Source organism: Oncorhynchus clarkii, chromosome 23 (assembly GCF_045791955.1).
Source record: "Oncorhynchus clarkii lewisi isolate Uvic-CL-2024 chromosome 23, UVic_Ocla_1.0, whole genome shotgun sequence".
NCBI classification, from domain to species: domain Eukaryota; kingdom Metazoa; phylum Chordata; class Actinopteri; order Salmoniformes; family Salmonidae; genus Oncorhynchus; species Oncorhynchus clarkii.
The window spans coordinates 11122525-11410882 of NC_092169.1; the positions used below are offsets into that span (position 1 = coordinate 11122525).

The 288358-nt window shown below is 42.0% G+C and overlaps 4 protein-coding genes across 4 annotated transcripts; 1 reads left to right on the forward strand and 3 right to left on the reverse strand.

The window, feature by feature from the left end:
- Positions 1–5618: 5618 nt before the first annotated feature.
- On the reverse strand, positions 5619–55167 carry LOC139381569 (ras and Rab interactor 2-like). The gene is given in 13 exon segments (XM_071125213.1): positions 5619–7373; positions 7376–7721; positions 7809–7972; positions 8144–8275; positions 8934–9242; positions 13173–14663; positions 19887–19975; positions 24751–24823; positions 31221–31332; positions 33475–33679; positions 36610–36710; positions 47000–47087; positions 54991–55167. Coding segments are annotated over 12 exon segments (3195 nt in total). The 5' UTR covers positions 47057–47087; positions 54991–55167; the 3' UTR covers positions 5619–7257.
- Positions 55168–60088: 4921 nt separating this feature from the next.
- LOC139381199 (uncharacterized) lies at positions 60089–64392 on the reverse strand. Its single transcript, XM_071124642.1, has 5 exons — positions 63897–64392; positions 62492–62718; positions 62203–62362; positions 61861–62050; positions 60089–60618 (listed from the first exon to the last, which is right to left on the reverse strand). The coding sequence occupies exons 1-5, from the start codon at positions 64189–64191 to the stop codon at positions 60534–60536; spliced, it is 957 nt and encodes a 318-aa protein (XP_070980743.1). The 5' UTR covers positions 64192–64392; the 3' UTR covers positions 60089–60533.
- A 16239-nt stretch (positions 64393–80631) lies between these two features.
- LOC139381201 (sodium/potassium/calcium exchanger 3-like) lies at positions 80632–205644 on the reverse strand. Its single transcript, XM_071124644.1, has 17 exons — positions 205136–205644; positions 153390–153518; positions 99122–99198; positions 98688–98762; positions 98473–98557; positions 90212–90315; positions 90000–90074; positions 89776–89801; positions 89603–89656; positions 89346–89473; positions 89082–89242; positions 88673–88940; positions 88312–88478; positions 87653–87767; positions 86224–86336; positions 83342–83407; positions 80632–83202 (listed from the first exon to the last, which is right to left on the reverse strand). Exons 1-17 carry the CDS (start codon positions 205326–205328, stop codon positions 83053–83055), a joined length of 1986 nt encoding a protein of 661 aa, XP_070980745.1. The 5' UTR covers positions 205329–205644; the 3' UTR covers positions 80632–83052.
- A 34455-nt stretch (positions 205645–240099) lies between these two features.
- Positions 240100–286896, forward strand: LOC139381200 (coiled-coil domain-containing protein 85A-like). Its single transcript, XM_071124643.1, has 4 exons — positions 240100–240596; positions 241046–242081; positions 285450–285507; positions 286164–286896. The coding sequence occupies exons 1-4, from the start codon at positions 240366–240368 to the stop codon at positions 286177–286179; spliced, it is 1341 nt and encodes a 446-aa protein (XP_070980744.1). The 5' UTR covers positions 240100–240365; the 3' UTR covers positions 286180–286896.
- Positions 286897–288358: the final 1462 nt, after the last annotated feature.

Sequence of the window (288358 nt, forward strand, 5' to 3'; positions counted from 1 at the left end):
CTCAAGGTCATTCAGAGACTTGTCCCGAAGCCACTCCTGCGTTGTCTTGGCTGTGTGTGGCTGTTTGCTTAGGGTTGTTGTCCTGTTGGAAGGTGAACATTTGCCCCAGTCTGAGGTCCTGAGCTCTTTTCTTCAAGGTTTTCTTCAAGGATTTCTCTGTACTTTGCTCTGTATAATCTTTCCCTCGATCCTGACTAGTCTCCCAGTCCCTGCCGCTGAAAAACATCCCCACGGCATGATGCTGCCACAACCATGCTTCACTGTACAGATGGTGACAGGTTTCCTCCAGACTTGGCATTCAGGCCAAAGAGTTCAATCTTAGTTTCATCAGATCAGAGAATCTTGTTTCTCATTGTCTGAGAGTCCTTTAGGTGCCTTTTGTGAAACTCCAAGTGGGCTGTCATGTGCCTTTTACTGAGGAGTGGCTTCCGTCTGGCTACTCTACCTTAAAGGCCTGATTGGTGAAGTGCTGCAGAGATGGTTGTCCTTCTGGAAGGTTCTCCCATCTCCACAGAGGAACTCTGGAGCTCTGTCAGAGTGACCATTAACCATTAACCCAACTAAGGCCCTTCTCCCACGATTGCTCAGTTTGGCCGGGCGGCCAGCTCTAGGTTGTTCCAAACTTCTTCCATTTAAGAATGATGGAGGCCACTGTGTTCTTGGGGGCCGTCAATGCTGCAGAAATGTTTTGTTACCCTTTTCCAGATCTGTGCCTCGACACAATCCTGTCTCGGAGCTCTACGGACAATTCCTTCGACCTCATGGCCGGGTCTTTGCTCTGACATGCACTGTCAACTGTGGGACCTTACATAGACAGGTGTGTGCCTTTCCGAATCATGTCCCATCAATTTAATTTACCACAGGAGGACTCCAATCAAGTTGTAGAAACATCTAGGATGATCAATGGAAACAGGATGCAAAAAAATGATCTGCCTGCTACATCGGTCCGCCAATAGAAGAACAGTAAAGGCCCTGCCCTTACAAAAAAAACAAGTATGTTGTTTTGAAACTGCAGTCAACTAGTATTTCGACTAATATTTTGGACGTGGTAATTGCAACATGCTGCAGTTATACTGCACTCTAACTACAGTTATACTACAGCCTGACAGTATTTTTTTTGCAAGAGTGAGCTACTTGTGAAAAAATTATTGAAGTTTATTTGAATAAATGTTTTATATGAAAAAAACGAATTCCGATTTTTCAGGGGGTGCTGCAGCCCCCAACATTCCGCGGCTATGTACTTAAGACCGAGTTTTCGGGGTTAGCCCCAGAAATACGGTGCCAAAATAGCCCGTGTGAAATTGGGTCTAGAAAAACGCCTAGAATGCTCACTGTCCATCAAAAGTTGCACTGTCAATTAACATATGCTCGTGATGGCTGTAGTGCGTTCTGCATTATTTTGATAAGTAGATGCATACTATTTCCATCTGAGGACAAAAAAAAACTAAACAAAAACTTTCACTCGCTCTAAATCATTGGTTGCCATGAATAACAAAATGGTTGCTATGCAGGCTCTTCTCACTTAGCCAACTAGTAAAGCTACAAACTCTACAATTGGAAGTGCAGGAAACGCGCCATTTGTCTGTTTTCATAGCTTTTATATTGATATTTGATTGGATATAACCATTTTAATAATAATATTGTTTCATGATTTCGCCTGGATCAGAAAAGGTGCCAAAATAGCCCGTGTGAAATTGGGTCTAGAAAAACGTTCGTGCACATCATTCTGACAGGAGCGAGGTCGAATTTCAAAAGTAAAACATTTTGTTTACGAGGTCAGACAGGCAGTCAGCAAGGGTCAGATTGCTTCAAGCAGCTGTTCCAGCTTGCACTGACCTTTTTCAACTGTATCATCTTGTCGGCTGAGTAACAATGGTCGTTCTTGGTCATCGGTCTCCGATGCATATAGGTCCATTGCACATCAGAGTTAAATGTTTGTTGTATGAAAGTACGGCAGTCAGCATTGAATCACGAGAACTGTGAGCGGACGTTGAGGGGAACCCACTGAGGCATGAACCCGAGGCGAAATTTCTGCCTTGTTCATATGCTAGTCGGAACTAGGAAACTGACATTTCCGACTTGCTAACTGGTTATAGTTTTACACTTGCTGCGTTCCACCAGTTAGCCAGTCGGGAATGTCTGAGTTTCCTAGTTCGGACAAGCGCATGAACATGGTTTAGCGGTAGAAAAGCAGTGGCAAATTGTATGAATATTCATGAGTCGCGAACCCATCGGGTTGATTGAGCTTCTTTGGGGGTGGTAAGTCACTGACCCCTTACCAAAACATGCAGACCATTTCTCTCGCTTCGGATCTGAAACCAGTACAGCAGTAACTACCAACTTCAATGACAGTTAACATTTATATACATATCAGAAATTCCAGTGTCCCAATAACATTGTCGCAGAGGGCTTGCTAGCTCAATAGTGTACAACTGCAGCCTACAATTCGGGCATTCCTGCATGCAGGCATTCCCCCCTCCCCTCATTCCCAAACATGTAACTGATGAGTTGTGGACATTAAATAAAATATAATTTTGTTAGTTGTATTCGCATTTGCAAACTTGTAAGTTAATATTTTTTGAGCAATAATTGCATCTGTAAACCTACGTGTAAATGTTGCTTAGAGTTTGGGCAGTACTTTAGCGCCCTACCATGACAAAAATATTTGTAGATGTTCAAACCAGTTGCGGGGGCGAGTGGCGAGGGAGGATTTTTTTTCTTTAAGCGCATGGCCTTATTTCTATTACAGCATTTTGGATGACTCATTCATATTCCATTCACACAGCGCAATGTAACATTTATAGGTTTAGTCTACTACATGATACTCAAATTTCCTCTATACCCATCATGAGGTTGCTACAACAAAGCCTAAGAATGAACGTTTACAAGGTAGGTGCACAGGTCAAGAGAAATTAAGAGTAATCAAGGTGACAGACATTCATTACCGCCTTGCACATTCTTTCCTGCATCTAGATGATCTAGGTTGTAATCATTAAGCCAACAGTTGCAAACAAGAGCTTCTATTGGACAAGTTCAGGTATGTTTATCCCAGTTGCGTTCCGTTTGTCGGTAGTTATAATCGGTAGGGCTGCGGTTTTATTTCCTCTTAATTAACCAACCATGCCGTTTTAGAAAAGAGCTTCTGGACATCAGAACTGGGATTACTCACCTCAAATTGGACGAGTTCTTCAATGAGTCCGCTGCGAGGGACATACTACAGACACCCAAGCAGGCCCAGATCCCCGTTATAATTTTGCACGCCCAATTTTTCAGTTTTTGATTTGTTAAAAAAGTTTGAAATATCCAATAAATGTCGTTCCACTTCATGATTGTGTCCCACTTGTTGTTGATTCTTCACAAAAAAATAGTTTTATATCTTTATGTTTGAAGCCTGAAATGTGGCAAAAGGTCGCAAAGTTCAAGGGGGCAGAATACTTTCGCAAGGCACTGTACACACACACACACACACACACACAGTGGGGAGAACAAGTATTTGATACACTGCCGATTTTGCAAGTTTTCCTACTTAAAGCATGTGGAGGTCTGTAATTTTTTATCATAGGTATACTTCAACTGTGAGAGACGGAATCTAAAACAAAAATCCAGAAAATCACATTGTATGATTTTTTAAGTAATTACTTTGCATTTTATTGCATGACATGAGTATTTAATCACCTACCAACCAGTGAGAATTCCGGCTCTCACAGACCTGTTAGTTTTTGTTTAAGAATCCCTCCTGTTCTCCACTCATTACCTGTATTAACTGCACCTGTTTGAACTCGTTACTTGTATAAAAGACACCTGTCCACACACTCAATCCTCTCCACAATGGCCAAGACCAGAGAGCTGTGTAAGGACATCAGGGATAAAATTGTAGACCTGCACACGGCTGGGATGGGCTACAGGACAATAGGCAAGCAGCTTGGTGAGAAGGCAACAACTGTTGGCGCAATTATTAGAAAATGGAAGAAGTTCAAGATGACGGTCAATCACCCTCGGTCTGGGGCTCCATGCAAGATCTCACCTCGTGGGGCATCAATGATCATGAGGAAGGTGAGGGATCAGCCCAAAACTACACGGCAGGACCTGGTCAATGACCTGAAGAGAGCTGGGACCACAGTCTCAAAGAAAACCATTAGTAACACACTATGCCGTCATGGATTAAAATCCTGCAGTGCACGCAAGGTCCCCCTGCTCAAACCAGCACATGTCCAGGCCCGTCTGAAGTTTGCCAATGACCATCTGGATGATCCAGAGGAGGAATGGAAGAAGATCATGTGGTCTGATGAGACAAAAATAGTTTTTTGGTCTAAACTTCACTCGCCGTGTTTGGAGGAAGAAGGATGAGAAGAACACCATCCCAACGTGAAGCATGGAGGTGGAAACATTCTTTGAGGATGCTTTTCTGCCAAGGGGACAGGACGACTGCACCGTATTGAGGGGAGTTTGCATGGGGCCATGTATCGCGAGATCTTGGCCAACAACCTCCTTCCCTCAGTAATAGCATTGCAGATGGGTCGTGGCTGGGTCTTCCAGCATGATAACGACCCAAAACACACAGCCAGGGCAACTAAGGAGTGGCTCCGTAAGAAGCATCTCAAGGTCCTGGAGTGGCGTAGCCAATCTCCAGACCTGAACCCAATAGAAAATCTTTGGAGGGAGCTGAACGTCCGTATTGCCCAGTGACAGCCCCGAAACCTGAAGGATCTGGAGAAGTTCTGTATGGAGGAGTGGGCCAAAATCCCTGCTGCAGTGTGCAGACCTGGTCAAGAACTACAGGAAACGTATGATCTCTGTAATTGCAAACAAAGGTTTCTATACCAAATATTAAGTTCTGTTTTTCTGATGTATCAAATACTTATGTCGTGCAAATTAATTACTTTAAAATTATACAATGTGATTTTCTGGATTTTTGTTTTAGATTCCATCTCTCACCGTTGAAGTGTACCTATGATACAAAGCATGTAGAGGTCTGTAATTTGTAAGTAGGAAAACCTGCAAAATCGGCAGTGTATCAAATACTTGTTCTCCCCACTGTATATATATTTATTTATAAGTCCCACCCAGTTAACTACTTCAAAATGGTGAAACTGGCTTTTGGGCACTAGAATCCTCTTTCTATGATCGGATCAAAACTTTAGGGATGAATTTGTTTGAGGTCAGTCATTTCAGTCAAAGAATGGGAAAATCATTAAAAAGATTGACTCAGCGGCGATAGAGATGAGTGAGATGCAACACTTCACTCTCACAGCGACACAGTTTCTGCGCATGTGCACAGGTTTGCATCAAGCTGTTCACAGCGTGGTAGCCAGGCACCAAAATAACACAGAACGCTTTTAGTTGTTGCGGCAATTGACCCACTATGCTGTTTACATGCATCTACATCCTATTGCAGTCTACCTTTAAATTATTTTTTTCTAATAGTTTGGAATGGATCAGAGCATTTTGGCTTGAAACTGATGCTGACCCTAAAGGACCCAGCCAGCATTATAACTACACCTTTCTGTTGAGTCCTACTGAAAACTTGTAGGAGTAGAAATTACAGTTCACACAAAGACTGTTTCCACTGCGTGAGCGTGTACTGTTCACACACACACACAATGGAGCGATGGTAATTAGTCATGACCAAAATGTATTGAGTGCAAAATAATATCATTCAATGATGCAGACAGCATAGGAACATAAGGACATGTGTTGATCTGGGACAACTGCAATACGACAGACATGGGGAAAAAAGCCATGTGAAAAATCCCAGCACCGATACATATAAATACTAACATTTGTATCATTTAAAATATCTTGTTAGAGTAGCAATTGTATTACAGTACACATCTATTATAAAAAGTCAAAATAGTTTAATATATTTGAACTAACATAAGCTACATAGTTTTTCTAACAATAATGCTACTGCTTAACAACCATGCTCTGGCTACTCAACCTTCCCTCAAGCACATTTCCCCATTTCACTTTTTGGTCATCTCTCCAGCAATGCCCATGTTTACATTTCATAATGTAAACATTAAAGAACTGATACAATAGAATACAATTTGTTAACAACATTATCTGTGTTAAGTTAAAGAACAGAGACTATTTCATTAATGATTCAGTTCAACTTCTCTTCTTACTCCTTTCCCTTCTCTTTCCATCTTTTAAATCTGCACCCTCTCATACCCAACGCTAAAAATCTTACCAGTCAAGAGTCAAAACACACACATACGTTTGTGTGTTCGCACAGAATCTTAGACCAGTTTGAGAATCAACACACTAAATTTCACAAGGCAACTTAGGCCTACTTTTAATATTTGTCAGTAGTACAATATTTCATGACCTTGTCGACGATTTGACGCTGGTACCGTAGACCAAGCCAGTCAATCACATATCTTATGATCACACCAATTATTACGGGAGGGATGACCTCGATTAACTAAGTATTAGCTATGAGGGAAGTACAGTATCATATCTCCTGGATAATCATAATTTCATCACTGGCAGACATGCCTGCTCCTAACATTTTACTTTAACAAAGAAAAGCAATGCTATAACATAACAATTCTATAAAAACACAATGCAGTTTACCAGCAACTGCAACAAGTAATTCATTATAGAAGTATCACCCAGATAAAATAACTGCTGTATATTTTCTGTAAAGACTTGGAGGCTCTTTTCTGCCTGAAAATGAACATTTTCGGTCTAAAGAAAAAGTTAATGGACTGAACGAGTACATCACTAGATGGGAACCAAAGCAGATAAAAGTGAACCCTATCCACCGATCTGAGATCAGCTTTCCCTTTACTTAATCCTATGCTTCACCACTAGGAGTGACAAACCAAAAACTGACCCTGAATCTGCACTTTGACACTTTTGGAATTGAACTGTCTGGCTGTCTGTAACAAGACTATTTCAAAACCTTTATCCATATTTTATGAGAGTTGCGTTTGCCCTCACGTGTGCTCCTCATGTGCCATGTCCCAAAAGTTCACAAATAGAGCTGCAAAATAACCCCATCTGTCGCATTTCCTTCCCTCTTCCTCTCCTTTCCTCTTGTACTCAGACAAAGCTTTACAGTGAGGATTCCCTGCAAGAATCACCAAAAGGGGAAGTTTTTTGGGGCTAAGCTCAGCATGACGCAGCTTAACCCGGTTAGGCCCAGTTCAGCCTAGCTCAGACCAGTTAAACACAGTTCAGCCCAGTTTTGTTGGGGTACAGTAAGAGTGATGGTAGTCCAGATGGGGGTTTCAACTCTCCAGCCCTGTAGGCTCAGATGGATATGGAGTTACCATTGTGCTGGTTGGGGGGTAGACTGAGGCTGAGACTGGGACTGTGACCCAGGTTGAGGTTGGGCTGGGGGTCAGAAGGGGTCAAGGCCACACCATTAGGTTGGGCTCAGATTCTTTGGTAAGTGTGATGTCATTGAGGTTGGACTGGGGTTCAAACGAGGTCGCGGCCAGGTCATTGAGGTTAGCCACCCGACAGAAGACGAAGTGAAAAGGTGCGGCCTGGGGTTGACTGTGGAGCTCAGCTTTGATCTTCTGGGGGTGTGTGTCGGGGGCTAGCTGCTGGCATGAGCCCTCAGTGAGCAGAATTAGGGCATAATTCTCAGGGTCGGGAACTTTAAACTTGTAGGCGCAGATCTGGCAGATTTCCTCAGTCGTGGCATAGGGCTGCACCTGCAGAGTTTTGGCAGTGCAACCGCTGTCCTGGAGCGCTACCCGCAGGTAGTTCTGAGAAAAAATGTAAAAATATGGTTGTTTAGCAGATGCATTTATTCAGGGACTTAGAGTTAAGCATCCAGTGTGTGTGTGTATTACCTGGAAGTCATTGACGGAGGGCGCACTGCGCTGGGTGGTGCGGCGACAGTGCCACTGGCGGAGTGTGTTGCGTGTTTCAGAGCTGAGTACACGAGCTGCTTGCTCCTCTTGGAAGTTCCTAATGAGGGACATGGCTCCATATGCACTGGTCAGGTAGTATCCACCTGGAACAACACAGGAGAGAGGAGGGTCAAACATCTCTGCAGCCTGACACTGCTACAACAGCAGTCAATGACAATCGATATTTAGTTTATTTGAACATTACACTTTACAATAAAATTAAAGGTAAAGTTTAGGAAGGAAGGAAATACATGTAAAGCATATGTGTGCTGTACCTTCTCCATGCAGCAGAGAAGGATCCAGAACCTCCATCATGTAGAGGATCTCGTTGTCTAGTTGAGGCATGTCACACTGGGCCAACACATAGGTCAGCATGGGCAGGAAGTCATCTGCCCCATACAGACAACCTGAGACACACACACACAGCATTGGTATTAGCTGTCATCAAGAAGGCGAGGTCTTACAGGTGAATCAAAGCTGGGGCCGAGAGACAGAAAAACAGCTTCCATCTCAAGGCCATCAGACTTAAATAGCCATCACTAGCCGGCCTCCACCCAGCACCCTGCCCTGAACTTAGTCACTTTCACTAGCCACCTGATAACTTAACCCCGCACCTTAGAGGCTGCTACTTTATGTACATAGACATGGAATCATTGTTCACTTTAATAGTGTTTACATACTGTTTTACTCATTTCATATCATCATACTGTATTCTAGTCAATGCCATCCTATTCAACTATTGCTGTGTATATATACACACACTATTCTATTCTACGTATTGGATATAATAAATATTATAATATTGTCCATAATGTCTCTATATCACACACAAACATTTATACTCCGGACTCCGACATTGCTCGTCCTAATATTTCTTAAATCCATTATTTTACACTACTGCACTGATGGAGCTAGGAACACAAGCATTTTGCTACACCCGGAATAACATCTGCTAAACCTGTGTATGCGACCAATAAAATTTGAGAGTCGGTGCATATACACTGAGTTTACAAACATTAGGAACACCTTCCTAATATTGAGTTGCATACATGTGTTACTACGTACCTGACTTGTGCTCCATGATGGTATAGATGAGTTTACATACGCGCAGCAGCATGGTCACCTTCTTCTCAGGTGAATAGAGTTTACACATGGTGTGGAACTTGTGCCGGATTTTCTCTATGTTAACTGGATCCGGAGGGAAGGCGTTGGCCACGCCCATCTCATGAGGCTGCCGGGCCTTGGCCAATGAGAGGTTCTCCTTGAGCTCCTGCCACGCCCCGCTGCGGACCTGGAACTCCTGGAGGGCCACCCCCACCACACCTTTCAGGGGCTTCAGGACTATTTTATGCATGGCTTTTTCTAGGACATAGTCTGTATGGAGGAGAGCGGGAGAAAGAGACTTATTTTGACAGCAAATACTGAAATGGCACCATCCATCTGTATTATTAACGAATTGCAGAAGTCTTACTCGATGCCTGGTAGCAGTAGGAGTGGGATTCAGTCCATATCATCAAGACATTACGTAGACCTCAGCTTTTACAAGCTTACTCAAAGAGACTGGCTAATAGGAGCCATGATATAATATTATACACAGGATAAATGTAGACAGGGAATCCAAACCACAGAGCTGAATAAGCCCCACAGAGAGAGATCGTACTGACTGTGCAGTTGAATGGGGCAAACTCAGCAGATTATACTGAAGACATCTGCAGACTGAGCCACAGCTTCCTCCAACACTGAATGTTCAACTCGTTCCCTAATTCTCGACTCAACACCCACTTTTCTTTCTTTCCTATCCCGTCTGCCAGATTGTCAAAGGCGAGTCTCTCGTCCCAAGCATTTGTTATCTAAACTTCTCAAAAGTTACGACACAGTCTGAGTATGTGCGTATCAACGAGTCCTTCCTTGTTCCGTAAGTCAAGATCAGCAACAGATTTCCTTGTAGGTGTAACATCACTATCATTATCAAAAGTATTGTTTAAGAATAGACAGATATTTTCCAGTAAGCAGTAAACTACCCAACAGATTAAGACTTGACACGTCACTGGCAATCAGACTTCAAAGCACACATGTTAACTTGGATATCACCCGGTCATCTTTAATGAAGTCAGCCTCTCTCTGTCTCTGTCTCTTCCCTGTCTTTTCAATGCAGATGTAGAGCACGTTTGGCACCCTATAGTTCTGTTAAAGTGGTTAAAAGCCCTGGAATGCAGTGCTAGCATTTCAAGACCTCAGGCCTGCAGTTGGGCTCAGCGCATGAGTTTCCCAGTGGGAGCACATATGTATACACACACACATACGCAAGCAAAATCCCCAGTGGCCTTTGTTTTTGCATGCATGTTTTTCCACTTTAGCTGGACTTGGTCTTTAAACACTGCCTCCAGTTACTGTACTGGTACTGCTCATAACTCTGGTCATTAGCACTGTGGAGTGTAATAACATGTAACCATGGAGTGGTCGCATGTAATCCTGTAGTGTGGGTCTACTAATGCAGTGGTTACACCGGCCTAACTGTATGGCTTATAGGCTATAGACATGTTAGATGTGTAGATGTTGGGAGTGTGTGTGGGCATTAGTAGGGCTGGGAATTGCCAGGGACGTCACAATATTATCACGATAGTTAGGCGCCGAAATGATATGGATTGCGATTTGATACTGTGATTTCGAAGGTTCCAAACATATTGCTCACCACATGTCTGCTGCAGAGGGACAAGAGAGAGAGCCATGAGAAAACAAGTTTGATCAGTCAAAAAAAAGTGCTGAAAATGAATCTGCTCCCTATTTAAAAAGAAGATGGAGAACAAGGTATGAAGGAAAATATGGGAGTTTTGGAACAGCCAACTGGTGTAAAAATAATATTGTGATAGTCAAAAGTATACAATATATTGTCAAAAAATAATATCCCGATATGACTATGTAGATTTTTCCCCCATCGCTAGTCTGTAAAGAAGTTGGAGGTCAATGTGTGTAAACAGTATTGCTTCCATCTCTCTCCTCGCCCCAACCTGGGCTTGAACCAGAGACCCTCTGCACACATCGACAAGTCACCCTTTTAAGCATAATTACCTATTGCTGCACAAAATATGTGCGAAGCAATGGAAGCAACTACTTCAAGGTCTCAGAGCGAGTGACGTCACCAATTGAAATGCTACTAGCGTGCACCGCTAACTAGCTAGCCATCTCACACCGGTTACACCTACAGTAAGTAAGTGATGAGTTGTATGGTGTGACAGATCGACACAGAGGCGCAAGCCCACTTAGGAATGAGTTAGCGTCAGCCAAGGTCACACTTATTTATAGTTATGCTACTTTCCAACCACACAAACATGCAGTTTGTACTATCTGAGAGGGCCCTTCCACTTCCAATAAACATCCTCCCTCGCCCCTAATCTCACTCAGAACATCCTCCCTGCAGAGCTTCCGCGTGGACCGGAGTTATGTACTGTTATGTACAGGCAAGCAGACAAACAGGCAGACAGAGCTGGAGAGGAGAAGTGAATCCATTCACACATCCAACACTAATCGTGCCACCACAGTGGCTTATAGATCAATGTGCGTCACAGAGCAGCAAACACACACGGGCGCACACATGCAGCGCAAACATTCCATTTGGAATTGGGCAATATATCGTCTCCCTTCCGCAAACTTCTCACAAACAGAGCTTCAGAACATTATATTGTGCAACTTGGCACTGAGCATAGAAATTAAAGCAATAGAAGGGAAAAAAAACCTGCCGTGTGGGTTTAAGAGACAAGGGTCCCCATTCTCCCCCCCTCCTCCGCGCTCCATGCTCTTTCCTCACACACCCAGAGACACATGCGAGTGTTGAACACAAAAAGAAAGAGGGAGAGAAAAAGAGGGAGAGCTATTTAGGGGCATGCAATAAAGGTTTTATCTGTGATTGGAGGAGTGGGAGAGATGAAGAGAGGGACAGAAAGAGGAGAGAGAAGTAATGGTCACATGGGAGAGACTGAAGCAGATCTGCAGAGACAATTCATTCAGCTAAACTGAAAACACTTTCTGCAACTACGAAAACATTGCGAAACAATTCCGATACCAAACACTGCAGAAAAAGTAATCGTGAAGTAGCCTATGAAATTCTTGGGATTAGTTGTCAATCAAGAATATTTAAGAAGCCAGAATGATTTTACTGTCTTTGTCTTAAAGAGAGATCTCTTTGATGGTTGTTCCTGACACACAGCAAACAGGAGAATGGTAATGTAAGGATCAAAAGATGCCTCCCATGTGTGTTACTGCTTCACAATTCCATGCTATTTTGTCTTCTTCACCTGTCAATTCTGTCAAAAGGACCAGTGGGAACAGGTTAGTTCATGTTAGCTAGTTCACATAATTATCCTCTAGCGGAAACAGGCTTTGTTTTCACTGTTTACAATTCGAGCCAGTTTCCAACCCCAATATGCCCACACATATCTTTAAGCCCCTCCCCTAGGCAGGTGTTTGACATGTCAGTGTCACAGAGAACCGTAATCGGTTCACATCACTACTTTATGTATCAAAAAGTAGGCTGGCCCTCTTTGAAGTCTTGTAGATCGATGCATTGCACTCTGTTTGTTTATACAGCCCTTCTGCATGAACTTCGGACAGATCTTACTTCATTGTTGCTTACAGACGTACGAGATACCAGACCCGCTCTCAGGGATGGCCAACCCTGGAGATCCCTTCTATCTCCACAGAGTTAAGTAAATCTGCTTTTAGGTTTTTTTTGCAACTTACTTGTGGAATAATGTCCAAGGCTCTCTAAAATGAGATGAATTGATGCCTATAGGGCAATTCAAAAGACTGATGGAGGACCGTTTTAGTGAAAAATGTTTTTTTCTATGATTGTGTTTTGCTTTATGTGTAATGGTGTATTTTTATTTCACCTTTATTTAACCAGGTAGGCAAGTTGAGAACAAGTAGATTTGACACAGGACTCATCTCAACCCGCGATTAAATATATAATCTTAACCACAATGGCCAGCTCACACACACATGCGTACAGACTTGCGCACTGAGCTGCTCTCGCCCTGTCTATAGGCATACACTGTCTAGTCCAGTTCGTATATTTCCAGATGTGATAGTTAAAAAAATATATTTTCTTTAGCTGTTTGGGTGTCTCAATGTCAACTAACTACCCATTTCAAAGATGGCAATGGAACAGCTGAAGTTCAATGTACATTTTTACTGTGATGTCTAGCAAATTAGCAACGGTTAATCAGCATCTGATGTCCAATAGTTGCAGAAATGTTGGAAAATGGTAAAAACGCACATATTTGCACCCCCCCTCCCCTCCCCACTCACCAATTTGGTCCTCTGGGATGAGTGACTCGATGGGGGGCTCCAGCTCAGAGCTCTGCCGCAGGTAGCTCTTCATCTGGGTGATGAACTGGCGTAGCGTCTGCAGCAGCTCCAGCCCTGAGGCGTGGCACTGCCAGGCCTGGCAGCCCCCTCCCTCCTGCAAGAAGCTCAAGTAGTCCTGCACTAGGCATCCAAAGTACGAGCCCTTATCCCTGGACAGCTCCAGGACTCTCCGTATGGCCCGTTTCTCAGGGGTTAGGAGAGAGCTGAACACCCCACTCATCTTACGGAAGTGGCCCCTGAGGGCCTGCTGGATGACCATGGCTCCGGCACTGGCTCGTCGTTTGGTGCGCAGCCCGGGAGGGGTGATGGTCAGGTCCTGGTCGTTCTCCACACTCACGTCAAAGTCTGCTTCGTCTTCATCATCGTCTTCCTCCATGCTGCTGTAGGGGTGGGTGAGGGGCAGCACCAGGTTATTGGTGGTGGGTGGGCTGGGTTCAGCGATTGGGGGGAAGAAGCCCTGGGAGAAGTCTACTGAGTCAGTGGAGTCGGTGGAAATACTCATGTCGCTCAGGCGCTGGATGCAGTCCTCTTCTCTTCCGCCTCTTCCTCTTCCGCCTCCTTCCTCTCGGCAGGAGAGGGCTTGGTCTTGAGTGGACGGACTGTTTCCCTCTGTGTTTTCATCGGGGGTGGTGGCGTTTCTCAGTGCCCGCTTAGCCAGACTGAGAGATATGGCGTTCTCAATAGTCTGGTCATCGAGAACAAGACTGCAGTCGACGTCACTTGGGGAGGAGAGGGACAGGGGGATAGAGATGGGGGCACTGATGCTGCGCTTCTTGGGAGGGGAGGAGGAGAGGAAAGATGAGGAAGGGCTGATGCTGAGAGTGGAGCCCAGGCGGGAGAGAAGGCTACTGCCATTCTCCCTCTCTGCCACCCTCTCCTTCTCTTTGGGGGGATTGATCCAGGATATCTTCTCAGGCATGCTGCGCTGGTGTTGTGGTGAGGCAGGGCAACGGGGGGCACAGCAGGGAGGTGGGGGGCGAGGAGGTGGTGGGAGGGAAACTCTGTTAGCCCGGCTCACGCTGCCACAGCTGTTATGATGCTGGGTGCTATTGCCAGGGCTATCACTCTGAGGGCTGTCGCTATGGGGTTGAGGGCTGTCTTTAAGTTGCTCTGGGTTGCTGGTACAGTGCTGTTGTACTTGTACAGCTGTAGCTGTACTGCTATTGTTTAGGTGCTGGGGGTTGTTGTTGTGGCTGGTGTAGGAGGGAAAGGTGTGGTTGCCACCCTCTGGATGGTGAACCTTTAGGAAGAGGGGGTTGATGAAGCAGAGAGCCCCGTTGGACTGGGAACATTCCAGCTGGGACGGGGTGCGGGTGACCAGGGGAGTGTAAACGGATCTCTGCCTCAGGCTAGGTGATTGGTCGTGGGTGGTTGTCCTGGACAATGAGGAGAGAGAACTCCTCCTGCGGCAACGCTCAGAGTCCCAGAACCCTGCAGGAGAGAGAGAGGTTCAGACACTACAACAGCAACATTACTGTAACATAACATTAACCTTACATTAACATCATGCCAATATTATTTCTATGTTGCCCTAACTCACAATAACATTACCGGTCAAACACTGCCAGAGTCAGCCTGATATTACACAACAGCAAAATAGAAGGGTAACATGATACTGTAATATAATATAAACACATTTAAGGGAGAGTTCAGGATTTTGTCAATGACTCCCTTTATATACTTCCCCAGTATCAGATGAATTTGTGGATACCATTTTTATGTCTCTGTGTTCAGTTTGAAGGAAGTTGCTAACATGCTTTAGCACAATGACGAAGTCTACAGGAACAGCCAGCATTGGCTCGGGAAACTACCTGTAACTTCCTTCATGCTGGAGCAGAGCAGTGGCGACCCGTCATTCAGGGCATGCCCTATGGCTCGCCACTGATCTGCTCCAGTATGAAAGAGACCATGTTTGTATGAGGCTTTATTAACTCAATTATTATTTTTTACAAACTGATGACACATATTAATGCCAAAGTAACATGAAAAACAGGCAACAAAAAAACATATCTTATTTATTATGTTATTTTGGCATTTACGTCACATATCTGCTTGAAAACCAAGCAGATTTTGTATTTATTTTTTAAATCATTCACTTAAAAACATGGTCTCTTTCTTGCTTTCTTGAGGTAGCTCCAAAATGCAGGCGTTTCAGCCTAGCTCAAGTGCTTTATGTGGTGGTGCAGCCAGCAGAAGATAGGGGCTGGTAATGTTCTCTAGTTGCGCCGTGATTGGCTCAGTGTTCTGTCACTCATAGGTGAGTGACAGAAAAACCGCAAAATCCATTGGACATAAACATTACACAACAAATTGGAAATTCCAAATCCAACAATGAGTGGTTTGGAAGGAATCAGTGGCTAACTGAAAGCATTGCAAATGCTATTCAGTGGAGTGGGCGTGTGGTCCAAATCTGGGTTTAAGGGTCTCTTTTCCAAGTTTAAAAGGATAAACATTCAACATTGGTCATACTGTCAATCCAGCATGATTTCTGCCGCGTTCAAGACAACTGGGAACTCGGAAATCTCTGACTTCTGTGAAAGTCAAGACAACTGGAAACTCGGGAAAAAAATTAGCTCCGACTGGGAAAATACGTTTTGAATGGTCATCCAACTCGGATTTGTAAATCGTATCTCGGGCCTCTTCCCAGAGTCACGACCTGAAGATCACTGACGTTATGAGTCGACCTCGTTATTTTTTCCCGAGTTCCCAGTTGTCTTGAAAGCACCATAAATCCAGAGAACGCCAGATTTTGATAACAAAGGTTGATGACAACATTTGCACACGAAGGACCTCCTGTGAGTCCTAAATATACTGTATGCTGCTGCATAAATTATGTAATATGCCAGGTAGATATGTATACTGTAACTAAAACTAATACTAAGTGTATGTTGTGTAGTAAACTGTTAGTAGCCCATGTGCCTCACCCTAATAATTTACATGCTAAAATCGCCACTGGAGCAGATACATACAAATGGTATCGAGAAGTTAATCGGACTCTGGAGAAGTAGATAAATCCGGAACTATCCATTTTAAAAACGGAGGCTACAATAGCCTGATAATAACACTGATACAGCTAAGTTACTGAAAAAGTAGGCACAACAATGCCAATACACATCAACGTTACATCATCGAGTCAATTGCTGTTATCATACCACGTTATCAATGCCTATTACCTACGTCACATATTAATACATGTTGCAAATAAATACAATCATACCTGCATAATGCCAACACAGTAACGGTCCAATCAGTACGATATAACGTTAACCATAAAGGACTAACGAAGAACAGCGCTGGACACGACTGTACACAGCCACCAACTTCGCAACCAAAGCCATATACCAAACAATGATACTCTATGACAGAACTAAACCTACTGCTACACGAGACACGTCCAACTGAAGAGCTCACACAACAGTGCTGTACTAGACAGAGAAAACTCACTCTATAGAACAATAAAACACACACAGCCGTACCAGACACAGCCAAAGTCACATCACAATGTAAGATAAGAGCAAACATTGACTTACTGTACTCACAGAAGACAAAGACCAGCTCTGATTTTAGTTGACCGTAGTTTTAGTAGTGTGACAACTTTAGAGCACACTGATGCATCTGTCCAGCCTTGCTGTCGTGTCTCACACACACGGATTGTGTTATGACTCACACATGCTAATAAGTGCGTGGGGGCGGGCTGTCAACAGCGCATTCTCTCCTCCCCCAGTCACCCCCTCACTCGCGCGCCAGCTCTCAGCCAAAGTTGTTCCTACCCAACTCCTCCAGACTTCTTTCGCTTGACTGATTTTCGTTATTCTTTCATTAAGCAGCTCTTCCATTTTCTTAGTCAGTTACCTTTACAGTCCATTTTTGTGCCTTAACAATAGCACAGTGGCATTTAATCTGATATTTCTTGTTTTCTGGAAAATATTATTATTGATAACAGTTTAAGAAGTGTCAGCAGCATAGCACCATGCATCCATCCCACTGCTGGCTTGGATCTGAAGTTAAGCAGGGATGGATGGGAGACGAGAGGTGGTTTTGGAGAGCCAGTAAAGGGCTCTCTTTCCTCTGGCCTTAAAGGACAACTGCGCCTTAGAACCGATTTCTCTGGTTGTAAACAGCTTGTGGCATCATATGAGTCAGAAACAACGTGTAAATAGCATAATTTTGGTCAAAGGCACATCCAAAATTGAGTATGGCAAGTGAATGCTTCATGATTTAAGGAGGTTGTTTTAGATTACAATTATATCAACAATTCATGCCCCCTTTTGCCTATTAACACGTGGTGGAACCATGTTCTGGGAAAAGACTGGTGTGGTATGGTTTTAAAGGATCAAACCCACCTACCTGGCAAATCTGGCCATGCAAAACGAATTCACCAGACAATCGTGTATCTTTGGCAGTAGCTTCAGGTGCAATGCACATATTGATCAGAAAATAGTTACTCTAGTGAAAATGGGCTTCCGTAAAGTTGTTCAATCATATGGCCAGGATCTGGATGACATCAAACTCTAGATACACGTTCAAACGTGGAGATTGTGCCTGGTGTTGTTGATGACAGCGAGTTGTTTACACTAGCTAGCTAGCTACATTATTGGATAATGCTAGCGAGTTGCAAGGTGTTGTAGAACAAGTGTCTCATGAAACACATTCCAGACACTGGTTCTTGCCATCTTGTTATAACTGTGATTTGACAGAAATATTCACTAGCTAACATTAGATAGGCTGTTCCGGAATCTTATGGCTTGGGGGTAGAAGTTGTTGAGAAGCCTCTTGGACCTAGACTTGGTGTTCCGGTACCACTTGCTGTGCAGTAGCAGAGAGAACAGTCTATGACTAGGGTGGCTGGAGTCTTTCCTCTAACACCGCCTGGTATAGAGGTCCGGGATTGCAGGAAGCTTGGCCTGGTTATGTACTGGGCCACACACACTACCCTCTGTAGTGCCTTGCGGTCAGAGGCCGAGCAGTTGCCATACCAGGCAGTGATTGCAACCCATCAGGATGCTCTCGATGGTGCAGCTGTAAAACCTTGAGGTTCTGAGGAGCCATGCCAAATCTTTTCAGTCTCCTGAGGGAGAATAGGTTTTGTCGTGCCCTGTTCACAGCGGTCTTGGTGTGCTTGGACCATGTTAGTTTGTTGGTGATGTAGATGCCAATGAACTTGAAGCTCTCAACCTGCTCCACTACAGCTCCGTCCATGAGAATGGGGGCGTGCTCTGTCCTTTTCCTGTAGTCCATAATCACCTCCTTTGTCTTGATCACATTAAGGGAGAGGTTGTCGTCCTTGCACCACACGGTCCGGTCTCTGACCTCCTCCCTATAGGCTGTCTCATAGTTGTCAGTGATCAGGCCTACCAGTGTTGTGTCATCAGAAACTTAATGATGGTGTTGGAGTCATGCCTGGCTTTGCAGTCTTGAGTGATTTTAGCTCATTTGTTGTGATTGAATGGCAAATAAACAACCCCCCCCAAAAAAAACACATGAAACCACACCCGAAGACAACTCGTTTGCCTTCATTCATGGCCGCTTGCATTTCTTAATGAGCATTGATGAAAAAACGACGCCAAATCAGAAAGTGCAGTTCTCCGTTAAGATCAAATCCCAATGCCCCTGTTCTGAACATAAAATAATGTAGAAAATCACTTGTCTTGGATGAAAATAACACATTCATCCCTAAAGTGTTAATAATAACTGTTGTCTGCAAGGGGTGAACTTGTTGCAACTAAAATCCTGTCTCCCGGGTTACACACCTGAGGCACTGGGAGGGTGTGGCCTAACGGGGAAACGTTCTGGTCTAAAAAAAACTGTCGGCTGGGAAAATCTAGATTGAGCTGAGGAATATGGAGGCGAGTGAAACCTGAAATACAGGCAGATGATGACAGAGTGAATAAATACTACCAAAGTTCAGCCTCATGGTAAAGAGAAACGTCTGCTTATGGTTCACTGCTTGAAAAACGTATTTATCAAGCATCTGCTAGTATGTCCAGCAAATGTGCACTTCTTTTTCAATCAAGCTCAACTTCTGCTGGTCTGTTAACCATGGTTGAATAGACAGAATGAAAGAAAGTCTACTTTCTCTGAAGCATAGATGGGCTGTGTCTAACTGTATTGAAATCAGACCCACGTCATGGATACCGATCTAGACGTCAGAACTGGTGTCTTTTGTTATGTCCAAAGCCATATTTCAGTGACGCGACATAGCCTACCTATATGAACATCATTAAAATCCATGTGAACCTTCAGTGACGTGCATCTACCTCAACACACACACAAACCCAAGCATTGTTTAAGGCTCAAATCGGTCTCCTCACGTTAATCAGAGGGAAAAGCAACACAGTGGGCCTGTTGTGTGAAGATCACTTGAAACCACACCAAAGGAAGTATGTTATCAAATCAGTGTGTCACCGAGGCTAGTATAGGCCTCTACATTGGCTCTTTCAGAGGCAGTGCAACATTACAGCTTTGGCACAGAGAGATCACATTGTACAGTGACTGAGTTAGAGGTCTAAGACCCCAGTGAGGCCTACTCGTGGTTCCAGGGCCCCAATACTCCCCTCATCATGTGCCTAGCAGCCACTGATCTGGGGCTCAGAGAAGCTTCAGATATGTATTAAATCAATACAAATGTACAGTATCAGTCTAGTGGACATTCACCTGCTCTTAGCTTGGCCACCTCCAAGTCTGTTGGCGTCCTGGCTGCAGAGATGGCTTCAGGAAGCTTTAGAGTGAATGGCAAGACATCCCTAAGAGAGAGGCAGACATAGTCAATATGTGTGATGATTGAGAGATAGATGGGACAGGGATTCATTCGCTCTTTCTATCTATACACACAACCAGTCAAAAGTTTGGATGCACTTACTCATTCAAGGGTTTTTACTATTTTATACATTGTGAGATCATCAAAACTGTGAAATAACACATATGGAATAATGTAGTAACCAAAAAATAGTTTTCAACAAATCCAAATATATATATATATATATGATCACATTATATAATATATTTGAGATTCTTCAAAGTAGCCACCCTGTGCCTTGATGACAGCTTTGCACATTCTTAGCATTCTCTCAACCAGCTTCATGAGGTAGTCACCTGGAATGCATTTCAATTAACAGGTGTGCCTTGTTAAAAAAGTTAATTTGTGGAATTTCTTTCCTTCTTAATGCGTTTGAGCCAATCAGTTGTGTTGTGACAAGGTGGGGTGGTATACAGAAGATAGCCTTATTTGGTAAAATACCAAGTCCATATTATGGCAAGAACAGCTCAAATAAACAAAGAGAAATGACAGTCCATCATTACTTTAAGACATGAAGGTCAGTCAATCAGGAACATTAAGAACTTTGAAAGTTTCTTCAAGTGCAGTCGCAAAAACCATCAAGCGCTAAGATGAAACTGGCTCTCATGAGGACCGCCACAGGAAAAGCAGACCCAGAGTTACCTCTGCTGTAGAGGATAAGTTCATTAGATTTAACTGCACCTCAGATTGCATCCCAAATAAATGCTTCAGAGTTCAAGTAACAGACATCAACAGTTCAGACCTTCATGGTCAAATTGCGCAAAGAAACCACTAATAAAGGACACCAATAAGAAGAGACTTGCTTGGGCCAAGAAACAACAGCAAATAGACAGACCGGTGGATATCTGTCCTTTGGTTTGATGAGTCCAAATTTGAGATTTTTGGTTCCAACCACTGTCTTTGTGAGATGCAGAGTCGGTGAACGGATGATCTCCGCATGTTTTCAATCAATCACAACCTCTAAGTCTTATCCAAGATTAGCATAGTTTGAATAGCATCAAGTGACCCCTTGTTTATAAACCAATGTAAAAAATGAAAAAAAAAATGAAAAAAAAAACTGTAGTTCTGCTGAGCGATAAGTGCTTTTTGAGGACTGTTCTGTAAAAAAAAAAAAATATTTCCAAATTATTTTTTTTACACATGAAAAGCATTATGAAATAATTAAAGTAAAATGGTTAGAGCTTTTTAATTGAAATTAAAAGCCCAAAATAGTGAACATCCAATTGCCAAAACTTTGAAAATATTCCATTGTCTCTGTCAGGTCCAATTGCTATGAAATAATAAAATATTTCAGTTATGTACATTACTATAATTTTTCATTCCTTAAAGTCATCTCAACTCTGCTCAGACACTAGCAGCCAGCCTGCCCATCCTGGTCTCATAGACTAGAGTAACATAGGAAACGTAAATCTAGTACACTGAAATTAGTATGATATGGTTACATAATACAAATGTTACTTAGTAGGGTGGTTGGTCGGGGCGGATGGGTGGGCATCTAGCAACCCAAAGGTTGCGAGTTCGAATCTCATCACGGATAACTTTAGCATTTGCGCTAATTAGCAACTTTAACTACTTACATTTTTTCGCAACTACTTAGCATAATAGCTAAGCTAATAATAGCTAACCCTAACCCTTCCCATAACCTAACTCCTAAATTGAACCCTAACCCCTAGCCTAGCTAACGTTAACCTAGCTAGAATTCGTAACATATATGTTTAGCAAATTCGTAACATGTCCAAATTATTGGTAATTCGTGACATATTGTACATTTTGCAAATTCGTATCATATAATACAAAATTGTTGATGGACAGCCACAAATGAATACGTATCATACAAAATGTAGTGTCTCGGAATTACGTACAAAATAATATGAAACGCTCCGAGACCAGGTTGGCCAGCCAGACAACCATCTAACATCTCTGTATTGTACCGTCTTTAGTCATTCTAGGCTAGCCTGCCTAAGTATGCTGAGAGCTGTATTACAATATTTTTTAAACAAGATTTCAAAGTAGAAAAGGCATACTTTCACGTGCGGTCTCGTGCTGTGTACATTCCTCATATGCTGCAGCGTATGCAGTCTCTGCGTATCTAACACAACGAAGCAGGCATAAAAGTGTATCCATCTCTGTCCGACCCAGAAAAGAACAGGCACAATGGATGATGGTCATTGTAGTTAATTCAGTAGCGGTGCTTGGGTAAATCACTGGGGAAGCCAAGCCAAAAAAAAAAGCATTGTTTGTGCTATAACCTGTTAGTTCATATGCCTTGTGGCCATGATATATAGGCCTAAGGCCGAGATGATAACAATTTAGGAAATAGCCAAATCTGAGCTAGTTAGCCACTGGAGGACAAAAACAAGTTGCCACAATAGGAGTGCCGACAAATCCAAATGGGCTTCCCTTGACACTTTTTTGGTGCACCAGGACCATTCACAGTTTAGCTCGCTCAGTTTAGCGCAACGCTGATTGGCTATTATTTAAAAAAATATATATATATATCAAGGGAGACCAAATGCTCGCTGGCAGCCCTTGCATTCAAGTTTACATACACCTTAGCCAAATACATTTAAACTCAGTTTCACAATTCCTGACATTTAATGCTAGTAAAAAGTCCCTGTCTTAGGTCAGTTAGGATCACCACTTTATTTTAAGATGGTGAAATGTCAGAATAATAGTTGAGAATTATTTATTTCAGCTTTTATTTCTTTCATCACATTCCCAGTGGGTCAGCAGTTTACATATACTCAATTAGTATTTGGTAGCATTGCCTTTAAATTGTTTAACTTGAGTCAAATGTTTTGGGTAGCCTTCCACAAGCTTCCCACAACAAGTTGGGTGAATTTTGGCCCATTCCTCCTGATCGAGCCAGGTGTGTAGGTCTCCTTGCTCACACACGCCTTTTCAGTTCTGCCCACAAATTTTCTAAGGGATTGAGGTCAGGGCATTGTGATGGCCACTCCAATACCTGGACTTTGTTGTCCTTAAGCAATTTTAACACAACGTTGGAAGTATACTTGGGGGCATTGTCCATTTGGAAGCCCCATTAATTTCCTGATTGATGTCTTGAGATGTTGCTTCAATATATCCACATAATTTTCCTTGCCTCATGATGCCATCTATTTTGTGAAGTGCACCAGTCCCTCCTGCAGCAAAACACCCCCACAAGATGATGCTGCCACCCCCGTGCTTTCACGGTTGGGATGGTGTTCTACGGCTTGCAAGCCTCCCCCTTTTTCCTCCAAACGTAACGATGGTCATTATGACCAAACAGTTCTATTTTTGTTTCATCAGACCAGAGGACATTTCTCCAAAAAGTACAAATCTTTGTCCCCATGTGCAGTTGCAAACCGTAGTCTGGCTTTTTTTATGGCGGTTTTGGAGCAGTGGCTTCTTCCTTGCTGAGCGGCCTTTCAGGTTATGTTGATATAGGACTTGTTTTACTGTGGATATAGATACTTTTGAACCAGTTTCCTCCAACATCTTCACAAGTTCCTTTGCTGTTGTTCTAGGTTTGATTTGCAGTTTGCACCAAAGTAAATTCATCTCTAGGAGACAGAACGCATCTTCTTCCTGAGCGGTATGATGGCTGCGTGGTCCCATGGTGTTTATACTTGCGTATTATTGTTTGTACAGATGAATGTGGTACCTCCACCAGACTTGTGGATGTCTACAATTTTTTTCTGAGGTCTTGGCTGATTTCTTTTGATTTTCCCATGATGTCAAGCAAAGAGGCAGAGAGTTTGAAGGTAGGCCTTGAAATACATCCATAGGTACACCTCCAATTGACTCAAATGATGTCAATTAGCCTATCAGAAGCTTCTAAAGCCATGACATAATTTTCTGGAATTTTCCAAGCTGTTTAAAGGCAGTCAACTTAGTGTATGTAAACTTCTGACCCACTGGAATTGTGATAGTGAATTATAAGTGAAATAATCTGTCTGTAAACAATTGTCGGAAACATTACTTGTGGCATGCACAAAGTAGATGTCCTAACTGACTTGCCAAAACTATAGTTTAACAAGAAATTTGTGGAGTGGTTGAAAAACAAGTTAATGACCCCAACCTAAGTGTATGTAAACTTCCGACTTCAACTGTACATGGCCTACAAATACAGAGATAGAGGGGCTCTGTTTCGCTCACTCGAATGCTTTCTCAGATGAGATACGGTCCATTCAGCCTCTTGCAAATGTAAGGAAAATCATGAAACACGGAGAGACGAAAAATGCATGTTTTTTTTCTAAGTAACATTTTTTAGGGAAGCCTGGCTTCTCTTGGCATCCATAAATACCCCGCCACTGAGTGAAAACTATAACTCCCTTCTGCCCAGTGTCCCATATAGTTAGACTAAATTTCTCTCATAAATTGGATTTCTCTGAAGAAAAACAGCATGTATTTAAAGTAATTGAACTGTCTGTCAATTAGTTGTTTAATAACCCCCCCCCCCCCAAAAAAATATATTTTAAAAAATTGCTCAACACTAGTAATTGGAATTGTTATAGTGCAGACTACACTGATAATGATAGTTTGAAGAAAACAGTGCAATTGTCTCATAACATGAACTGATGAGGTGGCCAGTAAATGCTGTTCTCTGAACTTCAACTGATTCAGGCTCTTTCAGTAACCTCTGGGCTCCATGTGTTTGTCTTCAAAAGGAATAGGTGATTTATAGCTGGGATGAAAAGGGTACAGTTTTTTTGGGGGGGGTGTATGTGTGTGTGTTACCTGCTGATGCAGCAGAAAGCCACAAGATGAAACAGGTCTGCAAAGCTGAGGCCTGATCTCTCCAAGGAGAATGCTGTGGAGAAATGTATATTTAAGGAACCGTGAGACATTTCCATAGGCTATTCCCATAAATCAGAACAGCAATATTCCTAGATGAGAGAAGGAGTGATGTTTTCACTTGGGAACTACAGTGACATACCATACACACTAGAGGTCGACCGATTAATCGGAATAGCCAATTAATTAGGGCCGATTTCAAGTTTTCATAACAATCGGAAATCGGTATTTTTGGACACCGATTTGGCAGATAATTAAAAAAAAATTTTTTACACCTTTATTTAACTAGGCAAGTCAGTTAAGAACACATTCTTATTTTCAATGACGGCCTAGGAACGATGGGTTAACTGCCTTGTTCAGGGGCAGAATGACAGATTTTTACCTTGTCAGCTCGGGGATTCAATCTTGCAACCTTTCAGTTAACTAGTCCAATGCTCTAACCACCTGATTACATTGCACTCCACGAGGAGACTGCCTGTTACGCGAATGCAGTAAGACGCCAAGGTAAGTTGCTAGCTAGCATTAAACTTAACTTATAATAAACAATCAAACATAATCACTAGATAAACTAATAATATCATCAACCATGTGTAGTTATTTAGTGTGTCCTGCGTTGCATATAAATCGATGCGGTGCGTATTCGCGAAAAAGGACAGTCTTGCTCCAATGTGTACCTAACCATAAACATCAATGCCTTTCTTAAAATCAATACACAATTATATATATTTAGTTAATATTGCCTGCTAACCTGGCTCGTTGCGAACTCTGTGAAGTCTATTTCTTCCTAACAAACTTCGCCAAACGGGGGATGATTTCACAAAAGCGCATTTGCGAAAAAAGCAATCGTTGCACGACTGTACCTAACCATAAACATCAATGCCTTTCTTAAAATCAATACACAGAAGTATACAGTGAGAGAAAAAAGTATTTGATCCCCTGCTGATTTTTACGTTTGCCCACTGACAAAGAAATTATCCGTCTATAATTTTAATGGTAGGTATATTTGAACAGTGAGAGACAGAACAAAAAAATCCAGAAAAACGCATGTCAAAAATGTTATAAATTGATTTGCATTTTAATGAGGGAAATAAGTATTTGACCCCCTCTCAATCAGAAAGGTATCTGGCTCCCAAGTGTCTTTTATACAGGTAACGAGCTGAGATTAGGAGCACACTCTTAAAGGGAGGGCTCCTAATCTCAGTTTGTTACCTGTATAAAATACACCTGTCCACAGAAACAATCAATCAGATTCTAAACTCTCCACCATGGCCAAGACCAAAGAGCTTTCCAAGGATGTCAGGGACAAGATTGTGGAATGGGCTACAAGACCGTCGCCAAACAGCTTGGTGAGAAGGTGACAACAGTTGGTGCGATTATTCGTTGGTGCGAAACACAAAAGAACTGTCAATCTCCCTTGGCCTGGGGCTCCATGCAAGATCTCACCTCGTGGAGTTGCAATGATCATGAGAACGGTGAGGAATCAGCCCAGAACTACACGGGAGGATCTTGTCAATGATCAAGGCAGCTGGGACCATAGTCACCAAGAAAACAATTGGTAACACACTACGCCATGAAGGACTGAAATCCTGCAGCGCCCGCAAGGTCCCCCTGCTCAAGAAAGCACATATACATGACCGTCTGAAGTTTGCCAATGAACATCTGAATGATTCAGAGGATAACTGGGCGAAAGTGTTGAGGTGGAGAGACAGGACAACTTCACCGCATCAAAGGGACGATGGACGGGGCCATGTATCGTCAAATCTTGGGTGAGAACCTCCTTCCCTCAGCCAGGGCATTGAAAATGGATTGTGGATGGGTATTCCAGCATGACAATTACCCAAAACATACGGTCAAGGCAACAAAGGAGTGGCTCAAGAAGAAGCACATTAAGGTCCTGGAGTGGCCTAGCCAGTCTCCAGACCTTAATCCCATAGAAAATCTGTGGAAAGAGCTGAAGGTTCGAGTTTCCAAACGTCAGCCTCGAAACCTTAATGACTTTGAGAAGATCTGCAGAGGAGTGGGACAAAATCCCTCCTGAGATGTGTGCAAACCTGGTGGCCAACTACAAGAAACGTCTGATCTCTGATTGCCAACAAGGGTTTTGCCACCAAGTCATGTTATGCAGAGGGGTCAAATACTTATTTCCCTCATTAAAATGCAAATCAATTTATAACATTTTTGACATGCATTTCTTTGTCAGTGGGCAAACGTACAAAATCAGCAGGGGATCAAATACTTTCTCTCACTGTATATTTTTTAAACCTGCAAAGAAATCCAGGTTAGCAGGCAATATTAACCAGGTGAAATTGTGTCACTTCTCTTGCGTTCATTGCACACAGAGTCAGTGTATATGCAACAGTTTGGACCGCCTAATTTGCCAGAATTTTACGTAATTATGACATAACATTGAAGGTTGAGCAATGTAACAGGAATATTTAGACTTATGGATGCCACCCATTAGATAAAATAAGGAACGGTTCCGTATTTCACTGAAAGAATAATAAAACTTATTGTTTTCGAGATGATAGTTTCCGGATTCGACCATATTAATGATCTAAGGTTCGTATTTCTGTGTATTATGTTATAATTAAGTCTATGATTTGATAGAGCAGTCTGAGCGATGGTAGGCACCAGCAGGCTCATAAGCATTCATTCAAACAGCACTTTCGTGTGTTTTTCCAGCAGCTCATCGCTGTGCTTCAAGCATTGAGCTGTTTATGACTGTTTATCAACTCCCGAGATTAGGCTGGTGTAACCGATGTGAAATGGCTAGCTAGTTAGCGGGCTGCGCTCTAATAGCGTTTCAAACATCACTCGCTCTGAGACTTGGAGTGATTGTTCCCCTTGCAGAGGGGAACAATGGGTAACACTGCTTCGAGGGTGGCTGTTGTCGATGTGTTCCTGGTTCGAGCCCAGGTAGGGGCGAGGAGAGGGACGGAAGCTACAGTGGTGCAAAAAAGTATTTAGTCAGCCACCAATTGTACAAGTTCTCCCACTTAAAAAGAGGAGGCCTGTAATTTTCATCATAGGTACACTTCAACTATGACAGGCAAAATGAGAGACAAAAAATCCAGAAAATCACATTGTAGGATTTTTAATGAATTTATTTGTAAATTATGGTGGAAAATAAGTATTTGGTCACCTACAAACAAGCAAGATTTCTGGCTCTCACAGACCTGTAACAACTTCTTTAAGAGGCTCCTCTGTCCTCCACTCGTTACCTGTATTAATGGCACCTGTTTGAACTTGTTATCAGTATAAAAGACACCAGTCCACAACCTCAAACAGTCACACTCCAAACTCCACTATGGCCAAGACCAGAGAGCTGTCAAAGGACACCTGTAGACCTGCACCAGGCTGGGAAGACTGAATCTGCAATAGGTAAGCAGCTTGGTTTGAAGAAATCAACTGTGGGAGCAATTATTAGGAAATGGAAGACATACAAGACCACTGATAATCTCCCTCGATCTGGGGCTCCACGCAATCTCACCCAGTGGAGTCAAAATGATCACAAGAACGGTGAGCAAAAATTCCAGAACCACAGTGAATGACCTGCAGAGAGCTGGGACCAAAGTAACAAAGCCTACCATCAGCAAGGGCATTGAAGAAGAAACGTGGCTGGGTCTTTCAGCATGACAATGATCCAAAACACACCACCCGGGCAACGAAGGAGTGGCTTCGTAAGAAGCATTTCAAGGTCCTGGAGTGGCCTAGCCAGTCTCCAGATCTCAACTCCATAGAAAATCTTTGGAGGGAGTTGAAAGTCCGTGTTGCCCAGCAACATCCCCAAAACATCACTGTTCTAGAGGAGATCTGCATGCAGGAATGGGCCAAAATACCAGCAACAGTGTGTGAAAACCTTGTGAAGACATACAGAAAACGTTTGACCTCTGTCATTGCCAACAAAGGGTATATAACAAAGTATTGAGATAAACTTTTGTTATTGACCAAATACTTATTTTCCACCATAATTTGCAAATAAATTCATAAAAAATCCTACAATGTGATTTTCTGGATTTTTAAGTGGGAGAACTTGCACAATTGGTGGCTGATTAAATACTTTTTTGCCCCACTGTATATTGTTACACTGGCAATACTAAAGTGCCTATAAGAATAGTCAAAGGTATATGAAATACAAATCGTATAGAGAGAAATTGTCCTATAATAACTACAACCTAAAACGTCTTACCTGGGGATATTGAAGACTCCTGTTAAAAGGAACCACCAGCTTTCACATGTTCTGAGCAAGGAACTTAAACATTACTTTTTTTAACATGGCACATATTGCACTTACTTTCTTCTCCAACACTTTGTTTTTGCATTATTTAAACTAAATTGAACAGGTTTCATTTTATTTGAGGCTAACTTGATTTTATTGATGTATTATATTCAGTTAAAATAAGTGTTCATTTAGTATTGTTGTAATTTTCATTACAAATACATTTAAAAAATTATTTTTTTTTTAAAATAAAATCGGCCGATTAAATCGGTATCGTTTTTTTTTTGGTCCTCCAATAATCGGTATGGGCGTTGAAAAATTATAAAATCGGTCAACCTCTAATACACACACAAGTTGCATTATCACGAGTAGTTAACTGATCACTGTTTCCCAATGTTTTTCCTTTCATTGTGGTCTTCTGAGACACAACTTAATAGAAAAACTGTTGCTCATATGTTTGGGTCACTACTAAGACAACAGGGTATACATCTGGTGCCTTGCTGGTTCATTTGCCAAGGCATGAAGAGCCAGACACACAAAGGCAACTGTATACAACAAGTCTTTAATAACCCATACACGTGTCCCAGATCTGGAAAAAAGGGATGGACGGAGAGAAAAAAAATGTATATTTTAATAGAGATTGGGGTATGCAGGAAGTGATAGAGATGGAAGGAAAGAAAGAGGCAAAGAGAGCGAGGAAGGGGGAGAGAATGCTGTATTTACATTTAAGAGGGGAAATTGGGGAAGTGGGTTAAATCCAGACAGCAGGCCAGCGAGCAGTCCCATCTGTACACTGAACTCCATTACTAATGCTTAACTTGGACGAATTCTGAGCTTGAGAAGAGCAACAGGATGTCAAAGTCTGCTGTGTAATGTGAAAACAGTATGTCCACATTTACATAAAAGTACCCTACATTTTCACATTTCTAGCCTGGATACTTGACTCTTGCTGCATCAAACAGTACTCAAGTTAGCAGGAAAAAAAATAAACCAACTTATGATAGAGCATCTATACTGAACAAAAATATAAACACAACATGGAACAATTTCAAAGCTTTTAATGAGTTACAGTTCATATAAGGAAATGAGTCAATTGAAATAAATAAATGATGCCTTAATCAATGGATGCCACAAGACGATCCCGCCGGTTGGATGTACTGCCAAATTATCTAAAACAACATTGGAGGCAGCTTTTGATAGAGAAATGAACAATCAATTATCTGGCAACAACTCTGGTGGACATTCTTGCAGTCAGCAGGCCAATTGCACGCTCCCTCATGCCTTTTAATCAGCTTCTTGATATGCCACACCTGTCAGGTGGATGGATTATCTTGGCAAAGAAAGAAATGCTCAATAACAGGAATATAAACAAATGTGTTCACAAAATGTGATTGAAATGAGCTTTTTGTGCGTATGGAAAATTTCCAGTATTTTTTTATTTCAGCTCATGAAACCACCACTTTACATGTTGCGTTTATATTTTTGTTCAGCATACATTTGGACAATGTCACTACTCTCCAACATTATTGTTCCATGGCTAAACAATGCCCAGTTGGCTGCCTTGTTCAGTGAGGCTTTTTGCAGGAGAGATGCGTGTGTTTTCCAGGCATTTGTCTACACCTAGTACAACCGTTTACATAGAATCGGAGAGCAAGCTGCAACACGTACCAGGCTACATCACATTAAGAAACCATACAAAATGCCTGGTCAGCCAATTTCTGGGACAACACACCCAACAAATAGTTTAGTCAGATTGTTATATTCAACCCAAGAACATCAAAAGAGAGGCAGCAATATAAAGCCTGGTTTAAGAAGTGAATCTTTGTGTGACTTAACTGCATAACACATAAATACGTTCACTAGGTAAGTATCGGGAAATAGGCTTGGGGAAACACCCAGTGCTCTCTGCATCGACCTCTGAGTAGAGAGAGAAGAGAATAATGTTGAGGCCCAGGTAGAGAAACACCACACACTGTACCGTGACAGAAGCATGTCAACACTGGTGTTGATTTAGAATGGGGGGAAAACACATGGGGAAATTAGAGCAAAAGGGATATAGATTAAAATAGAATATTCAAATAATCAGAGGAAAAATAAATGTTGTGTTGAGAAGCTTATAATAACAGGTCTATGGGGGATACATTTGGATGATGAAGATCCCTAATAGATAGGAATTGATAGGCCATGTGCTTACTGTATTGACACTCCTTCACAGGGAAATCTTTGACGGGTGTCTCAGAGTCCTGGTGCATCCGCAGAGAGATCACCTTCCTCCGCAGGGTTGTCGACTTTCTCACCAGAAACGTCTGCAGCCAGGGGGAAAAAGCCCATTGAGAAACACAGACATCAATGAAAACGTTGAAATGGAAAAATCACAGACACTTCTGAAGTATGTGTCTCATTTAGTCCTCCATTGTGTGAGAATGTAAGGGTGTCTGTGTATTGTGATGTTGTTGCATGAATAGGAGTTTCATTTTTATTTAAACAGAAAAGTAAACCCTTGAGGTTAGAAACCTCTGAGGGGGACCTGGCAAGGAAGTAGTCAGTGTGTACATGCAACACATTAGCACAATACATTAAAAACAATCACAATAGTAATTTTCCTCTATCAGAGCGTTAAACTCAGCAAGCGATACCCTCTCCTCCAGTTTTAAAGTATTTCGACAAAAGGAGAATTATAGGAACATTTATTTTTCCAATTTCATCCTGGCCTTAGGTACTGTGAAAGATAGTAGCAGCTGTTTGTGATGCTTCCCACAGTTGTGTCAAGTTGTCTGGATGTCCTTTGGGTGGTGGACCATTCTTGATACAGACGGAAAACTGTTGAGTGAAAAACCCAGCAACGTTGCAGTTCTTGACACACTCAAACCAGTCCACTGGCACCAACTACCATACCCCATTCAAAAGCACTTAAATATTTTGTCTTACCCACTCACCCTCTGAATGGCTCACATATACAATCCATCCACAATTCATTTGTCTCTAGGTTTGAAAATCCTTCTTTAACCTGTCTACTTTTCTTCATCTAGGGGGCGTCAGGTAGCCTAGTGGTTAGAGCGTTGAGCCAGTAACCAAAGGTTGCTGGATCGAATCCACGAGCTGACAATGTAAAAAATCTGTTGTTCTACCCCTGAACAAGGCAGTTAACCCACTTCATTGTAAATAAGAATTTGTTCTTAACTGGCTTGCCTAGTTAGAAGGTTATATTTTAAAAAATGTACACCGACTGATTTAACAGGTGACATCAATAAAGGATCATAGCTTTCACCTGGATAATCTATGTCATGGAAAGAGCAGGTATTCCAAATGTGTTCTACACTCAGTGGTTCTGGTGTACGCAAGGGTTCGGCAGGGGGTACCTTAAGGAACTCAGTCAGGCGTTCAACTTACTCCTGAAAGTTGCTCAAGGTGCAATTTCGAAATTGGGTAGTGCGTCAGCAGTTTTCCTCTTGTCATGTCAGTCATTGCAGACCTTCGAGAGCTATTTATAACTTTTTAGAAATGTCCAGATCAACTATCCCATGTCAGCTATCATTTTTTAGCCCATTGATTTTGTTGTAACGTTTGAGTCACTCAAATATCACATGAACACACATGACAAAATGTGTAGAATTATAGGAAATACGGGTGAGTGGTCTTTCCTTTGTTATTAATTAAGCGCCAGTGATAGTGTCCAGTATCTTATGGGTGCTTGATGAGGCTTGCATGTAAACAATACCACTATAATCTCTTTAAGAGTCTATTGACACCTAATCGTCAATCGAATTAACATAAAAAATCCCCATCAAAATCCTTTAGTTTAAGTTAGAGATGTTTTTTGTTGTTGCATGGGACACGTCTCAATTCACTGCATCCGCCTGTGTGTGTCTTCCGCATCTGAGGTTGAAAGTGGCAGAGCTACAGCGCTGTTTGTCAGACCAGGAGATATCCTGATAAATCGGTCTGTAGCGTCCGAATGGTTTGGCCTAATAACTAATATGACCACTATGGAAAAGGGGAGACTCACGAACATGATGGTTTTACCGTTTTGCTCTTCGACCCCCACAACTGTCACGGTACTCGTCTGAAGGCAACACAGTAATGGTTAAAACATTTTATGGAAGTATGAACGTAGTTTTGTGTCCAAAAAATGTATTGTTAAACGTGTCCAAAAACAACTACATTATTTCCTGAGCTTTCTTACATCTCCTAGATATAGGACAGACACTTCAAAACCTTGATTCATTTTTTACATGTTTTAATGTGTTATTCAACGCATTTCTATGGGCTATAGTAGTGAAGGGCAAATAAAAGGCCACATTCAATATTTTTATGATGCCTACAGGGGTCCTAAAATTCAAAATCAAATGGCTAAATGATCCATGGTATGACCTTAAAAACAATTCCATATGTTAGCTTAGTAGAACATGAATTTGGTCCTGTGACTAGGTGAGTGCATCTGGTCTCACCCCAGTGGGCTGTGGTTGCAGTTTGCGTGTGGCTTCTGCCCGGCTCAGTCCCAGCTGCAGCCACACAGCGTGCGTTTGCACCAGCCTGTCCAGCACACTCATCCTTCTACGCAAAGAGTCGTTGCCTGAATCCCTAACTCCAGCAAGCCCTGCCCGCACACCAACACAGGGAGGTAGGAACAGACCTCCCACCTGCCCATCTAGCCTGAGAGGGGGAGAAAGACCAAATTAGAAATATACAATTTATATCCTCTATGTGTTTACTAATAGTGATATCTAATGTACAGACACATGCATGCACACACCAAAAAACTATGCAAACACAAGTGCACACAAACACATAATAAAAACAAAAACGTAATAGATCAGCATGAGAACCAAAAACTATTATTGAGTTGAATCATAGTTATAAATGGATTTCAAAACTGAGAATAGCATAATAGCCCAGGAAGTTCAGTATTCCAGTGTAAAACATGTACCCAATGAAATGACTCAACGCAAGCACAGGTGCTTTTTCAATTCCACGGAAACTGCTTTAACATCCTATCAGGGCAGAACAGACCCGCTAACGCCACTGATAGTGCTTGCTGTGACTTGTAGAGCACCGCAATACGGGTGGTATGTAAGCAGGCCAAAATGAATTGACAACCCAAATCATCGCACGGGCTGGATAGAAATGTATCATTGCCCTGTGGGCCTTGTGTTTGACACGTGGTGTAGATTAAGGTGAGGAAACGGGTTAAATAAGGATGTTTAAGCCTTGAAACAATTAAGATATGGATTGTGTATGTGTGCAATTCAGAGAGAGGGTGAATGGTCAAGACAAAATATTTATGTGCCTTTGAACAAAATATGGGATTAAGTGCCAGGTGCACTGGTTTGAGTGTGTCAAGAACTGCAACCCTGCTGGGTTTTGAATGCTCAACAGTTTCCTGTGTGTATCAAGAATGGTCCACCACCCAAAGGACATCCAGCCAACTTGACAATGGTGGGATGCATTGGAGTCAACACGGACCAGCAACTCTGTGGAACGGTTTCAACACCTTGTAGAGTCCATGCCCCGACAAATTGAGGCTGTTCTGAGGGCAAAGGCGGGTGCAACTCCATATTAGGAAGGTGTTCCTAATGTTTTGTACACCCAGTGTAATCTACATGTCATTATGTACCTAATGTCAGGTAATCTGTAAATCATTGTTTTTGTAGCCTATAATTTAATCTACACAAACATGCTTGGTGTTCACTTTGAAAATCACTGATACTCTATCCACCTTTCCCTCTGACATCTCGTCAACACAAAGACATCATGAAACTCAGATACCTGAATGACCAGAGCACACTATCCCCACTTGCTGGTGGAGACAGGGAACTACAGAACACCAATCAACTTTACTCACTGGCACTCATCATCGTTATCATCATGATCCTCAAATCATGCTTATCAAACAGCCAGTAACAATTTTTTATTATTATTTTACCTTTATTTAACCAGGTAGGCAAGTTGAGAACAAGTTCTCATTTACAATTGCGGCCTGGCCAAGATAAAGCAAAGCAGTTGACACATACAACAACACAGAGTTACACATGGAGTAAAACAAACATACAGTCAATAATACAGTAGAAACAAGTCTATATACGATGTGAGCAAATGAGGTGAGATAAGGGAGGTAAAAGCAAAAAAAATGCCATGGTGGCAAAGTAAATACAATATAGCAAGTAAAACACTGGAATGGTAGATTTGCAGTGGAAGAATGTGCAAAGTAGAAATATAAATAATGAGTGCAAAGGAGCAAAATAAATAAATAAATAAATAAATACAGTAGGGGAAGAGGTAGTTGTTTGGGCTAAATTATAGATGGGCTATGTACAGGTGCAAGTAATCTGTGAGCTGCTCTGACAGCTGGTGCTTAATTTAAAGCTAGTGAGGGAGATGTGTTTCCAGTTTCAGAGATTTTTGTAGTTCGTTCCAGTTATTTGCAGCAGAGAACTGGAAGGAGAGGCGGCCAAAGAGGAATTGGTTTTGGGGGTGACCAGAGAGATATACCTGCTGGAGCGCGTGCTACAGGTGGGTGCTGCTATAGTGACCAGTGAGCTGAGATAAGGGGGGACTTTACCTAGCAGGGTCTTATAGATGACCTGGAGCTATTGGGTTTGGCAACGAGTATGAAGCGAGGGCCAGCCAACGAGAGCGTACAGGTCGCAGTGGGTTGTATATGGGGCTTTGGTGACAAAACAGATGGCACTGTGATAGACTGCATCCAATTTATTGAGTAGGGTATTGGAGGCTATTTTGTAAATGACATCGCCGAAGTCGAGGATCGGTAGGATGGTCAGTTTTACAAGGATATGTTTGGCAGCATGAGTGAAGGATGCTTTGTTGTGGAATAGGAAGCCGATTCTAGATTTAATTTTGGATTGGAGATGCTTAATGTAAGTCTGGAAGGAGAGTTTACAGTCTAACCAGACACCTAGGTATTTGTACTTGTCCACATATTCTAAGTCAGAACCGTCCAGAGTAGTGATGCTGGACGGGCGAGCAGGTGCAGGCACCGATCGGTTGAAGAGAATGCATTTAGTTTTACTTGTATTTAAGAGCAGTTGGAGGCAATGGAAGGAGAGTTGTATAGCATTGAAGCTCATCTGGAGGGTTGTTAACACAGTGTCCAAAGAAGGGTCAGAAGTATACAAAATGGTGTCGTCTGCGTAGAGGTGGATCAGAGACTCACCAGCAGCAAGAGCGACATCATTGATGTATACAGAGAAGAGAGTCAGCCAAGAATTGAACCCTGTGGCACCCCCATAGAGACTGCCAGAGGCCCGGACAACAGGCCCTCCGATTTGACACACTGAACTCTATCAGAGAAGTAGTTGGTGAACCAGGCGAAACAATGAATTCAACATCTGTTGTTATTACACTTGAACAAACAGAGTGGTCTGAAATTCTTCAAGGAAACAAATCACTGTTAATGTCTTCCTCCTTTTTCTCCCCCTCGCTCTAACATACACAGCTAACGTTAGTTTTACATCAGCCCATCATAAGGTTGAAGCAAGTCTGCTCATCGTACCACTACTAGAGTAAATGGATGGACAGAAAGAACATTTTTGTTAGTCAGTTTGTCTGTAGGTTTTAACACTTACCCCTGTAGTATTACAGGCTCTGGATCTCCCTCTGCTTGCTCAGCCTTTTGCACCATCTCCTTCTTCAGAGTCCTGATCTCCCAGACAAACGAGTCGATCAGCTATAGCACAGAAAGACGAGTCGATTAGTGATGAGGGATAGAGGGCGTACGAGGCAAACAAGTTGAGAATGTGTGTGTATAGTGAATGTATTTTCGTGTGAGACAACTTTGCACTCATTCCTGCAGACTCAGGATTTAAGCAGATTGGCCACACTAAGTGACCCTCCTCAGCGAAAACTCTGGATTTGGAAACTAGAAGTGCTCCTGAGTAGAATGGGCCATTCTGCAGTAGATTTTACTGCAACACAAATTGTACCAGTCCACACGAGGGGACTAAAGTGGGTTTAGCCCCCTCAGTTTTAATCCATATAAAATTATGGGCATCTGGTAAAAAATCAAATTTATTTTTCGGTGATTGAGGACATTATCGAGTTCCTAGTTTCAAACCAGTAACCACTGAGGGGGACATTGGAAGTAACAGAGTCAAGAGGCGCAGTGGGATTTTTTGTTGTTGTGGAATATACTCTGATGGAATATACTCTTTGAAAAGACAAGGAACTTGCCAATGTGTTTAGCACCATACCCCACAAACACGTCACACGATATTCAAAACGAAATCATAGGGCTCACGAGTGAGACTGTCACTGAAGAAAGAGTTAAAGATATCGGAATCTTGGTACACATTGAAGGTAGACGGGACTAAGGATCCTAATGGATGTGAAAATAGGAGAGAGCCATGACTTTCTATAGGTGGAAAAATGTTTAGGGCTCCCGAGTGGCGCAGCGGTGTAAGGCACTGCATATCAGTGCTAGAGGCGTCACTACAGACCCTGGTTCTATTCCAGGCTGTATCACAACCGTCCGTGATTGGGAGTCCAACAGGGCAGAGCACAATTGGCCCAGCGTCGTCCGGGTTAGGCCCGGGTAGGCAGTCATTGTAAATAAGAATTTGTTCTTAACTGACTTGCCTAGTCAAATAAAGAGGTAAAAAAATTAACCACTGCTGGCTGGATCGAAGCAGAACCGATTTGGTGGAAGCTGAGTTGAGTCGCTCGCCAGTTTTTGCAGACTGAAATCATCCATTCTGCCTCCAATGAGGAGACCTGGACCCTCTCCACTTTGCCGACCGTGCTTACTGCACTGAAACATGGACTGACTTTTGGGATGTCCACAGCTACATGTAAATTAATTTTCCACCTTTGATAAATGTTTTCAGTCAGCACTGAAAGAGGATGGCACACCAGAGGAAAGCTTCACTAATACAACTGGCATTTGAGGGGGATCTTACAAGATTCCAGGGAGAATGGAATGATTGATTATTCAGGAAGTTCCACAGAGCATCAAGGAGGCAGCAGAAAACAATCTAGGTGGTTGTTTTCTATCCAAATCTTGCTTTAGTCTGTATGGCGCTGTCCATGTTGCTGATAGAGCGCAGCCCTGATTTTGTGCCATTGAACCTGTCACTTCTTGGTCAAAAGCATTTGAACGCATATTTGTGGTATAGCGTGACATAAGCAGAATTCAATAGAATTCCAATGCACTATTCCAAATGACGGCCCTGGGTATAGCTACATATCGATATGTTTCTTCATAGAAACAGATACACTATATTATGGCTTGTTGCTGTAAATGGAACTGTACGTATTGGAAAAGTGTTTGGTAGGCTAGCATTGGGTAATTGGGTTGAATTTGATTCACAGAAGTGTATTGTACCATACAACCTTGTTAATATTATTTGCATAACTAGAATTCATTTTTTGCCCTAATTATTAATTTACTAAGTATAAAGGACGGAACGCTTACTCTGAAGGATTCATGACGCGGAAGTACTTAGTTATTCTTGGCTGCTTCAGAGTTGAGGACGACCTCCCTGCAAAATAACTGCCCAGATAGACCATGTTGTTTCGCAAAGTTAAACAAAAAGTGGCTTTGAGCGATGTAAGTAAAATAAATAAATAAATAAATAAATGGACCCGGAAGTGTTTTTTCAGTTGTAGAGTTGTGTTTAGTTGTTTAAGGTTTCAAATATGTAATTTCCTTAACCCATCTGGTAACTAAAATGACAGCATATGTTTCAAGTATCATGCTAGCTAGTCTTGGGTGTTAGTCTGGCAGAAGTTACAGGCCAGGTGGGTGGGACGAAAGTAACAATGTAAACTGATGCTGGAAACAAATTGACTAGAGCATATTTATAATTACAAAACAAAGGGGAACTGTTGCAGACACACAATGTTTTCTTAAGGGTGAGATGGGAGGCATGTGTTAAAGCTAATAGATTGTAAACTACTGCCCTATGACACGGTCTTATAGCTTCACTGTTTTTATATCATATTCTCTCAATATGTTTTGCATCATTATGTACACTTGAGTACGAATGGGTGGCTTATTCTCAAATACCTCTTTGTGCATGAGTCCGGATAATTAACAACGGACTGAGTCAGGCTGAAGAATGTATACTCCCTAGTCTCAAAGCTTCTCCTGACTGATAAGTAGACCAGGAGATGCGTGGAGGAGTATCAAAGGTTCCGTACTTGGGCTGGGATGATAACACCACCTGCCTAGCCACAGAGATGCATTGTACAGCCTAGACTCTGGAGGGGGAGGTATCGTCTTGGGGGAGGGTACAAACGGAGGTTATAAATATATGTGCGTGTATAATCATACTTTGTCTTTGCAGCTGTTTGACCCAGTGTGATTTAATACATCTAGCTGGAACTTTCTTCAGAGTCTGACTAGAATTTGTACCCGAATCTTACAACCGAACACTGATGACCTGGAATAAAATAAACATTTGAGCACAGGCCATTGTCTCTAGTTCATATTGCTTTTATAATGTTAACAGAATAGCAACGTGACTGAATGTTTGAAAATGTACATTAGAATTATGCCTTAATCAATTTACTTAACAGAGCAGCTTCTCACTTAAGCTTTTAAAATCAACAGGTTAGTAGTTTAAAAAAATCTATCATTCTGGGGGTCAATTACCTTATGTCAAGCCATTGGAAATGTGATACTCATTTTGTGTATGTTGTTTGTGACGAGAATAAAGACAGTTATTTTATCAAGACATGACAAGGACAGCTGGTACGGCTAAGCATGAAAAGTAATTGAAAATTCCAATGAAAGTGAGCTGAGAAAATGATGGTTAGTATAGCTTATGTGATCCATTTTAGTCCAATTAATATTTTAATGCAAAATATGGTGATGTTGATGCATGGTTCATTTTCACAAATTTCACACATGAAATTATGGTTGATAGTACATTTGTTGAAAGAGCCTTTATTACAGCATAGCAAAGATTTTAAAAAGCAGTTGTGGAACTGCTTTATCCGACATGTTGCGGTTGCATGAGGCTTGGAGCACAGTGAATCAGTAGGCTATTAAACAAACACTCAAACAGGCAACAGAAGCAGGATCTGTCTTATTGTTGTAGATACAGGGCCTTCAGACAGTATTCACACCCCTTGACTTTTTCCACATTTTGTGTTGTTGGAGGATACATTTTTATTTGGATTACATTTTGTGACACTGGCCTACACACAATACCCCATGTCAACGTGGAATTATGTTTACAAATTAAGAAAATATGAAAAGGTGAAGTGTCTTAAGTATTCAACCCCTTTGTTATGACAAACCTAAATAAGCTCAGAAGAAAATATTTGCTAAACAAATCACATAATAGGTTGCATGACTCAGTGTGCAATAGTGTTTCACCAAAATGTTTCTGTACCCCACACATACAATTATCTGTAAAGTCTTTCAGTCCAGCATTGAATTTCAAAACACAGATTCAACCAAAGACCAGGGATGTTTTCCAAATGCCTCGCAAAGAAGGGCACCTATTGGTAGATGGGTAAAAAATGTTTTAAAAAAATGTAAAAAATGTAAGTAGACATTGAATATCCCTTTGAGCATGGTGAAGTTATTAATTACAATTTGGATGGTGTATCAATACACCAGTCACTACAAAGATACAGGCGCCCTTCCTAACTCAGTTGCCGGAGAGGAAGAAAACCGCTCAGGGATTTCACCATGAGGCCAAAGGTGACTTCAAAACAGTTACAGTTTAATGACTGTGATAGGGGAAAACTGTGGATGGATCAACAACATTGTAGTTACTCCGCAATACTAACCTAAATGACAGAGTGAAAAGGAAGCCTGTTCAGATTACAAATATTCCAAAACATGCTGTTTGGAATAAGGCACTAAAGTAAAACTGCAAAAATCTACTTTATGTCTTGAATACAAAGCTTTATGTTTGGAGCAAATCCAACACGTCACTGAGTACCACTTCATTTTTACAAGCATGGTGGTGGCTACATCATGTTATGCTTGTCATCAGCAAGAACTCCCTAGTTTAACATGAAAAGAAGCAGAAGAGCAAAGCACAAGGAAAATCTGAGAGGAAAACTTGGTTCAGTCTGCTTTCCAACATATACTTGGTGACAAATTCATCTGTGGGTTCGAGCCTCTATCTCTCAACCACATTTAAGCTGTGAACTCAGTGAAGAGCCTCTTTCAATAGGTCTGTTGGGTGGTTATGTGCTGGGACAATAACCTAAAACAAATATACACTGGAGTTGCTTACCAGATGACATTGAATATTCCTGAGTGGCCTAGTTATAGTTTTGACTTAAATCTGCTTGGAAATCTATGACAAGACTTCAAAATTGCTACCTAGCATTCATCAACAACCAACTTGCCTGAGCTTGAATAAAACATTTTTTTAAATAAAGTGCAAATATTGTACAAATCAGGTGTGCAAATCTCTTAGTGACTTATCCTGAAAGACTAAGCTGTAATTGAAAACATATCTAAATTAATATATTTATTTGTGTGCTTTTAAATTATTTTTACAAATGTCGATTTTTTTTTCCACTTTGAAAGAGTATTTTGTGTAGAGCATTGACAAAATATTACAATTAAATCCATTTTAATTCCACTTGGTAAAACAAAATGTGGAGAAAGTCAAGGCGTGTGAATACTTTCTGAAGGCAATGTATATCGACCAGTCGACTAAATGGGGTCAGCCCTAGTCGCCTCCCAGTGTGTGTCAGAGGAGGCTGGTGAGAAGAGCTATAGGAGTAAGGGCTCATTGTAAAAGGCTGGAATTGAATAAATTGAACAGTATCAAACAAAAAAAATATGCAAACCACATGTTTCACTGTTCCATTTCATCAATTGACCCTGTAAAACCATTTAACTGCATCCTTTTCTGTCACTGTAGTAGAAATATCCAATCAGGACAAGTTAACACACAACCAGCAATGGAATTTAGGTTGTTAGTCAAGGTACAGGCATATTGCCATATTTTAACCATAAAATGATTTCACAGAAGAGCCACTTCCCCTTTACTGACTGACCAAGACTACAAGGAAAGAGAAACAGAGAAAAGAAAAGCAAGACAAAATTCCCACTAAGACAACAAACCAGATGAGAAGCCAGACTCACATAACATCCTCTAACATCTAACGCTGATACTAAAGTTAACTAGGAGAAATAAACAGCCATGCAAAACAAAGACCAAACCAGTAATCTTGAGTGGCGCAGCAGTCTAAGGCTCTGCATCTCAGTGCTTGAGGTGTCACCACAGACAGCTTGGTTCGAATCCAGGCTGTATCACAACTGGCTGTGACTGGGTGTCCCATAGGGCGGCACACAGTTGGCGCAGCATCGTCTGGGTTGGGCCGGTGTAGGCAGTCATTGTAAATAAGAATTTGTTCTTAACCGACTTGCCTCGTTAAATAAAAACATCTCCAGAAGAGGTCACTGTTTCAAACATGAACATAATGAACCGAGCAGATTTCACACCACTGTAAAATCTGACTGGACTCACACACAACCAGAGCCCATACTAAAAGCTCCTACAGTGCCTTTTCATTTTCACAACTACTCACAGGGTTGTTATAGTCTAACCCTAACTGAACCCCAGTCAGCAAACCACACGCATGCAAGCTCTCACGAACACAGGCAATGAAAACACACACAGCAGTGGGTCTGCCTGTCTCTCTCCAGTTCACTGCCAAGACACAGCCAGAAAAGCAAACTGACGATGTAGCTTTAACCCTAGAATCCAAAAGGGACTGCTAAATAACCACATTCTCCATGCATAAACTACTGTACATCAGCTATTCTAGTTAATGACTTACAAAAGTTCACTATAATCAGTACAGTGTAAATCTCTGCTTACCTTGAATGTGTAAAAAAAGAATAGGTAAAATAAGCAAAAGTCTAACATCATTAGTAAAGAAATAAGACCCCAGTTTGCCAGCAGTCACCTCTGGGTTTTTTAATTTCATGTGAGACGATAAATGTCTTCCTGAAAATCAAGTGATGCGATTGCTCAATTACATATCCACGAATGCGCATTGACACACTCACAAGCACGAGTGTCACTTGTTCCAAGGCCAGTTTCAGAATAGATGTTATGCAACTAGGTTCAGCTGTTATAGCGCAGGGTAGAGGGATTTAAACTATTTAAAGAACATCGTGAAAACCACAATTCTAAGAGTTTCCAAGAGCACAGCAAATTCCTTTCCTCCTGCACTAGGCAGCAGTTATACAGGAAGACAGTCAGTATGACACATTTACCAGGAGTTGTGCAACTAGCCTCCATGTTGGCAACAAATGCCCCACAAGAGATCAGTAAAACTTGCATCCACACGTCAAATGAGATGTTTGAGATTTTAAAGGACAGTGAACTTGCATTCTCCATCAGTATGGCATTGTTTTGACGGATACAAGGGATAAACAGAAGGGATAAACAAAGTAGGGCCGGTATGTGCCGGGATTCGTATGCACACAGGCGGTAGAATCGAACATGTGCGGGGGGTTGTGGCCTTAAGAAGATCACCACTCTGGCACTCCAATGAGTTATTAAAAATCAAGGGTAAAAAGTACAGTTCTGCACTGTCATGCGGGAATTGCCAGGGACCTCCGATATGCATTGCCAACCCGTGGCTTTTTCCAAATACCCCGGTATATACGGTATACCGCTTGAGCCTAGTGCGGATGGGAACAGAGAAATGGAGTGACACATTCAGTACATGATGCCAGCTGGGTGTTGATAGATTACATTTGGCTGCTGCCACAGACATTCTAGCTGTAGGCCAATTCCATATTAGCATGGCTGAAAAATATTTTGTGCATCTCAGAATGTTCTGGCAATTCTCACAATAAAATTTCATTGGGCAGGAATATGTTTAACATATTTAAAATCATGATGAAAGTGGCCATTTTAGGCCCTTTTTTAGACCTATACATGCTTCCTGTAAAACCCTACGATCCATACATGGTACAGACATTTTGGTGTCATTATACTCAATATTTAGTGGGCTCTAAAATGGAGCATGGCTATATTCCGAAATATATTTCACGAACATAATCAACATTAAATATATTAATCTGAAAACTACAGTTTTTGATTACTACACAACTCCCCCAGACCTTTATAGCCCATTGCAGAAAATACAGAAAAGAATGGCTGTGATAACTGAACTTTGATTTTAATTAAGTGGGGAAAATAACTGTTTTTCAATTAGCGATGTTTCTTAACGTTAAGGATCCCAACTTCGTTGAAACAATTGAATGTTTAAACGATTTAACATTTAAAACTTTCACACCCCTAATTGGAACAATATAACATTTCCAGTGGGCTCTCTGCTACTTTTGTAGAAATTATACATTTTAATACATAGAAATGTACATTATAGATCATTAACCAATCACAGCCCTCCTGTAGGATTGCATAATTCAGCCAATCACCAGCAGAGGGAGATTCCTTTTAATCAATTTTTCCATTCACTGTGTTGGTGGTGCTCATTGGTTGATGCTCATGGTTGATGTCCTTGATCTTTTTGGCCTTCCTGTGATATCAGGTGTAGTAGGTATAACTTGAGGGCAGGTAGTTTGCCACTGGTGATGGTTTGGGCAGACCACACCACCCTCTGGAGAGCCCTGGGGTTGCGGGCATTGCAGCTGCTGTACCAGGCGATGATACAGCCAGACAGGGTTTTAAAGCTTCACACCTCCACTGCTGTCCCGTCGATGTGGATGGGACGTGCTCCCTCTGAAGTCAACGATCAGCTCCTTTGTCGTGTTGACATTGAGTGAGGTTATTGTCTTGGCACCACTCCCAGGGCCCGAACCTTCTCCCTGTAGGCTGTTTCAGCATTGTTGGTAATCAGGCCTACTGTTCATCAAGCCAGAGTTCAATGGTGGCAAGCTTTACACCACTCCAGCCGAGGCTTGGAATTGTGCATGGTGATCTTAGGCTTGTGTGAGACTGCTCCGCCATGGAAACCCATTTCATGAAGCTCCCAACAAACAGTTATTATGTGACGTTGCTTACAGAGGCAGTTTGGAACTCGGTAGTGAGTGTTGCAACCGAGGACAGATTATGTTTACGCACCTTTGTGCGCTTGTGTGGCCTACCACTTTGCGGCTGATCGGTTGTTGCTCCTAGACGTTGCCACTTCACAATAACAGTACCGATCCTCCACCAAATTTCACAGTGGGTGCGAGACCTGGCGAGGCCTTACAAGCCACTGTCTCGCATTCACTGAAATTTGGTGGAGAATCGGTGATGATCTAGGGGTGCTTCATTAAGGCTGGAATCGGGCAGATTTGTCTGTGAAGGACACATGAATCAAGCCACGTACAAGGGTGTCCTGGAAGAAAACTTGCTTCCTTCTGCTCAGACAATGTTCCCCAACTCTGAGGATTGGGTTTTCCAGCAGGACAATGCTTCATGCCACACAGCCAGGTCAATCAAGGTGTGGATGGGGGACCACCAGATCAAGACCCTGTCATAGCCAGCCCAATCTCCAGACCTGAACCGCATTGAAAACCTCTGGAATGTGATCAAGAGGAAGATGGATGGTCACAAGCCATCAAACAAAGCCGAGCTGCTTGAATGTTTGCGCCAGGAGTGGCATAAAGTCATCCAACATCAATGTGAAAGACTGGTGGAGAGCATGCCAAGACGCATGAAAGCTGTGATTGAAAATCAGGGTTATTCCACCAAAATATTGATTTCTGAACTCTTCCTAAGTTAAAACATTAGTATGGTGTTGTTTAAAAAAGAATATGAACTTATTTTCTTTGCATTATTCAAGGTCTGACAACACTGCATCATTCAGTTGTCATTTTCTGCAAATAAATGCTCCAAATGACAATATTTTTATTTGGAATTTTGTGAGAAATGTCAGTAATTTATAAAAATAAAAGTTCTTTTTTTTTTACCCAAACACATACCTATAAATAGTAAAACCAGAGAAACTGATCATTTCACAGTGGTCTCAATTTTTTCCAGAGCTGTATATTTAGCTTCACTGTCCAAATACATATGGTAAGGACTGTATATAGCCTTTCATCTTTCTCTTAGTCTGAAACCATATGAACAGGAACTGATTGATGACTGGATTGATAAGACTCTGGAATTTCAGTCTGAAGTGGACCTAGTGCTCATATTCCCATTTACTCCGCTCTATTCTCATCTCCCCTCTCCTTTCCTCTTGTTATCCCCTCATCCCCCTTTCCTGCTATCAAACATCAGCCTTACAGTAACTCATACTGAATGCATAACCCCATCATAGCTTTAATTTACTATCTGAATTGAATGGCTTCAAAGTGTGAGAAATTGACTGGTCTCGAAATAGAGAGGGTGTGTTCTATGGACACAGTTCATTAGAGTAAACTATTACCCTCCCATTGAAAGTTAGGATATATAAAGAGTTGATTTGGAATCAGTAGATATTCTACCCCTCTTCACAAACACTGACAAGTGGTGTGGTGGTAGTGTGGAGTGTGCAGGTCTATAATTAGTTAGTGTGGTGGTGTGGAGTGTGCAGGTCTATAATTAGCTAGTGAGCTAGAGGCTCACTAGCTAAGCAGGTCCCAGCACATAACCACCCAACAGACTTATTGAAAGAGGCTCTTCACTGAGTTCACAGCTTAAATGTGGTTGATGTCGTTATTACAGAGAGATAGAGGCTCGAACCCACAACTCAGACTAATTACGGAAAACAGTGAGGGCTCAACCACAGCTTTAATGGAGGGTATATATCATAAATCTGTTGCATGGACTTTGAGATGCGAAAATGAAAGAACATGGGGACTTTTTAATGTCAATAATCTAACTAACCCCAACTTCCTCAAATAAGTATCAGTTGATTAACTTAACAGACAAAACTAGAACAGGCCGTTACAGACACAGATGGACATACTGACAACGACAGAACAAAAGTCACAAGCACAGTTTCAAGAAGGCTCCTCCCCATCTCCCTCTTCTGCCTGACCCCCATAATTCATCTTCTCTCTCATTTACTCCCCCCTCCCTCCCACCATACCTTGAAGAAGCTCCCTTTCTTCTCCTCGCTGCGTTCAATGAGTGAGCTGATGGACATGCTATCCTCCTGTCCTTTGTCGTGCCTGTCTCTGTGGGGGAGAAAACAGAATGTCATTCTCAGTCCTGTAGGCTACACTCCAGTACTGTCTAGTAGTTAGTATATTCCAGTAAAGCCAAGGTCAACACAATATGTCCCAGAATTATTATTTTTGAATGCAAAGATAAATACATTTTCGTTCTTCTCACTAATGGCAAATTATTGCAACTTGTTATTATATTTAGCTAGGCCTACCTGTTCTTTGGTTATGAATAAGAGGTATCATATTTACCATTTGCATAAGGCTACTACTTGGCTACTTTTGCCTTCTTGCAATGCAAGATTGCAACCACTAGAAAACGTGTGTGTGCATGGTCTAAGCATGTTTTGGGGCATATTTTGTACATACACAATGCTTATAAATGAAATGCCAGCTCTCCAGCCCAGAGAGAGCAGGCATGAGAATGAAACATCATCACTGTGTCTATCTGAAAGGACTACAGTCCCTCAGTCTACATAGATGTATTATATTGTAACTGTAGGAGACTACTTCAGTCTCAGACCTGCCTATTTAATTGTAACTGCTAGTGGCTACTGTTTGGGGTTAAAAGGTGAAAGGGTAGTTTTACTTTTTTGGGGGGAAACCTGGACAAACACCTGCAGCTCAGGCCCTACCCAGACTAGCTTTGATCTGACAGTCATGTCTAGGGCTGTATAAACATTCTCTGACTTTCTCACACACATCCACACTCTCGCTCAGATGCTGGTCTGTGACCAGACCCCTGTTGTCAATCATTGCATGCTGCTGTATGGACTCTCCAGTTTCTGGGACAGAACCCCCCCCCCCTGAAAAAACAAAAATATATTTCCATGTTTTGGTGCATTCCTCAGGAAATACCAGAGGAGAGAGAGAGAACGGGAAAGAGGAAGTGGAGGTGGTTTGAAGGTATTTGAAGGCATTTCCTGAAAAGCCCCAACAGCCATTGAGAGATTTGACCCAAATCTTTAATTTTTCTGTCTCTGGTGTTGTAACTGCCCTGAAACATCCCCATTGTCCGTCCATCTTGTCACACACACACATACGGTACAAACACACACTGCAAAGGGCCAGGTAAACAGGAAAGCTCCTGCGGCTGACATTTGAGGCAAAAAACTCTACAGTAACAAATGTCATCACTGACTCAAAGCCCTGCATGGGTATAAATAAATGACCAACTGACCAGAAAGAAGTAAAAAAACAAAACAGGCCGAAAGTCTTTCTAGGTTATGTAACAATGTCAGGAAAAAATAACCCTAGTTATAGCAAAACACAATTCACTGCCAGGGTTGGTGTCAATTCAGAAGTGAATCAAATAATGGAAAATAAATGGCACTTATTATTGATTGCTAGTGTTGACGGCATCAAATGTAGCAACCTACACTGAGTATACCAAACATTAGAAACACCTAATATTGAGTTGCACCCACTTTTGCCCTAAGAACAGCCTCAATTCATTAGGACATGGACTCTACAAATGTCTTGAAAGCATTCCACAGGGATGCTAGCCCATGTTGACTCCAATGGGTGGTGGACCATTCTTGATACACACGGGACAACTGTTGAGAGTGGAAAACCCAGCAACATTTTTAGTAATGGCGCAGAAGGGGATGGCTGCCATTTTACTGGAGCCTAACCAATTGTGCTATTCTGTGTTTTTTTGCATTGTTTGTAACTTGTTTTTGTACAATGTTTCTGCCACCGTCTAATGACCGAAAAGAGTTTCTGGACATCAGAATAGCGATTACTCACCTTGGACTGGACAAATAATTTTTCTTTAACGAATCGGAGGCGAAAGATGTACACTGCTCAAGAAAATAAAGGGAACACTTAAACAACACAATGTAACTCCAGGTCAATCACACTTCTGTGAAATCAAACTGTCCACTTAGGAAGCAACACTGATTGACAATAAATTTCACATGCTGTTGTGCAAATGGAATAGACAACAGGTGGAAATTATAGGCAATTAGCAAGACACCCCCAATAAAGGAGTGGTTTTGCAGGTGGGGACCACAGACCACTTCTCAGTTTCTATGCTTCCTGGCTGATGTTTTGGTCACTTTTGAATGCTAGCGGTGCTTTCACTCTAGTGGTAGCATGAGACGGAGTCTACAACCCACACAAGTGGCTCAGGTAGTGCAGCTCATCCAGGATGGCACATCAATGCGAACTGTGGCAAGAAGGTTTGCTGTGTCTGTCAGCGTAGTGTCTAGAGCATGGAGGCGCTACCAAGAGACAGGCCAGTACATCAGGAGACGTGGAGGAGGCCGTAGAAGGGCAACAACCCAGCAGCAGGACTGCTACCTCCGCCTTTGTGCAAGGAGGAGCAGGAGGAGCACTGCCAGAGCCCTGCAAAATGACCTCCAGCAGGCCACAAATGTGCATGTGTCTGCTCAAACGGTCAGAAACAGACTCCATGAGGGTGGTATGAGGGCCCGACGTCCACAGGTGGGGGTTGTGCTTACAGCCCAACACCGTGCAGGACGTTTTTCATTTGCCAGAGAACACCAAGATTGGCAAATTCACCACTGGCACCCTGTGCTCTTCACAGATGAAAGCAGGTTCACACTGAGCACATGTGACAGACGTGACAGTCTGGAGACGCTGTGGAGAACGTTCTGCTGCCTGCAACATCCTCCAGCATGACCGGTTTGGCGGTGGGTCAGTCATGATCTGGGGTGGCATTTCTTTGGGGGGGCCGCATAGCCCTCCATGTGCTCGCCAGAGGTAGCCTGACTGCCATTAGGTACCGAGATGAGATCCTCAGACCCCTTGTGAGACCATATACTGGTGCGGTTGGCCCTGGGTTCCTTCTAATGCAAGACAATGCTAGACCTCATGTGGCTGGAGTGTGTCAGCAGTTCCTGCAAGAGGAAGGCATCGATGCTATGGACTGGCCCGCCCGTTCCCAAGACCTGAATCCAATTGAGCACATCTGGGACATCATGTCTCGCTCCATCCACCAACGCCACGTTGCACCACAGACTGTCCAGGAGTTGGCGGATGCTTTAGTCCAGGTCTGGGAGGAGATCCCTCAGGAGACCATCCGCCCCCTCATCAGGAGCATGCCCAGGCGTTGTAGGGAGGTCATACAGGCACGTGGAGGCCACACACACTACTGAGCCTCATTTAGACTTGTTTTAAGGACATTACATCAAAGTTGGATCAGCCTGTAGTGTGGTTTTCCACTTTAATTGTGAGTGTGACTCCAAATCCAGACCTCCATGGGTTGATAAATTTGATTTCCATTGATAATTTGTGTGATTTTGTTGTCAGCACATTCAACTATGTAAAGAAAAAAGTATTTAATAAGAATATTTCATTCATTCAGATCTAGGATGTGTTATTTTAGTGTTCCCTTTATTTTTTTGAGCAGTGTATATCTCCTCCCAGGACCAAATCCCCATCATTGGCATGAAGAGGAGACACCGATACAGGGGACACAGATCCGGGTGCTTGGTGAGAATTTGTCGGCGAGTGGATAATCCACCTTTACCATCTGTCCTACTGGGAAACGTGCAATCATTGGATGAGCTCCATCGGAGTCTATCCTACCAATGGGACATTAAACTGTAATATCTTACGTTTCACTGAGTCGTGGCTGAACGAGGAAATGGATAATACACAGTTTGCTGGTTTTTGCATGCATTGGAAAGATAGAACAGCAACCTCCGGTAAGACGAGGGGTGGTGGTCTGTGTCTATTTGTCAACAACAGCTGGTGCGCAATCTAATATTAAGGAAGTCTTGAGGTTTTGCTTGCCTTGAGGTAGAGTACCTCATGAAAAGCTGTAGACCACACGATTTACCTGGAGCTTATCTATATTTTTCATAGCTGCCCATTTACCACCACATACCGATGCAGGCTCTCAGACCGCCATAAGCAAACAAGACTGTTTTTCTAGCACCGAATGGAATACGTTCTGGGATTCATCCGATGAAATTGAGGAGTATACCACATCAGTCACCAGCTTCATCAGTAAGTGCATTGACGACACGGTCCCCACAGTGACCGTACGTACATATCCCAACCAGAAGCCTTGGATTACAGGCAACATCTGCACTGAGCTACAGCGTAGAGCTGCCACTTTCAAGGAGCGGACACTCATCCGGACGCTTATAAGAAATCCCACTATGCCCTCAAAAAACATCAAACAGGCAAAGTGTCAATAGAGGACTAAGACTGAATCCTACTACACCGGCTCTGACGCTCGTCGGATGTGGCAGGTTTGAAAACTATAACAGATTACAAAGGGAAACCCAGCCGCAAGCTACACACTGACGTGAGCCTACCAGACGAGCTAACTGCCTTCTCCACTCACGTCGAGGCAAGCAAAATTTAACCATGCATGAGAGCACCAGCTGTTCCAGATGAGTGTGTGATCACACTCTCCGTAGCCAATGTGAGTAAGACCTTTAAACACGTCAACATTGAGATGGATTACCAGGATGTGTACTCCGAGCATGCACTGACCAACTGGCAAGTGTCTTCACTAACATTTTCAACCTCTCCCTGACCAAGTCTAATACCTACATGTTTCAAGCAGACACCATAGTCCCTGTGCCCAAGAACACCAAAGTAACCTGCTTTCAATATACTTTGTATCCCTCATTTACTCAAGTGTTTCCATTACTTTGGCAGTTACCTGTATATGATGTCCTCTACAAATAAAACTTGAAATAAAGCAACAATAGGTGAATTCTGGATAACTATTGTGTGTTGGAGTGTCAATGCTTGGGGCCAAATGTGGCTCCCTCAAAAAGACACATTCAACCTGTTTCCACTTTGATTAGGTGTATGTCCCTGCTTGTATAGGAGGTCACAGCCACTAAGACTCACATGAATCACACATACACACAGATTGACAAGAGGGAGTTATCCTAAAACAGTGGTTGCCCGTTCTAAATTTCTAAAGACAGTACCAGCTATCAAAGCATCCCACGTAACACCCTACAATCGCAACTCCACATCCAACTCCCTGCACTTCTCTCAACACTGCAAACTGCTGAGCTCTGCATCTCCAGCTGTATTTCAGTAGGGTTGGATAAAATAACGCAGTGAAGGGCGTCTAAAAGCAGGCTTTAACGCAAAAGCTGCTCATCTGTCCCCACCAAATTATGAACTGACTTGTTTTCTTGCTCTGACAGTAACAGATTTCCTACACTGCATCTACAGTAGTAGTTAGTTGGGGCTAGCAGACAGATGGGTGAGGTGAATGGCTATAGGTTTATTGGCTGTACTGTTGTCATGGCTTGTTATGATAGGCTTTATGCCAAACTCTATATGACAGCATTTATGGCTACTATTCTCAGAGGTCGAAGTGTTCTCCCTCTCAATCAGAGCCGAATCCTAACTTTATATTCGAGTGTGAAACTCCAACTTCTGACCAAGTCTACCATAAAGAGCTTTTTTTTGCAGTAGTATATCTCCTATGCTTTCTGTGGTTAGAGTCTGAAGTGATGACAAACATTTCCCTACTGGTGATCTGCACGCAACCACAGCAGACTTCTGGGGGAAGAAACGGACAGGTAAAAGAAAACTACAGCCAATTACAATATGGTAATGGAGAGAAATCCTGAATTGGACAGTAATATTCAGCGGAGTGTGCATGGAAGCTTTGAACACAGGGAACCTGCTAGTCTGTAAAGGAGAGAAGGGTAAAACAAACTATTGGCTAAGTAATAAACTGCCAGTCTTGGCACAGTTCTTCAAATTCTAACCTGTGACTGAAGTTCTACGAAACACCAGTCTGCTTTTTCCCCAAAGCTAATCTTAAACATATTTCAGAGCATACTGGAAAACTGGCACCTTAGTATGTATATGTAATTAAGAAAAAAGGTAACTTTTGCTGGAAAAGTTTGAAATGATTGTGGTAACATAACGAAAACAGGTTTTGAATGTAGTTTGGAAATCTACAGGGTGACAGCTACCAACTCAAGACAATTTTAAAATCAGAAACTGAAATGGTTGAACACTAGAACAGAAGAAATGCAGAAATTGAACCGCTTGTTAGATCAAACACTCAACTGAAGGCTTATCAGTGAGTTCCTCTTATGACTCAACCTGCTGAACAGAAAGCAAACCTCCCAGTACCGAGTCACAATGAGCTTGCACCTGTATAACTCCTTGTATTCTCCATGCTTACTCTGAGTTCACTTTGTGAAATAAAACACAGATAATCACTTGGAGGCGATTTAGAGGGTAAATTGTGATAAGTACACACAATATCTATATTCTATTTCTATGATAAGTAAAAGTTGGTTAGAGCTTTCTTAGGACTATATCTTCATACATCTTATCATAAAGGCCCACTACAGTAGGCCTACTTCAATATTCCAATGTACTATAGGCTATAGACAATCCAGCCATGGTTCATAGCAACATACAGAGTCCCTACTCCCTAGAGTGAATTGCACAGAATACAAGTGAGCACATGGAGTAGGCTACTGTTTCAACTTACGTTTACAATATCACCATCCCTGACCGAAGAGTCTCGTCGCACACTACATTGTATTTCTCAATCGAAGGTGAGACACCGGGCAACAGGTGTTGAATAAGCTATAGCCAGGGTTGGCTTGGTTAGGCCTACTCTCTAAATGTAATACAGTTGCTAGTTATCTGTCCAAAATTGTAAATCAGTGATGTCACTTTTCAACCTGTTCTCAGAGCATTTTGTATTATTCTGTATGTAAATCTGAGATGCTCCATTTAGTATGACGTTACATTTCGTATGGTATGCTGTCAGTGAATCAGCATTCAGGGCTCAAACCACCCAGTTATAATTTGGAATATATCATAAGTTTAGCAAATTCATAACATATAATACCAATTGTAATCCATAACACATACGAATTGGGTGACGGACATCCACAAATGAATGCTGTGGTATATCAGACATTATAACACGGGTATGACAAAACATTTATTTTTACACTGGTAACCAGTTTATAATAGCAATAAGGAACCTCGGTGTGTGGTATATGGCCAATATACCACGACTAAGAGCTGTATCCAGGCACTCCATGTTGCGTTGCACATAAGCACAGCCCTTAGCCATGGAATATAGGCCATATACCTTACCCCCCTCATGGCTTATTGCTTAATTATAGCTAGGTGGCAAGCATTAGCTAGCTGGATAATGTTAGCTTTAGGGGTTAGGTAAAAGGGTTAAGGTTAGGGGAAGGGTGAGCTAACATGCTAAGTAGTTGCAAAGTAGCAAGTAGTTGAAAAGTTGCTAATTAGCTCAAATTGTCCATGATAAAATTCAAACTCGCAACCTTCGGGTTGCTAGACGTTCCCATTACACACCCAACTTTAGTTGCCTTTAAGTAACCATACCAAACATTACATATTATATACTAACTTGACTGTTCCAGATTTGCTTTACTATGTTACATTAAATCTGAGACCAGGCAGCAGTTTAGAATTACCCAAACTAAGTAAATATCTGACTACTTTTGGATGACTTTCCCCTTAGAGGCATTAGAAGAAGACATAAATTATCGATCAAACGCATTTGGTGTCATCATAGGTCTGTAACTTGTGGTCATTCTCGATTAGGTGAACAAATGTAAATGTGCTACTTTTTCAGATGTTTTTATTATTGCTGCCAACTGTTTACTTGCTGTTTCTTTGTAACGTTAATTAGATTACATGTAACTGAATGCGAGACAATGTTTGAGATTTTTAGTTTCCATCCAAACAGGAGGATAAGTATTTTCGGGGACAATAGTTCTCAGACTAAAATAACAGGCGACATGAATACATAGGGCCTATTATCATACTTTCTAAATATGCCGTTTATGATTTACGGACAGGCTTACTGGCATGGAAATTGAGAAATAAATTGAGAAAAGTTCTATAAACAATGCTGCAAAATGTAAACACAATGAAAACGTATCTCTTGCAAACGTACCAAGTCGGCAGAATTGAGCTCCTAAACCGACAACTCTGATGTATGTTTATAATTGCCTCCAGTTGTGAAGTAATAAGTCACGTTTGTGTCATTCAAATGATGGAGTTTTCATAGTTCGTCGTAGAAAGTTGGGCTCCGGTCCTTTACCGAGTCGGCTGGGTCCATGATTTACTCTAGTTCCTGTCTTTCCTTCCTCCACAGTTCAATGCGTGCATTCGACATCCCTAGCAACAGCTGGAGAACTAAAGTAAAATCAGTGCTTTCACGTCACGTGTCTTTGCAAGGGATGCCCTTGGCATGGGTACACCCCGCTTTATTGGTGTGGATGTCCTGTTTTCCTGCAAAAATTACAACATTTTTTCTCTCTTTTTGTATGTGTGCGCAGGCGCGTAACTTGCGGGGAATCGGGTGGTATTGACCCCCTCCAATATTAGAGACAGGACAATTTGACCCCCTCAATAATATACCAAGATAAACATATCCCACTTTAAAGCGCCTGGCAGCTACTGGCTTTCTGTGTCTTCTTACACCACACAGTTCTACTAAATTCATAATTTTATGACTGGATCTGCCCCCTGCCAATTATTATTTTGGTTTGTGAAGGGAAAAAGTTAAGCAGGGCTATGGAGAAACTCACAATATCTCCTCTCTTTCTCTCTTCTTAACAAACCCTCTAATCTGTGAGCAAACATGGAACAAATAAAATAGTAGTCAAAATGAACATAGAATATGTATAGGCACGAATAAGAATGATAGAGAAAATTTAAAAAATTCAAATGGAGAAAGTTTCTATTGCAAAGTGAAGAAATGTGCATCTCGTGAGTGAACGCTATTTCTCAAAATACAACTTTGGTAGTATTATGAACCCTAAAATATATTATTTATAGTAGGCTACATAATTAGAGAAGGGTTGTTTCTATTAAGGTCAGGCAGTCCGCTCAAGCAAGCCTGTTTCTCTCCCCAGTCAGAGGCAGTGGCTGTCTCCCCAACCTGGACTTGGGGGTAGACGTAACATAGTAAAAGTAAATCCAGGGAACTCCAATTTGTAAGATATGTTATATTTTGTATGGTATTCATTTGTGGATGTCCATCATCCTTTTCTGATGAAAAGTTACAAATTATAATTCGTACAATATGTTATCAATTTGTAAAACGCATAATTTGTTACGAATTCCAATTTGTTGTAACACAAGTTAGCTAGCTATGTGGCTAATGCTAATGTTAGCGAGGTAACAAACATTAGCTAGGCTAGGGGTTAGGGTCAAGGTTAGGATTTAGGTTAAAGGTTTTAAGGTTAGGGCTAAGTAGTTGCAAAGTAGCTGAAAAGTAATAAGTAGTTGCAAAGTTACTAAATATACAAACAAAAATATAAACGCAACATGTAAAGTGTTGTTCCTATCTTTCATGAGCTGAAATAAAAGATTCCAGAAATGTTCCATAAGCACTTGAAGTGTTTTCCTCATTTTATCGATGGGAATTTGAATGCAAAGAGAAACCGTGACGAGATCCTGAGGCCCATTGTCGTGCCATTCATCCGCCACCATCACCTCATGTTTCAGCATGATAATGCAAAGCCCCATGTTGCAAGGATCTGTACACAATTCCTGGAAGCTGAAAATGTCTCAGTTCTTCCATGGCCTGCATATTCACCATACATGTCACCCATTGAGCATGTTTGGGATGCTCTGGATCGACGTGAACGACAGCGTGTCGTAAAAAAGTACATCCTAAGCATAGTGAAGGATACACAAATAGGAATAATGGGTTATAACATGTACATTGAGTTAAAACAGTGGTTTGGTTGTGACTTTCTGAACTTAAAGCGTTAGACCGATCTTTTAAAGTAATACAGAACTTATTTGTATTTCAGTTGTGGTTGGGATATACACTACCTGTCAAAAGTTTTAGAACACCTACTCATTCAAGGGTTTTTCTTTATGTTTACTATTTTCTACATTGTAGAATCATAGTGAAGACATCACAACTATAAAATAACAAATATGTAATCATGTAGTAACCAAAAAAAGTGTTAAACAAATCAAAATATATTTAATATTTGAGATTCTTCAAAGTAGCCTTGATGACAGCGTTGAACACTCTCAAACAGCTTCATGAGGTGGTCACCTGGAATACATTTAAATTAACAGGTGTGCCTTCTTAAAAGTTCATTTGTGGAATTTATTTCCTTCTTAATGCGTTTGAGCCAATCATTTGTGTTATGACAAGGTATGCAGAAGATGGTCTATTACCAAACAGGGCTAAGTCTATATTATGGCAGGAACAGCTCAAATAAGCAAAGAAAAACGACAGACCATCATTACTTTAAGACATGGTCAGTCATTACAGAACATTTCAAGAACGTAAGTGCAGTCGCAAAAACCATCAAGTGCTATGATGAAACTGGCTCTCATGAGGACCACCACAAGAATGAATGGAAGACCCAGAGATACCTCTGCTGCAGTGGATAAGTTCATTAGAGTTAACAGCCCCAGAAATTGCAGCCTAAACAAATGCTTCCCAGAGTTCAAGTAACAGACACATCTCAACATCAATTGTTCAGAGAACGTGTGAATCAGGCCTTCATGGTCGAAATTCTGAAAGGAAACTACTACTAAAGGACACCAATAATAATAAGAGGCTTGCTTGGGCCAAGAAACACAAGCAATGGACATTAGACAGGCGGAAATTTGTCCTTTGGTCTGGAGTCCAAATGTGAGATTTTTGGTTCCAACCGCCGTGTCTTTGTGAGACGCAGGGTGGGTGAACAGATGATCTCTGCATGTGTGGTTCCCACCGTGAAGCATGGAGGAGGAGGTGTTATGGTGCTTTGGTGACACAGATTTATTTAGAATTCAAGGCACACTTAACCAGCATGGCTACCACAGCATTCTGCAGCAATACGCTATCGCATCTGGTTTGGGCTTAGTGGGACTATCATTTGTTTTTCAACAGGACAATGACTCAACACACCTCCAGGCTGTGTAAGGGCTATTTGACCAAAAAGGAGAGTGATAGAGTGCTGCATCAGATTACCACAATCATCCGACCTCAACCAAATTGAGATGGTTTGGGATGAGTCGGATCGCATAGTGAAGGAAAAACAGCCAACAAGTGCTCAGCATACAGTTGAAATCGAAAGTTTACATACACCTTAGCCAAATACATTTAAACTCAGTTTTTCACAATTCCTGACATTTAATCCGAGTAAAAATTCCCTTTTTTTTAGGTCAGTTAGGATCACCATTTTATTTTAAGCATGTGAAATTCCAGAATAATAGTAGAGAGAATGTTTTATTTCAGCTTTTATTTCTTTCATCACAATCCCAGTGGGTCAGAAGTTTACATATACTTAATGAGTGTTTGGTAGCATTGCCTTTAAATTGTTTAACTTGGGTCAAACGTTTCAGGTAGCCTTCAACAAGCCACCCACAATAAGGTGGGTGAATTTTGGCCCATTCCTCCTGACAAAGCTGGTGTAACTGAGTCAGGTTTGTAGGCCTCCTGCAGGTCCGTGATGTCGTCATGGAGGAGTGGAAGAGGACTCCAGTGGCAACCTGTGAAGCTCTGGTGAACTCCATGCCCAAGAGGGTTAAGGCAGTGCTTGAAAAGGATGGTGGCCACACAAAATATGGACACTTTGGGCCCAATTTGGACATTTTCACTTAGGGGTGTACTCACTTTTGTTGCCAGCGGTTTAGACATTAATGGCTGTGTGTTGTCTTATTGAGGGGACAGCAAATGTACACTGTTACACAAGCTGTACACTCACTACTTTACATTTTAGCAAATTGTCATTTCTTCAGTGTTGTCACACGAAAAGATACTCATATTTACAAAAATGTGAGGGGTGTACTCACTTTTGTGATATCCTGTAGATACTTTTGTACCCGTTTCCTCCAGCATCTTCACAAGGTCCTTTGCTGTTGTTCTGGGATTGATTTGCACTTTTCGCACCAAAGTACGTTCATCTCTAGGAAACTGAATGTGTCTCCTTCCTGAGCGGTATGGTGGCTGCATGGTCCCATGGTGTTTATAGTTGCGTACACTATTGTTTGTTCAGATTAGCGTGGTAACTTCAGGCGTTTGGAAATTGCTCCCAAGGATGATCCAGATTTGTGGAGATCTACAAAAAAAGATAATCTGTGGTCTTGGTTGATTTCTTTTGATTTTCCCAGGATGTCAAGCAAAGAAGCACTGAGTTTGAAGGTAGGCCTTGAAATACATCCAGAGGTACACCTCCAATTGACTCAAATGATGTCAATTAGCCTATCAGAAGTTCTAAAGCCATGACGTCCTTTTCTGGAATTTTCCAAGCTGTTTAAAGGCAGTCAACTTGGTGTATGTGAACTTCTGACCCACTGAAATTGTGATACAGTGAATAAGTGAAATAATCTGTCTGTAAACAAGTGTTGGAAAAATTATTTGTGTCATGCACAAAGTAGATGTCCTAACCGACTTGCCAAAACCATAGTTTGTTAACAAGAAATTTGTGGAGTGTTTGAAAAACGAGTTTTAATGACTCCAACCTAAGTGTATGTAAACTTCCGACTTCAACTGTATGTTGGAACTCCTTAAAGACTGTTGGAATAGCCTTCCAGGTGAAGCTAGTTGAGAGAATGCCAAGAGTGTCATCAAGGCAAAGGGTGGCTATTTGAAGAATCTCAAATATAAAATAGATTTTGATTTGTTTAACACTTTTTTGGTTGCTACATGATTACAAATGTATTATTTCATAGTTTTATGTCTTCACTATTATTATACAATGTAGAAAATAGTACAAATAAAGAAAAACCTTTGCTTGGGTACTGTAGGTGTTCTAAAACTTTTGAACGATAGTGTATTGACCAAATTATCAGGCATGTTTTGGATGTATTTTCCCTTCAAAATTCACCAGAAACAACCAGAAACACAGCTATTTCTTTAAACATGCCTTTGTGTGTGTTTCTCAGTGCCCAGCACAAACCATACCTGAATCAATGTCAGTGAGCTATAACAGTTTGGGCTGGTACCCCAATTACAAATTTTTTCATTACAAAACAAGGAAACAGAAATTAATGAGAAATATGTATTTACAAATATCAATTTATGGATATTTACAATGTATGTTGGTTGTTACAAGAAATACGCTTATATGGACATTACTTTTTAACATATAGTAAATTGCTTTCGTGTCTCTAACATTCACTCACTCACAGTTATATAGAAAAAATAATGTGCAGAAAGAGGTCATCTGAATGACCCGGAAGCCTGCGTCTTCGTAAGGATGAAAACGTCATAGACCTACTACAAACTGCAATGTTCATGGCCTATATTAACAGCCAAATTGATCAGAAATACAGTGTAGACATAGTTAATGTTGTAAATTACTATTCTAGCTGGAAACTGCAGATTTTTAATAGAATATCTACTTTTTCTTTGCAACTCTGTCTAGAAGGCCAGCGTCCTGGAGTTGCCTCTTCACTGTTGACGTTGAGACGGGGGTTTTGTGGGTCCTATTTAATGAAGCTGCCAGTTGAGGACTTGTGAGGCATCTGTTTCTCAAACTAGACACTAATGTACTTGTCCTCTTGCTCAGTTGTGCACCGGGGCCTCCCACTCCTCTTCTGGTTAGAGCCAGTTTGCGCTGTTCTGTGAAGGGAGTAGTACACAGCGTTGTACGAGATCTTCAGTTTCTTGCCAATTTCTCACATGGAATAGCCTTCATTTCTCAGAACATGAATAGACTGATGAGTTTCAGAAGAAAATAATTTGTTTCTGGCCATTTCGAGCCTGTAAGCGAACCCACAAATGTGGATGCTCCAGATACTCAACTAGTCTAAAGAAGGCCAGTTTTATTGCTTCTTTAAATCAACACAACAGTTTTCAGCTGTGCTAACATAATTGCAAAATTATTTTCTAATGATTAATTAGCCTTTTAAAATGATAAACTTGGATTAACTAACATAACGTGCCATTGGAACACAGGAGTGCTGATAATGGGCCTGCTGAAGTGCTGATAATGGGCCTCTGTACGCCTATGTTGATATTCCATTAAAAATCTGCCGTTTCCAGCTACAATAGTCATTTACAACATTAACAATGTCTACACTGTATTTCTGATCAATTTTATGTTATTTTAAATGGACAAAAAATGTGCTTTTTCAAAAACAAGGACATTTCTATGTAACCCCAAACTTTTGAATGGTAGTGTATATTTGCACATACTCTCATTAGTGGGGTAAAAAATATGCCGGAAAGCTTTCTAATCAGTACCTTCAAAGCATTAACTGCAATACACAACTTTTATCAACAGGTTTTGCAGCAGTATTTGGTTTGAATTACTCAGGGACAAACATCCAACCACACCTGACAGATCTGTGATGTGAGGAGCGTCATGGGATGTGACTCTATTGGAGACTATACGAGATCATATACATTGTGGGCATAATTTTGAGAACTGTGTGAGAAATTGGACTTTGAGAATACATCTTCAATTTACAATAGGGGTGTCAAACTCATTCCATGTTGTGCCTAGTGTCTGCAGGTTTTTATGATTTATTTTCAATTAATACCTAGAAAACCAGGTGACTGAAGTTATTTACTAATTAGTGACCTTAATTCATCAATCAAGTACAAGGGAGGAGTGAAAACACGCAGACACTCTACCCTCCGTGGAATGAGTTTGGCACGTGATTTACATCGTTGCATGATTTATGCAGGGGTCCAAGTTACTTGAGCAGATCACAGGTTTGGCCCTGTATGAAGTAACATGGGCCAAACCACATGTATTCACATTCAAATAGCATTTATTTTTTGCAATGTAACAAACTTAAAAAAAAATACTAAAATGTTAAACAATATAATATATGTAATAAGCTGATTGTGAGTTACTGTGGATGTGTAGGCTGATGTGTAGGCAGATCTACACATTCCTTTGGACACAGGAAGTCAACAGGTGGTTTATAATGCCGTCGACCACTCCCTCCCTGTCTGAATGGGGCGAACCGCAGCCACTTCTTCACCACGTCTGCAAACTGGTGATGTGTGGCCTCTTTGCCCACTGGGGTTCTTTTCAGAGCACCTACGGAGATAGAGAAGTAGTGAGGTCAGTGCTGCATCCCAATTCACTTCAGTGGTTTACATTCCAAATGTCTATGGAGACTGATCTTTCTGCATCATGCATCCTTCTCCCCAACCCTAACAGTATGTGTAAGATATGATACCGGTACTTACAGAAGAGAACCCCTTGGAGGCGGGTGTTTCTGAAGCTCCTTTTCTGGCCTCGGCCCACCCAGTTGAGCTCAGAGCCCACAGCAAAAGATAGCACTGCCTGCATGAGCCTTCGCACCGCATCATCAAACGTGGCCCCACCCATTCGTGACAGGTGAGACACCTGTCATAGATAGACACATACACCATTTATAACACAATCACTTCCCATTATTTAGCAGTATTATACTACAACATTAGGTAGTGTGCTTGTCACTGGTTCAAGCCTTTGCGGGTCACTCGGTCCACCTACCATTCTCTTCTGTGCTCCTGCATCCTCCAGGTGCCTCTCTGTGTCATCTAACTGCTCCATGGTCCTCAGTGGGATGTCAATGTCTAGAGCTTCCACCTCTTCCTCTACCACCGGAAAGCTCTGGCCCTGAACCCTGGCCTGCATCTGCCTCAAAACGCCCCACTGTCTCTGCTGCTCCTCCTTAATCTCCACCAGCAGGGAGATGATTTTACGCTGGGCAGCCGTCTCTGAGGAACAGTGGATAGAAACTGATTTAGGATGACACAGGGTCAAGGTAGGGGCCAATGGAGGAAACCTATTCCCCCTCAGGAGACTGAAAAGATTTGGCATGGGTCCTCAGATCCTCAAAAGGTTCTACAGCTACATCGAGAGCATCCTGATTGGTTGCATCACAGCCTGGTATGGCAACTGCTCGGCCTCCGACTGCAAGGCACTACAGCGGGCAGTGCATACAGCCCAGTACATCACTGTGGCAAGCTTCCTGCCATCCAGGACCTCTATACCAGGCAGTGTCAGAGGAAGGCCCAAAAAAATAGTTAAACTCCAGCCATCCTAGTCATAGACTTCTACCCCAAGCCAAAAGACTCCTACCCCCAAGCCATAAGACCCCTGAACATTAAATCAAATGGCTACCCAGACTATTTGCATTGCCTCCCCACCCCCTCTTTTACGCCGCTACTCTCTTATTATCTATGCATAGTCACTTTAATAACTCTACCTACATGAACATATTACCACAACGAACCGGTGCCCTCGCACATTGACTCTTTACCGGTACTCCCTGTATATAGTCTCGCTATTGTTATTTCACTGCTGCTCTTTAATTACTTGTTCCTTTATTTCTTATTCATATTTTTTCAACTGCATTGTTGGTTAGGGGCTTGTAAGTAAGCATTTCACTGTAAGGTTGTTGTATTCGGCGTATGTGACTAATATAATTTAATTTGATTACAGCATAGGGACTATTAATTTCAGCTGGAGACTACAAAACATGTTTTTTTCTATGAATATGTTTCTTATTTTCAAGGAAGTGTTCTTTTCTTAAGAATTGGAAGAATAAAAAAATAGAATTTCAAGAATTTATTGAATTGACATGTCAGTTTGTTGATTTGTCGTATTTTGTGTCACATTTTGGAACAGTGACAGGCCTAGCTGTAGTCATTTTCCCCATCAATCTAAAACAGCGAGTGAGTCTCATTGGCTACTGTAACTCTTCAGCCAATTAGAAATGTAGCCTGGGGTACTATATTTCTCCTGAGAATCTGATTGGTCACACAACTGAATCAATCCTGGGATTCTTTGTTTTTTCCCCCGATACTTGTTACTTCCAAGAAAATACAAAACAAAGTAGGAAATTCACTTTAAAAACACAACTATAGTTAATCAAGCAAGGGTAAAACGTTACCTGCTGATGATGAGGTGCCGGGGATCGCCAACTTTTCCCCAACACCACCCGTGCTAAATGTTGCACTCAGTGACTCAACGTCAAAGTTTACATCTGTGCGTCTTGGAATATCATACTTGGGAACATCCTCCGAGCGTCTCGAGACATGTTCCGCAAGATGGTTCATTTCGTCGGACACAGCTGATAGTCTCTGTTGGAGCGTTTCTAGTGCTATGTCTGCCATGTGTTTGTTGACCAAACCTTCCATTCGTCGCTGCATCGACCAGCTAGAAGTATCTCCATTATTATGCTCCATAAATATCTCAACCTGTCGATCTCCTAAACGTGAGTTTTAACCAACAAAAACCTTTCTACAATGTCTTTACTGTCTTTCTAGGTAAACGCAAATGTTGACCTGCGTGGAAAAAAAGCGGAAGTGGTTATCGAGCAGTCCACAGCCAGCGCATGATATCACGTTGCAACAACGTCACGGTAATGTTGCGAGAACATTGGGAAGGCCAGAAGAACTACAATTCCCACCGCAACAATCAACATATTTCTTTCCCACGGGTTGACTGCATATTATTCTTGAACGTTTTTAGTTCATGGAAAGATGCCAATTAGCATGTATGCCGAATGTAACCATAACAGTAACATTGTAGTCCGCTGATAGAAATTGTTACATTGTAGGCTACATTTGATGTAACTTTAACTAACACAATGTAGTGATCATCAAGGTTCCAACATTTAAAGTATATATTTTTTTGTGCCAGCTGTGAGTGATTGGGAAACTTCAATGGAATGGTCTCCGCCTTTCAAAGTGTGTTGCACTATGCTGTTAAACATGACTGATTTGCGCCAACATCGAAGGTCATGAAGTTTTGGCTGTCTAAGATGCACCTCCCCTGACTTCTACTTGTCTACATTCAGTTGCTTTCGCCTCACCACTCAAACACGCCCAATATTTGGTAAACAGTTGTGTTCCCCTGCCAAATGTTATCTATTACAGGACTCTGTTCTTAGAGAGCTACTGTCCTGTAGGTTTTCACTCCAACCCTAATCTAGCTCACCTGATTCTAATAATTAGACGCTTAAGGTTAATAAATTGAATCAAGTTAGTTACAACTCGGGTTGGAGCGAAAACCTACAGGAGGGTAGCTCTCCAGGAACAGGGTTGGAGAGCCCAATCTATTATATTGACAAGATAGTCGAGTGCCCACTATAACGAGAAATATATGATCTCAAAGATGGGAGGAGGAGAGAGCAGGTGGGACCATAGAGATAGAGGACTCATCTTTGTATCTGTGCCATTATTTCTATTATATATTTTTTTCTCACCTTTATTTAACCAGGTAGGCTAGTTGAGAACAAGTTCTCATTTACATCTGCGACCTGGCCAAGAATAAAGCAAAGCAGTTCGACACATACAACAACACAGAGTTACACATGGAGTAAACAAACATACGGTCAATAATACAGTATAAAAAGTCTATGTACAGTGTGTGCAAATGAGGTAAGATAAGGGAGGTAAAGCAATAAATAGGCCATGGTGGCGAAGTAATTACAATATGCTAATTAAACACTGGAGTTATTGATGTGCAGAAGATGAATGTGCAAGTAGAGATACTGGGGTGCAAAGGAGCGAGATAAATAAATACAGTATGGGGATGAGGTAGTTGGTAGTTGGATGGGCTATGTACAGGTGCTGTGAGCTGCTCTGACAGCTGGTGCTTAAAGCTAGTGAGGGAGATATGAGTCTCCAGCTTCAGTGATTTTTGCCGTTTCTTCCAGTCATTAGCAGCAGAGAACTGGAAGGAAAGCCGGCCAAAGGAGGAATTGGCTTTGGGGATGACTAGTGAGATATACCTGCTGGAACGGGTACTACGGGTGGGTGATGCTATGGTGACCAGTGAGCTGAGATAAGCCGGGGCTTTACATAGCAGAGACTTGTAGATGACCTGGTGCCAGTGGGTTTTGCGACGAGTATGAAGTGAGGGCCAGCCAACGAGAGCATACAGGTCACAATGGTCTGGAGTATATGGGGCTGTGTATATGGGGCCGACAAAACGGATGGCACTGTGATAGACTGCATCCAATTTGTTGAGTAGTGTTGGAGGCTATTTTGTAAATGACATCGCCAAGGATCTGTAGGATGGTCAGTTTTACAAGGGAATGTTTGGCAGCATGATTGAAGGATGCTTTGTTGCTAAATAGGAAGCCTATTCTAGATTTAATTTTGGATTGGAGATGCTTAATGTGAGTCTGGAAGGAGAGTTTACAGTCTAACCAGACACCTAGGTATTTGTAGTTGTCCACATATTCTAAGTCAGAACCGTCCAGAGTAGTGATGCTGGATGGGCGGGCAAGTGCGGGGCAGCGATCGGTTGAAAAGCATGCATTTAGCTTTACTTGCATTTAAGAGCAGTTGGAGGCAACGGAAGGAGAGTTGTATGACATTAAAGCTTGTCTGGAGGTTAGTTAACACAGTGTCCAAAAGAAGGGCCAGAAGTATACAAAATGGTGTCGTCTGCGTAGAGGTGGATCAGAGAATCACAAGCAGCAAGAGCGACATCATTGATGTATACAGAGAAGAGAGTCGGCCTGAGAATTGAACCCTGTGGCACCCCCATATCGACTGCCAGAGGTCCAGACAACAGGCCCTCCGATTTGACACACTGAACTCTATCAGAGAAGTAGTTGGTGAACCAGGCGAGGCAGTCATTTGAGAAACCAAGGCTGTTTAGTCTGCCGATAAGAATGTGGTGATTGACAGAGTCGAAAGTCTTGGCCAGGTCGATGAATACGGCTACACAGTAATGTCTCTTATCGATGGCGGTTATGATATCGTTTAGGACCTTGAGCGTGGCTGAGGTGCACCCATGACCAGCTCTGAAACCAGATTGAGGCTACAACACATAGGAATACCCACCGAGTTGACTACTTTTGACTACTTTAAAATGGCGGAAGCATGGTGGAAGCCCTCTGGCGCTACCAATACTAAAACTGCCTTTTTGCCACTAGTAGCCTCTTGTTCTCTATGGCTATGAACCCAGCGTGAATTGTCAGGAATTCACCCTTGTTGCCTCGCCTCGTACAAAGAGGAAGAAGCTAAGCGAGTGGAATAACTGAGCCCAAAATCAGTTTTCTCCAGAATGTGGCATCTTTTTTTCGCTCACCAACCGAGGAGTTTTTATACTGAGGTCAATGATAGTGTCGAATTTGGTTAACAAAAAAATGAATGGCTAATTTTCTACGTGTGGTTTATTTGATCGAATATAAGTTTCATAATGCTCAGGTTGTTACGAGTGTACTGATATACGTAGGACATGTGACATCCCAGCAATTTTGAGAAAAACCACCATTGGCTAGAATGGTCCCACCTGATCTTGCCTCCTCCCGACTTTGAATACATTTCTTTCCATTGTTAGAGCGGCCACTTGAGTATCTGGTCAATATAATGGATCATCTGTGCCCTGCCTGAGCAGGGGAAGAGGCGAAGCGAGGAAAATTATTCTGCGTGAGATGAGCAAACCAACTAGTGATTTTTTTTGTATGGAGGTCAATGAGAGCATGTCAAAGTATCTGAGGCTTATTTGATCAAATTAATGTTTAGGCTGTTTAATCGTTTTCGGATGTACAGCACCAGTCAACAGTTTGGACCTACCTACTCCTTCAAGGTTCTTATTTTATTTTAAACTATTTTCTACATTGTAGAATGATAGTGAAGACATCAAAACTATGAAATAACACACATGGAATCGTGTAGTAACCAAAAAAGTGTTAAACAAATCAAAATATATTTTATATTCTTCAAAGTAGCCACCCTTTGCCTTGATGACAGCTTTGCACACTCTTGGCATTCTCTCAACCAGCTTCACCTGGAATGCTTTTCCAAGAGTCTTGAAGGAGTTTCCATATATGCTGAGCACTTGTTGGGTGCTTTTCTTTCACTCTGCGGTCCAACTCATCCCAAACCATCTCAATTGGGTTGAGGTTGGGTGCAGCACTCCATCTGGGTTGAGGTCGGGTGCAGCACTCCATCACTCTCCTCTTGGTCAAATAGCCCTTACACAGCCTGGAGGTGTCTTGGGTCATTGTCCTCTTGAAAAACATATGATAGTCCCACTAAGCTGAAACCAGTTGGGATGGTGTATCACTGCAGAATGCTGTGGTAGCCATGCTAGTTAAGTGTGCATTGAACTGATCATCCGTTCACCAACTCTGCGTCTTTCAAAGACATGGCGGTCTTTGAAATTTGAGATTTGGACTCATCAGACCAAAGGACAGATTTCCACCGATCTAATGTCCATTGCTCATGTTTCTTAGCCCAAACAAGTCTCTTCTTATTATTGTTGTCTTTTAGTAGTGGTTTCTTTGCATCAATTCGACCTGATTCACACCGTCTCCTCTGAACAGTTGATGTTGAGATGTGTCTGTTACTTGAACTCTGTGAAGCATTCATTTGGGCTGCAATTTCTGAAGCTGGTAACTCTAATGAACTTATCCTCTGCAGCAGAGGTAACTCTCCTTTCCTGTGGTAGTCATCATGAGAGCCAGTTTCATCATAGAGCTTGATGGTTTTTGCGACTGCACTTGAAAAAACTTTCAAAGTTATTTACATTTTCTGGATTGACTGACCTTCATGTCTTGATGGACTGTTGTTTCTCTTTGCTTATTTGAGATGTTCTTGCCATAATATGGACTTAGCCATATTTGGTAAAAGACCATCTTCTGTATACCTCCCCTACCTTGTCACAACTGATTGTCTCAAAGGCATTAAGAAGGAAAGAAATTCCACAAATTACACCTGTTAATTGAAATGCATTCCCGGTGACTACCTCATGAAGCTGGTTGAGAGAATGCCAAGAGTGTGCAAAGCTGTCATCAAGGCAAAGGGTGGGTATTTAAAAAAATCTCATATAAAATATATTTAGATTTTTTTAACACTTTGTTTTGGTTACTACATGATTCCATATGTGTTAATTCATAGTTTTCATGTCTTCACTATTATTATACAATGTACAAATAAAGAAAAACACTTGAATGAGTAGGTTTGTCCAAACTTTTGACTGGTACTGTAACGGGATGCACGTTGCATTCAGGCAACTTTGCGAAAAACAACTCAGTTGTGCCTATTGTTCGCACAGCGTACCTGCCCTCTCATTGTTCACCGATAGAGAATGATAGAGGCCTATAGTGGCCAAAAGGCTGTTTTAGTATGGACAGTGCCATTGAGGGCTTCCACCATTTTAATGTCGTCAACTGGGTGGGACTTCCAACTTCTTCATTGGCTGACCCCTCCTGATGAACCTATGGAGTTATGCCCAACTGGGTCATCAGAAGGGGTCAGCCAATTGTGATTTTTTTTAGGACTATTTCAAAATGGAGATTGCCTCAATGGTGCTGCCCGTGCGCTCACAGATGCTATAATGGGAACTATATTTTGGGATGCTTTCTCTATCATTCTCTATGGGACTGCTTAGTTTATTTTCTAACATTGAACCAGAAAAAAATAGGGAGTGGGATGGTCCCAGGGGTTCTGAATATTAAGAATGAGGATGGGAGGTTGATAGGCATCAAGTACAAAAATGGAAAACAGTATTTCAGTAGCTCGGAAGAAAACAAAATGAGAAAGAAAGCGTAAAAGACATAAAAAAACCCTGTGACAAAAGACTATGTTGAGAGATCAGTCCAAAAATGGGAAACCGTGCTACAGCAGTTTGGAAGGTGAAACCGACAAGAAAAAGATGGCGGCAGGGTCGAAAGAACAAGGAAAAACACTGAGAAGATGTTAGGTGTCAAGTAGAGGTCTTCACAGGTCTTGGACCTGGGGCTTCACAGGTCTTGATAAAGCGCAAGAGGAGAGAGAGAGGTGCAGCTCTTGCAGGCGGGGGAAGGGCCATACTGTGAGGGAGTGACACAGTGAGCAGGGAGGAGGGACTGAGAACAGAGAGACAGAAGCCGACTTGTGCTATAGTAGACTAATAGCTGCCATAGCTAGGTTATTTATCATCAAATTTGATTACGTAGTACCTGTCTTGACTGCATCAAACTGAGAGAAGCTAGTTAGCTAAGTTAACTGAGGCTGCAATGCATGCGCTTTCTCATCCTGCAGTTACAAATAACAACAACTCCATTCAGAATATTAAGTTGACTGTTGGTTGTTGTAGCCTATCCTTCTCCTTCAACTTTTAATACTTTTAATACCATCTTCCATTGATTAGATATCTCCTAACTTTTGCCACACATGGAGCGATACTCAATGGCTGTAGACTATTGCTTTGAAAACGTATCATTGGCCAACAGCAAGCTACAGTTGAAGTCGGAAGTTTACATACACTTAGGTTGGAGTCATTAAAACTTGTTTTTCAACCACTCCACTAATTTCTTGTTAACAAACTATATTTTTGGCAAGTTGGTTAGGACATCTACTTTGTGCATGACACAAGTAATTTTTCCAACAATTGTTAACAGATTATATCACTTATAATTCACTGTATCACAATTACAGTGGGTCATACGTAATTTTGCACGCCCAATTTTTCAGTTTTTGATTTGTTAAAAAAGTTTGAAATATCCAATAAATGTTGTTCCACTTCATGATTGTATCCCACTTGTTGTTGATTCTTCACAAAAAAATACAGTTTTATATCTTTATGTTTGAAGCCTGAAATGTGGCAAAAGGTCGCAAAGTTCAAGGGGGCCGAATACTTTCGCAAGGCACTGTACATACACTAAATTGACTGTGCCTTTAAACAGCTTGGAAAATTCCAGAAAATGATGTCATGGCTTTAGAACTTCTGATAGGCTAATTGACATCATTTGAGTCAATTGGAGGTGTACCTGTGGATGTATTTAAAGACCTACCTTCAAACTCAGTGCCTCTTTGCTTGACATCATGGGAAAATCAAAAGAAATCAGCCAAGACCTCAGAAAAAAACTTGTAGACTTCCACAAGTCTAGTTCATCCTTGGGAGCAATTTCCAAACGCCTGAAGGTACCACTTTCATCTGTACAAACAATAGTATGCAACTATAAACACCATAGAACCACACAGCTGTCATACCGCTTAGGAAGGAGACGCATTCTGTCTCATAGAGATGAACGTACTTTGGTGCGAAAAGTGCTAATCAATCCCAGAACAACAGCAAAGGACCTTGTGAAGATGCTGGAGAAAACGGGTACCACAGTAATCTATATCCACAGTAAAACGAGTCCTATATCGACATAACCTGAAAGGCCGCTCAGCAAAGAAGAAACCACTGCTGCAAAACCGCCATAAAAAAGCCAGACTACAGTTTGCAACTGCACATGGGTTAAAGATCGTACGTTTTGGAGAAATGTCCTCTGGTCTGATGAAACAAAAATAGAACTGTTTGGCCATAATGACCATCAATATGTTTGGAGGTAAAAGGGGGAGGCTTACAAGCCGAAGAACACCATCCCAACCGTGAAGCACGGGGGTGGCAGCATCATGTTGTGGGGGTGCTTTGCTGCAGGAGGGACTGGTGCACTTCACAAAATAGATGGCATCATGAGGCAAGGAAAATTACGTGGATATATTGAAGAAACATCTCAAGATGTCAGTCAGGAAGTTAAAGCTTGGTTGCAAATGGGTCTTCCGAATGGACAATGACCCCAAGCATACTTCCAAAGTTGTGGCAAAATGGCTTAAGGACAACAAAGTCAAGGTATTGGAGTGGCCATCACAAAGTCCTGCCCTCAATCCTATAGAACATTTGTGGGCAGAACTGAAAAAGCATGTGTGAGCAAGGAGGCCTACAAACTTGACTCAGTTACACCAGCTTTGTCAGGAGGAATGGGCCAAAATTCACCCACCTTATTGTGGGAAGGTTGTGGAAGGCTACCCAAAACATGTGACCCAAGTTAAACAATTTAAAGGCAATGCTACCAAATACTAATTGAGTGTATGTAAACGTCTGACCCACTGGGAATGTGATGAAAGCAATAAAAGCTGAAATAAATCATTATCTCAACTATTATTCTGACATTTCACATTCTTAAAATAAAGTGGTGATCCTAACTGACCTAAGACAGGGAATTTTTACTCGGATTAAATGTCAGGAATTGTGAAAAACTGAGTTTAAATGTATTTGGCTAAGGTGTATGTAAACTTCCGACTTCAACTGTACATGCTCAACTCTTGTGAAAATTTAAGCTGCTGCTCTTGCTTATCAAATTTCTCTCGCTGCTGCAACATCACGTTCAGATCTGTACGGGTCCTTCCAGACAAGTCAGTTAGAATTTCACATACCTGAGACCCGTAACAATCAGATCCGACCCAGACCTGTGACATTTTTTAGAAATCTGATCTCGACCAGATGGGTATTTGGATAGAGGTAAATATATCTCTGAAGATCTCTAGTATCAATTATAAAATTGGAAAACTGTACTTCAGTAGCTCAGAACGAGAGAGAGAGAGAGAGAGGAGATTCGGAGCAGCATGGTGTAGAGGTTGATGTGTCTGTGAAGAGCGGGAAGAAGGAAATTATGACAAAGATGATTCTGGCCCAGTGGGAGTGTGATTTTTTTGTTGTCGTTGGAGAGAATGGATTGCCTTCTGGCTGATTCATATTTGGTGTCAGGTTGGATGGAGAAGAGTTTGGGGACTGTTGAGTTGGTGAAAGTAACTTGAAGTGAACTCGTGATGAGCAGCCACTCCACACCATGTGCCTTGGGACATGAACTGTGACTTGCTTTACTGTTCGGATTAGGGCGCTGTTGAAAGGAGTGATAACTGGGGTTGCATTGTGTTGAGGAGGATCAACTGAAATGAAAGATTCCCATGTCTGTGACGCCCACCGTTTGGTATGATGCAGACCTGGTGGAGGAGAATGTGATGAAACAGATGAGATAGACACTGTCTGTCCTGCTGAGTTTTGATGCAGAGGCTTATGGTCATGTTGAAGCCGTGTGTTGGAGGAAGATTCCTAGATGTGAGAGATATGCATAAGACTGGGTAGTATCGGTGGAAAAAAGTTGTGAGTGTTAACTGTAGGAGTACCCATGGTGCTGGAGATCAGAAGTGTCCGGTGAGAGAAAGGCAGGTTGAGGTTGCCAGGGTTATAGTAGTACAGAAGGTGTTGTACGCTGAGGGACTGAAGACAGTAGTAGAAGAACATGGGCCAGGGCGAGGGATCCTAAGAGGCTCCCGGTGAGTAGGCATAGGCATATAGAGAGTGACAGGAATAACATGCTTCAGTAAGGTTGGTTTCTTAGCGTTCATAGCCATGGCTATCAACTGTACCGCAGAACTGGAACGTAAAATCACAGAAAATAGATGTGGTGGCAGCAGCAGACAAGTACTTGAGTGTATAAGGTTGAGTTTACAAGGTGTGTTGAATGATAGTGTCCCGTCCTCCCAGGCTGCCGGCCTGGTGTAGGATCAGATAGGGTAGTGGAATAGTAGTGACGTTTTAATGGGGGTAGGATTAGTTGGTAGGGTAATTTTTCTTCCCTGTTTACCTGTCCTTTTTACCTTCCCTTTTTTTTTTGTCACAACGTGTGATGAATTAACACTCCAGGACAACAGGCGGAAGGAAGCACAGGGCTAGATTATAGAAATTGATGAATAGGGAGGCCGTGACTGACCTCACACTCCAACAAGTAGGTGGCGGTGTATGCACCGTTCAGTTGGTTGCGATCCAGCAATACATATATATTTTTTTCAAGATGGAGTGGGATGTCTCGCTTCCTTTTCTGTCTCTGGCTCAAGCAGCTCAAAGAACAAATGAATGTTTGGCGGCAAAGAGGGTTTGAGCCATAGAGATCCTATTAAATTACTTGAGTTCCAGAATGGGGTCAAAATGCCAGCCCTACTCAGAGGTAATAATAAGGAATTCCCCTCGAACACACCCACAAATTGGTGAAAACGAACATTCTTTCCCATTGACCCCCAGTGTAAAAGAGCCAACTTAGACGTAAATAACAAAACATGCCGAAAAGCTGCTGTGTTTGTTCAAAAATACCGACCTACGGTTCGCAATGCTCCGACTTAGGGAAATATAGCCTGAAAGAAGAGCCCTATGGCTTCAGACTATTCAGCGTGGGAGAGTGGGAAATTGTGGAGACCCGATTACCAAGTAGGCTACACGTAGCTATGTGTGTGGAAAATATTTCACCACGGGTAAGACATTTAACTTGTTTAGTATAGTCTGTCTTTAACTGCATTTACTACTGTTAGTAGCATCTGTTTAGTCTGTTTATTTTGTGTTGTTGGTCTTGGCTAGCTTATGTAGCTAGCTAGCATTCACACTCACGTGGCTGCTATCACCATCATGAAAACAGGCATGAGGAATGCCCTACAATATTACGTTTTTCTAAGTAGTGAGAATGTTTGGGAATAGGCAATGTTGAAAAGTAATCTTTAGAAATGTTCATAAATGTAGTTTTGTAATTGACTTTAACAAGCAGACGATAAGAACATTGTGTTTGAAAAGGGTCAATTTTTTGCTGTGAGCCAATGGGGTGACCATGGGTTGTTTTCCCCCTAGGCAGGCGGGACTGCAACGTTCTATTTAATATCGACTGCAATGTTCCCTCTAAAAGCCTATTTATTCTTGATCCGAAAATGTGGTCGAAGGCACCATATGGATGGTGTGATGTAATTTCGGAGCCTCCGGAGGCATGCAGAGGACAAATTGAGCCTGCACCGCATCGCTTTGTACTAGAGGTCGACCGATTAAGCTTGGGACCCCAGGTCTGAACCCCGCCCTTTGCACGGGCCGCGTATGTGTATAGCTCAATGAGGAAAAACATTAATTTAATACATTTTAGAATAAGGCTGTAACGTAACAAAGTGGAAAAAGTCAAGGGGTCTGAATACTGTAAATTCCCACTGTGCCCACTATAAAATGCAATGTGAATTGTTGTTGTACTGAATAAAACTGAGGAGATGCACTCAGACCAGCCTTTGATTGAACTTATGTTAACTACATTTCTTTAGTTGGCTGCTTTGAGCAAAATTGAATGCAATATAACCTTTTCTAGGAGCCTGTCTGTCTATGATCTGTATTCATTTTTGTTTTTCAACAATGTCAGGTACAGGCAGAGATGACTGGGGCCTTCAGCAAGTAAGACACTGGGTAGGAAAAAATTTGAACATCACAGTTATAAATTCCCACTGTGCCCGCTATAAAATGCAATGTGAATTGTTGTACTACTGAATGAAACTGAGATGCACTCAGACCAGCCGTTGTGATTGAACTTACATTACTTTAGTTTGCTGCTTTGGGGGGGGGGGTGGACCATTTGGACCATTTGGCTTCACTGACAGGAGGAGCAATAGGATTCTGAGGTCGTCACGTTGATGGAGATGGTGATGGAGGCTTTGGTGGTCCACACAACGAAGATGCAGGTGTCCCTTCTAGGGATGTGGAGCTGACCTAGTGCCAGTAAGGATGGTCTTTATGGAGGCTGTAAGACCCTCCCTACTTGATATAGAAATCCTTCAACTTTGCTTCCTCTTTAATGGTAAGGTTCCTTGCACCATAGGGACACTTGACCACCACCACTGCTGCTATGATGCCCACCAGACCATCCGATGAGGCACCCAGGATCCCAGACCTTGTGACCCAAACCCTGACTCCTGCACATCCATCCCTGTACCCATTTGAATGCCTTGATGCCCGGATCTTCTACCAGTGCCCCACTTTACAAACAACACTTTATCCAATGACTGATCTGAGGACCCTTTTTAGCAGCGATGGAGTAACGCGCTTGGCCCTAACCACTGCTCCGTAATTGCTGGCAGTCAACTTCTCTCTCCTCATGATGTGCCATTTGGGGTTGGTGCGCTGTCCTGTTAGCGTATAGCCTACTGCTCCTCCACCAACAGCAACATGCCAGCCAGGATGCCTGCATGCCCCAGGGGCCCTTGTTTTTTTAACAATATCCGGTACAGACAGGGAGGGTTGCGGTTGTTCTGGCTCAGGTTCAAAGAGAACCTGCCCCGGAGTCAGTTCCTCAGCCAAGATCCTCCTCTGTGGGCTCTCGGGACAGAGGGTTGTAGTCTTCACGGAGGCATTCGCATGTGGTAGAGAGAACCCCCTGGTCACCTATAGGAAGGATTTCGCTACATTCGCATTAACATCTGCTAACCATGTGTATGCGACCAATAACATTTGATTTGATTTTTTAAAGGAACAATCCACCCAAAACCACTCATTCCTTTAATTTACAGTGTTAAATAACACTGTAAAAACAATATATTTTGTGACCACATGTTTTATTTTCTTCATAATAAGGTTGGTAGCAACATGGAAAATCATTGTGGAAATCTGTAGCTCAAGTCGACTACGAAATTCACAATGCAATGCTCTCTCAATGGGCTTGTTGGCTGGCTAGCTTTGTAGCTAGCTAGCAAGCAAATGTAACCATACACAATAATAAAAGACAATACCAGCATGTAAAGTAGCTAGCTAGTGCAGTTTGTTTTGGACATTTTCGGGCTATCAATTTAGGAGTCTACAATCTCACCATGTTCGACCTGCAGATCGATGTGTGTCACAGAATGGAGTCTAGTATTTGCAACGGCAGACATACTTTTGAGGAGATGGGAATCGTTGCCCATGCTACGTTAATGGACCGCGCGGTGCATTCTGGGCGATGGAATCGTAACATTATACCTTCGTGGAAAATAGGCACGTTCCTCGACATACTTTGGGAAGGGATTGCATGACGATTAGCTTAGCAACCACGTGATACAGCATGAAAATGGGAACGTGATTGGTCGACAGTCTGCTGGATGGGACGTCATACATTCCTTCATTCACGTTCCTTCATTCATCTCCTTTCTATAATATCTCTGGAAACGGCACCATGCAATGCACCCTGGACTAAACAGGCAGACAAATATGAAAAATGTGTTAGACACTGTTAAATTGAACATTTCTCGAGTTAGGAATATCAAAAAATATGATCAGTGGCTCATTTGAGAGAAGACATCCTCCCGAATAATATCGGCCAGTATTGAAATATGGCATGCATGATAGACATTTTTGCGAACTGAAAGTTGTATTCCTATTAACTTCCAGTGCAGTGAGAGCGACTTTATCACGGTACTACGTCATACCGGACGGATTTCTGCCTGCTTGAACTCCAATAACTCAGATACACATGACAACATGGAATGACCCAGGGAATCGATAAAACATCACTCAGAGATCCACAAAAACAATATAATATGAAAAATGGGTGAACCTTTCCTTTAAGTGCCACATGCCTTTCAGTGCAACACCTTGAAATGTATTAGTTGTAAGAAATGTGCTATTTAAAATCGTTTGATTTGATTGACATTATAGCTGTAGAATATTTAATAAACTGTCATTTTCACGAGGACAAGTGGAGCTTTTCCATGAACTTTTAATTGATAACTTGATGACATATCAGTCATATAGTAGGAAGGAGGCTATAAATCAAATCAATCAAAACTATGAATGCATGTACCACTCCGAATCAATAAACACTGTGCCTTTGAAGATTTGTCTCTGGTCATGAAACTACAATACAGGCTGGATGTTTAAACAAAGTCAATTCTGAATGTCAATAGATTTTTAGATTCGTTCTCATCAATGACAACATTCTAAAACGGAGTTATCACTCATCGAAGTATGGTTTCCGGGGTAATCTGGTTAATGATTATATAATTAAGTTGGTCTTTCCTTGTAGAATGTTGATAGCTGTATAGAACACATTGTATCGCTAAGATGCTCTAACTTAATAGCTATACTTACCGACACAGGATAAACTTTATCCTTCATGCTGGCCCTGACCAAGCCGGTAAGTTGCCCTATAGCTGCACTACTGTCCAGACTTATCGTGGTCTTCTCCCCTTTTAAGGCTCTTATGCTCATCCTTGAAAAATGCCATGAGGTCTGAAATAGTTGAAATACTGTACAAACAGTTATCTAGGCTATTTTTTGATCTACTGCTCTGCTAACTAGTTAGCTTGTGTAGTAAGTGGCTAGCTAAAACAGTGAAAGGGGACGTAAGAAGATCATGGATTGGACACAGTAGGCCTCTGATTGCGCTGGTAGCTGTGAGTGTCAGCTAAAGATGATCTGCAGGAGCTTCCTGCAGGAATTTGTAGTCTTGCTGAGGTTTTCTCTGTTGCTAATGTGCCTTTTGCGTTAAATTTGGGAGTAAATTGAGTCCAGTATATTGATAAAACTCACCTTGTCCAAGTGAGAATTACACTGTTATCAAAACGTCATGCAAGGGTAAGCCTACACGAAACACAGACCTTATAATGTAATTATGATGTAGTTCTAAAATCCCAGATGCAAAAATTAATTGTGAAAAAATGATTGGAACCATCACCAGGTTTAACCGCTAGGTTTTGTGGGTATTATGCTGCGTCCACTGTGCCGGACTATAGGCAGGGAGTAGCATAATTTGTTTGATTCTCTGTAATAATGGTATGGGAAAAAAAATGCATTTTATTTTGTAAAGTCGTTTCTTGCATCAATCAACACTACTTGATCACTGTCTGAAACTTTATCTTAGTGGGTACAGCCTCAGTGTTTACAGTAAACATGCGCTGGAAGTTGCAAATAATTTGTACTAAGTTCAAGTTTGCGGTCAGCGGACTTGAAATGTGCTCAGTGCTGAAATATATATATATTTTTAGGGAACATTGCATGGGAGGTGTGAATGGCAGACAATTACCATGTGCTCAGGTAGAAGCCATTGCCATGAGCCCAATCAAAGAGAACCATGTTTCAAAGTTGGGTGAGAACTTATTTGAGTGAAAATGTTTCTTATGATTCAATACATGTTATTAACAAAGTGTGCTACATTTTTTAAAGTGGAAATCGAAAATAAACTTTGTTACATGAAACTAAACGTTTCATCGTTTTGAGTCTAAAGTAAATAGGTTGACTTATGTTAACCAGAGGAAGAGGCGAAGCTAGAGGGATAACTGGGCCCAACATCTATCTTCTCCAGCAGGTGGCGTCTTTTCTTAATTTTTTAGCTCACATTAATTTTTGTATGGAGGTAAATGATAGTGCTGTATTTGGTTGACGTTTTTTAAAAATGGTTTATTTGAAATGTTATTTGATCGAATAGAAGTTTCGTAGTGATTATTACGAGTGTACTTATAAAAGTACTGTAGCATGTGACATCCCTGCAACTTTGAGAAAAAAACATGTGATTGGGCATCACTAGTTACCACAGCGACAAAGTCATAAACCCTGCCCATTTCTACAAGTTATCTTCTTAAAATGTGATTTTAAATCTAACCTTAACCACACTGCTAACCTCATGCCTAACCTTGAATGAAACAACAAATATAATTAATTCTTATGATGGCCAATTTTTACTTTGGCTGTGGTAACTAGTCAAAACCGTTATGCTTATGAACAACATGCACATCTGCCCTCTCACTGGCTAGAATGGTCCCACCTGATCTTTCCTCCTCGATGCTATAGGCCTACAGTTTGTCAAAATTGATTTTGGAGAATGAAGGTAGCAGGATAGAAGAATTAGGTTAAATTTAGGAAAAGGGTTAGCTAAAATAATCTTTATCCTATCAAGACATGACCTTGTGGGGGTAGCCTGTAACATTTTTTTTCAGCATTATGAGAGTTTGATAGCATTTTTGTAGAATAATGTCAAGAGCAGGCCAGAGTGAGCTGCATGGTCACGTTCTCTGCTAATTTGCCAAGTGCATGTGCCCCAACAATTGTGAATGCCCAATATAATGCCACAACACTTACACAATAAAGGGGCAGTATGTGTTGTGAAATTAGACAGATAATTGACTCGTGAAAATACCAGTTTAGTGAGTATCTCTCTTTCACATTCTCTTTCTCCTCTCTTTTTAATTTCACATCTAAAGTTATGTTGTATACTTTATGATAAAAGCTTTTCTGGTGGTAGTGTGGAAAGCAACACAAGGATACATGCATTACCTTAAGCAAATATACTTTATTTATGCGGAAGTACCCAAAGTATTCTAAATTACATCTGAAACATCGGCACACAAAGTAAACCATTCTGTTTTGATCTCCCTGTTCCGGAGGCATACTTCAGGTTATTTGATTAACATTACATCATCAAACTTAGCAATCCTATCAGAAACAACATGCAGTCATCTAGGAGGTCCAGTTCAACAGCCAAGTTTAGTGCCATCTTTAATATGTATCATTCTGATTCAAATTACATTAGAATTACCATTAAATAATGTATTATATTAAAATATATCCATGCAAGTTAACAAAGGACAAGGTGATATCAAAATCTCAAACACAACAAAACAAAGGACTAAGGAGGGTACCAAGGGGGACCTAAGATCATATCTATGAAAATATATGGAACAAATATACAGATTAAGACAAAATATATAAATACATTTACATGTATGTATATATGTACATCAGCAATATATCACCATGTGAACTTCACAAAATATTAAAATATTCCTTTCTTCAAGACCGCTCACCTGCAGATATGAGTCTTGGTGATAGTTTGGTGAATTTCAAGCACATGGTGGTATAGAAGTTGGGGGGGAGAAACAGCTCATAATAATGGTCGGAATGGCTCAAATGGAATGGCATCAAACACATGGAAACCATGTTTGATATGTGATATCATTCCACCAATTCTGCTCCAGCCATTAAAACGAGCCCGTCCTCCGCAATGAAGGTGCCACCAACCTCCTGTGTTGTATAGTACCTGTTTTCAGATTATAATCCTCATCAAAACCAGGGACAAATGAACAGCAGCACAACAGTATTATGGCTAAGGATGAATATGTCACTGGTTAACATTTCAGTTAGATGTGCCACTGAAGATATCTTTTCAACTTAATGTATTGAATGCTGCATGGGGATATTTGTATGATATTGGCCAATTAGAACTAGTTAGGAGTCTTTGACTTATAGGCTTGGTAGATATGTAGATAAGTCACTTTTCATATCAAGCTTCCAGTGCAGACTTCTGTAAACCACTTAGCTTTAGTCTGCCCTACAAGATACATTTTACTCTCTTGACAGAGGGATGTGCAACTGTACATACCATCTAGAAATGTGCCTTCAATCAAATGAAAAGAAACAACATATTTACATTGTAAAGCTCATCATTATTGCATTATAAATGATTTGACATTTTAAAAACCCTGTTTTCCTTTGACATTAGAGATGTGCTCCGTCTCTACACATTTCCCAAGACAAATAAATATATGAACAAAAACAAACGATAAACATTCTTCAAAATAAATGCAACCCTAATACTTTGTACATTGAGACTTTTTTTAAAATCATAATTTATGTATTTCAGATATTGTGTTATTGGTCCATAAAATGAGTGTTCACAAGATGTCATTCAGAGCAGTTTGTAAAGCAAGTTTTTTTTTTCCTCCAATAAATGTGTGTTATTTGCATTTATGAAAAAAAAACTACCAGATGAAAAATCTTAGTTTTTACAGATGGTTTTAGGGCTCTATTCAATCTGTAAAACTGAAGCGTTACAGATTCGCAACAGAAATGTAAAAGTCATTCCCGATTGAGTCGACTATACGCAGCGTTTACCGTTAATGTAAACTCTGCTAAAGCGGGAACATTGCCTTTAAATGTCAATCCCGCTTTAAAACGGAACTTCTGCGATGCGGATTGAATGGAGCCCTTAGTCTGCTGTGTGTTTACAGTGGTGTGATAAATATATTTTGTAAAGGTGAAATAAAGGTGCGATGGCGTTACTAACATAGCAAACATTCAATCAACGCACGACTGGTTGGCTTGCCTTGAACAAGTGTCCTAGAATCCCCTGCATGTCTACAGATTACGTCTGATATAATCCCCAAAACTAAAGGCGTAAAGGACATAAGAACTGATTTAAATGTAGCACAACCTACCATCTGGACAAATCTAAACATTGTGCATTACAAAAAATGTATTACCGCAGCTCAACCAACATCAGGTCAGCCAAAGTTCAGATGCTTTATTTAAAGTGCATCTCTACCTCTATGAATCATAACACTGGGAGTACTCATTAGTACAGAAATGCCTAATTTCCTCTGTGTGTCGGTGGAACAGGAAATCCATCCTTTATACAGGAAGTCCATCTAGGCAATGTACATTCGGTAAAAAGTTACTTGGAACAAGAAAATGTCTGTAAGAATCCAATACTGTGCTGTAGTTCATGGTTGTGCCCCTATGTGGCAGCACATATCATCCTCTTGAGCTCCATTTGTGGAAAAAAGGAGTTTACAGTTTCACAAAGTTTGCTTCATTTGACCAGATTGCCATAATAATCAGCAAGTAGGGACACTCATTGTCATTGAAACTGAGACCGTCTCCCACCTTGGACAGACACCACATATGATATACTTCAGTGCAGTCTCACTGAATAGGTTTGACTTTGCTAAGGATGCATTTTCTTCGTGTGACGATCTAAATCATGTCCGTCATAGAGTAAATGCTCAGAATACTTTTAGTAGAGATTCCTCTTTTGCAAGAGTCAAAGGAATGTTGAAAGGATGTTTCCCCTAAAAGTGACTTTAGACTGGAGTCTCATTACATGCCAAGGGGTTGTTGGTGTCACTACTCTCTACAGACAGTATCTCCAAAATTAGCTCATCTTCGAGACCAACCGGGTTGGTTTGGATTTAAAATAAATAACATTCAATAAATTAATAAATAGAATATCTGCCTGCATGTATTTACAAAGCGGGAAACATTAACATTGTTCAAACAACACTATTCCAGTACACATTATAGACTCGTATAAGACCGGCTTTCATCAAAGCCAGTTAGCAGCTAATAAACATTACATTAGAAATTGTCAGCAAAATCACACGGTAGACTATAATGCAGTTTCAGACACCTTTACAAAAGTCCTAAACAAATAAAAATCTTCACATCAAAGTAGGCAGTAGTCGACAAAAAAAGCTTTGTTCACACGTCCTGTGTGAAAGCTTTTTACAAGTCAGTTTGTGCTCCTGCATGTGTGCCCAGTTTATCTCCTCTTTAAACCACACACACACACACACACACACACACACACACACACACAACTCCCTATTGCACTGACCATAAAGAAAATAATAATAATACAAATATCTGAGGTGCAGACAGATCCCTCCCAAGCCGGACCATCTCCTGGAGAGTGGAGGAGGATGGGGAGGAGAAAGAGAAGGGAGAGTGAGAACTGGGTCTCAGCGGTCTCTGCAGGTGGGCAGGTTGACAAAGGTGAAGACGTTGTACTCAATGAGGATGGAGAAGCAGAGAAAGATGCAGTACATGAGCAGACACACCAGGCCCAAACGACGGTCCAGTTTCCACCCATTCAGATGTACCCCCAGGACCTAAGAGAGCGAGGGAAGAGATTAAGGAATTACATTTATGTTTTCTCTACTCAAATGTAATTCTGCATAGACTGTAAAATACAATACACAATTATATTTTATTCTTTAAAATCTTAGACATATACATGGAATGACTCACTGTGAGGAACACAGACCCCAACAGAAGTCCCACAGAGAAGATGAGCCCTTTGCTGTTCAGTTTAATCTAAGAGAAGAAAGGTTTAAACAGGCACAGAAGAAGTTAAACCATGGGGTTGGGAACTGATTTACAACACTTTTGCACCGGTATGAAGTGTACACCTGCTATTTCCAGAAGAGAATAATAGTTTCAAAAACACAAGTTACACCACCAAACGATTATATGGTCTTATGCCAGCTCTTTTTTTGGGGGCCCTTTTGAAATGTTTACAGTATCCATTAGCTGTTCTCTGTACAGTGCATTCGGAAAGTATTCAGACCCCTTTACCTTTTCCACATTTTGTTACGTTACAGCCTACAGCTGCTCCATCGAGAGCATCCTGACTGGTTGTAGCACTGCCTGGTATTGCAACTGCTCGGCCTCAAGGCAAAAAAAGAGCGTAGTGCGTATGGCCCAGTACATCACAGCTTCCTGCCATCCAGGACCTCTATACCAGGCGGTGTAGAGGTAAATGGTCAAAGACTCCAGCCACCCTAGTCATACACTGTTCTCTCTGCTACCGTACGGCAAGCAGTACCAGAGTGCCAAGTCTAGGTCCAAAAGGCTTCTTAACAGATCTACCCCCAATTCATAAGACTCATGAACAGCTAATCAAATGGCTACCCAGACTATTTGCATTGCCCCCCCCCCTCTCTTTTATGCTGCTGTTTATCACTTTGACTCTACCTACATGTACATATTATCTCAATTACTCTGTACCGGTACTCCCTGTATATAGCCTCGCTACTGTTATTTTACTGCTGCCCTCATTTTTTAACATTTTTATTTAAGAAAAATTTGTGTTAACTGCATTGCTGGTTAAGAGCTTGTAAGTAAGCATTTCACTGTAAGGTCACCTGTTGTGTTTGGTGCATGTGACAAATAATATTTGATTTATTCTAAAATGGGTTAAATGATATATTTTTCTCATCAATCTACACACAGTACCCCATAATGACAAAAGCAAAAACAGGTTTATAGAAATGTATGTATAAATGTATTAAATATAAAATAGTATTCAGACCCTTTGCTATGAGACTCGAAATTGAGCTCAGGTGCATCCGGTTTCCATTGATCATCCTTGATGTTTCTACAACTTGATGGGAAGTCCACCTGTGGTAAATTCAATTGATTGGACATGATTTGGAAAGGCACACACCTGTCTATATAAGGTCCCACAGTTAACAGTACTTGTCAGAGCTAAAACCTAGCCATGAGGTCGAAGGAATTGTCCATAGAGCTCCGAGACAGGATTGTGTTGAGGCACGATCTGGGGAAGGGTACCAAAACATTTCTGCAGCATTGCAGGTCCCCAAGAACACAGCAGACTCCATCATTCTTAAATGGAAGAAGTTGGAACCACCAAGACTCTTCCTAGAGCTGGCCATATGGCCATACTGAGCAATCGGGGGAGAAGTGCCTGGTCAGGGAGGTGATCAAGGACCCAATGGTCAATCTGTGGACATGGGAAAACCTTCCAGAAGCACAGCCATCTCTGCAGCACTCCACCAATCAGGCCTTTATGGTAGCGTGGCCAGACGGAAGCCACTCCTCAGTATAAGGCACATGACAGCACAATTGGAGTTTGCCAAAAGGCATCTAAAGACTCTCAGACCATGAGAAACAAGATTCTCTGGTCTGATGAAACCAAGATTGAACTCTTTTTTTTGGGCTTCAGGACAAGTCTCCGAATGTCCTTGACCGGCCCAGCCAGGGCCCGGACTAGAACCTGATCGGACATCTCTGGAGAGACATGTTCAGCGACGCTCCCCATCCAACCTGACAGAGCTTGAGAGGATCTGCAGAGAAGAATGGGAGGAACTCCCCAAATACAGGTGTGCCAAGCTTGTAGCGTCATACCCAAGAATACTCGAGGTTGTAATCACTGCCAAAGTAAAGGCTCTGAATACTAATGTAAATGTGATATTTCCCAAAATAAAATTATACATTTGCAAAAATGTATAGAAAACGTTTTTTGCTTCATCATTATGGGATATTGTGTGTAGATTGATGGAAAAAAATGATGTAATCAATTTTAGAATAAGGCTGTAACATAACAAAATGTGGAAAAAGTCAACTGCTTCTACACCTGCATTGCTTGCTGTTTGGGGTTTTAGGCTGGGTTTCTGTACCGCACTCTGTGACATCAGCTGATGTAATAAGGGCTTTATAAATACATTTTATTGAAGGGGTCTGAATACGTTTCCGAATGCACTGTATCTCACTCCTACATTAGCCCCCAATACTCAGCTCAATTCCCTAACACACAGTCAAAGCCTTCATTGGGAATAATCATGTAACACGCCACACTCCAAAAGCAGCAAGGCAGCAAAAGCTTGTCTGTCTGCTCCAGGGAACAGATGAATGTAGGCATTCCTTCACTGCCACAGCACCCCCACGTGTGTTTTATCTAGTGTGATTCTGGCACAGTGGGCTACAGGTGCACTCAACACTGTATTTCTCTTGGACTGCTGACAGCTACTTTTCTCCCATCTCTTTCAGGTGTTAGGACCCAGTCACATGTCAAACTGGAATATATATGTTTATCTACAGTGATCACAAATAGCAGATGCTCCAATGGCTACGTAAACATGTCATGACACTGACTAATACTGTACATAAACATACATAACATTGGTGCCATTTGACAGGAGCTGAGAGGGCTCTGGACAGAATATCAATTGTGTCATCTCTCACAATAAAAAGCAACATCAATATTACCGTCACAGAATAGACCTATCACGTATAAGTTTCAGATGTCCGTTTTTATTGTGCATTTCTGATAGTGGTTTACTAAAGACCTTACACAGCCAGGGTTAGGAGAAACAGTGTTTGTTACTCACGTAGGAGCCGTAGTTGATGGCAAGAGTCTGCAGGGCCCAGGGAAGGCCCAGTCCAATAAGGATATCAAACACATTGCTGCCTATAGAGTTAGACACAGCCATGTCCCCAAAACCTGAGAGACACAGCAAGAGGGAGCGAGAGAGAGAAAGGGATGGAAACCGGGAGGGAGAAAAAAAGAGAGGCAAAGAAAGAGAGGGAGAGAGAGAGAAAGAAAGAAATCAATAGACAGAGACGTTGGTCAACATCGGTAACATAAATAAAGAATTCTGACTTACTGAGATAATCAGGTTGCCACAAACAACAAATATAACAACAACAAACAGACTGTCATGGAATGTGTTTCCATTTCCCTCTCTCAGACTCTGATTAATTTTTGAAAGGGGAGCGATAATTAACACATAACAGAAATCAAGGATGGAGGAAGGCGCCACACTGGGTTCTCTTCAGTCCACCCGTCCCCATCATTTCCACACGACTTGGTCACAGAGGCAGATGACAACCTCTCCCCTCTTCCTATTTTGCTAATTTTTTTGCATTGCTCGTAACTTATTTTTTAACTTATTGCTGCTACCGTCTCTTATGCCAGAAAATAACTTCTGGATATTAGAACAGCGATTACTCACCTCGAAAAGGAAGAAACTTTTTCCTTTAACGAGTTCGACGAGAAGGACATACTGCTTTCCCGTGAACAGGCCCAAATCCCCATCATTTGCATGAAGAAAAGACGGAGAAAGGGGGGCGGAGGTCGGACTGCCTTCTGAGAATTCGTAGGCAAGCGAGTAAACTTCCACTGCCAACGTGCAATCATTGGAAAATAAAATCGATGACCTACGATCAAGATTATTCTACCAACGGGACATTAAAAACGGTAGTATCTTATGTTTCGACGACATGGATAATGTAGAGCTTGTGGGATTTTCCTGAACAGAGAAGCTACGTCTGGTAAGACTAGGGGTGGGGGTATGTGTCTATTTGTCAATAACAGCTGGTGCGTGTTGTCTAATATTAAAGATGTTTCGAGGTATTGCTCGCCTGAGGTAGAGTACCTTATGATAAGTTGTAGACCACACTATCTACCAAGAGCATTCTCATCTATATTATTCGTAGCTGTCTATTTACCACCACAAACCAATGCTGTGACTAAGACTGCACTCAACCAACTCTACCAACAAGCCATCAGCCAGAAGCGGCGCTCCTAGTGGCCGCGAACTTTAATGCAGGCAAACTTTTACCTCGCTGTTTATTATCAGCGAGTAGCAGCAGTGTACAAAACAAATGGGGGGGTCAATGTAAATAGTCCGGTGGCCATTTGATTAATTGTTCAGCAGTCTTATGGCTTGGGGTAGAAACTGTTAAGGACACTTATTGTATTCGGCGCATGTGACAAATAAAGTTTGATTTGGTAGAGAAAGTACTCTGTGTTCTCACCTTGCCGTGCCACTATAAGACTGGCCATGCAATCAGGGACACTGGTGCCAGCTGCCAGGAAGGTGATGCCCATGATGACGTCGGGGATACCGAGAGTAAATCCGATCACTGTCACCTGAAGGGAAGAGACAGTTTATTTTTAAATAATTCTCCCCAATTTCGTGGTATCCAATTTGTAGTCGCAATCTAGTCCCATCGCTGCAACTCATGTACGGATTTGGCAGAGGCAAAGGTCGAGAGCCGTGCGTCCTCCGAAACACAAACCAACCAAGCCACGCTGCTATTTGACACAATGCCCACTTAACCCGGAAGCCAGCTGCACCAATGGGTCTGAGGAAACACCGTACACCTGGCGACCGTGTCAGCGTGCATTGCGCCCGGCCCGCCACAGGAATCGCTAGAGCCCGATGGGACAAGAACATCCCGGCTGGCCAAACCCTCCCCTGACCCGGTCGTCACTGGGCCAATTGTGCGCTGCCCCACAGGTTTTTTCGGTCGTGGCCGGTTGCGACAGAGCCTGGACTTGAACCAGGATCTCTAGTGGCACAGGTAGCACTGTGATGCAGTGCCTTAGACCACTGCGCCACTTGGGAGGCATCAGTGTTGTATGCACGCGTGTGTGTGTGTGTGCGTGCGTGTGTGTGTGTGCGTGCCCTCACCATCCAGACCATGACATAGGAAAAACCAGCAATCCAGAGGGTGGAAGTGACGAAGGAGACCATGAACCATCTCTCCCAGCGAGTGTTGGCACAGTTAGGCACCGTGAAGAACAACAGCAGGCACAGAGGCCAGGCCAACAGCCACTTGATCTTATTACAGCACCCAGCTAGAGAAAGAGATGGAGGGAGAGGGAAATAAGTGATGCAGTTTCAATTTGTGTTCTTTGCTGGATTTACATTAATTGATGTTTTTATTGAGGAAATCTAAAAATACCTTTAGGCGAGTGTTGACCAACACAATAAAGAGAGCTCAGAGAGACTGAACGTTTTTGAAACCCTGTAACGTTATATTGGTTTTTACCTGGGACGTGAAAGGGCACAAAAGGTCCCTCCCCTACATCCTCCTCCTCTTCATCGTTCTCATTATTCTCATTGTCTTCGTTCTCGTTTTCAGTCTCGTTGCCGGCCTCCACATCTCCCCTGTCGTCCTCTCCATGGTGACCACGGCGACCTTTGACTCCCCTTTCAGGCCCGCCCAGTCCGTTCTCCAGGCCCCGTCTACTGCCGACCTTCACTGTGACCTCTGAGTCTCCGTTAGTGAACGGCCGGGTGCTAATCAGACGCTGTCTCTTCACAAATACATGCATACGCACATGTCATATGCTGTACAAACATTTTCAAAATAAGTATGCTGTAAGAATACAGTTTATTCACACCCACAAAGCAAACAGAAACACGGCCACGTTTGCAGAAGGCATGTGTGGTCATACCTCAGTGATGAGCATGCGTGAGGCCATGGAGAGGCGTGTGCGAGGGGAGAAGTGGCTGGTGATCATGATCCTCATGCCGACTTCAGAGAAGGACAGCTGGTGGGGGTAGGCTGACAGCAACTCATCTACCATCAACACTGACTGCTTTCTGTGGAAGTTAGCTACAGGAGACATACACACAGAGAGAGAGAGACGTGAGCGATGTGAGAGAGAGAGATGAGACAAACACACAGACACATGTATGGCAGAATGGTCAGACTGTACTTTTCTTCAGCAGGACAGCGCTGGCATCACAGTTGTCATCCAGGTCAGCGTTACTGGCTGTGCCGTTCCCCAGGCTGGACGAGTTCTTCTTCCGCCTCTCCAGGAAATGCACAATGTTTGAGTTAAACCTATACACATAAAGGAACAAGAGTTAAACCTAGACAAAGAGGGACAGTACAAGGATGTGGATACAACTTCATAGCTGAAATGGTTTTGAAGTGTGTTTCTGTGTGGTATTGATGGTTTGACAGACTTACTTCATTATCAAAATATAGCCGAAATACATCAGAACCAGTGTCAGAGACTCCCACCTGAAACACACATCAAGCGGGATTCAATTGAAGCTGATTTTTTAACAGCTATACAACACATAACATATAGGTAGGAGGAGTATGTGCTGTATACATAAGAAAGTGAAAGCCATACTTACCATGAAACCTTTTCATCATATATGAACTGTAAGGAGACAAAGAAGAATGATACATGGAACACTTGGAAGAATGATTGGACAGTACAGTATTAGCTTTTGGGGTTCACTTTTCTCTGATGTAAACATGAGTATATGGATCCAGTCTGTAGATACACCATCTGATCAGCAGGAGGCAACACACTAAGGCCCACTTCAATGGTTTGCAATGGTCAGGCTCCACTCACCACGATAAGAGCAGTGATGGATAGGGTGTAGTACATAGAGTCTCTCATAAGAGACCAACGAGACAGATGCACTGCCTGAGAGAGAGAGAGAGAGAAGGGGAGGGAGAGGAACGGTCCGTAAGAGTGGAAGAGCCAACATTTCACCCCCACGTTTTCATCCTTTCCTGTGTGTCTGTGTCTGTTGCTGTGCAAGCCAAGGTACATAAACCTACCTGGCCAGCAAATATTCCACACACTCCAATGATGCAGAGGATATTGAAGACGGCTGAGCCCACGATCGTGCCCACCCCCACATCCCCTTTAGTGATGAACACACCTGCACAGAGACAGTGAAAAGACAGAACACCCATGGGTTATACAATGGTTAGGAATAGAGGGTTACACACATACATGTAAACTATTGACATGGTTAACATATACAGTATCCAACAGTTTAAAATATGTTTTATTTATTTCACCTTTATTTAACCAGGTAGACCAGTTGAGAATAAGTTCTCATTTACAACTGCGACCTGGTCAAGATAAAGCAGAGCAGTGTGACAAAGACAACAGAGTTACACAAGGGAAAAACAAACGTACAGTCAATAACACAATAGAAAAATCTATGTACAGCGTGTGCAAATGTAGTAAGATTAAGGAGGTAAGGCAATAAATAGGCCACAGTGGCGAAATAATTATAATTTAGCATTAACACTGGAGTGATAGATGTGCAGATGATGATGTGCAAGTAGACATACTGGGGTGCAAAAGAGCAACAAAAAAATAATATGGGGATGAGGTAGTTGGGTGGGCTATTTACAGATGGGCTGTGCACAGGTGCAGTGATCGGTAAACTGCTCTGAGTTATATTGAATATCACTGTCACTCATTAAAAATAAAGTGTTTTTGTCACATACACCGGATAGGTGCCGTTTTACAGGGTCAGCCACAGTAGTACAATCCCCTGGAGCAAATTAGAGTTACGTGCCTTGCTCAAGGGCACACCAACAGATTTTTCACCTTGTTGGCTTGGTATTTGAACAAGTGACCATTTTCAAATCAAATTTTATTTGTCACATTCGCCGAATACAACAAGTGTAGACCTTACCGTGAAATGCTTACTTACAAGCCCTTAACCAACAGTGCAGTTCAAGAAGAGTTAAGAAAATATTTAGCAAATAAACTAAAGTATAAAAAGCAACACAATAACATAACAATAACAAGACTATATACAGGGGGTACCGGGACTGAGTCAGTGTGCGGGGGTACAGGTTAGAGGTAATTTGTACATGTAGGTAGGGGTGAAGTGACTATGTATAGATAACAAACAGTGAGTAGCAACACTGTACAAAACAAATGGAGGGGAGGGGGGGTCAATGTAATAGTCCGGTGGCCATTTGATTAATTGTTCAGCAGTCTTATGGCTTGGGGGTAGAAGCTGTTAAGGAGCCTTTTGGTCCTAGACTTGGTGCTCCGGTACCACATGCCGTGCGGTAGCATAGAAAACAGTCTATAACTTGGGTGACTGCAGTCTGACAATTTTATGGGCTTTCCTCTGATACCGCCTATTATATAGGTCCTGGATTGCAGGAAGCTTGGCCCCAGTGATGCACTATCCTCTGTAGTGCCTTACGAACAGATGCTGAGCAGTTTCCATTCCAGGGGGTGATGCAACCGGTCAGGATGCTCTCGATAGTGCAGCTGTAGAACTTTGAGGATCTGGTGACCATGCCCTCATGCCCTCTTCAAGACTATCTTGGTGTGTTTGGACCATGATAGCTCATTGGTGATGTGGACACCAAGGAACTTGAAACTCTTGAACCCGCTCCACTACAGCCTTATTGATGTTAATGGGGGCCTGTTCGGCCACCTTTTCCTGTAGTCCACGATCAGCTTCTTTGTCTTGCTCACATTGAGGGAGAGGTTGTTGTCCTGGCAGTGACCTCCTCCTTATATGCTGTCTCATCGGTCAGTGATCAGGCCTACCACTGTTGTGTCATCAGCAAACTTAATGATGGTGTTGGAGTCGTGTTTGGCCACGCAGTCATAGGTGAACAGAGAGTATAGGATTAAGTACACACCCCTGAGGGGCCCCAGTGTTGAGGATCAGCGTGGCAGACGCGCTGTTGCCTACCCTTACCACCTGGGACGGTCCGTCAGAAAGTTCAGGATCCAGTTGCAGAGGGAGGTGTTTAGTCCCAGGGTCCTTAGCTTAGTGATGAGCTTTGTGGGCCCTATGGAGTTGAACGCTGAGCTGTAGTCAATGAAAAGCATTCTCCTTTAAGTATTCCTTTTGTCCTGGTGGGAAAGGGCAGTGTGGAGTACGATTGAGATTGCATCATCTGTGGATCTATTGGGGCGGTATGTGAATTGAAGTACATACGGTCACTGTGGGGATGATGTCATCAATGCACTTATTGATGAAGCCGATGACTGAGGTGGTATACTCCTCAATGCCATTGGATGAATCCCAGAACATATTCCAGTTTGTGCTAGCAAAACAGTCCTGTAGCATAGCATCCTCGTCATCTGACCACTTCCATATTGAGCGAGTCACTGGTACTTCCTGCTTTAGTTTTTGCTTGTAAGCAGGAATCAGGAGGATATAATTATGGTCAGATTTGCCAAATGGAAGGCAGGGGAGAGCTTTGTATGCATCTCCGTGTGTGGAGTAAAGGTGGTCTGAAGTTTTTTTCCTCTGGTTGCATACGTGACATAATGGTAAAAAATGTGTAAAACGGATTTACGTTTGCCTGTATTAAAGTCCCCGGCCAGTACGAGTGCCGCTTCTGGGTGAGCATTTTCTTGTTTGATTATGGCCTTATAGAGTTGTTTGAGTGAGGTCTTAGTGGCAGCATCGGTTTGTAAATAGACAGCTACGAATAATATAGATGAGAACTCTTGGAAGATAGTGTTGTCTACACCTTATCATAAGGTACTCTACCTCAGGCGAGCAATACCTCGAGACTTCTTTAATATTACACATCGCGCACCAGCTGTTTTGACAAAAAGACACATACCCCCACCCCTCGCTTTACCAGACGTAGCTTCTCTGTTCTGCCGGTACATTGAAAATCCCTCCAGCTCTATATTATCTGTGTCGTTGTTCAGCCACGACTCAGTGACACATGAGATATTACAGTTCTCAATGTCCCTTTCGTAGGATAATCGTAATTGTAAGTCATCAATTTTATGTTCCAATGATTGCATGTTAGCAAGTAGAATTGATGGCAGCGGGAGTTTACTCGCTCGCCTCTGGATTCTCAAAAGACAGCCTGATCTGCGTCCTCTTTTCTTCCGTCATTTCTTCATGCAAATGACGGGGATCGGAGCTTGTTCCCGTGAGAGCAGTATATATTTCTCGTCGGACTCGTTAAATAAAGGAAAAAGCTCATTCCAGTTTGCGGTGAGTAATCCCAGTTCTGATGTCAAGAAGTTATTTTCGGTCATAAGAGACGGTAGCAGCAACATTACGTACAAAATAAGTAAAAAAATAAGTTACAAACAACGCAAAAAAAAATGAACAAAATAGCACAATTGGTTACAACATGTAAAACGTCAGCCATCCTCTTCGGCACCATCCTCTTCGGCGCCATCTTAACTCATTTGAACTGGGTATTGGCCCAACCTTCTAACCACTATGCTACTTGCCGCCCTAAGACATAAAACATAGTGGGCCTGCTAATAAAGTAATGAAAAAGGTATCCAGCTGGGCACACCATGTCATTTCAACGTGGACATTTGGATGATATTTGGTTGATCAATAAGATTTCAACCTGTATTCACCCACTCAAAAAGACAGCCAGAACTTTGTTGAATTACGAATGTGTTATCACTATACTTTCAACCATCTAAATTCAAAACAAAGTTCAAATGGGAATACAATGTCAGATATTTTGTATTTATACCTGTAACGACTTTCGTGGGTTGAAGAAGGAGACCAAGGTGCAGCGTGGTAGGCTTTCATGATTTTTAATAAAACCGAACACCGCAACAAAATAACAAAGTAGAAAAAACGAAAGCTCACAGTTCTGTCAGGCAACAAAAACAGCTAAATAGAAAATAACTCCCCACAAAACCCAAACGGAAAAATCACAACTTATATATGATCCCCAATCAGAGACAACGATAGACAGCTGCCTCTGATTGGGAACCACACTAGGCAAAAACAACAAAGAAATAGAAAACATAGATTATCCCACCCGAGTCACACCCTGACCTAACCAAACATAGAGAATAAATAAGGATCTCTAAGGTCAGGGCGCGACAATACCACAGCATTGTTGAATACTCATTTTTGATTGGTTAGAATGGCATTCTAGAATGGACAATAAAAACAGATAATGGGACAGTTGAAATAGATATCGGGACACCTTGCAGTCATGACGCAATATGCGCCTACACACCTAGACCCTACTTAATACAAAGTTACAGAAAGCTAAACCAACAACCACACAAACCAAAATTGGATACATTGTAAACACTGGTCCAATGAGGAAAAAAATTACGAGCAGCTAGCGAGCTAGCATTGATTTGTTTTTGTACTGTCCAATTTACAGTAGCTATTACAGTGAAAGAATACCATGCTATTGTTTGAGGGCCGTGCACAATTTTGAACATGAAAAGTTATTAATAAACAAATTGGGCACATTTGGGCAGTCTTGATACAACATTTTGAACAGAAATGCAATGGTTCATTGGATCAGTCTAAAACTTTGCACATACACTGATGTCATCTAGTGGCCAACATCTAAATTGCAGCTGGGCTGGAATAATACATTATGACCTTGCTCTTGCATTTCAAAGATGGTACAAAAAAAATACAAAAGAACGGTTGTTTTTTTCTTTGTATTATCTTTTACCAGATCTGTTGTGTTATATTCTCCTACATTCCTTTCATATTTCCACAAACTTCAAAGTGTTTCCTTTTAAATGGTACCAAGAATATGCATATCCTTGATTCAGGACCTGAGTTACAGGAAGTTAGATTTGGGTATGTCCTTTTAGGCAGAAATTGAAAAAAAGGAGCGTATCCTTAAGAGGTTTTAAGAATGATAGAGGCTACTGTGTTCTTGGGGACCTCCAATGCTGCAGACATTTTAAGTTTGAATAAATACTGTTACATTAGTTTGTAAAATAGGCCTAACTTTAGTCTATGTACTGTATTACAAAAGTAGAATGATAAAGGCCACTGTGTTCTTGGGGACCTCCAATGCTGTATTTGTAATACATTTGTAAAAATGTCTAAAAACCTGTTTTTGCTTTGTCACTATGGGGTATTGTGTGTAGATTGATGAGGAAAATAATGCATTTGGGCAATTTTAGAATAAGGCTGTAACGTAACAAAATGTGTAAAAAGTCTGAATACTTTCTGAATGCACTGTGGAACGAACAACTGGTTCTCGTCCATAAATATTGAAGTTATCGAACGAACGACTGGGTCGCGTCTCTAGCAACCAAAAGATGCGAAAGTATGACATCTCTTATAAAAATATCCCCCAAATTGTATTGGTTTGTAAATGTGTACATTAGTATTGTTGTTTTTTGGCAACTTTGGTATAAGTGGAATAAACACCTCCGTTCTGTACTGTACATTAGCTTGGAAAAATGCCCGCAAAGGGGCTCGGCTCAGCCTCGTCCATTATTTCCAAAGAATGTACAGAATGTCAGTGTTTACCCCTTACTTATACAACACTTTAATGTGTTATCACTGTGCTTATTTAATGTGTTATCACTGTGCTTCTTTAATGTGTTATCACTGTGCATCTAACAGCACAACCCCCAAATATAAAACAAAATTCCACATACACCCCAGCTACAATGAAATATGTTGCTTTACAGGGTCAGCCATAGTAGTATGGCGTCCCTGGAGCAAATTAGAGCTTAGTACCTTCCTCAAGGGCACATTGACAGATTATTCACCTTGTCGGCTCAGATATTCAAACCAGAGACCTTTCGGTTACTGGCAAACACTAACCGCTAGGCTACCTACCACCCTACATGCCTTACACCCTAAATTACCTGGATTGCAGTTGAGATTGCATTTAAAGTACATAGTGCACGTTATCAATGCTGTTTCAAGATTCTGCACATATTATTATAGCAATTGTGAATATCTAATACCCTAAATAAGGTATTTCCTTTTAAAAAATTTGCTGGGCTATTATATTATACATTATATTGAATTGTGTTTGGTTGATAACGCTACCAAATATCAACATTTAAAGTACATGTAATGCTTGGATAATTTCATCTGAGCCACTGGCTTAATCCTATTCTGGTTTTGTTGGAGACGTGAATCCAACATATTATTTCTTAACTTGTCAACAAGTTATTAGGCTATTTACCATATTGAAGATGTTATATTGAATTGGTTTTGGTTGTCAACGAAACCAAATATCCACATTTGAAAAAGATGTATCTTTTGTGAATTTATTAGTGGCTCTCGAATGGCGCAGCCGTCTGAGGCACTGCATCACTACTAGAGGTCGACCGATTAATCGGAATGGCCGATTAATTAGCGCCGATTTCAAGTTTTCATTACAATCAGAAATCTGTATTTTTGGGCGCTGATTTTGCCGATTATTATTATTTTATTTTTTACACCTTTATTTAAGCTTTATTTAACTAGGCAAGTCAGTTAAGAACACATTCTTATTTTCAATGACGGCCTAGGAACAAGGCAGAACGACAGATTTTTACCTTGTCAGCTCGGGGGATCCAATCTTGCAACCTTACAGTTAACCTGTCTAACGCTCTAACCACCTGCCTCACGAGGAGCCTGCCTGTTACGTGAATGCAGTAAGCCAAGGTAAGTAGCAAACTAGCATTAAACTTATCTTATAAAGAACAATCAATCAACGACTGTCGTTGCTCCAATGTGTACTTAACCATAAACATCAATGCCTTTCTTAAAATCAATACACAAGTATATATTTTTAAACCTGCATATTTAACTAAAAGAAATCCAGGTTAGCAGGCAATATTAACCAGGTGAAATTGTGTCACTTCTCTTGCGTTCATTGCACACAGAGTCAGTGTATATGCAACAGTTTGGGCCGCCTGGCTCTTTGCGAACTAATTTGCCAACATTTTACGTAATTATGACATAACATTGAAGGTTATGCAATGTAACAGGAATATTTAGACTCATGGATGCCACCTGTTAGATAAAATACGGAACGGAATAAACGTTTTGTTTTCGAGGTGATAGTTAGTTTCCGGATTTGACCTAAGGCTCGTATTTCTGTTTATTATAGTTAAGTCTATGATTTGATATTTGATAGAGCCGTCTGACTGAGGAGTGGTAGGCAGCAGCAGGCTCGTAATAGTCAAAGGTATATGGTTTAGAGAGAAATAGTCAACGCGTTATAATTCCTCGAATAACTTGCGGCTGAACTTGAAAGGGGTTCCTTGGTTATTTTACCGTTTATGTCTTCCATAGAGAATGTCTTGATCTACTTCAAATAAGGTCTGTGTTTCGTGCAGGCTGAAACCGCCTTGGCGTTTTGATACCCATGTAAATCTCACTAGGATAAGGTAACGTTTGTCAAAATATTTTCATAAATCCACTCTTCGCTTATATTTAGCCAATATTGATCAGTTACCTTGTCCTATGGATATCTACACAGTTATAAAATTGGCAACGTGGTGTAAGCCTACACGAAACACAGACCTTATTTTAAGTTAATCTAAAAATATCCTTTGGAATAAATGAATAAAGCAACCGCTTTTCAGATTTTGCTGGTCAATTCTTACCATGTCCATTATTAAAATAGGATTTCCTGCATGTAGAAATTACAGTTTTTGTTTTCAACATTCATCACAGGCAACTTGAACTCTATTTTTACAGTTGAGAGTATTTGTCTCCTAAGCAGACTCTTCAGTATCATTGTCACTTCAGAGCTGTGTGTGTTTTACAGATGGCAGAGAAAAGCAGAGCACCAGTGTGGGACTATTACATGGAATTGGCACCAGGGAAAACAATGTGTCTTATTTGTGATAAAGATGTAAGCATGGGGTCAGAAACGGCTAAATCAAAAAATACCACCTCCTGTGGAATCACCTTAAGAACACCCATCCAAAAGCCCATAATATGTATTATATTAAGTTAAAATAAAAGTATTCATTGTTCATTCAGTATTGTTGCAATTGTCATTATTACAAAAATGTGTGTATAAATATATATACATTTTAAAAAATCGGCCGATTAATCGGTTGAAGATATGATGTTGTTCCAGAGGTAAAAATTCAACATAGACCAACCCTGTCTAAATATGTTGAAAATTGGTTACAATGATGACATAATCCTGTGGTTGAAATGTCACCCTCAAAACAACAGTTGATGACTTTTTTCCAAACCAATGTAGATTCCACGTCACAATATGTTGACAAATTACGTTGAAAAAACATTGAATCAATCAGTTTGTGCCAAGTGGAATGTGTCTAATAAATGACAAAGATGTGTCTATCCGTGTGTCTGTACATGTCTCACCGATAACAGAGGTGAAGAGTTCAGGAGCTGAACTGCCGGCTGCCATGAAGGTTGCACCTGCCACATCCTCACTAAGATGTAGACGCTGAAAGAGAGAGACAGAGAGAGAGAGAGACAGAGAGTAAAAAGCACATCTTGAAAAGAAGAACTGTATCCTTGAAATTCCAAATGAATTGACCCCGACCCTGTTAAAGAATAGTGCATAACCTTCTTACCACACATATCTTCTCCAGAGAGGGAACAAAGTAGTCGTCACACACCAGAGCCAGTGCATAGAACATGTACATGGCCTACAGAGGAGTATAGCACAAAACAAAAACACATACCAATGCATGAACAAACTTGGTGATCTCTGCAGTGTCCTGGAACCTTGAGTTTCTTCATGTGATGCACAAATAGTGTCCCTTAGTTCAATGTGTCTGTCTTTTGCGCAAAAGTATCCTAAGCCAAGACACTCTCTGTGCCAGTGGCCTCGTATGTCAGCTAAGCCTCTGTCCAACATGTCGCACCCCAGCCAGCCAGAGATAAAAATAATCCTGCTTTTAAATGTATGGTCAGTGCATCACACAGTCAGTGGAAGGTAGCGTGGCAAAAGTGTATGTATAGTAGAGTATGTGTACAGGTGTGTGTTGAGGGGTTGGACACTCACAAACAGGACGTGTAGGGCCACCGCTCCCTCTGTGCGCTCCTGGTTGGTGAACAGGTCTGTGGGGAACTCATGTAACGCTGGAGAGAAAACACACACACATATATTACTAAACAGGGAGAAACACAGTCTCATTTGGTGCAGAAGAGACACGTGCACTGGCACAACCATACACAGTCTATTTGAGTGACAGGACCTAAAAATAGCCTTGCCATGATTGCGTGTTTGTTTGTGTGTATTTGTGAGTGGAGCAGTGTGTGTGCATGCGTGTTGATGGCTGCTCAATGCGCGGTGACATTCTCACTCTGAACACCCAAGAGGTTGTGTGAGTCAGCTATCTTCAGTCTGCCCTCAGTGCCCAAACACAACACAGCCATCTCAACTCATAGGAATTGACAAGGCCCCAGAGAGAGAGAGAGAGAGAGAGAGAGAGAGACAGAGGGGGGATGAGAAGAGAGAGAGCGAGATAGAGAGGAGAGCGGGATGAGTGACAAAGAGAGCCAAGCCATGTGTGGGAGACAAAAACAAGGGAAATATGACCACATTTGAGAAAAGACGAAGGAGCACAGATGTACACTACTGTTCAAAAGTTTGGGGTCACTTAGAAAGGTTCTTGTTTTTTTAAGGAAAAGCTATTTTTACTTTCCATTAAAATAACATCAAATTGATCAGAAATACAGTGTAGACATAGTTAATGTTGTAAATGACAATTGTAGCTGGAAATTTATGTTTTTTTAATGGAATATCTACATAGGCGTACAGAGGCCCATTATCAGCAACCATCACTCCTGTGTTCCAATGGGGCACATCGTGTTAGCTAATCCGAGTTTATCATTTTAAAAGGCTACTTGATCATTAGAAAAACCTTTTGCAATTGTGTTGGCACAGCTGAAAACTGTAGTCCTGATTAAAGAATCAATAAAACTGGCCTTCTTTTGACTAGTTGAGTATCTGGAGCATCAGCATTTAGGGGTTCGATTACAGGCTCAAAACGGCCAGAAACAAAGAACTTTCTTCTGAAACTCGTCAGTATATTCTTGCTCTGAGAAATGAAGGCTATTCCATGCGAGAAATTGCCAATAAACTGAAGAGCTCATACAACTTTGTACTACTCGATTCACAGAACAGGGCAAACTGGCCCTAACCACAATAGAAAGAATGGGAGGCCCCAATGCACAACTGAGCAAGAGGACAAGTACATTAGATTGTCTAGTTTGAAAAACAGACGCCTCACAAGTTCTCAACTGGCAGTTTCATTAAATAGTACTCGCAAAACACCAATCTCAATGTCAACAGTGAAGAGGCGACTCCGGGATGCTGGCCTTCTAGACAGAGTTGCAAATAAAAACCCATCTCATAATGACCAATAAAAAGAAAAGATAGGCAAAAGAACACAGACACTGGACAGAGGAACTGGCTCTAACCAGTGTTAGTTTTTGGTTATTTTTTTCTATGTTTTTGCATTTCTTTGTTTTGGCCGGGTATGGTTCTCAATCAGGGACAGCTGTCTATCATTGTCTCTGATTGGGAACCATACTTAGGTAGCTTTTTCCCACATGGTTTTTGTGGGTAGTTAATTTCTGTTTAGTGTTTTGCACCTTAGGACTGTTTCGGTTTCGGTTATTCTCTTTGTTATTTTTGTTATTGTGTTCAGTTCCAATAAAAGGCATGAACACTTATCACGCTGCGCTTTGGTCTGATGATTCCTCTTCCTCTTCTTCAGACGACGAATACCGTTACACAGGGTCAATGCCCTGCTCAAGGGCATGTTGACCGCTATACCACCAGGCCAAAAAAACGGGAACCCGAACCCTCCAAGATCCCCCCACAGTTCCCCAATAGCTGTCCCTCAACCATTCGAGACACCTCCCACAGTTCCCCAGGAAGAAAAAATAAAAAATAAAATGAATTCCATTCATCCAATGCACCAAAAACCAAGAGAAGGAACTAAAGAGGAAAAAGGAAAAGACACAAGAAAACATCAGCTTCTTCATATGCCACACCTGTCAGGTGGATGGATTATCTTGGCAAAGGATAAATGCTCGCTAACAGGGATGTGAACAGATTTGTGCACATCATTTGAGAGAAAAGCTTTTTGTGCGTATGGAAGATTTCTGGGATATTTCAGCTCATGAAACATGGGACCAACTCATTACATGTTACGTTTATATTTGTGTTCAGTATAGCTTCATTCTTGTGTATTTTATTCTTCTTGTGTTACTATTTTTAACTCTGCACTTTTGGGAAGGTCTCATAAGTAAACATTTCACGGTAAAGTCTACCTGTTGTATTCGGACCATGTGACAAATAAAATTAGGTTGATCCCTCCCTTCCTACCACCATCCCTTAAGTGCAGTACAGAAACATTCTCCCAGTAGGCAACACACCGGAATGCATTTTACACAGTGGCTCTGCAGCCAAAGCAAGCAGGCCCAGGGCTATTGTCCACTCTGTACCCAGTGCTGGACTAGTGCTGCCTACTCTTATACAGGGTAACCACTCAGGGACCCACTCACCCCACCAACCCTGCTGCCAACAGCACAACTAACATCACCCCACCAACCCTGCTGCCAACAGCACAACTAACAAGTATGGCTTCACTACTAAGAGCTCCACACACAAACACACAGACATTTACAAAGGCACACACACATGGTGCGAGTCATTACAAATACTTCAACCACATGCCAACCAGCAAAAACCAACCAACAAATAACTACATCAACAACAACAAAACAAGAGCTGGCAAGATGATTAGATAAACAAAATAGCTCTCTCCATCAATAAAGAGAGGGCTTTTGTGTTGGAGTTCACATCAGCTTATTTCAGTTCAGTGATTCTTGGTAGTGGTAGTGGTATTTTGTTGAATTATGAATCAACTGAATAAAGCCCTTTTGGGGCACCTTTTACCATGTCATTCTTCCTAGTCTTAAAACACATAACAGAAGATCAAGCTCTATCCAGTATGATCTTTTGCTCTTTGTATTGAAGCAGTATGAAAGCATACAGGGCATTCAGAAAGTATTCAGACCCCTTCCCCTTTTCCACATTTTGTTACGTTACAGCCAAAGTGGATTAAATAAAATCATTAATCTACACACAATACGTGATCATGGCTAAGCAAAAACAGGTTTTTAAAAATGTTTGCAGTTAAATAAATAACTAAAAACAGAAATACTTCATTTACATAAGTATTCAGACCCTTTTCTATGAGACTCGAAATTGAGCTCAGGTGCATCCTGTTTCCATTAATTTTTTTATTTAACCTTTATTTAACTAGGCAAGTCAGTTTAGAACACATTCTTATTTTCAATGACGGCCTAGGAACGGTGGGTTAACTGCCTTGTTCAGGGGCAGAACGACAGATTTTTACCTTGTCAGCTCCGGGATTCAATCCTGCAACCTTTCAGTTAAACTAGTCCAACGCTCTAACCACCTGCCTCTTATTGCACTCCACGAGGAGCCTGCCTGTTACGCGAATGCAGTAAGAAGCCAAGGTAAGTTGCTAGCTTGCATAAAACTTACCTTATAAAAAACAATCAATCAATAAATCATAATCAATAGTTAACTACACATGGTTGATGATATTACTAGTTTATCTAGCGTGTCCTGCTTTGCATATAATCGATGCAAAGCAGGGGGATGATTTAACAAAAGCGCATTTGCGAAAAAAGCACAATCGTTGCACGACGGTACCTAACCATAAACACCAATGCCTTTCTTAAAATCAATACACAGAAGTATATATTTTTAAACCTGCATAGCTAAAAGAAATACAGGTTAGCAGGCAATATTAACCAGATAAAATTGTGTCACTTCTCTTGCGTAGAGTCAGGGTATATGCAACAGTTTGGGCAGCCTGGCTCGTTGCGAACTAATTTGCCAGAATTTTACGTAATTATGACATGATATTGAAGGTTGTGCAATGTAACAGCATTATTTAGACTTTGGGATGCCACCCGTTAGATGAAATACAGAACGGTTCCTTATTTCACTGAAAGAATAAATGTTTTGTTTTTCGAAATTATAGTTTCCGGATTCGACCATATTAATGACCAAAGGCTCGTATTTCTGTGTGTTATTATGTTATAATTAAGTCTATGATTTGATATTTGATAGAGCAGTCTGACTGAGCGATGGTAGGCAGCATCAGGCTCGTAAGCATTCATTCTAACAGCACTCTCGTGCGTTTTGCCAGCAGCTCTTCGCTGTACTTCAAGCATTGAGCTGTTTATGACTTCTGTTATAATTTATTCTATGAAATCCTGCGATTTCTTTGGGGCAGTTCCCCCTTATATGTTAGCTAGCTATCTCCAGTTAGATAATGTGTTACACATATTGCATCTGTATGCTTGTTGCGTTCTTCCTGGTGAACTCGTTTGTTCATGAGCTAGCTGTTCATTCTAAATATATTGAACAAAAATATAAACGCAATATATAAATATGTAGAGATCCCAGAAATGCTCATTACATAATCATTACACAGGTGCACCTTGTGCTGGTGACAATAAAAGGACACAACACAATGCCACAGATGTCTCAATTTTTGAGGGAGTGTGCAATTGGCATGCTGGCTGCATGAATGTCCACCAGAGCTGTTGCCAGATTATTTTATTTTAAATTCTCTACCATAAGCTGGCTCCAACGCCGTTTTACAGATTTTGCCAGTACGTCCAACCGGACTAAAATCTGCAGACCACGTGTAGCCACGCCAGCCCAGGACCTCCATTTCTGGCTTCTTCACCTGCGACCAGCCACCCGGACAGCTGATGAAACCGAGGAGTGTTTCTGTCTGTAATAAAGCCCTTTTGTGGGGAAAAACTAATTCTGATTGTCTGGGCCTGGCTCCCCAGTGGGTGTCCTCCTAGGCCCATCCAGTCATGTTAAATCCATAGATTAGGGCCTAATTTATTTATTTCAATTGACTGATATCCTTATATGAACTGTAACACAGTAACATCTTGAAATTGTTGCATGTTGTGTTTATATTTTTGTCCAGTATAGTATAATCTAATATGTTCAAAACAGTGGCAGCATGTTCAGCAGTGGTCATTCGGTTTTTGACATGCAAAAGTGTAGTAGGCGTATTTATGCACAGTTTGCTTTCTATATCTTTTCCCAAAAATGACCGGTAGTTCCAAAACTTGACATCATATTTCCTTGTTGTCAACTCCAACCACACCACGGGTATTCAGCCAATCAGCAGCAGCCACTGGTTTCCCAGTTAAGATTAAGCCTTAAGAGGTGTGAGTGTGAAGGGTTAGAGAGGAGAGGGGTGTGTGGAGGGCTGGAGAGGAGGAAGCCAGACTGACAGGTCATGCCCACAGAGACACTCCTCAGCCTGGCATTGGGAGAAAACACCCCTGCAGGAAGGACAAAGCTACACGTCCACATACATTACAGCAGTGTTTTCCAACTCCAGTTCTCAAGTTTTCCCAACAGTACACATTTTTGTTGTAGCCCCAGACAAGCACACCTGATTCAACTTCTCAACTAATCATCAAGCCTTCAATTAGATAAATAGGGTGAGCTTACCCGAGGCACAACAAAATTGTGCTGCACATTTTGGGGAATATTTGGAGGGAAACTTTCCGTGGGAATTAACGGGAAAATATGAGAATTAATGGAAATATATGCAAATTAATATTAATACCATTTAAATGTAGATGGTTTTTGCATTGGATATATTTACCATATCACAAGGAGACAGAAACATCAACCTTTTACCTTATCTTAAGTAGACATAATTGCAAATGATTAAATCCTTCCAATAGAAATAAAAAAAAAATATTTAGTTACGAATTGAACTTTAATTAAATGAGTTGACTCTTCACTTGGGATGATTTCACTGAACAACAAAAGTAAGGGAATATTGAATGATCCCCAATGAACCATCACATCTCCCCCAAATGTTTTCAACATTCATCTGTAAAATGACAGTCTAGAAACTAAAGCTTTGGTTGTCTTCCTCTCAGGCTTCCATGTCTTCTTCCTGGATCTCCTCAATGTTCACCTCTTGAACATCAGACTCTGAGGCCTCATCTTTACTCTCACTTTCCAACCCTGTTGAGGAAGGCTCGTTGTCAGGCTCAAAAAGCCTCAAATTTGCCCGGATGGCCAATAATTTTAAAACCCTTGTATTGGTCAGCCTGTTGCGTACTTTGGTGTGTGTGTACCCAAAGAAGGACCAGTTGCGCTCTGTGGCGACTGATGTTGGTGGGATTTGGAGGATGATGGATGCAACAGGGGAAAGATCCTCAGATCCACAAAGTCCCTTCCACCAGGTGGCTGATGAGATATGTTGGCACGACTGCCATATTGTATCTCCATCCCAAAGCCCTTGCTTGGAAGTGTACTTTGCCAGACTGCCAAGAATCTTGCCCTCATCCAGGCGAAGGTGGCGAGACACGGTAGTGATGAAACCATAGGCCTTGTTGATCTATGCACCAGACAGGATGTTCTTGCCAGCATACTCGGGGTCCAACATGTACGCTGTGGCGTGATTGGGCTTCGGGCAGAAGTCTTCATGCTTTTTGATGTATTTCAGAACTGCAGTTTCCTTTACTTGGAACAACAGTGAAGTGGGTAGGGCAGTACGGATATCTTCTCTTACATCTGCAAACAGAATCTGAACACCAGACAGGATGGCATTGTCTCCCTCAATCTGTGCAATGGCTACTGCTATAGGTTTCAGGAGTTTCAGGCTGCTTACCACTCTCTCCCAAAATACATCATCCAGGAGGATCCTCTTGATGGGGCTGTCCATATCGGCAGACTGTGATCTGGCCATTCTTGGAGAGACTCCTTCCCCTCCAGGAGACTGTCAAACATGATGAAAACACCACCCCAATGGGTGTTGCTGGGCAGCTTCAATGTGGTGCTCTTATTCTTCTCACTTTGCTTGGTGAGGTAGATTGCTGCTATAACTTGATGACCCTTCAAATACCTAACCATTTCCTTGGCTCTCTTGTAGAGTGTATCCATTGTTTCAGTGCCATGATGTCCTTGAGGAGCAGATTCAATGGATGAGCAGCACAGCCAATGGGCTTAATCTGAGTGTAAGACTCCTCCACTTTAGACCAAGCAGCCTTCATGTTCGCAGCATTGTCTGTCACCAGTGCATATACCTTCTGTGGTCCAAGGTCATTGATGACTGCCTTCAGCTCATCTACAATGTAGAGACCGGTGTGTCTGTTGTCACTTGTGTCTGTGCTCTTGTAGAATACTGGTTGAGGGGTGGAGATGATGTAGTTAATTATTCCTTGCCCACAAACATTCGACCACCCATCAGAGATGATTGCAATACAGTCTGCTTTCTCTATGATTTGCTTAACCTTCACTTGAACTCTGCACCTAGCAAATGAGTAGATAAAGCATGTCTGGTTGGAGGGGTGTATGCTGGGCGAAGAACATTCAGAAATCTCTTCCAATACATATTGCCTGTGAGCATCAGCGGTGAACCAGTTGCATACACAGCTCGAGCAAGACATTCATCAGAATTTCTCTGACTACGTTCCTCCATTGAGTAAAAAAAACATGAGGACCATGAGCTGTTGCCATCGATAAGGTGTCTGTTCATCATTTTCACCTCGAATATAAGTAGAGGGACTTTTGTCAGAGGTTGCTTGTTGTGAGCGCTGAGGGAACTTTGTGCACTTGGCCAGATGATTCTGCATCTTTGTTGCTTCTTCACATATGATTTGGCACAATAATATACCCAGCTCTTCCTTCTACATTAGCTGCAGTGAAATGTATCCACACATGAGATAGTGCCCGTGGCATTTTCCTGTAAAGATTATTAAAAAAAATGTTTAAAAAATCCAAATACAATTCCATGTACAGATAGTTAAGCATTTAGATTATCCTTTGTAAGATAGATTATGGAAACAGGTGAATTAACACTCCTCAGTTAGCTGGATCAAGCAAGCTAAAACCCACATGTTAGCATAAACTAACTTCAGAAATTGTTAACAAGTTAAAAAAATATATAAACACACTTTGCTGTAGGCTACTATTTACAAGTTAACAAAAAATCATGTATGTCATATAAAATATATTCACCCCACCCAGTATTGTAATCAAAACTTACCAGAAAGCATGTAGTCCTTCGCTCAAACAGTGTAGTAGTGTGGGCTCAATAGCATCTCATTAGTGTGCAAGATCTTGAGAATTAGCTGTACATGTGATGGAAGAGTGCACCTCACATGTGATGAAAGAATCCACTGTGCATGCGGAGGGTTGCAATTCCATTGAATTGGGGATAGTTTAACCAAAATATGCCACAAGACCTAGAATTGCCTTATGTGTGTCCCACAAAAAAGGTTCACTGTTATAAACTAACTTTTTGGATGAATTTATGCATAATTCCCCAAATTTCAAGGCTTAACTTCCCATGGAAAATGTCCGACCCTTTGCAACCCTGGTTGGGGGTACTCAAGGACTGCGGTTGGTAAACATTGCATTACAGTAAGTACTGCCAGTTAGAGACCATCGACCCATGCCCCCTATGTGAAAAAGTGATATTGCTACCATGGGGATGAGGTCATTCATAGTGTAAGGTCCTGGGTGTCGTGAGGGTGAAATCAGGCGCAGGAAAGCAGAGTTTAATAAAGTGCTACTTTAATGCACACACGGTGAACTACGGTCAACCCACTTACGGGTGCTCAAACCAAATGCAACAGACACAGGGAAACGAAAACAGTCTAGCACTAAATACACAAACATGTACATCTAATGCAAACACCAGGGTTACAATAATCAATCCCGCACAAAGAACCAGGCGGGCCGGCTGACTAATAAAGCCTCACTAATTATAACCAACTCAAAACAGGTGTACTCAATAAACACATAAGGAGGGGGAGAAAAGAATCAGTGGCAGCTAGTAGGCCGGCGACGACGACCGCCGAGCGCCACCCGAACGGGAAGGGGAGCCACCTTCGGTCAGAGTCGTGACACATAGAGTAATCTCAGCATAGATTCTGTGAATATTCTGATGCCACAGTAATAGCTTTGAGTGCTCTGTCCCTTATTTGGCCCTACACTAAAGTCTACTCCATGTTCTTTCTGATGGCTCAAAACAATATGCTTTTGTCTGCATAAGCCATTGCTGGATATACAGAATCTACTACTGAACATAATGCAGAAGTCTGGTTAAGTGCATATTGCCATACTGACAAAAAAAGTGAGAATGACACAGTATTAGGACATCATAAGTGCTGTAAGGGGTGTTAGAGGAGCCACGGTTGTTGTAACTACTGTTAAAAAAAACGTTACGCGGGGTAGAATACAATCTGGTTTTACTCAAAAGAACATTGCACAACATTAAAGTACATTCTTGTGAAATTTGGTCAGCTTCCTTATTTACTTCTGGGTCCAAACCTGTTAACAATCGGGATTTCTGTATGTGTGTGGTGCTAATTTTGCTCCATGTGACACTGACAGTATGTGACCTTAAGATGACCTATCACCGTTGTGTATGACATCAAAGTGTGACCTAAGTGGATGGCGTGTTACCCATGAGACCTTCACACTCTGGCCACATCTGTCCCTTTAGGGCTTTGGTTGTTGTCATGACTTTGGTGGATGGTTATATCTCTGATGTACTCTATACATAACTTAGATACACAAAACAGGATGCTCTTTATTGTTTTTCTAATCTATTCAGTCTTAAGCCAAACCTGACACACACATAAGCACCCACCCATGCTTGTGCGTACACACACACACAAATAAATACACACACGCGCACGCACACGCACACACCTAAAATCACTGACTTTTAAATCTAGACTGGATCAGGCAGGATTGACCTGGGCGCTCCGGGAGCTGTGATGGCTTGCAGGGGGCAGAGAGCTGCTGAGGAACAACAAAGACTTGACTACTCTCTCTCTCTGCTTACATAAGCATCACAATCATTACATAAGGCTGTGTGCTGGAGAGAGCGAGAGTAGGACGAGGCCTCCAAATCCTCTACATCATTAAAGAGATCTCAGATCTCAGGAGGGGCATCTTTTTGAGAGCAGTAAAAAAAAACACACTGAGTGCAGACAGACACCACACAACAGATGGTTTTCACCTGGCGGTGTAGTTTGTTTTTCTTTGTGATGGGAATATGGGAGTGTATGTTGTTAGAGAGACAGCACTGAGCTAGCTGTCTACATCCCAGAAGGCACATACACACACGGTTCACCTATTCATAGTTTCCTCCTTTCGTGTGAAGCACATTGGATTGCACTCGTTTTGTTTGACATGTGCTATATGAGTACAGATGAACTTGATTGAGGCTTGCAGTTATACACGCACGCACATATCACAGTGGCATTGTAGCGCCAGTCTTGGGTCACACAGCTGCTTTCACCACAGCTGATGTTGTTGGTGGGGCAGCTGGGAAATATAGTCTTCAACATCTATAAACGCGACATTCTAATGCAGTGGTCACACACCTTTTCTGAGTCAAGATCACTTTCTGAGTCAAAATGCAATTCAAGATCTACCGATCAGATTTTTTTTTAAATCATGACTTAAAAAATGTAAGGCATCCTTAAACAATTAAAAACAGTTATGTAGCAATGAGGTTTTGTGCAGTAGGCTATAGGCCCAATACACTATCACTGCATATTAGCTATGCTTGAATTGCCCTGCCAATGTTGTTCTTCTCAGACCATTTTGAAATTATATTTCAAAATTCAAGGTATATGATCACACTGGCAATAGATCATTTGTTGTATTACTTGTGAAGCACAGCTGAGTGAGCAAAATAATTAGCCTATTGTGAGCCTATTGGCCTGCACATCTGATGGTCAGTCTGAGTGAAGTGAGGGAGGGAGCAGCAGTGAGGCTGCCTCTCACCCGGCTCACCGTCTCTCCTCTCCTTCCCTCCCCTGAGAAAAGGGGACACAGTCTTCCACAGTCATGCAGCCTCATGCACCAATTCATGTTGTTACTCCTATGACCAGAGAAAGTGAAATATTCCTGCATATTAACCCTTCGAGGTGTACGGTCATATATTTGTGATCATTGTTGACTCGTGCCTGCAGTGACCCATCACAAATATGTGATTGGAACAGTAGCAACAGGACGTATGATGCAACAAATGTGTCTAAACAGCATTGTCTGAAAAGCATCTAAACAATGTTTTGTACTGCTGGGAAATAAAGGTATTCGTAAATGTATGCCTCAATTTCACCTTTTATTGTAAAAGATAAATGCAAAACTTTATCATCCAAACATCACACGGAACACATCCACAGCCAAACTCATCCCATAAACCAATCTAAATAACAGGTTGCGCTGACAAAAAACAAAACATAAGTTAGCCACCTAATAGCGAGAGTTGTTTACAATGTACCACAGCTCTGGTGAGTACAAGGGAGAAATGAAATATTGTTTAGAAAAGAGATGTGTGTCAGCTAAGCTAACAAACAGCAGGTACTTTCTTTATGATGGCAGCCATCTTAGTTTATGTTAGACAAGAGAAAACTCACTAAACCCAGAATGCCATTCACCATAAGACGCAAACAAACAAAGTCAAATTCAAAGATAGCAGTGCCCATTGTCTGAAAAATATGAAATTAGTTTGGCCCCTTTTCAGCATATTACAAATCTTTGATGTACTTATTACAGTGTATACAAGAACCGGAGCACATGACTTAACAATTCATTTACCATTTTTGAGAAATCACAAAGCAAATAAAATGTTATCACCTCACAGATCATCACCCCAGATGTGGGGGAGGGTTCGTTTCATTTGTGGGGGGTTTTCAAGTCTATGGGGGGCAGAAATGGGGGAAGGTATCGTGGGGGGATATGATGCGGGAAATATTACTATGATGGGGGATTTTTCAATAAATGGGGGGCAAATACAGGATAAGTTTCTACGCTAAATTAAAATAAAACCCCTGGAAAGTGAGGTCTGAGCTGGCAACCCTGTGGTACCATACTTACAATCTGATGCCGCGTTCAAAACAACTGGGAACTCGATAAAAAAACAAGCTCCGTCTGGGAAAAATAGTTTTGAACGGTCTTCCAACTCAGAATTCCAACTCAGGAACTCGGGCCTCTTTCTAGAGCTTAGACCTTTCGACCTGAAGATCGCTGACGTCATGATTTGACCTCGTATTTTTCACAGTTCCCAGTTGTCTTGACAGCACCATAAGTCAGTCGAGTGAACTACCCCTTGTTATAACATATTTTATCTGACAGATGCTTACGTGACAAACAGAATGCATTGTATGTTGTCAACAAATATGGCGCCACACATAGCTGGCAAATAGCTTAGCATTAGCTCATCATAAATAGTAAAACCTTCAAAAAAGTATTTTACACCTTTATAATCTATGCAGGAATCGGAACGCATGATTTGTCACCAGTACATGAAAACGTGAATAAAACAGTAAATAAATTACGATCCATATGAATCGAATGAACAGAATGCTACTCTAGAAGCAACAACACAATATACAGAAAATTAGGCACTGACTTTGATAGGAACGCACAAATTTACAAAGTTATTATTTGTCTTAAGTCCAATTTGTAAGGAAAACAACAATGAAGGCAATGCGGGCGCTAGCCTTAAAATGTGAAAAAGTTTGAACAATTCTGACTCGAGATGTGCAATGTCTTCATACTTGATCTGGGGAAACACTGGGGAAGTGCTTGGAAGAAGAGAGAAGTTTCTCCGGCTCAGTAAAGCCTCAAACATAAAATTGTCCGCAACAGTGAAATGGGCTACTTCTTATGTGAATTAATGAGGAGGCGGAACACACCTCAATTCAAACTGTTGTTTATTTATTTTTAATACAAAAACTTGTTAGAAAATAATTTGAAATGGACAAGTTGAAACAACCTATAGATAATTAGCAGGCAGCGTGCTTTGGTTTGAGGGCAGCGCAGGTTAACTGTCCTGTTGCGTAACAAGTATGTTACAGTACCTGATGTCTCTCTGGAAGGAGATTTTCGCCCTGAGCTCATCTACTCACCCTGAGCTCTTCAGAGTGTGCAGCTTAACATTGTAAGCTGGAAAACACTCGGTTTGTTATTTTTTGATTGAAACACAACTAATATTCATTAAATACGAATACAGGAGGAAGTGGGGGACTTCCAACAATGGCGATGCTCTAACAAGACGCATCTGCGTAGCATCCTCAAACTTTCAAACAATTTTAAGGCATTTTGACATGGTTTACCTGTTCGTTAACAGTGAGTAGGAAGTTAAAACATCTATTGTATCGCCAAAGCAAAAGATGTCCAATATGTCAAAACCTCAGATGAGGCATGGAAAAATGCCCCTCTCTGACAGCCCTCCTTCGGCCTTGGCGGATGCTAGCTCGGAAGAAGCACTAGCATGGTTCAGAATGGAGATGGACAAGGGTATAACAAAAATCCAAATGACAATTTCTGAACACCTCAGCAAAATTGATGTACTGGTCGATAAACTCCATGAAGACCAGAAAGTCACAAAGGGACGAGTGACAAAGTTAGAAAAAGACCATGCTGACCACCAGGCTGCCATCCTGGATGTGGCGCTCAAATTTGAGACTTCAAGGTTTCCCGGAGGCCGTGGAGGGAAGAGACGCAATCTCCTTTCTACAGGAATGGATTCCCGAAATTCCCGCTGGAGATCGAGAGGGCCCAATCACACCCTACAGAGGTGCTGCTTGGCCTGGTTGCACCCAGAGCATTTGTCATTACATTTAACGGTACCAGGACATTGTACGCATCCTCTCTGCTGCCCGAGCAAAGGGAGAGCTCAAGTACGGAGATGCCAGAATCATGATCTTTCCGGATCTTTCTCCCACACTACACAATAGGAGGATGGCTTTCTCCCCACTGAAGAGACTTCTGCTTCAGGCTGGCTTGGCATACGGCCTGTGCTACCCAGCGACTTTGTGGATCGAAACCAAGAATGGTGAGCGTACATTTGACTATGTGAAGATGGCTGAAACATACATGAGGAAAGAACTTCCTGACTTGTTCACATCTACTACACCCCAAGGAACTGTCTTTTGAACTTGGATACAGTGGATAGTGAACTGTTAGCACATGAGGAAACAACAAAATTACTCATATGATCGACTGGCTGGCTGGCCTGCTAGATGGCTAGCGTGATAATGACTGGCGAGGTAAAGTTGGATCATAGCTAATGTTGGCTGTGCTATTTACCCAGCTCGCTAAGTTTACAAGGCTGTAGCTATAGCTACTATACATCCACACTATGCCAGGTAGCTAAAGTTTTGCTGTATACTTATACTTTTATTTTACACAGAGGTCCAGTGGTTAAATAGTTATGTGACTTTTGACTGGGTTTCAAGCCTAACTATGTTGTTTACATTACTTCAGGGAATTTGAGCTTCTTTTACGTTTGCTTGCTTGTTTATTGTTCGAGATGTTTGCAATCGTTAGTGATACCGAGACAGGGATAAGCTACTCACTGGCGGGCCGCCTAATTGCCATTTAGCTGATAGCTTTACACTTGTGTATGTGCGTACATGTGTGTATTTATAATATTTCTGGGGGGAGGGTGAACTCAGGAGAATGGTGATTGTTTAAATACTTGTCCCTATTTTATATTTGAGAGATGATAGTTATCGTCTGGTAAAGGTTTTCATTTATACATCATAGCTTGATGTCTTTTTTCCTGACCCGCTGGGGTGCGTTTGTGGTCATCGCTTTTGTCGCCGCGCGGCACAGGGTTTGTGGTAGGGTCAGGGTATTAGCTCACGAGATGTTTACTACTTTATGCTTTCATAATTTCCTTTTATACACGTTGTATACAATTTTGTTTCTTTCCCTATTTCTTATTTTCTTTAAAGATGTTGGCACCTAATAACTACACATTTATGACACTATTACCATTGTGAATGACTGTACTAAATGCCCAGTCAAGCGCAAACAGTCTGAATTATCTAAAGCAGCATAAGGTTGATATAGCTCTTCTTCCAGAGACACACCTGACTGACTCTGAGCATGATACACTGAAGAGAGAGTGGGTGGGTCAAGTGTACTATTCATCTTTCACCTCTCGGGCAAGAAGGGTGGCCATACTCATTAATAAGCATTGCCCCTTTCAGATACAATCTCAGATTAAAGACAAAGGGGGTAGGTATGTGATCATTCAAGGTTTCATTAACATGGAGCCCATTACCATTGTGAATGTGTATGGGGCCTAACCATAATGATCCTACATTTTACCAAGACATATTTTAGAAGTTAACGTGCCCATCATCAGAGGTAATAATGGCAGAGGATTTTAACTTGGTACGGGACCCTTCCAGTGATAGATCTTCCTCTAATAATATCAACCTCACACAGGGAGCTAAAATGTTAAAAGCAGAAATTAAACATTTTGGACTTGTAGACAGACGTATGGTGATTTCACAACCAAAAGGTTAAAGAATACTCATTTTACTCCCCAGTTGTTCACAGTCCTGAGGAAATGAATCTAGTCTTCAGGGAGTTTTATGAAACATTGTACAAGTCTGAAGGTAATGCCCCTGCCACAATTCATGAGTTTTTGAACAAACTCAATTTACAAACGTTAACTGATGAGGATAGAGAGCACTTGGAGAAAGAGATTACATCAGAGGAAATTAGGGAATCCATTTTCAACACTGCTAGGGGAAAATCACCAGGGTTAGACGGATTCCTTATTGAATTCTATCGATCCTTTTTACCCAAACTAATTGAGCCTCTTTGCAGTATGTTTAATTATGCCATAGAGACAGAAAAGCTCCCAGACACACTTGAACAGGCACTGATCACAGTTTTGTTATAACCTGGGAAAGATCCTCTGCTTTGTGGGTCGTATAGACCAATATCTCTATTGAACACTTTGTATAAGATTCTTGCAAAACTCATAGCTCTTAGACTGGATAAGGTTCTTCCGGACTTGGTTGATATGGACCAAACAGGCTTTGTAAGAAACTGCTCGTCTCCTGATAATATCAGAAGATTAAATAATATTATGAATTTGTCACGGCTGGCTGAAGGACTGGACCAAGGTGCAGCATGGTAAGCGTACATTTTCTTTATTTAAAAATGAAGCCGACAAAACAAAGAACAAAAACAAACCGTATGTGCCCGGAACAAAGTCAGAGAATATAAAGCCTCTTCCCACAAAACAGGTGGGGGAAAAGGGTACCTAAGTATGGTTCTCAATCAGAGGCAACGATAGACAGCTGTCCCTGATTGAGAACCATACCAGGCCAAGACATAGAAATACAAAACATAGAAAAAAGGACAGAATGCCCACCCTAGTCACACCCTGGCCTAACCAAAATAGAGAATATAAAGCCTCTCTATGGCCAGGGCGTGACAGAATTATGTAAAGAATGACCAAGAATCTGTAGTGGCGGCTTCATTAGATGCGGAAAAGCTTTTGACTACACTGAATGGAACTACCTGTTTGAAGTTTTACAGAGGATGAATATTGTACCTAAGTACAGTATGTAGATCTGATTAGATTACTGTACAAATGTCAGGTAGCTCAGATTCTGACTAATGGAAACATTTCCTCACAGTTCTCTCTCTCAGTTCTCGCACAAGACAGGGTTGTCCCGCTAGTCCTCTCATTTTTTCTTTGGCTATAGAGCCACTGGCAGAAACTTTTAGATCTCATCCATCCATCCATGGTGTTCGTATAGGTGGGAGTGAACATCTGGTCTCGCTATATGCCAATGACATTTTGCTTTACCTCACTAAACCAGAAATTTCACTCCGAACATTAGTTGACATCCTAAAAGAATATGTGACATTTTCAGGATGTAAAATAAACCTATTATGCCTTTTAACAGGGCAGCTATGCAGCACCCAATCTTAGACCAGCCGTTTTCTTGGAAACCACAGAAAATGACATATCTTGGATTGAAAGTTCCTTCTGAAATTCCTTCTGAACTATACTCCACTTCTCAAAAAGGTTGGGTAAGAATTGGATAGATGGCGGGATTTACCAATTTCTCTTATTGGGCGGGTCAATTGTGTAAAGATTAATATATTACCAAAATTCTTGTACATTTTTCAAACCTTGCCCTTTCCTATTCCCCAAGTTTTTTTCAAACAACTTAATAGGAAGGTTTCTTCATTTCTGTGGAAAGGGAAACCCCCCCAGAGTGAAACTCACAACTTTATGCAAACCATTATCAGAAGGAGGACTTACTCAACTGACTTCCAGTTGTATTACTGGGCATCTCAGTTAAAGGCTGTGTGGGTATGGCAAAATACAACAATAAGTTCACCCTCTTGGAGACAGAGGAGGAGTGTCTGACCCCTGCTACATTGGCATCTATACCTTATATTAGCCCACCTAAAGCTTTGCTAGGTCTCATAAACAACCCTTTCATTAAAAACACTTTAAATATATGGATTGAAGTCTGTAAACTAACAGAAGGGCTTAGATCTATATGTGAACAAACACCTTTCTATAATAACCCCATCCTACCCAAAGCCCTGAGAGATGGTATTACATTTTATTGGTTCAACAAAGAAATTAAAACATTTGGTAATCTCTACAGAGAAGGTGAACTACTATCCTTTCAACAACTGGCATCTCATTTTCAGTTACCTCAAACTAATTTCTTCAAGTACCTACAGGTTAGGCATTATATTGCCACTCAGCAGGGAGGTAGGATTCAGCCCATGGGTAAACCTAAAACTGATAAACTGTGGCTGGAAAGGAAAGGGGTAAAAGGTGTCATTTCCTACATGTACTCTGGTCTTCAAGCTCTGTTGGGGAATGATGACCTCTGAAAGCTTGCATGAAGTGGCATGATGACCTTGGTCTCATTTTTGAGGATGAGAAATGGGGAAAGCTCTTTTTAGATGCTCACGTCTTTCATTTAACACAAAGCACAAGTTGATGCAATTCAATATTTTACATAGGGTCTACATCACACCAGAGAGACAGTATAAGATCAATTCTAAATATTCAACATTTTTCCCAAGGTGTAAAATGGGAGTGGGCACACGCATGCATGTTTTTGTCCTGCCCTGAACTAAGCAATTATTGGAAAGACATTATTGTCACGTTCGGACCTTAGTTCTTTTGTTATGTCTTTGTTTTAGTATGGTCAGGGCGTGAGTTGGGTGGGTTGTCTATGTCCTTTTTCTATGTTTTGAGATTTCTGTGTTTGGCCTGGTATGGTTCTCAATCAGAGGCAGCTGTCAATCGTTGTCCCTGATTGAGAACCATCTTTAGGTAGCCTGGTTTCACTTTTGAGTTGTGGGTGATTGTTTCCTGTGTCTGTGTTTGCACCACACGGGACTGTTTCGATTTTCGGTTGTTCTTTCACTTTGTAGTGCTCCGTTTTACATATTAAAATGGACACTTACCACGCTGCCAATTGGTCCGATATCTCTTACTCCTCGTCAGAAGAAGAAGACGATCGTTACAATTATTCAGATCTTATCACAGGTCACTAATATGACGGTACCACTAGATCCTTCCCTTATTCTTCTTGGAGATTATTCTGTTCTACCAGTTAATATTTGTAGCAAAACCAGATTCATTAAATTAGCAGTCATTGCAGACAATAAATGCACACCTACAGTGCCTTGCGAAAGTATTCGGCCCCCTTGAACTTTGCGACCTTTTGCCACATTTCAGGCTTCAAACATAAAGATATAAAACTGTATTTTTTTGTGAAGAATCAACAACAAGTGGGACACAATCATGAAGTGGAACGACATTTATTGGATATTTCAAACTTTTTTAACAAATCAAGGCCTGCCACAGGCGCCGGGAGCAACAGGCTCAAGTTATCCTGCCTCTCGCCCATCCATAAAGGGTTCTCCGAATCATGAGAAGAGTGGGAGTGGGCAGATTTCCTCGTCCTTCTCGCCAGCGGTGATTCTGGGCAGCTCCATGGTAAGAAATGTGACTGTTCCTGGTGCAAAAACAATGACTTCTGGAGCCTGGAGCTCGAATAAATTACATTACTAAGCTGCTCCCGAATGTACTACGCCAGGACATGGAAATTGATTCTATCGTAGTCCATGTGGGTTTTAATTACATTATGAAGGACACATAGCCTTTTGTTAATCACCCTGTCGTCTCAGATTTTGAAATTATGCTTTACAGCGAAAGCAATCCAAGTGTTTGTAAGTTTATCCATAGCCTAGCATAGCATTATGTACACTTAGCATCAGGAAGCTTGGTCACACAAATCAGAAAAGCAATCAAATTAACCATTTACCTTTGATCTTTGGATGTTTTCACTCACAAGACTCCCAGTTACACAACAAATGTTCCTTTTGTTCCATAAAGATTATTTTTATACCCAAAATACCGACGTTTGTTTGTCGCGTTATGTTCAGAAATCCACAGGAAAGAGCGGTCACCACAACGCAGACGGAAGTTCCAAATAGTCTTCATAATGTCCACATAAACATGTCAAACGTTTTTTTATAATCATTCCTCAGGTAGTTTTTAAAATATATATTCGATAATATATCAACCGAGTGTGTAGCTTTTTCCATAACAGCGGGAGGAACAATGGCCGTCTTACTCACCAACTCACTCTGAGAGCCTCCACCTGTCCCACCTGGTTTTAGCCTGCAATATCAGTTCTGTTTAACTCACAGACAACATTTTGACAGTTTTGGAAACTTTAGAGTGTTTTCTATCCTAATCTGTCAATTATATGCATATTCTAGCATCTGGTCCTGAGAAATAGGCTGTTTACTTTGGGAACATTATTTTTCCAAACATAAAAATAGTTCCCCCTAGCTTCAAGAGGTTAATTTATGTCCATTTATCTGCCCTGAATGCCTCTACTGATCCCATAGCTATTGTGTGCAGTAATCATGTGCCTATGAACCAGATTTATACTGTTAGCACTAAGCCGGTGTGCCCTAGGAGGAAGTACACTGTGAGCAGCTCACCCTGTGTCATGACTTCTGCCAAAGTCGTTGCCTCTCCTTGTTCGGGCGGTGCTCGGCGGTCGACGTCACCGGTCTTCTAGCCATCATTGATCCATTTTTCATTGGTTTTGTCTTGTCTTCCCACACACCTGTTTTCAATCCCATTCCTTACCTGTTGTGTATTTAACCCTCTGTTTCCCCTCATGTCTTTGTCAGAGATTGTTTATTGTCAGTGTTGTGTTTGTTGTTTAGGTGCGCGACGGGTCCTCGTACCCATGTTTGTTTTATTCTATTCGTCTTAGTGATATGGAGCATGTTCCATGGACATTCATTAAAATACTCCATTTTACACTCCGTTTGACTCTCCTGCGCCTGACTTCCCTGACACCTCTACACACGACTCTGACACCCTGCACTAACATAAAGAACATGAGCACATCTACTGCTGCTAAGCTTCCGAGTAAAGAAATGAAAGCAAGTAAGCATACGAGAAGAAAATTACTTAAAATAGCCCACGTTAAAATATGTAGCATAAGAAACAAGGTTCATGAAATCAGTAATTTGCTAGTAACATTTGACATTCATATTCTGATCTCTGAAACTCACTTAGATAATACCTTTGACGATAAAGTGGTAGCAATACAGGGTTATAACATTTATAGAAAATATAGAAATGCCATTGGTGGAGGTGTTGCTGTTTATATTCAGAACCACATTCCTGTAAAGATTAGAGAGGATTTCATGTTACATACATGTTCATCTGCCACATTAAAGCCCATTCTGATGGGAAGCTGCTATAGACCACTAAGTGCTAACAGTCAGTATCTGGATAACATGTGTTAAATGCTTGATAATGTATGTGATATCAACAGAGAGGTATTTTTTCTGGGTGATTTAAATATTGACTGGCTTTCATCAAGCTGCCCACTCATCAAGCTGCCCACTATCAACAATGACAAGCCACTGACAGTTTGGATCGACAATTATTGAGCATAATAGTGGAGGATATTGCCACTCCTATTTTCCCACATCTTCAATTTAAGTCTATGAGAAAGTGTGTGCCCTCAGGCTTGGAGGGAAGCAAAAGTCATTCTGCTACCTAAGAATAGTAAAGCCCCCTTTACTGGCTCAAATAGCAGACCAATCAGCCCTTAGTAAACTTTTGGAAAAAATTGTGTTTGACCAGATACAATGCTATTATACAGTAAACAAATTGACAACAAACTTTCAGTATGCTTATAGAGAAGGACATTCAACAAGCACATCACTTATGACTGATGATTGGCTGAGAGAAATTGATGATAAAAAGATTGTGGGGGCTGTTTTGTTAGACTTCAGTGTGGCCTTTGACATTATCGACCAGAGTCTGCTGCTGGCAAAACTTATGTGTTATGACTTTACACCCCCTGCTATATTGTGGATAAAGAGTTACCTGTCTAAAAGAACACAGAGGGTCTTCTTTAATGGAAGCCTCTCCAACATAATCCATGTAGAATCAGGAATTTCTCAAAGCAGATGTCTAGGCCCTTTACTTTTTTGAATTGCCACTGGCTTTGAGGAAAGCCAGAGTGTCTATGTATGCGGATGACTCAACACCATACATGTCAGCTACTACAGCAACTGAAATGACTGGAACACTTAACAAAGAGTTGCAGTTAGTTTAAGAGTGGGTGGCAAGGAATAAGTTAGTCCTAGATATTTCTAAAACTAAAAGCATTATATCTGGGACAAATAATTCACTAAACCCTAAACCTCAACTAAATCTTGGAATAAATAATGTGGTAATTGAGCAAGTTGAGGTGACTAAACTGCTTGGAGTTACTCTGGATTGTAAACTGTCATGGTCAAAACAAATTGATAGAATAGTAGCTAAGATAGGGAGAAGTTTGTCCATGATGAAGCGCTGCTCTACCTTTTCACCTTTATTAAACTAGGCAAGACAGTTAAGAACAAATTCTTATTTTCAATGACAGCATAGTGGGTTAACTGCCTTGTTCAGGGTAGGAACAACAGATTTTTACCTTGTCAGCTCAGGGATTTGATCTTGCAACCATTTCGGTTACTAGTCCTATGCTCTAACCACTAGGCTAACTGCCGCTACCTCCTTGACAGCACTGTCAACAAGGCAGGTCCTACAGGCCCTAGTTTTGTCGCACCTGTACTACTGTTCTGTCGTGTGGTCAGGTGCCACAAAAAAGGCAATTGGTTCAGAACAGGGCAGCACGGCTGGCCCTTGGATGTACACAGAGAGCTAATATTAATAATATGCATGTCAATCTCTCCTGGCTCAAAGTGGAGGAGAGTTTGACTTCATCACTGCTTGTATTTATGAGAGGTATTGACATGTTGAATGGACACACATGCATTCCCCACAAGACAAGCCACAAGAGGTCTTTTCACAGAATCCTAAGTCCAGAACAGACTATGGAAGGCGCACAGTACTAAATAGAGCCATGACTACATGGAACTCTATTCCACATCAAGTAACTCCTGCAAGCAGTAAAATTAGATTTAATAAACACCTTATGGAACAGCGGGGACTGTGAAGTAACACAAACATAGGCACAGACACATGCACACACAAACACACATGTATCTGCATACGCACTATACATACATACACATGGATTTTGTCCTGTTTATATGTGCTAGTGGTGGAGTAGGGGCCAGAGGGCACACCGTCTGTGAATGTATTGTAATGTTTCTAAAATTGTATAAACTGCCTTAATTTTGCTGGACCCCAGTAGCCAAGGAAGCAGCTAATGGGGATCCATAATAAATACAAATAAAAATCACATTTTGGAACAGTGAGTGCATTCTGACATCACGTGCATAAAAAAAACTGACGCTGAGGCGACCGTTAGAGATATTTGGAAAAGGTTGAAAAAGACACAAGCTAGGCCCTCCCGAGTGGGAGTTGTTTATGTATGTAGTTAGTGAGCTAAGCTGTAGCATTAGCAATGTCTTTCAAAAGGAGACAACTCACAAATGCGGAAATTCTGGAGATTTAAAAACATTCTGACAATGAGTCTGAAAGTCAGGAATCAGATTCTGACAGTGTGGAGCTGCACCCCAGCCATTGAGAACCATGAATCTGAGGACCCGTTGACCACTGACAAAGTTCCCTTTGAAGATGCTGGTGGTGATGGAGGCAGACTGACAATGGATGAAGTACAGGAGTTCTGTGGTAGCTGGAAGGCTGCTAGCAATTTCACCCCTCCTGGCCCTGCAGGTTGCTTTGATGAGTCCCAGTCTGGAGTGCAACGCCCCTTGCCATTTCCATCTGAGGCAGAGTGCTTCAAGTTGTTTCTGACAGAGGAGCTGGTGGGAGACATAGCAGAGACCAATCGCTATGCCTTGGAGCTACTGGAGAAGAGAGAGCCAGGAGTGGGGGGGACAACCACAATTATTGAAATGTATACTGTCATGACGTTGGCCTACTGGGGGAGGTTTATGACCCCCATAAATACCTCCCCCCACCCCGTTTCTCTCTCTCTACTCTATAGAGTTGACTCTTGAAAAGCCCTTTGTTAACCTGTTGCGTCGACCAAACCCGGATCCGGGATTCTATTTACAGACCTAAGCTCATTACCATAACGCAACGTTAACTATTCATGAAAATCGCAAATGAAATGAAATAAATATGCCATCTCTCAAGCTTAGCCTTTTGTAAACAACACTGTCATCTCAGATTTTCAAAATATGCTTCTCAACCATAGGAAAACAATAATTTGTGTAAAAGTGGCTAGCTAGCGTAGCATTTAGCGTTAGCATTAGCGTTAGCATCCAGCACGCAAGATTTCAACAAAAACATAAAAGCCTTCAAATAAAATCATTTACCTTTGAAGAACTTCGGATGTTTTCAATGAGAAGACTCTCAGTTAAAAAGCAGATGCTCAGTTTTTCCAAAAAAGATTCTTTGTGTATTAGAAATAGCTCCGTTTTGTACATCACATTTGGCTACCAAAAAAAAAAACGAAAATTCAGTCCTCAAAACGCGAACTTTTTTCCAAATTAACTCCATAATATCGACTGAAAACATGGCAAACGTTGTTTAGAATCAATCCTCAAGGTGTTTTTCACATATCTCTTCAATGATATATCGTTCGTGGAAGCATGGTTTCTCCCCTCAATCAAATGGAAAAGTACAAGCAGCTGGCGTTTGCGCACCGAATTCCACGCAGGACACCAGGCGGACACTTGGAAAATGTAGTCTCTTATGGTCAATCTTCCAATGATATGCCTACAAATACGTCACAATGCTGCAAACACCTTGGGGAAACGACAGAAAGTGTAGGCTCATTCCTTGCGCAATCACAGCCATATAAGGAGACAATGGAAAACAGAGCTTCAGAGATTCTGCTCATTTCCTGCTTGACGCATCATCTTGGTTTCGCCTGTAGAATGAGTTCTGGGGGACTTACAGACAGTATCTTTGCAGATTCTGAAACTTCAGAGTGTTTTCTTTCAAAAACTGTCAAGAATATGCATAGTCAAGCATCTTTTCGTGATAAAATATCGCGCTTAAAACGGGAACGTTTTTTATCCAAAAATGAAATAGCGCCCCTAGAGATCCAACAGGTTAACATAGAGAGTCTGAGAACATCAAAACATGGGGGAAAGGAACCATATTTCGGTAATCCAACCAGCTGAAAATATGCGTTGGTACTTAGAGAATATGATGTCAGAACAGTTGGCTTCTGAGACATTATTACTGATGATAGGACGACATAAACTGTATCTTGGAAAGTCTACACATTCTAGTTATCAGATTCACATGGAATTGTTGTGCAATTTAAATGCTTAAACATTAAACTATTTGTGAAAAGGTGAAATGTAATTTTAGCTTCTAAAGGAGAGAATTGGTTGTCATAGAGTAAACTCTGCTCACTCAGAGGCCCCGCCCAATTGAACAGACATTGTTTGTAAACTATGAAACACGCTCTTCTCTTCATCACTATATGAACCCGTCAACGAAAATTCAAGGACGAGAGGACGGCAGTCCCCACGTTGAAAGGGCTAAGACAAGAATCTAATGAAATTAGCATCGAATTTCAAAGTGAAGATGACAATCAACACGCCAGAAAGGATACATTTCGACTATACCAGCCAGAATATAACATGACCTTAAAGTATGGCAACTTGGTGTGAACTTTGAACTCTTATTCACTAAAGAAGTTATACCTTCTAGCCGATTGAGTTAGCCGCAGCAACGGTAAACGTGGTCTAGGAGAGGACGGACAGAATATCCATTCTACCATGCTCCAGTTCACCATTAGACATTCTTCAGAGGACAAGAGACCCATGCTGGACAACCCGGCCTTCTATCTACGACCAATCTACCGAAGCGCAGCTCAGAGTAAATATTTATTACATTTTCCTTTTTCAAACGGGCGGTTATTTAGAATGCATAAGATACTGTATTTATGATAGCATAGCTTCTCCCTTCGTTACTTAGTCTTCCCGGTCTTTCACTCAAACCTAACCCCCTTTATTTGTGTAACCAGCCGTCATATCTGTTCCGTCCGCTAGGGACGTTTTCCTTTATGACAATTAGTATTCAATGTATGATCTATTCTGTGTACATGTAATTCTGTGTGATTATTTAGGTATTTAGTAAATAAATAATTAAACAAAATGTTGTATTGCTGGTTCAACTTCTTAGCCAGGGTTCGTGAAGATATTTCAGATGAGACTGAATAAGGTGAGGATCAAAATATGGACTGCTACTGATGTAAAAGATTACTAGGTCTTTAAGAGTTTATTCAGAAGATAACAGCTCTATAAACATTATTTCGTGGTGCCCAGACTTTCTAGTTAATTACATTTACCTGATTAGCTTAATCAGGTAATATTAATTACAGAGAAATTATTTTATAGAATAGCATGTCATATCACTTAATCCAGCATAGCCAAATACACGACAATACCTTCCTGCTGACAGTCCTTCTCATGGGGATAGTAAAGAAGAACTCCCTTTGTTTGCAACTCCCTTCTTTGCCACCCTCTTTTCCCAAGACTGCATTTCATCAACAATGCTACTGCCATCCTAAATGACCCGTTATACAAAATAAGAAATGCCAACAGCTGGCAGTAAAGTGGCATGACAAATGAGACATCTATGTCCTCTCCACTGTCCATACAGCAAGCATGTCGGCCACATGGAAGGTGGTCCACCTGACGGGAGAGAGAAAATCAAACCAGACTGCGTGCTTTACTATAACCTCAAGATGGGGGCAGTGGATAAGGCGGACATGATAAACAGCTTTGTGGAATGCACTCAGAAAACGACCAAGTGGTACAAGAAGATATATTTTTTTTAATTCCAGGGTGGCTTCAAAATACAACAAGCCAATACTTCTCTGACACAATTAGCATTGTTTTACAGAGCTAATAGAAGAATGTAACTAGCTACATAAGCATGATTGAGTATAACACCATAAAGGTTATGAAATTAGTAACGTTACCTCGCGTGTCCGCGGTTATAAGGAATATACACAAATATATTATGCTCCATACACACAGTGAGCTACAGTAGAAATGGTATAACACGACATACAGAAACTATTATAATGTAATAAGGTGCTTATTTTTGATAGAAACACAGTCTGGATTTGAACATCGGTGTCTGTAGTGACGCCTCTAACACTGAGACGCTGTTCCTTACAGCTGCACCATTTGGAAGTCATAAGGCCAGGTTAGCTTCAAAATACAACACATGCTAATTCTTCTCTGACGCATTTAGCATTGTTTCCCAGAGCTAATAGAAGAATATACGTAGCTAGCTACCTATGCATTGAGTATAACACCATAAAGGTTATGAAATGAGTAATGTTACCTTGTGTGTCCGTGGTAAATAAGGAATATACACAAAAATATTATGCTACAGTAGAAACGACATAACTGACATGCAGAAACTATTATGACGTAATAAGGCACTTACTTTGATAGAAAAGCACACATCACCAAACTCATTACTGGTAACGAAAACAACTGTGACTGCGATGCAGGCAACAGACGGAAAATGTGAACACGGGTGTGCAGGATGAGAGATGAGCAAATGTCTGCAGACTGGAACTGCACTAACAATTGGGAAGAAATGTCCAGAAAATAATTGGTCCACAAAAGTAAAAAAGACTACTTTTATGTGAATGAATGAGGTGGAACACACCTCAATTCAAACTGTTCGTAGAAAATAAAACTAGTTAGAAAATAATTTGAAACCTAAATATGGCACGTGTTACTAGGCAACCCCACTACACTTGCCTTGGCAGGCCCTCCATAGCTAAAGGCAGTATGAAAAACATGCTAACAACATTTTTGCTATGAAACAAACTAAATACTGCACACTGACCCACAAAACATATTTGCTAGATTCACAATAGAGTTCTTATACAAAACAAGGAAAGTGAACTTCAAAATGTGATGCAGTTTTATTCTAATTTACAGCTGTTTTTAGTAAGTAATGAATCTGCTAGTTTCTGACAGGTCTTACATTGCTTTAAAGAAGCAGTTAATGCAGTTACTAAAACAGCTCTATTTCAGAATTGATTGATTTCAGAATTGAAAAGCAGAGAAGTACAGGAAAATATCATACGCTCTAAATTGTTGTCTATTTCCTTGGGAAAGTGGTCAAAAGGGCAGTTGTTTCAAAAAGTTAGGAAGAAAAGCAGTTAATGCAGTTCCTAACACAGCTGTACCCTTTGATTGGTAGAATATATTTCTGTTATTTATTTGAATAGCAGGGAAATAGACAAAGATGTCACACTATCTAAGGTTTTGTCTACCCTTTTATGACAGTCAAAATTTCAGCTGTTTATAAAAAGTTAGAGGAAATGTCATTGATGTGGTTACTAAAACCGCTGTATTGTTTGAACAGTGGAATATATTTTTGTTCTGATTTCAGATTTGAACAGCAGAGAAGTTGTCACGCCCTGGTCTTAGTATTTTGTGTTTTCTTTATTATTTTGGTCAGGCCAGGGTGTGACATGGGTTATTTATGTGGTGTGTTTTGTCTTGGGGTTTTTGTAGGTTATGGAATTGGGGTATAGTAGAGTAGTCTAGGAAAGTCTATGGTTGCCTGGAGTGGTTCTCAATCAGAGGCAGGTGTTTATCGTTGTCTCTGATTGGGAACCATATTTAGGCAGCCATGTTCTTTGAGTGTTTCGTGGGTGATTGTTCCTGTCTCTGTTTGCACCAGATAAGGCTGTTTAGGTTTTTCACGTTACGTTTATTGTTTTGTATTGTATCGTCATTATCTTTATTAAAGATGTATGAAGATAACCACGCTGCATTTTGTTCCTCCTCTCCTTCACCGGAAGAAAACCTTAACAGAAGTAGAGGAAGATTCCAGATGCTCTAATTGTTGTTGGAAAAGTAGTCAAAGTAGTTGATTTGTGTCAAAAGTTACATTGTTTACAGGAAATAGAATAGAATGTTGGGAGTCATGGTGTCACAATGGGCCCTTTAAAATGCTGAGGAAATCCTGTGAATGTGGATGGAGGACAAAAAGGACAAAAAGCTTAATAGTTTCAAAAGTATGTGGACACCTGCTCAAATTTGTGTATTCGGCTATGTGTACAATCGAGCACACAGCCATGCAATCTCCATAGACAAACATTGAATGGCCTTACTGAAGAGCTCACTGAATTTCAACGTTGATGCCACATTTCCAACAAGTCAGTTTGTCAAATTTCTGCCCTGCTAGAGCTGTATGTTCTGTTATTGTGAAGTGGAAAGGTCTCGGAGCAACAACGGCTCAGCCGTGAAGTGGTATGCCACAGAAGATCACAGAACGGGACCGCCGAGTGCTGAAGGGCGTAGCACATAAAGATAGTTTATTCTCTATCCTGCAACACTCACTACCGAGTTATAAACTGCCTCTGGAAGCAACGTCAGCACAAGAACTGTTAGTCGGGAGCTTCATGAAATAGGTATCCCTGGCCGAGCAGCCGCACACAAGCCAAAGATCCCCATGCGCAATGGCAAGCGGCGGCTGCAGTGGTGTAAAAACCGCCACCATTGGACTCTGGAGCAGTGGAAACGCATTCTCAGGAGTGGTGAATCACGCTTCACCATCTGGCAGTCCGAAGGACGAGTCTGGGTTTTGCGGATGCCAGAAGAACGCTACCTGCCCCAATGCATAGTGGCAACTGTAAAGTTTGGTGGAGAAGGAATAATTGTCTAGGGCTGTTTTTCATGGTTCGGGTTAGGCCCATTATGGGAAATCAACGCTACAGCATACAATGACAATCAAGACGATTCTGTGCTTCCAACAGTTTGCGGAAGGCCCTTTCCCATTTCAGCATGACAATACCCCCGTGAACAAATCAAGGTCCATACAGAAATGGTTTGTTGAGATCGGTGTGGAAGAACTTGACCGGCCTGCACAGAGCCTGACCTCAACCCCATCAAACACCTTTGGGATGATTTGGAACGCCGACTGCAAGCCAGGCTTAATCGCCCAACATCAGTGTCCAACCTCACTAATGCTCTTGTGGCTGAATGAAAGCAAGTCCCCACAGCAATGTTCCAACATCTAGTGGAAAGCCTTCCCAGAAGAATGGAGGCTCCATATTAATGCCCATGATTTTGTAATAAGATGTTTGATGCGCATGTGTCCACATACTTTTGGCCATGTGGTTCTTATGCTCCCAGATGGGACAAGAGCAACCGCCAACAAAGAAATAACCAAGGTAATTGAACCAAGGCAGTGATGCCACGCACACGTACACACACACGCACATGCACACAGTCACCCTCGAAAAGGGATCAAAGTCTCCCATCCTTTAAATTTCCCACCTCGCTCCATAGCGCTCCTGAAAACATGTGTAAATGGAAACATGTGGTTACACTTCACAAGTGCTTAAAAACAACTGGGTGGCATTACCAAATGTGTTGGACATTTATCTAATTGTGCAGAAAAGTGAAGAGGGGAAGAAAAAAAATAGGAAAGAGTGACTGAGTGAGTTTAGTGATGGTGTGGTCTAGTTGTGACAGGACATGAGCTTGATCATCCCTCTGGAAAGGAATTAAATGAGAGTAAAGGGAAAAGGCGAGGAGAGGGGCAGCCACACAAGTCGAGTAGCTTCAGGCTCCACCACTCTGTAAAGTGCTCCTACAGTTTGAGTGTCTCCAACTATGAGCTGCAATTAGCACCAGGGGTGGTACTGAGAGGGGGTGAGATGGTTAATCTTAGCCCACCTCAGAGCTCCTCTGGCTGGGTTACTGAACTCTAGTCCTGAGTGATTATTGTTTTTTTGAGGTCAGTTCGGTTTTGGTTAGACTGTAAAAAAAATAATCATGGTTTTCGATTTCAGTTTTGCCAATTTTTAAACATTAAATGCACTATGCATTATGGCGGTTGAATGCTGTAACAACACAGAATAAAACAATTAATGAAAGTCCCATGATGATAGTGACTGACCATGCAATTTGGACTATCTTGTGTATGTCCAAATAAAAATCTATTTAAATTACAGGTTGAAATGCAACAAAATAGGAAAAACACCAAGGGGGATGAATACTTTTGCAAGGCACTGTACCTCGCACATTCTTCTCTTTTCTCTCCCTCTCAGTTTCTGCCCCACACAGACTGGACAAGTAGACTTGCAATGGATTATGGTCATTGTAGTTAATTGTAGTTAATTACAACATTTTCTAAACTATGTCTTATATTGGCCTGTTGGAAACTTCAACTCCCAGACTACTATATATTAGGGCTTGATCTGATTTCTCTCTAGAAAAACTGCACAATAGAGCTCACAGCAAACACAATAATTAAAAAAATAAAGGAATTTAACCCATGTAGGTCAATTAGTTGTTTAAAAAACTAAAGAATAACCAACATTTCAGTTAATCGCTCAGCACTATAACCAACATTTCGGTTAATCCCTCAGCACTACTGACCTCACACAACCCTGCTCATTAACTCAGCCATCCACACCGCAGACCATACTAAAACCAACACTCCTCAATTAGCTCCTGTCAATCATTTAGTCAGTCATTCAATGCAGTGGGCAGTGGTGTAAAGTAATTAATTTGTTTTTTGGGGTATCTGTACTTTACTTTACTATTTATATTTTTGACAACTTATACTTTTACTTCACTACATTCCTAAAGAAAATAATTGACTTTTTACTGCATACATTTTCCCTGACACCCAAAAGTACTTGTTACATTTTGAATGCTTAGCAGGATAAGAAAAGGGTCAAATTAATGCACTTATCAAGAGAATATCCCTGGTCATCCCTACTGCCTCTGATCTGGTGGACTCATTAAACACACATGATTAGTTTGTAATTATGTCTAAGTGTTGGAGTGTGGCCCTGGCTTTCCTCAAATAAATAAAAACAACAAAATGGCGCCATCTGGTTTGCTTAAAATAAGGAATTTGAAATGATTTTTGATACTTAAGAATATTTTAGCAATTACATTTACTTTTGATACTTAAGTATATTTAAAATCAAATACTTTTAGACTTTTACCCAAGTAGTATTTTACTGGGTGACTTTCACTTTTACTTGAGTCCTTTTCTATTAAGGCATCTTTACTTTTACTGAAGTATGACAATTGGATTCCTTTTCAAACACTGCTGAGAAACAATTAATGGCCTCCCGGGTGGCGCAGTGGTTAAGGGCGCTGTACTACCAGAGACTCTGGGTTCGCGCCCAGCCTCTGTCGTAACCGGCTGCGACTGGGAGGTCCAATTGTCATAGCGTCGTCCAGGTTAGGGAGGGTTTGGCCGGTAGCGATATCCTTGTCTCATCGCGCACCAGCGACTCGTGTTTCCTCGGACACATTGGTGCGGCTGGCTTACGGGTTGGATGCGCGCTGTGTTAAGAAGCAGTGCGGCTTGGTTGGGTTGTGTATCGGAGGACACGTGACTTTCAACCTTCATCTCTCCCGAGCCCGTATGGGAGTTGTTGCATGAGACAAGATAGTAACTACTAACAATTGGATACCATGAAATTGGGGAAAAAGAGAAACAATTCATGTTAATCTCTCGTGTGAGATTTTTAAATAATATAATACCCATTTTCCTGAACTAATTAAAGCAAGTGAGTTATTCAGTACTTTAATTTTGATATTGTTTTGTTTGCATAATTAATTTCCTCATTGAGGATAACAACATTTGTGACCTAATCTAATGTACAATATCACAGGCTCAGCAACATACTTATCTAATGTTCCACACTTATTATGATTCACTTTTCCACATTGTCCTCAATGGAACAGCTAACATCTAAATTAGAGTAGTGCGTCATATGATTTTTAACACAACCTCTCAGTCAATTATCAGCGTCTCCTTAGCGACAGGTTTACAGCTCCAGACCGCTCCTGCGCCACAGCCTGAAATAGGCACTACTCCTCGTCGGAAGTTACAGCGTTCTGGTCTCCAAGGAGGCTTGTTCCCTAGAGACGTCATATTCATGGTAACATGGCTATTTCTGACTCAGAGAAGGGAGAGAGCATAAATCATGCAACACAGGGATCAGGTCAGCAGCAGCGCACCAGGAGGGATGTGTGTGTGTGTGTGTGTGTTTTAGAGAGAGAAAGAGAGAGAGAGAGGGGGATTGAGTCTGTATCTGTGTGCACATGCTTGTGAAGAAACAAACCAAGCAGGGGGGAGAGAGGGAGAGGGACAGGAGAAGGCGCTGGGTTTGGTGGGACCATCAACGAGAGAAAGGTTACATGGTAATGCTGGCATTTTAATCAGAACGCCAGCCAATGTGGGCAGAAAGAAATCAGGGTGCCAAGGTCGCTCTACTGACCCAGGCCAAAGGAACACAGTCGAAGAGTGTAGTCTCACAAAGTGAGTACCTGCTAAATTCTGTTGCTCAGTGGTGGGATGACAGGTATCTTCAGCAGTATTTCCCAAAGTTAGTCCTAGGCAGGGCACACATGCCCCTGACAAAACATTATAGGATGCAAACCCTTATGTTTCAATGGGCAATATTGATTTTGTCTTGATTGCATGATTTTTCTGTCCTTATTAGCATACATAGCTTTGGGGTTTCCTGCAGGTGAGTGACATCACTAGCACACCGGTGGTCTCTCTCCACGGAAGTCCCAACAGCCTAAGTAATGATAGAGGAAATACTGCTCTTTGATCTCAATCTACCTAAATTCAGAATACTATTTGCATAGATGTTTAATTGATACAACAGAATAATATGACAGAGATCGAAGTCAGAAGTGCAAGCCAATTCCAATTACTACCCCCAAGCCATAAGACTGCCGAACAATTCATCAAATGGCCCAGCGGACTATTTACATTGACCCCCCCCCCTCCACCCTATTATCTATGCATAGTCACTTTACCTCTGCCTACATGTACAAACTACCTTGACTAAACTGTACCCCTGCACATTGACTCGGAACTGGTATATACAGTACCAGTCAATATTTGAAATGGCACATATGGAATCATATAGTAACCAAAAATGTGTTAAACAAATCCAAATATATTTTAGATTTTAGATTCTTCAAAGATTCTTCCTTTTGCCTTGATAAATGCCAAGATTGTGCAAAGCTGCCATCAAGGCAAAGGGTGGCTACTTTGAAGAATCTAAAATCTAAAATATATTTTGATTTGTTTAACACATTTTTGGTTACTAAATTATTCCTTGTTTGTTTTTTCATAGTTTTGATGTCTTCACTATTATTCTACAATGTAGAAAATAGTAAAAATTTAAAAAAACAATTGAATGACTGGTAATTTTGAAAGTACAACGATAGGACATTGTGTGTGGTTGAAAATACTGTAGGTTGTAAACTCATTGATCAACTAAACCAAATATCACCCAATTGTCCATGTCGAAAATACATAATGTAATGGTCCGTACAAAGGGGTCCCAGTGGAGTGTTGGGACTGTGAAGGGGACACATATATTTTGGACGGGGACATGCTACTTTACCATATTGTGTCTGAGTTGTTTTAGGAGATTGGAGAAATCACGTGACAGTCCTAGTGCTAAATTGCAAACACATTTAAGGAAGTAGAATGCTTGTAAAGAAAAGTTTGTGCAAGAGAGATCTATGGAAAATAAGTCGAAAGAGAGTATCTTCCTTGTACAACGTAAAACACCAAATAATGCATGCAGAGCAGAATTAGGCTAAATACCCGCTAATGATAAATATCCAGAAAAGAGCCGTTAAATTCTACAACCATTAAAAGGAAACGATTTCCAAACCTTTCACAACAAAGCCATCACCAACAGAGAGATGAACCTGGAGAATAGTCCCCTAAGCAAGCTGGTCCTGGAGCTCTGTTCACAAACACAAACAAACCCCAAAGAGCCCCAGGACAGCAACACAATTAGACTCAACCAAATCATGAGAAAACAAAATGATAATTACTTGACACATTGTAAAGAATTAACAAAAAAACGGAGCAAACAAGAATGCTAATTGCCCTAAACAGAGAGTACACAGTGGCAGAATACCTGACCACAGTAACTCACCCAAACTTAAGGAAAGCTTTGACTATGTACAGACCTAGCGAGCATAGCCTTGCTATTGAGAAAAGCTGCCGTAGGCAGACCTGGCTCTCAAGAGAAGACAGACTATATGCACACTGCCCACAAAATGAGGTGGAAACTGAACTTCACTTCCTAACCTCCTGCCAAGTGTATGACCATATTAGAGACACATCACAGCAGCAAGATTTGTGACCTGTTGCCACAAGAAAAGGAATGTATTTTCCCTTTTGTACTTCAACTATTTGCACATCATTACAACACTGTATATAGACATAACATGACATTTGAAATATATTTATTATTTTGGAACTTTTGTGAGTGTAATGTTTACTGTTCATTTTTATTGTTTAGTTCACTTTTGTTTATTATCTACTTCACTTGCTTTGGCAATGTTAACATTTGTTTCCCATGCTAATAAAGCATTGAATTGAGAGAGAGAGAGAGAGAAATATGTACTGTATCTGTGTCTGTGGCAGAGGAGTTATTCTGACGAGACTTTGTGTGTTGTGCTAACTTCTAGAAATAAGCATCCAGAAAACATCCTAAACAGAAACATCTTATATTTATTTCCCTGTTATAGAGTAACTAACATAAATCTCTCACTGTCTCCTGACCTATCCCCTCTCTACCGTGTAACCCACTCACTAATTCATTGGAGAGAAGTGGGAGCATCAATAAACACGGTCTTGAGGAAACCACAAGCACCCCAATCAATCCCTGCAGTTTAAATATAGCACGCATAGCTCTTAGTGAATTAGCAACACACATGCACGCACACTCATGACATGATTTAATCAGCTCAAAATGGGCCTGGCTCGTTTGAAAGCCTCTTAGGAGCATTACGTATCATTGATTATTAAGAGGCTACAGTTCTCTTCTGGACAGAGGGTACAGGGCTTGGAGAGCTATGTTGGTTTTCACGCGGACATTTACAATGGAAATGAATGAATCCTAAGGGACTAAGAGTACATGTGATAGAGAGGAGGATGGAAGTGTGTGTACTAACGTGGGTAGACATAGACACATACATACGTAACGCATGCGTAGCACATAATGCTAGCACACACACACACACACACACACACACACACACACACACATACACGGTGGGAGCAGGAAGAACAGTGTCCCCATAAGACTCAGTTCATAATTCAGAAGTGTTAATAATGAAGCATTGTTTTAATTTCAAATCATGTAGCTACAGTCCAATACTCCAATACAGCTGAGCCCTTGCAGCTCTGACCATATTGGTTAGAGAGATCACGATTTGCTGTGCAGCTAGGCCATGCAGTGTGTGTGTGTGTGTGTGTGACGGCTCATATACTCGGTTTTACTCGAAGAGGGCCTACAATAATTGAACACGGTAAATCCATTTAAATTCAATCACATTTTGACAGCACCCCTTTTGACTTGAACACAACCTTCCATACATATTTGACCATTGCAGAAGTGCTCAGAAAATGACTATTTGGAGCTGAATGCCAAAATATTGAAGAGATAAATGTACTTGCTTCAGGAAACTAGGCGTATGTCACACGTCACTACTTCGATGGGCTGGTAATGCCGAGAGATGAGTTCGGATTGGTCTGCCATGTATCCCGCTTCTGTCTATTACATGAGCTGGTCAGTATATGTAGGTTATCCTTTCTAATGCTGCTTTTTTGAAAGATATCACATAGTAGTTCTTTAAGTGTTGCTCTCCACTTTCTGGAGGACATAGTTTTGAAGTCAGTGGAATGCCCGATGGATTTAGAGTATGATGGCTAAGGAAATTGAGAAAATTCTGGAGTTTGATTGCAAATGTGCAGAGAGAGTCGAAAAGAGAACACTCTCCGGGTTACATCTTCAAACTATGGGCAACCATGGCATCTGTGACAGAGAGGCAGAAGCGTCCATCCACTTATACGGGTAAGATAGTCTAGCTAGCTACATATTCAGATATTATATTTTTAACATTTTGTCAGAAAGTTGTTTTCATTTCAAGTTAAAGCATACTGTTAGCTACCTAGCTAACGTTAGCTGGCTGGCTCGCTAGCTAACATTATGTGTATGATCTGTGTAGTAATATTATTCATATCTCAGATCCATTTGCATTGCTAGCTATAGCCTAATGTTACCTAGCTGCAGATTCATGCAGGGTAGTAACGTTATGAGTTGGGATTATGGTTAATTATTTAGCTAGCTAGCCACATGTCTAAACAAAAGACTCCACTATGGAACAAACCATTTCACTACACCTTCTGTGTCCTGTGCATGTGACAAATAAACTTAGATTTTATTTGATATAGTATATGTTTACCAGAGACGGTAATGTGAAGAACATGACCTACACCAAAGTCAAATTAGGATATAATTTTAGGCCAACGAAACAGTGTCCAAGTTCTAAAATTCTTCAGTAGAATGCCCTACTTTTATTTTGTCAAACTTACAACCGGCATAAGCTATTTTCTGTAATTGGCTCGCCATCTACTTGTAAATAAGGATCTTGTTGTGAGTTTATTTTCCTGTAATAATGAAGACATATTAGCTAAAGTGAAGACATTTTCAGCTATATGATATGGTCATTATTTGAACTGGCTAGCCTGCTAACTTAACATTCGCTAGCTAGCTAACAAGCTAGAAACAAACCAAAACATTGTTTAGAAAGTTTTTCATTGCCTGGTCTGCTAGATTGACATATACTAAATTCATTTTTAAACGTGTGGATTTATTGGTGTGAAAATACACTAGTTATGCTATTTTGGACCAGCAGGCTGCTGACGTCATGCAGCCTGTAGTTTTTGTGTTTATACTTTTTCATAACGACAATGACAAGTTTAATGACGGACAACATCAGTCTTGAAATCTTTGGTTGTTTAGTCTTGAAATCTTTGGGTGGGGCTAAGGCTGAAGAGGATGTGAACGATGCTGAATCAGTGTAGACAAAGAGGAGCTCTCACGTAGGTTTACCTAAACATCCAAGGGCCTATTTTACATTATCTAAAGTTTTTGTGGTGTGCCCGCTATCGGTTGAGACACAACATGCTCTTGAATACAGGGTGGGTGTCATGTTTTGGCTGATAAATGTACTAAAATGGGAATAAAATCGAAACTTCAACTTTCAAATGGTACCACAAAGATGATACACACATCAGATAAGTTTTACTTGTATGGGAATATATGTTTTTTTTAAAAATTATACCATCAATCCTCCATAGGAAACCTATTTAAATCATAGAAATATAGATACTAGAATAGATGACAATTTAAGTTGACATTCTTCTTTGTGGTAGTAATTAGAAGATACAAGCTAAATTGCAATGGTCTGAAGGGATAGGTCCATTCTATTAATTATATTTCTATGATTGAAATCATAGATTTCTGTATTCTGTATTCTGTATTCAACCGATGGTGGGCATTACACAAAAAACTCAGATGATGTGAAATAGGGTCAACGTTACAACATACAACTATGATTTGTTTTTACACGTTTTTAAATTGACGTTAAAGGTTTAAAAATAATATAAATAATATACATGGATATCTCGTGGAATGGTGTGGTATGCAAAATAGGTCAACTTGGAGCACCTTTATCTCCTGAATGTTTTGGCCTTCAGGTCCAAAAAGTCACTTTCTGACTACTTCTTCCATTGGCAAACATGTATGGAAAGCTCTGTTTAAATCAAAAGAGACACTGTCAAAATCCTGTTTAGAAAACACGGTCAAACCAATAGATTTTTACTGACAACGAATGACATCACTAAGTAGGCCCTCCCAATACTATACCATTTGCCCTACTGTACTATAGCATTTGCCCTATTGTACTATACCATTTGCCCTACTGTACTATAGCATTTGCCCTACTGTACTATACCATTTGCCCTATTGTACTATACCATTTGCCCTACTGTACTATAGCATTTGCCCTACTGTACTATACCATTTGCCCTATTGTACTATACCATTTGCCCTACTGTACTATAGCATTTGCCCTACTGTACTATACCATTTGCCCTACTGTACTATACCATTTGCCCTACTGTACTATACCATTTGCCCTACTGTACTATACCATTTGCCCTACTGTACTATACCATTTGCCCTACTGTACTATACCATTTGCCCTACTGTACTATACCATTTGCCCTACTGTACTATACCATTTGCCCTATTGTACTATACCATTTGCCCTTCTGTACTATACCATTTGCCCTACTGTACTATACCATTTGCCCTACTGTACTATACCATTTGCCCTACTGTACTATACCATTTGCCCTACTGTACTATACCATTTGCCCTTCTGTACTATACCATTTCCCCTATTTTACTATAGCATTTGCCCTATTTTACTATAGCATTTGCACTCATATATTTCACATGATCATTAGGATAATCACTAATCCCATGCAAGCGCATAGTTATATTAGATCAATATTGACAGATAATATTACATATGACATTTTATTCATTTTAGCAGACACTCTTATCCAGAGCGAATTACAGTAGTGAGTGCATACATTTGTGTATTTTTTTTGTATTATTACGTAATAATAATCATATCTAATGTGCCTTTTAATCCATCCATCCAGTCCCTCCCTACTCCCGACCTCGGCTCTCTTAATGATGACATCATTCTAGCGTTGAAATTTGGTGTGTTGCGTAATCACAGTTGTCTGATTTGGCTACTTGGCACAGACGGTTTAAACAGAGCTGCGATGGTGATGACATTTTACTAGAACTGGTTGTCTTGGTAACGCACACGCAATGAACAAACGCATGGGCGATTTGAAGGACAGGATCTTATAAGGGATATTGAAAATAACCTAAAATAGAAGAGGGGGAGAGGCACAGGGAGAGAGAGAGAAAGAGGGGGAGATGGAGAAAAATATGAGATAACAAGAGGGATGGACAGGTAGAGACTAATAAAGAGAGACAGCTTCACAAGTACAGTACACCATGTCTTCAAATGCACAGATCCCTTTTCCTTTTTTTCTTGGGTCCTCTACCCTTTACAGTTCTACCTCCCTTCTGCAGTTGTGAGTTGCTGAAATGAAAACATCTGCCGCAGGAGAGACACATGTTCACATGTACAGTACAGCATGTCTTAAAATGCACAGATCCCTAAGTGGAAGGTTAAGACAACCTAATATCTAACCACATCACACACAACTGAGACAAGCAAAGGGTCAAGCTGCAGTGCAGCGCCCCTGGATGAAGAGCATGTTGTGGGGATAAGGGTCTTGCTCAAGGGCTCAACTGTAGTGGAATGTCTTTTAGGATTTGAACCCAGCTGCCCTCCTGTTGCCAGAGCAATTCCCCCCTTTTTCCATTGCCTGGCCCGGGATTCGGCCACCCTTCAGATCCAACTCCTTAGCCACTGGGCTACCTACCTATTAGAATGCTCTAGTCTTAAACTTCGTTATAGGGAGATCCCTTTTTCTTTTGTCTTGGGTCCTCTACCTTCTCCAGTTCCACCTCCCTTCTGCAGTTGTGAGTTGCTAAAATGAAAAGGCCAGCATGGAGGTGGAATGTAAAAAGGAGAGGCCCGGCGAGAGGGAGAGATAGTGAATGCCACGGTGCGTGAGTAACACACACACAGCTGGGCACGTGCGCAATTGGCACTCTGCAGTGGCGTGAGGGTCGTGTCCAGTAACTGCTGTGCCAACACACACAAACACACACACACACAAACACTGTATGGATACTAGGGTCATGGCAGGTTGCCATGGTAACTGGAGGGGAATGAGGGGGCTGTTCAGTGCATCGGCCAAGCTGCCTGTGTGCATACCTGATAGAGACGCTGACTCGTCTGAGCAAGGGAATAGAATATACTGTAGAGTCCTTAGATCAGTCATATACACACGCAAGCAGCACATGGCAATTTGAAGAAAAAAACATCAGAAGTCCTCTAAAGAGAGGGAGAGTGAGAGAGAAGGAGAGAAAGAAAGAGAGTGTATAGGCCATTCTGACAAGAACATGTGTTAAAGATCAACAGACATAGAAATCCTGACTGAGTGTGGACAGATGCAGGAGAATAGATTGTGAGGGGGCCACAATGTTCGACAGTGCTGGAACAGGTGTGTGTGTGTGTGTGTGAGGGCAGATGTATTGCTCTAGTTTAATAGCAGATCATGATCCTAATTAAGATCAAGATCCTAATTAGACACTCCGGTGGCCAAGATTTTTTTCTCCAGATAACCTTGGTGTGTTGCTGGTATATAGGCCGAGGTCACATGATGCAATACACCTACCAGAGTGATGGATGTTTAATCATTAATACATGCATGAAACGGATAAATAACTACATTCAACAGCAGAGGCCTGAGCTGGTGAAAAGCATTATAGTAGAACTCTGCTGACCTCTACTTGATATGTTAAAGGTGTCAACTGTTGAAGTATAGCAGCAGTTCTATTTGCCAAGACAAGACCTACCCCCACTGTTTACAAACAAGTGCAGGGGCAAAACTTTGAACTGGATATGTAAATAGCAGATTGTTCCTTTAATGTGGCGAGGTGTGCTGTGGGCAGTGGTTTTGGCTGCTCATACTTCAAATTTGATCTGTCTTATAAGCTCAAGGCTAGAGAAAACTAATATGTATGTCGTCTCTGGCTGTATTTGTGATGATTGTATATATATTTTGTTTTGTTTATTTGTTGCAATAAAACTACACATGCACGCACACACACACACACACACACACACACACACACACACACACACACACACACACACACACACACACACACACACACACACACACACACACAGACCTCACAGTGTCACATCTCATAATAGTTTGCTTTGCTTTCTGTCACTGTGCTGAGTAATATGACATTTAAGCCTGATACACGCACGTGTGCATACGCACACACATTCCTTAAGGGTTCTATCCCTCTACCCCAGAGTGTAATGTGTATTTTAGCCAACGACAGCTAATAAAAGCTAACATAGTCACGTCAAACTCTGAAATGACACCGAACTAGGTGCCTTTTCCTTTGTTAGAGCTGTTTCGCATGACATTGACAGGCTTTCCATATTAATAATGCTACTGTATGATCCCGCCTGGTCAGAAAAATGGCTAGCTGTCTCACCCGACACAGTGCAAATCATATCAAATCACATTTTATTGGTCACATACACATGGTTAGCAGGTGTTATTGCGAGTGTTGCGAAATGCTTGTGCTTCTAGTTCCGACAGTGCAGCAATATCTAACAAGTAATCTAACAATTCCACAACAACTACCTAATACACACAAATCTAAAGGGATGGAATAAGAATATATACATATAAATATATGGATGAGCAATGACAGAGCAGCATAGGCAAGATGCAATAGGTGGTATAAAATACAGCATATACATATGAGATGAATAATGCAAGATATGTAAACGTTATTAAAGTGCCATTATTATTAAAGTGGCATTCACTTAAAGTGGCAGGGGGAGATCAAATTCTTATTTTGCAACATTGTTGCAGAGGTTAGAGAGGCAAACAGAAAGGTTATTACAAACCGGTGCTGTTGCAAACTAAACTGACACTGGCAATTAGCCAATTGTTACTTTTGTTTCAGTATTTCAGTGTGGAGTCAAGTGAGGGCGTTATGTTTCATGAAGCCATATTACAAAACTGTTGCTGACCTATGTTGGATGCATGTGATGGGCAGTGGGCTGACTAAGAGGAGGTACTGTATCTAAATAAGTCTTGGTTAATCATTACATGACTTTTACCACACTGCCTATGTTTTGCTCAGAGTCTGGCAGTGACCCAACTATCAGAGGCAGAGGATGTGCTCTTTCGGCTGCTGCTGCTGCCGATGACAACAAGTTGTTCTTCTATGTCATCATAATTATACGTCTGCATTTTGTCTTCATTTTCACTCATGTTTTAGCTCCTTTTTTTCTTCTTCTCAGGAACCAGCCAGGCAGCAACTGTAGCCTTCTGTTCCATAAAGAAGTCAGTCAGAGTTGGTAACAATGACTGGATACATGAATGGACATAACCCTCGATTATTTGACACCATTCATTCCTATGTGAAGACTCAATAGCGCATTGAAGTCAAATGAAGTCGGTTAAGATGGCATCTTATTGAGACATAAAATACGCAGTTTGAGCTACTCCAGAAAGTGACTTTGCAGGCTAGCTCAGTGCTGCCACCTCTCATTGAGTAAGTCCAGTTGTAGGCTGCCCGGGGTATGCAGGCTGCCATTAGCAACTAAATGATCCTTATAATTTCTCCATGTGATTATAAACAAATCAGTTCAAGGACATACATCTGATGTATTAGAAGCAATTATTGGTACTATGATTGACTTCAAATACACTTTTCTTGTACATGAAGATTGACCACGAAGATTGCCATTTTCCATTCACTATAATGTGGGATCCTGTATTCTGCTAACAATGCCTGCAGTGACATGGTTGGTCTTGAACTTCCAATGGCTCCAGTTGTTCTCCACTGGTTGGTACCAAGATTGTGGGCCATCATTCAAACAAAGATAGGCCTCCCTGGCCACCAGTAACATATTTCCAAATTTTTCATTTACATAATGGCAATAAAATAAAAAATTATGCTGGTATTCTTTTGTCCATTATTTAATTGTTTATTCAATTATATTCTTAGTTGGAAATATATTTACAAAAATGTATAGTAGTCATAATTCATAAATGGCACCATACAGGGTTCTATATGGAACCAATTTTGGTTCAGTGAAGAAGAGTCCTTGGGGTTCTATATTTTGGTTCAGTGAAGAACCCATAGGGTTCTGATCAAAGAACCCCATAAAAGGGTTCTACTATATATATAACTTTTAGGGGTTACATATATGAAGCAAGCAGTAGAACCCTGTCTTTCTAGTCAAGTGGTTAGAGCGTTGGGCTAGTAACAGACGGGTTGCTGGATCGAATCCCTAAGCTGCTGGCTGAGGTAAAAATCTGTTGTTCTTCTCCTAGGTAGTTAACCCACTGTTCCCCAGGTGCTGAAGACATGGATGTTGATTATGACAGCCCGCTGCACTGCTCTGATTCAGAGGGGTTGGGTTAAATGAGGAAGACACATTTCATTTGAAGGTATTCAGTAGTATGACTGAATTAGTATCCCTTTATCCTTTCTAAAAAGAAGCCACCTAGCACTGTTAACATGCCCTGGCTATTCCAGTCAACACAGAGAGGACAGACACACAACATGCAATGGTAATGCACAATCAGATCATCCAGTTTGTACTTTCTGCATGCTCTCTGTTTGTCTTTCCTGTCTCTTTTTATTTCCTGCTGGCGTGATTTCTTGCAGGATGTGATGTGATGGGAAGTGACATTGTATCCCCCCCCTTCCAGTCTGTGAAGTTTACCGGAGTAACAGGTTTGCCCAGGGCTAGGAGGGGACTGAGCAGACACACACACACACACACACACACACACACACACACACACGTTCATGCTGGTACACACATAGCACAAGTACCTCCATCACTCCATTCTCTCACAGGGCCCTTCTTCCTCAGAATCTCCTTTTCAGGGAGACAGAATTTTTCACAGGGAATGGAAAGCCTAACTGGTGGGGGAAACACATTGTTATGGGGGGATGCTGTGAGTAGAACATGACTTGTGTGCCTTTAACACCATGATTGTTCTCTGTCAGATGCACCATGGGGAAGAAAGCAAATACCTTTGTCCCACAGTCCCATGAATCATTAATAAAACACACTGAAAAAGAGAACATTTGTGGAGAATTGTATCGCTGGCATTCATCTTTTTGTGAAAGTACACTACATGATCAAAAGTATGTGGTCACCTCCTCATTCTCATTCCAAAATTATGGCTATTAATATGGAGTTGGTCCCCCCTGTTGCTGCAGGGACTTGCTTCCATTCAGCCACAAGAGCATTAGTGAGGTTGTCGGCATTCCAATTCTTCCCAAAGGTGTAAGATAGAGTTGAGGTCAGGGCTCTGTGCAGGCCAGTAAAGTTCTTCCACACCGATCTCGACAAATCATTACTGCATGGACCTCGCTTTGTGCACAAGGGCATTGTCATGCTGAATGCTAAAACAGGAAAGGGCCTTCTCCAAACTGTTGCCACATAGTTGGAAGCACGTCTAGAACGTCATTGTATGCAGTAGCATTAAGATTTCCCTTCACTGGAACTAAGGGGCCTAGACCGAACTATGAAAAACAGCCCCAGACCATTTTTCCTCCTCCACCAAACTTTACAGTTGGCACTATGCATTCGGACAGGTAGCGTTCTCCTGGCATCCGCCAAACCCAGATTTGTCCGTCGGACTGCCAGATGGTGAAGCGGGATTCATGACTACAGAGAACGCATTTCCACTGCTCCAATGGTGGCGGGCTTTACTCCACTGCAGCCGACGCTTGGCATTGCGCAAGGTGATCTTTGGCTTGTGCTCGGCCATGGAAACCCATTTCATGAAGCTCCCGACGAACGGTTATTGTGCTGACGTTGCTTCCAAAAGCAGTTTAGAACTCAGAAGTGCAACCAAGGACAGACGATTTTTACGCGCTAGGTGCTTCGGCAACTTGGCAGTCCTGTTCTGTGAGCTTGTGTGGCCTACCACTATGACGGTGCCACGTTGAAAGTCAGTGAGCTCTTCAGTAAGGCCATTCTACTGCTAATGTTCGTCTACGGATATTGCATGACTGTGTGCTCGATTTTATATACCGATCAGCAACGGGTGAGGCTGAAAAAGCCGAATCCACTAATTGGAAGGGGTGTTCACATACTTTTGTATATATAGTGTAGCTATTATACAGATACAGTTGAAGTCGGAAGTTTACATACACCTTAGCCAAGTATATTTAAACTCAGTTTTTCACAATTCCTGACATTTAATCTGAGTAAAAATTCCCTGTCTTAGGTCAGTTAGGATCACCACCTTATTTAAAGAATGTGAAATGGCAGAATAATAGTAGACAGAATGATTTATTTCAGCCTTTATATCTTTCATCACATTCCCAGTGGGTCAGTTTACATACACGCATTAAGTATTAGGTAGCATTGCCTTTAAATTGTTTAACTTGGGTCAAATGTTTCGGGTAGCCTTCCACAAGCATCCCACAGTAAGTTGGGTGAAATTTGGCCCACTCCAGACAGAGCTGGTATAATTGAGTCAGGTTTGTAGGCCTCCTTGCTCACACACACTTTTTCAGTTCAGCCCACACATTTTCTACAGGATTGAGGCCAGGGCTTTGTGATGGCTACTCCAATACCTTGACTTTGTTGTCCTCAAGTCATTTTGCCACAACTTTGGAAGTATGTTTGGGGTCATTGTCCATTTGAAAGACCCATTTGCGACCAAGCTTTAACTTCCTGACTGATGTCTTGAGAGGTTCGCGCAATATATCCACGTCATTTTCCTTGCCTCATGATGCCATCCTTTTTGTGAAGTGCACCAGTCCCTTGTGCAGCAAAGCACCCCCACAACATGATGCTGCCACCCCCGTGCTTCATGGTTTGGATGGTGTTCTTTGGCTTGCAAGCATCCCGATTTTTCCTCCAAACGATGGTCATTATGGCCAAACAGTTCTATTGTTGTTTCATCAGACCAGAGGACATTTCTCCAAAAGTACAATCTTTGTCCCCATGTGCAGTTGCAAACCGTAGTCTGGCTTTTTTATGGCGGTTTTGGAGCAGTGGCTTCTTCCTTAATGAGTGGCCTTTTAGGTTATGTCGATATTGGACTTGTTTTACTGTAGATATAGATACTTTTGTATCTGTTTCCTTCAGCATCTTCACAAGGTCTTTTGCTGTTGTTCTGGGATTGATTAGCACTTTTTGCACCAAAGTACGTTCATCTCTAGGAGACAGAACGCGTCTCCTTCCAGAGCAGTATGACAGCTGCGTGGTCCCATGGTGTTAATACTTGCGTACTATTGTTCGTACAGATGAACGTAGTACCTTCAGGTGTTTGGAAATTGCTCCCAAGAATGAACCAGACTTGTGGAGGTCTACAATTTTTGTCCTGAGGTCTTGGCTGATTTATTTGGATTTTCCCATGATGTCAAGCAAAGAGGCACTGAGTTTGAAGGTAGGCCTTGGAATACATCCACAGGTACACCTCCAATTGACTCAAATGATGTCAATTAGCCTATCAGAAGCTTCTAAAGCCATGACATCATTTTCTTGAATTTTCCAAGCTGTTTAAAGCACAGTCAATTTAGTGTATGTAAACTTCTCACCCACTGGAATTATGAATTATAAGTGAAATAATCTGTAAACAATTGTTCAAAAAATTACTTGTGTCATGCACAAAGTAGATGTCCTAACCGACATGCCAAAACTATAGTTTGTTAACAAGAAATTTGTGGAGTGGTTGAAAAACTAGTTTTAATGACTCCATCCTAAATGTATGTAAACAACCGACTTCAACTGTATATACTGCTATAGGGAGATGTGAGAAGAAAGGAATCTTTACTATACTATGAAAGTGAATGCGTCATTTTGATACTGAATATACCTTGGAGACACTTACCGTTTATGGTAATTTGAGAAGAAATTACAGTTAATTTTGTTTTGTCTCAAGCATGTATTCTTGCTATGTACATTGCCAGAGAAGGTTAAGTGCCTTTTACTACAGTTCATGTTAATTCCATTGTAACAAGTATTATAACAAGTTAATGTGTGCTGACTTCCTGTCTTTTCTTTAGTTTGGGGGAAATTATGTTAGCAGCTGTTAATGTGAAACTTGCAGCAAGGAAAGGACAAGTACAGACACATACACACACATTCAAACCCGCACACACGCACACACGCCGCACACACACACACACACACACACACACACTCAGAGAGGCATTCTAATGAGGTGTCTGCCTCTTTTTTGTTTGCAGTAAGTGAGGAGAGGAGAATCTAGGTGACCTAAACATGTTTATCTCTAATCTGAAAGACCACACTGAGATCCTGCATAATGAAGGAATGGTGGTTGGGGGCTCTGTATGTTGTAGATGTCTGTGAGAGAAAATGGTGTCATTGATAAAGTCACTGTGAGGCCAATTACAGGGATACACAGCACAGAGCAGAGTCCCTGCACAACTCTGAGAGTCTAACATAGAGCCTCTTCACACTTACTACACGTTTTGTAAAAATACAGTCGGCTACACATAATACTCAAATGTATACTTGGTACGTCTCGACTACTACCTAGAGCGCGACATTCACCCGACAGTTGCATACCTTGAAGCAGGAGCCAATCAGCTGTAAGGGAAGGAACTATGGCCCTATGAGGAAGAGTCTGAGTAGCAGGATGGCAAAATAGTATTCTTCATTTCAATTCCCATTACCACCTGCCAGCCCTAGTTAAATAAAGGTTTTAAAAATATGTATATAATACTTACATACAATGGGTATCATAAGTATTGGATTTTGAAAAAACATTTTGTTGCTTTAAAAAGCCAGATTGAAATAGATTCAATTTTTTTTAAATCATTGATCTACACCACATATGTCAGAGTCAAGGCCCGCGGGCCACATCCGGCCCGCAAGAAGGTTTTTTACGGCCCCTGGGATGATCTTGATTTATTATTAGAACCGGCCCGCAGCAAGCCGGCAGCCCGCAGATCTTTTACACGCACCAATACTACATTTCCCACAATGCAAAGGTGACGCACCGAGCAGTAGGCTGCTTCATTTCAATATTTATTGGCACAGCAGTCGTCAGCATCACAGTAAAATTAACTTTCAGATACCCATCAAAAATGGCAAAACGGAAGGTGGATACTGAGAACCGGGGGTTTCAAACAAGGTGGGAGTCGGAGTATATGTTCACGAAGGTAGCTGGAAAACCTGTGTGTCTTCTGTGTGGAGAAAGTGTGGCGGTACTGAAAGAGTATAATCTGAGACGACATTATGAAACGAAACACGCGGACACACACGCGGACGCAACTGTCAAGGCCAGTTTTATTTTGGCAGAAGAGATCGCTAAATCAGCCCGGCCATTTACGGAGGGGGATTTCATCAAAAACTGCATGATTAAAGTTTGTGACGAAGTTTGCCCAGAAAAAAGGCAACTCTTTTTAAATGTGAGTCTGAGCAGAAACACCATTGCCGAGAGAGTAGACCAGTTGTCCATCAATCTAAAAGAGCAGCTTGTGAAAAAGGGAAAAGATTTTATTGCATATTCCTTGGCTGTGGATGAGAGCACCGACATTTCTGACATTGCCCAGTTGTCAATTTTCATCCGCGGAGTGGACTCCAACCTAAGCGTGACAGAGGAGTTTTTGGCTTTACGTCCTATGCATGGCACAACTACGGGGCATGATTTGTATGAAGAGGTGTCAAGATGTGTAAATGAGATGGAGCTGCCTTGGGAAAAACTCGTGGGTTTGACAACCGACGGAGCACCTGCGATGTGTGGACACAGGAGCGGACTGGTGGCGAAGATACGGGAAAAGCTTATCATTGTATCATACACCAGGAAGCGTTGTGCGGTAAAGCCTTGAAAATGGAGCATGTAATGAGCATCATCACGCGCACAGTTAACTTTATCAGAGCCAAAGGTTTGAATCACCGCCAGTTCAAGGCATTTCTGACGGAGTTAGAAACGGAGCATGGTGATTTGCCTTATCACACAGAGGTGCGATGGCTAAGCCAGGGAAAGGTGCTTCAAAGATGTTTCGAGCTTCGTGAGGAGATTTGTCTGTTCTTGGACAGCAAAGGGAAAGACACAACACAACTCCGAGACGAAATGTTTCTGTGTGAAATGGCTTTTCTGTGTGACATTACGAGTCATCTGAATGCAATAAACTTGCAGCTGCAGGGTCGGGATCGTGTCATCTCTGATATGTACAGTACAGTGAAGGCATTTAAAACCAAACTGACTCTGTGGGAGACGCAGATGCGGAAAGAAAATTTGAGCCACTTTCCCAGCTGCCAGACCATGAAAGAGAAGCTCTCTACCAGTGCGTTCCCGAGCACACAGTTGGCTGATAAAATAGGTATGCTTGCCGCTGACTTTCGACGCCGATTTGCTGACTTTGAAGCACAAAAAAGCAGGTTGGAACTGCTCGGTAACCCATTTGCTGTTGACGTGGAAAGCTCACCACCAAACCTCCAAATGGAGTTGATTGACCTCCAATGCAATGATGCACTGAGGGCAAAATATGCGGCAGTGGGTGCTGCGGAGTTCGCCCGTTTCCTCCCCGGCACAATGCCCCAGCTGCGCATCCAGGCTGCTCAAACGTTGTCTATGTTTGGCAGCACATACCTGTGTGAACAACTGTTTTCTTTGATGAACCTGAACAAAACATCACACAGAAGTCGACTTACTGCTGAACACCTCCACTCAATTCTGAGGATTTCTTCAGCTCAGAGCCTTACCCCGAACATTGATGAACTTGTGGAAAAGATGGGACACCACCAAGTATCACCCTCAACCTCAAACAAGTGAACATTACTGTGCAATCACATATTTAGAGTTTTTACTCAGTTCAAGTTTAAAAGTTAAAATTTAATATTTGTTTTCACTGCATGTTACTTCTCCTTAAACAAAGTGTTGTTTTTGATTAATAGATTTTTGCACTTTATTTTTTTGTATTTCAATCCAATTATATTTTAAAAATATTTCAGTTGAGTGGATGATAGAAAATTGCTATTATTGTTTTTTCTTTGAAGTAAATTTAGCCCACTTTTGCTAAAATAGAAAATATAGTCTACTGATGGTGCCTTGAATACCGGTTTCTTTCATTTAATGTTCATGTTATGGGGATATTTATATAAAGGAAATTTGTCTTTTGTGTCTGTTGAAAATTAAAGATTACTGACAGAGCCATAAGAAAATATTGCTTTATTTATCTGATCATATTGTAATATATTTGTTAGGTTTTCAGTAGGTTCAATTAGGTTCACTAGACTATATGCGTCATTTAAAAATTTTTCAATGAACATTCGAACAGTCCGGCCCTCGTCTTGTAGCTGATTTTTTTATTTGGCCCTCCGTCCATTTGACTTTGACACCCCTGATCTACACAAAATATTGCATAAGAATTACAAATGAATTCAAATTAAATAAACAAAATATGGTCTTTACATAAGTATTCACCCCCTTTGTTTAGGCAAGCCTAATTAGTTTAGTCATAACATTTGGTTTAACAAATCACATAATATGTTGGACTCACTCTGTGAAATAAGAGGGGTTGACGTGGTTTATTAAAGACTACACCTTCCTCTGTCCCCATTCATACAACATCTGTAAGATCCCTCATCTAAGTATTGAATTTCAATCACAGATTCAGCAACAAAGACCTGGGAAGGGCAGTGATTGTTAGATGGATAACAATAACAAATCAGACATTGAATATCTCTCTAAGCATCATCAAGTTAATAATTATGCTGTGGATGATGTATTAAACCACCCAGACACATCAAAGTTGTATTTATTAATTCTTCTGAACTGAGCTGCAGCTCAGGGATGTCTGTGTGTGTGTGTGTGTGTGTGTGTGTGTGTGTGTGTGTGTGTGTGTGTGTGTGTGTGTGTGTGTGTGTGTGTGTGTGTGTGTGTGTGTGTGTGTGTGTGTGTGTGTGTGTGTGTGACAGAGTTGGGCTCAATTTGAATTGAATGCAGTCAATTCAGGAAGTGATATGATTTTTAATTTGTAATTTTATAAATAAACTTTTTAGAATTTTTATAAATAGCTTCTACTTTTCAGTTTATGGAGAAGTCATTGAAAATAAATGCCCTTTTTTCGATGTTTGTAATTTCATTTTTTTTACTTCCTGAATTGACTGCCTTCAATTTGAATTGAGCCCAACCTTGGTGGGTGTTGTGAAGATATGCAGATATGTAAGCTGTATTCTAACTCCGATAACGGCACTCTGTGTGTTTGCATTGCCTGTGGGCGTGTGTTTGTCTTTCCGTGGGCGTGTGTGTTTTTCTGGGTCCTTGTATGTGTGAGGGTTTTCCATGTGGAATCCTGGGGCTTTATGAGACTGCATTCTGCCAAGCAATCTCTTGATCTCACTGTTAACACACCGCCTCCCAAAATTCGCCCCTGTCCTAGATACAACGTGCACACACACAAACCAAACCCACACCTAAGCCGAATGCACACACACACACACACACACACACACACACACACACACACACACACACACACACACACACACACACACACACACACACACACACACACACACACACACACACACACACACACACACTCTCCTATGCTCTAGACAGCTCTTTATCCTATTGCCTGCTTCCAACCCCTGCTCTCTCCGAGTAAGTTATATGGGAGTTATATTTAGACAGAAATACTTAATAGCCTGTTTTCCGCTTAATCACGCTTTGCATCCTGAAACGCTGGAATTATTTTAATAGGGATTCTTCCTGCTTTTCTGCACAAAAGAGCCTGTCTCATCTATCTCTCATTCTCTCACCCCCTCTTGATCATTGTCTCTGTCTCTCTTCCTCTCTCAATCTCTCACTCCCTCTTAATCATTCTCCCCCCTTCTCTCTCTATCTCTCGCTCTCCTTTCCACTATTCCTCCAATCCAACATCCTTAAACATCGCTCAACTTGGGCCAGTAGACCAGGCTATGTATGCATAGAAAGCGAGAGATCAGAGTTTCATCATCACAGATTAATGTGGATGTCCATTCGCTTCATTAGTAATGATTACACATTAACGATGATCTCACAATCTATCAGATCTCATTCTACTCACTGGATCCAGTCAAATGTCAATTCTCCTTGAGTCTTTTATAGCTTGTGGCCTTATTCCTTCCAGAACATTCCCATTGTAGGACACAGAAGGACACAAAATCACATAATGTACAGTAAAACATATTCACGCACACATGCACACACACATACTCCGCCTGACTGCTTGACTGCCAGTGTGTGAGCGTTTTCCTGTGTGTCAGCTGTAGCCATGCTGACCGGGGGAATTGAAAGTGCTAATTGTTCAGGTCTTGTTTCCATTGACCCGTGTGGACATGGAGCATAAAAGGGAGATTTGTGTTACTCTGGACCTGATTCAGAATTGATTTATTTTCAGTGTTATAATCAGGGTTTTTGTCTATATTTTTGCTATATTTGCTACATGAAACTATCACTCAACAAACTAACAGTTGAAAAAAATGTTGAAGTGTCATATGCATTCCTGTTGACTTGTAAGCATCAGCAATAAATTAATTCCATAGAGACTCATCTGATTGCAGGGCTCCCGAGTGGCGCTGCGGTCGAAGGCACTGCATCTCAGTGCTAGTGGCATCACTACAGACCCTGGTTTGTTTCCAGGCTGTATCACAACCGGCTGTGATTGGGAGTCCCATAGGGCAGTGCCCAGTGTCGTCCTGGTTAGGGTTTGGCTGGGGTAGGCCATCATTGTAAATAAGAATTTGTTTTTAACTGCCTTGCCTAGTTAAATACAGGTAATAAAAAACAACAAACGGACAGGAGGCTATCAGCTGTAAAGCTCTACTTCTTGCCTTGCTTGAGGCAAGGGAAGGTACTACGGCCCTATGAAGAAGAGTCTGAGGAGCAGGATGGAGAAAGAGTATTCATCTTTCAATTCACAATAAAACCAGACAGTTACACAATTATACACACACAACTGACATCCCTGAGCAGTTTCCTTCTTGTCCTGCAGCTCAGTTCAGAAGAACAACAAAATAAATATTTGATGTGTCTGGGTGGTTTAATACATCATCCACAGCATAATTATTAACTTGATGATGCTTAAAGAGATATTCAATGTCTGATTTGTTATTGTTATCCATCTAACAATCACTGCCCTTCTTTATGAGGCTTTCGAATAGTTCCCTCGTCTTTATTGTTGACTCTGTGCTTGAAATTCAATACTTAGATGAGGGATCTTACATATGTTGTATGAATGGGGACAGAGGAAGGCGTAGTCTTTAAAAAATAATGTCAACCCACACTTATTTCACAGAGTGAGTCCAACATATTATGTGATTTGTTAATCCACATTTTATTCCTGAAGTAATTAGGCTTGCCTAAGCAAAGGGGTTGAATACTTATATAAAGACCATATTTTAGTTATTTAATATGTATTAATTTGTCATTCTTATGCAGTACTTTGTGTAGCTCAATGAAAAGAATTACAACTTTGTAAAGCAACAAAATTTTTAAAAAATCCAAGGGGGGTGAATACTTATAATACCCACTGTATTGTATATAAGTATTGTAGAATTGTGAAACGGTCAATTATGGACAATAACCGTGAACTTAAAATAATAATTGTCATAATAATCTTAATACATTCATTTTAGGATAATGGGGGGATTCAAACAGCTTAATTTCCAAATGTTCCAAGCATTTGAGATAGGGCTATGTTGTATTCATTAGGTATGTTGTATTCATTAGGTATGTTGTATTCATTAGGTATGTTGTATTCATTAGGTATGTTGTATTCATTAGGTATGTTGTATTCATTAGGTATGTTGTATTCATTAGGTATGTTGTATTCATTAGGTATGTTGTATTCATTAGGTATGTTGTATTCATTAGGTATGTTGTATTCATTAGGTATGTTGTATTCATTAGTTGTATTCATTAGGTATGTTGTATTCATTAGGTATGTTGTATTCATTAGGTATGTTGTATTCATTAGGTATGTTGAGGCTAATCTTTGAAGATGCATTATGATGCATTACAAGCTCCAAACATTCAAAAAATGACAGTGATGACAATAACCGTGGTAATTTGCATGACAATGAATCATTACCAAAAATTCCATAATCGTCACAGCCCTATCTGTAAATCTATCCCTACCTGTCTGAATTTTCAATCCCCCTTAATTTATTTGATTTCATCTCTACTCCAGTCTTCCCTATATCCTGCAGGAATCCCACATGGGACTCCCATGTATACTAATTCCAAAGATTCAACTCCACTACAGAATTTCTCGATTGGCCAATAGTTTCACCAACCTGGCAACCAAAAGTTGAATCACAACTTCTAAAGCGGGGCCTGCCCTACCTGGCTCAGTGCAGTTTTTGGACGGGGGGTCCAACAGAAGGTCTGTCTCGTTGTCCCAGGACTCCTGTAGTAGCCTCCGACTCTCCCATCTGGCACCCTCCTCAGTAGTAAGGCTGGAGATGTCATAACCTGGGATGGAAAGATAGAGCATTGCTAAGAGTTAAAATTACACTGTAAGTTTTGCATACCATAAAAGAGTGGGCCACCTCAAAAATTTTAACAATAGAGCTAATGCTTTCCATGATAAACAACTGGATATATCGGTTGTGTGAGGCTAGATTGGAGCTAGCAAGGCACACAGTTCATGGAATGTGTCACATAGGACACATAGCTCAGAGCTCACGCAGAGCTCAGCCCAATTCTAATTATCAGATACCAGAACTCAGAAATTCTAATTCCAACCAAACCTAGCTTGGCATGTCAGAATAAAATGAAACACTGTAGTTATGAAATCATTAGGAGCGTTCCTACGACAACACAGTCAGCAGTGGAATGCTCCAGAGGCCCTGGGGTGATCATTTCGGCAGCTCATTCATCTGGGTCACCATGTCCTCAAGCCACCGCCTCCAATTCAATGCAGCTCCCAAGATGCAACAGGGCACGACATTACGATTTGGCAATGCCTGATAATAATAGCCCTTACCATATTGATCAAAACTGTGAATAAAAACAATCACAGCTTTGCTCGCCTGTCTACTGTAAATGTTGAGGAGCAGGCGGATAGGACGAAGACACATGGACACTGAGCGGGGAACCTAGGAAGGGTCCATGTTGTGTGACTAATCATAGATTATGAATACAGATCCTAGAAATAAATATAATGGAATATGTCTGTCCTTGTGTGTTTGTAAGACTGCAGAGCATTTCCTCTTTGTAGGACAATATTCTATTTTATGATCTGAAGTGTTTATTTCAACCTTGGCTATATCAGAAAGGCCCACTGTGTCTCTCTCCTTCCCTCTTTCTCTCTCTCTCTCTCTCTCTCTCTCTCTGGCCACTCTACCATAAAGGCCTTATTGGTGGAGTGCTGCAGAGATGGTTGTCCTTCTGGAAGGTTTTACCATCTACACAGAGGAACTCTGTTGCTCTGTCAGAGTGACCATCGTGTTCTTGGTCACCTCCCTGACCAAGGCCCTTCTCCCACGATTGCTCAGTTTGGCCAGGCGCCCAGCTCTAGGAGGAGTCTTGGTGGTTCCAAACTTCTTCCGTTTAAGAATGATTGAGGCCACTGTGATCTTGGGGACCTTCAATGCTGCAGAAATATTTTGGTACCCTTCCCCAGATCTGTGCCTCTACACAATCCTGTCTCAGCACTCTACAGACAATTCCTTCAACCTCATGGCTTGGTTTTTGCTCTGACATGCACTGTCAACTGTGGGACCTTAAATAGACAGGTGTGTGCCTTTCCAAATCATGTACAATCAATTGAATTTAACACAGGTGGACTCCAATAAAGTTGTAGAAACATCTCAAGTATGATAAATGGAGTCTCATAGCAAAGGGTCTGAAAACTGGGTCTGAAAAAGTAGATAAGGTATTTCTGCTTTTTATTTTTATAAATGGGAAAAAATGTATAAAAACATGTCTTCACTTTGACATTGTCTGTAGATTGGTGAGGAAAATGTTCAATTTAATCCATTTTAGAATCAGGCTGTAACGTAACAACATGTGGAACAAGGGTCTGAATACTTTTTGAATGCACCTTACACGTACACACACGTATGCACGCAGAATGATTTTCTGTTGTGGAGTAGAGGCAGTAGAGGCCTGTTCAATGAGCCAGAATGGACCCAGGAGCTGGAGTTACTACCGAGATGTGTATAGGGCTGTAGCTGTGACCATACCATATTACAGCCACAGCAGCAGTCATGAGTCATGACTGCAGTAAAATTCCACGTGACCATTTAGGTAATCTCCTTTTATGCACTCTGGACACGTGTTAGTAGTATCCAACTTGCTAACGATTATCAGGTCCTAATGGCTTGGAACTCAGGACTCAATTGTCCCTCTAACCACTCTGACATCAAGGCAAATGCAATCGAAAATCACATCAAACATTTACCGGAAAAACAGTAGGCCTATCGTACTTTTAAAACACCTCACTATGATGATAATTTGAGCAGGTTGAAACTGAGTGTAAAACATGGTTGTTGTGGATGTTGTTTCAAAGCCTGACAACAAAATGGACAGCGCTTTCCAAGGTGATGATTAATTCAAAACACCCATACGCATATTAAATATTATGCGTATAGGCTTAGGAGCACAAAACCGAACACACAAAAAACAGAGTAAAAATTATGATTGTTCCTAGTGTTGCACATTTTGGGGAATATTCAGAGATGGAAACTTTCCGTGCGACTTAAAGGGAATATATGGGAATGAATGGAAATATATGCAAATTAATATTAATACCATTTAAATGTAGATGGTTTTGGCATTGGATATATTTACCATATCATATGTTGACAGAAACATGAACTTTTTACCTTATCATAAGTAGGCATATTTGCAAATTATTAAATTCTTCCAATATATATTTGAATTATTTAGCTACGAATTGAACTTTAATTAAATGAGTTGACTCTTCACATGGGATGATTTCACTGAACAACAAAATAAAGGGAATATTGAATGACCCCCAATGATCCATCGCATCTCCAAAAAAAGTTTTCAACATGATAGTCGAGAAACTAAAGCTTTGGTTGTCTTCCTCTCAGGCTTCCATGTCTTCTCCCTGGATCTCCTCAATGTTCACCTCTTGAACATCAGACTCTGAGGCCTCATCTTTACTGTCACTTTCCAACCCTGTTGAGGATGGCTCGTTGTCAGGCTCAAAAAGCCTCAAATTTGCCCGGATGGCCACCAATTTTTAAACCCTTGTATTGGTCAGCCTGTTGAATGCTTTGGTGTGTGTGTAGCCAAAGAAAGGCCAGTTGCGCTCCGAGGCGGCTGATGTTGGTGGGATTTGGAGGATGATGGAGGCAACAGGGGAAAGAGCCTGTAATCCACAAAGTCCCTTCCACCAGGTGGCTGATGAGATATGTTGGCACGACTGCCATATTGCATCTCCATTCCAAAGCCCTTGTTTGGAAGTGTACCTTGCCAGACTGCCAATAGCATTGCCCTCATCCAGGCCAAGGTGGCGAGACACGATAGTGATGAAACCATAGGCCTTGTTGATCTATGCACCAGACAGGATGCCCTTGCCAGCATACTTGGGGTCCAACATGTACGCTGCGGCATGTATGGGCTTCAGGCAGAAGTCTTCACACTTTTTGATGTATTTCAGAACTGCAGTTTCCTCTGCTTGGAACAACAGTGAAGTGGGCAGGACAGTACAGATATCTTCTCTTACATCTGCAAGTAGAGTCTGAACATCAGACAGGATGGCATTGTCTCTCTCAATCCGTGCAATGGCCACTGCTATAGGTTTCAGGAGTTTCAGGCTACTTACCACTCTCTCCCAAAATACATAATCTAGGAGGATCCTCATGATGGGGATGTCCATATCGGCAGACTGAGATATGGCCATTCTTGGAGAGACTCCTTCCCATCCAGGAGACTGTCAAACATGATGACAACACCACCCCAATGATTGTTGCTGGGCAGCTTCAATGTGGTGCCCTTATTCTGCTCACTTTGCTTGGTGAGGTAGATTGCTGTTGTAACTTGATGACCCTTCAAATACGTAACCATTTCCTTGGCTCTCTTGTAGAGTGTATCCATTGTTTCAGTGCCAAGATGTCCTTGAGGAGCAGATTCAATGCATGAGCAGCACAGCCAATGGGTGTGATGTGTGGGTAGGACTCCACTTTAGACCAAGCAGCCTTCATGTTCACAGCATTGTCTGTCATCAGTGCAAATAACTTCTGTGGTCCAAGGTCATTGATGACTGCCTTCAGCTCAACTGCAATGTAGAGACCGGTGAGTCTGTTACCCCTCTTGTCTATGCTTTTGTAGAATAGTGGTTGAGGGGTGGATATGATGTAGTTAATTATTCCTTGCCCACGAACATTCGAACACCCATCAGAGATGATTGCAATACAGTCTGCTTTCTCTATTATTTGCCTGACCTTCTTTAACTCTGTTGAACTCTGTATCTGGCAAATGAGTAGATAAAGCATGTCTGGTTGGTGGGGTGTATGCTGGGTGAAGAACATTTATAAATCTCTCCCAATACACATTGCCTGTGTATGGGTCATTTCATCAGCATTTCTCTGACTGCGTTCCTCCATTGAGTCCAAAAAAATCTGATTCCTGGAGGACCCTGAGCTGTTGCTATCGATAAGGTGTCTGATTCATTATTTTCACCTTGAATAGAAGTAGAGGGACTTTTGTCAGAGATGGCTTGTTGTAAGCACTGAGGGAACTTTATGCACTTGGCCAAATGATTCTAATTTGGCACAGTATTTGCAAATGTACACAACTTTTCCTTCTACGTTAGTTGCAGTGAAATGTCTCCACACATCACATAGTGCCCGTGGCATTTTCCTGTAAAGATTATAAAAAAATAGTAAAAAAACAAATACAATTCCATGTACAGATAAATAGTTAAGCAGTTAGAACTCCTTTGTAAGATAACTGTTTTAAAATGAAACATGTATGGAAACAGGTGAAATAACACTCCTCAGTTAGCAGGCTCAAGCAAGCTAAAATCCACATGGTAGCAAAAACTAACTAGCAGAAATTGTTAAAAACTTAGAAATGATTTAAACAGACTTTGCTGTTGGCTACTATTTACTAATTAGCAAAAAAATCATGTATGTCATATAAAATATATTCACCCCATGCAGTATTGTAATCATAACCAGAAAGCATGTAGTCCTTGGCTCAGACAGAGTAGTAGTGTGGGCTCAATAGCATCTCATTAGTACATTCTGTACATGTGATGGAAGAATGCACTGTGCATGCAGAGGGTTGCAATTCCAATGAATTGGGGATAGTTTAATCAAATATGCCACAAGACCTAGAATTGCCTTATGTGTATCCCACAAAAAAAGGTTCACTGTTATAAGCTAACTTTTTTGATGAATTTAAGCAAAATTCCCAATATTGCCGGGCTTAACTTGACATGAAAGATTTCCGGAAATAAACATTTACTGGAAAGTTTCCGAGCCTTTGCAACCCTAATTGTGCCGTAACACAATACATAGCATAACAGCATATTACGCATGGCAGGAACACATAAAACACAACTGATTTAAGATGTCTTTGGTACATAATTGGTCTAGCCTATGCTCCAAAATTAGTGTGGGCTGTATTATAATACATACTGGATGGACTGGTTACCTTATGCTACACTCCAAAATGTCTATCCATGAGTCTGGGAGAGAAGGTATAGCTCTAGGCGATGTTGTTGGTTCATGTTTATGAACCGAGTGTCAATTACCGTGACACCGGCAATCTTTTGCATGACAATAACCCGGCTGAAAAAAATTCACCGGCCTAGATGTGACGTAATTGCCAATCCTGGGACCAGGGAGAGTAGTGATGACATCGCACACACACACACACACACACACACACACACACACACACACACACACACACACACACACACACACACACACACACACACACACACACACACACACACACACACACACACACACACACACACACACACACACACACACACACTATTACTCACTTACTTACTTACTTACTTACTTACTTACTTAAATATAGGCCGCATCTTGGCAGAGAACAATAAAGCCTCACTCATCGTATCAGTTACATGGAAGGTTCGCTTTTAAACTAGACAGAGATATTTGCTATCATTAGATATGTGCTTGATAGTGACCTTTTAGTGTCTATGGACAACATCCACCTACACAGCATACAGAGGAGTTTACATAAGGCCCATTCACACCTTAGCCCAGGGCTATGGGAGATTGTAGCCTGGGGCTAAGCGAGTGTTCACACCTGCACATTCTAAAGTGGGCTAGCACCAAACTTAGCCAAGGGCTAGCTGGCCCTGCTCCTGACTTTTAGGGTCTAGCCCCGGAAACACGGTGCCAAAATAGCCTAGAATGCTCACTGTCCAATTACAAAAGCTGGATTTAGGACAGCATTAACACCAAAGAGCCTGCTGCTTTTTCTCCAAATTGTAAAAGCAAGCAGAGCATAAACTGAATACTTTTTAGTTGACTGATATAGAGGACAAGGTAACTGCTGTTTGACAGAAAAAAAAGTATGTATTCCAAGTGCTGAGCTAGTAATGTAACTGACATTTTATGTTAGCTAATGTTTTATCCCCTTTTGACTGAAGTGAATGAACTCCTAGCAGCTAGTTGGCTAGCTAGTAGCTACCACAGCCACTTCAGCTCTACCTGGCCTCTAGCTATCTGTCAGGTAGCAGTATCTAACGGCTGTACTGTATATGGGAATTTTTTGTAGCCTTTGTTTTGTTCCGTTTCAATAGAAGTAAATTTGATGATGTACCATAAGCTAGAGCTAGCCAAAAGACCAATATGCTGATGTTTTTTCAGCGCAATATAAGTTTTTATTGTTCAGTATAGCAATGTAACATTATTGATTTGTCAGTTTCCCTAGCTAATTACTTACTTTTCACACTGACATGGTATAAACAGGTTACAGGCTTCACTGTCATGGTGCACAGTCAGTACACACCACTATACTCATCATGTCTTATCAGGATCAGATAGTGACAGGTGTCCCTGCAGGGTCAGACAGCCAGAGAAAACCAGTCTACGGAGCTCAAGTGAATTTTGCAGTATATTATAACAATCAGTGAATGGATATAAAGTTCCATCTTGAGTTCATGGCTAGGCACAGTCAGGGATCTGGGAATAATGGTCATTTCAATTATTGAACCATTGATTCTATTCATGGATAATATAATGTATAAATGTACACCAAGGTAATTCTTTGTCATGCCTCATCTGAGCAAGATCAGATAGTGACAGGGGTCTCAGATATTTGATGAGCAGGTGTCCACATACGTACAGTATGCATATGCATAAGCTCTAATATGCTTATGGGTGTTTTGAATAAATTATCACCTTAGAAAGCGCTGTCCATTTCGGTGTGTTAGGTATTGAAGCAACATCCACAACAACTCTGTTTTACACTGTTTCAACCTGCTGTTGAACGTTCTTGAAATTGGTCATCACAGTGATGCGAGTTTTAAAAGTATGATATGCCGACTGTTTTGATGATAAGAGTTTGATGTGATTTTCGATTGCATTTGCATTGATGTCAGAGTGGTTAGAGGGACAATAGAGCCCTGAGTAGACAATAGAGCCCAGGTGAATAGGCCCTGATGGTAGTTAGTAAATTGGGTACTACCAAAGCATATCCAGAGTACATAAAAGGAGATTACCGTGACTTAACGGTCATGTGGAATTTTACTGCGGTCATGACTCAGGAATGCCGGTGTGGTGGCAATATGGTCACTGCAACAGCCCTAGTATGAGAAAGAACGTTGTGTGGAGTAAGTGGAGTTACAAACAGACTGTACTAAACAAGTTAAATGCCTTACCTGTGATTAAATGTTTAACACACCCAGCGATACATACATTTTGACTACCTGGACACCGTGTCCCCACATTTCCCACAACGAATAGCCTGACGCCACAGGGCTCTTCTCGTAGACCCTATCTCCCTATGTGGGAGTATTTTTTAAATGTATTTTATTTCACCTTTATTTAACCAGGTAGGCTAGTTGAGAACAAGTTCTCATTTACAACTGTGATCTGGCCAAGATAAAGCAAAGCAGTTCGACACATACAACAACACAGAGTTACACATGGAATAAACAAACATACAATCAAAAATACAGTAGAAAAATCTATATACAGCATGTGTAAATGAGGTAGGATAAGAGAGGTAAGGCAATAAATAGGCCATGGTGGCGAAGTAATTACAATATAGCAATTAAACACTGGAATGGTAGGATGTACAGAAGATGAATGCGCAAGTAGAGATGCTGGGGTGCAAAGGAGCAAGATAAATAAATAAATATAGTATGGGGATGAGGTAGATTGGATGGGCTAATTACAGATGAGCTATGTACAGTTGCAGTGATCTGTGAGCTGCTCTGATAGCTGGTACTTAAAGCTATTGAGGGAGGTATGTGTACGTGTTTGCATTGCGAAACATAGGTCGGGATTGTTTACCTGGCTACATGTACACTACCATTCAAAAGTTTGAGGTCCTTCTTTTTGAAAAACAAATGTGTTCATTAAAATATCATCCAATTGTTCAGAAATACATCGTAGACATTGTTAATGATGTAAATGACTATTGTAGCTGGAAACGGCTGATATTTAATGGAATATCTACATAGGCGTACAGAGGCCCATTATCACCAACCATCACTACTGTGTTCCAATGGCACGTCATGTTAGCTAATCCAAGTTTATAATTTTAAAAGGATAATTGATCATTAGAAAACCCTTTTGAAATTATGTTAGCACAGCTGAAAACTGTTCTTCTGATTAAAGAAGCAATAAAACTGGCCTCCTTTAGAGTTGGGTATCTGGAACATCAGCACTTGGGAGTTCGATTACAGGCTCAAAATGGCCAAAAACAAAGAACTTTCTTCTGAAACTCGTCAGTCTATTCTCATTCTGAGAAATGAAGGCTATTCCATGTGAGAAATTGCCAAGAAACTGAAGATTTCGCACAACGCTGTGTACAACTCGATTCACAGAACAGGGTAAACTGGCTCTAACCACAATAGAAAGAATGGGAGGCCACGGTGCACAACTGAGCAAGAGGACAAGTACATTAGATTGTATAGTTTGAGAAACAGACGCTTCCTCAACAAGTCCTCAACTGGCAGCTTCTTTAAATAGTACCCACAAAACACCAATCTCAACGTCAACAGTGAAGAGGCAACTCCGGGATGCTGGCCTTCTAGGCAGAGGTCCTCTGTCCAGTGTCTATGTTCTTACGCCCATCTTAAATGTTTATTTTTATTGGCCAGTCTGAAACAAGGTTTTTTCTTTGCAACTCTGCCTAGAAGGCCAGCATCTTGGATTCACCTCTTTACTCTTTGTCACGTTGGTATGGAGAGATTCGGAAGATAGAAGCAGGGATGCGTAATAGTTTTTTTTATTCAGCCCAAATTAAGGCGTGCCGTGTAATGACATGGGGATGAAGACCATACAAACACATAAACAAAACACAGGGTTGAAAACCAAACAAAAGAACGAGGAGTACCTAGAATAAATACACACGCGTACAATGATTAACACACGGGATGAGACCTGTAATCATCTGCGCAATCCACAATGGCGCGAAAGCCCAAAACACAGCACAGGCACTCACAGGCACCAACAGACATTGGAACAATAATCGACAAGACCTTGGAAACCAAAGGGCACATATATACAAATACTAATCAGTGTGAATAGGGGACAGTTGTGCGTGATGAAAGTTCCGGAGGGATCTGTGACACTGTTGACGTTGAGACTGTTTTTTTGAGGGTACTATTTAATGAATCTGCCAGTTGTTTCTCAAACTAGACAATCTAATTTTCTTTTCCTCTTGCTCAGTTGTGCACCGGGGCCTCCCACTCCTCTTTCTATTCTGGTTATAGCCAGTTTGCGCTGTTCTGTGAAGGGAGTAGTACACAGCGTTGTAAGAGATCTTCAGTTTCTTGGCAATTTCTCACATGGAATAGCCCTAATGTCTCAGAACAAGAATAAACTGACAAGTTTTTGTAATGGGTGCGTGTCGGTGTCAGGGAAGTCAGGAGCAGGAAACGAACTTGTTATAAACGGAGTCGTTTAATAAGTGCTCAATAAACTAAAACAATATATATATATATACAAAAAATAATATAAGTGGGTACAAAACCCGTCGCACACCGACACATGACTTACAAATGCACATAAACATACAATAAAACAATCTCCGACAAGGACATGAGGGGAAACAGAGGGTTAAAAACACAACATGTGATTGATGGGATTGGAACCAGGTGTGAAAGAAGACAAGACCAAACCAATGGAAAATGAAAAATGGATCAGTGATGGCTAGAAGGTCGGTGACGTCGACCACCGAACACTGCCCGAACAAGGAGAGGGACCGACTTCGGCGGAAGTCGTGACGGTTTGTGAAGAAAGTTCTTTGTTTCTGTCCATTTTGAGCCCATAATCGAACCCACAAATGCTGATGCTCCAGATACTCAACTAGTCTAAAGAAGGCCGATTCTATTGCTTCTTTAATCAGAAGAACAGTTTTCTGCTGTGCTAACATAATTGCAAAAGGGTTTTCTAATGATCAATTATCCTTTTAAAATTATAAACTTGGATTAGTTAACACAACGTGCCATTGGAACTCAGGAGTGATGGTTGCTGATAATCGGCCATTGTACGCCTACGTAGGGATTTTACAAAAAATCAGCCGTTTCCATTTACAATATTCACAATGTCTAAACTGTATTTCTGATAAATTTTATGTTATTTTAATGGACAAAACATTTGCTTTTCTTCCAAAAACAAGGACATTTCCAAGTGACCCCAAACTTTTGAATGGTAGTGTATATTGAATAGCAGTTTTTCATCATGTTTTGTTATTTCTGTATAACAAAAAAAATGACGATGACGTTGCCTCTTTTACAATGGAGGTCAATAGGAAAGAATGTTGGTTTTGCCCAAATTGTGGGCGTGTTTGAGGGGAATTCCTTATTATTATGTGAATACTGACTGGGACTATACGAGCACGGCAGGAAGTAAAAGCTGGAAGTCTACCCATCAACATGTGCTGTGATTCGTTGATTCAACTCAACTGACATAACAAAGACGAGTGACGATGCAGCATTTTCCCCAGTACTTTTCAATTTGGTGTTGCGTCGCCACACCACTTTCAAAGCAGCTTATTGGACAAGTTGACATAGTACCTCCACCAATTTCAGCCCGTATGTCTTTGTTTTGTCTAGTGAAAACAACCCTGTCCCTGTGATTTCACTCGGGAACCCACACGCTCTCTGCGACAGGTGGATTCACCTGTCAGTCACAGTGGTTTCCTAACTACAGCCGGCTACAGAGAACTTTTTAAAAGCTTTGCGGCTGTGGTAACTAGCGACAACCATCTCCTGCCTTCATGAATGCCTTCCTCATGAGAGAGTGAACACACATTTTAATGGAAAACAAGGTAGCTATGTATTAATAAAGGCAGTTAATACAATCAGTTTAGTCATCCTCTAAAACGATCTAGAACAGTGGTTCCCAATCTTTTATAGTCCCGTACCCCTTCAAACATTCAACCTCCAGCTGCGTACTAGCACCAGGGTCAGCGCACTCTCAAATGTTGTTTTTTGCTGTTATTGTAAGCCTGCCACACACACACTATACAATACATTTATTAAAAATAAGGATGAGTGTGAATTTTGTCACAACTCGGCTCGTGGGAAGTGACAAAGAGCTCTTATATGACCAGGACACTAATAATAATAATCAATCATTTAGCTCTTTATTTAACCATCTTACATATAAAATCTTATTTGTTCATCAAAAATTGTGAATAACTTACCACAGGTTAATGAGAAGGGTGTGCTTGAAAGGATGCACATAACTCTGCAATGTTGGGTTGTATTGGAGAGAGTCTCGGTCTTAAATTATTTTCCACACAGTCTGTGACTGTATTTCGTTTTCTTACTAGTGAGGGCCAAGAGTCCACTCTCACATAGGTACGTGGTTGCAAAGGGCATCAGTGTCTTAACAGCGTGATTTGCCAAGGCAGGATACTCTGAGCGCAGCCCAATCCAGAAATCTGGCAGTGGCTTCTGATTAAATTCAATGTTCACAGTACCGCTTGTTGCAATTTCGATGAGGCTTTCTTGTTCAGATATCAGTTAGTGGACTGGAGGCAGGGCACGAAAGGGATAACGAATCCAGTTGTTTGTGTCATCCGTTTCGGGACAGTACCTGTGTGCTACCATCCTGTTAGAAGGTAACAGATAATTTTATTACAGTGGTTAAGATGGATTTTCATATGTTCCATGGTGTTTATCGCCCCCTAGTGGAGCTTTCTGGTACTTAGAAAGACTGTAAGGAAACAGGAAAAGACATGCAGAGAAGCAGCTAAAAACAACGCTACGGTGCAGGTCTTTCGGTGCAGTTATTTCTTAACTCAGAAAACATTTGTTTGTAAGTTCGATTCAAGCATATTGCTAGTGATGTTAATCTTGTTATTGATAGAATTGCTTACTTATCAATGTTAGTTGGTTGCATTTACTCACACAAATTGCCTTGCCTTTCATGTATGCCGTCAGCTGTATTACTTTGTAAATGAATTGTAAAACATTACCTTATGAGTAACAATTAGCTATATGGTTTGGCACCATGCCAGATACATGGTACCTTGGCACGTGCTTTGTATTTATGCAACTTCAACTTGAAATGTATAATGTACAGCTATAGTATGTCGGTGTGAATTGAATACTAAAGTATATTATTTTCTGTATTTTGCAGTTTCACAACATAAACGTTTTCAATATATTCATTCAAGAAAAGTCACGCCTTGTGAGTTTTATTGAAGACTTTGTTTTTAGCTATCTGTCTAGTTTTGCATGGGAAAGCAATTCCAGGACAGAATAACCTGCTTAATTGCGCACCCAACTCACTCAGGTTGTTCGCTATATCACATTTGACATGGTCTGTAAGCTTGAGTTAATTTGCACACAGAAAATCACACAATGATGGAAATACCTGTGTGTTGTTCTTGTTAATGCAGTCAAAGAAGAGCTCCAACTTTTTAATCATAGCCTCAGTATTGTCCCGCACATTGAATATAGTCCCTGTAATCCTAGATTCAGATCATTCAGGCGGAAAAAAACATCACCCAGAGAGGCCAGTCATGTGAGAAACTCGTCATCATGCAAGCGGTCAGACAAGTAAAAATTATGGTCAGTAAAGAAAGCTTTAAGCTCATCTCTCAATTAAAAAAACGTGTCAACACTTTGCCCCTTGATAACCAGCGCACTTCTTTATGTTGTAAAAGCAATACATGGTCGCTGCCCATATCATTGCATAGTGCAGAAAATACACAAGAGTTCAGGGGCCTTGCTTTAACAAAGTTAACCATTTTCACAGTAGTGTCCAAAATGTCGATAAAGCTGTCAGGCATTCCCTTGGCAGCAAGAGCCTCTCGGTGGATGCTGCAGTGTACCCAAGTGGTGTCGGGAGCAACTGCTTGCATGAGCGTTACCACTCCACTATGTCTCCCTGTCATAGCTTTTGCACCATCAGTACAGATACCAACATGAGCAGCAGCTACGTTTGGCAAGAGAGTAACGGTTAATGTGATTGGATGTTAATTATTTGACTTGGCTACCAGTATTTCACATTGTGTTGTTATTTCGCTGAACACTAGATGGTTTAATTCAATTTTTGGCAGTGAAACGAGGCTACTCAGGCGAGAAAAAAACTCACCCAAATGTATAGCCCTGTTGGAACATATAAATGGACTGTTTGAAAATGTGAAAGAAATAAAAATAAATGTGAATCACATTTTTATTTGGCGTAACCCTGACAGCATTGTGCGTACCCCTTGGGGTAGTTTGGGAATACCTGGTGTAGATGAAGAGGAGATTTTTAACCTTTTCATACGTGAGTTCCAAATATCTCTAACGGTTGCCCCAGTGTGAGTTCTGTTATGCACGTGATGTCAGAATGCACTTAAGGTTCCAAAATGTGATTATTAAGCGAGAGGACAGTTAAGATGCGCTGCCTGCTAATTATCTATAGGCTATGTTTCAACTTGTCAATTTCAAATTATTTTCTAAGAAGTTGTATTTTCTAACAACAGTTTGAATTAAGGTGTGTTCCGCCTCCTTATTAATTCACATAGAAGTAGCCCATTTCAGCGTTGAGGACAATTTATGTTTGAGGCTTTACTGAGCCGGACAAACTTCTCTCTTTGAGAGCCGACTCACTTCACCAATGTTTGCGCAGATCAAGTCTACAGACATTTGCACAGTCTTGCACGAAATGGAACATTTTCTGACTGGGGACATGTGTGCATTCCTATCAAAATAAGTTCCTTATTTTCTGTATATCATTTTGTCATCTCTACTGTAGGCGCATACAGTACAGTATGAATGTATGTATGTATGTATGGAGCATAATGTATTTACAGTTTTATTCACATGTTTTCAGGTACGGCTGACAAATAATGCATTCCGATTATTGCATAGATTGTAATGTACACTTGTGGTGTGTATAAAATACTTTTATGAAGGTTGTACTGATTATAATGAGCTAATGCTAAGCTATTTGCCAGCTACGTGTAGCGCCATGTTTGTTGACATTATACAATTCATTCTGGGTGTCACGTAAATGTCTGTCAGACCAAAGTTGTTATAATGAGGTGAAGGAATGGTTCACTCATCTTTCGGGTAAACTTCCGGAAGTGAATGAAGGGAAGTGAATGATCATAGACGACACACCCTCTTCAACATGCATACTATAAACAGACCAAACTCATATTGTCTCCTCTTATTATCTTTGGTTTACATTAGAGAGGCTGCCATTAAAGAACACCTGTTAGATAGGTATCTCTCTGTTAGTAACATCACATACAGCATGAAGCATTTTTACAGATATTATCCAGTTACTGACTGTTAGCACTTGGTGATCTACAGCAACTTCCCACAAGAATGGGCTTTAGGTGAGGCAAGTGAACCTGTAGACATATTACTTCATATTACTTCAACAGTATTTGACATGATATCCTCTCTAAGCTTTACAGGAATATGTCTCTGAATATATACAGCAACACCTCCTACTGATGTTATAACCTTGTATTGCTACCACGGTATCATCAAAGGAATAATCTAGGTGAGTTTCAGATAGGGCCAGTTTATGAATCTTATCTGATGTTACCAAGTAATCGATTTCATGAACCTTGTTTCTAAGGCAATATACTGTATGTTGATGTGGGCTATTGTTAGCCCTTTTCTGGGTTGCTTGTTTGTTTTTAGTGCTTTACTGGGAAGCTTATCAAAGCTAAACATGACAGTGATATTTACATTTAAGATGAAAGTGCGGGGTGAACTGCTCACAGTGGGCTTCCTACTAGGGTGAACCGTCTCAGTGCTAACAGTTTAACTCGTGTTTTTATGCACATGATTACTGCTGACAATAGCTGTCGGATTGATAGAGGCATTCAGGAGCGTTAGAGGAACATAAATCAGGTTGCTTACATTGAACATACTACCATTTCCACGGGAGTTTATACGCTTTTTATGTTGCTGGTTATGACTGAAGCACTAATAGACACAGAAACAAGCATCAAGTCTCTGGTTGCCTAAGCAACACCCCCCACAATGCAGCAGCAGCACACATAGAAATAGAATGAATATAAAGGGTTTGGAACCTCTAACCCTGGCAATATGACTGATAGATACTTGCACCATGGCATTGCTCTCTCTCACTCTGCTGTGTGTATTTTGCTGAAGCTCATTGCCTAGAACTGAAATTACAGCACAGATTCCAGAAAAACAGTCGCTTTCAAACTAGGGTTTTTGTGGTTAATTGAGGTAAAACAGTAATTCTGCTCATAGATTATGCATGTATGAACTACACATTGATAGTCTGAGTACCAGTCTCTTTAACTAACATTCCACCCCTTATCACTCCTTGTCATTGTCAAAGAGACTGGCGAACTCAGTGTTCAATATGCACTGGATACAGGGCGGAGTTGCTCATTGGTTGTGGGAAATAACATACATATTTTCCATGACAACATCTGGAGCCTCGAAAACAGAATTAGAATTTATTTTAAAAAAGTCAAAAACAAACATTTAGCTGTTAGCGAGGCAAGTTGTTGTATTTTGAGACTTTTTGTGGTTGGAATTGCAGTATGTATTTAGCTTGGAGAATGTAGACATGCGCTAGCAACTTTTGACAGATTGGTTTTGTTTGGACAAACAAAAAAAGGTTTCTTAGCAACTGGATACCAATGTGTTCTGTGGAGTTCCAATATTTGCATAATCGTTGTGATTAGATGTCGACCAATTAATTGGAATGGTCGATTAATTAGGGCTGATTTCCAGTTTTCATAACAATCGGAAATAGGTATTTTTGGACACCGATTTGGCCACCGATTTTTTCCCCCCACACCTTTATTTAACTGGGCAAGTCAGTTAAGAACACATTTTTATTTTCAATGACGGCCTAGGAACGGTGGGTTAACTGCCTTCTTCAGGGGCAGTACGACAGATTTTTACCTTGTCAGCTCGGGGATTCAATCTTGCAACCTTACGGTTAACTAGTCCAATGCTCTAACCACCTGCCTTACATTGCACTCCACGAGGAGCCTGCCTGTTACACGAATGCAGTAAGAAGCCAAGGTAAGTTGCTAGCTAGCATTAAACTTATCTTATAAAAAACAATCAATCAATCATAATCACTAGTTAACTACACATGGTTGATGGTATTACTAGTTTATCTAGCGCGTCCTGCGTTGCATATAATCGATGCGGTGCGCATTCGCAAAAAAGGACTGTCGTTGCTCCAACGTGTACTTAACCCACCGTTCCTAGGCCGTCATTGAAAATAAGAATGTGTTCTTAACTGACTTTCCTAGTTAAATAAAGGTGTAAAAAATAAATAGTCATAAAAAATAAATACAAAATCGGCCAAATAGGTGTCCAAAAATACTGATTTCTGATTGTTATGAAAACATAAAATGTTTTAAATTGTTTTATTGTCATGACGGTATTAATCTATAACTGTCGATTACACGGTTATTGAGGCCAGCCCCAGGTCTATATCTGCTTTAGGCTACTAGCCTATTATACAATGTATTTATGTTTTTTCTGAATATTATTTTTGCATTGTTTACCACCAGTTATTTGTCATTGGTATGTGCCGGGGAGGGTCTAACTTAATATAAGCACCTGTTTTGGGGCTTCTTGGGCAGATTCGTTTTGGTAATGTGGGGGGAGGGCAGGTGAGCTGAACCTGGTACCTTTGTGACCCATTTCAAGAAGCTAGGCATTTGAATGTAATATATATATATATTTTTATAAAAACTAGGTTTTTTGGCAGAAATGCCTTTTGGAACATGTGAACTTTCATATGACTTAATAACAAACGTGTATGCCATCTGTAAATACAGCAACTTCCAGCATGCGTTTACTGTAAACACTGAGGCTGTACCCGCTTTAAGTTACAGTTTCAGACAGTAGTCAAGTAGGCTACTGTGACTATTTAATCATAGTTGGCCAACCGGGGTGGCCTACCATCAAAACAAAATGCATCCCATAACATTTTAACATGGGAATAGCCATTCTATCATTCAGCCTACGGTAGCAGCCAAAGTGTGGTGTTCAATCTACGCCTACAGTACATTCCATGAGACTTCTGGAAAAAAACATGCAGGGCCTGACATTAACATGCTTATCCACTTGTCCTTCAGACAAGAAGGTGACTGAAAGTGTTGTGTTGTTTGACGCAAGAAACCACTTTACAAAATAAAATGCATTATTATTTCCATACCATTATTACAGAGAATCAGAGAGATTAGGCTACCCTCTGCCTATTGGCTACTTAGTTTATTCAAGCCTGTCTCAAAATACAACACTGTCCCTTTAAGACAAAAAAAACGATTTAACCGACTTGCTTTTCAAAGATGTCTAGAAATGTACACGTTTTGTGCTCTTGTAGGAAGCAATCACTCCCCCACTACAAATGATCTATAACTGGGCTAATAACTCACTAACTAGCAAAGGATATGAACAAATGTGTACACGTGGCTACATGCAGCCTTCATTTTGATCTCTCAAAGCGCATCTACTCATGACTGCTAATGCTGTAAACACAGTCCAGTTCAAAATGAATGACACAGATTCATATACAGTATGGCAATGTTCTATTTGCAAATAGGCCTACTGCAGCTCTGATTGGTTATGTTGCACCGGTTTGTGTAGTGTAAGGCCTGAGTTGTGCATGTCAATAAAATATAGAATCCTACTCCCATGCGTTCTGCCTACAACATAATCCCTTGCATAGTTTTGCATGCTTCATTTTGTTTCAGTATGTTGCATTGAAAGTGACTAATATTGCAGTGATTCGATCACAATTCCCACAGTAAAGGGAAACGTTGATAGTGTTAAATTGGAAAACTCTAAGTTGAGTGAAGTTCAATCTCATGTTTCTCTACGCGGGCTGATCATAGAGGGAACATTGTTAGGGAGTGTTTATATTTATTTTTACTTTTTCATACTGTTACCACTTGAGAGTCAACCTCACAACCCTGGTGTTGCAAGACCCATGCTTTACCAACTGAGCCACAGGAATAACCACAACCTAGCCTGGGTGGTAAACCACATCCTAGCCTCACCGAGAAACAGACTTCCCTATTATGGTAACCTGATGAAGTCTATGGCCAAAAGTAGCTATAGGGGTGGAGACCCGGGATAAATCAGTGACTCCTCACAACACATCAACTCAATCAAAGGCCTTGCATGGGCAGAGTTTAACTCGCAGGAGGGTTCATCCAATAACAATGTAGTCGCTGGAAGTCAGCAGGCCAATGAACAAGTTCGTTTTGCATGACCCGGTACCCCAAGTAAGCAGTTTGTACATTTAGACCATTCCATTGGTTGTTAAGTGAAATCTCCACCCACGTGGGGCACCGGGCCATGCAAAACGAATTAAGCCATTTAAACCGTTTCGGATAATCCAAAATTCTCTGGACCTCCAAAGGAGGCGTGACAATAATGTTTTTGGAGGTATGGCAACGCGAGACTAACAACAACCTGAGTCTCAATGGAATGGACAGGTTTGCCTGCTTCTTTTTCATTGTGAAGTTATGGGAAGTTTGTAAATATAATTGTGTTAATATTGCCAGTTGCACCTATAGACCACCACCTTCAAAAGTAAATAAAAGCACAACTTCTGCACCGGATCCTGCCTTTCTCCTGCAACACTTCTGTTCTTACAACTGTTACAAGGTCCCCATATCACAGTGCGAATAAAGGTAAGGAGGTGACCAAATGAATACAGGTGGTGCTACATTTTCCTATTTGCTGATTTTATAATGTAAGCATGTGCTGAACCTACAGGTCTTTCCCAATAGGAATCTGGGGCAGCTTTGTGTGTACTATTTCAGCAGGCAAGCTGTATGTGTCCTCCCTCTGTGCTTTGTGACCATTGTCTGACTGATCGTCTCACTTTACCTTCGCACACACAAACTCACACTCACACACACACACACACACACACACACACACACACACACACACACACACACACACACACACACTAGAGGTCGACCCATTATGATTTTTCAACGCCGATACCGATTATTGGAAGACAACAACAAAAAGCCGATACCGATTAATCAGCCGATTTTTATATATACCTGTGTATATATTTGTAATAATGACAATTACAACAATACTGAATGAACACTTATTTTAACTTAATATAATACATAAATAAAATAAATTTAGTCTCAAATAAATAATGAAACATGTTCAATTTGGTTTAAATAATATAAAAACAAAGTGTTGGAGAAGAAAGTAAAAGTGCAATATGTGCCATGTAAGAAAGCTAACGTTTAAGTTCCCTGCTCAGAACATGAGAACATATGAAAGCTGGTGGTTCCTTTTAACAATATTCCCAGGTAAGATGTTTTAGGTTATAGTTATTATAGGACTATTTCTCTTTAACACTCAGTCAGACTGCTCTATCAAATCATAGACTTAATTATAATATAATAACACACAGAAATAAGAGCCTTACGTCATTAATATGGTCATATCCGGAAACTATCATCTCGAAAACAATACTTTTTATTATTCTTTCAGTGAAATACGGAACCGTTACGTATTTTATCTAACGGGTGGCATCCATTAGTCTAAATAGTGCTGTTACATTGCACAACCTTCAATGTTACGTCATAATTATATAACTTTCTGGTAAATTAATTACGGTCTTTGTTAGGAAGAAATGGTCTTCACACGGTTCGCAACGATCCAGGTGGCCCAAACTGCTGCATATACCCTGCTTGCACAGAACGCAAAAAAAGTGACACAATTTCCCTAGTTCAAAGAAATTCATGTTTGCAGGCAATCTTAACTAAATATGCAGGTTTAAAAATATATACTTGTGTATTGATTTTAAGAAAGGCATTGTTGTTTATGGTTAGGTACACATTGGTGCAACGACAGTGCTTTTTTCACAAATGCGCTTGTCAAATCACCCGTTTGGCGAAGTAGGCTGTGATTCAATGACAAATTAACAGGTTTTTTATAAGATAAGTTTAATGCTAGCTAGCACCTACCTTGGCTCCTTGCTGCACTCACATAACAGGTAGTCAGCCTGCCACGCAGTCTCCTCGTGGAGTGCAATGTAATAGGCCATAATCGGTGTCCAAAAATGCAGATTACCGATTGTTAGGAAAACTTGAAATTGGCCCTAATTAATCGGCCATTCCGATTAATCAATCGACCTCTAACACACACGCACAAACACACACACATACATACAAACATGTCCCAGATCTCTATAGTGTCCCCACCCAGCTCTATAGGTTCAGACTGACCCCATAACGTCAGTGTTGGGGTATATTTGTTGCCCCCCCGAATTCAGTAGGTAGGTGCTCACCTTCGATAGCCACTGGCACGCTGGAGAAGTGTGCTCTTCATGGATGAATTCCGGTTTCAACTGTACCGGGCCGATGGCAGACAACGTGTATAGTGTCGTGTGGGCGAGCAGTTTGATGTCAAAATTGTGAACAGAGTGGCCCATGGTGGCGGTGGGGTTATGGTATGGGCAGGCATAAGCCACGGACAACTAACATCATTGCATTTATTAATGGCAATTTGAATGCACAGAGAAACCATGACGAGATCCTAAGGCCCATTGTCATGCCATTCACCTCATGTTTCAGCATGATAATGCATGGCCCCATGTAGCAAGGATTTCTACACAATTCCTGGTAACTGAAAATGTCCCAGTTCAGTTGATATTGAAACTTAACAAAAAAATAAATTTTCAGCAAACTTATCATGTGTAAATATTTCTATGAACATAACAAGATTTAACAACTGAGACATGAACTGAGTTCCACAGACATGTGACTAACATAAATGGAATAATGTGTCCCTGAACAAAGGGGGGTCAAAATCAAAAGTAACAGTCAGTATCTGGTGTGGACACCAGCTGCATTAAGTCCTGCAGTGCATCTCCTCCTCATGGACTGCACCAGATTTGACAGATCTTGCTGTGAGATGTTACCCCACTCTTCCACCAAGGCCTCACCAAGGTCCTGTTCCCAGACATTTCTGGGGGGAATGGCCCAAGCCCTCACCCTCCGATCCAACAGATCCCAGATGTTCTCAATGGGATTGAGATCCGGGCTCTTCGCTGTCCATGGCAGAACACTGACATTCCTGTCTTGTAGGAAATCACGCACAGAACGAGCAGTGTGGCTGGTGGCATTGTCATGCTGGAGGGTCATGTCAAGATGAGCCTGCAGGAAGGGTACCCCATGAGGGGGGATGATGTCTTCCCTGTAACGCATAGTGTTGAGATTGCCTGCAATGACAACAAGCTCAGTCCGATGATGCAGTGACACACCGTCCCAGACCCTCCACCTCCAAATCGTTCCCGCTCCAGAGTACAGGACTCGGTGTAACGCTCATTCCTTCGACGATAAACGTGAATCCGACCATCACCCGCGGTGAGACAACACCGCGACTCATCAGTGAAGAACACTTTTTGCCAGTCCTTTCTGGTCGGTGGGTTTTTGCTGAGTTTAGCTTCTTACTTTCCCGTGTTCTTCTTATTTCTTTTTTAAATTTCTGTTTTTGTTTTTGTTCTATGTTATTTGTATTGCTACATTAATACTGATTACTGCATTGTTGGGTTTGGAGCTTGAAAGAAAGGCATTTCACTGTGCTTGTGCACGTGACACAAAAAAACATGAAACTAAACTTGAACTTGAATTTGAAAAAAAAAGGCATAGCCTCTTAACAGGCTACACGGCTCACTGTATGTCTCCAGGAATCGTTGGCAGCCGATGCTCACAATTTCTCCATCAATAAATATTGTTGTGCTTAATGGGATAATCCACCCCAGAAATAAAAATCAGGAAACTCCTGTCAATTTGGTGAAAGCCAGTGAGTAAAATACAACTTTTCACCATGATTTAACTTCTAAGTGGTCCATCTGTGAAAATCAGGAAATCGTGTAGGAACACGTCCTAGCTACATAATTGTAGTCACTGGAGATAGGGGATAACACCCCATCACATTTCATAAGGCTTTTATAACAATTACCTGCAATCTAGATCACCTAATCAGCAAATAGATGGTATGGGCATACTTGTCTAGAACACATCCATCAGTTTATTTGAGATTTGCTCAATCTAAACAGTGTACCAAATTATTCCAACTCCATTTTACCTTTAAGTACCATGTTTCAATACACCCTGTCTCTGTGGGAAACAGATATATTACAGAAAGGAGGAGAATGGATAAATGCCCCACCCAACTGACTTTCGACCCATTGCATTCACATTGTCATGCTGCGTCACATGGTTGCTAAGCTAATCGTCACATAATTCCTTCTCAAAGTCAGGGTATGAGTGAAGAAATCTGCCTATTTTCCTCAAAAGTACGTAATGTCACGGTTCCAAAGGTATATGATATTACAGAGAACAAGTTCATTTTCTCACAATCTTGGAAAATGTGTCCAATGTTGTTCTTCTTGTTCACAAAATTGATGCTAATGTTCAGTTTCTGAGCTAGCGCCCAACTGACTCCCATTCACTCCTTGAAGGAGAGCTCTCCTCATCTCAGAATCACCCAGAATGCACCGCATGACTCATTAAAGACTTATGGGCAATGTACACAATAGGCGTTAATACGATTCTAATGGAGTTTCACTCCTCAAAACCATCTCTGTGAGAAAGAAACGTTTCTCTGCTCTCGCTCTGGGCAGAGACGCAGTTTATAGCTCAGTGGCAGAGAAGGAGCTACAAGTTGAACTTGGTGAGTAAGACTCCTAAATTGATAGTGCAGTTTGTTTATGCGATTTTAGCTAGCTGCTAGGTAGCTACTTCACATGCTGATATTGACTTTAGTATTATTGTGTGTAGCTATGTTTTCTAGCTAGCTAACCAGCCATCCCAGAGAGAGAGCATTGCATTGTGGGTTTTGTAGTACACTCGAGCTGCAACAGATTTCCAAAAAACGAGTTTCTACCAACCTTGTTATAATGACGAAATGTTCACAAAAAATGTTGTTTTCACATATTAGTGTTATTTACCAATATTTACCACTATTTAATCATAAGAATAGTGCTTATCCCTTTAAATGGGATGAACGACATTGGGGAAAAAATCTGCAAGCGTCCTTCTAGCCCACCTCAGCCTTAATAGATGTCCCTACAGGTGCCCGAGGATGAGCCTGAACACACACAAAAAAACAACATATCACATCAACAGTGGGTAAAAAAATAAGGCACACCTGAGGGCTTCGATAATTGTCAGATTACGAGTATGACAGTTCATTAATGGGTACGTTAATAGGCTCGTTAGCTGAAGGTGTCAGTCCCACTGTGTGTGAGAGAGTGTTGTCAGTTTGAAGGTATTCCAACGGTCATCTATCTCTCCATCAGAAGCTCAAGGACAGGCAGGCTTTGAAGAGCTGCTTCCCACAGAGAGAGAGAGAGAAAGAGGAGTTTCATAGGCTATACGGGCTCTGTGAAGTCCCCAATCTCTCTCTCCTGTGGAGCTCATGGAAGGCAAGGTACATTGCCTTCAGAAAGTATTCACACCCCATGACTTTTTTCAAATTTTGTTGCTTTACAAAATTAGATTAAAATGGATCTACACAAGAAAAATGCTAATATTGATTTTAAATTAATGGAAGAAAACTCTAATATAGCGTGAATAGATAAATATTCAACTCTCTGAGTCAATATATGTTAGAATCACCTTTGGCAGCGATTACAGCTGTGAGTCTTTATGGGTAAGTCTCTCAGAGCTTTTCACACCTGGAATGTAAAATATTTGCCCATTATTCTTTTCAAAATTCTTCAAGCTCTGTCAAATTGGTTAATGATCATTGCAAGACAAAAATGTTTAAGTCTTGCCATAGATTTTTTTTTAAGCCGATGTAACTCAAAACTCTAACTCGGCCACTCAAGACAGTCGTGAAGAGGGCATGACAAAACCTAAAACAAAACCATCTTCTTGGTAAGCAACTCCAGTGTACATTTGGCCTTGTGTTTTAGGTTATTGTCCTGCTGAAAGGTGAATTCATATTCTAGTGTCTGGTGGAAAGCAGACTGATCCAGGTTTTCCTCTAGGATTTTGCCTGGGCTTATTAATACTTTTTTTATCCTGAAAAACTCCCCAGTCCTTAATGATTACAAGCATACCCATAACAAGATACAGCCATCGCAATGCTTGAACATATGAAGAGTGGTACTCAGTAATGTGTTGTATTGGATTTGCACCAAACATAACACTTTGTATTCAGGAAAAAAGGGAATAGCTTTGCCACACATATTACTTTAGTGCCTTATTGCAAACAGAATGCATGTTTTGGAATATTTGTATTCTATACAGGGTTCCTTCTTATCACTCTGTCAATTAGGTTAGTATTGTGGAGTAACTACAATGTTGTTGATCCATCCTCAGTTTTGTCCCATCACAGCCATTAAACTCTGTAACTGTTTTAAAGTCACTATTGGCCTCATGGTGAAATCCCTGAGCGGCTTCCTTCCTCTACGGAATTAATAACTTCACCATGCTCAAAGGGATATTCAATGTCTGCTTTTTTTACCCATCTACATATCGGTGCCCTTCCTTGTGAGGCATTAGAAAACTTCCATGGTCTTTGTGGGTGAAGCTGTGTTTGAAATGCACTGCTCGACTGAAGGACCTTACAGATAATTGTATTTGTGGGGTACGGAGATGAGGTAGTCATTCAAAAATCATGTTAAACACTATTAATGCAGATGGTCCACTTTAGCTTTGAATTTGTATTAATTTGTAAAACTTTGACATTATGGGGAATTGTGTGTAGGCCAGTGACAAAAAGAAAAATCTATATTCAGTCCATTTTAAATTCAGGCAGTAATACAACAACATCTGGAAAAAGTCACGGGTGTGAAAACCTTTTGAAGGCATTGTAGCAGCATCTGACAATTGGAGGTACAGTGCTTGCGAAAGTATTCGGCCCCCTTGAACTTTGCGACCTTTTGCCACATTTCAGGCTTCAAACATAAAGATATAAAACTGTATTTTTTTGTGAAGAATCAACAACAAGTGGGACACAATCATGAAGTGGAACGACATTTATTGGATATTTCAAACTTTTTTAACAAATCAAAAACTGAAAAATTGGGCGTGCAAAATTATTCAGCCCCCTTAAGTTAATACTTTGTAGCGCCACCTTTTGCTGCGATTACAGCTGTAAGTCGCTTGGGGTATGTCTCTATCAGTTTTGCACATCGAGAGACTGAAATTTCTTCCCATTCCTCCTTGCAAAACAGCTCGAGCTCAGTGAGGTTGGATGGAGAGCATTTGTGAACAGCAGTTTTCAGTTCTTTCCACAGATTCTCGATTGGATTCAGGTCTGGACTTTGACTTGGCCATTCTAACACCTGAATATGTTTATTTTTGAACCATTCCATTGTAGATTTTGCTTTATGTTTTGGATCATTGTCTTGTTGGAAGACAAATCTCCGTCCCAGTCTCAGGTCTTTTGCAGACTCCATCAGGTTTTCTTCCAGAATGGTCCTGTATTTGGCTCCATCCATCTTCCCATCAATTTTAACCATCTTCCCTGTCCCTGCTGAAGAAAAGCAGGCCCAAACCATGATGCTGCCACCACCATGTTTGACAGTGGGGATGGTGTGTTCAGGGAGATGAGCTGTGTTGGGAGATGAGCTGAGATTATCAGTGGTCTTGTATGTCTTCCATTTCCTAATAATTGCTCCCACAGTTGATTTCTTCAAACCAAGCTGCTTACCTATTGCAGATTCAGTCTTCCCAGCCTGGTGCAGGTCTACAATTTTGTTTCTGGTGTCCTTTGACAGCTCTTTGGTCTTGGCCATAGTGGAGTTTGGAGTGTGACTGTTTGAGGTTGTGGACAGGTGTCTTTTATACTGATAACAAGTTCAAACAGGTGCCATTAATACAGGTAACGAGTGGAGGACAGAGGAGCCTCTTAAAGAAGAAGTTACAGGTCTGTGAGAGCCAGAAATCTTGCTTGTTTGTAGGTGACCAAATACTTATTTTCCACCATAATTTATTTTGCAAATAAATTCATTTAAAATCCTACAATGTGATTTTCTGGATTTTTTATTCTCATTTTGTCTGTCATAGTTGAAGTGTACCTATGATGAAAATTACAGGCCTCTCTCATCTTTTTAAGTGGGAGAACTTGCACAATTGGTGGCTGACTAAATACTTTTTTGCCCCACTGTATATCCAAAATGTCCATTTATAAAGCGCGTTTGATCCAGAAAAAAACAGCTTAAAAAAAACGCAACGTCACTACAAAATATTTCAAAAGTTGCCTAAACTTTGCGAAAATATTTCAAACTACTTTTGTAATACAACTTTAGGTATTTTTAAACGTTAATAATCGATCAAATTGTAGACGGGGCAATCTGTGTTCAATACAGGAAAGAAAACAAACCAGCGCCACTTTTCACGTCTTGAACAACTCACAAAAGTGTACCCAGTTCCGAGTTGGCCTACTTCTTCATTGCACAAAGGAATATCCTCAACCAAATTCCAAAGACTGGTGACATCCAGTGGAAGCGGTAGGAACTGAAAACAGGTTACTAAGAAATATCCCTTGGCAATAACACGGCAGGGTACAGAGAGAGGCAAAAAAAAAATAATTCTGAACAGTTAGTCCTCAGGGTTTTGCCTGCTACATAAGTTCTGTTATACTCACAGATATGACTCAAACAGTTTTAGAAACGTCAGAGTGTTTTCTATCCAAATCTATGAATAATATGCATATCTTATATTCTTGGCATGAGTAGCAGGAAGTTGAAATTGGGCACGCTATTTATCCAAAAGTGAAAATTCTGCCCCCTAGCCCCAAGAGGTTTAACAAGTCACACAATAAGTTGCATAAACTCACTCAATAATAGTGAGTGGAATAAGTGTTTTAAATATGATTTTTGAATAACTACCTCATCTCTGTACGTCACACATACAATTATCTGTAAGGTCCCTCAGTCGATTAGTGAATTTCAAACACAAATCCAATACAGCACATTACTGAATACCAATCTCCATATTTAAAGCATTGTGGTGGTTGCATCATGTTATGGGTATGCTTGTTATCGGCATGGACCACAGCATATTTTTTAGGATGAAAACAAATGGAATAGAGCTAAGCACAGGCAAAATCCTAGAGGAAAAGCTGGTTCAATCTGCTTTCCAACTGACACTGGGAGACAAATTCACCTTTCAGCAGGACAATAACCAAAAACACATGGCCAAATATACACTGGAGTTGCTTACCAAGACGACATTGAATGTTCCTGAGTGGCCTAGCTACAGTTTTGACTTTCGGCTTGAAAATCTATGGCAAGACATGAAAATGGCTGTCTAGTAATGATCAATTTGAAGAATTTTAATAATAATAATGTGCAAATATTGTACAATCCAGGTGTGCAAAGCTGTTAGAGACTCACAGCTGCAATTGCTGCCAAAGGTGATTTTTTTCTGTGAATACCTATGCAAATGATGTGGAAAATGTGGAATAAGTCAAGGGGTATGAATACTTTCTGAAGGCACTTTACAGGAGTCTGCTCAATCTCACACACAAACAAACATACACTCTTGCTGCCTCTTATCTCATTCTGTCTCTCAGACACACATACACAACACACTCACACAGGCATGCTCGCGTACCCGCTGACACACACACACAAGCACACACGTGCGCACGCACGCGCACACACACACACAGGGAACATGCGAGAGCCCATGTTGTATCTGTCCTGCTGACTAGGAGGTTTGGCTTCCCACCACAGATTATATGAATCCTCTACAGCTCTAGAGACTAGCAACCCTTTAACAGATCTTTTAAGGGATCAGCCAATTTACAGACAGTATCGTACTGTCCAAGCAGGTTGGTTTTCTCCTTGTTTTGTTTTCTGGCAATGGCACTAATCAAATTTGATGTCCACAAGCAATCAAGATGATGTCAGATGATGTCAGATGTCAGTCACGGTGAGAGCAGACACTGGAGCAGAGGTGGTTGTTAGAGTTTAACACAGATGGGTTCGATGTGTTGCCTTGACAGCATATAGTGACCACTCCATGGCCTAGGACTGTGGGTAGGCAGTTTTTTACTGGCCCTGTACAGCCACATAGTGGGGGACTGTGTGTGTGTGTGTGTGTGTGTGTGTGTGTGTGTGTGTGTGTGTGTGTGTGTGTGTGTGTGTGTGTGTGTGTGTGTGAGAGAGAGAGAGAGAGAGGTGAGGTCCTTTCTCCTGCAATTCCAAAAATACTCCATTGTCAGATGTCACATCTGGGCTCAAAACAATCACACACTGTAGATTCAACAACCAATCATATAGATTCATGGGACGTGACATGTCCAGGTGACGACCATGATGAAGAATGTCACACCTCACTTCCCAGAGAGAGTTACATCTCCTTGACCTCACAGAATGACACCACACCCCAGCACAGCTAATTCTTCCAGCACAGATGCGGTTTAAACAACTCCCCATGCAAAAATGACTTCAGACAATAGATTAATGCAGTCAAGCAGGACATCCAAAAAGAGATTACCTGATTTCTACTTTTCCGAAATGACACTACACCCTAGTACTGCTTTAGCTTATCTTGTAGGCTCACACACATCTTTAACCAATTATGACTTTTGGTGGATTGACAATAGATCGGTGCAATCTGCATATCTAAACGTGGTTTTGAATAATAAGGAGCAGTCTGAAGACAAGTCTCTCCATTATAGAGATTGATATCATAAGCAAATGTGTCTTTTCATAGGGAGGAGATTGCTGATAGAGAACCGTTTTAATCCTTACAGTAAAGTAATGAACTATACACACACACACACGAGCACACAGGTCAGGTACACACACTCTTTCTCTCTGTCTCTGTCTCTCTCTCTCACACACACACACACACACACACACACACACACACACACACACACACACACACACACACACACACACACACACACACACACACACACACACACACACACACACACACACACACACACACACACACACACACACACACGCACACACACACACACTTAATTTTCCCTCCAAGACTCTGATCAGACGATTCATGTGCTCTCATGTGCTCTGAGTAATTAAAAAGCTAATGGGTTCCTCTAGCCCTGGAAGTGCAAGTGAAGAGATCTCTGATTGTGTTTGCTTTGTTCAAGTGAAGAAAGGCTCCGGGCTAATCTCTATTGGAGAGCTCCGGCTATTTCACACACAGTGAGAGACTTCTGACTTTAGGAGGTGAGGAAGACAGAGCCGAGTGGTGATGATTGGGAAATAAGAATCTGTTGCCTCAGGCTGTATACAATATGGACACCCCTTCCCTCCCTACCTCACACACACAAACACAGGTCCTCAAACAATCCCTCTCTGTGAGTGTAGTACCTACTGTGTGCGTCATCCAGTCACAGATGGGACCTTGCTGGCAGTACAGTATACTTGCCATTCCACTGTTTTGTTGTCTGGGAAACTCTTTCCTCATCTTCCCTTCCAATATTTTTCCTAATCTTTACTTCCAATACAGTGCCTCTCCAATGGACGATGTTATAAATTCCAAAACATCATGGATTGTCTCAAAGCTCAATCTCCAAATGGTCAAATCTGACAGAAGTGAATTACGTAAAGTGCATGTATGCGAGTGTATAACAGTAAGTGTATCTCTGTGTCTGTGTCTGTGTTGAGTGTATAAAAGAGCTTTGCACGTTTGAACCCAGGCATGTAGTCAAGGAGCTTGTTACATTACTCATGATACCGTGAGTGTGTGTCTACGCGCGCGCGTGTGTGTGTGTGTGTGTGTGTGTGTGAGAGAGAGGTGAGGTCGTGTCTGTGTTTCTGTGCGCGCGCCTGTGTTTACACTCAACACACCACATCTTTACACAATTACAGTTCCATTCTGTTTCTCCTCCTGTAGCGTCAGAGCTATTCAAACCAGCTGCCTGCCATCCATCCCTACTCTGCCTCAGACTTAAAGAGTTCAGCACTCTTACCAAGGTTAAAGGTCCAGGTTTAAATCAACAGAGACCATAATAGAGTCGTGGCTGGTTCATTGGATGAGAATGGATGTAGAGGCCAATAGAGAGGCATAGCAGGACTCACCCAATCTCATCAATCACTTGCTTATTGAGGACATTTATGGGACTTCTATATATAACAGGCAGGGATATGGGATGGATCTCACAGTCAACAAACCACCACCCCTCTCAGGAATTACTGGTGCGAGGTACAGGCCCACTCCTCTCCCCATCAAGGGTTGGTGTGAAAGGGGGGAAGAAGAGAGGAGATGAAGCAGAGAGGAGAGGATAAACCCTTTTCTCACCTCATCTACAGTGCATTCGAAAAGTATTCAGACCCCTTGAATTTTCCACATTTTGTTACGTTACAGCCTTATTCTAAAATGTATTAAATAGTTTTTTTACCCTCATCAATCTACACACAATACCCCATAATGACAAAGCAAAAACAGGTTTTTAGAAATGTGTGCAATTTTTTTTAAATATACAAAAACTGAAATATAACATTTACATAACTATTCAGACCCTTTACTCAGTACTTTGTTGAATCACCGTTGGCAGCGATTACAGCCTTGAGTCTGTTGGGTATGACACTACTAGCTTGGCACACCTGTATTCTGAGAGTTTCTCTCATTCTTCTCTGCAGATCCTCTCAAGCTCTGTCGTAGTATGATGGGAGCATCGTTGCACAGCTATTTTCCGGTCTCTCCAAAGATGTTCGATCGGGTTCAAGTCCAGTCTTTGGCTGGGCCACTCAAAGACATTCAGAGACTTGTCCCATAGCCCCTCCTGCGTTGTCTTGGCTGTGTGTTTAGGGTCGTTGTCCCGTTGGAAGGTAAATATTGGCCCACAGTCTGAGGTTCTGAACACTCTGGAGCAGGTTTTTTATCAAGGATCTCCCTGTACTTTGCTCCGCTCAGCTTTCCCTCAATCCTAACTAGTCTACCAATCCCTGCCGCTGACAAACATCCCCACAGCATGATGCTGTCACCACCATATTTCACCGTAGGGATGGTGCCAGGTTTCCTCCAGAAGTGATGCTTGGCTTTTAGGCCAAAGAGTTCAATATTGGTTTCACCAGACCAGATAATCTTGTTTCTCATGGTCTGAGAGTCTTTTAGGTGTCCTCAATTTTGCAAACTACAAGCGGGCTGTCATGTGCTTTTTACTGAGGAGTGGCTTCCGTCTGGCCACTCTACCATAAAGGCCTGATTGGTAGAGTGCTGAAGAGATGGTTGTCCTTCTGGAAGGTTCTCCCATCTCCACAGAGGAACTCTGGAGCTCTGCCAGAGTGACCATCGGGTTCTTGGTCACCTTTAATGCAGCAGAAATGTTTTCTCCAGATCTGAGCCTCGACACAATCCTGTCTCGGAGCTTTACGGACAATTCCTTTGACCTCATGGCTTGTTTTTTGCTCTGACATGCACTGTCAACAGGTGTGTTCCTTTCCAAAAAATGTTCAATCAACTGAATTTATCACAGGTGGACTCCAATTAAGTTGTAGAAACATCTCCAGGATGATCAAAGGAAACAGGATTCCCCTGAACTCAATTTCAAGTCCCTTAGCAAAGGGTCCGAATACTTATGTAAATAAGGTATTTCGTTTTTTTATTTGTAAAAAATATCTAAAAACGTGTTTTTGCTTTGTCATTATGGGGAATTGTGTGTAGATTGCTGAGAAAAATATGTTTTATCAATTTTAGAATAAGGCTGTAATGTAACAAAATATTAAAAAAGTCAAGGGGTCTGAATACTTTACAAATGCACTGTAAGTCTTCAGCTACAGAACGCTATCCCCCACTTCCTATCCATTTCTCCTCCTGTCCTCCTGTCCTCCCTCTATTCTTTTCCAGGTCCTATGGGTTCCCAGAATACATGTAAAGTCTAAATCTGGGTGGGGGTGATGAATTAGGCACGGTGTATTTGGGGAGCTGGGAGCAGAATAGTTCAGTGTTTAATCACAGCCAGAGCTAATACTGTACTGCAGAACATGAATAGACTCAACAGACTGTGTGTGTCTGTGTGTGCATGCGTGTGTGTGTGTGTGTGTGTGTGCTCGCACAGTGACAGAAATGAATGCTCTTCTCTATAGCTAATATTATCTAATATTTACAAAAATGTTACTCCCACTTCAAATCAGTCCAATTCCCTGACTTCAACCAAACAGAGTCCATTGCTGTTTGCAATCAAAGAAACCAACACAGTTTTCCCACACGCACTATTACAAACCAACTCCCATTAGTATTCATTATCCATATCAGGGACCAAATTAGTAATAATCTGTGACTTCCATAGAATCAACGGGTTTCTTATAATAATGACATTGGAGCTGACTGGACATAATCAGAGAGGGTGGACATGTACAGTGCCTTGCGAAAGTATTCGGCCCCCTTGAACTTTGCGACCTTTTGCCACATTTCAGGCTTCAAACATAAAGATATAAAACTGTATTTTTTTGTGAAGAATCAACAACAAGTGGAACACAATCATGAAGTGGAACGACATTTATTGGATATTTCAAACTTTTTTAACAAATCAAAAACTGAAAAATTGGGCGTGCTCTTGGACAATATACCTCCACGACTATCCAACTCGATGGATTCTTCATTCACCGGGCAGACAGGACAGTTGAGTCAGGGAAATGGATTGGGGGAGGTGTTTGCCTCATCGTCAACTCCAACTGGTGTGCTAATTCCAGCGTGGTGGAAGTGTCGACCTACTGTTCACCCGTCTTGGAATACCCGATGGTCAAATGCCATCAATGTTGGTGCTAAACTGAAGAACAGGGCTACCGCACCCAGAGCTATCGTAGACAACCCTGATGCTACGGCCACAGACAGGAATAAGTACAAGAAGGCCCGCTATGCCTTCTGCAGTCATCAAACGAGAAAAAGGACAATATAGGAATAAGGTGGAATCATATTACAGAAGTGCCGATGCCCGCCGCATGTGGCAGGGGATACAGTCCATTACGGATGACAAAGGAAGACCCAACCATGATTTGCCAACGATGCCTCTCTACCAAACGTATTCAATGCATTTTATGCACACTTTTACAACAACAACACTGAGCCGGGTGTGAGGCCCATCACCGACCCAGAGGATTTGGTGATCTCGCTCAGACCAACACCTGCAAGGCTGTGGGCCCCGACAGTATTCCAGGACGCGTTCTCAGAGCATGCGCAGAACAGCTCACAATAATTTTCAATCTCTCCTTGTTTCAGTCTGAATTTTTTTTCTCAGATGACCACAATCATTCCTGTTTCTAAGAAATCTAAGGCTTCATGCCACAATGACTACCACCCTGTCGCACTCACTTCTGTAATAATTCATTGCTTTGAGAGGCTGGTTATGGCAAACATTAACTCCAACATCCCAGCTACCCTAAACCCACTCCAATTTGCATACTGCTCCAACAGATCCAAAGACGACGCCATCTGAATTACTCTCCACACTGCCCTCCCCTACCTAGATAAGAGAAATACCTATGTAAGAATGTTTTTCATTGAGTGTTCAACACTATTGTCCCCTCCAAGCTTGTCACCAAGCATAGGACTATGGGTCTGAACACCTCCCTCTGTAACTGGATCCTGGACTTCCTGGCGGGCTGACCCCAAGTGGTGAGGGTAGGCAACATCACCTACGCTACGCTGACCCTTAACACATGAGCCCCACAGGGGTGTGTGCTTAGTCCTCTTCTGTACTCCCTGTTCACCCACAACTGTGTGGCCACGCACGACTCCAACACCATTCACTGACGACACAAAGGTGAGTCAGCCTACAAGCAGGATGTCAGTGACCTGGCAGTGTGGTGCCGGAGCAACAACCTCTCCCTCTCCCTCAACGTCAGCAAGGTCAAGGAGCTGACCAAGGAGCTGATTGTGGACTACAGGAAACTTCAAGTTCCTCTGTCTCCAAATCATTAAAGACTTAAATGTTCCAAACACACATGCACAGCCATGAAGAAGTGTCTCTTCCCCTTCAGGAGGTTGAAAAAGTTTGGCATGGGCCCTCAAATCCTCAAAAGGTTCAACAGCTGTACCATTGAGAGCATATTGACTGGCTGTATCACTGCTTGGTATGGAAGTAGCACTGCCCTCGATCGCATGGCACTACAGAGGGTTGTGTGGACAGCCCAGTACATTACTGGGGCCGAGTTCCCTGCCATCCAGGACCTCTATATCAGGCGGTGTGAAAAGAAGGCCCAGAAAATCGTCAAAGACTCCAACCACCCAAGCCATAGACTATTTTCACTGCTGCCGCACGGCAAGAGGTACCGGTGAATCAAATCTGACACCAACAGGCTCTTGAACAGCTTCTATCCTCAAGCAATATGACTGATAAATAGCTACACATATCTTCATTGACCTTTTATTTCAATCTTTGCACTGTCTCTATGCACACTCCAACTGTCACTCCAACACACAAACACATCATATGTGAGATTCTTCAATGTAGCTACCCGTTGCCTTGATGACAGCTTTGCACACTCTTGGCATTCTCTCAACCGGCATGAGGTAGTCACTTGGAATGCATTTCAATTAACAATTAACAGAGTGCCTTCCTTCTTAATGCATTTGAGCCAATCAGTTTTGTTGTGACAAGGTAGGGTTGGTATAGAGAAGATAGCCCTATTTGGTAAAAGACCAAGTCCATATTACGGCAAGAACAGCTCAAATAAGCAAAGAAAAACAACAATCTATCATTACATTAAGACATGAAGGTCAGTCAATATGGAACATTTCAAGAACTTTCAAAGATTCTTCAAGTGCAGTCACAAAAACCATCAAGCGCTGTGATGAAATTGTGATGATCCATGGCACGGAGCCTTCAGGGATGATCCATGGCACGAAGCCTCCAGTGATGATCCATGGCACGAAGCCTCCAGGGATGATCCATGGCCCGGAGCCTGTGGCGACGGTCCCCGGTCCGGAGCCTCCGGCGATGATCGGTGGTCTGGTTCCTCCGGCGATGATCTGCGGCCCGGTTCCACCGGTGATGATCTCCACCAGTGAAGGTCCATGCACTAGGGTCGCCCCCAAAGCGGAGGGATGTGCAGGCGGAGGGGGGTCTACGTCCCTCACCGGAGCCGCCGCCGTGAAGAGATTCCCACCCGGACCCTCCCCTTTAGTCAGGTTTTGCGGCCAGAGTCCGCACCTTTGGGGAGGTGGGGGGGTACTGTCATGCCCTAGTCATAGAGAGGCTTTTATTCTCTATCTTGGTTAGGCCAGGGTGTGACTAGGGTGGGCATTCTAGTTTCTTAATTTCTATGTTGGTGTGGTTCCCAATCAGAGGCAGCTGTCTATCGTTGTCTCTGATTGGGGATCATATATAAGTTGTCTTTTTTTGTTTGGATTTTGTGGGTAGTTATTTTCTGTTTAGTGTCTGCACCTGACAGGACTGTTTTGGTTTTCACTCTTTGTTAGTTTGTTAGAGTGTTTGGAGTAATACATTTATCATGAATACTTACCACGCTGCACCTTCGTCTCCTTCTTCATCCGACGACAGCCGTAACAGGGGATGAATACTTTTGCAAGCCATTGTAAATGTACAGTACCAGTAAAAGTTTAGCCACAACTACTCATTGTTTTTTCTTTATTTTGACTATTTTCTACATTGTAGAAGAATAGTTAAGACATCAAAACTTTGAAATAACACATGGAGGCCAGGTCATCTGATGCAGCACTCCATCACCCTCCTTCTTGGTTAAATAGCCCTTACACAGCCTGGAAGTATGTTTTAGGTCATTGTCCCATTGAAAAACAAATGATAGTCCCACTAAGCGCAAACCAGATGGGATAGCATATTGCTGCAGAAGGCTGTGGTTGCCATGCTGGTTAAGTGTGCCTTGAATTCTAAATAAATCAATCACTCTACACACCCACTCACATACTGTCACGACTCGGGTGGCGCTCGGCGGTCGTCGTCACCGACCTTTCCCCCCTTTCTGTTTATTGGTTTCACCTGTGTTCATTTTAGGCTGATTGGTTGGGCTTTATTTACCAGCAGGCCCGCCTGCTGGTTGTGCGGGATTGTTTGGTGTACGTGTGTCTCGGTTTGCCCATGTTCTTGGGTTTTGCTGGACTGTTTAAGTCCCACCTGTTTGGGGCATTTGTTTTTGGTGTGCGCCCTGTGTTCCGTGGGGTTGGTGTATGTTCACCGTTTTTTGTGCATTAAACGATATAGCACTACCTTGAAATCTCTGCTTCCTGCGCCTGACTTCTCACCCACTACACCCCGGGCATTATACATACAAGCTGCTGCTACTCTGTTTATCTTATATTCTGTTGCCTAGTCCCCGTCCGCCTATACGTATCCACCTCCATCACTCCAGTATCCCTGCACATGTAAATATGGGATTGGAACTGACTTTTTAAAATATTTCCTGTGTATAGAATTCTTACATTGTTGTGTATTTCATATTTCCTTTTCTTATTTCTTATGTTTTTTTCTAGTAATACATTGTTAATAATTATTGCATTTTGAATTTGCAAGAAGGGCATTTCACTGTACTTGTGCATGTGAAGTGGAAACTTTGGAAATCCATGTCAATGACGTGTAACTTTTTCTGACTTAGGTGTCAGTTATAGGGCTGTTCTCTATAAACATGTTAGAGAACACATTACAATCTGTTGCTACTGTGGCTGCGGTCTGCAATGCATTTAGACTGTTGGGAGATGTTGGAAGGGCTGATGCCAGTGAAACGGGGAGAAAGAAAATAGCTATATTATTCTGATGAGTGGGTTAAGTGAATACGTGACATGCCAACACAACTGGAACACTTTATTGTTTCTGAAGAAACATTGTGCACGACGGCGCTACTGCAAGAGTGTAGCTAGCTAGCTATTAAGTAGCAGTTGCTCGCTAAGTATACACGTTTGGCTGGCTAGCTAGCTAAAGCTAGCATAGTTAACTGTGCAGTGAAGTAAATCCATATGAAGGAAGTTAATATATAGCTCAGTGTCTCCAAAACTTCAAGGTGTCTCTACAGTAATAAACCTAGCTGTCAAAGGGAATGTGCTTGCTGGCCAATGTGATACAAAATACTGCCAAGCAATGTCAAAACGAGCAAACAAAACAATGTGTAAAGATTTGGGCTATTGTAGTAGCTAGCTATATTGCTATAAAAGTATTGATCTATATTCTAGCTAGAGTCCATAACAAAAAGCTATATTGGTTGTCTAGTAGCTAGCTAGCGGGGATACTTGTAAACATTACAGATAGGTCGTTCCAGCTGTTGTTTAGTTAGCTAGCCGGGTAGCTAGCTAGCTAGCTAACAAAATGTTTAGTACATTAGCTACAATAACTACCTAACCTTTACTCTTTAGATAATCAGAAAAACATCTGAATGGTAGCTAGCCTGCATAGTTACAGGTACTCTGATGCTTGAAACAACTTTGGAACCAATTATCCACAGTTGCTAATAGTTACCGGTCCAATGAGTAGGTTAGCTAGCCTCTAGCTTTTACCGGTAAAACTCCAGTATTACTGCCTAACGCTATATTCATCTTTGATCATTCAATTCTGTTGCAGAAGAGTGAGGAGGAGAGTGGATGTCGTAGCTACTGTTAGCTGTGCTGTGCTCCATAGCGATTATCAAAGTTACCCTGACACTGGCTTTTATAAATCGCAGAGTGTGGACTGTGCCAGAGACCATACTCTGGGCAAAAAGGGTCCATATCAGGGGATATCTTTACATGACAGATTTTTGATATTCTAGAGAATACAGAGCATTTCCTTTGTAAATGTTGAGTTTTGTGGATATGCACCATATCCTGACAAATTCTGAATCCAGATGTGTCTTCTAGACATAATGTTAACTTTCACTGCTATGCGGATGACACACAGTTGTACATTTCAATGAAACATGGTGAAGCCCCAAAATTGTGTTTCAGACATAAGGAAGTGAATGGCTGCAAACTTTCTACTTTTAAACTCGGACAAAACAGAGATGCTTGTTCTAGGTCCCAAGAAACAAAGAGATCTTCTGTTGAATCTGACAATCAATCTTAATGGTTGTACAGACGTCTCAAATAAAACTGTGAAGGACCTCGGCGTTATTCTGGACTTTGATCTCTCTTTTGAAGAACATATCAAGACTGTTTCAAGGACAGCTTTTTTCCATCTACGTAACATTGCAAAAATCAGAAACTTTCTGTCCAAAAATGATGCAGAAAAATGTATCCATGCTTTTGTGTCTTCTAGGTTAGACTACTGCAATGCTCTACTTTCCGGCTACCCGGATAAAGCACTAAATAAACTTCAGTTAATGCTAAATACGGCTGCTAGAATCCTGACTAGAACCCCAAAATTTGATCATATTACTCCAGTGCTAGCCTCCCTACACTGGCTTCCTGTCAAGGCAAGGGCTGATTTCAAGGTTTTACTGCTAACCTACAAAGCATTACATGGGCTTGCTCCTACCTATCTCTCTGATTTGGTCCTGCCGTACATACCTACACGTACGCTACGGTCACAAGATGCAGGCCTCCTAATTGTCCCTAGAATTTCAAAGCAAACAGCTGGAGGCAGGGCTTTCTCTTATAGAGATCCATTTTTATGGAATGATCTGCCTACCCATGTGAGAGACGCAAACTCGGTCTCAACCTTTAAGTCTTTACTGAAGACTCATCTCTTCAGTGGGTCATATGATTGAGTGTAGTCTGGCCCAGGAGTGTGAAGGTGAACGGAAAGGCTCTGGAGCAACAAACCGCCCTTGCTGTCTCTGCCTGGCCGGTTCCCCTCTTTCCACTGGGATTCTTGGCCTCTAACCCTATTACAGGGGCTGAATCACAGGCTTACTAGGGCTCTTGGGTTGTGCCGTGCGGAGATCTTTGTGGGCTATACTCGGCCTTGTCTCAGGATGGTAAGTTGGTGGTTCACCCCGCTATCATCCAGAAGGCGAGGTCAGTACAGGTGCATCAAAGCTGGGACCGAGAGACTGAAAAACAGCTTCTATCTCAAGGCCATCAGACTGTTAAACAGCCACCACTAACATTGAGTGGCTGCTGCCAACACACTGACACTGACACTGACTCAACTCCAGCCACTTTAATAATGGGAATTGATGGGAAATGATGTAAATATATCACTAGCCACTTTAAACAATGCTACCTTATATAATGTTACTTACCCTACATTATTCATCTCATATGCATACGTATATACTGTACTCTATATCATCGACTGCATCCTTATGTAATACATGTATCACTAGCCACTTGAACTATGCCACTTTGTTTACATACTCACCTCATGTATATACTGTACTCAATACCATCTACTGTATCCTGCCTATGCTGCTCTGTACCATCACTCATTCATATATCCTTATGTACATATTCTTTATCCCCTTATACTGTGTATAAGACAGTAGTTTTGGAATTGTTAGTTAGATTACTTGTTAGTTATTACTGCATTGTCGGAACTAGAAGCACAAGCATTTCGCTACACTCGCATTGACATCTGCTAACCATGTGTATGTGACAAATAAAATTTGATTTGATTTGATTTGGTTGAAGATATCCCTCTAGTGGTGTGGGGGCTGTGCTTTGGAAAAGTAGGTGGGGTTATATCCTTCCTGTTTGGCCCTGTACGGGGGTGTCATCGGATGGGGCCACAGTGTCTCCTGACCCCTCCTGTCTCAGCCTCCTGTATTTATGCTGCAGTAGTTTATGTGTCGGGGGGCTAGGGTCAGTTTGTTATATCTGGAGTACTTCTCCTGTCCTATCCGGTGTCCTGTGTGAATTTAAGTATGCTCTCTCTAATTCTCTCTTTCTTTCTCTCTCTCGGAGGACCTGAGCCCTAGGACCATGCCTCAGGACTACCTGACATGATGACCCCTTGCTGTCCCCAGTCCACCTGGCCGTGCTGCTGCTCCAGTTTCAACTGTACTGCCTGTGATTATTATTATTTGACCATGCTGGTCATTTATGAACATTTTAACATATTGGCCATGTTCTGTTATAATCTCCACCCGGCACAGCCAGAAGAGGACTGGCCTCCCCACATCGCCTGGTTCCTCTCTAGGTTTCTTCCTAGATTTTGGCCTTTCTAGGGAGTTTTTCCTAGCCACCGTGCTTCTACACCTGCATTGCTTGCTGTTTGGGGTTTTAGTCTGGGTTTCTGTACAGCACTTTGAGATATCAGCTGATTTATGAAGGGCGATACAGTGCCTTGCGAAAGTATTCGGCCCCCTTGAACTTTGCGACCTTTTGCCACATTTCAGGCTTCAAACATAAAGATATAAAACTGTATTTTTTTGTGAAGAATCAACAACAAGTGGGACACAATCATGAAGTGGAACGACATTTATTGGATATTTCAAACTTTTTTAACAAATCAAAAACTGAAAAATTGGGCGTGCAAAATTATTCAGCCCCTTTACTTTCAGTGGAGCAAACTCTCTCCAGAAGTTCAGTGAGGATCTCTGAATGATTCAATGTTGACCTAAATGACTAATGAGGATAAATACAATTCACCTGTGTGTAATCAAGTCTCCGTATAAATGCACATGCACTGTGATAGTCTCAGAGGTCCGTTAAAAGCGCAGAGAGCATCATGAAGAACAAGGAACACACCAGGCAGGTCCGAGATACTGTTGTGAAAAGCCGGATTTGGATACAAAAAGATTTCCCAAGCTTTAAACATCCCAAGGAGCACTGTGCAAGCGATAATATTGAAATGGAAGGAGTATCAGACCACTGCAAATCTACCAAGACCTGACTGTCCCTCTAAACTTTCAGCTCATACAAGGAGAAGACTGATCAGAGATGCAGCCAAGAGGCCCATGATCACTCTGGATGAACTGCAGAGATCTACAGCTGAGGTGGGAGACTCTGTCCATAGGACAACAATCAGTCGTATATTGCACAAATCTGGCCTTTATGGAAGAGTGGCAAGAAGAAAGCCATTTCTTAAAGATATCCATAAAAAGTGTTGTTTAAAGTTTGCCACAAGCCACCTGGGAGACACACCAAACATGTGGAAGAAGGTGCTCTGGTCAGATGAAACCAAAATTAAACTTTTTGGCAACAATGCAAAACGTTATGTTTGGCGTAAAAGCAACACAGCCAGAACACATCATCCCCACTGTCAAACATGGTGGTGGCAGCATCATGGTTTGGGCCTGCTTTTCTTCAGCAGGGACAGGGAAGATGGTTAAAATTGATGGGAAGATGAATGGAGCCAAATACAGGACCAATCTGGAAGAATGTTGGAAGAAACCTGATGGAGTCTGCAAAAGACCTGAGACTGGGACGGAAATTTGTCTTCCAACAAGACAATGATCCAAAACATAAAGCAAAATCTACAATGGAATGGTTCAAAAATAAACATATCCAGGTGTTAGAATGGCCAAGTCAAAGTCCAGACCTGAATCCAATCGAGAATCTGTGGAAAGAACTGAAAACTGCTGTTCACAAATGCTCTCCATCCAACCTCACTGAGCTCAAACTGTTTTGCAAGGAGGAATGGGAAAAAATGTCAGTCTCTCGATGTGCAAAACTGATAGAGACATACCCCAAGCGACTTACAGCTGTAATCGCAGCAAAAGGTGGCGCTACAAAGTATTAACTTAAGGGGGCTGAATAATTTTGCACGTCCAATTTTTCAGTTTTTGATTTGTTAAAAAAGTTTGAAATATCCAATAAATGTCGTTCCACTTCATGATTGTGTCCCACTTGTTGTTGATTCTTCACAAAAAAATACAGTTTTATATCTTTATGTTTGAAGCCTGAAATGTGGCAAAAGGTCGCAAAGTTCAAGGGGGCCGAATACTTTCGCAAGGCACTGTATAAATACATTTGATTTGATATTGGAATTACTCCGCATATCACACATGGATGGACATTTCCTATGGCCAGATATGGACTCATTCAATATCCTAAGATATGTTGACAAAAATTGACTGTATACATCACATCTGTGTTTTCTCAGACCATTCCAGATATGAAGCTTTATTCATATGCTTCTCTTGGCTGAGGTCCATATCCGGATCTTGATATGCTGAAAATAAGGACAGCACATGCTCAATAATTTGACAAATATGAAATCCATATTATTCTTTCATGCACAAATCATTTTTGGATTCCTTCCAGATATCATACATGGTATTGCCAGATATTGACTCATAAGCTATCCTGAGATCCCATGTGAACATATTTTTTTCTCTATATGATGACACTTACTGACAGTAGGCCTACACAGTATATTTCCTCAGCACATACAATGCATATGCTCTTGACTGAAGTCCAAATCAGGATCTTGATATGTATTTTGATATTTAAATAAGGACAATTTCTGATGCTTATTTGAGTTTTGAGGACATGCTCAATAATTTGACAAATATTACATCTATATCATTCTTTCAGACAGAAGCTATAATTTTTGTATTCCATCTGGATAAAGGCGTGCGCAAACCGCAAGCTAAAAGCACTGTAACTGGTAGCCTAGCAACAATAATCAACTTTAATTCTTGAATTTGGGCACCAAAAATGAGTAAATGTAAATGGTGGGTGGTCGACCTGACAACTGGAGAAGTTTCACAAAGAAGTGAAAAGCTGTTTAGAAAATACCTAAAAGAAGTTAACGCTAAAGTGAGTTGCTAATTTGAGATGTTTCTACAGCTATTCTTGCTAGCCGCTGTCTTTGTTAGTGGGCGAGAGGCTATACTGTATCAGAGTGCCAGCTTTTGTCTGACAGAAAGGCAGGTACAGCACACTAACAAGGTCTGTCCTTACCCAAGCCCACATCCTTCCCTCTACCATGTTTCAAAGAGAATAGCCAATTATTATATTTTGTTGTTTTGGGGATGGGGGTATGTGTATAATATCTATTTGATAGAAGAGAGATAGTGTGTGTGTGTGTATGTACAGTATGTGTGTGGGCATGCGTGGGCGTGCATGTGTGTGTATACTGCAAAGGCTGCTCTCTTCTTTGGTGGAGGAGATAAAGGTGTTGTTTTTATCACTGGTTGTTATATCAGTATATAAAGCATGGTGGTGGGAACCTCTAAATGCACTGGGAGAGTTGATTCAAATGTGACAGTAGAGGGCTCTCTCTAAAATTAGCTTACATTCCCCAGTCCTAAACCTTAACCATTACGGAATGGAGAAAATGCAAAATTTTAGATCCACGTCTCTAGGGGGCAACTTTACCCCAGTCTGTCATTCTCTCCTGTTCAACAAACCCCACCAGGTAGGCACAGTGCCGTGCAAAATTATTCATCCCCCTTGACGTTTTTCCCATTTTGTTGCATTACCTGTAATTTAAATGGATTTTTATTTGGATTTCATGTAATGGACATACACAAAATTAGTCCAAATTGGTGAAGTGAAATGGAAAAAATAATGTGTTTCAACGAAAACGGAAAAGTTGTGCGTGCAAATATATATATATTCACCCCCTTTGCTATGACGCCCCTAAATAAGATCTGGTGCAACCAATTACCTTCAGAAGTCACATAATTAGTTAATAAAGTCCACCTGTGTGCAATCTAAGTGTCACATGATCTGCGTATACATACATCTGTTCTGAAAGGGCCCAGAGTCTGCAACACCACTAAGCAAGGTGCACCACCAAGCAAGCGGCTCCATGAAGACCAAGGAGCTCTCCTAACAGATCAAGGACAAAGTTGTGGAGAAGTACAAATCAGGGTTGGGTTATAAAAAATATTCTAAACTTTGAACATCCCACAGAGCAACATTAAATCCATGATTAAAAAATGTAAAGAATATTGCACCATAAAATAGCATACTGCTAATGTAACACTCCAGTGGTTTTAGGAAGAAACATTTAAATGTCTTAGAATGGCCTAGTCAATGTCCTCAATCCATTCGAGAATCTGTGGTATGACTTACAGATGGCTGTACACCAGCGGAACCCATCCAACTTGAAGGAGCAGGAGCAGTTTTGCCTGGAAGAATGGGCAAAAATCCCAGTGGCTAGATGTGCCAAGCTTATAGAGACGTACCCCAAGAGACTTGCAGCTGTAATTGCTGCAAAAGGTGGTTCTACAAAGTATTAACTATGGGGGGTGAATAGTTATGCACGCTCAAGTTTTCAGTTTTTTTGTCTTATTTCTTGTTTGCTTCACAATAAAAAATATTTTGCATCTTCAAAGTGGGCATGTTGCGTAAATCAAATGACACAAACCCCCCAAAAATCTATTTTCATTCCATGTTGTAAGGCAACAAAATAGGAAAAATGCCAAAGGGGGTGAATACTTTCACAAGTCACTGTCATCAAAGAGATTTGATGTAAATAATCCCTGTTTACCTGTCCAGGGCCTTGTCAATTACATAACAGCCTCCACTTTACTGATTAGGTAGGTTATACATTGTAGGTTGAAGAGTGTGAGACAGAGGTAGTGAGAGAGCATAAGAGAGGGATAGATAAAGAAAAGAAGGAGAAGAGATCATCTAAAAGGGAGAGGAAAGGAGAAAAAGCAAGAGAGTGACAGAAAGTGAATGCGAAGGACAGAGATAACGTTTGAGAGAGATGGAGACAAAGTGAGTGATGGAGGAAAGAAGATGTTGTTTGCGACTGACTGGAGCAGAGCTCTGCTCTCTGTTCAAACCGGCTGACCCAGATGCAGCTGAATTAAAGACAGCCTCAGAGAGAGAGAGAGAGAGAGAGAGAGAGAGAGAGAGAGAGAGAGAGAGAGAGAGAGAGAGAGAGAGAGAGAGAGAACATTGTAAATACCACCAATACGTATCTGTTTATTTATCTTCCCATATTCGTACTACAAATATTTGCACATTGTTAAAACACTTTACATAGCTGATAATATAACTGTATCTTTTTAATCTTTAAAAATCTTTTTTAAACCTTTGAGTGCAATGTTTACTGTTAATTTCTAATACTTTTTTGTTAATGTTGTGAAATATGTTTCTTGTCAGTTTTGTTTTCTAGTTTATTTCACTTGCTTTGCCAATGTAAACATGTTTCCCATGCCAATAAATGAATTGAATTGAGAGAGTGTGTGTGTGTGTGTGTGTGTGTGTTTGTGTGTATGTAAAACAGGAAGTGAGAGATGAAGAAACTAGCTAAAGTGCAGGCTACCTGCCTCCCGGGTGGCGCAGGGGTCTAAGGCACTGCATCTCAGTGCTAGCTGTGCCACCAGAGACTCTGGGTTTGAGCCCAGGCTCTGTTGCAGCAGGCTGCAACCAGGAGGTCCATGGGGCGACGCACAATTGGCCTAGCATCGTCCGGGTTAGGGAGGGTTTGGCCGGTAGGGATATCCTTGTCTCATCGTGTACTCCTGTGGCGGGCCGGGCGCAGTGCACGCTGACCAGGATGCTAGGTGCACGGTGTTTCCATCCGACACATTGGTGCGGCTGGCTTCCAAGTTGGATGCGCGCTCTGGTAAGAAGCAGTGCGGCTTGGCTTGAAGAAACTATCTAAAGTGCAGGCTACCTGCCTCCCGGCTGGCGCAGGGGTCTAAAGGCACTGCATCGCAGTGCTAGCTGTTGGGTTGTGTTTCGGAGGATGCATGGCTCTCAACCGTCATCTCTCCCGAGCCCGTATGGGAGCTGTAGCGATGAGACAAGATAGTAACTACTAACAATTGGATACCATGTGGGAGAAAAAGGGGGTAAAAACAAAAAAGGGGCAGGCTTGTTCCCACTCTACCTCCATACATATGTCACATTCTCTGTTTTTTCAGTGTTCTCAATCAAAGTACTCCTTTGTGCTGTTTGTAAGTGTTCTGCCATCATTCACCATCATTCACCACACACAACCATGTTACACGATGAGATGATCTACAGACCAGAAGAGTACATTTGTGCCCAGATGACACTCCATACATTGAGTGTGTCCATTTGTATCAGTGACATCTAGGCATAGAGAACCTAATAGATTACTCGAGGGGGTATGTCATTAGCCGTCAAAGATCCAGAATGGGATAAAAATGGCAGAGATATTGCTCAGGGAGAAATGCAAACCAGCCTGATTGGAAGGAATGGCTGAAGAGCACTGTTTTGCCAAACTCGGTCCTGGGGACCCTAAGGGGTACACGTTTTGTTTTTTATCCTAGCACTACACATCTGATTAAAATAATGAACTCATCATTGATTATTTGAATCATCTGTGAACTGCTAGGGCAAAAATCAAAACGTGCACCCCTTAGGGGTCCCCAGCACTGAGTTTGGCAAAACGCTGCAGTAGAGATATAATCCTGATTTTACTTATTCATAAAAATTAAAGTAAGGCATGTGGTAAATTAGCAATTGTGTAATAGAAGTATTGTCAACTTAAAATATAGTAATATAATTATAAATACAGTTTCTACGTGTTTTATACAAACGTTCTGTATACAGTGGATTTGTAAAGGTTTCAGACCCCTTGACTTTTTCCACAATTAGATCTATTACAGCCTTATCTTGAAATGTTTTTTTTAAAATTCCCTCATCAATCTACACACAATACCGCATAATGGCAAAGCAAAAACTCGTTTTTTGAAATGTATGCAAATTTATAAAAAAGAAACATCTGAAATATCACATTTACATAAGTATTCAGACCTTACTCAGCACTTTGTTGAAGCACGTTTGGCAGCGATTACTGCCTTGCGACTTCTTGGGTATGACGCTACAAGCTTGGCACACCTGTATTTGGGGAGTTTCTCCCATTCTTCTCTGCAGATCCTCTCAAGCTCTGTCAGGTTGGATAGGGAGCGTTGCTGTACAGCTGTTTTCAGGTCTCTCCAGAGATGTTCGATCGGCTTCAAGTCCGGGCTCTGGCTGGGGCACACAAGGACATTCAGAGGCTTGTCTCGAAGCCACTCCTGCGTTGTCTTGGCGGTGTGCTTAGGCTTATTGTCCTGTTGGAAGGTGAAACTTCGCCCCAGTCTGAGGTCCTGAGTGCTCTGGAGCAGGTTTTCATCAATGATCTCTCTGTACTTTGCTCTGTTCCTCTTTGCCTGGATCCTGACTAGTCTCCCAATCCTTGCCGCTGAAAAACATCCCACAGCATGATGCTGCAACCACCATGCTTCATCGTAGGGATGGTGCCAGGTCTCCTCCAGATGTGACACTTGGCATTCAGGTCAAAGAGTTCAATGTTGGTTTCATCTGACCAGATAATCTTGTTTCTAATAGTCTGAGAGTCCATTAGGTGCCTTTTGGCCAACTCAAAGCAGGCTGTCATGTGCCTTTTACTGAAGAGTGGCTTCCGTCTGGCCATTCTACCATAAAGGCCTGATTGGTCGAGTGCTGCAGAGATGGTTGTCCTTCTGGAAGCTTCTCCCATTTCCTGATTGCTCAGTTTGGCTGGGCGGCCAGCTCTAGTCTTGGTGGTTCAAAACTCCTTTCATTTAAGAATGATGGAGGCCACTGTGTTCTTGGGGACCTTTAATGCTGCAGACATTTTTTGGTACCCTTCCCCAGATCTGTGCCTCCACACAATCCTGTCTCAGAGCTCTAAGGACAATTCCTTCGACCTCATGGCTTGTTTCTTGCTTTGACATGCACTGTCAACTGTGGGACCTTATATAGACCGATGTGTACCTTTCCAAATTATGTCCAATCAATTGAATTTACCACAGGTGGATTTACAATCAAGTTGTAGAAACATTTCAAGGATGAACAATGGAAACAGGATGACCTGAACTCAATTTCGAGTCTCATAGCATAGGGTCTTGAATACTTATGTAAATAAGGTATTTCATATTAGTATTATTTTTTATATATTTGCAAACATTTCTAAAAACCAATTTTTGCTTCGTCATTATGGGTTATTGTGTGTACATTAGATTGATTAGGAAAGTGTTTTATTTATTCAATTTTAGAATAACGCTGTAACGTAACAAAACAGGGGTCTTGAATACTTTCAGAATCCACTGTAATAAAGTCCAAAAATAATATTGCAATATGCAACTGTATCGATTTTCTCCACCATCCCTACCATCGTCATGTCAGTCATTGATTTTTTCTTTGACACATATATGTAACAGTATAAGTTTAGACCGTCCCCTCGCGAACCAGGGACCTTCTGCCCACATCAACAGTCACCCTCGAAGCATCGTTACTCATCGCTCCACAAAAGCCGCGGCCCTTGCAGAGCAAGGGGAACAACTACTTCAAGGTCTCAGAGCAAGTGACGTCACTGATTGAAACGCTATTTAGCGCACATCGCTAACTAAGCTAGCCGTTTCACATCCGTTACATATAGTCACAACAAACCAACATAAACATAAAACTTAATTCTGTATTTGGTCAGTAGCATTATGTGAAAATGATTGATTGTTTTATGATATTTCTTGCTTTGACCGTGTGTAAGGGGAAAAATGAAGGAAGATGTCACCAGAATCCCACTTCCCTCTTGGAAAATCTTTTGACTTTGCAAGAACGTGCATTTTTTTCACTTTTCTTCAGTTTATGTTCAGGTGAAAATACTAAATCTTATGCTCAGTTCCTCTTTCAATAGACCCATATTGCACCAAGGGTTGAGTAATTTGGTGACAGAGCAACAGACGCGCAGCTACCAACTCCAGAGGATTATTAAATGCACATGTTTAGCTGCAGTTCTTGTGCCACACAAACCTAAAACTATATTCATAACCAACTGGGAGTTGGGAATTTACCAGTTGTGAAGTCGTATATACCAGTTGGATGCATTTACGTGCTTTGAACTAGTTGACAAAGGCTAATTGGCTAATGGCCAACATGCTGCGTAAACAGGATGTAAATACATGTAAATGTGGTTTAGTCACCTTATTATTTTTTAAATAGCATTTAGTCATCTTTTTATTTAGTTAATTATCATTCACCCACTTATTATTGCGTTCCTATCATTATTCCACTGCGAACAAGTGGAATCATGATTCAGGTATGCTCGTTTTGTTTGCCTACTCCCCCTGGATTTTCCTTGTTAGGAGCGCATTCATTCACCACTCTGTCCAATGGCAAACTCCGGCCAAGGCACAGGCCAAGACGCAAAATGAACTACCTCAGCCCAGACCAACGCTGACAGTGGCCTTGCATGATAATGGACATAAGGCCATTTTTTAAAACTTCCCTCGACTCCTGCTGTGTCAACAGACTCTCTGAGAATGAGTGTAGGCTACAACTGGTAAATAGTCGCTGATATTTCAGTCAGAAGCCAGCTAAAATCATAACAAAAGATAGGCTACTATAAGTTCTCATAACAAAATAATTTTGCTTTACAGAGAGTAGTGTGAGACAGACAATTGTGAGGCAGGCTGCAGTGCAAAGGAGACACAGAGAGAGGAAGCAAGCAGAGAGAGGTTTGTAGTACAGTGGTTCCCAAACTTGGGGTCGGGGACCCATGTGGGGTCCCCAGAATTTTAAATAGGGTCCCCTGAGAGAATATTTCATCTTATCAAACAGATTAATAACTTTTTTCTCTTCAAATCGGCATAGAATACAACATTTTAGAGTAAACTAAGGGCCTTTTACACTGGTGCACTTTAGCGGCATACAATACAGAAAACTGAATTGCAGTGCAGCTCACATGAGATGCTGTAAACATGAATGTGATTAAAAAGATAACACTTTTCTAGTGTCCAGTCCAAATGAACTATTTTGAGAGGGTGACCTGATGTGCATTTTGTGTAATTTTTAACTACAGAAAATTACATTAGACCTTTTTTCATAGGTGTGGATTGTTTCAAATCACAAGTTTTTTTGGGAAGCCCGTAATTTGGGTAGTGTGCGTGGCAATAGGTCTAGCTGATTGAGCTGCGGCTGTCAGTGAAAAGCGTCTAAAATATTTGTGAAGATAACGTGTCATGAGTATAATTGAAAATATTGCATCAAGAAGAAGGGGAGGGGTGTGTGTCTCTCTCCAGAATGCATGCATACAGTATGTAGGAAAGTGCCCATTTGGCAATGTCTTATTTCTGATTGTCTTAACTCACCACATACACCACATGTTTTTTTCCGCCTCACACAGGTCAACAAAGCCTGTTTTTTAGCATCCATTGCGAATGATAGATCCTCAGTATTTGAACAATCTTTCCAACACTCCCGGCCTTGATAATAAAATATTATGAACTGATGATCCCATACAGTATACCAAGTGGAAAACATCATAAAAAACTGCTTTCTGTCCTGAGCAAACTAGAGCAGGAAACCTTGAGGGCCCAGAAAAGGCTAGTTGGTAGAATGTTGCAAGTTTATTAGCAATAGTTTCAGCCCAGACCCTGTGATGCTTTGATACAATATTGAACTTCACTAGCAATAGTTCAAGTCAAGACGGATAGAAAGGGAGGCAGACAGGCGGACAAGAGAGATGAATGTGATTGAAAGAACCAGAATTTTCATCAGGATATTTTCTACTGTTTTAATTTCTAGGCTTTAGGGCGGCCTATGTATTTTACTTAGTTGACGATGAAGTTATTGGCTTACTGATGCATTGGTTATAGGATATCTCTGAGTTCTATGCTCTCATTTCTTTAGCGGCCAATGGATCACAGTCTATCAATGTGTCCATATGGCAGAGGCTAGTGCTCTCACCATAGTTTAATTTTAAAGTTCCGATTTTTATGATTAACCACGTGACAATGATTTTGAGAAACTGAAACGTTATTATTTCAATGAAACTGTTCCACGAAAATGTGCATATAAAAGTAAGCTTCCCCAAACTCAGGAGAAGACTATGGTCTTTACTATTCCAGCCATTTAAAAAATATGCACAAATGCGTGCACACATAGGCGGTCCCGTGAAAAAAACAGGCCCGCCTATGGAAATCAAACGCCTCCCCAACTGATTTGTCCGGGCGCCAGGTCTGTGGAAACCATGTGTTTGATGTATTTGATACCATTCCACTCATTTTGCTCCAGCCATTACCACGAGCCAGTCCTCACCAATTAAAGTGCCTGGGACTAAACACCCCCCTCTGTAAACTGGATCCTGGACCTCCTGTGTTCTGAATTGACCCCCCCTCCCCTCCCCTTTGCAGTCTTTTGACTCATCACATGCGCTGCTGCAACTGCTTATTAGCCTATTTATCCTGTTGCCGAGTCACTTTACCTCTACCTACAGCATATGTATATCTACCTCAATTACCTCCTACCACTGCACGTCAACTCAGTACTGGTACCCCGTGTATATAGCCAAGTTATCGTTACTCATTGTGTACTTATTCCTAGCGTTATTATCTTTCTATTATATTTATATTTTTCACTCTGTATTGTTGGGAAGGGCCGTAACTAGCATTTCACTGTTAGTCTAGACCTGTTGTTTACAAAGCATGTGACACATATAATTTGATTTGTTGCAACTCATTTATGGACAATCCTTGCTTTAGGCCTACATAACAACAATCATTTATATGAAAACGTAAAGGTCAAACTCAGATAATGAAGCGCACTCAACAACATCATAGCCTATATGGATATTAGTGAACAACATAGTCTAGAATCGCTTTATGTCCCTTCTTAGGAGCCTCACAAAATAGTGAAACTGAAAAAAAACATACCCTTCGCAAATTTGGCAACTGTTCAGCAAGACATTCTGACAACAAGCATCTCACCTGCTTTCTCGACCAAACATGAGAGCCCCTTTACAAGAGCGAGCAGCACCCCCATGAAGAACATCTGCCCACCGAACAACTCCTTTCGCTTTTTCCGCTGAGCTTTGGTCTTCCGCTGGTTCAGCATCCCTTGAAGCGGCTTACTCCGCACCCGGACGGTCCCGGGCATCATGCCAAAGGCTATCCCATCCATGGAGACGTTTACACGGGGACAGAGTTTCTGGGAACCCGGGCAGGGAACGCGGAGGAGTCGAAGGAAGCGGGGAGGAAGAGGGGTTCGGAAAGTTAGACAATGGAAGAGGTGGGTTGTCGGCGCGTGAAAGACGATGTTGGTATTCTATCTTGAGTCGGTTGCGATGTTGTCTTCTATATTACTTCGCACGGAAGTGTTGCTGTGCGTCGTGGATGTTGTGATAGGACGGAGCGCTCCATGGATGCGTCAGTTCTGTGCCAGTTTTCGCCGGACACAGTCTGCAACAAGGCTGGCGATGTACAAGAGAGAGCGCGGAAAGGAGGATGTAGAGGGGTGAGTGTGTTTGTGTATGAGAGAGAGAGAGAGAGAGAGAGAGAGAGAGAGTAATTGAACAATGTAGCGAGATGGGGAGAAAGGACAGAGCGAAGAGAGAAATCCCACTGTGCATAAACTGTATTTCAACAAATATTATATTTCACCCAAAAATGTAATGGGATGACGTTGAATCAACGTGGAAAGCGAATTGAATTCGCAAAGTCATCAATGTTAAGGAATTGTGGGAATTTGTGTGTCTTTTTTTCACCCAACGTTTAGCCTAAATCCAATAACATGCTTCAAATGTATGTTGGTTTCATGTTAAATTCAGATTGTTGAAAACTCAATCAAATGTAAATTAAAACTAGACCTTGAACTGGCATCAGTGGTCCAGTGGCTACATTTTTCAAGCAGCAGGCTTCATTGTGAACGACAAACTACGCGCTCATCGTTGCCCTCTCCTGGATGTAAACTCAGCAAAAAAAGAAACGTCTCTTTTTCAGGACTCTGTCTTTCGAAGATAATTCGAAAAAATCAAAATAACTTCACAGATCTTTATTGTAAAGGGTTTAAACACTGTTTCCCATTCTTGTTCAATTAACCATAAACAATTCATGTGGAACGGTCCTTAAAACACTAACAGTTTACAGATGGTAAGCAATTAAGGTCACAGTTTTAAAAACTTAGGACACTAAAGAGGCCTTTCTACTGACTCTGAAAAAGACCAAAAGAAAGATGCCAAGGGTCCCTGCTCAACTGCGTGAACTTGCCTTAGGCATGCTGCAAGGAGGCATGAGGACTGCAGATGTGGCCAGGACAATAAATTGCAATGTCCGTACTGTGAGACACCTAAGATAGAGTTACAGGGAGACAGAACGGACTCCATCAGTGCTCAGACTGTCCGCAATAGGCTGAGAAAGGCTGGACTGAGGGCTTGTAGGCCTGTTGTAAGGCAGGTCTTCACCAGACATCACAACAACATCGCCTATGGGCACAACACATCACCTATGGGCACAAACCCACCGTCGCTGGACCCGAAAGGACTGGCAAAAAGTGCTCTTCTTCTGACAAGTTGCGGTTTTGTCTCAACGGGGGTGATGGTCTAATTCGCTTTTATCGTCGAAGGAATGAGCGTTACACCGAGGCCTGTGCTCTGGAGCAGGATCGATTTGGAGGTGGAGGGTCCGTCATGGTCTGGGGCGATGTGTCACAGCATCATCGGACTGAGCTTGTTGTCATTGCAGGCAGTCTCAATGCTATGCATTACAGGGAAGACATCCTCTCCCCTCAAGTGGTACCCTTCCTGCAGGCTCATCTTGACATGACCCTCCAGCATAACAATGCCACCAGCCATACTGCTCCTTCTGTGCGTGATTTCCTACAAGACAGGAATGTCAGTGTTCTGCCATGGCCAGCGAAGAGCCCGGATCTCAATCCCATTGAGCATGTCTGGGACCTGTTGGATCGGATGGAGAGGGCTAGGGCCATTCCCCCGAGAAATGTCCGGGAACTTGCAGGTGCCTTGGTGGAAGAGTGGGGTAACATCTCATAGCAAGAACTGGCAAATCTGGTGCAGTCCATGAGGAGGAGATGCACTGCAGTACTTAATGCAGCAGTCACATGTCTGTGGAACTTGTTCAGTTTATGTCTCAGTTGTTGAATCTTGTTATACAAATATTTACAAATAATTTGTAAGTTTGTTGAAAATAAATGCAGTTCACAGTGAGAGGACATTTATTTCTTTGCTGAGTTTAGTACATTCCATAATTTCTTTCAGTAGCCTACTGAAGTAGATAGGCCTACCTATACAAACTACTCCGACTCTGCATAAACTAAAGTGAGCTACAGACAAATTATTGGTTTTTGCAGACATCCGTTTGGCAATGGGTGGCAAATTCAACATTGTAATTACCCTTTACATGAGAATGGTAGGCACATATAAGTGCACGTGTGCACATGCACGCACACACGCAAACGGGTCTTTCTATGAATAACGGAGTCAACGTGTGACATTGGGTTGAAACAAAACTAAAAAAGGATTTTCATGCAGTTCCACATGTGTAATTAGAGGAATAAAACGTCATATATGCAAATGCACCCATTACTCCACCTGTACAACACCATAGGCCTAGGACTACACATCCTTTAATCCTCCTGTTGTGTTCGTTTCATGTTAATTAGTTCTGTCTTCCGGTCCAAAATGACCGTCCCATTATAGCTGATTAAAAATCCATAATAATACATATACTATCACCTAATGTTGTGTTCGATCTTTTTATCAACTTAAGTTCTTGTGAACATTACAAGTTCTTAACTTCTATTTGCTATTTTATGGCCTGTAGGCCTCATTGACCTGAGCTCATACAACTCGTTTTGAGTTTTAAAAAAAAGCATAATGTATGGATTAGTTTGACTATAACAAATACTCAGATGAAACGTATTGTGCTATTTATCACAAACTACTTTGTGTCAAAGTTTTAAAAGGACTCTCTCCTCCTCACCAGTGTCATGGTCAAAGATATGTTCAAGAGCCTCACATACAGTATATCGTTTGTGTCACGTTCTGACCATAGTTCTGTTATTTTATTCTTTGTTTTAGTATGGTCAGGGCGTGAGTTGGGATGGGTAGTCTATGTTTGCTTTTCTATGTGTGTTTTTGAGTTCGGCCTAGTATGGTTCTCAATCTTAGGCAGCTGTCAATTGTTGTCCCTGATTGAGAATCATACTTAGGTAGCCTGGGTTTCACTTTTGGTTTGTAGGTGTTTGTTTCCGTGTGAGTGTTTGGGCCACACGGTACTGTTTCGGTTTTCATTTTGTTCACATCGTTTATTGTTTTGTATTTCAGTGTTCAGTTCGTTTTGAATAAATCATCATGAACACTTTCCACGCTGCACTTTGGTCCGATCCACCTTCCACCCAAGACAACCGTTACAGAAACACCCACCACAAAAGGACCAAGCAGCGTGGTAACGGGCAGCAACAGCAGCAGCAGAGATGTCAGGACTCCTGGACATGGAAGGACGTTTTGGACGGCAAGAGTTGCTACACATGGGAGGAAATCCTGGCTGGAAGGGATCGCCTCCCATGGGAACAGGTGGAGGCAGCCAGGAGAGCAGAGGCAGCCGGAGAGAGGAGCCAGCGATACGAGGGAACACGGCTGGCAAGAAAGCCCGAGAGGCAGCCCCAAAAATTTATTGGGAGGTGGCACACAGGGAGTGTGGCTAAGGCAGGTAGGAGACCTGCGCCAACTCCCCGTGCTTACCGGAGAGCGATGGAGCGCACGGTGTCCCCGGTGCGTGTGCATAGCCCGGTGCGGTACATTCCAGCTCCTCGTATCGGCCGGGCTAGTGTGGGCATCGAGCCAGGTGCCATGAAGCCGGCTCTACGCATCTGGAGTCCCCGGTTCGCCAGTGCGGGCTATTCCACCTCGCCGCACTGGCCTGGCTACAGGGAGCATTCAACCAGGTAAGGTTGGGCAGGCTCGGTGCTCAAGAGCTCCAGTGCGCCTTCACGGTCCGGTCTATCCGGTGCCATCTCCATGCACCAGCCCTCCGGCTGTCTCTCCATCTTCTCCCTACAGGTGCTCCCGCCTGTCCAGCGCCGCCAGAGCCTTCCTCCTGCCCAGCGCCGCCAGAGTCTCCCGTCTGTCCTGAGCCGCCAGAGTCTCCCGTCTGTCCTGAGCCGCCAGAGTCTCCCGTCTGTCCTGAGCCGCCAGAGTCTCCCGTCTGTCCTGAGCCGCCAGAGTCTCCCGTCTGTCCTGAGCCGCCAGAGTCTCCCGTCTGTCCTGAGCCGCCAGAGTCTCCCGTCTGTCCTGAGCCGCCAGAGTCTCCCGTCTGTCCTGAGCCGCCAGAGTCTCCCGTCTGTCCTGAGCTGCCAGAGTCTCTTTATATACCAGAGCTGTGAGAAAAGTTCTATATATTATTGAAACAATGTTGCGATTGTTTGTGAGAATGCAAACAGGTGTGGTTCCCATGGGGGAAAGATTATATTGGGGAAAGGTTCCCGTGGGGGTTGCCATGGAAACCAAGCAGGGGAGTGAGGTGTGTGTGCTCAAACAAATATGCATGTGGGGGTCTGGGAGAGGAAGTGTGTCCATCTGATGAATGGGCATGTGCCTGAACTCAATTTTATACACTAATTGTTGTCGCACCCATTCATTTCTGTGTGTTCCTAGGCTGTCATTGAAAATAAGAATTTGTTCTTAACTGACTTGCCTAGTTAAATAAAGGTCAAAAATACAATTTCTAATGACTGGTCATTTTTGACCGGGAACACCACAGGTGTACAAAAGTTAAATAAAATGAAAATTATCTAAATGTATTTTGTGTGTTCAGATGCCCTGTGTGGACAAAGTCATTGAACCTTTTGACAATCAGATTAAATTAACTACATTTTTCAGGGAGTAAACTTGTAAATTGGTCCAATTCGACCAGAACACAGCAGGAGGGTTAAGCAGGGTTCATACAGACATTAGCAAGTCAATGAAAGGACTTTCAGGGACTTTTTCGAGCACTTAATTGTAATTTTCAAGGACCTCAATGATATACAATTGTATAATATATCTATTTGTACATATAGGCCTAATATAGATCCCCCTCCCCCCAAAAGCATGTAAAAAGTATTTTATAAAGTAGGCCATTACCACAAAAATCATGAAGAATAAAGATTTTTGTATGCCTCGCCAATGCATTGATATTCAAATTATTATTACATTCTAAAATATGGAAGAATAATGTGGACATTGCCTGACTAAATAGATTGGACGCATGCAAGCGATTTTTCTGTAGGTTCCTTTTTTAATGGAAGGATTTGTATCGAAACCAAGTTGAAGCCAACATTAGATGTTGTTGTACTTCTAATAACAGCACGTGGTTTAACCGCAACAGTGTAGCTCAACACTCTTTTTAACTGATATGGATTTGACGGTTAAAAACATATAGATGAGCTGGTTAAGAAGCTAAGATTTAAAGTTGTCTTTTTCTACAGAAACAGATCGTGCCTTTCTCTAAGCAGGTAGGAAGCAGATTATTCAGTCAACCTTTTTATCTGTTCTTGATTATGGTGATATTATTTATCAAAGTGCAGCTGCTACTACTCTTAAACATTTGGAGGCCATCTACCATTGTGCCCTTTGTTTTGTTACAGGTGATAGTTTTGATAATCATCAAGATCCTGTATCAAAAGGTTGTCTGGACTTCGCTAAAGACCGTAGATATCAGACACCCGAGTTGCCTAACCTGTTCACAGGATTGAGGTTCCTAGGGTCTCCGCCGAGCTAGGTAAATCTGCTTTTAGTTTTAATGCACCATATTGCTGGAACAAAATAAAAAATGTGTTTCATCTTGATGTTCTGGTGCCTTTCTGCAATTTAAAGTATTGATTGTGTACTTATTTTAGAAGGAATGTAACAGTTTTTCTGGCTGATTTTTGACGTTTTATTTGTGCCTCCCGTGACTTTTTTTGTATTTTAATATATATATACAGTGCATTCGGGAAAGTATTTTAGACCCCTTGACTTTTTCCATATTTTGTTATGTTACAGCCTTATTCTAAAATTGATTAAATAGTTTTTTACCCCCTCATCAATTTACACACAACACACAAGGCACTGCATCTCAGTGCTAGAGAGGGTCACTACAGACACCCTGGTTCGAATCCAGGCTGTATCACAACCAGCCGTGATTGGGAGTACCATAGCACGGTACACAATTGGCCCAGCATCGTCTGGGTTTGTCCGGTGTAGGACGTCATTGTAAATAAGAATTTGTTCTTAACTGACTTGCATAGTTAAATAAAGGTTACATTTATATAATGACAAAGCAGTTTTAGAATCCTCTTGGACCTAGACTTAGCGCTCCGGTACTGCTTGCCATGCGGTAGCAGAGAGAACAGTCTATGATTAGGGTGGCTGGAGTCTTTGACAATTTTAGGGCCTTCCTCTGACACAGCCTGGTATAGAGGTCCTGGATGGTAGGAAGCTGGCCCCGGTGATGTACTGGGCTGTACGCACTACCCTCTGTACTGCCTTGAGGTCGGAGGCCGAGCAGTTACCATACCAGGCAGTGATGCAAACCGTCAGGATGCTCTTGATGGTGAACCTGTAAAACCTTTTATGGATCTGAGGACCCATGCCAAGTCTTTTCAGTCTCCAGAGGGGGAATAGGTTTTGTCGTGTCCTCTTCACGACTGTCTTGGTGTGCTTGAACCATGTTACTTTGTTGGTGATGTGGATGCCAAGGAACTTGAAGCTCTCAACCTGCTCCACTACAGCCCAGTCGATGAGAATGGGGATGTGCTTGGTCCTCCTTTTCCTGTAGTCCACAATCATCTCCTTTGTCTTGATCACATTAAGGGAGAGGTTGTTGTCCTTGCACCACACGGTCAGGTCTCTGACCTCCTCCCTATAGGCCGTCTCATAGTTGTCGGTGATCAGGCTCGATTTGGCCAAAACATAAATGTCTATGTTTCACATGTTTTGACAGCACAGTACAGTAGAGTAGAGCACAGCATAGTACAGCACCTTAGAGCACAGCAGAGTACAGTACTGTACAGTATAGTGATAGTGTAGTAGAGTATAGTTCAGTACAGTACAGTAGAGCACAGTAGAGTAAAGTACAGTGTAATGTACTATATTGTATTGTACTGTAACCTACTGTATTGCTGTACATTACTCTACTGAACTATACTATACTTTACTATACTTTACATCCGTAAATGACATTTTTTCATTGTCTGGAAAATACAGATTTTCAACATCCGGAAAATACATATTTTTAACTTTCGCTCAGAACTGAAAATTAACCTGATTTAAGCGTCTGGAAAATACATATTTTATGTCTTTTCAACATCATTTTGAAGTAGTTTTGATATTACTGAATTGGAGTACAGGCAACATTGATGTACCTTTTTCGGTGAGCCTGTTGCAGCATAATCTTGTATGATTGGTAGAAATACTTGATAATGACATCATAGGATGGAGGCATCCTCTGGCCCAGCTATCCCATAATTCCCTCTGTGTTGTTAGCCAATGGGCTGCCAGATTAGAGCTATAGCTCCTTGGCCCATACTCACACAATCTCGCTCTCACACACTCATATGCTCAAGCAAACACACACCACATGCACACACTTCTTCTTTGTGGGATTGAGCATAATCCTAGTCCAGAGCCCATCATAGCAGTGATTCAGGACATTGAGTGTGTGATATCTCTCGCTCGCTCTCTCTCTCTCTCTCTCTCTCTCTCTCTGGCATGATTTATCTCTGTCCAGTCTTTGATGTGCTGTTAGCCTTGCATTGTCCTCTAACTCAGTGTGATTCTGTGTGAAGCTGGTTTCAGTTCAATACAGCTCAGTTTTTCCTTCTTTTGATCAATAGAGACAGAGGTTTTGTTTGCCAAGTTAAAAGGCTTCATACTGTATCAGAGTGGCCAGCTGTGTAGGTGAATACATCACTCAGACGCATCCCTCAATGCATCACTCAGTGGCGGCCATGTAATTTCAGACAGCCTTAGGTAGATATTGTCATTAACCTGTCTGAACCAGGGATGGGCAACTTTGATGGGGGTGGGGGCCACAAAAAAACAGATCTCATCATGAGGGGCCACAGTGGCTCGTGGGTCTATGTACCCACATCCATAATTATATATATTTTTTTTCTCCTGTAAGTTGTTCTGGATAAGAGTGTCTGTTAAATGACTATAATGTAAAACATTTAAATGCCAGTAAACAAGGAATATGCAGTATCACAGTGTTTTACCAGTAGCAGAGAAGTCTTTCTTTTTCTAGCATACGTTGTGGTAAATATCCATCCATATTCATGTGTTGTTAATGCCATCAACTCTCAATGGACCACACGTTCCTTCCCTCACTGTACTCTGGTGTGAGAGATAGATTACAACTAAATCCTACGAATTAATTAGATCCTATAAATTAAAATGGCCAATTCGGTTGCAATCAATTAGTTTAATTTCTCAGTGATCGAAGTATATTTAAACAAAATAATGTTGTAGGAATACTGATCTTATCGGTTTCTAAATGCGGAAACGATTTCAGAACAATCTGAGATGGTTGGTGTCATGGCTTGCTGAATTGAAATGGAACTACCCAAAGGTCAGACAGCTCTGTACAGTACGTCGGCATTTATATAATTCTGTGTATCAGAATGATAAACCCATGAAATGACATCTTTGCTCTCAATTTCCACATGACAGTGCCACCTCAGGGATTAAATGAATAAGAGGTGTATAATGACTTGACGCCCATGTCATAATAATGCTACTGTCCTCGCTATCCTATTGCTGCCTCCCCTGAATCCAATGTCTCCTGGTTTTGCAGGACAGTCAGAGAAGTAACTGGAGTAACTGGAGTGACAAGCTAGCTTCTTGCTTTAGAATGTTGAGCGGTTGGCGTGAGTGTGTTATTTACTTGGGGATGCAGGGATGCGGGTTCGAATGCACATACACGGTGCACATACACAGCGGTGCTCATTGGGGGACTAATCCAGAAATGATCTGCCACTGGCACTGAGTAAAACCTGTGTGTCTATGTATGCTGATGATTCAACACTGTACACATTAGCTACCACAGCAAGTGAAACCACTGCAACACTTAACAAAGAGATGCAGTTAGTTTCAGAATGAGTGGCAAGAAATAAGCTGGTCCTAAATATTTCAAAAACAAAAAGCATTGTATTTGAGCAAGTTGAGGAGATTAAACTGCTTAGTGTTACCCTAGATTGTAAACTGTCATGGTCAAAACAAATTGATGCAACGGTAGCTAAAATGGGGAAGAGGTCTGTCTGTAATAAAATGCTGCTCTGCTTTCTTGACATCACTATCAACAAAACAAGTCCTACTGGCCCTAGTTTTATCACACCTGGACTACCGCTCAGTTATATGGTCAAGTGCCAGGGTACATAGGCAAATTGCAATTGTACCAGAACAGAGCAGCACGGCTGGTCCTTAGATGTACACGGAGAGCCAGCATTGATAATATGCATGTCAATCTCTCCTGGCTCAGGGCTTTTCTTTGTGAGAGGTATTGACATTTAGAAATTACAGAGCTGTCTGTTTAAGCAACTAGCGCACAGCTCAGACACCCATAAATACCCCACAAGACATGCCACCAAAGGTTTCTTCACAGTCCCCAGGTCCAGAACAGACTACGGGAAATGCACAGTACTGCATTGAGCCATGACTACATGGAACTCTATTCCACATCATGTAACTCACTCAAGCAGTAAAATCTGATTTAAAAAACAGCTAAAACTAAAGCTTATGGAACAGCGCGGACTGTGAAGAGACACACACATAGAGGCACACACACACACACACACACACACACACACACACACACACACACACACACACACACACACACACACACACACACACACACACACACACACACACACACACACACACACACACACACACACAGCATTTGCAAACACAGCATTTGCAAACACATGCTAACACACACACTCTACACACATACATTTGAATATTGTTATATAGCTGTATTATTGATTTTGTATTGTATATATGTTATGGTAGAGTAGTGTGTAATAATGTGTTGTGTTATGTATTATGTAATTGTGATTGGACCCCAGGAAGAGTAGCTGCGACCTTGGCCTCAGCTAATGGGGATCCAGAATAAAATCTGTTGAGCTACAACAGATTAATAATGTTTTTATAGGTTCCTGCTATTATTCACATGTGCACGCACTCTCACTCGCACGCGAGCACGCCCGCGTGCACACACACACACACACACACACACACACACACACACACACACACACACACACAGACACACAGACACACAGACACACACACACACACACACACACACACACACACACACACACACACACACACACACACACACACACACACACACACACACGCAAGCTAGCAGCAACATGCTTAGCTAATCAGAGCAAGCTAGATACCTAAGCATTTAGCAACGTCTTAGCTACTCATGTTGAATTACTAAATGCCTAGCTAGCTACAGAGCCTTCAGAAAATATTCAAACCCCTTGACGTATTCCACATTTTGTTGTGTTAAAGCCTGCGTTCAAATGTATTAAATAGTTTTTTTTCTCATCCATCTACACACATTACCCCATAATGACAAAGTGATAACATGTTTACATTTCTTTTTATATGTATTGAAAATTAATTGTAGAAATATATAATTTACATAACTATTCACACCCCTTCGCTATGACACTCCAAATTGAGCTCGGGCGCATCCAATTTCCTTTGGTCATCAAGTTGTCACGACAACTTGATTGGATTCCACGTCACCCGTGGCCAATTAAAATGTTTGGACCTGATTTAGAAAGAAAAACACCTGTCTATATAAGGTCCCACAGTTGAAAGTGCATGTCAGAGCAAAAACTATACTATGAACTGTCTGTAGATCTCCGAGATAGAATTGTGTTGAGGCATATAGCGTGCCTTAAGAAATTATTCACACTCCGTGACTCCTTCCACATTTTGTTGTGTTACAGCCTGAATTTAAAGATTTTTTTGTCAGTGGCCTACACACAATAGCCCATAATGTCAAAATATATTTTTTTATATATATATCTTTTTACAAATGAATTAGAAATGAAACGCTGAAATATCTTGAGTAAATAGGTATTAATCCCCTTTGTTATGGCAAGCCTTATTAAGTTCAGGTGTAAACATTTGCTTAACAAGTCACATTATAAGTTGCATGGACTCATTTTGTGTGCAATAACAGTATTTAACATGATTTTGTAATGACTACCTCATCTCTGTACCCCACACATACATTTATCTGTAAGGTCCTTCTGTCGAGCTGTGAATTTCAAACACAGATTCACCCACAAAAAACAGGGATATTTTCCAATGCTTTGCATAGATAACTAGGCAAGTCAGTTAAGAACAAATTCTTATTTTCAATGACAGCCTAGGAACAGTGGGTTAACTGCTTTGTTCAGTGGCAGAACGACAGATTTTATTTACCTTGTCAGCTTGGTGGATTTGATCTTGCAACCTTTTGGTTACTTGTCCAATGCTCTAACCACTAGGCTACCTGCCACCCCAAAGGGTGGTCCATTAAATAAGAAGGGCAGCTATTGGTAGATGGGTAAAAAAAAAAAAAAGCAGACATTGAATATAAGCATGGTGAAGTTATTAATTACACAATGGATGGTGTACCAATACACCCAGTCACTACAAAGATAAAGGAGTCCTTCCTAACTCAATTGCCTAACTCAATTGAGGAAGGAAACCAATCAGGGATTTCACCATGGTGACTTTAAAACAGTTGCAGAGTTTAATGGCTGTGATCGGAGAAAACTGAGGATGGATCAACAACATTGTAGTAACTCTACAATACTAACCTAATTGACAGAGTTAAAAGAAGGAAGTCTGTACGGAATAAAAAAAATCCAAAACATGCATCCTGTTTGCAACCATGCACTAAAGTAAAATTGCAAAGAATTTGGCAAAGCAATAAACTTTTTGTCCTTTTTTAGACAAGACAAAATTATCCTTATACTTTGTAGTAAATTTTGACACTAGAGTAACTGTTTCTGACACATATCAATGCCACATAGGCCATTTTCTAAGGGATTCATTGCTTTTTAAAGGCAGTCGCTTTATAATAAACTATAAATTGGAATGCACTGTTTAAATGCTACTCCAGGGGCAGTAATGTTAATGTGGGTGAAGATAAGCATAGGATATAATTTAGATAAGTCCATGGCTGCCCCAACGTCAGTTTACTTACAAAAATGTAATTTTCTGCTTGAAGTCTGCCCTTGGGACACCAAAGTGATCTTAACCTAAATTAATATTACCATCCCTGGGGAAGAATTTAAACAGTATATTAAAATGGCTTCCCCAACGTCAGTTAAAACTTTTAAAAATGTACTTTTGTGCTTGAAGTCTGCCCTTATGGCCTCAAGTGATCTGAATCCTAACTAACATTTCTGCATAAACAGTCTGTTTATTTTTGTTTATATCGCTTATTAAACTAAAGTTAAAAAAATTAATTAATGTTAACTGACCTACTGTCAGATTTGAGATCTAACTTGCAAGCTATTTCTATTTCATAATTCAACATTATATCAAATCAAATCAAATGTATTTATATAGCCCTTCGTACATCAGCTGATATCTCAAAGTGCTGTACAGAAACCCAGCCTAAAACCCCAAACAGCAAGCAATGCAGGTGTAGAAACATTAGTATGACGTAGCTCTCTGCATTTAGCTTAGCATTTTACATTTCTGCCCCCAGGGAAGCATAATAGTCCATTCCAATTTGTAAGTGTATATAGCTTATTCTACTAAATATTTTGCTAAAGTAAGTGGGATCTGATTTAATGGTATATTTGAGACCTATCTAGCTAGCTAGTTCTATTATGACTCAACATTAGAAAGAGTTTGCTATCTGTTAGCCAACTAGCTCTGTTTAGCTTAGCATTTTATGTTGCTGTCCCTGGGGCAGCGAAACTGTCCATGCTCATTTTTTAAAGTTCATATAGCTTATTCAACTTAACTTTTCAATAAAGCAAATGTTACCTGACTTACTTGTATATTTGACACCTAGCTCTATTATTTTATTCAACATGAGTAGATACGTGGTTGCTAAATGCTTAGCTAGCTAGCTTGCTCTGATTAGCTTAGAGTTTTTCTGCTAGCTTGCTACATTTTACTCTTTGCTTCAAGTCATGGGACCGGTTGTATCTTAGAGATATTGTCACATTTGTCTAACTACTGTAATCTCTGCTGAGTCCCCAACAACCGGATGTCCTGGTTTTCAGGAGAAATGGAAAAAGAGCCTATGAGGAGACTTCTGATTTTGGACTTTAACAAGGTGAGACTCCATCTTAACTCATCCTATTGCAGTTTTACTGGATTGTTTTAACAGTACTTACAAATGGAATTTAGAATGGTCATACCCACAGAAAAAGTCTCATTTATCAAAAAATCCTATGAGTGTCATACACACACTGGTAGGAGATAACCATTGATAAATACCAATTGCTCTCAGCCTCTGTCCTTGTGCATGACCTTGGCTGTTTGCAGTTCGAAACGCTCAGGTCCGGGGTTATGGATGTGCCTTAGGGGCTTGGCCCGCCCTACCGTACCTTCTTGCCCGTCAAAATAACATTTAGAAATATTGATCATTTATATGACCGAGACATGCGCCAACAGAAAGAAGCATCAATCTCATTTAAAGCATCCTAGCAAGTGAAACAGTGCCCCTATGTCTCAGTATGTGTAGACCATTAATCTGATGCTGTCTGGACCAAAATAGTATGGCATGTCATACTATTTCTGTCCAGACAGCATCAGATAGACAGGCTACATACAGAGCGGCACTGTTTCGCTCACTCAGATGCTTTCTCAGGTGACATAGTTTCAGCAGAGAGGAAGAGGCGAAGTTAACTTGCCAAAATCTGTCCAGAATATGCCCAATGGGTTTTCATGGTCATAATATGCAGACTTAAGCTTGTTGCTTGCCTTCCCACCTTTGGGACAAAGAGTCCCATTATTAGGGCGGAGTCATGAGCATCTAATCATTATATACTGATCTCTAGTTTCAGCCTCTTGCGAACTGGAAAGGAAAGTTGGCGGGTGCACAGTGCATTGTTAGGATTCTGAATTCCCCCAAAGTAAATTGATATTTCACCAAAATGATATACAGTAATTACTCCTGTATAAATAAAGTAATTTATTATACTTCATCAGGGCGCATGACTTGAGCCACGTTAGCTTTTAAAAAAAATAGCTGTGGATTTGTTTCAAATCACAATTGTGTAGGCCTATGCCTATTTGGGAAGACCGCAATTTGTGAGTGTGTGTGGCAATAGGTCTAGCTGATTGAGTTGCAGCTGTGTGAAGCATCTAAAATATGTGGGAAGATAATATGTCTTCAGTAAAATATAAATGTTGCAACAAGAAGAAGGGGAGGGGTGTGTGGTAAAGATATGGCGTGTCTCTCTCCAGAATGCATGCACTCAGCTCTCCAGAATGCGCTCAGCTGTCTCCCACCAATTTTTGCACATTCTTTGTTTCCTTGTGGGAATTGTTTGCCCTTTGATTGTTTACTTTCAATCAATTCCCCATTACAAATGTCACCAGTAGGCCAAGTAAATGTACTGTTAGTCCCTCGTAATTTGGTTACATTCATTTCTGTTAATGCATGTATTAATTACAGTCATTTACCATTGTCATTCTCGGACTGTAATCAATGTTGGGGCGGCAGGGTAGCCTAGTTGTTAGAGCGTTGGATTAGTAACCTGGAAGGTTGCAAGTTCAAACCCCTGAGCCGACAAGGTACAAATCTGTCATTCTGCCCCTGAACAGGCAGTTAACCCACTGTTCCTAAAATAAGAATTTGTTCTTAACTGACTTAGAAAACAAAACTAAATTAGCATACTGAAAACAATTACTTATTGGTTTAATTCAAACCAGCGAGCTTCTAACCCAGCACCTTAGGTTGAGCGCTTGACCCAACTGTTGGGTAAATTAGACTATATTGCTGCGCTACCCCAGTGTGTTTGGTTCTGTCATAAACCCAGCAAATTGTGTTGGGGGATTAACCCAGCAGCTGGGTAATTTATGTAATCCGTGGGTTATTTTCAGTGTCATCTTAATTTCTATTTTGTTCTATTTTGTTTGCATATTTTTGCCTTCTCTACTCTTCTCTACCACCAATATAAAATATATATTTTTTTGGTTACTACATGATTCCATATGTGTTATTTCATAGTTTTGATGTCTTCACTATTATTCTACAATGTAGAAAATAGTAAAAATAAAGAAAACACTTTTGACCGGTAGTGTATTTATATTCTGGACTCTGACATTGATCGTTCTATTATTTCTAAATTCCTTTCTTTACATTTTTTTTTGATTTGAGTGTATGGTTTTTTATTGTTAGGTATTACTGCACTGTTGGAGCTAGGAACATTGTCACACTCTGATCTGTTTCACCTGTCTTTGTGCATGTCTCCACCCCCCTTCTGCCTGCCCTGACCCTGAGCCTGCCTGCCGTCATGTACCTGCATGACTCTGACCTAATTACAAAGTCTGCCTGTCCTGACCCTGAGCCTGCCTGCCGTCCTGTACCTGCATGACTCTGACCTGATCACGATCCCCTGCCTGTCCTCAACCTGCCCTTTGCCTGCCCCTGTGTTTACAATAAATCATCTGAGAACTGTACTATCCGCCTCCTGTGTCTGCATCTGGATCAAATCCTGAGTCGTGATAGTACGAACTGGCCATGACTGACCCGGCAGACTCAGACCAGCTCCACACAATGCTGTCTCCCAGCAAGGTGCCACCATTGGAAGACACAAGGAGTTACTGCATTGCCTTATGGAGGGGCTTTTTACCCTGGCAGTCTCCCAAGAACCCTGCTTACCTCCTCCGGAGCGCTACGCTGGAGATTCTGGAAACTACCAGGCCTTTCTCTCCCAGTGCTCCCTCATCTTCGAGCTGCAGTCTTCTTCTTTCCCCTCTGACCGCTCAAAGATAGCGTATCTCATAATGCTGATGTCTGGGAGGGCACTCACCTGGGCTATGGCGGTGTGGGAGCAACTGTCTGCCGTCTGCCTCAGTCTGGAGGAGTTTGTGGCAGAAGTATAGAAGGTGTTTGATTCTTCATTGTCCGTGAGAGAGGCTGCTCGTAAGCTGCTCCAGCTATGTCAAGCAAGACTCCTGTAGTGTGGCAGACTGTGGTCCTCAGTTCATCTTTCAATCACCCACGTGGGTATATGCTCCTAAAAACCAATGAGGAGATTTGAGAGACAAGACTTGCAGCAACCAAGTTCTATTTTACGCGTACGCTTGCTGTATGAGTAAATTTATTTTGCAACGCTCGTGCACGCGCACATTTGACGCTAGCAGTGTGGTCAGCATTTAAGTCTGAATCAGGCCATTTGTGTTTAGAGAGAATACGTCTAGGAATGAGTACAATCCCTAAATACTTTGCTGATCTTTCCAGCACTAATCGGTTAGTTTGGAAATGTTGTGAAGCTAGATTCCTAGGTTAACTGATCTTAAACAGACACTGAGATCTCACACGCTCTTACAAGCATGTACACAACCACGCACACACAAATATATACAAGCATTCACACACGACACATGCAAGCACAAAGACAAACATGAGAGAGAGCGAGCGAGAGAGAGAGAGATAGAGACAGACAGACAGACAGACCTTATGCTGCATGGAGCTCTAGTCCAGCACAAGTAAGTAAGTAAGTCCCTAGAGCAACCTGTTGAGGTCACAGATGGGTCAGTGATAATATAGTTGTTTTCTGGGAAATCAGGAAAATGGCAGAATTCTTTCCCTCATCACGTCCGTTGCCATGTACAGAAAACTGCCAAAATATAGGAAACACTTGAGTAAATGAGAGATGACCAATTACATTTTTTGCCTAAAGAGATTCAGTATATCCGCTTCACTATCAGAGAAAAAAAGTAGCACTGGATGCTTTTACACAGTCAAATGTTATAAATAATTACATCAATATGTAATTTTAATTACATCAATATATAAAGAAAAATGTAGCAATACAATAATGTGAGATCTGGGCTCTGGTCAAAAGTAGTGCACTACAGGGAATAGGGTGCCATTTGGGATGAGGCTTAACTAACCACACACTATAGCATGAGACTAGATTCTTGATGTGTTGAATTTATGTTAAATAGAACAGGATTCAAACATTCCATTCCGGCTGAACAATGGATATGTAGCATTTTGCAACAAAATCAGTTCTAATGCACATCTAAAATCTGTTAATAAAAAAGTCTAAGGACAGTAATATTTTACACACACATAAAGGTACCCATAAGTATTCATTTCTGATGAAAAAACATAAATGTGAAAAATTTGTGGATCTAGCATTTTGGAAATAAACTCTGCATATCTTCTCACAGGATGTAAATACAACAAGGCATTTCACATAGCGACCATCTGTAGTTTTTCGTTTAAAGACACAACAACAACATTCTGCCTTTGAATATACTAAGTGTGCACAGTCTCAAAATAATAGTGTCTCACAAGTAAATCACTGTGGGGCCTGGGGAGCATATCAAGTTCGGACATTGTGCTTTTTTTCATATGTGATTTCCTTCCACCAGCTGTAACAATGGGAGGTTATACTTTTATTTTCCATTCCAAATAAGGGTTGACTGTCACTAGTTGTTCAGCGGCTCTGCTGGACCGGAATAAGGCAAAGTGGTGCCTGGGAGCAGTGTTTGTGTTTGTATGGACAGTACCAGTGAAAAGTTTGGATACACCTACTCATTCAAGGGTTTTTCTTTATTTGTACTATTTTCTACATTGTAGAATAATAGTGAAGACATCAAAACTATGAAATAACACATATGGAATCATGTAGTAACCAAAAAAGTGTTAAACAAATCAAAATATATTTTATATTTCAGATACTTCAAAGTAGCCACCCTTTGACCTGATGACAGCTTTGCACACTCTTGGCATTCGCTCAACCATGCATTCAAATCAAATCAAATCAAATCAAATCAAATCAAAATACATGCTTCTACACCTGCATTGCTTGCTGTTTGGGGTTTTAGGCTGGGTTTCTGTACAGCACTTTGAGATATCAGCTGATGTACGAAGGGCTATATAAATACATTTGATTTGAATTGATTTGAACCAGGCATTCCAGGTGCATTTCAATTAAAACCATACAGGATCAGTGGATCTCCCGCGGGACGGTTGCGCTAACGTAGGCTAATGTGATTAGCATGAAGTTGTAAGCAACAAGAACATTTCCCAGGACATAGACATATCTGATATTGGCAGAAAGCTTAAATTCTTGTTAATCTAATAGCACTGTACAATTTACAGTAGCTATTGCAGTGAAAGAATACCATGCTGTTGTTTGAGGAGAGTGCACAGTTATGAACTTATTTATTAATAAACCAATTAGGCATATTTGGGCAGTATTGATACAAGGCAAAGGGAGGCTACTTTGAAGAATCTGAAATATAAAATATGTTTTGATTTGTTTAACACTTTTTTGGATACTTCATGACTCCATATGTGTTATTTCATAGTTTTGATGTCTTCACTATTTTTCTACAATAATAGATACACACACGCACACGCTCACACACACGCACACACACACACACACTAACTTACACAACATGCTTTTATACAATTATTTAAAATACTTTTTTCGGTATGGATAACGGGAAACGTATTACATTTCCTGGACGTCTGAATGTTATTCCAGTCACCCAAGTCACAGACTGTTCTCTTTGCTACCGCACGGCAAGCGGTACCAGAGTGCCAAGTCTGGGTCCAAAAGGTTCCTTAACAGCTTCTACCCCCAAGCCATGAGACTGCTGAACAATTAATCAAATCGCCCCCCGGGCTATTTACATTGGAACCCCCTTTGTTTTTACACTGCTGCTTCTCACTGTTTATTATCTATGCATAGTCACTTTACCCCTACCTACATGTACAAATTACCTCGACTAACCTGTACGCGCACACATTATTGTTATTTTATTGTATGACTTTTTATTTTTTACTTTGTTTTATTTAGTAAATATTTTCTTAACTCTATTTCTTGAACTGCATTGTTGGTTAAGGGCTAAGGTTTACACCTGTTGTATTTGTCAGACGTGACAAATAAAATAAAATTTTATTTGAAATTGCTCTGCCTGTGTCATTGGATGATGAGAGGAGAGAGAGGAATGGATGATGAGAGGAGAGAGACACTGAAGGATAGGTTTGAGGTATGCCAAACCCCCACATACAAACATCCGCCAAGTTTGCAGGAAATTGAGATTCCTTTCACGCACTGATGCAGCATAGACATATAATGGAACATAATTTCCCATTTTAATAAATTCCCTGTGTGTGTGTGTCTCTGATGAACTGAATAGCTGTGGTTTGGGGCCTGTATTTCGAGAAAGGCCAGTGTGATGGATCATTATGTGTCTCGCTCTCTCACACATCATCCCCCCAACACACACAGGCATGCAGACACACACACACACACACACACACACACACACACACACACACACACACAGTAAATACCTCAACATTGTGCTCCCATAGCTCTCCGTCACAGACCAAACTTTGCATGCATCTGCTTTCCTCGGGCTGACTGTGACTTATCATTTCTGAATGACGCTTCATAAACACACAAACATGCACACATGCACACGCACACACAACATCTCTCTCTCTCTTTATCTATCTCTCTCACTCTGTCTCTCCCTTTCTCTGTTAAACACAAACATTGAAAAACACAAGGACAGCAGTGGGAGAGTAGGTGAGCCATTTACTAACAGGTCTGATTTAGCTAGTCATTACCTAGTATTCACATAGATAATACTTGCAAACTGGGTGTTGACATTGGGAAACCCAAACAAAGATACAATCCTGAAGATAAAAATACAGGCCCGGATTCAATCTGATTGCGGGTTTTGAGCATTGCTGCTTTTAAAGATGGAAGCAGCATTAGGGGAAACATCGCCACTGTTCGCCCCGGTCCCTTTGTTATTGTTTTTGTTTTGTTGCCTAATTGGAGGGGAGGAGCGCAAATTTTTTTTTTTGCTTTTCTATCACACATGCAATGGTGTCTGAGGGCGGGGGGGGGGGGCACAGTGTTTGTTGTTTGCAGTAGCTTCTTTGTGGCTGTAATGTCCCAAGCAGACGTGGCAGTTTCACCGTTAAGTATTCCAGCTTTAAAAGCAATTTCCGATTGACCTACATATGCAGCATTTACCGTGAATAGGATCTTTGTGAACACGGGAACATCACCTTTAAAAGCCTATAACCCGTGATCAGATTGAATCCCTTATACCTGGCATTCAGACAATGGAAAGATGAGTTGAGTTGGCTTTCAGAACGTATACTGTTCTAAGCACACTCCTTATGATAGGTCCCGATTGGTCGATCCACTGCCACATCCAATGGGTTCAGTGAAAACGTTGTCCATGACTGCACAGCATAACAATCTCAGGTGTGTGTGCCAGAGCACTCTCTCTTTCTCTTATTTACAGTGACGGCCTAATGATGGCACAGATTCTGTAGATAATAACAGGAAAAATAATAATACTCAATGAGTAGTAACAATTAACAGTACACACTAATAAATAAAAAGGACACAGGTAGCAATGTTAATCTCTGGTTGGTCATTCCTCTGGTTGGTCATTCAACTGGCTGTCCCTACGGGTGTGGCAGGACCTACATATTTTGTAGCTAATGTGGCACAAATGGCTTTTTCTCCCAGTACTGTAGATATTGGATTTTCTCATTTTCTGTTTTGGTTTCAAATGTTACATTTATTTTGAATTTTCTGTGGTGTCTTTCCAATAGGTGATATATTTTTGGTTGGGACAGATTTTCTGAGTGCTCCCCTGAGGCTTTGTTGGGTTGGTAGGGGTTAGTGAACTGAGCCTCAGAACCAGCTGGCCGAGGGGACTCTTTTCTATGGTCAACTCTTGGAATTTAAGGGCTTTGTAATTGTAGGAGTGGGGTTGACTTGTTTGTAAATGATTCTAGCATTTGGTGGCTCTTTTTTGAATATTAATCAGAAGAGGGAATTCTCTCTCTCTCTCTCTCTCTCTCTCTCTCTCTCTCTCTCTCTCTCACCCACACATCAAAATGAAAAAATAATCACCAGTACATTGTTTTCCCCTTTGTGTTTGTAGGTCAATATTTCATGTGAAAGTAGAGCCAGAGACATTGTGTACAGGGGTTCCTCTGCTCCCTCTCCAGGACCAGGGCTATCAGTTAAAGCTGTGGAGCCATTCAACAGGAACACACACACACACCAATTTACAGCTGATTATCAAGTTACCATACAGACCGAACACAGGAGGACTCTAATGATAAAGACACAGGGAAGCCTGTTTGAAGCAGAAGCGTGTACAATGAATTGGTGGATAAAGTCAAGGGTGGATGGTTGCGTCATCCAGCAAGTTAGAGTAGATTTTTACTCCTGGTGTGTCAGTTTCCTCTTAGATCTCAGTCAGAAAGGTAGTGTGTGTGTGTGTGTGTGTGTGTGTGTGTGTGTGTGTGTGTGTGTGTGTGTGTGTGTGTGTGTGTGTGCCATTCCTTGTCTTAGATACATGTACAAGTACTAAAATATTTCTCTCCGTTTCTGTCCTGTTAAATACAGAGCCACTGATCCAGTGTGTGTCATCTGTAGAGTGCCTTCACAGAAAATATCCACACCCCTCGACTTTTTCCACATTTCGTTCCACTTTTTGCCGACACAAAATACCCCATAATCTCAAAATGGAATTATGTTTTTCAAAATATTTACAGATTAATTAACAGTAAGGTCCCTCCGTCGACCAGGGAATTTCTAACACCGATTCAACCACAAAGACCAGGGAGGTTTTCCAATACCTCGCAAAGGGCACCTATTGGTAGGTGGGTAAAAAAATGCAGACATTGAATATTCCTTTGGTCATGGTGAAGTTATTAATTACACTTTGGATAGTGTATCAATACACCCAGTCACTACAAAGACACAGGTGTCCTTCCAAGCTCATTTGCTGGAGTGGAAGGAAACTACTCAGGGATTTCCCCTTGAGGCCAATGGTGACTTTAAAACAGTTACATAAGGCTGTGATGGGACAAAACGGGACAAAACTGAGGATGAATCAACAACATTGTAGTTACTCCAAAAGACTAACCTAAATGACAAAGTGAAAAGAAGGAAGCATTTACAGAATAAACATATTACAAAACATGCATCCTGTTTGCAACAAGGCACTAAAGTTATACTGCAAAAAATGTGGCAAAGCAATTCACTTTTTGTCCTGAATACAAAGTGTTATGTTTGGGGCAAATCCAATACAACACATTACTGAGTACCACTCTCCATATTTTCAAGCATAGTGGTGGCTGCATCCTGGTATGGGTATGCTTGTAATAGTTAAGGACTGGGGTTTTTCAAGATAAAAAAAGAAACGGAAATCAAATCAAATGTTATTGGTCACACACATGGTTGGCAGATGTTATTGCAAGTGTAGCGAAATGCTTGTACTTCTAGTTCCGACAGTGCAGCAATATCTAACAAGTAATCTAATAATTCCACAACAACTACCTAATACACACACATCTAAGTAAAGGGATGGAATAAGAATATATACATATAAATATATGGATGAGCAATGACCGAGCGCCGTAGGTAAGATGCAATAGATGGTATAAAATACAGTAAAAACATATGGGATGAGTAATGCAAGATATGTAAACTTCATTATTAAATTGGCATTAATAAAGTGACTAGTGATCCATTTATTAGAGTGGCCAATGATTTCAAGTCTGTACAGTATGTAGGCAGCAGCCTATCTGTGTTAGTGATTGCTGTTTAACAGTCTGATGGCCTTGAGATATAAGTATTTTTTCAGTCTCTCAGTCCCAGCTTGATGCAGCTGAAATGACCTCACCTTCTGGATGGTAGCGGGGTGAACAGGCAGTGGCTCGGGTGGTTGTTGTCCTTGATGATCTTTTTGGCCTTCCTGTGACATCGGGTGCCTTAGGTGTCCTGGAGGGCAGGTAGTTTGCCCCTGGTGATGCGTTGTGCAGACCGCACCAGGAGTGGAGCTAAGCACAGGCAAAATCCTTAAGGAAAACCTAGTTCAGTCTGCTTTCCGCCAGACACCTTTCAGCAGGACAATAACCTACAACACACGGCCAAATCTACACTAGAGTTGCTTACCAAGAAGACAGTGAATGTTCCTGAGTGGCCGAGTTACAGTTTTGACTTAAATCTACTGGAGAAAATGGTTGTCTAGCAATGATCAACAACAATTGTTGCCAGAGGTGCTTCTACAAAGTATTGACTCAGGGGTGTGATATTTCTGTATTTCATTTTCAGTACATTTGGAAAAAAATCTATAACATGTTTTCACTTTGTCATTATGGGGGTATTATGTGTAGATGGGTGAGAACAATCTTTTTTTAAACTTTTTTATAAAAGAACACAATGTGGAATAAGTCAAGGGGTATGAATACTTTCTGAAAGCACTGTATATGCAGGCATACAACAACACACAAACACACAATCCCTCTGTGTGGTAACATTGCAGCATTCCACAGAGTACCAGTGAAGCATAACATTGCTAACCTCAATCCAAACCAAATGCTTGGAGAAATGATACTTAAACTTTCATGAGAGCAGCAGAAATATTTATAACTGAAGTGTCATGTTGAACATCCCTTTGTAGAAACACATATTTATTATTAATTACCCAAAATTCTGAGATTTAATATGGGAAATCTTTTTCAAATATGGAATGAGATTAAGGGAAATTGAGAGAAAATGACAGTGGAGAGGACAGATCCATGTAAAAGAGCATTAGCTAAAGCTAGATTAACACCTAGCTGTTGTTATGAGCCTCTGCTGTCACACTCTGCTGTCTGTTTCACCTGTCTTGCGTTTGTCTCCACCTGCCACCAGGTTTCTCCTATTCCTCCCCATTATCCGCAGTGTATTTATACCTGTGTTTTTTGTTTATCTGTTGCCAATTTGTCTTGTTTGGTCAGGTCTTACCAGAGTGTTTCCTGTTTCTCCAGTTCTTGTTTTCTAGTCTTCCCGTTTCCGACCTTTCTGCCTGAACATGAGCCTACCTGCTGTTCTGTCCCGGATTGACTCTGACTTAGATTACGAACCTCTACCTGCCCTCGACCTGCCCTTTGCCTGTCCCTTTGTAATAATAAATATACTAAGAACTGAACTATCTGCCTCCTGTGTCTGCATCTGGGTCATATCCTGAGTCGTGATAGTACAATCTGGCCATGACTGACCCAGCAGACTCGGACACTGGCTCCCTCCAAGGAGCCACTATTGGAAGACACGAGGAGTTACTGCATAACCTTGTGTAGGGACTCCATACCTTGGCAGAATCGCATGACCAAGTCTTTCATGCATTGTTTGAACAATTCCGTTGACTATCTACTAGACCGCAAGCCACAACGGTAACACCCAGTAAAAAAATATATATATTAATTTGGTGCATTTTTCCCTATATTACATCCAGATCTCCCATTACTCACACTCCTCTCCATGCTATCCTGCTGTGGGGTAACAGTCTAAATCTCTCCGGGGAGATTCTGGGGCCGACGAGAGCTTTAAGGACGCCCACCTGATCTATTAGGCTATGGGTTCTATCCTGGGTTGGAGCCTGTTCTGTCAGGCACATTGCCTCAAGGCTGCATAGCCTGCCCCTGGGCGTTCTCCTTCAGGCTTGGGAAAAGCCTCAGACCTCTCATCCGTTCTCACGGAGTACCAGGACCTCTAGGAGGTTTTCAACAAGGCATCTCTTCCTCCACATCGACCCTACGACTGCACCATTGGCACTACACTGCCTCAGGGGCTGCTTTATTCCCTGTCTGGTCCGGGGACCAAGACCATGGAAGTGTGTATTGAGGACTTTCTGGCTGCAGGGATTATTCGTTCTTCCGCCTCCCCGGCCGGCCCAGGGTTATTTTTTTTGTGGAGAAGAAGGACAAAACCCTGTGCCCATGTATTGACTACCGGGGCCTTAATGACATCCAGGTAAAAAAAAACGTTACCCTCTACCAGTCCTCTCCTCCGGGTGGTGACCATTTTCTCGAAGTTAGACCTTCGGAACGCCTACCATCTGGTTCGGATATGTGAAGGAGACCAGGGGAAGACAGCTTTTAACATGGCTAGCGGGCACTATGAGTACCTGGTTCTGCCATTCAGACTGACCAATGTTCCCGCAGTGTTCCAGGCCCTGGTCAATGACGTCCTCCAGCGCCTCCTGGAGAACCAGTTTGTTAAAGCGAAAAATGTGAATTCCATCGCTCCGCTAACTCTTTTCAGGGGTATGTCATCGCTGCAGGGAACATTCAGATGTTGATCCTAAGATCAACATCTAAGATCCTAAGATGATCCTAAGAAGCTGAAAACGGTGGTGGACTGGCCCCAACCCACCTCCAGAGTGGAGCTTCAACGCTTCCTGGGGTTTGCTCATTTCTACCGCTGCTTCATCCGGGGCTACAGCACCCTGGCTTCCCCCCCCCTCTGCACTCACCTCACCAAAGGTTCCGTTTACATGGTCCCGGGCAGAGGGTATGGGGGGGTGTAATGTCACACCCTGATCTGTTTCACCTGTCTTTTTCTGTTTGTCTTTTGCCAGTTTGTCTTGTTTTGTCAGCGTATTTCCCGTTTCTCCAGTTATCTAGTTCTTGTTTTGGATTACGAACCTCTGTCTGCCCTCGACTTATCCTTTGCCTGCCCCTTTGCAATAATACATTTTCTAAGTACCAAACTATCCGGCTCCTGTATTTGCATCTGGGTCATATCCTGAGTCGTGATATCAGATAAACAACCAAGCATCGATAATGCATACAGTACATGGAGTAGAAATGGGGCACAGTACCAACTGTTAGGGATTGGCACAATAAAGACCAGGCCACACTTCAACTCTTCATGTTCTGTGTCTGGAGCCAGTTAGGGTTCTGTTCAAGTGTATGTGTCCACTGAATCTTAAGCCTGGGATGCATAGTGAGGGACCCAGACTATAGTCAGACAAGGACAGAATAAGCAGCAGGAGATAAGCCAAACTCAGGGTCTGTGTTTTGAGATGAGTGTAGTTGTATTAAAGAGCCAGATAGCATTTCCAATATCAGAATACTCTTCTGGTGAAAGCAGGCTTGCCTCATTTTACTTCATTTTTTATGTTTTAGTGGTATTACTTCTGGTTTTGCTGGGAACAAATACAAGGAATTCATAAATAATAAGCAGGAAGTGGTACTCAGGAGAGGCTGCTTTTAGTTTTGGACATGGAACCCTGTTATATGTTTAGCTGCAGCATTATATGTGCAGGAAGTTGGAGCTCTGTTCAGTGTTGACCTACTTTCATATGGTGGTTTTTGCAAGTCATTCTGGGTTCGAGGTAGAACCATATTACCAAGTCCAGAGTGACAGGAGTGGAGAGAGGGTAGATGGGAGGAGGAGCTGACAGGGAGGAAGTGCCTGGGGGAATAGAGATGCTTGAGAGATTGAAATGGACACAGAGATACAGATAAACACACAGAAATCCAGAGGAAAATAGAAATATAGGGATAATGAGGTAGATAGAAAGAAATCCACTCAACACTTACAACACCAGCGCGAAAAACAATGATAGACACTTAAAGTGAATGAAGAGAGACAACTTCTCATACAGTTAAAACAAAACATCCTTACCCAGGTCTCAATGGTCTTGCATGGCTTCGTCCTCAGTTATATCTGGTCTGGAGGAGACTTTGCCTTTATACACGACTGTCTGAGCCTGTCTAAATATAGCTTTTGGTCTTAAACTTCCTGCTTTCTGGATCGTTTAGGATTACATGGCAGAGTTGAGATAGGGCGGTCGAGCATCGACAGCGTGCAATAGCTGCTCCTCTCACCAGCTGTTATCACTGGGAAAAGGATGCTCGGGCCATTTCTCAGTAAACCTGCCCCTGATACAGCAAATCCCTCATGAGCCTCAGCCAACAAGCTCCCTGTGCTGACAGATTAACCCTCTAGAGTCAAATCCCTGTTTAAAATGGGGGGGTTCTAAGCTAACAATACCAAGGAGAATTTGGATATTTGATTTTGAATATTAAGACCCCTTAAGATGTAAAAAAAAATACCCCAAAATTATTGGATGAAACATTGAATTTGGCCTTACTGCTATTAGACAATAGAAAAGTGTTGAATAACATATTCAATACATGGACAAACAGATAGTCCCAAAAACAAATCTAAATGAAGTTTGTTCTGAAGTGACTGTCCTATATCTGAGAGATGTAAGAAAGTTCAGGACTATTTAAAAAAATATGAATATATTTGTACATGTATGTATCCCCTTAATCTTGGCACTAAACTATCTCCATATGTACTACATTCATTATTTCAACTGTTACCGTTGGACCCTCAGATGAGTTTTGTGGGGCTTGAGCTTTGTGGTCGTCCTAGGGCCAAACGAAGAACCCCAACGTGTTTGTGAGAGTCTCAGCTTTCCGCAGAGGAACATATAAGATCTCCTAAGCCTGTGTTTACCACAAACCGTATTTCCGGCATTTATCCAAAAACACTATTCTTATCCCCATAGGCTTTGGCCAACGCGCCATGGCGGAGTCAGTGCGAGTTAGTGCCTATAAAAAGACGCCATAACTATTGCTCTCTATAAAGGACAAACATTTCTGTATAATCAGAATTGATGAGCAGGTACTGCACATGAGTCATTTGTTATCAACCTCACTACAGATAAAATAGGCCATTAATGAATTCCGTTTCAGGGGTAAGTCAGATGGATTGTGTACAGGCAGGGTGCTATTTCTGGGTTCCTGTCCATATAAGATAATTTAATATGCAGATGATATACAGTTTCAGTGAAAGTTAGATTAGGTTTGTACATGGCAGTGTGAATCTCAAGTTAGCGTTCAGCTCTTAGTACAAGACAGTCAATAATATGGAAAAGGGTCAGTAAAAGTATTTAGCACAGCCTAAAAGGAATGTCCAAATACAAAATATAAACATAACACATTCAAATAACATTTTACTGTACTGCATAAGAAAATGCTAATTATCCAGACAGGCTATTTTGAGGGTGAGGATTGGATGGTGAGAACAGAAGTAGTTCATCTGGTATGATGGGGTACTTCAGGGTAAATGTCAATCACTTTGGTGAAAAATGCAAAACAGCACAACATAAATGGTCATGTCTGATATGAATCCATCCACTTCCTTGTTCCTTGTCAACACAACAAAAGATTCTGAAAGCAAAGCTGAGTATATTGATATTTTTTTATTGATTTACTTGAATATATACGTAAAGTAATTTGCAGGTACGAAAGTACATCTGTCTGTAAGTATCATTACTTTGAGTTGATATAATATGGAACATTCTCATCAATATGGAACAACTTTTTGCCGAAGTTGAGAATGGTATTCTGAGAAGGTGGCTGGATACATTTGAGGTTGCTTTACTGCATTCCTAAAACTAGTTGCTTTCTAATCACTCTGGCAGAGGATTAACCGGAGACTGTGGACTGACTTGACTTCCAAATACAGCATTATGTTATCCTTCTTATTCTCATCTGTACTTTATTTACAGAGGAGAAGGACATTGAGATTGAAAAATATATTTTACAAGAGAGACTATGCATTAAAGTGGCAGCAGAAAGAACAAATCATTTGCTATCTGATCAGCTAACCGATCGCTGCAGCTGTACATAGTCTATCGGTAAATAGCCCACCCAATTTTACCTACCTCATCCCCATACTGTTTTTATTTATTTAGTTTTCTGCTCTTTTGCACACCAATATCTCTACCTGTACATGACCATCCGATAATTTATCACTCCAGTGTTAATCTGCAAAATTGTAATTATTCGCCTACCTCCTCATGCCTTTTGCACACAATGTATATACTCTCTTTTTTTTTCTACTGTGTTATTGACTTGTTAATTGTTTACTCCATGTGCAACTCTGTGTTGTCTGTTCACACTGCTATGCTTTATCTTGGCCAGGTCGCAGTTGCAAATAAAAACTTGTTCTCAACTAGCCTACCTGGTTAAATAAAGGTGAAATAAAAATACAATAAAAAAAATGTATAGTGCAAAAAGAACACTGCTGATATAATGCTACAGATGGACCTTCATGGACCTAAGATCCATAGGTAATGCAATATAAATGTCCAATACGCACAATAGACTGACTGGGGAGGTGATTCCCCACAGTCAAAGTCCTGCAATATGAGCTACAATGCTAATATTTGTGTACACTCTTCACAGTTGTGTTCTGTGGGTGTCATTGAATAGGCTGATACCCCATAACATGAACGCAAGATCCATAGTTAAGGCTGTACATTGCAATATGAATGTGCAATATGCACAATACGTTCTGCAATAAGAGCTACAATGCTTAAATATGTGTAAACACATGCTGTGTTTACACACACCACCATGCTGTGAAGCACGGTGGTGGCAGCATCATGCTGTGGGGATGTTTTTTAGGAGAAGGGACTTGGAGACTAGCCAGGATTGAAAGAAAGATGAACGGAGCAAAGCACAGAGATCCTTGATGAAAACCTCTCTCAGGCCCAGCTCTCAGGCCCAGACTTGAACCTGATTGTTCATCTCTGTAGAGACCTGAAAATAGCTGTGCAGCGACACTCTCCCATCCAACATGACATAGCTTGAGGATCTGCAGAGAAGAATGGGAGAAAGCCCCCAAATACAGGTGTGCTTAGCTTGTAGCGTCATACATAAGAAGACTTGAGGCTGTAATTGTTGCCAAATGTGGTTTAACAAATTACTTTCCAAATGCACTGTAAATTAATTTTTTATACATTTTTGCTTTGATTGAACTTATTTTTTGTCAATAAAACTGATGAATGCAACTGTTTATGTCAAATTGTTTTGTGTTGTACTTGTAGCCCTGGTTGTCCTGAAAAGAAAATGGTAAAACACCTAATTGTGAGCCTAAATATTTTATTTAATCTTTGTTTAAATAGGTGAGCCAGTTAAGAACACATTCTTATTTATAATGACAGCCTACCCCGTGCAAACCTTAACGGCACTGGGCCAATTGTGCGCCGCACTATGTGACTCCCAATCACAGCTGGTTGTGATACTGTAACGTCTCTCGTGAGAATGAGGATCGGACCAAAGCTCAGCGTGGTAAGTGTTCATGATTTTTATTTATCATAACACTTAACAAAGTGAAAAAAGGATCAACTATACAGAAAACAACTACCCACAAAACACAGGTGGGAAAAAGGCTGCCTAAGTATGATTCCCAATCAGAGACAACGATAGACAGCTGCCTTGGTTCTCTGATTGAGAACCACACTCGGCCAAAAACAAAGAAATACAAAACATAGAAATAAAGATATTAGAATGCCCACCCTAGACACACCCTGGCCTAACCAAAATAGAGAATAGAAGCCTTTCTGTAGCCAGGGCGTGACAGATAAAGCCTAGAATTGAACCAGAGTCTGTCGTAACACCTAGCACTGAGATGCAGTGCCTTTGACCACTGCGCCACTCGGGAGCCACAAACAAATTTGCATTTGAAATACTCTGTGTAAATACTGGAGAGATGTATGATTGTTAATACATGTCATATACCAATTTTTTATACTGTGTCCATGTGTATAGACTGCAAGTACATTGGAATTAAGTTGTTTTCAAGCCGTTAAAACAACGACCTGAAAAATAAGTATTTTCAACTTTCAACCAAAACCTAACTTGGCTTGGACTTCGAGCATAGTCTTTTCAACATATTTTTAACACAATTTTACTAGGTGGACTGTTATGTCTACTGGTATGACTTTGACTGGGGTGACTTATTCTCAACAGACAAGCAATGCTATGGGCTGGCTGAATTAATGGTGAGACAATGTATTAAGTCCAGGGTTGCTAATCAGAAGAGAATTGAAACTCATTTTTTGGTCTTGGTGTCTGTGGATGTACATGAGTTTGTTTGGGCCATTATTGCCCCTGGCTTGCCCTTGATGGATGGAGCATGGGGGGCCCAACACAAAACCACCAGACATGTCAGACTGCATTCAGCAGTGATTTGAGGCTCCATCTTTGATGTAATTACCAGTTTAAATATCATGACGGAGATGACCATATGACAAACTGTCTAATACCATGTAGAATGTAAAATGGTAAATATCTAAATGTGGTATGTAAAAGATGGTGTTGAAAAAGAATATATTACATTAAAACAGAGGTAGATTATATTTTATTCAAACTACTAATATATTTTGATTAAACTCACTATGCAGAGACAAAATCCAAGACACTGCACATATTCCACTGTGATGCTCAATTTCTCACTCAGCTCCTGACCTATAGTATATACACTGAACACAAAAATAAATGCAACATGTACAATGCTGGTTGCATGTTTCATGGGCTGAAATAAAAGATTCCATAAAATTTAAATTTGCACAAAAAAGCTAATTTCTCTCAAATGTTGTGCACAAATTAGTTTACATCCCTGTTATTGAGCATTTTATCTGTTGTTAAGATAATCGATCAACCTCACAGGTGTGGCAATAAAAGGCCACTTTAAATTTGGCAGTTTTGTCACGCAACACAATCCCACTGTCTCAAGTTTCGAGGAAGCGTGCAACTGGCATGCTGACTGCAGGAATGTCCACCAGAGCTGTTTCTTTTCACAACCATAAGCCGCCTCTAATGTCTTTAAGAAAATTTGGCAGAAGACCAACATGCATCACAACTGCAGACCACGTGCAACCATCGCCAGCCCAGGACCTCCACATCCGGCTTCTTCACCTGCGGTATCAGCAGAGGGGGTGGGGAGCTGAGGAGTATTTCTGCCTGTAATAAAGCCCTTTTGTGGGGAACAACTCACTCTGATTCGCTGGCCTTCAACAATAGCTATTCATTCTATAGTTTACCTTTTCATTCTCTATTTCATTGTTAGTTCATTTGAACTGTAGCCTATGCCTGTCACACGGATGACTCGGTAAGTGTTGGTAGTAGGCCTGTAGTAAGCCTGCTTATAGTAGGCCGTTGTATACATTTGTTCATCTACCTGTTCCTTTTGTTTGTTTACATTTTGCACCTGCACTTTTGAACCACTGACAACAGCAGTAAATGAAATCATCCACTCCTCAACACACCTTACTCCCTGCTTTGTCTTGCCATGAAGACTACCTCTCTGGCCCCCAACACTTTGTTGTAGCATTCATTAGTGAATTACTTAGGGCCCACATAGTCATCGTGATGAGTGGTAGAATTCTGCCCAACCATGGTAAGAGAGCTCCCCTCAGTGGTCAATAGAGCAACTAAGTATCTTCTTCACAGGGGTTCCCAAATGTTTAATATCAAGGCACCATGAATACAATAAGCCTCCAAATTATGGAAGCTCATTACCGCCACAAATTTCTTTTTTTAATGTCGATACTATCTAGGTGCAATATAAAAAAGTTGAGATAGTAGATAATACATATAGCATATGTTTCTTATTTTGTAACATTGTGTGGCGATTTCCATCTACAGTATACATGTTACAGAGATCAGCACAGCATGGCTGCCGGCAAAAGTATGGCGAGCTGGCATTTGCCCAGGTACTTTTGATTTGGTTTAATAAAAAATATTGACATAAAAGCATTGGAAATTGGTACAAAGTACTGTTGTTAAGACTGATTTGCCTCATGATTTGTAAACTTGTGCACAATCTGTGCTTCAGTCTGAACTGTAGCCTACAGACAACCACAGATGCAGGTAGCCTAGAAAAGCCTATGCGCTCTGATCTCCTCTGGCCACGGGAAATCAAGAGGTAATGTCATGTATTTACAGCCTAAGCCTGGGGCATCATGCACCCCAAAAATCTAAGGGGTGCATGGCTAGGGGGTGGTCTGGATTTCATTTTTCAGACACCTGAAACCTTTTACCTGCAATCTAGAGCTACAATCATTTTGCTTAATTCTATATAAAAAATACATGTATTTTTCTTCATGTCTAAGTATATATATTGAGCTGTCTGTATCCTCCTGACTGGTGTATATTTTTTTTAAAGAAACAAAAATGTTTCTCTGCATCTCTGTTAAAATCTGGGTAAAATATTGAAAGTAATGTGTGTCTTATTCAGTATATTTAGTAATTGCTACCAATCTGGATATGAGGTTTGTCCCCCCTTTGCTGCTAGAACAGCCTTCACTCTTCTGGAAAGGCTTTCCACTAGATGTCGGAACATTGCTGCGGGGACTTTCTTCCATTCAGTCACAAGAGCATTAGTGAGGTCGGGCACCAATATGGGGAGATTATGCCTGGCTCGCAGTCAGTGTTCCAATTCATCCCAAAGGTGTTCGATGAGGTTGAGGTCAGGGCTATGTGCAGGCCAGTCAAGCTCTTCCACACCGATCTCAACAAACCATTTCTGTATTGACCTTGCTTTGTGCATGGGGTCATTGGGTGGCAGCGTAGCCTAGTGGTTAGAGCCTTGGACTAGTAACCGAAAGCTTGCAAGATCGAATCCCCTGAACAAGGCAGTTAACCCACTGTTCCTAGGCCATCATTGAAAATAAGAATTTGTTGACTGACTTGCCTGGTAAAATAAAAAATTGTCATGCTGAAACAGGAAAGGGCCTTCCCCAAACTGTTGCCACAAAGTTGTAAGCACAGAATTGTCTAATATGTCATTGTATACTGTAGATTTCCCTTCACTGGAACTAAGGGGCCTAGCCCAAACCACAAAAAACGGCCCCAGACCATTATTCCTCCTCCACAAAATGTTACAGTTGGCACTATGCATTCAGGCAGGTACCATTCTCCTGGCATCTGCCAAACCCAGATTTGTCTGTCGGACTGCCAGTCCAATGGTGGTGAGCTTAACATCACTCCAGCCAATGCTTGGCATTAGGCATGGTGATAGCTTGTGTGCGGCTGCTCGGCCTTGGAAACCCATTTCATGAAGCTCCCGACAAACAGTTATTGTGCCGACTGTGAGCCCGTTCTGTGAGCTTGTGTGGCCTACCACTTTGCCGTTGTTGCTCCTAGATGTTTCCACTTTACAATAACAGCACTTACAGTTGACCGGGACAGCTCTAGCAGGGCAGAAATTTGACGAACTGACTGACTTGTTGGAAAGATGGTTCCACGTTAAAAGTCACTGAACTTTTCAGTGAGGTCATTCTACTGCCAATGTTTGTCTATGGAGATTGCATGGCTGTGTGCTCGATTGTATACACCTGTTAGCAGCTGTTGTGGCTGAAATAACTGAATCCACTAATTTAAAGGGGTATCCACATATGTTTGTATATATGAGGTTGGGAGATTGGGGAACCTATCTGGGCTAGCTAAAGCCAACTTCATAAAATTGCTAGGTGACTAGTAGAGTTAGAGATACACTACAAAAACGCTAACTCACTTAGCTGGCATGCCTGCTGGCAATATGCAGAAAAATAAACATGTTTGAATTTTTTCAGGGTTAGTTGTCATCTCAAGAGGCGCTTAGATTTGCAGAAAAATATACATATAGTTTTGTTTACATAGAATTAAGTATAATTATTAAAAATGCAAAATTCTTCCCCCCTCTGCCATCCTGTCATACTTTGTGCTTCCTCCGATGTTTGGGGTACATGGCATCCCTTGACTAAATCCTGCCATCTGTCATCACAACAGAAGCACAACACAAACAGAATGCTCCTCCTAAAGTTTAAGAGAGTCATACAGCAGATGGCGCAAGAAGACAACGCGTCCTCGCCACTCCGAAGAGGGAGAGAGAGAGGGGCACGAGTTTTCCAGTCAGCCAAATTTTTCTCAGAACTGCAGTCACGCACCCTTGCTTCTCGACTCCCCAGCGCGAGCTGCTATGCATCTGCAGCAGCCACTCCCTATTCTCCCTTTTGGCCGAAACCCGGGAGTGCCTTAGGCAACAGCTGTATGCGCGAGGAGGCAGGCATGCCCAGAAGCCGGCTCTGCTGAAGAGACCGCGCGCAGACGACTTTGAGAAAGGCGGGAATATAGTAGAACACCGCTCTTTTCGGAGAGCTTCAAAATGGGCGTGTGAGTAATAGAACAAACATGAATTTGGTATAATTATATGGACGTTAGATAAAGAGTGTATATTTTGGTCCATGTGTGAAGTTAGGATTGGTTGGACTGTGCACTGAATTCGTAGGTTACTGACCGTTGTAGGATAGATACTTTTATCCTCCCATTGGAGTAGCCTAGTACAAGGATGGAAAAGGCGACGCAGCCCCAGCTGATGGTCAATAGCGCAGAGAGTCCGACGGAGGAGCTCTCAAAGATAAGCGATGAGGAGCTGCTCAAGTGGAGCAAAGAGGAGTTGGTGCGGCGGCTACGGAGGGCAGAAGCAGTGAAGATGGGCTTTATGCTTGACCACGGGAATTTGATCCGGGAGGTGAACCGGCGGCTCCAGCAGCACCTGACCGAGATCCGGGGTTTGAAGGTGAGGCAGGTGTGATAATGCCGTGCGCGCACTGCTCTATGGATGTCTAACGGTCTCATGTTGTGTAGACTTTGTAGGCATGTTTCCAAATCAATCATGCGTTAAAAAAAACCTTGAAAATAATGAAGGTAGGTGGTTCGAAGGTAGCAAGTAGCCTATATCATAATCCAACCCAAAGATCCACTTGTTGCCTTTATGCTTTTCCTATTACAGATGGAACTGCTGAGGATATTTAAACACAACCAAAAAGTACATTTAGGAAGGCCTATGATTTGTTTCAAAATCACAGTAAATCATCAATAAAATACATCACCATCACACGCACACACATGCTCCCCCTCAATACACAATTGCATGCTCAACATTATTTATCAGAAATCCCATATGATAAATTATATAACACCTGTGTGTGTGTGTGTGTGTGTGTGTGTGTGTGTGTGTGTGTCCAGGATGTGAACCAGAAGCTGCAGGAGGATAACCAGGAGCTGCGGGACCTGTGCTGTTTCCTTGATGACGACCGTCAGAAGGGCAAGCGTGTGTCTCGGGAGTGGCAGCGTCTGGGTCGCTACAGCGCCGGCCTCATGAGGAAAGAGGTGGCCCTCTACCTGCAGAAACTCAAGGAGCTGGAGCAGCGCCAGGGAGAAGTGATCAGAGAGAACCTGGAGCTCAAAGAGATGTGTATTCTACTGGACGAGGAGAGAGGGGGAGGAGCAGGGCAGAGTGCAGGGTGCAGAAGCTCCATCGACAGCCAGAGTAGTCTGTCTCAAACTGGGGGGGCTACACTGGGCTTGCTTCGAGACGTGGGGGATGGGAGCAGCACCTCGAGTGCGGGAAGCACGGATAGCCCCGACCACCCCCACCGCAAGCCCCCTCACCAGGGCTCCAGCCTGGGCTCCAACCCTGGCTCCAACCATGACAAACCAGAAGGCCCGGGCCCCGAATCTACAGGCCGCCGCCACAGCTCCACCCCGGACTACCACACCTTCCCCCAGGCCTGCAGGCCCCGCGGGGGGTCCCTCACCAGCCCTGATCCCAGGGGCCTCCGGGGGCCCTGCAGCCCAGAGAAACACGGCATATTCCCTAACCGACTGGCGGCTGAGGCCCACTCCAAACCCAACAGTGCTGGCATGCTGGCCCAGAAACCGCTTTTGGGGTCTGGGCAAGGGATAGGGCCAAACCAAGGTTCAGGCCAGTCAAGTCCTGACCTCTCACAGAGACACAGGGTTAATGCGGTCGGTTTTGGGGCTGGATGTTGGACCCCTGAGCCCAAACAGGCACTGACGGGGACGCCAGAGCACCTGAGGAAGGGTCGGGTGATTGTGGGGAGCCCTGAAGGGTTACGACACCACAACCACAGCCCCAGTTCAGAGCACTGGAAGGGGAGGTACGGCAGCAGCCTCCCAGCAGGCAGGGAGTGGGGACAGATGAGGACCACTGGAGATGAGTTGTCCCCTCACCACGGCAGCATCTACAGTGGCATGAACGGTGAGTTTTTATCCAGAATAGTAATAATGCTTTATTTTTTTTTATACAGGACAATATGTAGCTGAGGTGGTTCAAGGAACTATGCTTGTGTGATGAGTCTTGAGACATTAACCCCATCTGAGACATAATACTCATGCCTAGGCTTTAGCTCAAGTGTGCTTACACAGTCTTTTGGTGTGCAGGCTATGTGGGTTAGCACACCCTGTAGCCCTCTAGGACTAAAGTTGATGACCACTGTATATGGCTAGGTCAACCGTTTAAATCAAATAGAATTTTATTTGTCACATGCACTGAATACAAAAGGCATAGACTTTACCATGAAATGCTTTCTTACGAGCCCTTCCCAATGATGCAGAGTTAAAAAATAATGCAAAATATTAACAAAAGAGGAATAAAATACACAAGAATTAAGCTATATACAGGGAGTAGCAGTACCAATACCAAATCACTGTGATACTGCAAAATATTTGAGGTAGATATGTACACAAAGACAGGGTGAAATTGACTAGACATGTGTAACAAAACTGTCCTTGCAATTTGTGTCTAGTAGCCAATGGGTAGGTTAGGCTATGGCAGGATCAGTCACCGTGGAATCTAAGCTTGGGCGATATACAGTTTATACTATATACCGGGGTATTTTGAAATACTGACGGTATGATTTTTTATATCGTAAAAAAAACTTGCGTGGGTGCCTGCTACGCCACTGCTTATAACTTTAAGTTAAGTTTAACTATAAGAAATTTCAAATCTGTCAATTAAATTATATCCACCTCAGGGCTCCAGCTATGCATTTTGTTTGCTAACTTGCTAGCTAAGTGGCTAGATTTCAAGATCAAGCTTGGTTCCATTCAGCCACAAGAGCATTAGTGAGGTCGGGCACTGATGTTGGCCGATTAGGCCTGGCTCGCAGTTGGCGTTCCAATTCATCCCAAAGGTGTTTAATTGGTTTGAGTTTAAGGCTCTGTGCAGGCCATTTCTGTATGGACCCCACTTTTTGCACGGGAACATTGTCATGCTGAAATAGGAAAGGGCCTTCCCCAAACTATTGCAACACAAAGTTGGAAGCAGAGAATCGTCTAGAATGTCATTGTATGCTGTAGTGTTAAGATTTCCCTTCACTGGAACTAAGGGACCTAGCCCGAACCATGAAAAACAGCCCCAGAACATTATTCCTCCTCCACCAAACTTTGGCACAACAGTTGGCACTATGCATTCAGGCAGGTAGCGTTCTCCTGGCATCTGCCAAACACAGATTCATCTGTTGGACTGGCAAATGATGATGCGTGATTTATCGCTCCAAAGAATGCGTTTACACTGCTCCAGAGTCCAATGGCGACAAGCTTTACACGACTCCAACCGACTCTTGGCTTTGCGCATTGTGATCTTAGGCTTGTGCGCGGTTGCTCGGCCATGGAAACCCATTTCATGAAGCTCCCAGGAAACATTTATTGTGCTGATGTTGCTTCCAAAGGCAGTTTGGAACTCGGAAGTGTGTGTTGAAACAGAGGACAGACAATTTTTACACGCTACGCTTTTAAGCACTCGGCGGTCCCATTCTGTGAGCTTGTGTGGCCTACTACTTCATGGCTGAGCTGTTGTTGCTCCTTGACTTTTCCACGCCACAATAACAGCACTTACAGTTGACCGGCACAGCTCTAACAGGGCAGAAATTTGAAGGACTGACTTATTGGAAAGGTGGCATCCTATGACGATGCCACTTTGAAAGTCACTGAGCTCTTCAGTAAGGCCATTCTACTGCCAATGTTTGTCTATGGAGATTACATAGCGTTGTGCTCGATTTTATACACCTATCAGCAAGGGGTGTGGCTGAAATTGCTGAATCGCCGAATTTGAAGGGCTGTCCACATACTTTTGTATATATAGTGTAGTTTGTACTTACATTTTTTTATTTGCGCCCCTTGTGTGCATTTTCAGTAATACCGTATACCCCGGTATGATACAGAAACAGTAGTGGTATAACCAATGTGGTTCAGCAGTAGTTACAGTGTTATCAAATCAGCAGTGATGTCACCGCTCTGTGGGATTCTCTCTCTGTGGAGTTGTGGTGGAGTTTGTGCGTGCATGGGTGTGTGTTCGTGTGTGTATGAGTGATTGGGGGAGGGCATATGATGTAACACTCCCCAGGGTGTCTTAAGTCAACACAGGTAACACAGTCTTGTGCGTTCAGGGCTGTGAGTCAGGCAACACACATGCACACAGCCTGCAGTTGTGCCACTAAGCACAGCAGGGTCCTGCCTCCTTGGTTAATTTTTATTATTATTATTATCAGCATCTTTTATTTATTTTTACCCACTGTTCCAGGGGCATTTGTGTGTGTGTCTAAGAGTTCAGGGAGTTATTTTGCAGGACTGTGTGTCCTGGATAAACAGAGAGAGAGAGGGAGTAGGGCTGTCCACTTAGTTAAATAAGAGGTTTTTATTTTACATTAAAATAACATTACATCAAACAGATTTTTATAATAACCTAGACAAATGTTCCTCTTTTCATAGTAAAAGCCTAATTTATACGTACAAATATTGTGAGGATCGATGCTGGAGACGAGAAGTACGTGAGTGAACAGGGAGTGAACATTTAATGAAACATTAAACAGAACAGGAACCTCGTCTGGACAGGGAAAAAATAATGACATCAATGCTGACACAGGGAACCAACTGAGGAGCACACAGATATAGAGGGGGTAATCAACAAAGTAATGGAGTCCAGGTGAGTCCAATATTGCGCAGCTGTGCGTAATGATGGTGACAGGTGAGCGGGCTGGGGCGTGGGAGCCCGGCAGACCGGCTGGGGCGTGGTAGCCCGGCTGACTGACTGGGGCGTGGTAGCCCGGCTGACCGGCTGGGGCATGGGAGCCAGGCTGACCGGTTGAGGCGTGGGAGCCCGGCTGACTAGTTGAGGCGTGGGAACTGATGAACCGGTTGAGGCGTGGAAGCCTGATGGGCCGGTTGAAGCATGATGTGGGGTGGCCGTCTGCCGAGCCAACCAGGGCAAAAAGACCTCTCGAGCCAGCTAGGGCGTGGAATCCCGACGAGCTAGCTGAGGCAGCCCTGGTTCCATCGGCGACGGCACTCGGACGCTACCTCACCAACCGAAACAAAAACCCCAAACTCCTTGATGCTTCCTTTAGTGGTGTCAGCATTCTGTGAGGATTGACGCTGGAGACGAGAAGCAGGTACAGGGAATGAACATTTACTGAAACAAGGACATGAAACAGAACAGGAACAGCGTCTGGACAGGGGAAAAATAATGACATCAATGCTGACACAGGGAACAAACTGGGGAGCAGACAGATATGGAGGGGGTAATCAACAAAGTAATGGAATCCAGGTGAGTCCAATATTGCGCAGCTGTGCGTAATGATGGTGACAGGTGTGCTTAATGAAAGGTAGCCTGGCGTCCTCGAGCTCCTGAGATGGGGAGTGGGAGCAGGCAGTATGCATGTTTTGGGGATAAATTATGTGATTGTGTCTTTCCTTTTAAGAATGAATGTGCACATGTTTAAATGTGTGTGAGACAGAGAGAGAAAGCGACAGAGAGAGAGAGACTGAGTAAGTGTGTGTGCGTGCGTGCGTGCAGCCCTGAGTTGGTAAAGATTACTGTAGAGTGCTGAGTGGATGCTGTTTGTAAGGCCACAGGAGGTGAGCAGTTAGCCTGACACTGCACTTATCACCACAGAACTACACTCTCATTTACACACTACTGTCTACTCGGTAGGAAAGACACTACAATATACAGTGGGGCAAAAAAGTATTTAGTCAGCCACAAATTGTACAAGTTCTCCACCTTAAAAAGATGAGAGAGGCCTGTATAATGTTCATCATAGGTACACTTCAACTATGACAGACAAAATGAGAAAAAAAATCCAGAAAATCACATTGTAGGATTTTTAATGAATTTATTTGCAAATTATGGTGGGAAATAAGTATTTGGTCAATAACAAAAGTTTCTCTCAATACTTTGTTATATACCCTTTGTTGGCAATGACAGAGGTCAAACGTTTTCTGTAAGTTTTCACAAGGTTTTCACACACTGTTGCTGGTATTTTGGCCCATTCCTCCATGCAGATCTCCTCTAGAGCAGTGATGTTTTGGGGCTGTTGCTGGGCAACACAGACTTTCAACTCCCTCCAAAGATTTTCTATGGGGTTGAGATCTGGAGACTGGCTAGGTCACTCCAGTACCTTGAAATGCTTCTTACGAAGCCACTCCTTCGTTGCCCGGGCCGTGTGTTTGGGATCATTGTCATGCTGAAAGACCCAGCCACGTTTCATCTTCAATGCCCTTGCTGATGGAAGGAGGTTTTCACTCAAAATCTCACGATACATGGCCCCATTCATTCTTTCCTTTACACAGATCAGTCATGCTGTTTTCCACCCCCATGCTTCACAGTAGGTATGGTGTTCTTTGGTTGCAACTCAGCATTCTTTGTCCTCCAAACACGACGAGTTGAGTTTTTACCAAATAGTTATATTTTGGTTTCATCTGACCATATGACATTCTCCCAATCTTCTTCTGAATCATCCAAATGCTCTCTAGCAAACTTCAGATGGGCCTGGACATGTACTGGCTTAAGCAGGGGGACCGTCTGGGACTGCAGGATTTGAGTCCCTGGCGGGGTAGTGTGTTACTGATGGTAGGCTTTGTTACTTTGGTCCCAGCTCTCTGCAGGTCATTCACTAGGTCCCCCCGTGTGGTTCTGGGATTTTTGCTCACCGTTCTTGTGATCATTTTGACCCCACGGGGTGAGATCTTGCGTGGAGCCCCAGATCGAGGGAGATTATCAGTGGTCTTGTATGTCTTCCATTTCCTAGTAATTGCTCCCACAGTTGATTTCTTCAAACCAAGCTGCTTACCTATTGCAGATTCAGTCTTCCCAGCCTGGTGCAGGTCTATAATTTTGTTTCTGGTGTCCTTTGACAGCTCTTTGGTCTTGGCCATAGTGGAGTTTGGAGTGTAACTGTTTGAGGTTGTGGACAGGTGTCTTTTATACTGATAACAAGTTCAAACAGGTGCCATTAATACAGGTAACGAGTGGAGGACAGAGGAGCCTCTTAAGAGTCTATGGGGGCGCTATTTCATTATTGGATAAAAAAGCACTATATTTTGTCACGAAAAGATGCTCGACTATGCATATAATTGACAGCTTTGGAAAGAAAACAGTCTGACGTTTCCAAAACTGCAAATATATTATCTGTGAGTGCCACAGAACTCATGCTACAGGCGAAACCAAGATGAAACTTCAAACAGGAAATGAGCAGAATTTCTGAAGCTCTGTTTTCCATTGTCTCCTTATATGGCTGTGAATGCACCACGAACGAGCCTGCCCTTTCTGTCGTTTCTTCAAGATGTCTGCAGCATTGTGACGTATTTGTAGGCATATCATTGGAAGATTGGCCATAAGAGACTACATTTTCCAGGGGTCCGCCCGGTGTCCTTTGTCTAAATTGGTGCGTAATCTTCAGGTGCGGGCATTTTCTCCTGGGATTCAGAACAGAAAGCACACTTCCACGAACGATATATCATCGAAGAGATATGTGAAAAACACCTTGAGGATTGGTTCTAAACAACGTTTGCCATGTTTCAGTCGATATTATGGAGTTAATTTGGAAAAAAGTTTGGATTTTCGTTTTTTTTTGGTAGCCAAACGTGACGCACCAAACGGAGCGATTTCTCCTAAACAAATAATCTTTCAGGAAAAACTGAACATTTGCTATCTAACAGAGTCTCCTCATTGAAAACATCTGAAGTTCTTCAAAGGTAAATGATTTTATTTGAATGCTTTTCTGGTTTTTGTGAAAATGTTGCCTGCTGAATGCTAACGCTAACGCTAAATGCTACGCTAGCTAGCTACTGTTACACAAATGATTGTTTTCCTATGGTTGAGAAGCATATTTTGAAAATCTGAGATGACAGTGTTGTTAACAAAAGGCTAAGCTTGAGAGCTAGCATATTTATTTCATTTCATTTGCGATTTTCATGAATAGTTAACGTTGCGTTATGGTAATGAGCTTGAGGCTGTATTCACGATCCCGGATCCGGGGTGGCTAAGTGCTAGAGGTTAAAGAAGAAGTTACAGGTCTGTGAGAGCCAGAAATCTTGCTTGTTTGTAGGTGACCAAATACTTATTTTCCACCATAATTTGCAAATAAATTCATAAAAAATCCTACAATGTGATTTTCTGGATTTTTTTTTCTCATTTTGACTGTCATAGTTGAAGTGTACCTATGATACAAATGACAGGCCTCCCTCATCTTTTTAAGTGGGAGAACTTACACAATTGGTGGCTGACTAAATACTTTTTTGCCCCACTGTATACTGAACAAAAATATAAACGCAACATGCAACAATTTCAAAGATTTTACTGAGTTACAGTTCATATAAGGAAATCAGTCAATTGAAATAAATTCAGTAGGCCTTAATCTATGGCAGTGGTGGAAAAGTACCCAATTGTCATACTTGAGTAAAATAAAACGATACCTACATAGAAAATGACTCAAGTAAAAGTGAAAGTCACCAAGTAAAGTACTAATTGAGTAAAAGACTAAAAGTATTTGGTTTTAAATATACTTAAGTATCAAAGTAAATTGAATTGTTAAAATATACTTAAGTATCAAAAGTAAAAGTGTAAATCATTTCAAATTCCTTATATTATTAATCAAACCAGATGGCACCATTTTCTAGTTTATTTTATTTTACTAATGGATAGCCAGGGACACCCACCAACACTCAGGATCTCGTCACGGTATCTCTGTGCCTTCAAATTGCCAACATAGAGCGTTGAAGTGCAAGGCTCAACTTCTCTGCTGTTTTGGTGCCCGTGCACATGAGCAGATAATGTGTGTGAGTGACTGTGTGAGAGCGAAGTGGTGAATCTCGCTCATCTCAATATCTCCGGTGCTGCTCATGGCAATGTAATTTCACTAAGCCTAACATTAAGATCCATTTTTTATGAGAGGATTGATCATTTAGAGGCATATTGAACAGGGATTAGAGTGTAATTGAGAAGTGGGTCTGTGTTACTGTGTACACTATAGTTTATTTGCTTTGAACTCACATCCCTGTCAGAACAGGGTGTACAGTAAAGTATGAAAGGCTTGAAGTGTGTTCATATTTCTTTCTCTCTCCCTCATCCTTCGCTCTCTCTTTTTCTGTCAGCCTTTCACTCTCTCTGCTCCCTCCCTCCCTGCTGTGGAAGCGGAGTTTATCGGGAAATTAATGTCTGGTGCTCACTCACCCCTCTGACACCATGAGAAAACGATGGGAGAACAGTCTTCAGGAGCTCCGCCGCTTAACACTGCTCTCTATATCCTCCTGCCTCTCTGTTTTTATCCCTATTCTTCTTCCATCCTTCATCTTCTCACCCCATAGCCTCAAATCACCCTACCTCACTCTCTTCCTCCCAGCGCTTTCTTCTTTCTCCCCCTCTGCCTCCCCTCTTTCTATCTCCAGCCCTCTCTTAATGTTACAGAAGTGATTGGGCTCTCACATACTGTGTGTGGCTTGGTCTGTTGGTCTCAGGCACATAGAGGCACCAGTTACAATGGCAGAACACCAGCCAGGCTAAGTTTTTATTTTTTTGAATCTTTATTTAACTAGGCAAGTCAGTTAAGAACAAATTCTTTTTTTCAATGGCGGCCTAGGAACAGTGGGTTAACTGCCTTGTTCAGGGGCAGAATGACACATTTTTACCCTGTCAGCTCGGGGATTCAATCTTGCAACCTTTCGGTTACTAGTCCAACTGTAACGGCTGTTTAAAGAAGAGGAGGACCAAGGTGCAGTGTGGTACGTGTTCATGATTTTTTAATGGAACAGTGAAATAACAAAAACAACAACGAGAATGAACGAAACAGTTCTGTCTGGTGCAGACACAAAACAACTACCCACAAAACACAGGTGGGAAAAGGCTACCTAAGTATGGTTCTCAATCAGAGACAACGATAGACAGCTGCCTCTGATTGAGAACCACACCCGGCCAAACACACAGAAACAGAAAACATAGAACACAAAACATAGAATGCCCACCCCAACTCATGCTCTGACCAAACCAAAATAGAGACATAAAAAGGATCTCTAAGGTCTGGGCGTGACAGTACCCCCCCCCCCCAAAGGTGCGGACTCCGGCCGCAAAACCTAAACCTATAGGGGAGGGTCTGGGTGGGCATCTATCCGCGGTGGAGGCTCTGGTGCGGGACGTGGACCCTGCTCCACCCTAGGCTTGGCCCACTTAGGTGGCGCCTCTGGAGCGGGGACCCTCGCCGCCGACCCCGGACGGGGGCCCCGGACAGGAGGGCGACTCCGGCAGCTCCGGACAGGAGGGCGACTCCGGCAGCTCCGGACAGGAGGCAGGCACAGGACTCACCAGGCTGGGGAGACACACAGGAGACCTGGTTCTGGGAACAGGCACAGGACTCACCGGGCTGGGGAGACATACAGGAGGCCTCTTTCTTGGCCGAGGCACCGGATACACAGGGCCGTGGAGGCGCACTGGCGGTCTCGAGCGCAGAGCTGGCCCGACCCGTTCTGGCTGGATGCCAGCTTCCACCCGGCAAATGCGGGACACTGGCACCGAGCACACCGGCCTGTGAATGCTCGGCCGAGACACAGTGCGCATCATCCCATTGCACGTGGCCTGACCAGTCACATGCTCTCCCCGGTAAGCAATGGGAGTGGGCTCAGGTCTCCAACCTGACTCCGCCACACTCCCCGTGTGCTTCCCCCAATTTTTTGGGGGGGGGCTGCCTCTCGGGCTTCCTTGCCAGCCGTGTTCCCTCATACCGCTGGTTTCCTTTTCCTGCTGCCTCCGCTCTCCTGGCTGCCTCCACCTGTTCCCATGGGAGGGGATCCCTTCCAGCCAGGATCTCTTCCCATGTGTAGGATCTCTTGCCGTCCAGGATGTCCTCCCATGTCCAATCCTCTCTTCCACGTTGCTTGGTCCTTTGGTGGTGGGTAGTTCTGTAACGGCTGTTTAAAGAAGAAGAGGACCAAGGTGCAGCGTGGTACGTGTTCATGATTTTTTAATGGAACACTTAAATAACAATGACGACAAGAACGAACGACTGAATGAACGAAACCAAAACAGTTCTGTATGTTGCAGACACAAAACAACTACCTACGAAACACAGGTAGGAAAAGGCTACCTAAGTATGCTTCTCAATCAGAGACAGCGATAGAGAGCTGCCTCTGATTGAGAACCACATCCAGCCAAACACACAGAAATAGAAAACATAGAACACAAAACATAGAATGCCCACCCCAACTCACGCCCTGACCAAACCAAAATAGAGACATAAAAAGGATCTCTGAGGTCAGGGCGTGACACCAACGCTCTAACCACTAGGCTACTTGGCTACTTGCAGCCCCGTATGTGTCGGTGACAATCCGGTTCCCTATGTCTGTGTGCAATGTGTGTGCCTTGTGTTGTGCTCTATCAAATTGAATTCAATTGTATTGGCATGACTTTTGTCCAATATTGCCATAGTGGTAAATAACATGGTTAATCACAACAAGCAATTAATGAATGCTTCATCACATTTTTCAAAAGCCTGAAGGTAACATGCTTCCTGTCTGTATGGTTTCCATGGGCTCTAGCCATGTCTGTGTGTCTGTGCTCTCTCTGGTCTCCATCTGTCCTGCCTGCTACTCCTCTGCTCTTAGATTTTTCATCTAAGGTCAGCAATGTCCTCTCTCTTCCAAAGAACCAACTGTACATGTACATTCAGCATGGTATTATGTGCCATAGTCTCTGGCATGGGTAAATCTTCATTATAAAACAGAGATTTGTCGACAAGAGCCAGCACCTTAACAAATGATGGCCGTCAACACTATGGCTGTGCTGTGTTCAATAATTGAGAAGGCCAGCCTTCTGGCAATCAGTAAACATTTCCGAATGGTAAGAGTTTGTTTATGCATTGTAGTTGCTTTATGGACATCAGCTGGGCCTGTGCAGGTCAGACCAGCTCCACACACACCTCCCTGGGACTGCCCCTGGGGGGCTTTAACCTTTATCCCAGTTAGAAAAGTGCTACCGGAGTCAGGGATGTGTTTACGTGTGTGTGTGTGTGTTATTTTGTGTGTAACTGCACAGCGCATACCTCCTGACAGGGTCCCCTTGAATCTGCCCTCTACCCTAACATACATGCACATATGCACGCACGTAGGTGCACACACACACACACACACACACACACACACACACACACACACACACACACACACACACACACACACACACACACACACACACACACACACACACACACACACACACACACTCTCCCTAGGGGAAACTAATCCAGTGCTAGGGTGCTCATCTGAGAGGACATGGGCTGTGACCTGGACTACCTTGAATAAGCACCTTCCAAATAATTGCATTGTTTGGTCTATTACCCGTTAGAAATGCATTCATAAGCTATGTGATATTTGGCCAAGAAAATTGCTACCCACACACTGCTCCTCCTAGTGACACTTGTTTTATAAGCCCAGAAACACTTTGCGCACCCCGCAAAGCAGTCCATTCATCATCACATTTGCAGACTTACAGTATGTAAGAGCCCACTATTCGTAATGTGATGAGTAGATTGGATTGTCATAATCTAGGCTAATAATATAACTCAATAACTTTTAGCAAAAAAGACAGTTCAATACATGGCTGAGCACATATAGCTTAGGCTATAGGCTATATCAGATAGCCTACCTTTCTTCTTTCTCTGCACAGGAAATATTTGGACACATTTTATGCAATTCTACTACACTTTATATGGCTAGAGGTCGACCGATTATGATTTTTCAACACCGATACCGATATTTTTTCAATTTGGTTTAAATAATGCATAAACACAGTGTTGGGGAAGAAAGTGTAATATGTGCCGTGTAAAAAAGCTAACGTTTAAGTTCCTTGCTCAGAACATGAGAACATATGAAAGCTGGTGGTTCCTTTTAACATGAGTCTTCAATATTTCCAGTTAAGAAGTTTTAGGTTGTAGTTATTATAGAAATTCTAGGACTATTTCTCTCTATACCATTTGTATTTCATATACAGTACCTTTGACTATTTGATGTTCTTATAGGCACTATAGTTTTGCCAGCCTAATCTCGGGACTTGATAGGCTTGAAGTCATAAACAGCGCAATGCTTGAAGCACAGCGAAGAACTGCTGGCAAACGCAGGAAAGTGCTGTTTGAATGAATGCTTACGAGCCTACTGCTGCCTACCACCGCTCAGTCAGACTGCTCTATCAAATATCAAATCATAGACTTAATTATAATATAATAAACACACAGAAATATAAAATCCAGAAACTTTAATTTCGAAAACAAAACGTTTATTCTTTCAGTGAAATACGGAACTGTTCTATATTTTATCTAAAGGGTGGCATCCCTAAGTCTAAATATTGCTGTTACATTGCACAACCTTCAATGTTATGTCATAATTATGTAAAATTCTGGCAAATTAATTACGGTCTTTGTTAGTAAGAAATGGTCTTCACACAGTTCGCAACGAGCCAGGCGGCCCAAACTGCTGCATATGCCCTAACTCTGCATGCACAGAACGCAAGAGAAGTGACACAATTTCCCTAGTTAAAATAAATTCATGTTAGCAGGCAAAATTAACTAAATATGCAGGTTTAAAAATATATACTTGTGTATTGATTTTAAGAGGCATTGATGTTTATGGTTAGCACTGACAGTGCTTTTTTCATGAATGCGCATGTTAAATCATCACCATTTTGGTGAAGTAGGCTGTGATTTGATGATAAATGAACATGCACCGCATTGATTATATGCAACTCAGGACAAGCTAAATAAACTAGTAATAACATCAACCATGTGTAGTTAACTAGTGATTATGTTAAGATTGATTATTTTTTTATAAGGTAAGTTTAATGCTAGCTAGCAACTTACATTGGCTCCTTACTGCACTTGCGTAACAAGTGGTCAGGCTGCCACGCAGTCTCCTTGTAGAGTGCAATTTAATTGGCCATAATCGGTGTCCAAAAATGCCAATTACTGATTGTTATGAAAACTTGAAATCGGCTCTAATTAATCGGCCATGCTAGAGGCATTAGTAGAATATTATTTTATACAACAAATTACTTTGCTGACACTGACAAACATGTCAATGAAAACGACGTTGTCCACATAATAGGCCTACAAGAAGGGGAGACAGAAATATAATATGAGGTTCATCTAAACTGGAGGAGGAAATTATTGCCCCAAAAAAACAAACTTTTGGTGGCACTTACCCAACAATGATAGTGAATATGCGCAGTACGCATTCACCTGGTATATAGCCGATGCTCTCCGCTGGTGTCAGTAAGATAGGCTATACTGTTCTTCGCTCACTTAATTTTATAACTAAAAGACAAATTGGAGTCCTTTCATTGCCTTCTCTTTGCCGCAATTGCCATTTGCTTTCCAAAATATGTTTTCCTGCGATTGTATTTGGAAATATTGCGATATGCCTGTCTGGGCCTTTACTTTTCACTGACAGTCGCAACTCAACAATAATCTTCCCATATTGTGCACGCTGCCTTGCCTTGCAACTGTAGGCAATGCGATTTAAAACAATACACTTTATTATTTTTAAAGAAGTGAATGTTCCTCTGTAGCCAAATCATGCTTTGGTAGACTATTTTGAATGATTTTATTTATTTCTGTATAGACGAGTAGGATAATTAGGCTATACCATTTTTGCTATTTAATTACATTTACTTTAGGGAAAGCTTAGCTTCCCCTAGCCTTATGGATGCACTGCCTATGCATGGGATTATAGGCATGTGTGTCTTCTCTAAATAAACAAATGAAATACGGCCTTGGCTACAATACAGCACAGTAAAGCAGAACATCGATACGTTTGATTTTCATTTATTTATTATGCAGTTAATTTTTTTAATTAAGCAGTTTATTATTTTTATTAATCAATCAAGGCAGGGCCCTCCAGTTACCCACCTGGGCCCCCTACCTCCTCTCCTGCCCCCATCTGATGATTTGCAGAACGGCAACAGGCAGAGAGCAGGCTCCTGAGTCCTCCTGTAGTTGACGGTTGCAGTAAAAAATAAAAAAAACATACAATTCTACATATATACTGGATAGATAAGATATAATGTATATATTAAAAAAAAAATTTAAGTAAAAATATATATATTACATTTTTTTGCTGCCTCTATGGCACCCCACGGGCCTGGCCCCAGGGTAAGCCCCTGCATTAATCTGACACTGTTACAGTTACATGTTGAGATATTAATTTTGGACGATATTATATAGATATTTGACTCCAAGTATTGATTTGCAAAAGACAACAAGAAAAAATATGTTTTTATTTATTGCTACTGTACTGAAGGCAGTGATAGCTAAGGCTAGTCGGCAGTAACTGCGCCAAAAGTTAATTATTTTTCATCCTATAGCTTGATCTCCATCTTGTTTTTAAATAGTGAGCCAACATGTTTTCAACACTTTTATTTCCCTGACTGATCAAAAGGAGTTTTCTCGTGCTCTCTCTTGTCTCTCTGTAGCAGACAAACTATAAAGTGAGCAATATGTTTGGAACATCAAATCGCAATAAAATCACAGTATCGAATCATATAGAATCATGAATATCGTGGGAATCGCAATACGTATCTTATCGGCACCTAAGTATGTAAGGTCCCTGGAAATTCCCAGCCCTACTTCCAAACACAACATCATAATAAGTGTCTCTTCATCTTTGTCCCCTTCGATTTGCATCATGGCTCTTGCTTGTCATCCACAGTTAGTATAGTACCATAACATTCCTATTTATTCACTAGGTATAGTGTCTGCCACAGGAGGTTGCTGAGAGGAGAACCACTCATAATAATGGAATGGAGCGAATGGTATGGCATCAAACACCTGGAAACCATCTGTTTGATGTATTTGATACCACTACGCTGATTCTTCTCAAGTCATTACCACAAGCCCGTTCTCTCGAAGTAAGGGGCCACCAACCTCCTGTGGAGTGTGGGTATAGTTTTGTTGGTGCTTGATAGCCAGTATGTCCTTTCCCTATAGGTGTACACCTCAGACTAATGACACAATATAACACTATTGATCTCAAAGGACACAATGCAATACTGGGTTTATTTTGGAGTACATGATGCACTGCATATGATTTCCATTTAGTTTTTACGACGCACATCAATTCATATTGATCCACAGGTGTAATAAGGACACAATTGTATTGTTAGGCCAATGTAACAACAACATATCAATATATCGGTACAAATCAATGTTCTGCTACAGCCATACAACCCTAGAGTAGCACTATAGATGTGTAGTCGATGTCTTTTGACAGCACTTACTTAATATTCTGTGGGCCTTAGTGGAGGGATCTCAATCTGTCAGCCAGTCAGTCAGTGAGGCGTGGTGTCAGTTACTGTGTAAATAGGGCATCATTCTCCATGTTGTGTGCCCAGGGTAAGAGGCATTAGCATTGGAGATGTGACACCCAACATGCCCTGCTGAATGTTCAGGCTGCAGTGCCGTAGGTTTCCCCTCCTTTATCCTGCTCCTGTACGTCTGGGCCTGATGTGACATCACCGCACTGCTCTGGTCTGTCATGTTCTTTTCTTTTCTGTTTAGGACATTTATATTGCATTATTAACTAATTGAATTTAGAGGGCTTTTGAATTGCTCTCTGGGTTTCAATGAGTGTTGGAGGGAGGGGGTGGTGGTGTAAAAGGGTACACATCGGTTGCTTTAGCATCAAGCTGTTTCTCTGCCTCTTTTGCTCTCTTGCTCCCTCTCTCTTTCACTCTCTCTCTCCTTCCCTTCCTTCCATCTCCCTCACTCTGAGAAAATGAGTCATACTCTTATGTGCCCAGCTGTTGGTAAGAGGAAGCCCAGTTCTCTGAATAATCAGTCTGGTACACTGAGCAGTAGGGCCATGTTTCCGCCTTTGCTTGTTAACACCCTGACCAGTATCTCAAAATACCTTGGGATTTTAATAAAGGTGGTCCAATGCATACAACGCTATTAGCAGTTGTCCAATAAGGATGAACATGTCTGATATCACGGTAGGGAGTCATCAATGTGACAGGCCTATTATGGCTCATTTAAAAAGGCCAATGTTGTTATTACCAGAGTTGCATTCATATTCCATATGGAAGTGGGACTAGGGAGAGTGAAAAAACATTGGCTGAATCACCCATAAAGCATTGCCAGGATAGCCTTTATTTTTTTGTGGTGAAATTCTGAAGAAATTTACTTTCATACACCTGAGTCTCTATTCAGAACCAAGTCCCTATTCATTCCCAGGTGTGTAAGAGGTAAAACAGTAGATTAGAGGAATGAGAGTCCAGCAACCTCACAATAAGGTATGCTTGAATATTTTTAGTCACATACAGTCCTTGGTCCAGGCATTCTGGCAAAATTCCTCAGTGCCATTTGTGTGTGTTCCCGTGTTACAACCCCTTCACTGCTGCTGCCCATGGATCTGTCCTGTGGGGAGTGCCAGTGGAGGGGCAGGAGGGGACAGGGAGGGCATGAGGCTTTTGCCAGATTTGAATAATGTAGCGTAAAATACATCCCAGATGGTATTACTCTAATTCTATGTTTAACTGCCCTCTTAAAGGGTAATTCCACCACGTTTTAACCTCATAATCATTATCTCCAGCACCATGCAAATGTTTACATACAGTGCCTTGCGAAAGTATTCGGCCCCCTTGAACTTTGCGACCTTTTGCCACATTTCAGGCTTCAAACATAAAGATATAAAACTGTATTTTTTTGTGAAGAATCAACAACAAGTGGGACACAATCATGAAGTGGAACGACATTTATTGGATATTTCAAACTTTTTTAACAAATCAAAAACTGAAATTGGGCGTGCAAAATTATTCAGCCCCCACCTTTTGCTGCGATTACAGCTGTAAGTCGCTTGGGGTATGTCTCTATCAGTTTTGCACAATATTGTTGATCCATCCTCAGTTTTCTCCTACCACAACCATTAAACTAATGGTGAAACCGCAGGGCGGTTTCCTTCCTCTCCGGCAACTGTGCAGTGGTTGTATGAATTTTGGATCTGTCATCCCAGAACTGTCCCAGAGTCTGTTTTTTCTCAGGGATGATGGGACGCACTTAATTTCGAGCCCTAGAGGGAATTATTTTCTAAAGACATAAAAATGATTTGGTTGTAATTATAATGTTGCACATTTTATAGGCTACCAAGGGTGGCTAACCATCCTCTATGAGGGACCTTATAGGGGCAGTTTTGTATTTTGAGATATGCAAAGAAGACAATAGCCTACATTTCTGTCTGATTCTCTATGGTAAAAAAACTAGTAATGCTTTTTATTTTGTAAAGGGGTCCCTTGCATCAAAGGGGTCCCTTGTGTGTGTGTGTGTGTGTGAATGAATTAATCACAGCTTTAATTTATGCTGTCAGCCCTCAAATAGCATAATTAATTAAGTTTATTTTTATTTTGAATATGTATTTTTAGATAGTGATTGTATGGATGGGAAAGGGATGACTGATTTTATGTGGAGAAGTGTGTGTCTGTGTGTGTGTTTTGTTAAAACCAAAACACTGACATATTTTATATTTTGCTGTTTGTTTGTAGGGGTTAGAGGTCTTCACGGATGCACCTGTACTGACACCTGTACTGAGACACTGAGATGCTGTCAAGACAAGTACTACATAATCATATCGGATGATAATTATAATTATTTTTTTTAATTTTTAAATTTACCCCTTTTTCTCCCCAATTTCTTGGTATCCAATTGTTGTAGTAGCTACTATCTTGTCTCATTGCTACAACTCCCGTACGGGCTCGGGAGAGACGAAGGCTGAATGTCATGCGTCCTCCGATACACAACCCAACCAGCCGTACTGCTTCTTAACACAGCGCGCATCCAACCCGGAAGCCAGCCGCACCAATGTGTACACCGTGCACCTGGCAACCTTGGCTAGCGTGCACTGCGCCCGGCCCGCCACAGGAGTCGCTGGTGCGCGATGAGACAAGGAGATCCCTACCGACCAATCCCTCCCTAACCCGGACGACGCTAGGCCAATTCTAGGCCAATACAACAGAGCCTGGGCGCGAACCCAGGGACTCTGATGGCACAGCTGGCGCTGCAGTACAGCGCCCTTAACCACTGCGCCACCCGGGAGGCCTATCGGATGATAAATAACCTAGCTATGGCAGCTATCAGTCTACTATAGCGCGTCTCGGCCTGGTTTGTTGCTCTCGTCTCTCCCTCCCTCCTCCCCATATCACTCACTCACACTTACAGTAGCCTACACACACAGCACGGCCCTCGCTATTCTGTCACCTCTTTCTACCTCCTTTCCCTCGCACTTTTTCATCTCTGGTTAATAAAGTCACTTAAAAATTGACTTTTCTGCGGCTTCCCTCACTTGGACCGTATCAGACAGGGTCTGGATCCAACCAGGTCTATACTGAATGGGTCTAGTTGTCCTCGGGTCCATTCGGAATGGGTCTTTATATTTTAAAAACAAATGTATGCATAACGGGTCTGGGTGGGAAAGCCCCAGGTTAATTTCAGAACGGTACAAAAAGTGAAGTCCTCTAGTAGGGGTCAGAAGTGACGTGAGCAGCAACAGATTCTGCTCCATTTGTTTGAGCGAGAAATGTTGTGTGTGTATGTGACAGTGTGTGTGCGTGGGTGGTGTGTGTCTGTCACAGAGAATATGATTATGAACGCATGTGTCTGTGTGTACGTGCTTTACAGTGCCGTTAGTGAAAGCACTGCTGTTTGGGTCTCAGCTGGCCTAGCTCTCATTGTTTGTTCATAGGTTGAAAGAAGTGTTTGCTCTGAACAGAAGGCAACTCTTTTGTTTTTGATGAGAGGGCGCACATCACTCTGATGTCTCTGCTCTTTCACTGTGGCCATTCTAGACTTTGCATACTTGGACCATATTACATTTAAGGAAGTAGTAAAAGCATCAGGTTTGGGAGCTTTACGTAAAATACCGTTCAAAAGTTTGGGGTCACTTAGAAATGTCCTTGTTTTTGAAAGAAAAGCACATTTTATGTCCATTAAAATAACATCAAATTGATCAGAAATACAGTGTAGACATTGTTAATGTTGTAAATGACTATTGTAGCTGGAAACGGCTGATTTTTAATGGAATATCTACATAGCTGTACAGAGGCTCATTATCAGCAACCATCACTCCTGTGTTCCAATGGCACGTTGTGTCAGCTTCAGTACCCGCAAAACACTAGTCTCACCGTCAACAGTGAAGAGGCGACTCCGGGATGCTGGCCTTCTAGGCAGAGTTCCAAAGAAAAAGCCGTATCTCAGACTGGCCAATAAAAAGAAAATAATAAGGTTGGCAAAAGAACACAGACACTGGACAGAGGAACTCTGCCTAGAAGGCAAGCATCCCGGAGTCGCCTCTTCACTGTTGACTTTGAGACTGGTGTTTTGCGGGTGCTATTTAATGAAGCTTCCAGTTAAGGACTTGTGAAGTGTCTGTTTCTCAAACTAAACACTCTAATGTAATTGTCCTCTTGCCCACTCCTCTTTCTATTCTGGTTAGAGACAGTTTGCACTGTTCTGAGAAGGGAGTAGTACACAGCGTTGTATGAGATCTTCAGTTTCTTTGCAATTTCTCCCATGGAATAGCCTTAATTTCTGAGAACAAGAATAGACTGGCGAGTTTCAGAAGAAAGTCTTTGTTTCTGGCCATTTTGAGGCTGTAATCGAACCCACAAATGCTGATGCTCCAGATACTCAACTAGTCTAAAGAAGGCCAGTTTTATTGCTTGTTTAATCAGATCAGCAGTTTTCAGCTGTGCTAACATAATTGCAAAAGGGTTTTCTAATTATCAATTAGCCTTTTAAAATTATCAACTTGGATTAGCTAACACCTCTGTACGCCTGTAGATATGTAGATATTCCATTAAAAAACGTTTCCTGCTACTGCAATGGACTGTGTTCGCTCACTGTGAATTAATGAGTGTAGGATGCACATAGAGGGAATGATGAATACTGAGCAGTTGTATTTGAAGTACTCTTTGTGGTCTATGCCACTGTTATGCCAAGCTGAATATCATTCTGTCTTTCAGGAGCTGGCTGTGTGCACATGAACACACACACACACTGCTCTAGATTCTTCTGCTACTGTTATCAGCGATATTCTTTGTTCAGGCTCTTCTTCTGAGAACTTGTTCACCCAGACAAAAAAACACAGCTGCAGAAGCCTGGCAAAGCAAAGAACACAAAGACAGGACCTTGACTCGCTGTTTTCACTGAGAGAGAACATCCACACACCCAATGTAAATTTGCACGAACCTCACCCGTTTGAATCCCAATCCTGGTAAAAGTTTCCTTTTTGCGCAAGTACTATGCACATTAATTGTCTCCCAATCTGGATGTTGGTGTCCCTATAAGAAGTATGAATTCATCCTGTGATAATAGTGTTGGTTGGCAATAGAGGTCGACCGATTCTGATTTTTCAACGCAGATTATTGGAGGACCAAAAAAAAGCCGATACCAATTAATCTGCCATTTTTTTACATTTATTTGTAATAATGACAGTTACAACAATACTGAATGAACACTTATTTTAACTTAATATAATACATCAATAAAAATCTATTTAGCCTCAAATAAATAATGAAACATGTTCAATTTGGTTTAAATAATGCAAAAACAAAGTGTTGGAGAAGTGAAAGTGCACATGTAAAAGTGCATGTGTCATGTAAAAAAGCTAACGTTTGAGTTCCTTGCTCAGAACATGAGAACATATGAAAGCTGGTGGTTCCTTTTAACATGGGACTTCAATATTCCAAGGTAAAAGGCTTTAGGTTGTAGTTAATATAGTATTTATAGGACTATTTCTCTCTATATCGTTTGTATTTCATATACCTTTGACTATTGGATGTTCTTATAGGCACTTTAGTATTGCCAGTGTAACAGTATAGCTTCCGTCCCTCTACTCGCCCCTAGCTGGACTCGAACCAGGAACACATCCACAACAGCCACACTCAAAGCATTGTTACCCATCGCTCCACAAAGAGCAAGGGGAATAGAGCAAGGGGAAGGGACGGAAGAGCAAGGGGAATAACTACTCCAAGCAAGAGCGAGTGACGTTTGAAACGCTATTAGCGCGCACGCCGCTAACTAGCTTGCCATTTCACATCGATTACACCAGCCATTAGGCTGATAGGCTTGAAGTCATAAACAGATCTGTGCTTGCGAAGAGCTGCTGGCAAAACGCACGAAAGGGCTGTTTGAATGAATGCATACGAGCCTGCTGCTGCCTACCATCGCTCAGTCAGACTGCTCTATCAAATATCAAATCATAGACTTAATTATAACATAATAACACACAGAAATACGAGCCTTTGGTCATTAATATGGTCGAATCCGGAAACGATCATTTCGAAAACAAAACGTTTAATATTTCAGTGAAATACGGAACCGTACGGAATTGTATCTAATGGGTGGCATCCATAAGTCTAAATATTCTTGTTACATTGTACAACCTTCAATTTTATGTCATAATTACATACAATTCTGGCAAATTAGTTCGCAATGAGCCAGGCTGCCCAAACTTTTGCATATACCCTGACTCTGCGTGCAATGAACGCAAGAGAAGTGACACAATTTCACCTGTTTAATATTGCTTGCTAACCTGGATTTCTTTTAGCTAAATATGCAGGTTTAAAAATATATACTTCTGTGTTTTGATTTTAAGAAAGGCATTGGTGTTTATGGTTAGGTACAGTCGTGCAGCGATTTTGCTTTTTTCGCAAATGCGCTTTTGTTAAATCATCCCCCAGCGTTGCATCGATTATATGCAACGTAGGACACGCTAGATAAACTATTAGTATCATCAACCATGTGTAGTTAACTAGTGATTATGATTGATTGATTGATTGTTTTATGAGATCATTTATAATGCTAGCTAGCAACTTACCTGCATTTCGCGTAACAGGCAGGCTCCTCGTGGATGGCAATGAGAGGCAGGTGGTTAGAGCGTTGGACTTGTTAACCGTAAGGTTGCAAGATTGAATCCCAGAGCTGACAAGGTGAAAATGTGTCGTTCCTCCCCTGAACAAGGCAGTTAACCCACCGTTCCTAGGCCGTCATTGAAAATAAGAATGTGTTCTTAACTAACTTGCCTAGTTAAATAAAGGTGTAAAAAAAAAATCTGATTGTTATGAAAACTTGAGAATCGGCCCTAATTAATCGTCCATTCCGATTAATCGGTCGACCTCTAGTTGGCAATGTGTCACCTGACTCGGGCTGTTACGATGACCATATTACTGCCATACCGGCGGTCACGAGTCATGGCGGCAGTCAAATTCCAAGTGACCGTTTAGTCCCAGCAATTAGACTTCTGATGCTGCTGATGGTCATTAGTAGCCTACCAAACTAGCTAACTACCTGATACTCAGCACTCTATTGCCCCTCTAATCACATAAATGCAAATGTAATTGAAAATCTAACCAAACACTTCATGAGAGCCCATAAGCTCATGTTGCACAACATTTCTATAGGTTATGCAATTGTGCGAGAAAACAGTTTTGATGGCCTCTATTAAAAAGAGGAGGGTCCCATCAGCTTACTATAGGCTAGGCCTGCTATATTTATTTATAAATGTTCCTAATATTAAGCACATTGCTTTGCCTTCCAACAGGAGTATAACCTACCTAGCTAGCAAAAATCAACCACGGGAAAAATATCCTCCATTCACATTTTAAGTGTATTGATGACGTGTTCTTTTTTCCCATGCCACTGTTCTTAGACAGGTGCATGATAATGGTCCATTCTAAATCAAAACTAATTACACACATATATTATTTAGTATTATGTAAAGACAACATTAAATTAATAATAGTCTGATGGGTGAATATTAGCCTATCACTTGTGAATTATGTATTATCACTTGTGAATGATTCCCAGCTTGTGCAGTATGGCAAGAAACAGCGCATACCTTTTTTTTGGTGACTTTTTCAAATCATAGTCGCACACCTCATGTAAGCCTAGCCCATAGGCCTATTTTGATAAGGTTTGTATCACTAAAGTGGTCAAATGACATCTTAAAATTGACCACATTAATCTGCTTTATAAGCGGTGTAGAGTCTAACTGGCATAACTAGGTTGCGTCATACATCATGTGAGTTTCAAGTTTGGGGAAGATCATTTTCACCATAAAAATGCACCTTTATAATAAAGCATTACATGCGTAATCACATTTGCTGCCTACTTCCTAGAAAAAAATGAATGCCAATTGATTGCATTTTGGAACATTCACGCTTATATATACTTACTGCTGTGTGTGCATTGTTGCGCTTATAATGGAAAGAAATAGCCTAATAGTTTATCAACATTTTAAGCTAAACATTCTGATCTGTTGCATCAGCATCTTTGCTTTTAAAAGTGTTTTTGATGCGAGTGGTTGTATTAATTTGGGATCTATTGTCACGAGTACCAACGAAGGTGGCTCCCCTTCCTGTTCGGGGGGCGCTCGGCGGTCGTAGTCGCCGGTCTACTAGCTGCCACCGTTCACTTTTTTCCTTTTCGTTTGTTTTGTCTAATTGTTTTCACCTGTTCCTTGTTGGGGTTTTGGGATGGGTGTTATTTAAGTTTGTTTAGCCCGCTGGTGTTTGTGCGGGCTTGTTGTTATTGTTACGTTAGTGGTGTGTCGTTGTCTTTTGGGTTTTGGGTTTTCGCTATCCGGGTTTTTGTAACAGTGGTTTTGGGTTTGTTTGCACCTGTGTTTAGGGCTTCACCCAAGTTTGGACCTGTTACTTTGAAAGAGGACATTAAAGCATTTTTTCCCGTTCATTTTCTGCTCTCTGCGTCTGACTCCACACCCATCATTCACCCGGCGTTAAAGACGCTCGCACCACCATATGGAGTCAGCAGGAGCAGCGACCACCCCTCTCCCCACGATGGAGGATAGAGTCCTTCATCATACGTCCATCCTCCATCGCAACGGTTCAGCGATGGATCAAATGATGGAGAGGATGGACCGTTGGGAGAGGAGTGGTCTCACTACTACCCCACCTACCCTCCCACCAGCAACTCTACCATCTCCTCCGGCGGGATCCGGTGCCAGCGCTCTGCACATCACGCCTCCGAGGGAGTACGATGGAGCGGCGGCGGTGTGCCAGCGATTCCTGTTACAACTAGAGCTCTACCTGGCCACCGTTCGGCCGGCTCCCTCGGACGAGGAGAGAGTGAGTGTCCTCGTCTCCTGCCTGACGGGTAGAGCCCTGGAGTGGGCCAATGCCGCCTGGAATGGGCCCGACTCAGCGAGGGGCAACTACCTGGAGTTCACCTGCCGTTTCCGGGCTGTGTTCGATCATCCTCCGGAGGGCCGAGCGGCAGGTGAGAGGTTGTTCCATCTCCGGCAGGGGACGAGGAGCGCACAGGACTTTGCGCTGGAATTACGGACCTTGGCCGCTGGAGCGGGGTAGAACAACAGGGCCCTGATAGACCATTACAGGTGTAGCCTAAGAGAGGACTTCCGCAGGGAGCTGGCTTGTCGGGACACTACGCTCAGCTTGGATGAGCTGATCGACATGTCAATCCAGCTAGACCATCTTCTGGCTGCTCGCGGACGTTCTGAAAGGGTCCTGTCAGTTCCACCTCCTGGCCCCCCCACTCTCATCCCGATGGAGCTAGGAGGGGCTGCGTCTAGGGAGACCGGAGGAGGATCCTCCTGTACCCATTGTGGCCGGAGAGGGCACACTTCCGATTGGTGCTGGAGGAGTCCATCTGGGAGTCGAGAGGGCAGGCAGAACACTCCTCGGTCACCCCAGGTGAGTCAGCACCACACTCTCCCAGAGCTTCCTGTTGGTCACATGTTTTTGTTAATTTGTTTCCTGAAGTTTTTCCCCTCTCTCCAGCATAAGGCGCTAGTCGATTCAGGCGCAGCGGGGAATTTTATAGATCGCGGACTCGCCCAGAGGTTGAGGATTCCGTTAGTTAAGGTAGACCCCCCCCTTCCCTGTGCACTCCTTAGATAGTCAACTGTTAGGGTCAGGGCTGGTCAGGGAGGCCATGATTCCTCTGGAGATGATTACACTGGGGAATCATAAGGAGCTGATTAGTCTGTTCCTTATCGATTCACCTGCGTTTCCAGGGGTGCTGGGGATTCCCTGGCTGGCTATTCACAATCTAAATATTTTGTGGAGACAGGGAGCTCTCCAGGGGTGGTCTGATGAGTGTTCAAGCAGGTGTTTAGGAGTTTCCATCGGTACAACAACGGTGGAGAGTCCAGACCAGGTTTCCACCGTGCGCATTTAGGAGTTTCCATCGGTACGACAACGGTGGAGAGTCCAGACCAGGTTTCCACCGTGCGCATTCCTGCTGAGTATGCCGACCCTATTACCACCCCATCGACAGAGGGATTGCGTGATAAACCTCCAGGTAAACGCTGCACTACCCAGGAGTCACGTGTATCCTTTGTCCCAGGAGGAGACGTTGGCTATGGAGACATATGTCAAGGAAGCCCTGGGACAGGGGTACATTCGGCCCTCCATGTCACCCGTCTCCTCAAGTTTATTTTTCGTGAAGAAAAAGGAGGGTGGTTTGCGTCCGTGTATTGATTATCGAGGTCTAAATTCCATCACTGTGGGTTTTAGTTACCCACTACCTCTCATCGCTATGGCGGTGGAATCATTTCACGGGGCGCGATTCTTCACGAAACTGGACCTCAGGAGCGCGTATAATCTGCTGCGTATTCGGGAGGGAGCTGAGTGGAAAACCGTGTTTAGTACCACATCTGGCCATTATGAGTACCTCATCATGCTGTACGGGTTAAAGAATGCTCCAGCCATCTTTCAATCCTTCGTTGATGATATTCTCAGAGACCTGCACGGACAGGGTGTAGTGGTGTATATTGACGACATCTTGATCTACTCCGCTACATGCGCCGAGCATGTGTCTCTGGTGCACAAGGTTCTTGGGCGACTACTGGAGCATGACCTGTATGTGAAGGCGGAGAAATGTGAGTTTTCCAAACGAGACGTTTCCTTCCTGTGTTGTCGCATTTCCACCTTGGGGGTGGTAATGGAGGGTGACCGCGTCAAGGCTGTGCGTAATTGGCCGTCTCCGACCACGGTAAAGGAGGTGCAGCGGTTCTCAGGGTTTGAAAATTACTACCAGAGGTTTATCCGGGGCTTTGGCCAGGTAGCGGCTCCTATTACCTCACTGCTGAATGGGGGGCCGGTGCGTTTGCAGTGGTCAGCAGAGGCGGACGGAGCTTTCCGTTGTTTGAAGGCGCTGTTCACCGACGCGCCAGTGTTGGCGCATCCGGACCCTTCTTTGGCATTCATAGTAGAGGTGGACGCAGCCGGAACTGGGGTTGGAGCTGTGCTCTCCCAGCGCTCGGGTACGCCACCGACGCTCCGCCCCTGTGCTTTTTTTTCTGAAGAAGCTCGGGCCAGCGGAGCGGAATTAGGATGTGGGGGATAGGGAGTTGTTGGCCATGGTCAAGGCCCTGAAGGTGTGGAGACACTGGCTTGAGGGGGCTAAGCACCCTTTCCTCATCTGGACTGACCACCGTAACCTGGAGTATATCCGATCAGCTAGGAGACTGAATTCTCGTCAGGCAAGGTGGGCCATGTATTTCACCCGATTTCGTTTTACGATCTCAGAACGACCAGGTTCCCTCAATGCTAAGGCCGACGCGCTGTCCCACCTATACGACACTGATGACCGGTCCATCGATCCTACTCCCATCATTCCGGATGCCAAGCTGGTAGCACCGGTAGTATGGGAGGTACCTGCGCCTCCACAGTTCCCGGAGGGTTGTAGGTACGCTCGCTGTCCGTGATCAATTGATTCGGTGGGCTCATAGTCTATCCTCGTCAGGTCACCCGGGTATTTCGAGGACGGTGCGAGGTCTTAGAGGGAAGTACTGGTGGCCTACCTTGGTGAGAGACGTGCGATTCTATGTCTCCTGCTGTTCGGTGTGCGCTCAGAGTAAGGCTCCTAGGCACTTGCCACAAGGGAAATTACAACCCCTCCCCGTTCCACAATGGCCGTGGTCCCATCTATCGGTGGATTTTCTTACTGATCACCCCTGTCCCAGGGGAACACGACGATCCTGGTCGTTGTGGATCTGTTCTCCAAGTCCTGCCATCTTATCCCATTGCCCGGTCTCCCTACGGCCCTGCAGACTGCGGAGGCACTGTTCATCCATGTCTTCCGGCACTACGGGGTGCCCGATGATATCGTTTCTGACCGGGGTCCCCAGTTTACGTCCCGAGTATGGAAGGCGTTTGTGGAGCGTCTGGGGGTCTCGGTCAGCCTGACCTCAGGTTATCACCCAGAGAATAATGGGCAGGTAGAGAGAGTGAACCAGGAAGTCGGTAGGTTTCTACGGTCGTATTGCCGGGACCGGCCAGGGGAGTGGGCGAGATACATCCCCTGGGCAGAAATGGCCCAGAACTCACTAAGCCACTCCTCTACTAACATGTCACCATTTGAGTGTGTGTTGGGGTACCAGCCGGTTCTGGCACCATGGCATCAGAGGCAGACCGAGGCTCCTGCGGTGGAGGAGTGGGTGCAGCGCTCTAAGGAGACCTGGAGAGCCGTCCAGGAGTCATTGCGTCAGGCGAGTGGACGGCAGAAGAGGAGCGCTGACTGTCCCTGCAGTGAGGCCCCCATGTTTGCACCGGGGGACAGGGTCTGGCTCTTGACCCGAAACCTGCCCAGCCGGAAGCTGTGTGTAGGGCCATTTAAAGTCCCGAGGAGAATAAACGAGGTGTGTTATCGATTGTTACTCCCTTTGTATTATCGTATTAACCCCTCGTTTCATGTGTCTCTCCTCAGGCCGGTGGTAGCTGGTCCCATGCAGGAAGTTGAGGTTCCGGAGGTCCCTCCGCCCCTTCTGGACATCGAGGGGTCCCCGGCGTACACGATACGGTCCATTCTGGACTCCAGAAGCCGGGTGAGGGGCCTGCAGTACCTCGTGGACTGGGAGGGGTACGGGCCGGAGGAGAGGTGCTGGGTCCCCCTTGGGGGATATATTGGATCCAACTATACTAAGGGAGTTCCATCGCCTCCATCCGGATCGCCCTGCGCCTCGACCCCCCCCCTGGGTCGTCCCCGAGGCTGGTGTCGGCGCAACTGCGGGAGCCGCGCGTCAGGCAGGGGGTACTGTCACGAATACCATCGAAGGTGGCTGCCCTTCCTGTTCGGGTGGCGCTCGGCGGTCGTCGTCGCTGGTCTACTAGCTGCCACCGATCCCTTTTTCCTTTTCGTTTGTTTTTGTCTAATTGTTTTTACCTGTTCCTTGTTGGGGTTTTGGGTTGGGTGTTATTTAAGTTTGTTTAGCCCGCTGGTGTTTTTGCGGGCTTGTTGTTTTTGTCACGTTAGTGGTGTATTGTTGTCTTTTGGGTTTTCGCTGTCCGGGTTTTTGTAACAGTGGTTTTGGGTTTGTTTGCACCTGTGTTTAGGGCTTCACCCAAGTTTTGACCTGTTACTTTGAAAGAGGACAATAAAGTGTTTTTTCCCGTTCACTTTCTGCTCTTTGCGTCTGACTCCACACCCATCACTCACCCGGCGTTACATCTATCGCATCCCAGAACTGTCCCAGAGTAATTTTGGAACATGTATTTCAAATCAAATCGAATTTTATTTGTCACGTGCGCCGAATACAACATGTGTAGTAGACCTTACCGTGAAATGCTTACTTACAAGCCCTTAACCAACAATGCAGTTTTAAGAAAATATAGTTAAGAAAATATTCATAAAGTAAAAAATAAAATACATTTTAAAAAGTAACACAATAAAATAACAATAATGAGGCTACATACAGTGGGTACCGGTACCGAGTCAATGTGCGGGGTAAAGGTTAGTCGATGTCATTTGTAAATGTTGGTAGGGGTAAAGTGACTATGCATAGATAATAAACCGTGAGTAGCAGCAGTGTAAAAACAAAGGGGTGGGTTTGTTAATGCAAATAGTCCAGGTGGCAATTTGATTAATTGTTCACCTGTCTTATGGCTTGGAGGCAGAAGCTGTTAAGGATCTTCTACCCCCAGACTTCGCACTCTGGTACCACTTGCCAGGTGGTAGCAGAGAGAACAGTCTATGACTTGGATGACTGGAGACTTTGACATTTTTTTGGGCCTTCCTCTGAAACCGCCTATTATATAGGTCCTGGATGGTAGGAAGCTTGGCCCCAGTGATGTAATGGGCTGTACGGAACTTGAATGGGGGCGTGTTTGGCCCTCCTTTTCCTGTAGTCCACGATCATCTCCTTTGTCTTGCTCACATTAAGGGAGAGGTTGCTTTCCTGGCACCGTACTGCCAGGTCTCTGACCTCCTCCTTATAGGCTGTCTAATCGCTTCTGGATGAGCATTTTCTGGTTTGTTTATGGCCTTATACAGTTTGTTGAGTTCGGTCTTAGTGCCAGCATCGGTTTGTGGTGGTAAATAGACGGCTAAGAAAAATATATGTGAGAACTCTTGGTAGATGGTGTGGTCTTCAGCTTATCATGAGGTAGTCTACCAATACCTTGAGTTTATTTAGTCAAATAATTAACATCCAATCACATTAACCGTTACTCTCTTACGGGAATTCCACTAACGGTCCGTATGTAGCCAAACGTAGCTGCTGCTCATGTTGGTATCTGTACTGATGGTGCAAAAGCCATGACAGGGAGACATAGTGGAGTGGTAACGCTCATGCAAGCAGTTGCTCCCGACACCACTTGGGTACACTGCAGCATCCACCGAGAGGCTCTTGCTGCCAATGGACAGCTTGATCGACGTTTTGGACTCACGAGAGTCCCAGTTAGACAGCAAATGTTCATTTTGTCCCATAAAGATTATTTTTATAGCCGAAATACCTCCGTTTGTATTTCACGTTTGGTTGAGAAATCCACCGGAAACTGCGGTCACGACAACGCCGAAAAATATTCCAAATTAGATCCATAATATCGGCAGAAACATGGCAAACGTTTTTTATAATCAATCCTCAAGGTGTTTTTCAAATATCTATTCGATAATATATGAACCGGGACAGGTGGCTTCTTAGTAGGAGAGAGAGAAACAATGGTCGCATTTGTCTATTACGCACAAATCACTCTGAGAGCCTCCAGCTGACCACTGACGCAATGTTGTCGTTCAGGCTCATTTTTCAAAATAAAAGCCTGAAACGATGTATTGTGACACTAGACACATTAGGGAAGCCATAGAAAAATGAATCTGGTTGATATCCCATTCACTGCTCAATAGGGACGCATAGGTACGCAGAGCTTTCTAAATAAGAGTTCCTTCCTGATTGGATTTTTCTCAGGCTTTCGCCTGCAATATCAGTTCTGTTATACTCACAGACAATATTTTTACAGTTTTGGAAACTTTAGAGTGTTTTCTATCCTAAGCTGTCAATTATATGCATTTTCTAGCATCTTGTCCTGACAAAATAGCCCGTTTACTTTGGGAACGTTATTTTTCCAAAAATGAAAATAGTGCCCCCTAGTTTCAACAGGTTAAAGCAAGGCCCTGAACTCTCGCGTATTTTCTGCACTATGCAATGATATGGGCAGCGACCATGTAACGCTTTTACATCATACAGAAGTGCCCTGGTTATCAAGGGGCAAAGTATTGACACCTTTTTTTAAATTGAGAGACGAGCTTAAAGCTTTCTTTATTGACCATAATTTTCACTTGTTTGACCGCTTGCATGATGACGAGTTTCTCAGACGACTGGCCTATCTGGGTGATGTCTTTTCTCGCCTGAATGATCTGAATCGAGGATTACTGTCACGCCCTGACCTTTGGTTTGGTCAGGGTGTGATTTGGGTGGGCATTCTGTTCCTTTTTCTATATTTTTGCATTTCTTTGTTTTGGCCGGGTATGGTTCTCAATCAGGGACAGCTGTCTATCGTTGTCTCTGATTGGGAACCATACTTAGGTAGCTTTTTCCCACAGGGTTTTTGTTGGTAGTTAATTTCTGTTTAGTGTTTTGCACCTTTCAGGACTACTTTGGTTATTCCCTTTGTTATTTTGTTATAGTGTTCAGTTTTAATAAAGAAAGCATGAACACTTACCACGCTGCGCTTTGGTCCGATGATTCCTCTTCTTCAGACGACGAATACTGTTACAATTACAGGGACTCTCCGCGACTATATTCAATGTGCGGGACAATATTGAGGCTATGATTAAGAAGTTGGAGCTCTTCTCTGTCTGCATTAACAAGGACAACACACAGGTCTTACATTCATTGTATGAATTTTTTTGTGTGCAAAATGAACTCAAGCTTTCAGACAGTTTCCATAATAAATTGTGTGATAAAGTTACACACCTCCCATTCCACACTCACTCACTATCTCTCTCAATCAACTCTTGCTTTGTTGGCTGACAGACAAACTACAGTGTTCACCAATGTTAACTGATTAGTTACGAAGCTGGGACAGTTTCCAAATGAATTGCATCGGTAAAAACTGGACAAAACAAGCAACTTGTTAGCTTTCTATGTAAACAAATATCCAGCTCATCATATGAGGTTCACTGCGCGAGCATGTACTAGCCTAACACGGCAGCTGAGCTGTCAAATGATAGGAAAACGAGGTAATGTATAGACTGTGAATATCTGCACCTAGCAAGCATGACAAACCATAACCTAAGACCAACAGATAAAAATGAATTACTCTAGCCTTCATTTCGGGGGCTGGTTAGCTGGTTGACTAGCTTATGAAAGTGACAGCTGACGTTGACACTTCATGAGTGCAGCCCTAATTTACCACAACACACAACTTTTCTTACCTGACAGACTAACTAGTTAGCTAGCTAGCTATAGAAAGCATCTTGGGCCGTTTCCATATGTATTACCTCGGTAGAAACAAGACAAAACAACCAACAAGTTAACTGACTCTATAAAGCTAAACACTGCAACTATTTCCATGAGCTCCACTGCTGATATGCTTGCCTGTACCATCCAAGTTATTATGGCTTGACTTGCTAATCTGAGAGCTATTCCCCAAATTTCACAGCATCAAACATCGACAACACCAAACATATAGCTGCTGTTTACTTATTTCACTCACCTCGACATCATCGCTTTCAAAGTGCGTGGACGTGGCTGTTTATTCTCTAGGGTCTCATATAGTGTATTGTGCTTGGGCTATTTTTAGGCCTGAGATTTGAGCCCTGCTCTAGCTGTGAATAAAGATGCTGAGAAAGAGGATATGATGTCAGCATATGCTCTACATCCTGTTTTAACTGTCAATCACACTTCCTGTTGTCATGACAGGCGTGCTAACTGGGCTGCATTCACTTTAAATGATAAGCTGTGTAAACATTTCAGAATAGCATTAGTGCTGAACTCAATATAGCGTTGCACAACCCAACAGCATAGTGACAAGGAAGATGTTTTTGTAATTGATGCATGGACTATGTCTGGTATGTATTTGATTTTATGTGTGCATGTGTTTCTGGTGTATGTAGAGCAACAATACTACTACAGTTAATGTTGGAAGTTTACATACACTTAGGTTGGAGTCATTAAAACTTGTTTTTCAATTTCTTGTAAACAAACTATAGTTTTGGCAAGTTGGTTAGGACATCTACTTTGTGCATGACACAAGTAATTTTTCCAACAATTGTTTACAGACAGATCATTTCACTTATAATTCACTGTATCACAATATCAGTGGGTCAGAAGTTTACATACACTAAGTTGACTGTGCTTTAAACAGCTTGGAACATTTCAGAAAATTATGTCATGGCTTTAGAAGCTTCTGATAGGCTAATTGGCATCATTTGAGTCAATTGGAGGTGTACCTGTGGATGTATTTCAAGGCCTACCTTCAAACTCAGTGCCTCTTTGCTTGACATCATGGGAAAATCAAAAGAAATCAGCCAAGACCTCAGAAAAAAAAATTGTAGACCTCCACAAGTCTGGTTCATCCTTGTGAGCAATTTCCAAATGCCTGAAGGTACCATGTTCATCTGTACAAACAATAGTACGCAAGTATAAACACCATGGGACCACGCAGCCGTCATACCGCTCAGGAAGGAGACGCGTTCTGTCTCCTAGAGATGAACATACTTTTGTGCGAGAAGTGCAAATCATTCCCAAAACAACAGCAAAGGACCTTGTGAAGATGATGGAGGAAACGGGTACAAAAGTCTCTATATCCACAGTAAAACGAGTCCTGTATCGACATAACCTGAAAGGGTGCTCAGCAAGGAAGAAGCCACTGCTCCAAAACCGCCATAAAAAAGTCAGACTACGGTTTGCAACTGCACATGGGGACCATGATCATACTTTCTGGAGAAATGTCCTCTGGTCTGATGAACCAAAAATAGAACTGTTTGGCCATAATGTCCGTCGTTATGTTTGGAGGAAAAAGGGGTAGGATTGCAAGCCGAAGAACACCAGCCCAACCGTGAAGCACGGGGGTGGCAGCATCATGTTGTGGGGGTGCTTTGCTGCAGGAGGGACTGGTGCACTTCACAAAATAAATAGCATCATGAGGTAGGAAAATTATGTGGATATATTGAAGCAACATCTCAAGACATTAGTCAGGAAGTTAAAGCTTGGGTCTTCCAAATGGACAATGACCCCAAGCATACTTCCAAAGTTGTGTCAAAATGGCTTAAGGACAAATTCAAGGTATTGGAGTGGCCATCACAAAGCCCTGACTTCAATCCTATAGAAAATGTGTGGCCTGAACTGAAAAAGCGTGTGCGAGCAAAGAGGCCTAGAAACCTGATTCAGTTACACCAGCTCTGTCAGGAGGAATGGGCCAAAATTCACTCAACTTATTGTGGGAAGCTTGTGGAAGGCTACCCAAAATGTTTGACCCAAGTTAAACTATTTAAAGGCAATGCTACCAAATATAATTATTTTTAAAATAAAGTGGTGATTCTAACTGACCTAAAGAAGGGAATTTTTACTAGGATTAAATGTCAGGAATTGTGATAAACTGAGTTTAAATGTATTTGGCTAAGGTGTATGTATAACTTCCGACTTCAACTGTATGTACCATTTGGTACCAATTCTGATTAATTCTCTGTGGTAGTATATAACGTACCAACACATGCTTTTTACCACACTACCTCTCAGGGCAGGCAAACAGTAGCTAGACCAGGACTTGATATATTGTATTGAGTGTTCTCCAATACCCCTGCTGTGTTTCTACTGAGAGAAGAGAAGAGTGACAACATTGCTCTGTGGTGGGTAGACGTTCTGGGTAAGCCTAATTTGCCTCCAGAGACGACACACACAGCATCAGTGTGTGAGTGTGTTTGATCATAGGGTTTTTAAATAGTAGTTTATCCTCCTAACAGCGCTGATTCCCTGACGTGCTCCAATCACTTACATTTACTCCATCTCTAGGCGCTGTCTCCTGGCTCCCGGCTGTGAGCGCTAGGAAACAAAAAACAACTACAACTGGAAAGTGTGTTTGGAAGTGTGAGAGTGTGTATGTGCTGCCACTGTTGGGTATTTTTTTGCTCTTTTGGTTGCTAGCAGGAAGGAAGTAGGCCAATAAGGTGGTAAACCCACCACAGATATTTGGTAAGAAACTCATTGTGTGACCTGGGGTGCTGTTGGATTATGGGATGTTGGAGGAGGTCAGGGGAGGTCCATGGGACTGTGAGGCAAGAGCCAGTGCCAGCAATCATTCTTCTTTGTGTCTGTCTGTCTGCCTGTCTGTGTGCAGGGTTGGGGAGTAACGTGTTACATGTAAAGGATTACAAAAAAATGGTCACTTTAATTCGTTACGTTACCAGCAAAAATATTGTTATCAGATTACCGATTCTTTTGAAAAACTAGATGATTACTTCGAGGATTACTTTTAAATTCAGAAAGGATGTTTGCGGAAAAAAAACTATTTTGACACTTTTCTGTTTTCTTAATGACATTCAAATCAACATTGAAAAAAGGAGCAAGTTTAAGTTTGTTCGACCTGAGCGAGTCTGACCAGATGTCAGCGACCAATATGATGACACACCAAATGTGTTTGATGGTTTGTGGGAAAAGATGAGGAACAGGCTTTTGTAGGCTACAATCTAAGCTATGTCTTCCAATGGTGCGGCTGCTGTAGGCATCCAAAGATTATCCAATTTGAATGAACGCTTGGAGGTAAGGATGACAGTAGTGGTGTAGTCTTCAGCGATACGGATAGCACTTATTATTGATATCTACATAGCGCATTGATGTGAATCACACTGCTACTCTATCATTTAGCTATTTGCTGCTTACGGATTGTGGCTGTTGTTTTATGGCTGTTCACAAATCTAAATGTGTATTTGAACCCAGTAATGGTTGAATTCAAGAAGTTTAAACTGCCTATCAATCATTATTTTTGAAACCGGTGGACAGCCAGTGAAAAATGCGCTCTTGCAACAGCTGCATAGTGCGGATCCAAGTTTATGGAATAAAAGTGGGGCCTTTTTTGCTCAAATGCTGAAAATCCATAGGCCTAATGGACACATGCTCAAACTTGCACACTTTTGATAGACTTAAAGGGGCAATCTGTATTTACTACATCCATGTTTTGATGTATAAATTATACATACAGTACCAGTCAATTTTGGACACACCTACTCATTAAAGGGTTTTTCTTTATTTTTGTAGAGTAATAGAGAAGACATCAAAACTATGAAATAACACATAATGAATAATGTAGTAACCAAAAAAAGTGTTCAACAAATCAAAATATATTTTAGATTTTAGATTCTTCAAAGTAGCCAGCCTTTTCCTTGATGGTAGCTTTGCACACTCTTGGCAGAGCACGTAATTCCATGAGCGCAGCATTTATTTTTAAACTCGAATCAATGAGCCCAATCGGTCCTCCATGACAACAAAATAATAAACAGAGTAGGGCTGGCCAATAAGTCCTTAGTTTTGGGGTCATGCTCAGGTAAAACAATTTGGCTTATCCATACTTCCATATTTCCAAGTCTTATTCTTGAAGATCAAGGGGAATAACATTTATTGGAGTAGTAGAAAGCGATGGGTTAGAAGACGCCTACATAACCAATCCATAAAGTAAAATGTAACATCCATATATGGCCAGCTAGGTACACTTTAACACTGATTTATCCTGAAATAGATGTTTTTTCAATTGATGTCGTTCAATTGCCAAGGGAGCAGTAAATCTTCCTGGGGTCCAGGAAAATTAAGGCAGTTAAATACAATTTTAAAAACATTACAATGCATTTTACAAATGATTTCAAAACACATTGTGTGACCTCAGGCCACTATTCTACTACCATATACACTATATATACAAAAGTATGTGGACATCCCTTCAAATTAGTGGATTCGGCTATTTTCTGCCACACCCGTTGCTGAAAGGTGTATAAAATCGAGCATACGGCCATGCAATCTCCATTGACAAACATTGGCAGTAGAATGGCCTTACTGAAGAGCTCAGTGACTTTCAATGTGGCACCGTCAGTTCGTCAAATGTATGCCCTTCTAGGGCTGCTATGGTCAACTGTAAGTGCTGTTATTGTGAAGTGGAAATGTCAAGGTGCAACAACGGTTCAACCATGAAGTGGTAGGCCACACAAGCTCACGGTACGGGACCGCCGAGTGCTGAAACGCGCAACGCGTAAAAATGGTCAGTCCTTGGTTGTAACACTCACTACCGGGTTCCAAACTGCCTCTGGAAGCAACGTCAGCGCAAGAACTGTTTGTCGGGAGCTTCATGAAATGGGTTTCCATGGCCCAGCAGTCGCACACAAGCCTAATATCATCATACGCAATGCCAAGCATTGGCTTGCGTAAAGCTTGCCGCCATTGGACTCTGGAGCAGTGGAAACACGTTCCCTGGAGTGATGAATCCTGCTTCACCATCAGGCAGTCCAACGGACGAATACAGGTTTGACGAATGCCAGGAGAACGCTACCTGCCCAAATGCATAGTGGCAACTGTAAAGTACAACAACACTTTAGACGATTCTGTGCTTCTAACTTTGTGTCAACAGTTTGTGGAAGGCCCTTTCCTGTTTCAGCATGACAATGTCCACATACTTTTGGCAATGCAGTGTAGCCACAACACCTCGTCCAGTGTGTATGTGTGTGTGATAGTGATCATAGGTCCTCTACTGGGGACAGCTCCTAATCTAGGCCAACAGCTGCTTCCCTGGCTTCTCATTTACATTTCCACTTTGAAGCATTTTCTTCTGAAGAGGAATATTTGACATATTAATTGCTTACGTGTGAAGTTAACCCACCCACACACACACTTTCATGAGCAGATGCATGTACTCACGTACACACGTACACATGCATACATGCGAATATCTGTCTGTGCATGCACGCACGCGCACACACACACACATGTCCCAAGTTGGGCAATGGTTTGGGATGCAGGTAGCCTAGCGGTAAGAACATTGGGCCAGTAACCTAAAGGTCACTAGTTTTAATCTCTGAGGGTGTCTCAGGGGTAGTTAGGATATGCAAAAAAAAAATGAATTGCACGTGTATAATACACACTTGTGTAAATTGGACAAATATAAGCACCCATCAAATTATTATTATTATAATATACACTCCCCTATCCACGTCAGCTGACTGTTCCTAGTGTACACTGTGTTATGTAATCAAATAGATGCACTGTTTATTTGCTAGTGTAAGCAACACTTAGGGGTTGTTCCCGGTGCTTTGAGCTTTTTGGCCGCCCACAAGGGAAATAGCCTAATGCAGGGGTTCAGATTCAGAACAGACCTTCACTGACACTGTGTCTGTTGGCTGCCATGGAGTTATTCAGGAACATAATGAATATTGTTGATGTGGTGTGTGTTGTTTTGCGTGTGGGTCGGTGTGTGTGTCTTCACCTTGGTATGTGTGTTTGTCTGTGTGTGTGTGTGTTTACTCTTGGAAATCTTCATAGAAGCACGGTGCTGTTGATCAAAGAGTCACTTCTTTCTATGCTCCCTTCTATCTTCCCCTCACAATGAGGCTATGCCTCAGAGGACCCTAACAAAGGAGAGCCAAAACACACCCTCTCACACACACACACACACACACACACACACACACACACACACAGGTGCAGCAAGGCAGAGCAGACAGCTGTGGACTAGCCGGCGGTCTTTGTCCCCGTCTCTGGCTGGACCAATGGGAGTGCAGGAGGAAGCAGGTCAATAGGGGCAGAGAGGGGCCAGAGGACCAGGGTCTCTCTGCTCAAAAGGGATGTATTTAGTAAACACAGACTCATATGCACGCTCACACACACAAACACACTTCATGTGTATGACAGATGATGAATGACCGTGGTCCCTCGTCAACTCTTCTTTCTTCCTGCCTCTCCTTCTGAACACCTGTTCTGCCACATGCTCACTGGAAGTTTGATCTGGTCCTGCATGAATAACCAAGATGGCTGAGGGCTCTGAATGGTACAAATTTACTGCCTAATATCGACAACACATTATATTTACATTTTAGTCATTTAGCAGACTGTCGCGATCGTTTGAATGACCAAGGCACATCTTTAATAAATATGAAACTCACCAAAAACAATACAGAAGAAAACGAAACATGATATTCTGGGCTGCTCACAGGCAGCTACACAAAAACAAGATCCCACAAACAACAGGTGGGAAAAGCTGCCTAAATATGATCCCCAATCAGAGACAACGATAGACAGCTGCCTCTGATAGGGAACCATACCAGGCCAACAAGGAAATATAAAACATAGATTTCCCACCCTAGTCACACCCTGACCTAACCAAATAGAGAATTAAAAGGATCTCTAAGGTCAGGGCGTGACACAGACGCTCTTATCCTGAGCGACTTACAGCTAGTGCATTCATTTCAAAATATCTAGGTGGGACAACCACATATCTCAGTCATAGTAAATACATTTTCACTCAATAAAGTAGTTATGAGCAAAGTCAGTGCTAGTAGGGACAAAAAAGGGGGTGGGTGCTGTGTGATTATTTAAGATACTCGTTGAAGAGGTAGGGTTTCAGACGTTTTCAGGAACATAGGCAGGGTCTCTGCTGTCCTAGTGTCAGGGGGAAGCTTGTTCCAACATTGGGTGCCAGGACAGAGAAGAGCTTGGACTGGGCTGAGCGCGAGCTGCCCTCCCTTAGAGAGTGATGCTTAGGGCCAAGAGGCCAGAGGTGGCAGAACAGAGTAGTCGGGTTGGGGTGTAGGGTTTGAGCATAGCCTTCAGGTAGGGAAGGGCAGTTCCCCTTGCTGCTCAGTATGCAAGTACCATGGTGTTGTAGTGGAATTTGAGTGGATGTGACAATACACATGCTGAAGTAATAGTGCTTTAAGGAGTTATTTTGACCATTGATACCCAGGTATTGGGTTTTTAAGTACCTAGCTCCACATAGAGAGTCAGTGTAGTGGTATGTGTGTTGATAATTGCTTTCAAAGCAGTGCCTTGCCTTTATCTCTGCCCCTTCCCAAGAACATTCATATGTAGCCTTGTCATTGGTAGACAATCAGTTTAGCTCAAAGCCAAAGTGTGACCATGGCAACTGTCACGTTCTGACCATCGTTCGTGTGTGTTTTCCTTGTTTTAGTGTTGGTCAGGACGTGAACTGGGTGGGCATTTTATGTTGGATGTCTTGTTTGTCTATTTCTATGTCTGGCCTGATATGGTTCTCAATCAGAGGCAGGTGTTAGTCATTGTCTCTGATTGGGAACCATATTTAGGTAGCCTGGGTTTCACTGTGTGTTTGTGGGTGATTGTCCTTAGTGTTAGTTTGCACCAGTTTAGGCTGTTTCGGTTTTCATTACGTTTATTATTTTGCACTGTTTGTATTTAGATTCGTGTTGCTATAGTCACAATAAACATGGATCGTAATCTACACGCTGCATTTTGGTCCGACTCTCCTTGTCATAGAGAAAACCGTTACAGCAACTGATACTCAATAATGGTAATTTCTAATTAAAGAGGCCTAGGGTCACAGTTAAAATGTGTAAGTCATTTATGGCTAAATGGAATGCTATTTGTCGCTATGCGTGTGTAGGCTGTGTGTGTGTGTTTGTGTGCCTGCATGTGTGCCTGATCTAGTGTGACTGAACATACAACCGATATCTCAGTCCTAACAGAATAACACCTTTATTATGGCGAGAGAGAGAGAGAGAGAAAGATAGGGAGACAGAGATGAGAGAGAGAGTGAGTGAGTGAGTGAGTGAGTGAGTGAGAAGGATAGACAGGTGGAGCTAGATTCACATACAAGAAGACAGAGTGAAGGAAATAGATGTGATGTGTGAGGAACAGACAGAAAAGCCAAAAAGGATGACATCTCTCTCAAATCAAATCAAATGCAGTAGATGGTATAGAGTACAGTATATACATATGAGATGAGTAATGTAGGGTATGTAAACATAAAAGTGGCATTGCTTAACCTCTCTGCGCACAGAACCCGTTAGCGGGATGAAATTCGACAACATACGGTGGTCGCTACATAAATAGTCATATTAAACATTAATAAAAATACAAGTGTCTCACATGTTTCGAAAGCCTAGAATCTTGCTAATCCAACTGCGTTGTCAGATTTAAAAAAGGATTTACTGCGAAAGAATACGATGCGATTATCTGAGGATAGAGCCCCATAAAAAACAACTATTTCAACCAGCACAGGCGTAACAAAATCACAAACTGCAATAAAATAAATAGTTTACCTTTGACGATCTTCCTCTGTTTGCAATCCCAATGCTCATTGTTACACAATGAATGGTCTTTTGTTTGATAAAATCAATTTTTATAGCCTAACACGAAACATTTTGTGAACCGCTTGTGTCGTGAATTCCGTCTCATTCCATTTTCGATGACACATTCGATGTAAATACACACACGAAACATGACTTTTCCAGGCATGTTTGGTTTCATTGCAATCAACTGGTTTGTTTTTAAAGTGGCTAGTGATACATGTATTGCATAAAGATGTCAAGATGTAGTAGATGGTATAGGGTACAGTATATACATATGAGAGGAGTAATGTAGGGTACACATTATATAAAGTGGCATTGTTTAAAGTGGCTAGTGATACATTTTTCCATACATTTTTCCATTATTAGAGTGGCTGGAGTTGAGTCAGTATGTGGGCAGCAGCCACTCAATGTTAGTGGTTGCTGTTTAACAGTCTGATGGCCTTGAGATAGAAGCTGTTTTTCAGTCTCTCGGTCCCTGCTTTGATGCACCTGTACTGACCTCGCCTTCTGGATGATAGCGGGGTGAACAGGCAGTGGCTAGGGTGGTTGTTGTCCTTGATGGTCTTTATGGCCTTCCTGTGACATCGGGTGGTGTAGGTGTCCTGGAGGGCAGGTAGTTTGCCCCCGGTGATGCGTTGTGCAGACCTCACTACCCTCTGGAGAGCCTTACGGTTGTGGGCGGAGCAGTTGCCGTACCAGGTGGTGATATAACCCGACATGATTCTCTCGATTGTGCATCTGTAAAAGTTTGTGAGTGCTTTTGATGACAAGCTGAATTTCTTCAGCCTCCTGAGGTTGAAGAGGCGCTGCTGTGCCTTCTTCACCACGCTGTCTGTGTTGGTGGACCAATTCAGTTAGTCCGTGATGTGTACGCTGAGGAACTTAAAACGTACTACCCTCTCCACTACTGTCCCGTCGATGTGGATAGGGGGGTGCTCCCTCTGCTGTTTCCTGAAGTCCACGATCATCTCCTTAGTTTTGTTGATGTTGAGTGTTATTTTCCTGACATCACACTCCGAGGGCCCTCACCTCCTCCCTGTAGGCCGTCTCGTCGTTATTGGTAATCAAGCCTACCACTGTAGTGTCGTCTGCAAACTTGATGATTGAGTTGGAGGTGTGCATGGCCACGCAGTCGTGGGTGAACAGGGAGTACAGGAGAGGGCTCAGAACGCACCCTTGTGGGGCCCCAGTATTGAGGATCAGCGGGGTGGAGGTGTTGTTACCTACCCTCACCACCTGGGGGCGGCCCGTCAGGAAGTCCAGTACCCAGTTGCACAGGGTGGGGTCGAGACCCAGGATCTCGAGCTTGATGATGAGTTTGGAGGGTACTATGGTGTGAAATGTTGAGCTGTCGTCGATGAACAGCATTTTCACGTAGGTATTCCTCTTGTCCAGATGGGTTAGGGCAGTGTGCAGTGTGGTTGCGATTGCGTCGTCTGTGGACCTATTGGGGCGGTAAGGAAATTGGAGTGCGTCTAGGGTGTCAGGTAGGGTGGAGGTGATATGGTCCTTGGCTAGTCTCTCAAAGCACTTCATGATGACGGAAGTGAGTGCTACTGATCGGTAGTCGTTTAGCTCAGTTACCTTAGCTTTCTTTGGAACAGGAACAATGGTGGGCCTCTTGAAACATGTGGGAAAGGCAGACTGGGATAAGGATTGATTGAATATGTCCGTAAACACACCAGCCAGCTGGTCTGCGCATGCTCTGAGGACACTGCTGGGATGCCGTCTGGGCCTGCAGCCTTGCGAGGGTTAACACGTTTAAATGTTTTACTCACATAGGCTGCAGTGAAGGAGAATCCACAGGTTTTGGTAGTGGGCCGTGTCAGTGGCACTGTATTGTCCTCAAAGCGGGCAAAGAAGTTGTTTAGTCTGTCTGGGAGCAAAACATCCTGGTCCGCGACAGGGCTGGTTTTCTTTTTGTAATCCGTGATTGACTGTAGACCCTGCCACATACCTCTTGTGTCTGAGCCATTGAATTGCGACTCTACACTGACGCTTAGCTTGTTTGATTGCCTTGCGGAGGGAATAGCTACACTGTTTGTATTCGGTCATGTTTTCGTTCACCTTGCCCTGGTTAAAAGCCGTAGTTCGCGCTTTCAGTTTCGCACGAATGCTGCCATCAATCCACGGTTTCTGGTTTGGGAATGTTTTAATAGTTGCTGTGGGTACGACATCGCTGATGCACTTGCTAATAAACTCGCTCACCGAATCAGCGTATTTGTCAATGTTGTTGTTTGACGCAGTGCGGAACATATCCCAATCCAAATCCACGTGATCGAAGCAATCGAAGCAATCTTGGAATCAGATCGGTCGGACCAGCGTTGAACAGACCTGAGCGCGGGAGCTTCCTGTTTTAGTCTGTCTATAGGCTGGGAGTAACAAAAATGGAGTCGTGGTCAGCTTTTCCAAAAGGAGGGCGGGGGAGGACCTTATATGCGTCGCGGAACTTTGAATGACAATGATCCAGGGTTTTACCAGCCCTGGTAGCACAATCAATGTGCTGATAGAATTTAGGGAGTCTTGTTTTCAGATTAGCCTTGTTAAAATCCCCAGTTTCAATGAATGCAGCCTCAGGATATGTGGTTTCCAGTTTACATAGAGTCAAATAAAGTTTGTTCAGGGCCGTCGATGTGTCTGCTTGTGGGGGAATATATGCGGCTGTGATTATAATCGAAGAGAATTCTCTTGGTAGAATATGCGGTCAACATTTGATTGTGAGGAATTCTAAGTCAGGTGAACAGAAGGACTTGAGTTCCTGTATGTTGTTATGATAACACCATGCCTCGTTAATCATAAGGCATACCCCCCCCCCTTACCTCTTCTTACCAGAAAGATGCTTGTTTCTGTTGGCGCGATGCGTGAAGAAATCAGCTGGCTGTACCGACTCCAATAGCGTGTCTCGAGTGAGCCATGTTTCCGTGAAGCAAATAACGTTACAGTCTCTTATGTCTCTCTGGAATGCTACCCTTGCTCGGATTTCATCAACCTTGTTGTCAATAGACTGGACATTTGCGAGTAGTATGCTCGGCAGCGGTGCGCGATGTACCCGTCTCCGGAGCCTGACCAGAAGACCGCTTCGTCTCTTACTCCCAGGCAGATACACAGTGCTATGTTGACAGACACTGAAGCAGAGGATGATGGGCAACAGGAAGTGGCGCCCAGAGGCTGGGGTCATCCATGCTGTAACAGACATTAAGAGAGATCTGAGAGTAACATCACTCTCATACATCCACTTAATTTATGCCCCAACCACACATCTGAGCCTTTCACTGTGGGTCTTCACACCTTTGTGTATCAGAGGGCACTGTGTGTGTGTGTGTCTGTCTGTGTGTTCTTCTTACTCAGTATATCGAACATAATTAAGATTATCATTATAAGCTAATTAAACCAGCAGACCCTCTCATTGTAAGTGATGGTGCTATATTACAAAACACTTGAATTAGTTGGTTGGTTTCCACCTAATGACTGTCATTACTACAATGACTCACTGTTATGGCCACATAACACACACACACACACACACACACACACACACACACACACACACACACACACAAACACACACATGGATATACTGCGGGAATCAAGACTCCCCATTGTCTTGTACCGTAACAATTTAGTAATTTAACAGACACACTATTACAACAATACTCTTTTCAATATTTTCTATTCTATTATTTGCTTGTATTATTGTCATCAGGATGTTGTGCTTGTCCTTGGCCATATAAATTATGTATCATATTTATTGATGTTGTTTGCAGCTCTCATATCTGCTGGCTGCTGCACCAACACCTGTAGGAGTGTGAAGCTTTGGGACAGGTAAGGCATATATATATACACAGGTATGCACACCAGTGGAGGTTGGTGGGAGGAGCTTTAGGAGGGCGGGCTCATTGTAATGGCTGGAATGGAATGAATGGAATGGTATCAAACACATCAAACATATGGAAACCACGTTTGACTCTGTTGCATTTATTCCATTCCCGCCATTTGAAATAGCCCGTACTCCTATAGCTCCTCCCACCAGCCACCACTGATGCACACACACAAACACATGCTCGCTCACAGGCATACTGCACAAATATTTTCGGGAAAGAGATTGATGACAATGGACTCTTTCATGTGTCTTGAGTGTGTGTGTGTGTGTGTGTACGTGTAGTCGTCTACTGTATGCTTACGTGTCTGCATGTGTGTGTGCGTGTGTGTGCTTGTATTTGGGCTCCCTCTGCTCTGACCCCAGTCTTAATGTGCTGCCTGTAGGGTGAGTGATGGGCTGGGTTAATATTTAATGATGAAGCACTTTTAATGGCCGAATATATCAGCCCTCAGGTTACCTAGAGAGGTTTGCTCTCCTCATTCTGCTGAGCACAGGCTCACACACACATGCACACAAACACAAACACACGCATGGACACTGGCACGCGCACATGCATACACAGTAATGGTAATACCAATTTTCCATTCTTGTCTTTCAGCTTTGATGCCTCCTGACCACCACAAGCCTCAGTCATACATGCTGCTGTGACCAGAGTCTCTAAAGGGAAGGGGGAGAGAGAGAGAGAAACAGTATAAAGACACTTGCAGTAGAGAAAGTTCAAGATAAATGAAGAGAGAGAAAGAAAGACGGGCAGAAAAGATACAAAGAAAGAATGAAAGACAATGTCTTGACGAGGGTGACTCTGACTTCAGCCATGATCCTTCTTGACTTCAAATAGAGGAAACATTATGGTTTTAGAGGCAAAGCCAAACACTCCATGATTGCCAAATGAATATGGCTGTCAGTGAGATATGATAATCTGTCTGTTGCCAACAGAATAGTCCTACCTCCTTTGAGAAAGAAACCTGATGAAAGAGAAAGGAACAAGACTTGTAGGCCATGGGCCCTTTACAGACCAACACATGCTCCCCATAATACAGTGCAATACTCTGTTCCCCTTTCAGCTTTGTGTGAAGTTCCAACCAGTGTTACAGTACAGTACATAAACCTTGTGTCAAAGTTCAACTGAGAAGATTGCATCATATTGATCCATATTATACATTTTGAAATTCACAAACGTTGGTTTCAGCCTGCTCATATGACAATGGCTGTGGAGCAAACATATCAAAATCCTATCCTCAATTAATGTGATATGTGCGGGGCCACACACACATACACAAACGCGCGTGCGAACATACACACATTTCATTACTACTAACGGACTGCTGTATAATCTCCCCTCCCTGTGACTTGATACATTTGTGGTGATAGAACTAAGATAGAAATAAGATAAGTCAAGAGTAGTGTATATCATCTTAGTTTTCTATATATATATATATAGATATATATATAAAACAATGAAAGTTATTATTTTTGATGTACTGGTGTTATATCTATAAAGATCATATCAGGAGATGTATGCATAAGATAATAAAGTGTCTTTATGTAAAATACCTAATCTGGATAGTCTTCTGTTTGGTCCCACACACACCATACACTGGCACTATATTTGTGTTTGTGTGTAGGAGTGCATGGATTCATGTTAAGGATAGAGCGAGCGACTATTTCACCTCAGCAGAAGGAACCACAACAGAGGTATTCAGCACTTATGCACTTAACCCATTGATCCAGGACCAACACAGCTACACAGAGCAGATAAGAGCTATGATGATCAATCTCACCTCTCTGCTTGACCGAGGATGATATGATTTTCAGAGGCTTATCTGATCAATATCTCTCTATGGTCAACTTGTTTGTGTGTGTGTTTTCATAACACACTATATGATACAGCTTGCTACAATGGGTAATGGGCTCACATTATTTATTTACTCAGATGGCATCGAATCAAATAAATTCAAATAAAAACCACCCACCCACGCACACTGACACTCACTCACTCACTCACTCAGTTAGAAACACACATACACCTCTACACTCTCCAACCCAACACACACAAAGGACATCACACAAAGGATTTTTTTTTTTCATCACACAATTATTTGTACTCGCAAAAACGCAAACCTGTGGGTGGCGTAGGCGAGGGGAGTGTTGTGTTGTGTTGTGCTTATTGCCACTATCTCTGTCAGCAGGGCCGAACTGCCTGCCTACTGCAATGGTCCTACTGCAATGCACCAGTAGTGGGCCCTACTGGGATTGCCTTCACTACTGCCTGCAAGCTGTGTCTCTGTCAGCCTACCTGACTACCATACACACCGTGTCTATCTGTCTATCCTGTACTTACATAGACATCAACAGGCTGGGAGGCCGAAGAGGATGGCATAGATTTCATAACTGCACTATTGTTCAAAGAAAATAAGACAATTCCTAAAGACTGCGATTGTCTACGTTGCAACATGCCTTCGTTAGCACTTTCATACCTGGTTTGTTTGTGTGCGTGTGTGACTGTGTGTGTGTGTGTGTCTGTTTTTGTGCGTCGGTGTGTGTGTGTGTGTGTGTGTCTACCTGGAACTAAAGAGGGTTCTTCAAAGGGTTTCTCCTATTGGGACAGCCACAGAACCCTTTTAGGTTCTATATAGCACCTTTTTTTCTAAGAGTGTATGTTTGCACCCGTTTGGTGGATGTGGCAATTCGTGGCCTGATCAATATGGGTGTGACCATTTGAAATCGCAAATTTATCAAAGTGCAGCACACCCTACACAATCACCCTCTGGGCCACCATAATCACAATGTCTT

Excerpts from the sequence above, each read along its gene's own strand:
- LOC139381199 (XM_071124642.1), bottom strand. The coding sequence starts at position 64,191 with ATGGAGCATAATAATGGAGATACTTCTAGCTGGTCGATGCAGCGACGA. Across the intron at positions 62,719-63,896 it reads CGGCACCTCATCATCAGCAG|AGACGGCTGCCCAGCGTAAA; the intron begins GTAACGTTTTAC and ends ACTGTTCCTCAG. Across the intron at positions 62,363-62,491 it reads CAGGAGCACAGAAGAGAATG|GTGTCTCACCTGTCACGAAT; the intron begins GTAGGTGGACCG and ends TATCTATGACAG.
- LOC139381201 (XM_071124644.1), bottom strand. The coding sequence starts at position 205,328 with ATGGATGGGATAGCCTTTGGCATGATGCCCGGGACCGTCCGGGTGCGG. Across the intron at positions 153,519-205,135 it reads ATGTTTGGTCGAGAAAGCAG|GTTATGACATCTCCAGCCTT; the intron begins GTGAGATGCTTG and ends TTTCCATCCCAG. Across the intron at positions 83,408-86,223 it reads CCATCAACTACGGCTCCTAC|ATTAAACTGAACAGCAAAGG; the intron begins GTGAGTAACAAA and ends TTCTTCTCTTAG.
- LOC139381200 (XM_071124643.1), top strand. The coding sequence starts at position 240,366 with ATGGAAAAGGCGACGCAGCCCCAGCTGATGGTCAATAGCGCAGAGAGT. Across the intron at positions 240,597-241,045 it reads CCGAGATCCGGGGTTTGAAG|GATGTGAACCAGAAGCTGCA; the intron begins GTGAGGCAGGTG and ends GTGTGTGTCCAG. Across the intron at positions 242,082-285,449 it reads CATCTACAGTGGCATGAACG|CTCTCATATCTGCTGGCTGC; the intron begins GTGAGTTTTTAT and ends TGTTGTTTGCAG.